This window comes from Anabas testudineus, chromosome 13 (genome assembly GCF_900324465.2).
Source record: "Anabas testudineus chromosome 13, fAnaTes1.2, whole genome shotgun sequence".
NCBI classification, from domain to species: domain Eukaryota; kingdom Metazoa; phylum Chordata; class Actinopteri; order Anabantiformes; family Anabantidae; genus Anabas; species Anabas testudineus.
In genome coordinates this window covers 9,221,655-9,477,375 of record NC_046622.1, presented here as the reverse complement: position 1 = coordinate 9,477,375, position 255,721 = coordinate 9,221,655, and the positions used below count along the sequence as shown (strand labels likewise).

Here is a 255,721-nt window from a genome sequence, read left to right as displayed (position 1 = left end):
GCAACTTCCTTCCACTTGAAGATGCATGTAGTGGGTCTGGCCTGCTCACCTTTGTCAGCTGGAGGATTGTCAGCTCCAGGCTATGATGTTGAGAAGAGGACTGAGGGGGAGTCTGTTTGAGAGAGAGAGTGATGCTGGCTGTGGAGATGCTGAAAGTGAAAATACTGCATCACACAGTTGCCTAGTCAGTCTAGAATGCATGCAACTGGCATGACAAGTGTGGTCTCTGAACCCCAGCATGCCTTGGCAGGACAGTCTGTGACCTGTGATGCTGGAGCTGTGGGTGGCTCAGCCCCTGATGAACCTCCTGATGTGGGGCGGTGTGACACAGACAACCGACAAACCACATGCTTTAAACTCTGTTGATCGGTTCTCTCTCACACACTGTGACCTTTCAGGTGCACAGACACAGGTAAGGACTAGATTTGGCAGACTTGTCTGGCCGGTTAATACACTGATTCAAAACTATGTCCAGGCAGGATGTTGTTCAGATTAAGCTTGATGTCAAGACAACTGACATCCAGGATGAAGGGATTTGAGGATAGACAGGCAGGATTTCTACTTTGCCATAATGTTGAGAGAAGTAAATCCCTGCCACACTAGACACTTTATTTCCTGGAAAACGAAGGATTATGTTCTCCTTTTGGTGACCTGCAGCTCAGTTCCATGCCTGACCTGCTATCAGCACTCCTCCTCCAGCTTTCAGAAATGCCACCAGATCTTTTGGGTCTTCACCAATGCTGTAGATATCTGTTACATACATGCCAATGCCCAGACTCTTACTAAAGGCCCCCAAACCCAAATGCTAAACCTGAGAATATAGCAGAACTGTAACTGTATGTGTGTTACAAGCCAGCTGAGTTTATCTCCTGTATGGTGCTGGGGTAGAAGCTATTTCTGAATCTGTTGGTTCGTGAGTTGATGGACCTGAAACATTTGCCGGAAGGAAGCTTTTTGAATAGGTGATATCCAGGATGAAAATGGTCTTTTAAAATGTTTGCTGCCCTTTTAAGGCAGCGTGCTGCATTAAGTTCTTGCAGTGAAGGTAGAGAGCAGCCAAAAATATTACCAGCCTTGTTGATTACCCACTGGAGGGCTTTCTTGTATGTTACTACACTGTCGATGGAACAGTGATAGAAGGACACTAGTAACAGCACTTGCAAGTGATTTTTCCTTAAAGTCCTTGAAAAAGTAGAGTCGCTGCTTTTTTGTGGCTGAGAATTTGGTGTTCCAGGAAAGGTCCTCAGTGACGATTGTGCCCAGGTGTCTGAAGGCTGGGACCCTTTCCACGCTGACTCCATTGATTTACAATGGTGTGTGTACTCTATCGTGCTTTCGGAAGTCAATAATGAGCTTGTTGGTTTTTGAGGCATTCAGGACCAGGTTGTTTGCCCCACACCATTCTGCCAGTCCCTAGAGCTCATTGTATGCTGTTTCATCACCTCCTGAGATGAGGCCAACAACAGTTATGTTGTCTGCAAATTTAATGATTGTGTTGATGGGATGGTTCGGGGTACAGTCGAAAGTGTACAGTGTGTAAAGGAATGGGCTCAGCACACAGCCTTGTGGTGCACCTATGTTGGGTGTTAAGGTGGAGGAAGTATACAGACCTAATCTAACTGTTTGGGGACGGTTGGTCAGAAAGTCCCTAATCCAGCTGCAGAAAGATGATGCCTAAATCTTCCAGTTTAGTTACCAGTCTGTCTGGGATGACTGTGTTGAACGCAGAGCTATAATCCACGAAGAGCATCCTGACATAGTTTCCTCTCTGTACTAGATGAGGTAGTGCGGTGAGTAGGGATGGAATGTTCTGTGGACCTATTGGCTCTGTATGCAAACTGATGTGAGAAAAGTGACTGGTAGATTGGTCTTGATGTATTCCTGAACCAACACTCCTAACTGGGGTGAGTCCAACCAGTTTGGTTGCCAGGTCTGCATGATTAAAATTAAAAAAATTAAAATTATGCAGCACCAGGGAATGTAGTCAGATATCAGTTGATAGCATGTAGCAGATGGCTCTGTGCTGTCTTAGCATCAGCATCTGGTGGGATGTAAACTGCTGTAATTTCCCGAGGTAGGTAGAAAAGCTTGCATTTGACAGTCAAAAACTCCAAATCAGGAGAGCAGCGCCTATCTACAATGTTTGCATTAGTGCACCAGTTGTCGTGTAAGTAGATGCAGAGCCCCTCGCCTTTGGTGCTAGACGTGGCATGGTTAGAAGGAAGGACGAGCTGGATGAGGAAAATGAAGGGTGAAAAAAATAAGTCAGTTAGGTTAGCAACTGGGGCAGCTGCTAACCTAACCGACTTATTTTTTTTGACTGTGATTGTTGGGGGCTCAATTCTGTTAAAATGTAGTGGGGGCTGGTGTAACAGAGTTAAAAAATGTAATCTGCTAGAAATAATCATTTCTAAATAATGTTCAATCTTAATTTCAAATGTTATTTGTTTCCATTTGAGATCTGTACTGTATTATGATGAAGACTATGCTGAAGATTAAACAATTCATTCCACATTTCTTTTGTTATATTTAATTTTCTTGTTTTCCCTCTTTAAGAGCTGCAAAACACAAGTCAAATTCATGTCAGTTCAGGGCAACCACAAAATCTTGTGATAAACAAAACTGAAACCAAAACCCGGACGTGCTCACTCACTGTTGAAGACTGCTGTTTCAATTCAATTCAATTCAATTCAATTTTTTATAGCGCCAGCAGAATAACCTATATCAGCATAACTAAGAGATGGTTCAGAGTCACCTGATCCATCTCTAACTATAAGCTTTATAAAAAAGGAAAGTTTTAAGTCTAGTCTTAAATGTAGAGACGGTGTCTGCCTCCCGAACCTGAACTGGGAGCTGGTTCCACAGGAGAGGGGCTTGGTAGCTAAAGGCTCTGCCTCCCATTCTACATTTGGAAACTCTAGGAACCACAAGTAAACCTGCAGTCTGAGAACGGAGAGTTCTGCTTGGAAGATAAGGAACTATGAGGTCTTTAAGATAAGATGGAGCCTGATTATTAAGGGATTTATAAGTTAGGAGAAGAATTTTAAATTCAATTCTGGATTTAACAGGGAGCCAATGGAGAGAAGCTAACGTTGCAGAAATATGATCTCTCTTGCTAATTCCAGTCAGAACTCTGGCTGCAGCATTTTGGATTAACTGGAGGCTCTTTAATGAGTTATTGGGACATCCCATTAATAAGGAATTACAATAGTCCAGTCTGGAAGTAACAAATGCATGGACTAGTTTTTCAGCATCACTTTGGGACAGGATGCTCCTAATTTTAGCAATGTTTCTTAGGTGAAAAAAGGCAGTTCTAGAGATTTCTTTGATGTATGAAGTGAAGGAGATATCCTGATCAAAGATAACTCCGAGGTTTCTTACAGTATTACTTGAGGCCAGAACTAAGTCATCAATGGTGAGAATGTGTTTAGACATAGTGTCTCTGAGATTTTTAGGCCCAAACAGTATAAGCTCTGTCTTGTCCGGATTTAGGAGAAGGAAATTGGAGGACATCCAGGTCTTTATGTCTTTTAAGCATTCCTGAAGTTTGACTAATTGATTAGTTTCTCCTGGTTTCATAGATAAATATAGCTGGGTATCATCTGCATAACAATGGAAATTTATAGAGTGTTTCCTAATAATATTGCCTAAAGGGGACATATACAAAGTGAAAAGAATCGGTCCAAGCACAGATCCCTGTGGAACTCCATAGCTGACTTTGCTGTGCATGGAAGACTCATCATTAACGTGTACAAACTGAAATCTATCCGATAGATACAATTTAAACCACTCTAGTGCTGTTCCTTTGATTCCAATGACATGTTCCAGTCTGTGTAATAAAATGTTGTGATCTATAGTGTCGAATGCAGCACTAAGATCTAACATGACGAGTATAGAGAGTAGACCACTGTCTGATGCTAGTAGAAGATCATTAGTGACCTTTACCAGTGCTGTTTCTGTACTATGATGTACTCTAAATCCTGACTGGAAATCTTCATACAAGTTATTGCTACGCAGGTGGTCGTACAATTGCTTAGAAACTATCTTTTCAAGGATTTTAGAGATAAAGGGCAGATTGGATATTGGTCTATAATTCGCTAAGACCCCTGAGTCCAGAGTAGGCTTTTTGAGTAGGGGCTTGACTACAGCAACCTTAAAAGCTTGTGGTACGTAGCCTATTTGTAAAGACAGATTGATCTGATCTAATATGGATGTGCTGATCAAAGGTAAGACATCCTTGAGGAGTCTAGTCGGGATGGGATCTAAGAGACATGTTGATGGTTTAGAGGAATTAATTACTGAAATTAATTCAGAATGATCTACAGGGAGGAAGCAGTCTAAGTACGAGCGTGGATCTAGAGTTGTTGTACAATCCATGCTATATGCAGGGATGATCTGATCAATTTTTTCTCTAATAGTTCTGATTTTATTTGTAAAGAAATTCATGAAGTCATTGCTGCTGAGAGTTGAGGGAATACTAGGGTCAACCGAGCTATGACTCTTTGTCAGCCTGGCTACAGTGCTGAAAAGAAACCTAGGGTTGTTCTTATTTGCCTCTATTAATGAGGAGTAATATGAAGTTCTAGCTTTACGCAGGGCTTTTTTATATATTATTAAACTATCTTTCCAGGCTAGGCAATATTCATCTAAATTGGTGGAACGCCACCGCCTTTCCAACTTACGTGATTTCTGCTTTAAGCTACGGATTTGTGAATTGTACCATGGAACTAACTTCCTTTGACTCACTAGTTTCTTTTTCAGAGGAGCAACAGTATCAAGTATTGTTCCAAGTGAAGCACTAGTACTATTAACAAGATAGTCCACTTGTGCTGGAGTAACATTGAAATAACTGCCTTCCTCTGTGTTGGTACATGGCTCTGAAATAAAAGATGGAATCAGTTCCTTAAATTTGTCAACAGCATTTTCACATAAACATCTGCTGAAGTGAATCTTATCTGTAGGTTTAGTAAAGTCTGGTACTGTAAATTCAAATGTGATTAAGAAATGGTCAGATAAAAGAGGGTTTTGGGGAAAAACTATTAACTGATCAACTTCCACACCGTATGTCAGAATAAGATCAAGGGTGTGATTAAAACAGTGAGTGGGTTTATTTGCATTTTGGGTAAAACCAATGGAGTCTAATAGTGAATTAAATGCAGTGTTGAGGCAGTTATCATCAACATCTACATGGATATTAAAGTCACCCACTATAATGACTTTATCTGCACTAAGAACTAAATCAGATAGAAACTCTGAGAATTCAGTTAAAAACTCAGAGTAAGGGACAGGAGGACGGTACACAATAACAAACAGGACTGGTTTTTGATTTTTCCAGTTAGGATCAGAGAGGCTAAGAGTGAGGCTCTGGAATGAATTAAAACTATGTTTAGGTGTGGGGTTGATTAACAAACTTGAGTGGAAGATTGCTGCTACTCCTCCACCCCGACCTGTGCTTCTAGGAACATGATAATTAACATGACTTGAGGGGGTCGACTCATTCAGAGAGACATATTCATCCTGCTGCAGCCAGGTTTCAGTAAGACAGAATAAGTCTATTTGATGGTCAATTATCAAATCATTTACTAACAGGGATTTAGACGAGAGAGATCTGATATTTAAAAGTCCACATTTGATTGTTTTCTTGTTATTTTGTTCTAAGAGAGGAGTCGTCTTTATTTTTATTAGGTTTTTATGAATAACTCCTCTTGTGTTAGTTTTAGATATAAATAGCCCACGTTGTTAGCGGGACACCACTTAGACAGCCAGCGGTTGAATGACGTCATGCGGGGAAACATGTCGTCACTGGTCAGATTGGGAAGGGGTCCAGAGAAAACTACGGAGTCCGACATCGTTTTGGCAAAGTTACACACCGATTCAACGTTAATTTTAATAATTCCTTAAGCAACACAGGTGCGTGTTATAACTCTTACGCCAGTAGTGCTTTTCGCAAACACTATAATTTAGCTTAAAGTTCGTTAAATTTAGCGAAACAAACGGAGCAACTGAAAAGCGAGTCAGCGTCGACAACAGGAAGAGATACGATCTGCCTACCGTAGGAGGAGCACCCCCTGTGTTTCCATAGTCCAAGTCCAAGTGCTGCTATGCATTGCTGAGGGTAAGTTGTATGGAGAAACGCTGCTGGTGCTATTTTATTATGTTACTTGTCCATTCTTGTGTTGTTTTGACTGCTAATGTAAGTTTTGTTTAAGTTCTATCCTTATTCTATTTGTGCTTATTCTGTTATCTTTATTCAAGTTAGCTTGTGACCTATGGTACTGCAGTAGCTGCCATGTGACTAACGTAGCTCTGCAGGGATAATAGCAGCTTAGATTTCATTTATCACCCTACCGCATGCACCTTTTTACTTTTACTTTTACTGTTCACGCTGATCAATAAGGAACTATGTTTCTTTCTGGTCACCCTTGTCATTGCCAGCTGTTTCCTGTACACAGTCCGTGGTGTTCTGCTCTCTAGCATTATATTTCCTTTCTTCTCTCTTAACAGGTAGAGTTATTGTTGGATTTGCTTATTAAAGAGCTGCTGGCTGACAATCCAAACGAACTTTTAGGTAAATGTTCATTTTTTAACAACTTTAATGTAATCAATGTAAAACACATTTGTTAACAGTCAATTTTTATTATTGTTGCTTAAAGCTGTGCATCTATTTCTAACCTAACTAACACAAGAAGCACACTCAGTGTTCCACTGTTAGTTGCAATTTATATCTCAGTACAACCATTTTTTTTCAGCCTCCACTTTCCTCATCCAACCTTCAGCTCATCCATCCTTTTAACCATGGCTCTCCAGCACATTGAACCCCATCATGAGGCCTACATGTTCCTAATGAAAGGCTTGAGAGAGTTGGACTTCCGTGGTAATGCTGTTCCCTGTGACCTGCTGCTGACTGGAGATAAAGCCTTTCCTTTATCAATGAACAGCCAAGGCCAGGTCCTGATGGCTGCCTCGCATTATGGCCGCGGAAGGATTGTGGTCCTGAGTCATGAGGCCTACCTGAACACCTTTCCTGCTCTGGTAGAGAACGCGCTGATGTGGCTCAGAGGAGATGGCTCTGACAACCTGTCTGTGGGGGTCCAGCAAAATGTCAAGGCAGTAGCTGATAATCTCAATAGATCCCAGTTCCAAGTAAAAGTTTTGGGGGGCTTTAGTAAGAATTTGGGGGTTGGCGTGTATGTGACAGATGCCTACAGTGTGGGTGAAGACCCAAAAGATCTGGTGGCATTTCTGAAATCAGGAGGAGGAGTGCTGATAGCAGGTCAGGCATGGCACTGGGCTGCAGTTCACCCAAAGGAGAACATAATCCTTCGTTTTCCAGGAAATAAAGTGTCTAGTGTGGCAGGGATTTACTTCTCTCACCATTATGGCAAAGTAGAAATCCTGCCTGTCTACCCTAGAATCCCATCATCCTGGATGGCTGTTAAGTAAGTATATGCCTTTGACCACATCTCAGTTTGTAAAATGAGAACATTTCTTTTCATTTGAAAACCTGCAATCTTATGTGAAACTTCACTTGTCACGAGTCTGAGCAAGGACTCCATTGCCAGAGATAAACAGAGACAGGAAAGAGTGCAAGGGAAAAAAAAAGACAATGAGTTCTGCAGGCACCAGTCAGGAGGAGACAGCGTAGGGTAAGTGTGGAGGTCTGGGTGTGAACCGGAAATGGTTGCTGACAGGAAGTGGTATGACATCATGGCCAAGTTGGCCGTCCAACAGAGACCACATGTAGCAGACAGAGGCAGATGGATGCAGTGAGTACCGGGAATGGAGAAGTCCAGGAAAGTAATTGCAGTTTACAGAAGCACAATGAGAGACAGTCCAAATCCAAATACAGATCCTGTTAATCTTGTAGTCCAAAATACAATAAACAGAGTGATAGTACAGTTAAGTATAATTCACTGAAGCAGTTCAAACAATTAATCCAATAGACTGATATCCAAAGTCGGGCAATCCATATACAGTGAAGACAGGTCTAAAGAGAAGTCCAGCAGGGTCCAGGGCAGGCAAAATCCATATAATCAGGTTGGCAGTTCGAAGTGAATCACTGGATAGTATTACTGAGGTTAAAGTCAGACTATCTGGCAGGGGAGGAAACAAACCTGCTCATATAGCCCAGGAATAGCACAGGTGCAGCCAATGAGTTAGCAAAGGTAATTAGGCCAGGAGGAGGAAACAGGAAGCTGACCAAGAAAGGGTCATGAGGGACAGACAGGCAGGAAGAGCTGCGACTATCGCGGGGTTTTCCTGCATTGATAAAACCAACTGAAAACACAGGGGTAGTTGGCGATCAGCTCACCTGTTCTAAATGTCCTTGGGCACTACAGAGTTCATTATTTCGTCGTTATTATAGAACTTATCTTTACCGGTACATTTAACATGATATGAATGTGGACAACAGTCATTTTTCCCCATCTCCAACCATTTCTTTATTGTTCTTTACACACAGAGTTGGTAAGAAATTTAAAGATGACTTGGAGTTCTTACTCCAGGGAATCTCAGAGTTTAAGCTCCCGAATGGGCCAGTGGCTTCTGAGGTTCTGGTCCATGGCCCTCTGTCCTTCCCTATTGGTACCACGGAGGACAGACGAGCATTTCTGGCAGGTGCCTACTATGGGAAGGGACGGGTGGTTGTGATAACACATGAAGCGTTTGTGATGCAAGAGGTGGGTTGTGAATGAGTGAATTTTTCACCAATCTGTAACATTTATAGGTTAATAAACTATATATGTAATAAATATTGAATAAATTAATTACTCCCTTACGTTTATACGAGCATATTATAATATATTGCTGATTGTTTTATGACCTTCAGTAGAGTGAAATTAGTATTATTATTTACCTGTTATAGAATCTCACTCCAGTTTGGAAAAATGTCATTCACTGGTTGAATGAAGACAAGAAAGGGGTCATTGGCGTTTCACCAGACCTTGATGAAGCCTTCAACAACTTCTGCAAAATGGGGTTCAATTGTGTGAAGACCAAATTCAGAAAAGATTTGAGTGTATATGTGTGTACAGCATACTCTGATGAAAATGAAGAAGAAATCCAAGACTTTGTAGCAGGGGGAGGAGGCCTGCTGATGGGTGGACATGCCTGGTGGTGGGCATACACACACCAAGGGCAAGACCCAATGACAGATTTCTCAGGTATGATTTCTTATTGTTCAGTTTCATCTCTTATAACTTAACAACAATGGATGATGCAAGCATTTAAGGTGCTATACTCTGTAAGGATATGTTGATAATGTATCATGCCATGCCAAACAACAAGTGGAAAACCAAACTGCTACTGGTGAGAAGCAAATTTTCTATCCCAGAAAAACAGCTCAGGGTCATGTGGAAAGCAGATGCATGGAATAATCAACTATAGAGGTCTTAGTTTAGCTGCAATGCAATGTCAAACCCTGATTTCCAGACTCCATTCTGAAAACTACTACTACTATCTTTACAGCTGCAGAGGCAGATAAAATAAAAAATAAGCACTGACATGAAGATCAGTTTAAACACATTTTGTCAGAGCAATTAATTAGTCTGAAAAACTTAAAACATTCACCTTCTAATTATAATAGTTAAAAATATTCAACAAACATTATACCATGTTTTCTATACTTTCAGCCAATAAAATCCTGAACAAAATGGGCCTAACCCTGCTGAAAGAGACAATCGACGAAGGTTCCTACAAGGTGCCTGTGCTCAGCCAGGACACCACAGACAACTCCCACTTCTGCCACCTTCTACGCCGTGTTGCTGGTCATGTGATCAAGGGGGAAAAACTGACAAAGTTTGAGGCGAAATCCTTGAAAAAACTGGGCTCAGACTGTGCCAGCTACTTGCACATGAAGGCCTATGACTGGTACTCCTATACACAGGTGCTGTCCAGTCTCACTGATATCTTGAAAAGAGCAGGCATGCCACAGGTGAGCAGTGAATAACCTAAACTGAACCAGGATTTAATAATTATTTTTGTAACTGTTCTTCACTTTTATTTAAGGTGAATGAGAAAAAACCTATAAAGAATCCCAAGGATCACCTACTTCTCAGTGTGGGGGCAGAGGTCTTCAATGTTTGCCCAGACCCTGATGCTCTCCTGCCCTATCTAATCAAAGAGAGCCCAGTGATGCCTGATGTATATAATCAAAGGATCAAGATTAATGTTAAAACAGCAGGTCAGATCGCAATGTTGTGGACAAATGCACAATGAAATTATAATAGTTTAATCTAAATATATACATCAGTAATGTCTGTATTGTGTCTTACTTTGTAATGATGCACATATTGTGTGTGTGTGTGTGTGTGTGTGTGTGTGTGTGTGTGTGTGTGTGTGTGTGTGTGTGTGTGTGAGTAGAAGAAGAGGAGTGGATCAGTACAGGACTTTACCTCCCTTCTGGTTTGAAGACATACATGATCATTCCAACAGAGATCATCAACAAAGGGTGGAGGGTAAAGACCACGACCTCTCATAAAAACATCAAAGTTATTGATGTCAAGTCACAAAGTGTTGATACGAGTATGGACTGTATTATGTCCTCCACAGATCCAGGTTGGCTGTCAAACTGACTATCTGAATGCTGAACAACTGAGCAGAGCACCGTGTGTTTATGAGCAATTTCCCATAAACACAGAGATGATGCAGGTGTGGAACCTTTTTGGGGGACTTCTCTACCTGGTAGCTCCACCTGATACACAAGTAGAGGGAGTGGAGGTCATTGTGCAGATGGCTGTATCTGCACCATATTATAAATGTGGTAAGTGGGGTGGGTGAGGTGGGGTTGGTGCAGTCGACGTACATGGCTGTCTAGACTCATCTATTTATTAGTATATGCTTTAGATCAAGTGGAAATTTGTCCACCCTTTGAACAAGTTTCATCAAGGTGGTCCTAAAATTTCACATTTACAAGAGTGAGATGGAGAGAGAATAGATTGGGGGATGAAGTACAGACAAAGAATATTTCCTCTGTGTTGAGACTGAGCAAAAAGAAATTGTTGGTGTTTCCACTCTGCAGAGTGTTTCCACTCTGCAAGACATTAACCATGTTTTATAAAAATACAATAAATGTTTGAGTTGTAATATTAAATAGAAATAACTAATGAAAAATGAAACCATGTTTTTTTCTAAATACCCATCATTTTGTTCTCTTGAGGTGAGACAACAGCAGCTGATTGGTCCTTGCTGCGCAAAGCTCCTTCACCCTGGGCAGAGTTGGAGTTTGAAAACGTCATCCTTACTGTACCATCTGATGTTGTTCGGAGTCTGAAGCACCCTCATAAGTTGGCAGCGCACTGGAATGCTATAATGAATGGCATTGCTGACCTGGCTGCCATACCACGTAAATTTCCTCGCAAAGAACGTTTTGTAACTGATGTGCAGATTTCTGAAGGTGAGTGTGTTTTACTATGGTAATGTACAGTGTGTGTTTACCTCAAATACCTATATTGGTCCAAATATTCAAAATTGTGCAAATCCTTTTGTGACATCACAGGCCGAAATGAGACATGTTATTTATTTTTTTTCCAATTGAAAAAACTAGGCATCATTTATGTACTTTATGTGGAGTCATTAAAATGATCCTTACATGTAAGCTTCTGTTACATTTCGTCTAGGTTGGCTGCATGCAGGTTATCCTGTCATGGCACACAAGCCCACAGCAGATGACCTGGTCAACATTGACAGTCCCAAGAACAGAGACCTGTGGGGCCCCATCCATGAACTAGGACACAACCAACAGAGAGACTGCTGGGAGTTCCCTCCACACACCACGGAGTGTACATGTAACCTGTGGTCGGTGTATGTTCATGAGGAAGTGCTGGGGATTAACAGGGCCCAGGTGGAGTAAATTAATTTTGTTTTTGACACCATTGGCTAGAAAAGCAGTCTGAGGGTCACTGTGATAAACAATATGTTATATATTAGTCGACACCAAGGAAAACTGTTCAGCTCAGTGATCCCACGCTGGTGGAATGAGCTGCCTCTATCTCTGCACGCTCAGCCACCTCACTTGCAATCTTTAAAAAACTGCTGGAAACAGAACTCTTACGCATCTTCCTTTGCACTTAAAAAAAAAACAAACAAAAAAAAAACAAACTTTTCTACCCTTTCGCTTTCACATCTCTTGAAACAGAAACACTTTTATGATAGCACTTTGCTTTGATGTTTATCTTCTGGACTTAGAGTTTTTTGCTTTCCTTGTTCCTCACTTGTAAGTCGCTTTGGATAAAAGCGTCTGCTAAATGACTAAATGTAAATGTAAATGTAAATATCAGACAACAAGAAACATCAAAAGAAAACAAATTTCACTGGGACCATACCGTCCCGCAATTATCCTATTTCATTGCAGGCTCACAGAGATATTAATTTATCAGTACGAAACAAACGAGCAAAACACTATGTTAAGGAAGGAAGGAATCTCGATAACTGGCACATGTGGGTGGCTCTGGAGACATACTTGCAGGTATGAGAGAATAACTCTGTGTTACACTAGATTCATACCACGCCTCAGTGAGACATTATTGCTGATTATTCACCTCCCTGTTTTTTCACACCTCCCTCTTTCTCCTTCCATGTAGCTCCAGGAAAAGTTTGGCTGGGATGCCTTTAAGAAGGTGTTTGCTGCCTACCATGGCATGACTAACGTCCCAAATAACAACAAAGGAAAGATGAACCTGTATGCCAAGACTTTCTCCCAGGCTGTGCAGATGAACCTGTGTGGATTCTTCAAGTCTTGGGGCTGGCCCATTGAAACATCCACTGAGAAGAAGCTCTCCAACCTGCCTCCCTGGACTGACCACCCCATGGTCCAGTATGGCTGAAGTTCAATCAGCTGATTGAAAGTACAAAAAGATTGGTTGAAAGGTTGAAGTTAAGGATGTAGTGGAAATCTCAAGTGACTTACTTTTATGTAGCTCACTTTGAAATGACCTAATGATTGTCTTATAAATAAATAGTAGGTGTAGGAAGTAGGAAATATAGTTGGGCAGGTTTTTAAATATTTAAGAAGTCTGTCATTAAACATAGTTTCTGTCATGTGAACTAGACTCATATTTTTAAAGATTAGTTAAATGACATTTATCATATATTTGTAATTAGAGGTTTTAGGCCTTCCTTTGTAAATGTTGAGTGGAGAGCAAAACCCTTACAACTGCATGTAATGACTGGGTCATTCTGACTTTCTGAATATTTTTCAGTGATTAGCTGATGAATGGTAACTATTAGCCAGCAGTGTCATAAATAGTGGTGCTAAATAATCCCAGTGCATTGAAGTTCACTTCTGTTAATCACAAAACTAGCACAAAACTAACACACAACACAAAAAGAGGGGTTGAGCTGTAACTGGTAGAATATGTGTTGATTGACACATATGTATACACTTTATAGTGAGATCTAAATATACACTATTCCTTAATAAATACCATAATTAAGGTTTGAGCAGAGATCACCACTGTCTGATTGGTTTAATATGATGTGTTCCCACGCAGCAAATCAAGCTTAGCCCAACTGCTTCATCACTAATTAAGTTTAACAAACGAGGCAGCGTACCTATGGGACATTTAGAGCAGAAGACAACATGCTGGTCTCAAAAACAGGATAAGCAGGATTATTTTATGTGTTTTCACAGAAATAGGAAAATGAGTGAAGGTGAGCAGGTCTGTGGGGAAGAATTAAGTGACTGTAAATGTAAAAAAGCATGAGGACATCTAGTGGCTGAAGTGAGAATGGCAGAACCAAAGAGGAACCAAGGCCAAAACATGAGACAGGAATGTTTCCCAATCTTGTTTTGTTATTTAGGCAAATCTCGTGGCCAGGGTCACATCTGGTGTAAAAACCTCTGCCAAATCTACTCTCTGAAGGTAATTTTGGTGAATTTACATGACTCTGTGGTGCATGTAGACACAAACCACATGCTTTCTGGTGTGGTCTATTCAAATTTTGTTCTTTTATTGTTGAGTCTTAGGGACCCTATGGCCTAGGCTGAACACTTGCAATCCAAAAACGTTTTTTCTGGCTGTGATATACTCTGAACAGCAAAACAGCAACAGCAGAATTCAAAGCCCTTTTGGAAAAACTCAGACGTCTCTCTAAAATTAAATTTTATTTGTATAGCACTTCACTACCATGAAGAGGCCAGGACCCTATTCATGGTAGAGTGGAACCAACCCCAGTCACTACACATATCCCATAGGGACCACACTGGGCATCCAAGCGACGAGATTTCCTACTAGAAGTGGGGCACCAGGACAAGTCAGACAGTTCCAGCGGGCAAAGGAAAAAGGAAGGAGAGCCAGAAGGAAACACAGACATAAGGGCTAGCATCTCATCTGGAATATGTGCATAAACACAGACATCTTCTGGTACTAGTGAGGACTCTCACTACTACATTCTAAACTAACTGAAGCACCTGGTTGGTGTATCGTCAGCATAACAATGAAAGCTAATACAATGCTTACGGATTGTGTTGCCCAGAGGAAGCATGTAAAAAAGTGAAAAAAGCAGTGGGCCTAAAACTGAAACATGTGGAACACCAAACTCCACCAGAGAGCATGTGGAGTAATCACAATTTAGATCTACATACTGATAACGATCAGTCAAATAGGATCTAAGCCAGGAGAGGACTGTTCCCTTAATTCCTACCGATGAATTTCAACTCTCCCCGTTCTTTTATTGTTACTTCATCAAACAGAACAACAACGATACAGCTGACACTGCCACTTAATGGTGAAATTACAGTATTTCAACACTCCCACTTGATTTGACAATATTTAGGACTTTACCTTCTCTTTTTCACAAGTTGGCTACATTCCTTTTAAAAGACGAAACAACTTAAATTTTAGATATGTGTCTTTAAACTTACTTATTTGTATTCAGTAACCTTGAGAAACGTAATTATTTCCTTTATTGTACATTTCTTATCTATATATTAATTTTACTGAATAAAATAAAACATCTTTATATGATCAGGTTGTATTCAGCATTCACCTGTCAAAGATATTCAACTAGTCTCACATGAAACAAAGTCCAGTCTCTTTCAAACCTCGGCTTGGTCAAAATATCTGCTCTCATATCTTTTGTTGGACAATACTGTAGTTTTATTTGTCCATTTTGCACATATTCACGGATGTAGTGATATCGAATGTCTATGTGTTTAGTCCTGGAGTGATCCACTGGATTATTTGCAATTGCAATGGCACTTTGGTTGTCTTCCACGATCACTGTGGGTGTATCCTCCATTCCAAGATCACACTCATTTTCCAGCAGCGACTCATATTCCAGATCAGCTGCATTCCTTTGCATTAGGACTCATCAGAGCGTCTTTCATTGTGAGTGGCTCTGTCACACAACACAGTTTGCCTTCCACACATCCCTCATAGAAAGAAACCTCTGTTGCTGTGGAGAAGTCCACTCCGTTCACCAGATCTTTCAGTTCTTTTAGCTTTGTAGTGTGACCCAGCCGCATTTTTCCACGTATGTAACAGTGAGACTTTCTGAACTTCACTGTGTTGCCTTTCTTGATAGCTGCTTCCCCAAAAAATAAATTCTCCCACAGCTTTGGAACATACAGCACATCATACATTGTGGCATTTTTGACATCACTTATTTTGAAAGTCATCTTTAAGTTGACATTTCCTATTCCTAGGGCATCAACCACCCTGCCGTCAACGAGCTTCACAGACTGTGCTTCCGTGAACTCTTGGTAATCTTGAAGAATGTTGTTATCACATGTCGTGCTTTGATACTCCTGAGTCTATTAAACATTTAAACTGTTGTGGTGTGTTGTGAGTTAGATTTGCCTCTTCTGTGACAAAGGCACTTTTACTTTCTGCATCATCACACATCATGCTTTAAGCCTTGTGAGTTTTATTTTTGGCTTTATACTTCAAACTTGGACAGTCACGTTTAATATGACCTTCTTTTCCACATTTATAACACCGCCACGTGGTTGGTCTAACTGCTCCTAATGTCCTGGAGTTGTCTGGTACGGTTCCCCAACACTGAGATGACATAGCTGACCACCTGAAGTACAGTATCACCCCTGTAACTTTCATTTGTATTTACCCGCTTTTGCTGTTCATTTAATAAAGCTCTAATGGGGTGACAATGGTAGGATAACTAGGTGGCAACTACCCAAAAGTGTTACGATTTGATCTTCTTTAATAACAGTTCCTATAACCGATAGCTGATCCGTCAGTTCCTTCATTTGCTTCAGATGCTCAGTTAATTGACATCCTTCCTTCCTTTCACATCGAAAATATTTTTTCTTAAGGAACAGATTTTTGCCAATGTATCTCTCTCAAAATGGCTTTTAAGCGTAGTCCACGCTTCTTTGGGAGTCTGGCAGCTTGTTACCAGGTACAGCTGGGATGGACTCACGTTCAGCACTAACATGAAGATGCTTTCTCTCTCCGTTTGGTAAACAAGCTTGTGCTTGTGCATTAGGGCCTCAGTCTCCGTTAGCATGCCCCACAGTCCTTTAGCCTTTAACAAGTGCCATCTGAAACTTCCATGTTGCCCAATTTTCCGGTCCGCTCAGCTTGTCTATAAACAGCTTATCATCCATTGTGAAGAAAAAACTCACAACACTGTTTAACCCACAAACTACAGTGAAAAAGACGGCCTTTTAGCGTTCTCTGTGCCCATAACCTGATGAATTTCAACACGAGTCTCCCCGTTCTTTTATTACTACTTTGTCAAACAGAACAACAATGTTACAGCTGACACTGTCACCTAATGGAGAAATTACAGTATTTCAACAACTGCAACATTTTCTAATCTGTGAAGTAGAAAACTATAATCAATTGTGTCAAAAGCTGCACTGAGGTTGGGTAACACAAGCATAGTGACAAAACCCTGATCAGAAGCCAATAGGAGGTCATTTACTCTCTCTAATCTGGCTCCCTTGACTAACCACCTCATGGTTGAGTCGATTAACATGGTGACATGATATTAAGCAACTTCTGCTATCTTAGTGTGGCCAAGAACATAATCCAATGCTCGCAATCATTCCCCAAAACGTTATTTATTATAAACCAGTTATTAAGTTGAGTATAAGCCAGTGAAACAAAAACAGCTTTAGCCTCAATATATGTTTTTAAAATTTAAAATTTGAATACTTAATCATATATAAAATTATGAAATGATCTACTACACAAATATTACGAATAAAGTTAAGATTGAAAGTAAAGTTCCGAACTACATTGACTGACAATTATGAAATTGTAAAATTTAATTTTGCAATGAAATAAGCACAAAGCTACAAAGAAAGCAATAAGGCATCTAAAGTATGTGAAGGTGCAAAATTTACATAACGTTTGAAGGTAATTTGTATAAAATTTAAGCGGGGGAGCAACATAGATTAAAAACCCAATGGTCAAAAATATTTGAAAGTGACAGAGAAGGGATTAAATGAGAAGAGTGTAACAAACAAGTATAGTAATTGTAGGAGTAGGGGTGAGCAGGAAGAGACTGGTTTGAGTTCAGCATAGCTCAGCTATTTAGCAGATTAGCTGGAAAAAAGCTGTTTCTGTGTGTGTGTGTGTGTGTGTGTGTGTGTGTAATTTTGTTTCCAAGCAATTTAATCATTTATGTTCTTTGCATTGCAAAACACTTCCCTGGTAGTTCTGTCTGTGGCATATAGTGACCTTGTCACCTTTCACGTCAGCACACACAGATCAGCAAACACACATAAACCTATTAGGTATCAAATAAAAATTATGGTTGTAGGCCCTGCGTGTTCCTGTTGATAGGATAACACTTTTATTTTTAAGGTTGTTACATTGCTCACATTTTCTTTTACTTCTGTGTACAATGACAATAAAGAAAACATCAGCACACAGAGTGCAGAAGGCACATTTTCTTGTTACCCCCAGGACACCATCATAACTTCTAGAACAAAGCAGGTCTTACATTTAAAAAAAAAATCGTAATTTTTGCACAAATCTTCCATCTTGACTACAGTCAAAACTAGCTCACTCACTTGGATGTGCGCAATGACAAACCAACAAGGTCTGTCATCTCTCTCGAGATGGATCACCGCCTCTGTGCTTAAGATTCTTCAGAGAAATAGTAACTCTAAAACTGGAAGAATACTTGACAGTACATTTTACCACATTACAACTGAACAGACCAGATGCCATTATTTAACCAACAGGGCTATAAAATAGAGGCTGTTAACAAGACAAGTGGATCCAGTCATACAGTCATGGTGCACCAAACAGTAGAGAGACACAGAAAACTAGCCTGTGAAAACATTTACGTACATTATATCACACAGACGTTGGTGTAAAAACAAGAAATGTCATCATTCATTAAAGTGAACGTTAGGTAATTTTCTTACTAAAGTTCTAAAGTTCATGAGCAATGATGTCAATGATGATCACACCCTGATTAACGTAATAACCACATTTGGTTACTGCAAAATCTTTAACCTTCAAAAAATGCAGTGTTCAGGCTAACCAATAAAAAGCTCTCTGTATCTTTCTCTGGTAAAACCCTCATCATTGATAACGGTTTCCTTTATATAGCCCTCCTGTTCTGTATTCTAGCATTATATTTTCTTTCTTCTCTCTAAACAGGTGAAGACCCTTGGTCATTTACATTTACATTTACACTTAGTCATTTAGCAGACGCTTTTATCCAAAGCGACTTACAGTGCAGGAACTGCATTTAGCTTTTTTAAATTAATTAACTTTCAGGTAAATGTTTATTTGTGTTTTATTTAAAAAAAAAAAAAGTGATAATTTTTTAAAAGCAGCAGATTGTAAACTGTTGATTTACTCTCATCTTTTAACAACTTTAATGTCATCAACAGTCAGTTTTTATTATTTTTACTAATTTTATTTTATTAAAGCTGTGCATCTATTTCTAATCTAACTGACACAAGAAGCCTCAGTCTGTGTTCCACTGTTAACTGCAATTTATATCTGATTCAGTACAATTTTTTTTTCAGTCTCTACTTCCGTCATACAACCTTCAGCTCCATCCTCCATCCTTCTAACCATGGCACTCCAGCACATTGAACCCCATCATGAGGCCTACATGTTCCTAATGAAAGGCTTGAGAGAGTTGGACTTCCGTGATAATGCTGTTCCCTGTGACCTGCTGCTGACTGGAGATAAAGCCTTTCCTTTAGCAATGAACAGCCAAGGCCAGGTCCTGATGGCTGCCTCGCAATATGGCCGCGGAAGGATTGTGGTTCTGAGTCATGAGGTCTACCTGACCACCTTCCCTGCTCTGGTAGAGAACGCTCTAATGTGGCTCAAAGGAGATGACTCTGACAACCTGTCTGTGGGGGTCCAGCAACATGTCGAGGCAGTAGCTGATAATCTCAATAATTTCCAGTTCCAAGTAAAAGTGGTGGAGGCCTCTAGTGAGAATCTGGGGGTTGGTGTGTATGTGACAGATGCCTACAGCGTGGGTGAAGATCCAACAGATCTGCTTTGCTGGCCCTGAGACAGCAAACCAACCCCAAGCCATGATGCTCCCTCTGCCATGTTTTACAGAGGAGATGAGGTTTGATATTGGTGTGCTGTGCCTTTTTTTCTCCACAGATAATCTTTTGTGTTGTTTCCAAACAACTAAATTTTGGTTTCATCTGTACACAGAATATTTTGCCAGTAGTGCTGTGGAACATCCAGGTGCTCTTTTGCAAAATTCAAAAGAGCATATGCTGCAATATTTATTTTGGACAGGAATGGCTTCCTCTGTGGTGTCCTTGCATGTACTCCATTCTTGTTTGATGTTTTCCTTATTGTAGATGTGTCAACAAAGATGTTAGCATGTGCCAGAGATTTCTGTAAGTCTTTAGCTGACACTCTAGGATGCTTCTTTACCTCATTCAGCATTCTGCGCTGTGCTCTTGCAGTCATCTTTACAGGATGACCGTGCCTAGGGAGAGTAGGAACGGTGCTGCAACAGTAAACCCAGATTTGTGTTTTTAAAGGGCAGGACAGCTCTCAGCAACACATCCAATATCACCACACTGATTGGACTCAAGGTCGGCTCACTCCTGGCTCCAATTAGCTCTCTCAATTAAGTCATTAGTCAATCAGTCATACTTTTCTACCCTGCACTGTGAATGTTTACTTTATGTTCAATAAAAAACACGAAAACGTTTTTGTACTATTATTTTCAGCAGACTGTGTTTTTTGTATTGCTGTGAGTTAGATGAAGATCAGAGCTCCTTTTATGACCAATTAATGCAAAACTCCACATAATCCCAAAGGGTTCACACACTTATTCTTGCCACTGTAGCAGAAAGAGGCAGATGGAGGCAGTGATAACCGGGAATGGAGGAGTCCAGGAAAGTAATTGCAGTTTACAGAAACACAATGAGAGACAGTCCAAATCCAAATACAGATCCTGATAATCTTGTAGTCCAAAAAAGAGCGATAGTACAGTTCAGGGTAATGCACTGAAGCAGTTTAAACTATTAATCCAATAGACGGATATCCGAAGTATATCAGTCTATTGGATTAATAGAAATTACTTTACTTTTACTTTACTGGTTAATTTATTGTGACATGAATGTGGACATCAGTCATTTTTCCCCCGCCTCCAACCATTTTAATATTGTTATTTACACTTAGAGTTGGTAAGAAATTTGAAGATGACTTGGAGTTCTTACTCAAGGGAATTTCAGAGTTTCAGCTCCAGAATGGGCCAATGGCTTCTGAGGTTCTGGTCCATGTTCCTCTGTCCTTCCCTATCGGTACAGGGGACGGACCAGCATTTCTGGCAGGAGCTTACTATGGGCAGGGATGGGTGGATGTGATAACAGAAGACATAATTCAGAAAAGATTTAAGTTATTTGTGTGTACAGCATACACTGATGAAAATGAGGAGGAAATCCAAGACTTTGTAGCAGGGGAGGCCACAAAGAATACCAAGGATCACCTACTTCTCCGTGTGGGGGCAGAGGTGTTTAATTTTTGCCCAGATCCTGATGCTCTCCTGCCCTGTCCAATAAAAGAGAATCCAATGATGCCAGATGAGGCAAAGCTCTCCAACCTGCCTCCCTGGACTGACCACCCCATGGTCCAGTGAAGTTGAACTTCAGTTTCTGATTGAAAGTACAGAAAGATTGGTTGAAAGGCTGACATTAAAGATGTAGTAGGAAATTCATGTAACTTACTTTTAAGTAGCTCAGTTTGAAATTACCTAATGATTATGATTGTCTTCGGGAAGTACAAGTGGGCAGTTGTTACATATTTGAGAAGTCTGATGTCAATAAACACTGTTTCTGTCATGTGAACTAGACTCATATTTTTAAAGATTAGTTAGAAAAACAATTGTACTTTTTTTTATGTTTTCCTATGATTAAACTTGCTTGACTTGACTGACTGACTTGAGTGGACATGGAGCCACTGATTGCACCTGTGTCGGTCCCCAATATTTAGCAGTGATTAAGTATTGGGGAAGTGAAAAAGTAATTTATTATAAGCCAGTTATTTAGTTAATTATAAGCCAGTGTGCTAAACACTTTTAGCCTCAATATATGTTTTTTTAATTTTACCTTTGAATAATTAATTATGTATATAAAATAATGAATTATCAACTAAACAAACATTAGGAATAAAGTTAAAATTGAAATTAAAGTTTCGAACTACGTACACTGAAAATAATGAAATTATATATACATTTCGCAATGAAATAAGCTCTAAGCTACAAAGAAAGCAGTGAGGCATACATATGAAGGTGCACAATTTACGCTTGAAGGTAGTTTGTATAAAATTATAGCTGGGAAGGAACGTAGAATGAAAACACAATGGTCTAAAAGATTTGAAAGTGACAGAGGGGATTAAATGAGGAGAGTGTAACAAACAAGTATAGTAATTGTAAGAGTAGGGGTGAAATGTGAACAAGAATAGACTGGTTTGAGTTCAGCAGTTATTTAGCAGGTTAGCTGGAAAGAAGATTACAGTGAGTTTAATCTTGTTTCCTCAGTAATTTAATAATTTATGTTTTTGTATTGCAAAACACTTCCCTGGTAGTTCTGACAGTTGAATATAGTGACCTTCTCACATTTCACATCAGATCGTCAAACACACATAACCCAAACTGATCTAGTCCTATTATGTATCAAATAAAAATGACAGATGTAGGCAGTAAAAAGTCACTGGTTCTTTTGTTTATTGTGTTTTTAGATTTGTTACATTGCTCCTTATCACCGAGTAGGATTACACCCATTTTATTGTACTTCTGTGTACATGACAATAAAGCCATTGGGGGCTATGGAGATGGATCATCCCCTCAGTGTTTAAGATTCTTCAGAGAATTAGTAACTTTAAAACTGGAAAAATACATGAGATTACATTTTACTAAAATACAAGTTTAACTGAACAGACCAAATGCCACTATTTAATCATCAGGGTTATAAAATAGAGGCTGTTAACAAGACAAGTGGATTCAGTCATACAGTCATGGTGCACCAGACAGTAGACAGACACGGATAACTAGCTAGTGAAAACATTTACATCCAGTATTTCACCCAGGCGTTGAACAAGAGATTTCATCATTCATTAAAGCAAACATTAGATCATTTCAAGTACTAAAGTTCATGAGCAATAATGTCAATGATGATATCACACCATGATTGATCTAATAACCACATTTGGTTCCTGAGAAATCCTTCAAAAAATACTTTTACTGTTCACACTAACCAATAAGGAAGTATCTGTATCTTTCTCTGGTAAAACCTTCGTCATTGACTGTTGACTGTTTCCTTTAAATAGTCCCTCCTGTGCCTTCCTGTCTTCAGTCTCAACAGGTAGAGTTCATGGTGGATTTGCTATTTAAAGAACTGCTGGCTGAGAATCTAAACTTTCAGGTAAATGTGTATTTGTGTTTTATTTGAAAAAATATATTAAATTTTTTGATAGCAACAGATGGTAAACTGTTGATTTACTTTCATCTTTTAACAACTTTAATTTCATCAGTGTAAAACACATTTGTCAACAGTGAGAATTTAATTTTTTATTATTATTACTACTCAAAGCTGTGCATCTATTTCTAACCTAACTGACACAAGACGCCTCAGTCTGTGTCTCACTGTTCACTGCAATTTATATCTGACTCAGTACAACTTTTTTTCAGCCTCCATTATTTTCATCCAACCTTCAGCTCGTCCATCCTTCTAACCATGGCACTTCACAACATTGAACCCCATCATGAGGCCTACATGTTCCTAATGAAAGGCTTGAGAGAGTTGGACTTCCGTGATAATGCTGTTCCCTGTGACCTGCTGCTGACTGGAGATAAAGCCTTTCCTTTAGCAATGAACAGCCAAGGCCAGGTCCTGATGGCTGCCTCGCAATATGGCTGCGGAAGGATTGTGGTCCTGAGTCATGAGGCCTACCTGACCACCTTCCCTGCTCTGGTAGAGAACGCTCTGATGTGGCTCAGAGGAGATGGCTCTGACAACCTGTCTGTGGGGGTCCAGAAACATGTCGAGGCAGTAGCTGATAATATCAATAAATCCCAGTTCCAAGTAAAAGTGGTGGAGGCCTTTAGTGAGAATCTGGGGGTTGGTGTGTATGTGACAGATGCCTACAGCGTGGGTGAAGACCCAAAAGATCTGGTGGCGTTTCTGAAAGCTGGAGGAGGAGTGCTGATAGCAGGTCAGGCATGGCACTGGGCTGCAGTTCACCCAAAGGAGAACATAATCCTTCGTTTTCCAGGAAATAAAGTGTCTAGTGTGGCAGGGATTTACTTCTCTTACTATTATGGCGCAGTAGAAATCCTGCCTGTCTACCCTCAAATCCCATCATCCTGGATGGCTCTTAAGTAAGTATATGCTTTGACCATGTCTCAGTTTGCAAAATGAGAACATTTCATTTCCTCTGAAAACCTGCAATCTTATATGCAGCATCACTATTGTGGGGTTTTCCTTCAATGATAAAACCAACTGAAACGTTGGGGTTCAGCTCCACTTGTTCCAAATGACCTTGGGCACAACAGATTCATTATTTCATAATTATTATAGAACTTAACTTTACTGGTACATTTAACATGAAATGAATGCGGACATCAGTCATTTTTCCCCATCTCCAAATATTTCCATATTGTTATTTACACTTAGAGTTGGTAAGAAATTTGAAGATGACTTGGAGTTCTTACTCAAGGGATTCTCAGAGTTTGAGCTCCAGAATGGGCTAGTGGCTTCTGATGTCCTGGTCCATGGCCCTCTGTCCTTCCCTATTGGTACCACAGAGGATGGACGAGCATTTCTGGCAGGTTCCTACTACGGGCAGGGACGGGTGGTTGTGATATCACATGAAGCGCTTCTGATGCAAGAGGTGGGTTGTGAATTTGTAACATTTATGGGTTAATGAACAAAGAAAAATGTAATAAATAATAATAATAATAAACAGCCATGTGCAAAATAAATAGTTGTACTTTTGGCACAAGTTATTTTAGAATATTAAAATATATAGCTGATTTATGATCTTCAGTAGAACTGAATTATTTTTACCTTTTGGATTATTTACCTGTTACAGAACTTCACTCCAGTTTGGAACAATGTCATTCACTGGTTGAATGAAGACCAGAAAGGGGTCATTGGCGTTTCACCAGATCTTGATGAAGCCTTCAACAACTTTTGCAAAATGGGATTCAATTGTGTGAAGACAAAATTCAGAAAAGATTTGAGTGTATTTGTGTGTACAGCATACACTGATGAAAATGAAGAGGACATCCAAGACTTTGTAGCAGGGGGAGGAGGCCTGCTGATGGGTGGACATGCCTGGTGGTGGGCATACACACACCAAGGGCAAGACCCAGTGACATATTTCTCAGGTATGATTTCTTATTGTTCAGTTCCAGAACAGTTCATTTAATATGCCATACTAAACATAATGAACCAGGCCAAGACAAACAAAAGATGAAAAAACCCAAGTGCTACTGGTGAGAAGCAAATTTCAAGAAAACCAGCTTGTCACTGAACAGATGTATGGGGAAATCAACTATAGAGGCCTTTGTTTAGTTGCTATCCAATGGAAAGTTCTGATTTCCATAAAGCATTCTAAGAAAACTACTATTTTTACTACTCATTATATCTTTACCACTGCACAGGCAGATAAAATAAAAAATAAGCACTCACATCAGGATCTCAGGAATAAAAATATTCAACAAACATTATACCATATTTTCTATACTTTCAGCTAATAAAATCCTGAACAAAATGGGCCTGAGCCTACTGAAAGAGACAATCGGTGAAGGTTCCTACAAGGCGCCTGTGCTCAGCCAGGACACCACAGACAACTCCCACTTCTGCCACCTTCTACGCCGTGTTGCTGGTCACGTAATCAAGAGGGAGGAACTGACAAAGTTTGAGGAGCAATGCCTGAAAAAACTGGGCTCAGACTGTGCCAGCTACTTACACATGAAGGCCTATGACTGGTACTCCTATGAACAGGTCGTGTCCACTCTGACTGACATCTTGAAGAGAGCAGGCATGCCACAGGTGAGCAGTGAATTACCTAAACTGAACCTAAGGATCAATGTTTAATAATTATTATATATATAATATATACTATTATTTTGCAACTGTTCGTCACTTTAATTCAAGGTGAATGAGAAAAACCCTGTAAAGAATCCCAAGGATCACCTACTTCTCAGTGTGGGGGCAGAGGTCTTCAATGTTTGCCAAGATCCTGATGCTCTCCTGCCCTATCTAATCAAAGAGAGCCCAGTGATGCCAGATGTATATAATGAACGGATCAAGATAAATGTTAAAACAGCAGGTAAGACCACAATGTTATAGACAAGTGCACAATGAAATTATAATTGTTTAATCAAAAATATATCCATCAGCATATCTTTATTGTGTCTTACTTTGTAATAATGTACATATTTTGTGTATGTGTGAGTAGAAAGAGAGGAGTGGATCAGTACAGGACTTTACCTCCCTTCTGGTTTGAAGACCTACATGATCATTCCAACAGAGATCATCAACAAAGGGTGGAGGGTAAAGACCACGACCTCTCATAAAAACATCAAAGTTATTGATCTCAAGTCACAAAGTGTTGATACGAGTGTGGACTGTATTTCATGTCCTCCACAGATCCAGGTTGGCTGTCAAACTGACTATCTGAATGCTGAAGAACTGAGCAGAGCACCATGTGTTTATGAGCAATTTCCCATAAACACAGAGATGATGCAGGTGTGGAACCTTTTTGGGGGACTTCTCTACCTGGTAGCTCCACCTGACACACAAGTAGAGGGAGTGGAGGTCATTGTGCAGATGGCTGTATCTGCACCATATTATAAATGTGGTAAGTGAGGTGGGTGCAGTCGACATACATGGCTGTCCAGACCTAACTATTTATTAGTATATCCTTTAGACCAAGTGGACATTTAGTCCACCATTTGAACAAATTTAATCATACATTCCTGAAATATCACATTCACAAGAGTGACTGTGGGATCAAGTACAGACAAAGAATATTTCCTCTGGCCACAGCTGTTGCCAGCACAAAGACACTGAGAAAAAAGAAATGTTGCTGTTTCCACTGTGCAAGACATTAACCACATTTTTCAAAATACAAGAAATATTTGAGTTATAGCATTAAATAGAAATAACTAATGAAAAATGAAACCATGTTTTTTTCTAAATACCCATCCTTTTGTTCTCTTGAGGTGAGACAACAGCAGCTGATTGGTCCTTGCTGCGCAAAGCTCCTTCACCCTGGGCGGAGTTGGAGTTTGAAAACGTCATCCTTACTGTACCATCGGATGTTGTTCGGGGTCTGGAGCACCCTGATAAGTTGGCAGCGCACTGGGATGCTATAATGAATGGAATTGCTGACCTGGCTGCCATACCGCGTAAATTTCCTCGCAAAGAACGTTTCGTAACTGATGTGCAGATTTCTGCTGGTAAGTGTGTTTTACTGTGGTTAAAATTTTAATGTGGACTCATTAAAATGATCCTGACATGTAAGCTCCTGTTACATTTCATCTAGGTTTGATGCATTCAGGTTACCCTGTCATGGGACACAAGCCCACAGCAGATGACCTGGTCAACATTGACAGTGCCAAGAGCGGGGGCATGTGGGGCCCCATCCATGAACTAGGACACAACCAACAGAGAGACTGCTGGGAGTTCCCTCCACACACCACGGAGTGTACATGTAACCTGTGGTCGGTGTATGTTCATGAGGAAGTGCTGGGGATTAACAGGGCCCAGGTGGAGTAAATCAGTTTTGTTTTTCACACCATTAGCTAGAAAAGCAGAGTTTGAAGGTCACTGTAATAAACAATATTTTATATCAAAGACAACAAGAAACATATTAAAAGAAAACACAACTGTCATTGACACCATGCCGTCACACAGTTATTCCATTTCATTTCAGGCTCACCCAGCTCTGAATTTATCAGAACGAAACAAACAAGTAGAAGATTATGTTAAGGGGGGAAGGAATCTCGATGACTGGAATGTGTGGGTGGCTCTGGAGACATACTTGCAGGTAAGAGAGAATAACTCAGTATCCAACTAGATTCATACCACGCCTCAGTGAGACATTATTGCTGATTACTCACCTTACTGTTTTTTCACACCTCCCTCTCTCTCCTTCTATGTAGCTCCAGGAAAAGTTTGGCTGGGATGCCTTTAAGAAGGTGTTTGCTGCCTACCATGACATGACCAACGTCCCAAATGACAACAAAGGAAAGATGAACCTGTATGCTGAGACTTTCTCCCAGACTGTGCAGATGAACCTGTGTGGATTCTTCAAGGCCTGGGGCTGGCCCATTGAAACATCCACTGAGGAGAAGCTCTCCAACCTGCCTCCCTGGACTGACCACCCCATGGTCCAGTATGACTGAACTTAGGTTTGCTGATTGAAAGTACAAAAATCAAACCACTGACATCAGCGATGTGGTGGGAAATTCAAGTAACTTACTTTTGAATAGTTCAGTTTGAAATGACCAATGATTATTTTGTCGTGGAGGGGAAATATAGTTGGACAGCTGAAAAATATGTCTGATGTTATTAAACACAGTTTCTGTCATGTGAACTAGACTCAAAAAAGATTGGAAGAAAATAAGATTAATTAGATAAATATTTAAACTGTATTTGTAATTAGGTATTACACATTGCTCTGTAAATGTTGATGTTATAAAAATAAACTGGTCGACTTGACTGATATGCACCTGTGTCAGTCCCTAAAACTTAGCAGTGGCACCAAAACCACTGCTGTGCAAGTTATGGAGTTAATTCTTTTACATTTACATACATCTCAACCGGTCGAGGCAGATGGCCACCCACTATGAACCTGGTTCTGCTGGAGTTTGTCCTCTCCACTGTTGCCTAAAGCCTGCTCAAATGGGATTGTTGGGTTTTTATTATTCTCTGTAACGTCTTAAACCTTGTTAAACCACTGTAAAGTGCCTTGAGATAACTTCTATTGTGAATTGGCGCTATACAAATAAAACTGAATTGAATTGAATTTAGCTGTTTGTTAAGTGAATTAGTACAGACTGAGAGATCTACCTCGAGGTCACTTAGTCTAACCAAAATGTGTTACTATCACATTTCTAATGCAAGGATTACATAATTCTTGTGTTTTTATAATTCACGGGAAGCAAACTCATTTTTAAAACAAACTGTATGTCACAAGTACAACATGACACAACAAATTCTAAATATGCCAAATCAGCAAATTTCTGTACAAGTTCCCACAAAAGTCAGTGTTGCTTCATTTTATGGGGAACTGGCAAAACATCTGGTAAAATAAATTGCTTGGTCAATTATTTCACCAGATCTTTCATTTGTCTGGAAGCTGTTCAAGAACAACAACTACAACAGCAACAGCAATTCTTCTTATTTCTTATTGTTTTCTCTGGAAGTTGCGTTTCAGATAAATTCACCTGGACTAATCTTTACAAGACAATTAACCTTACAACACACTGTGCCACTGTCGCTTACTGTAGATAGTTTAAAGCCACTTCTCATCAAAACTAGGCATGAAAAAATGTTGCAATGGGGTCCATTTCTCTTCTTGAGCAGTGAGTAGCTAAACTGAACAGCTTCCTTTCCTGTCACTCAGCAAAAAGCATGTTGACCCAGCTGTCACAAGCTAATGTTACATTCACTCTTTAAAATTATGATAAGACAAATTTAAAAAAATTGTGTGGGTGTGTGTTACCCTTGTATCTACACACGCCTCATTTTAGTTATCCATAGGATTTTATACCAGCTCCAGTTTTTCTTTCCCTTTTTTTTTTTGGTAAACTTAAAACTGACCTTACTTTTTATTTACGCTGTAGTAGTTTTTTTCTCATGTGTGGTTTGTTTTGTGTTCATTGAGGATGTGACAAGGAAATAATTTAATAAGGAACACAACATAGACACATTGGATAATATTTAAGATGGGCTATATCTGATGGATTGTTATTGGGACAGCTAAGATGAGTTAATAAATTAGAAAGATCTGTATTAAGTGCATCAAGTGTGTTAAGTGAACTTACTCAGCTTTCTTTGGAACACATTATGTATTACGACATTACAAGTGCTAAGGAGGAAGAAGAGAACCTTTAACCTACAAAAAAATGCTTGTACAGTTTATGCTGACTGAAATATCTGTATCTTTCTTTGGTAAAACCCTCGTCACTGCCAACTTTTTCCTTTAAATAGTCCCTCCTGTTCTGTACTCTAGCATTCTAGCATTCTTCCATCTTAACAGGTGAAGACCCTTGGTCATTTCGCTTTTTAAAGAGCTGCTGGCTGACAATCCAAATTAACTTTCAGGTAAATGTTTATTTGTGCTTTATTTGAAAAAAAAGTTTTACATAATTCTTTGATAGCAGCAGATGGTAAAATGTTGATTTACTGTCATCAACAGTCAATTTTTCTTAATATTGCTTAAAGCTGTACATCTATTGACTTTTTTTCAGCCTCCATTTTTTTCATTCATCCTTCAGCTCGTCCATCCTTCTAACCATGGCTCTCCAGCACATTCAACCCCATCATGAGGCCTACACATTCCTAATGAAAGGCTTGAGAGAGTTGGACTTTCGTGGTAATGCTGTTCCCTGTGACCTGCTGCTGACTGGAGATAAAGCCTTTCCTTTAGCAATGAACAGCCAAGGCCAGGTCCTGATGGCTGCCTCACAATATGGCCGCGGAAGGATTGTGGTTCTGAGTCATGAGGTCTACCTGACCACCTTTCCTGCTCTGGTAGAGAACGCTCTAATGTGGCTCAAAGGAGATGGCTCTGACAACCTGTCTGTGGGGGTCCAGAAACATGTCGAGGCAGTAGCTGATAATCTCAATAATTCCCAGTTCCAAGTAAAAGTGGTGGAGGCCTTTAGTGAGAATCTGGGGGTTGGTGTGTATGTGACAGATGCCTACAGTGTGGGTGACGACCCAAAAGATCTGGTGGCGTTTCTGAAATCAGGAGGAGGAGTGCTGATAGCAGGTCAGGCATGGAACTGGGCTGCAGGTCACCCAAAGGAGAACATAATCCTTCGTTTTCCAGGAAATAAAGTGTCTAGTGTGGCAGGGATTTACTTCTCTCAACATCATGGTGCACTAGAAATCCTGCCTGTCCACCCTCAAATCCCATCATCCTGGATGGCTGTTAAGTAAGTATATTCTTTGACCACGTTTTCCTTTCATCAATTTCCTTTCATCTGAAAACCTGCAATCTCATATGAAGCTTTACTATTGTGGGGTTTTCCTGCATTGATAAAGCTAACTAAAAACAAATTATTATACATGCACATTATTATAGAACTCATCTTTACTGGTACATTTATTATGACACAAATGTGGATGACACTACTTTTCTAATACAGAGTTGGTAAGAAATTTAAAGATGACTTGGAGTTCTTACTCAAGGGAATCTCAGAGTTTAAGCTCCAGAATGGGGTGGCAGCTTCTGAGGTTCTGGTCCATGGCCCTCTGTCCTTCCCTATTGGTACCACGGGGGACAAACGAGTATTTCTAGCAGGAGCCTACTACGGGCAGGGGCGGGTGATTGTGATATCACATGAAGCACTTCTGAAGCAAGAGGTGCGTTCGGATTTAGCAAATTTGTTATCCATTTGTGTTTTTTTCTAACAATGAAAAACATAAATGTATATAAAATGACTGTATATGAAGTGCTTTGCATGATATTTTCTTAATCAATTTCATATTGTTATCTTATATTCATTTAAATATTTCTATATGATTCATACTGTCTGTTATGGAAAATTTAACTTTGATTTCAGGCCTTGGCACCAGTTTGGAAAAATGCCATTGACTGGTTGCACAACGACCGGAAAGGGGTCATTGGTGTTTCGAAAGACCTCAACGCAGCCCTGACCCCACTTCAGCAAGTCAGGGATTGATTGTACAAAAACACAATTCAGGAAAGATTTGAGTGTATATGTGTGTACAGCATATACTGATGAAAATGTGGAGGAAATCCAAGACTTTGTGGCAGAGGGAGGAGGCCTGCTGATTGGTGGACATTCCTGGTGGTGGGCAAGAAACAACAGGGGAAAAAACGCATTGAAAGATTTCTCAGGTATGATCTTGTGTAAATTGACTAACTAATTGTTCAGTTCAATGCCACACAGCAGTTGGAAACACAAACTACTACTGATGAGAGACATATGTAAAATCACTGAGAAACACACTCCGACTTAGCTACGCTTTTAGAAAAAAACACAGGCCTACCATCCAAGTGAAGTATGTCCCAACCAAACATGTGTGAATTGGGTATGGTGAATCAGAGTTCTCAATACATTGTGGTGCAGTGTCATGACCTTATTATGACACAGGTTAGATGACCCATGTGAGTTTTTCTTAGCATGTAAGAGCAAATATTCAAAATTAAACAAAGAGAGACAGAGCCCATTCTGAAAATCTCTTTTTTACTACACCTTTACTTTTCTTTAAAAGATCTCAGAAACAGTAGCAGAGAAGAGACACTACCTTAGTGCAGCCTGGTGCATTTCACATTTCACTCAGCCCCCATTTATAACACTTACAATTATGCAACAAAGAGCTTGTAATATTTCTTGTACTTTCAGGTAATAAGATCCTGAACAAAATGGGGCTAAGCCTGCTGACAAGTACAATCAAACAAGGTTCCTACAAGGCGCCTGTGCTCAGCCAGGACACCACAGACAACTCCCACTTCTGCCACCTTCTACGCCGTGTTGCTGGTCATATAATCAAGGGGGAAAAACTGACAAAGTTTGAGGAGCAATGCCTGAAAAGACTGGGCTCAGACTGTGCCAGCTACTTACACATGAAGGCTTATGACTGGTACTCCTACACACAGGTGGTGTCCACTCTGACTGACATCTTGAAGAAGGCTGGCATGCCACAGGTGAGCAGTGAATTATATAATAGTAGCAATGTCCTTAACTGATTCAAAGCATCAGTATTGTTCTGTAGTTTAAAACTGTAGTTTTAAATTTTTAAGCTAATTCAACTTAAATGAATGCATTTCTTAAAGTTCACTCAACTTGATAAATTAAGTTGAGATATAATATTATGAATAATAATAATAATAAATCCAAAACATATTAGCATATGAACAGACTTAGTGTTGGTGATAAAAGTTGGTGTTGAATTCCGTCTCCACCTCAGTACACTTTAAAAAAAATCTAAAATACTTGCAGCTTAACATGATTGTTCATGTACTCATTTTAGTACATTTTTGCTTGAGCTGAAGCCACTACATCACATTAAAACCCATTACAGTACTTGTTTAACTCAATTTAAAGAGTTATTTCTACAAAGTAACTCCAAGGAAGTTAACAAGTAGTGTAAGTTAACAAAACCTGTTGTTGAGTGTTTAGATATCAAATCATGTAATCGTAATCTTTGTGCGACAGATTGTTCAAATCAAGCTAGATGTCCTGACAACTACCAAACTTGTTCAATGATCTAGAAAAATCTTAACAGACCAAACAACTGTTTAATTAGTAAAAATGTTAAGGCAGCCCCTTCGACTTGAGTTTTAAAGTTTAAAGATTAAGTTAAGATTAACAGTGCACAGTAGTCTTGGTTTCTGCAATTACCTGCCTTAAATTACATAAAATATCTACAGGCGGTTGAATGCTTTTGTAGCAACAGATATTTTGCACTTCTGCACACTGTGAACAACATTTTTCAATGCTTCAATGTTGTTTATTTTTGCTTTTAGCTACTAAATTGTTTTGTTCTGATTTTTTGTATTTATCCATCTGCACTTTGATTCAAGGTGAGTGAGAAAAAGCCTGTAAAGACTCCCAAAGATCACCTACTCCTCAAGATGGGAACAGAGTTATTTAAGGTGTGTAAGGATCCTGATGCTCTGCTGCCCTACCTCATCAAGGACACACCGCTGACGCCAGATGTGTCTAACCGAAGGATCAGGATTCATGTTAATGCATCAAGTAAGTCCACAATGTTGTGGGCAAAAGTATGATAAAATATACTTTATAATGTGAATATGATGGAATAATTACTTATATAGTATAAGTTACAGTTTTGCAACATGTGTGTGTTAATATATAGAAATGGATCAGTGGATCAGTTCAGGTCTCTACCTTTCTCCTGGTATGAAGACTGACATAACCGTACCAGCAGAGATTGTCAACAAAGGATGGAAGGTCAGTTCACAAGATGACATAAATACAGCTGGGGTGAATGGATGGTTGTCTTTTTTGTAAAAAGTAATCCTTATTTTAACTGAATTTGAACTTTGAACTAATCATCAATATTTTTTATGAAACACACTGTGTGTTAGTTATGTCTTTTTTTTTCTGCAGTGTATCACAGCTGCACTTCACCGTGACTGTTATTTATCCCTGTTATTTTCTCTGATGATCACATCTCTATCACAATCACCTTCCTACCTACTGTGTGTCATACTACACTGCACAAATGCCTTTTTTATCCATGTTTAAATTGTCTTTATTCTTACTGATGATTGTTGAAGACTTTTTTTTGTGTTTGCATTTGTGTTAACGTAAATTCTTTTTTGTCCAGTGTCTTATTATTGGGGGTCTTATATTTGCTGAGGAGCTGCTGAGAGCAGCTTTAACACAGCTTCTTTGAATCTTGAATACTCCATGTCTTCCTCAGATCCAGATTGGGTGTCAAACTGACTATCTGAAGGCTGACAATTTGAAAAGAGCACCATGTGTTCATAAGCAATTCCCTATAACATCAGAGATGATGAAGGTGTGGAACCTCTGGGGTGGACTTATCTACCTGATAGCTCCACCTACTAAACAAGTGGTGGAAATAGAGGTCACAGTGCAAATGGCAGTATCTGCTCCATATTATAAATCTGGTAAGTGTGTCACTCGCACATGTATCAGTATCTGTGTTCCCAAGGTGTTTGCTACATTAATGAGAAGTTTCTATTTATTGAACTCAATCACAGAAAAGACAGGAAAACATGTTATCTACTTTGCAAAACATGAACTATGTGTTTGACTGTGAATTTGAATTACAACAATAAATTTCAAAATTAATAAAATTTAATTATTTCCCAAAAGATTTGCAGTTTTTGCTAAACTGCTATAAAACCCTGTGATTTGTGACAGAGTTGCTTGAAACTTGAAATTTCTCTGACAAAAGTACAAAAAACAGATTTTATCAGGTTTTAATGAAACAGTTTAATGAACATGCTTTTGTGACTTATATACATATACATATAACATGCAACATGCAAAAATGATGTGACATAGACAAAAGTAACACCATAGTGGATGATTTCAAAGTTAACAGGTTAATCAGTATTATCAACCCAATGCTCAAGCTTTGTAAGTTACGATGGGTTGTAGATCAATACTTAGTGCCAAACTGGTAAAAACAAAAAGAAAGAAATTAGTCGATCAGCTCAAAAAGAATATTTCTTGCTGCAAGATTGCAAATAATTGAGTTCTTTCACCATCTTCTGTAGATAATGATGCAAAACGATTGTGTGACTTCTCAGGCCAATGAAAGAAATAACTTCATTACTTCAATTTGTTTCAAACCCCCAGTTAGCATTACTTGAGAAACCATCATGCTACCATGATGAATATATTGACAGGGGCTCAAAAGTACAATAGAAAATTACTCTAGCCCCAAATTCCTATCAGATGGACCCAAAGACACGGATCCATGTTACATCTTGTTTTGAGGAACATCAGATTGCCAGTGGCAAAGTTAAAAAGATCCACAGTGTTATTAGCAAAACGAGCAAAGGCTAGCATCTGTAATGATAAAGGCATGTACTTTGTATTTGGGATTTTAGAGAAACATAAGAAGTAATCAAGGCAACATCTTTTTTAAAGTTATATTTCAGCAGGACAATATCAGGCCACATACTACACATACTACAACAGTGGGGCTTCATAGACACACAGTGCATATGTTTGACTGGCCTGACTGCAGTCCAGATTGGTTTCATATTGAAAATGACATAGCACATAATGAGAAAGAGAATCAGTGACCACGACTATTGAGCAGGTGATATAACACAGAGGTAAACATGCCTCTGTCCCAACTTTTTTGAGTGTGTTGCAGGCATCAAACTCTAAATTTAAATACTGAAAGTGTTTTCCTTATACTTTAATCCAAAAAATAAAGGTTCAAGCTAATCAACAAATCACAGATTTAGGTTTATATTATATAACAGTAACAGGTCAAGATAAACAAAAAATGTTTTTGCGGGTTGCTCATTCTTTTGTTCTCTTCAGGTGAGACAACAGCAGCTGATTGGTCCCTGCTGCGTACAGCTCCCTCACCCTGGGCAGAGTTGGAGTTTGAAAACATCATCCTCACTCTACCGTCAGATGTTGTTCGGGGCCTGGAGCACCCTGAAAAGTTAGCAGCGCACTGGGATGCCATTATGAGGGGCATTGCTGACCTGGCTGCCATTCCACACACATTTCCTCGCAAAGAACGTCTTGTGACTGATGTGCAGATTTCCCATGGTGAGCGTGTTTTACTATGGTAATGTACATGTACATGTTTTTTTATTTTTTTATTTTGCTTTCAAATTAAAAGAACTAGAAATCATTTATGTGCTTTATGTGGACTCCAATACTGAAATAATCCTGTTACATTTTGTCTAGGTTGGATGCATTCAGGTTATCCTGTCATGACACAGAAGCCCATAGCAGCTGACCTGGTCAACATTGACAGTGCCAAGAGCGGGGGCCTGTGGGGCCCCATCCATGAACTAGGACACAACCAACAGAGAGGCTGCTGGGAGTTCCCTCCACACACCACTGAGTGTACATGTAACCTGTGGTCGGTGTATGTGCATGAGGAAGTGCTGGGGATTAACAGGGTCCAGGTGGAGTTTTTTAAGTATTTGCTCTTCAAAACCAGCTGCCCCCCAAAAGACCACACTACTATGTTAATGGATGGCTTGAAAGACAAAGCAAATGTTTTTTTTTTTATTCTTGTTTGCTTTTAACATTGACAATATTATTTCACAATCACCCCCTTTTGATCCTCTTCAATTCAGGCTCAGTCATATGTGAATCCAGTACAACAAAACAAACGCGTAGAGGAGTATGTTAAGGGGGGAAGAAATCTCAGCAGGTGGTACAAATGGGTGGCCCTGGAGACATACATGCAGGTAAGAGACAATCACTCTGGATTACACCCTGTGAAATTAGTATGTTTGAACTGCACTTACATAATGCAAATATGACAAAATTCAAATGGGGCTGGTCTTAAAGCTAGTGTCTGACTCTGCTGATTATACACCAAAGAACAAAAAATGGTGAGGCAGCTTTCCTCTACCTCTTTCTCCTTCCATGTAGCTCCAGAATAAGTTTGGCTGGGATGCCTTTAAGAAGGTGTTTGCTGCCTACCATGTCATGACCAACTTTCCCAAAGACAACAAAGGAAAGATGAACCTGTATGCTGAGACTTTCTCCCAGACTGTGCAGATGAACCTGAGCGGATTCTTCAAGGCCTGGGGCTGGCCCATTGAAACATCCACTGAGGAGAAGCTCTCCAACCTGCCTCCCTGGACTGACCACCCCATGGTCAAGTATGACTGAAGTTCAGTCTGCTGATTTAAAGTACAGAAAGATTGGTTGAAAGGCTGAAATTAAAGATGTAGTAGGAAATTCATGTAACTTACTTTTAAGTAGCTTAGTTTTAAATGATGCAATTATTATTATTGTCTTAGTGGGGAAAAATAGTTGCACAGTTGTTACACATTTGAGAAGTCTGATAGCATTAAACACGGTTTCTGTCTTGTGAACTAGACTCATATATTTAAAGATTAGGATAGAAAAAGGATAGAGGGCACTCCAATAACCCTTCAAGAACAATTATACTGTATTTGTAATTAGAGGTATTAAGCATTGCTCAGTAAATGTTGATGTTATAAGAATAAACTGGCTTGACTTGACTGACTGACTTGAGTGGACATGGAGCCACAGAGTACACCTGTGCCAGTCCCTAATAGTTAGTAGTGGCACCAAAACCACTGCTGTGAAAGTTACTGTATGGAGTCATTTTTATACAGTTATACTCTGTAAGGTCTTGAACTTTACACTGTAAAGTGCCTGGAAATGACTTCTGTTGTGATTTGGTGCCATGTAAATAAAATTGAATTGAATTGAATTTGATACAACTAGTTAAAGCAGCATATGAAAAACTGGCTTTCAGATCATATTAACACTGTTTGTTTCTTATGAATAAGTACACACGGAGAGCAATACCCTTGTGAACAGTAAGTCAGGCTTTAAAAACTGCATGTAATGACTGGGTCATTCTGACTTTTTGAAAGTGATCACTGATTAGCTCATGGGAGAATCAGCCTGCAGTGTCATAAATAGTGCTGCTAAATAATCTCAGTGATCACATCTGTTCATCACAAAACTAACACAAATAATACACAACAGGAGGTGTTGAGCACTGGTAGAATATGTGCTGATTAACACATATGTATACACTTTATAGTGAGATCTGAATACATTATTGTTTAATAAATAGCCTAATTAAAGTTTGAGCAGAGATCTCCACTGTCTGATTGGTTTCATATAATGTGTTCCCACGCAGCAAGTCAAGCTTGGTCCCAACTGCTTCATCACTAATTTAGTTAACAGTTGAGGCAGCGTACCTGTCAGAACATTTAGTGCAGAAGACAACATGGTGTTCTCAATAACAGGATGAGCAGGATTATCTTATGTGTATGTGAGAGAAATGGAGAAATGAGAATTAGTTGACTGTAAAAGTAAAAAAGTATTAGTTCATCTAGTGGCTGAAGTGAGAATAACAGGAAACACGAACAAAGGCCAAGGTTAGAATTGTGCCTATAATTTTTTTTTCTGTTTCTGGTTTTTGTAGGAACCGAGTAGGAACTGAGTGGTCTATGACACCACCTGGGTTGGGAAGGGTGGTGGCAAAAAGAGAATAAGATGTGCATTTTAAGGCTTGGAATCAGGCTATTAAAACATCCACTGAAGAAAAGCTCTCTAGCCAAGAACATAATCCAATACTCGCAATTGTTCCCCAAAAACTTATTTATTATAAGCTGTTATTTTGTTAATTATGAGCCAGTGTGTTTAAAAACAGTCATAGCCTCAAAAATGTTTGTTTTTTTATTTTACCTTTAAATAATTAATTATTTATATTATAATGAATTATAAACTACACAAACATTAAGAATAAAAATTAAGATTGAAATTAAAGTTCCGAACTACAGACACTGAAAATTCTGAAAATATATATACATTTTTGCAATGAAATAAGCGCCAATCTACAAAGAAAGCAGTGAGGCAGATATACAGTGGCAACTGTAGCTCTAGGAGAAATCATTGGGCTAGGGGTTCTTTTTTCCACCCTGCACTGTGAATGTTTACATGTTATAGTCAATAAGAAGAGGAAAACATATAATGTTTGTACTATTATTTTTAGCAGACTGTGTTTTTTTGTATTGTGAGTTAGATGAAGATCGAAGCACATTTCATGACAAATTAATGCAGAAAACCATTAAATTCCAAATTCCAATTCCAAACCAAAGTTTTTCTTACCACTGTATGGCATACATAAAGCAAGGACTCAGTGCAATAACCCCATGTGATATAGTGTGCTGTATATTATGTAAAGAATTGCAATTAAGTGTGTAAATAATTAATGTTTTAGGCCACCAGAGGGCACAAAAGATGGAGTAGGACAAGATCCAATTCCTGGTGGTCCTGTGCAAAACTGGCCAATAAAGCTAATTCTGATATGAAAGTGTACAATTTACATATAATGTTTTAAGGTAGTTTGTATAAAATTTAAGCTGGGAAGAAATGTAGAATGAAAACACAATGGTCTAAAAAATTTGAAAGTGACAGAGAAGGGATTAAATGAGAAGAATGTAACGAACAAGTATAGTAATTGTAAGAGTAGGGGTGAAATGTGAACAAGAATAGAATAGGTTTGAATTCAGTAGTTATTTAGCAGGTTAGCTGGAAAGAAGAAGACAACCTTGTTTTATCAGTAATTTAATAATTTATGTTTTTGTATTGCAAAACACTTCCTTGGTAGTTGTGACAGTTGCAAATAGTGACCTTCTCACATTTCACATCAGATTGTCAAACACACATTAACCAAACTGATCTAGTCCTATTATGTGTCAAGTAAAATGACAGATGTGGGCAGTAAAAAGTCATCATTTCAAGTAAGTTCACGAGCAATTATGTCAATGATAATGTCACACCATGATTGATCTAATAATCACATTTGGTTCCTGAGAAATCTTTAACCTACAAAGAATACTTTCACTGTTCACACAAATAAATAAGGAACTATCTGTATCGTTCTGTGGTAAAACCCTCTTCATTGACAACTGTTTCCTTTAAATAGCCCCTGTGGTTCTGTTCTTTAGCATTATATTTTCTTTCTTTACTCTTAACAGGTAGAGCTCTTGGGTTACCTCCAGTAGGGATCCTTAGGCAAGACCTCCTCACCTCAAAGGAAAGGTGTACAAGACAGTGGTGAGACCAGCTCTGCTCTATGGGTTAGAGACGGTAGCAGTGAGAAAGAGACAAGAGGCTGAGATGGAGGTAGCAGAGATGAAGATGTTGAGGTTCTCCTTAGGAGTGACCAGGTTAGACAGAATAAGGAACGAGTACATCAGAGGGACGGCTCACGTTGCCTGTGTTAGCGACAAAGTCAGAGAGGCCAGACTGAGATGGTTTGGACATGTTCAGAGGAGGGATAGTGAGTATATTGGTAGAAGGATGTTGGAGATGGAGCTGCCAGGCAGGAGGGCAAGAGGACGACCAAAGAGGAGATATGTGGATGTCTTAACAGAGGACATGAGGTTGGCTGGTGTTAGGGTAGAAGATGCCCATGATAGAGTTAGGTGGAGAAGGATGATTCGCTGTGGCGACCCCTGATGGGAAAAGCCGAAAGAGAAGAAGAAGGCAAGACCTCCTCACGCTGCCCTGCCTACCCTTGTAACTTGAACTGACTTGTAAGTCACTTTGGATAAAGGGTCTGCTAAATGACTGAATGTAAATGTAAAAGAGCTTCTGGCTGACAATCCAAATGAACTTTCAGGTAAATGTTTATTTGCATGTGTTTTAAAGCTGTGCATCTATTTCTAACCTAACTGACACAAGAAGCCTCAGTCTGTGTCCCACTGTTCACTCCAATTTATATCTGATTTAGTACAACTTATTTCAGCCTCCATTATTTGCATTCAACCTTAAGCTCATCCGTCCTTTTAACCATGTCACTCCAGCACATTGAACCCCATCATGAGGCCTACACGTTCCTAATGAAAAGCTTGAGAGAGTTGGACTTCCGTGGTACTGCTGTTCCCTGTGACCTGCTGCTGACTGGAGATAAAGCCTTTCCTTTAGCAATGAACAGTCAAGGCACCTGGCCTTGGCTTTTCATTGCTGAAAGCTGCCTTGCAATATGGCTGCGGAAGGATTGTGGTCCTGAGTCATGAGGCCTACCTGACCACCTTTCCTGCTCTGGTAGAAATCGCTCTGATGTGGCTCAGAGGAGATGGCTCTGACAACCTGTTGGTGGGGCTCCAGAAACATGTTGAGGCAGTAGCTGATAATGTCAATAAATACCAGTTCCAAGTAAAAGTGGTGGAGGCGTTTAGTGAGAATCTGGGGGATGGCGAGTATGTGACAGTTTCCTACAGTGTGGGGGAAGACCCAAAATATCTGGTGTCTGGAAGATCAGACCTGCACCACGATCTGTAATTTTGGACCACTCCTCTTCACAAAACGGTTTCAGTGTAGCAATATTTTTGGGATTTGTCTGATGTGAATCGCTCTCTTAAGGTCATGCCACAGCATTTCAATCAGGTTGAGGTCAGGACTCTGACTGGGCCACTCCAGAAGGCGTATTTTGTTCTGTTGAAGCCATTCTTTTGTTGACTTACTTGTATGCTTTGGATCATTCCTGTTGCATCACCCATCCTCTGCGGAGCTTCAGTTGGTAGACAGATGGTCTTTCGTTGTCCTGCAAAATGTCTTGATAAACTCTGGAATTCCTTTTTCCATCAATGACAACAATCCGTCCAGGCCCTGAGGCAGCAAAGCAGCCCCAAGCCATGATGCTCCCTCTGCCATGTTTTACAGAGGAGATAAGGTTTGGTGTTGGTGTGCTGTGCCTTTTTTTCTCCACACATGGTGTTGTGTGTTTTTTCCAAACAATTCAATTTTGTAATATTTTGCCAGTAGTGCTGTGGAACATCTGCTCTTTTGCAAACTTCAAAAGACAACAAAAACACAACAAATAATCCCAAGGATCACCTACTTCTCAGTTTGGGGGCAGAGGTCTTTCATGTTTGTCCAGATCCTGATGCTCTCCTGTCCTATCTAATCAAAGAGAGCCCAGTGATGCCAGATGTATACAATCAAAGGATCAAGATTAATGTTAAAACAGCAGGTCAGACCATAATGTTGTGGACAAATACACAACGAAATTATAATTGTTTAATCTAAACAGGACAGGACTTTACCTCCCTTCTGGTTTGAAGACATACGACCACGACCTCTCAGATACACATAAAAGTTATTGATCTCAAGTCACAACGTGTTGATACGAGTATGGACTGTATTTCATGTCCTCCACAGATCCAGGTTGGCTGTCAATCTATCTGAGTGCTTAAGAACTGAGCAGAGCACCATGTGTTTAAGAGCAATTTCCCATAAACACAGAGACGATGTAGGTGTGGAACCTGGAGGTCATTGTGCAGATGGCTGTATCTGCACCATATTATAAATGTGGTAAGTGGAGTGGGTAAGGTGGGGTGGGTGCAGTCGACATGAAGTACAGACAAAGAATAATACCTGTGTGCGGAGACAGTGAGCAATAATAAATGTTGGTGTTTCCACTGTGCAAGACATTAACCATGTTTTATAAAAATACAATAAATGTTAGAATAGAAATAACTAATGAGGAAAAAAACCTCAGTCTTGAATATACCCATCCTTTTGTTCTCTTCAGGTGAGACAACAACAGCTGATTGGTCCTTGCTGCACAAAGCTCCTTCACCCTGGGCAGAGTTGGAGTTTGAAAACGTCATCCTTACTGTACCATCAGATGTTGTTCGGAGTCTGGAGCACCCTGAAAAGTTGGCAGTGCACTGGGATGCTATAATGAATGGCATTACTGACCTGGCTGCCATACCACGTAAATTTCCTCGCAAAAATGTTTTGTAAATGATGTGCAGCTTTCTGCTAGTAAGTGTGTTTTACCTCAAATAACTATAGTGGCCCAAATGTATAAAATTGTACAAATCCTTTTGTCACAGCACAGGCCAAAATGAGACATGTTATTTATTTTGTTTTCAAATGAAAAAAAACTAGGAAACATTTATGTGCTTTATGTGGACGCACTGAAATAATCCTGTTACATTTCGTCTAGGTTGGATGCATTCAGGTTATCCTGTCATGGGACACAAGCCCACAGCAGATCAACAGTGACCGTGCCAAGAACGGAGACCTGTGGGGCCCCATCCATGAACTAGGACACAACCAACAGAGAGACTGCTGGGAGTTCCCTCCACACACCACGGAGTGTACATGTAACCTGTGGTTGGTGTTTGTGCATGAGGAGGTGCTGGGGATTAACAGGGACCAGGTGGAGTAAATTGATTTAAGTATGAGGGTGACTGTGATAAACAATACTTTATATCACAGACAACAAGAAACATATCAAAAGAAAACAGATTTGTCATTGGGACCATACCGTTCCACAATTATCCTATTTCATTGCAGGCTCGCTGGGAAATGAATTTATCAGAACGACACAAACAAGCAAAAGACTATGTTAAGGGGGGAAGGATCTCGATAACTGGAATGTGTGGGTGGCTCTGGAGACATACTTGCAGGTAAGAGAGAATAACTCAGTATCCAACTAGATTCATACCACGCCTCAGTGAGACATTATTGCTGATTATTCACCTCCCTGTTTTTTCACACCTCCCTCTTTCTCCTTCCATGTAGCTCCAGAATAAGTTTGGCTGGGATGCCTTTAAGAAGGTGTTTGCTGCCTACCATGTCATGACCAACATCCCAAAGACAACAAAAGAAAGATAAACCTGTATGCTGAGACTTTCTCCCAGACTGTGCAGATGAACCTGTGTGGATTCTTCAAGTCTTGGGGCTGGCCCATTGAAACATCCACTGAGGAGAAGCTCTCCAACCTGATTTCCTGGACTGACCACCCCATGGTCCAGTATGGCTGAAGTTCAATCAGCTGATTTAAAGTACAGAAAGATTGGTTGAAAGGCTGACATTAAAGATGTAGTAGGAAATTCATGTAACTTACTTTTAAGTAGCTCAGTTTAAAATTACAAAATGATTATTATTGTCTTAGAGGGGAATTATAGTTGGGCAGTTGTTACATATTTGAGAAGTCTGATGTCAATAAACACTGTTTCTGTCATGTGAACTAAACTCATCTTTTTAAAGATTATTTAGAAAAACATTGATTTCCTATGATTAAACTTGCTTGACTTGACTGACTGACTTGAGTGGACATGGAGCCACTTGCACCTGTGTCAGTCCCTAATATTTAGCAGTGATTAAGTATTGGGGAAGTGAAAAAGTTATTTACTATGAGCCAGTTATTTAGTTAATTATAAGCCAGTGTGTTTAAAAAACAGTTTTAGCCTCAATATGTGTTTTTTAAATTTTACTTTTTAATAATTAAATATATATAAATAATAATTAAATATCAACTACACAACTGTTAAGAATAAAGTTAAAATTGAAATTAAACTTTCAAACTACGTACACTGAAAATAATGAAATTACATATACATTTCGCAATTAAATAAGCTCTAAGCTACAAAGAAAGCAGTGAGGTAGATATATGAAGGTGCAATTTACATTTAACGTTTGAAGATAGTTTGTAGAAAATTTAAGCTGGGAAGCAACGTAGAATGAAAACACAATGGCCTAAAAGATTTGAAAGTGCCAGATGGGATTAAATGAGGAGAGTGTAACAAACAAGTAGAGTAATTGAAGAGACTGGTTTGAGTTCAGCAGTTATTTAGCAGGTTAGTCTTGTTTTATCAGTAATTTAATAATTTATGTTTTTGTATTGCAAAACACTTCCCTGGTAGTTCTGACAGTTGAATATAGTGACCTTCTCACATTTCACATCAGATCGTCAAACACACATAACCCAAACTGATCTAGTCCTATTATGTATCAAATAAAAATCATAGATGTTGGCAGTAAAAGGTCACTGTCTCTTTTGTTTATTGTATTTTTAAGTTTGTTACATTGCTCCCTATCACTGAGTAGGATTGAACAGATTTTATTGTACTTCTATGTATAATACACACACAATACAATAAAGCCATTGGGGGCTATGGAGATGGATCATCCCCTCAGTGTTTAAGATTCTTCAGAAGATTAGTAACTTTAAAACTGGAAAAATACATGAGATTGCATTTTACTAAATTACAAGTTTAACTGAACAGACCAAATGCCACTATTTAATCATCAGGGTTGTAAAATATAGGCTGTTAACAAGACAAGTGGATTCAGTCATACAGTCATGGTGCACCAGACAGTAGACAGACACGGATAACTAGCTAGTGAAAACATTTACATCCAGTATTTCACCCAGGTGTTGGTGGAAAGTAAAAAAAAAACACGAGATTTCATCATTCATCAAGTGAACATTAGATAATTTCAAGTCCTAATTTTCATGAGCAAAAATGTCAATGATAATGTCACTCCATGATTGATCTAATAACCACATTTGGTTCCTGAGAAATCCTTCAAATAATACTTTTACTGTTCACACTAACCAATAAGGAAGTATCTGTATCTTTCTCTGGTAAAACCTTCGTCAATGACTGTTGACTGTTTCCTTTAAATAGTCCCTCCTGTGCCTTCCTGTCTTCACTCTCAACAGGTAGAGTTCTTGGTGGATTTGCTATTTAAAGAACTGCTGGCTAAGAATCTAAACTTTCAGGTAAATGTGAATTACTTTGTTTTATTTGAAAAAATGCAAATATTAATTTTTTTGATAGCAACAGATGGTAAATTGTTGATTTACTTTCATCTTTTAACAACTTTAATTTCATCAGTGTAAAACACATTTGTTAACAGCGAGAATTTCTATTTGTATTATTATTGCTCAAAGCTGTGCATCTATTTCTAACCTAACTGACACAAGAAGCCTCAGTCTGTGTCCCACTGTTCACTGCAATTTATACCTGACTCAACTTTTTTCCAGCTTCCATTATTTTCATCCAACCTTCAGCTCGTCCATCCTTTTAACCATGTCACTCAGCCACATTCAACCCCATCATGAGGCCTACATGTTCCTAATGAAAGGCTTGAGAGAGTTGGACTTCAATGGTACTGCTGTTCCCTGTGACCTGCTGCTGACTGGAGATAAAGCCTTTCCTTTAGCAATGAACAGCCAAGGCCAGGTCCTGATGGCTGCCTCGCAATATGGCCGCGGAAGGATTGTGGTTCTGAGTCATGAGGTCTACCTGACCAGCTTTCCTGGTTTAGTTAAGAACGCTCTGATGTGGCTCAGAGGAGATGGCTCTGACAACCTGTCTGTGGGGGTCCAGAAACATGTCAAGGCAGTAGCTGATAATCTCAATAAATCCCAGTTCCAAGTAAAAGTGGTGGAGGCCTTTAGTGAGAATCTGGGGGTTGGTGTGTATGTGACAGATGCCTACAGCGTGGGTGAAGACCCAAAAGATCTGGTGGCGTTTCTGAAATCAGGAGGAGGAGTGCTGATAGCAGGTCAGGCATGGAACTGGGCTGCAGGTCACCCAAAGGAGAACATAATCCTTCGTTTTCCAGGAAATAAAGTGTCTAGTGTGGCAGGGATTTACTTCTCTTACTATTATGGCGCAGTAGAAATCCTGCCAGTCTACCCTCAAATCCCATCATCCTGGATGGCTCTTAAGTAAGTATATGCTTTGACCATGTCTCAGTTTGCAAAATGAGAACATTTCATTTCCTCTGAAAACCTGCAATCTTATATGCAGCATCACTATTGTGGGGTTTTCCTTCAATGATAAAACCAACTGAAAAGTTGGGGATCATCTCCACTTGTTCCAAATGTCCTTTGGCACAACAGATTCATTATTTCATCATTATTACAGAACTTATCTTTACTGGTACATTTAACATGGCATGAACGTGGACATCAATTATTTTTCCCCATCTCCAACCATTTCTATATTATTCTTTACACTTAGAGTTGGTAAGAAATTTGAAGATGACTTGGAGTTCTTACTCAAGGGAATCTCTGAGTTTAAGCTCCCGAATGGGCCAGTGGCTTCTGAGGTCCTGGTCCATGGCCCTCTGTCCTTCCCTATTGGTACCACGGAGGACAGACGAGCATTTCTGGCAGGTGCCTACTATGGGAAGGGACGGGTGGTTGTGATAACACATGAAGCACTTCTGATGCAAGAGGTGGGTTGTGAATTTGTAACATTTATGATTTATTGAACAAAGAAAAATGTAATAGATAAAGTAGCCATGTGCAAAATAAATAAATAAAGTGTTATTTTCAGTAGAGTAAAATGAGCTTAATTATTTTAATTTTTTTTTTTATTATTTACCTGTTGCAGAACCTCACTCCAGTTTGGAAAAATGTAATTCACTGGTTGAATGAAGACAAGAAAGGGGTCATTGGCGTTTCACCAGACCTTGTTGAAGCCTTCAACAACTTCTGCAAAATGGGGTTCAATTGTCTGAAGACAAAATTCAGAAAAGATTTGAGTGTATTTGTGTGTAAAGCATACACTGATGAAAATGAAGGGTGGACATGCCTGGTGGTGGGCACACACACACCAAGGGCAAGACCCAGTGACAGATTTCTCAGGTATGATTTCTGATTGTTTAGTTCTATCTCTTATAACTTAAAAACAACACATAATGCAAACATTTAAGGAAACCCGCTCAGGGTCATGTGGAAAAAGGCACAGGCCTACACCCATGTAAGTCAGGTTTTAGTCATAGAACAGACACATGGGGAAATCTACTACAGAGGTCTTAGTTTAGCTGCAATGCAATGTCAAACCCTGATTTCCAGACTCCATTCTGAAAACTACTACCACTATCTTTACAGCTGCACAGGCAGATAAAATAAAAGTAAGCACTGACATGAAGATCTCAGGAAAAGTTTAAAAAGATTTTTGTCAGAGCAAATAATTAGTCTTGAAAACCTGAAACATGAATCTTATATTCAAAAGAATTAAAAATATTCAACAAACATTATACCATGTTTTCTATACTTTCAGCCAATAAAATCCTGAACAAAATGGGCCTAACCCTGCTGAAAGAGACAATCGGTGAAGGTTCCTACAAGGTGCCTGTGCTCAGCCAGGACACCACAGACAACTCCCACTTCTGCCACCTTCTACGCCGTGTTGCTGGTCATGTGATCAAGGGGGAAAAACTGACAAAATTTGAGGAGCAATGCCTGAAAAAACTGGGCTCAGACTGTGCCAGCTACTTACACATGAAGGCTTTTGACTGGCACTCCTACACACAGGTGGTGTCTACTCTCACTGACATCTTGAAGAGAGTAGGCATGCCACAGGTGAGCAGTGAATTACATAAACTGTACCTAAGGATCAATGTTTAATAGTTATTTTTGTAACTGTTCTTCAATTTTATTTTAGGTGAATGAGAAAAACCCTGTAAAGAATCCCAAAGATCACCTACTTCTCAGTGTGGGGGCAGAGGTCTTCAATGTTTGCCCAGACCCTGATGCTCTCCTGCCCTATCTAATCAAAGAGAGCCCAGTGTTGCCAGATGTATACAATCAAAGGATCAAGATTAATGTTAAAACAGCAGGTCAGATCACAATGTTCTGGACAAATACACAAAAAATTATAATTGTTAAATTATATATATAATTATATATATAATTTAACAATAATTATATAATATTTGTAAATGTATACATCAGTAATGTCTGTAATGTTACTTTGTAATAATGTACATATTTGTGTGTGTATGTGTGAGTAGAAAGAGAGGAGTGGATCAGTACAGGACTTTACCTCCCTTCTGGTTTGAAGACCTACATGATCATTCCAACAAAGATCATCAACAAAGGGTGGAGGGTAAAGACCATGACCTCACATAAAAACATCAACGTTATTGATGTCAAGTCACAATGTGTTGATACGAGTATGGACTGTATTTCCTGTCCTCCACAGATCCAGGTTGGCTGTCAAACTGACTATCTGAATGCTGAAGAACTGAGCAGAGCACCATGTGTTTATGAGCAATTTCCCATAAACACAGAGACGATGCAGGTGTGGAACCTTTTTGGGGGACTTCTCTACCTGGTAGCTCCACCTGATACACGAGTAGAGGGAGTGGAGGTCATTGTGCAGATGGCTGTATCTGCACCATATTATAAATATGGTAAGTGGGGTGGTTAAAGTGAGGTGGGTGCAGTCGACATACATGGCTGTCCAGACCTAACTATTTATTAGTATATCCTTTAGACCAAGTGGACATTTAGTCCACCATTTGAATAAATTTAATCATACATTCCTGAAATATCACATTCACAAGAATAACTGTGGGATCAAGTACAGACAAAGAATATTTTCCTCTGTCCACAGCAGTTGCCAGCACAGAGACACTGAGAAAAGAGAAATGTTGCTGTTTCCACTGTGCAAGACATTAACCATGTTTTTCAAAATACAAGAAATATTTGAGTTATAGCATTAAATAGAAATAACTAATAAAAAAATGAAACCATGTTTTTTTTCTAAATACCCATCCTTTTGTTCTCTTGAGGTGAGACAACAGCAGCTGATTGGTCCTTGCTGCGTACAGCTCCTTCACCCTGGGCGGAGTTGGAGTTTGAAAACGTCATCCTTACTGTACCATCGGATGTTGTTCGGAGTCTGGAGCACCCTGAAAAGTTGGCAGTGCACTGGGATGCTATAATGAATGGCATTACTGACCTGGCTGCCATACCGCATAAATTTCCTCGCAAAGAACGTTTTGTAACTGATGTGCAGATTTCCCATGGTAAGTTTGTTTTAATGTGTTAAAATGAACTAGAAATCATTTATGGACTCATTAAAATGATCCTTACATGTAAGCTTCTCTTCTGTTATGTGTCATCAAGGTTGGGTGCATGCAGGTTACCCTGTCATGGCACACGAGCCCACCGCCGAGGATCTGGTCGACATTGACAGCGCCAAGAGAGCTAAATTTTGGGGCCTCATCCATGAACTAGGACACAACCAACAGAGAGGCTGCTGGGAGTTCCCTCCACACACCACGGAGTGTACATGTAAACTGTGGTCGGTGTATGTACATGAGAAGGTGCTGGGGATTAACAGGGCCCAGGTGGAGTAAATCAATTTTGTTTTTGTCACACCATTGGCTAGAAAAGCAGAGTTTGAAGGTCACTGTGATAAACAATATTTTATATCACAGACAACAAGAAACATGTCAAAAGAAAACACAATTGTCATTGGGACCATACAGTTTCTTATTTATCCTATTTCATTGCAGGCTCACCGGGAAATGAATTTATCAGAACGAAACAAACGAGCAAAAGACTATGTTAAGGGGGGAAGGAATCTCGATAACTGGAATGTGTGGGTGGCTCTGGAGACATACTTGCAGGTAAGAGAGAATAACTCAGTATCAAACTAGATTCATACCACGCCTCAGTGAGACATTATTGCTGATTATTCACCTCCCTGTTTTTTCACACCTCCCTCTTTCTCCTTCCATGTAGCTCCAGGAAAAGTTTGGCTGGGATGCCTTTAAGAAGGTGTTTGCTGCCTACCATGGCATGACCAATTTTCCAAATGACAACAAAGGAAAGATGAACCTGTATGCCAAGACTTTCTCCCAGACTGTGCAGATGAACCTGTGTGGATTCTTCAAGTCTTGGGGCTGGCCCATTGAAACATCCACTGAGGAGAAGCTCTCTAACCTGCCTCCCTGGACTGACCACCCTATGGTCCAATATGGCTGAACTTCAGTCAGCTGACTTAAAGTACAGAAAGATTGGTTGAAAGGCTGACATTAAAGATGTAGTGAAAAATTCAAGTAACTTACTTTTAAGCAGCTCAGTTTCAGATGTCCTAATGATTTTGATTGTCTTGGGGAAATATAGTTGGACAGGTTTTTACATATTTGAGAATTCTGATGTCATTAAACACAGTTTCTGTCATGTGAACTACACTCAGTTTCTACACATTTTTAAAGATTAGTTAGAAAAAATTCATACTGTATTTGTAATTAGATATATTAAGCATTGCTCTGTAAATGTTGATTTCCTATGATTAAATTGGCTTGACTTGACTGACTGACTTGATTGGGCATGGAGCCACTGATTGCACCTGCAGTGTCAGTCCCTAATACTTAGCAGTGGCACCATAACCACTGCTGTGCAAGTTATAGAGTCATTTTTATACAGTTATACTCTGTATGGTCTTAAACCTGACTTCTGTTGTGATTAGGTGCTATACAAATAAAACTGAATTGAATTGAATTGAATTGAATTGAATTGAATTGAATTGAATTGAATTGAATTGAATTGAATTGAATTGAATTGAATTGAATTGAATTTGACAGGACTAGTTAAAGCAGCATAGGAAAAACTAGCTATCAGGTCAAAATAACAGTATTCTTTTACATTTACATACATTAAACTGTTTGTTAAGTGAATTAGTACAGACTGAGAAATCTACCTTGAGGTTACTCAGTCAAACCAAAACATGTTACTAACACATGTCTGATGCAAGCATTACATAATTATTTGATGTATTTGTATAATTCACTGAAAACAAACAAATTTCTAAAACAAACTGTATGTCACAAGTACAATTTGTCAAATCAACTTCTAAATATGCCAAAGCAGCATATTTCTGTACAACTTCCCGTGAAAGTCAGTGTTGCTTAATTTTATGGGGAACTGGCAAAACATCTGGTAAAATAAATTGCTTGGTCATTTATTTCGCCAGACGTTATGTCAATTGTTTGGAAGCTGTTCAAGAACACCAACAACAACAATTCTTCTTCTTTCTTATTCTTATTCTTATTCTTATTCTTATTCTTATTCTTATTCTTATTCTTATTCTTATTCTTATTCTTATTCTTATTCTTATTCTATCATTTTCTCTAGAAGTAAAGTTTCAGATAACCTCACCTGGATGAATCTTCACAAGACAATTAACCTTACAACACACTACACCACAGTCGCTTACTGTAGATAGTTCAAAGCCACTTCTCATCAAAACTATAAATGATAAATTGTTGTAATGGGTGAATTTCTCTTCTTGTTAAATGATTTGCTAAACTGAACAGCTTCCTTTCCCTTCACTTATCACTCATAAGTGTCACACAACATGTCAGCTCAGCTGTCACAAGCTAATGTTATATCCACTCTTTAAATTTATGATGGGCCAAATAATTAAAAATGTTTAGGTTTTTTTTTTTTTTTTTTGTGTGTGTCTGTGTGTGTTATCCCTGTATTTACACAAACCTAATTTTAGCTGTCCATATTTATAATCTGACCTTACCTTTTAATTACTCTGTTGAAGTTTTTGTTCTCATTTGTGGTTTGTTTTTTTGTTTAATGGGTAAAACAATGTGACAAGGAAATAATGCAATAATGAAAACAGCATAGACATGTTGGATGATATTTAAGATGGGCTAGTTTTGATGTATTGTTATTGGGACATTTATGATGAATTAATAGATTTACTCAACTTTATGGAAGCTTTGCATTGAGTACAATTTGCTGTAATAATGTCATGTTACAAATACATAGCCAAGGGGAAAAAATCTTACACTTATTTAGCTTTCTTTAGAGACACATTATACACTGCTCAAAAAACATAAAGGGAACACTTAAACAACACAATGTAACTCCAAGTCAATCACACTTCTGAGTAATCAAACTGCCCACTTAGGAAGCCACACTGATTGACAATTTCACATGCTGTTGTGCAAATGAAAAAGACAACAGGTGGAAATTATAGGCAATTAGCAAGACACCCCTAATAAAGGAGTGATTCTGCAGGTAGTGACCACAGACCACTTCTCAGTTCCTATGCTTTCTGGCTGATGTTTTGGTCACTTCTGAATGCTTGTGGTGCTTTAACTCTAGTGACGGAGTCTACAACCCACACAAGTGGTTCAGGTAGTGCAGTTCATCCAGGATGGCACATCAATGCGAGCTGTGGTAAGAAGGTTTGCTGTGTCTATCAGCGTAGTGTCCAGAGCATGGAGGCGCTACCAGGAGACAGGCCTTCGTCTCCTCCACGTCTTCTGACGTGGAGGAGGCCGTAGGTGAGCAACCACCCATCAGCAGGACCGCTACCTCCACCTTTGTGCAAGGAGGAACAGGAGGAGCACTGCCAGAGCCCTGCAAAATGACCTCCAGCAGGCCACAAATGTGCATGTGTCTGCTCAAACGGTCAGAAACAGACTCCATGAGGGTGGTATGAGGGCCATACGTCCACAGGTGGGGGTTGTGCTTACAGCCCAACACCGTGCAGGATGTTTGGTATTTGCCAGAGAACTCGAAGATTGGCACATTCTCCACTGGCGCCCTGTGCTCTCCACAGATGAAAGCAGGTTCACACTGAGCACATGACAGATGTGACAGAGTCTGGAGACACCGTGGACAACGTTCTGCTGCCTGCAACATCCTCCAGCATGACCGGATTGGCAGAGGGTCAGTAATGGTGTGGGGTGGCATTTCTTTGGAGGGCCGCATCAGGAGCATGCCTAGGCGTTGTAGGGAGGTCATACAGGCACGTGGAGGCCACACACACTACTTAGCCTCATTTTGACTTGTTTTAAGGACATTACATCAAAGTTGGATCCACTTCAGTTTTGAGTGTGATTCCAAATCCAGACCTCCATGGGTTAATAAATTTAGTTTCCATTGATAATTTTTGTGTGATTTTGTTGTCAGTACATTCAACTATGAAAACAATAAAGTATTTAATAAGAATATTTAATTTCAGTCAGATCTAGGTTGTGTTATTTTAGTGTTCCCTTTATTTTTTTGAGCAGTGTATATTACTACATTACAAGTGGTAAGGAGGAGGAGAACCTTTAACCTACAAAAAATGCTTGTACAGTTCAATCTGACCAATGAGGAAATATCTGTATCTTTGGTAAAACCCTCGCCACTGCCAACTGTTTCCTTAAAATAGTCCCTCCTGTTCTGTTCTCTAGCATTATATTGTCTTTCTTCTCTATTAACAGATAAGAGTTCTTAGTGTATTTGCCTTTTAAATAGCTGCTGGCTGACAATCCAAATTAGCTTTCAGGTAAATGTTTATTTGTGCTTTATTTGAATTTTTTTTTTAAATAATTTTTTGATAGCAACAGATGGTAAACTGTTGATTTATTTTCATTTTTTAATAACTTTAATGTCATCAATGTAAAACACATTTGTTAACAGTGGGAATTTCAATTTTTGTTATTATTTCTTAAAGCTGTGCATCTATTTCTAACCTAACTGACACAAGACGCCTCAGTCTGGGTTCCACTGTTAGTTGCAATTTATATCTGACTCAGTACTAAACTTTTTTTTCAGCCTCCACTTTCCTCATCCAACCTTCAGCTCCTCCATCCTCCTTCTAACCATGGCACTCCAGCACATTGAACCCCATCATGAGGCCTACACGTTCCTAATGAAAGGCTTGAGAGAGTTGGACTTCCGTGGTAATGCTGTTCCCTGTGACCTGCTGCTGACTGGAGATAAAGCCTTTCCTTTAGCAATGAACAGCCAAGGCCAGGTCCTGATGGCTGCCTCGCTATATGGCCGCGGAAGGATTGTGGTCCTGAGTCATGAGGTCTACCTGACCACCTTTCCTGCTCTGGTAGAGAACGCTCTAATGTGGCTCAGAGGAGATGGCTCTGACAACCTGTCTGTGGGGGTCCAGAAACATGTCGAGGCAGTAGCTGATAATTTCAATAATTCGCAGTTCCAAGTAAAAGTGGTGGAGGCCTTTAGTGAGAATCTGGGGGTTGGTGTGTATGTGACAGATGCCTACAGCGTGGGTGACGACCCAAAAGATCTGCTGGCATTTGTGAAAGCTGGAGGAGGAGTGCTGATAGCAGGTCAGGCCTGGAACTGGGCTGCAGGTCACCCAAAGGAGAACATAATCCTTCATTTTCCAGGAAATAAAGTGTCTAGTGTGGCAGGGATTTACTTCTCTCAACATTATGGTGCAGTAGAAATCCTGTGTGTCCACCCTCAAATCCCATCATCCTGGATGGCTGTTAAGTAAGTATATTCTTTGACCATGTCTCAGTATGCATCTGAAAACCTGAAATCTTATATGCAGCTTCACTATTGTGTATTGATAAAACCAAATGAAAACAATTTATTATACACACACATTATTATAGAACTAATATTTACTGGTACAAATCAGTCCCATTTTCAACCATCTCTTTACTGTTCATGATACTACTTTTCTAATACAGAGTTGGTAAGAAATTTGAAGATGACTTGGAGATCTTACTCAAAGGAATCTCTGAGTTTAAGCTCCAGAATGGCCTAGTGGCTTCTGAGGTCCTGGTCCATGGCCCTCTGTCCTTCCCTATTGGTACCACGGAGGACGGACGAGTATTTCTGGCAGGAGCCTACTATGGGAAGGGACGGGTGGTTGTGATATCACATGAAGAGCTTCTGAAGCAAGAGGTGGGTTCTGGTTTCGTAAATTTGTTATTTATTTGTGGAAGTCTATCAAAGAAAAACATAGAAATGTAAATAAAATGACTGTATATGAAGTGCTGTGCATGTTATTTGCTCAGTCAACTTCATATTGTTATGTTATATTCATACAAATATTTCTATATGATTCATACTGTCTGTTATGAAAATTTAACTTTGATTTCAGGCCTTGGCACCAGTTTGGAAAAATGCCATTGACTGGTTGGATAATGATCGGAAAGGGGTCATTGGTGTTTCGAAAGACCTCAACGCAGCCCTCCCCCACTTCAGCAAGTCAGGGATTAATTGTACAAAAACACAATTCAGGAAAGATTTGAGTGTATATGTATGTACAGCATACACTGATGAAAATGTGGAGGAAATCCAAGACTTTGTGGCAGAGGGAGGAGGCCTACTGATTGGTGGACATTCTTGGTGGTGGACAAACAACAACAGTGGAAAAAACCCAATGAAAGATTTCTACGGTATGATTTTGTGTAAATTGAGTAACTAATTGTTCAGTTCAATGCCACAAAACACAGGCCTACATCCATGCAAAGTATGTCCCAACCAAATGTGTAAATCTCAGTAACAGTGGCAGAGAAGAGACACTACCTTAGTGAAGCCTGCTGCATTTCACATTTCACTCAGCTCCCATTCATAACACTTTAAATCATGTAACAAAGAGCTTGTAATATATTTCTTGTACTTTCAGGTAACAAAATCCTGAACAAAATGGGTCTAAGCCTTCTGAAACAGACGATCGACGAAGGTTCCTACAAGGCGCCTGTGCTCAGCCAGGACACCACAGACAACTCCCACTTCTGCCACCTTCTACGCCGTGTTGCTGGTCATGTAATCAAGGGGGAAGAACTGACAAAGTTTGAGGAGCAATGCCTGAAAAGACTGGGCTCAGACTGTGCCAGCTACTTGCACATGAAGGCTTATGACTGGTACTCCTATACACAGGTGGTGTCCACTCTCACTGGCATCTTGAAGAAGGCTGGCATGCCACAGGTGAGCAGTGAATTATATAATAGTAGAAACACTAGCACTACTTCTTTAAGTAGTACACTTCAAAAAAATCGAAACCACTAGGTGCAGCTTAACTTGATTGCTATGTACTCATTTTAGTACATTTTGGCTTGAGCTGAAGCCACTATATTAGGTTAAATGCAGTACTGTAGTTGTTTAACTCATTTTAAAGTTACTCCTACAACCTGTACTGTTTAAATATCACATCATATAGGTCTGTATAATGTTTGTACGACAGATTGTTCAAATCAAGCTAGATAGTCCTGACAACTACCAAACTTGTTCAATGATCTAGACAAATCTTAACTGATCAAACCAACTGTTTAGTTGGTTAAATGTTAAGACAGCCCCTTTGAATTGAGTTTTTAAGTTGAAAGATAAAGCTAAGTTTTACAGTGCACAGTAGTCTTGGTTTCTACAATTACCTGCCTTAAATTATATAAAATATCTACAGGAGGTCGAATTTTTTTGAAGCTACAGATATTTTGCACTTCTGCACACTGTGAACAACATTTTTTTTGTAATCTTCAAAGTGTTTTATTTTTGCTTTTAGCCACTAAATTATTTTGTTCAGATTTTATGTTTTTTTTTCATTTGCACTTTCATTCAAGGTGAATGAGAAAAACCCTGTAAAGACTCCCAAAGATCACCTACTCCTCAAGATGGGGACAGCGCTCTTTGAGGTGTGTCAGGATCCTGATGCTCTGCTTCCCTACCTCATCAAGGACACACCCCTGACGGCAGATGTGTATAACCGAAGGATCAGGATTCATGTTAATGCATCAAGTAAGTCCACAATGTTGTGGGCTAATGCATGATGAAATATACTTTATAATGTGAATAATTACTTATATAAGTTACAGTTTTGCAACATTTGTGTGTTTATATGTAGAAATGGATCAGTGGATCAGTTCAGGTCTCTACCTTTCTCCTGGTATGAAGACTGACATAACCGTACCAGCAGAGATTGTCAACAAAGGATGGAAGGTACAGTTGACAAGATGACATAAATACAGTTAGTGAGCTCACATAAAAGCATAAACACCTTAGACAATGAATGATTGTCTTTTAATGGTTCAAAATTAGTCCTCATTATAACTGCAATTAGACTATGAACTAAACAATCATCAATATCAGTGTGCAACACAATGTTATCAAATTAGTTGTCTTTTTTTTTTTTTTTTTTTTGGAGTGTATCATAACTGCACTTTACAGCGACTGTTATTTGCCCTGTTATTTTTTTCTCTGCATCGTTATCACCTTCCTACCTACTGTTTGTCAGTCTACACTGCATAATGTCTATTTTATCTTTATATTATCTTTATTTTTACTGATTAATGTTGACGATTGTGTGTGTGTATTTGTGTTGTTATTTTTTGGGGGTCTTATATTTGAGCTGAGAGCACCTTTAACACAGCTTCTTTGAATCTTGAATACTCCATGTCGTCTTCAGGTCCAGATTGGCTGTCAAACTGACTATCTGAAGGCTGACAATTTGAAAAGAGCACCACGTGTTCATAAGCAATTCCCTATAACATCAGAGATGATGAAGGTGTGGAACCTCTGGGGTGGACTTATCTACCTTATAGCTCCACCTACTAAACAAGTGGTGGAAATAGAGGTCACAGTGCAAATGGCTGTATCTGCTCCATATTATAAATCTGGTAAGTGTGTCACTCACAGATGTATCAGTATCTGTGTTCCCAAGGTGTTTGCTACATTAATGAGAAGTTTCTATTCATTGAACTCAATCACAGAAAAGACATGAAAACATGTTATCTTCTTTCTAAACCATGAACTATGTGTTTTTCAAATATAACAAACTTTTTTGAATTACGACAATAAATTTAAGAATTAAAACAAAGAATTTTTTTCCAAAAAAGTTTGCATTTTTTACTAAAACGGTATAAAAACCTGTGATTAGTGAGTTCGCTTGAAACTTTAATTTCTCTGACAAAAGTACAAAGCACATATTTTAACTGTTTTTAATGAAGAATATGCTTTTGTAAATATAAAGGCATTAAGAGTTTGATGCCTGCAATATTCAAAAAATGATATAGGTGTAAGTTAAGATGGATTGTAGCTCACTGCTTAGTGACAAACTAGAAAAAGAAAATAATAGTCAATCAGTTCAAAAAGAATATTTCTTGTTGCAAGATTGTAAATAATTGAGTTCTTTCACCATCTTCTGTAGATAATGTTACAAAAAGATTGTGTGATTCTCAGGCCAAGGACAGAAATTACTGATGAATTTGCTTCAAACCCTCAGACAGCATTACTTGAGAAACCATCATGCTGCCATGATGAATATATTGACAGGGGGTCAAAACTACAACAGAAAAATACTCTAGCCCCAGATTCCTATTAGATGGACCCAAAGATGTGATTCCATGTTACATCTTGTTTTGAGGAACATCAGGTTGCCAGTGGCAAAGTCAAAAAGACCACCCAGAGTGTTATTAGCAAAACGAGCAAAAGCTAGCATCTGTAATGATATATGGGGGTGCATTAGTGTCTGTGGCACTGATGACATGTATCGGTGTAAAGGGATGTACTTTGTATTTGGGATTTTAGAGAAACATAAGATGCGATCAAGGCAACATCTTTTTTAAAATTATATTTCAGCAGGACAATATCAGGCCACATACTGCACATACTACAACAGTGGGGCTTCATAGACACACAGTGCATATGTTTGACTGGCCTGACTGCAGTCCAGATTGGTTTCATATTGAAAATGACCAGCACATAATGAGAAAGAGAATCAGTGACCACGACTATTGAGCAGGTGATATAACACAGAGGTAAACATGCCTTTTCCCAACTGTGTGTGCAGTGTGCTGCAGGCATCAAACTCTAAATTTAAATACTGAAAGTGTTTTCCTTATACTTTAATCCAAAAAATAAAGGTTCAAGCTAATCAACAAATCACAGATTTAGGTTTATATTATATAACAGTAAAAATCCACTTCCAATTTGGAAGCAGAGGTTTCTAGACAAACAAAACAATGTTTTTGCGTGTTGCTCATTCTTTTGTTCTCTTCAGGTGAGACAACAGCAGCTGATTGGTCCCTGCTGCGTACAGCTCCCTCACCCTGGGCAGAGTTGGAGTTTGAAAACATCATCCTTACTGTACCATCAGATGTTGTTCGGGGCCTGGAGCACCCTGATAAGTTGGCAGCGTACTGGGATGCAATCATGAGGGGCATTGCTGACCTGGCTGCCATTCCACATACATTTCCTCGCAAAGAACGTCTTGTGACTGATGTGCAGATTTCCCATGGTGAGCGTGTTTTACTATGGTAATGTACAGCATGTTTGTTTATTTATTTTGTTTTCAATTTAAAAAACTAGCAATTATTTATGTACTTTCTGTGGACTCATTAAAATGATCCTTACATGTAAGTTCCTGTTATATTTCATCAAGGTTGGATGCATGCAGGTTACCCTGTAATGGCACACATGCCCACAGCAGATGACCTGGTCAACATTGACAGTGCCAAGAGCAAGGGCCTGTGGGGCCCCATCCATGAACTAGGACACAACCAACAGAGACGCTGCTGGGAGTTCCCTCCACACACCTCAGAGTGTACATGTAACCTGTGGTCGGTGTATGTGCATGAGGAGGTGCTGGGGATTAACAGGGTCCAGGTGGAGTAAATTTATTTTACACTTTTGTTTTTAACACGAGGCTCAAAGGTCATTGTGACATAATTGCAATGTCACAATAATTTATATTGAATTGAATTGAATTGAATTAGACACGATACTGACATGTCATCATGTGCGTTGATCTGGAAAACCTCTCAGTATTATTGATCCAGATGGAAATATTTGTTTCTTTAGTTGATAAATGCTTCACTTTGTCAGTTGCTAACTTTGTGTGATGTTTGGTGCTAAGTGATGTGTTTTTGTTCAAAACCTGCTGCCCCCCCAAAAAAAATAAAATGCACTATTATATCAATGGATGGTATGAAAGACAGCAACTCATTTTTTTTTTCTTTGTTTGTATTTCACATTGACAATATTATTGCACAATCATCTCATTTCATCCTCTATAATGCAGGCTCAGGTATATATGGATCCAGTACAACAAAACAAACGGGTAGAGGAGTATGTTAAGGGGGGAAGAAATCTCCACAACTGGAACAAATGGGTAGCCCTGGAGACATACATGCAGGTAAGAGACAATCACTCTGGATTACACCCTGTGAAATTAGTATGTTTGAACTGCACTTACATAATGCAGACAAGACAAAATCCAAATGGGGCTGGTCTTAAAGCTAGTGTCTGACTCTGCTGATTATACACTAGAGAACAAAAAATGGTGAGGCAGCTTTCCTCTACCTTTTTCTCCTTCCATGTAGCTCCAGAATAAGTTTGGCTGGGATGCCTTTAAGAAGGTGTTTGCTGCCTACCATGGCATGACCAACATCCCAAATGACAACAAAGGAAAGATGAACCTGTATGCTGAGACTTTCTCCCAGACTGTGCAGATGAACCTGTGTGGATTCTTCAAGTCTTGGGGCTGGCCCATTGAAACATCCACTGAGGACAAGCTCTCTAACCTGCCTCTGTGGACTGACCACCCCATGGTCCAGTATGATTGAACTTCAGTCTGCTGATTAAAAATGCTGAGAGATTGATGTTATTAGTTAACTAACCTTGAACATGTATGATCCTAATAACTTGGCTGCTTTTTATTATTGCTGTAGTGACTTTGCTAAAAAGAATATTGAGTTAATGGTCTAGAAAGACCTGGAGATTGTACAATAAAAATGACAATTGTTGGTACTCTTAACAGAATCCGCTCTCAACTTGAGTGACTCAGCTTCTGAGTCTAAAATAATTTGTGTTTGAATGCTAAAATTCACAGCTGCATGATTCAGCATGACTCTTGTGCCAGATGTTTGTACTTGTTTCGGCAAATGATGTGAAAATGTATAGATTTTTCTTCTGTAAAGAAAACGTGAAGAGAAACAGGACTGGGAAGGCAACAAATCACATTATCTCTGATTCATTACTTTGTCCTCTTCCATTTAATAATTAATAATTTCAGTGGTCATTCCTTTTCATTTCTGTTTTAGTTAAATAAAGTGGACATCTGCAGTAAAGATAAAAGCCTATCAGTATTCATTAAAATTTATCAAAAGGTTTCACAGCAAGTAAGTCCATTGATGAATGCTCGCTTGGGTGGTAAGAACTGAAAAATTAACATTTCTCCACAAATACACTGCTTTAATCCTTCTGCTGCTGTCAGCACTGGGTTTTCAGATTGCACAACTGATTACTAGCTGTTCAGTCACATGATTTTGAATTCAACTTCTCAGCTCATCATTTGCTGCTTCATTCACAACACTAGTAAGAAGCACAGTCCAGACGAAATTACAAATTTATTATTATGTGACTCAGTATAAATATCTTTCAGTAATCATTTGCACTCAATCTCTGTACGAAAAGCTGTACTATATACATTATTTCCTCTATTTGGAATGTCGATTTTATTTAATATTGTAACCCTGAATGAGATGGCTAATCCATTTAACAGGACAAATAAATTAATGAATTCGCACATTCTGTCTAAGTTAAACAGGAATTAATTATTTTTTTTCATGTTTTTTTTTTTTAAATCAAAAATAGCTCTTAATAGTTACACAAATCTAATGTTAAAATAAAGGACAATGGCACTTTCAATATGTTTTCATTGTCCACCTGCCAATATCTTATGCCCTGCAGTTGTTATAAAACAACTCCCCTACTGGTTGATTGGAGAACTGCTGCAGAAATTCCCCCAGCTGATTCAAGGTGAGCTTCTCCACCAAGTTGGCCTCTGTGTTCCTTGCTGTGGCAGCACCGCTCTGAACAGGCTGATCATTGTTGTCCACACAGCAGTAGGCATTCCACACGTAGTCAGGGATATTAACACGCTTCACATTGTTTTTAACAATCCAGTTGTCTGCAGAGGGAATGGCACCAACCAGCACGTAGGCCTTAGAGCACTTTTGCTTGAAAAGATCAGTGAGCTGCGATTCATGCTTGTTCCAGGCGTTCTGATTCAGCTTGGGGTTCTGAGGAACCACGTTGGTCAGGGTGAAAGTGGCATTGCGGCTTGGGACTGTAAAAGAGGGATGGAGAGTAACATTAAGTTATGCAAATGATAAGTACAAGGTTCCTAATAGATAAAGTTTGGGCTGCACGGTCTGGCAGAGAAGGCAGTGATAGATGTACTTATTAGTAGCTGTGTCAGTCTCATTCCATTAAATTTCTATTTCTAATTTTACTAAAGTTATTCTTAACAATTCTTCGGCAATTAGTTGGAGGTACAATTTCTGGAAAAAAATCAAAATCCAGTAACAAAGTAAAATAAAGAAAATCACTTGAGAGCCCTAGAAACATCTGAACACAAAACTAACACGTCATCATGTTTGTTGATAAGGCATACATGTGAGTTTTATTTGTTAACAGGTTGTGGAGTTACAGAGAAACATTTTCAATCATCTGGAGATCTGTCTTCAACATCTGTGTATTTTTGGTCCTTGTCAACTCTGGAGGGAGATAACAGTGTTGACATGTTCAGGCTGAGCAGTGTGTTTTTGGAGTGTTTGTTCTTCCAAACTTACCGTGGTTGCCGAAAGACTCAGGGCCCCCCTGACTGTTGGACTCATCTGACACCTTTAGCTGATGAATACTGCCATCTGCTGCCCATCCCTAACCACCCATAAAACCTTAATGCATCCTACCTGCATGGTGTCCGTTGGGGTTGAGATGACCACGGTCAAAGCCAGAGTTTGTGTAGTCCTCGTTCAGAGCCTGTCTCTCCCCTTGGTAGACCCCAGGGTGGTCCTTGTCCAGCCAGTAGCCATCCTTCATCTCTGCTTGCCAGGATATGTCTACAAGCTATGAGGCACATTAAATACTCAACTTTAAACAAGCTGACGGCATCAGTAGGTCAATTGCAAACACAGATCCTCCAAGAAAAAATTCCATCATATACAAGATTCCTACTACTCTATAGCTGCCAAAACAGAAAAGGTACAATTAATACATTGACAGTAAAGTTGCAGCACCAACCTGTGGCTCTACAAACCACCTTTTCTCCCTCCCTCCTCCATTGCTGGGCTGGAATTGATAGGCAGAGTAGACAGCGATGCGATGGCTCGTGTCATACAGTGTGGCAAAGTGGTACCTGATGAAATGTAATGAGAGATCAGAAGTGTTGCCATGGAAAGTAAAGGCCACAGAAACTCAAAACTTAGTGCTGAGAATAGTATGTGGAATAGAGAAGTAGTGCTACATACTGTAGTACTGAAACTAACACTAAATTAAAGCACTCTTAAACCTTTTAATGACCTGTTAACAAATCGCTGACAGAGACGGGCAGCACCCGGTGTAGAGGCTCCCCACTGGGGCACCTTCTCTTTATAGAAGTACTTCATGCAGTCTGGCTCATCCTGAGAAAGACAGCAGAACAGTCTTTACTAAGTGAATCAAAACACAAAAGAGTTATTGGTCATTAAAAAAGATTTTTTTAAAACAGAAACAAACCTCAAAGCGCTCCACAACATCTGCACAGGCAGAAAAGAGGAGCGAGAGAAGAGCGCACGAAGTTACCAGTGTTTGCATTCTGGACAAAACTCTTTGAAATACTTGGTTTTGACTTCCCTGTAGAGTGGCATGAAAAAAATAACAGAATATTTATATAAGTGAAAAGGCGTACTCAGCATATGTAGGTCTGATGTCAGAACCTACGCTGTCACACGTGAATGTTTAAATTTCCACTCACCTGCTGGTACACCCGCCTGAGCCACACTGAGCGAAGTGAATTCTTCTTGCCTTTCACCTTGTTTGTCGTCTCCTTTTATCTGAACTCCTGTTCACACGTGATGTTTGTATTGAGATGAACCAGAATTTGACTGTCACGTGAGGTGTGGATGTGGACAACCAAGACTGAGTGTTTAAAAAATGGGACAGTGATATAGATGTACGGAGGCGTGGGACTCAGTGGTATATGTGACGAATGAGAGACATCATATGAGTGAAGAGGATGTTGTTATTTGTCATCAAAATGACAGCATATCATTTTACACACTCTACTGTATTATTTGTACTTGATAAGGTCTTTTATCTTTCTATTCTTTCAGTCTTAAGTAAACTTTTGAATTGACTCTTATTTGTGTATTTCTGCACTGTTGTATTGCTACTAAAGCTAAATATCTTCCACCACCAGTTTTAACGCTTGCTGTGGTATCCATCTCTTGCCTAATGCTTTATGAAATCAACTTTTCTAATGTATAATGGTCTATTTTTAGCTGCCGTCTAATTCCTTGGAAACAAGATCATCATCACAGTCATTGTAAGTCATACAGTAACTGTAATAATGGTGAGATAAGACATTTAAGCTGAATATGTTTCAAAGCATTTCATTAGTCACTGTACTAACTCCATTAAGGGCCACTTTGATGTTCATTTGTGTTATCTGATATCGAGATCACTGCCAGGAAAATTTACGACATGTGCATCTGGCAGATTCACTCACAATTGCTTACAGCCAGCTTGTTACCCTCGGTTGGGTAACATGGAGATATCTGTTCATATGTTGTTTTTCCCATGATCAAAGCAAAAACTCACACTTTGACCCCTCCCAGTTCTCTGGCCTGTACACACAGCTACACTTCCTGAACTACACTGTATACTATACTCAAATCGTATCTAACCTAAACTAAATTTCCTGTTATTTGTCAGGGAGAATACCTACTACTACTACTACTACTACTACACACACACACACACACACAAAATAAAATTAATCAGATTTTTTAAAATTTTGTTATGCAAAATCTTTCTGGTTCCAAATTCTTAAATATGCAGATTTAATGCATATTCCTTTTCCACTTAAGCAATAATTTTGCATGTTTGGAAGGAGGCATGGTTAGCCTTATCACTTTGCATCTCAGCTATGGCTAAACATTTTTCACTATATTCTTTTTACAAAACAACTGATTAATTGAGTAGCTAATCAGCAATTAATCCATAATGGAAATAATCAGTAGTGGCAGCCCTTTTATCTAAAATGGTGGCAACACATTGTTTTCTGTATTATTATATGCAAGTGCCACATTTGTAATTATACTTTCCAAACCTGGAATTAGGATAATTATTGTTTGTGGAGATGTCTGTTAACGGGAAACATATTCAGAATATACTGCAGCAACTTGCCACTAAAAACTGAACCTCTAAATCTGATCTGAGGCAGAGTTATATGGTTTATCAGCAGTTTAGTAGTACAACAGTCTAAAATTCTCCATTCAAAGTAAAGTGCTGCATACAAACTAACAGTAAAAGTATAAAAGTATGAAGTATTATCAGCAATGTTGTTGAAATATGAAATGAAAACATGTTTTTTCTATTAAGAGTGCCCTGTGACTGATTATCATTGTTACTATTATTGGTGTTAGTAGTGGTATTAAGTTACTCCTGTAACTAGTCAAACTGAGCCTTAGGCTGCCAGTATCAGGTATCAACTATAGTGACAACTGTCAGATAAATGTAGGGGAGTGACAGGTATGGTATTTAATTCTAAACACATTGGGACAGTAACAGAAGTATAAAGTAGCATATAATGTAAATAACAGTAGTAGAAGTACTTTATAATTGTGCTTGGATACAGTACTGGGTAAAATGTACTTCATTACTTGCCACCACTGTTGACATAGCTGAGGTTGGTACACTTTCACACAAATATGTAGTGGAAATATAAACATGAAACAATAATAGCAGATGCAGCAAACAAACATCTGAAAAACAGATTTAGATGTGAATAAAGTGCTTTTGGAATATGTTCTCAATAACATGTGAGTGCTCGGACAGAAACAAAAACTAAAATGTGAAGTGATGACTGCAAAATGATCCAATTTAGAAGGCTATACTTGTCATGGAAAACTAGAACTATGGACTTCCTGGACCTCCTAAAAACTCCAAATTAAGCTTGATTATTTATAGTCATTTTCAGTGGTCCCTAAAGTGGTTTAAAAAAGTAACCAAAGACACTGAAGCTGGTGCATAACAGGGGAAAAAAACACAAACAACATCAGGGATAAGATAAAAAGACTGAGGCTTTATTTAATCAGCCTTGTATTTTCCCATTACTCTGCTGACATTCATTTTTTCACATTAACCAATGAGTGTAAATCTCACAGTACATGGCTGCAAGACACTGCACGACAGCACATGATGTTATAACTGTGTTTGCTCAGTGTAATTGCTTAATTATTAACAGAAATATATCAATGCAGTAATTAATGAGCTGTACTGTTTGGCTAATTTCAGATGTAAATAGTGTAAACATCCAGAGAAGGAGGAAAAACTAAGGACTCTGTTAATGGGACAGATGTGACAAACCTGCATGGGCTGATGTTGTATAGCAAAATAAAAAACCACATATGAAATTAAATTATTAATCTTTAATGCTTAGGCAGTGGATTTTTAGTTTGCATATTGAATTAATTGAAGGTGAATGTACACATCTGACAGTTTTTCATCAGTTTTCTATATTTGTGTGAAACAGAGCTGTTATTGCAGACATTGGCCTCTAGGTTGCAGTGTTTAATTATGATTTCAAGTTCAGCTGTAAAGTCTGTCTCTCTTCTGTCAGTGCTTTTTCTATTGCAGATTATTCAAGCGTTCATCCAAAAAGAAAATAATCATTCTGCTAACCGATGATCCAGTCACTGATAGGTGTTACCAACACTCTAAACAAGTAAATTACTGTTTTGTCTCAATAGACAGCTTCAAAGCCACAAAACACCTTCAAAGTGCAGATTGTGGCAGATAATCATTAAAGATGACACTCTGAATGACAAGAGAATGTATTGAGCTGCCACTATGATGAATTTTAGTAGCATCTTTTATGTTTTTGATTTAGCCCAGAAGTTAATTTGAGTGGACTGCATCTTTAATTGACTTGAATAGCACTTTGTCGCCCTGAAAAGATCACAGAGAGCTGGGATCCCCAGACACAGATTTAGCCTAATCCTTGCCTCAAAAGCATTCTTAGACGCTGTCTGTCAGTGAAAAGAAACTCAGTCTAAAACTTTATATGAGAGAAAACAGGAAACATCAATTTTCACATGTGAAATTTAGCTTGTGATCTATTTTCTGAATTATTAAGATTATTGTTTTGGTTTTTAGTGATTGTTTAAAGTGGTCCTCATTTAAATTTGCCTGAGAATTATAGAGCAAGGTTCTTTTGTTATATGCATTACTTCTAATGTTCATAAATCTGAAGGGTTCCTCATAAGGAAAATCATAAATGACATAGTTGGAAAAGATATGGTAATGGTTTCCTTCCAACTCAAAAGTTATAAGAGTCTGAATCTTAACCTGTAACACTTTTTGACAATTTGCTAAATGATCTCTGCTAATTTTTCTGTTACATCAAATACTACTTATTTCAGTGTTTTTAAATGTCTCACGCTTGAATTACTACAAAACGTAATAAACTAAATATTAAAATGAAACAAAATTACCCTTTGGTAGCATATCAACATGCATTGAGGGTTTTCAAAAAGACTGTATAATAAGTAATGTACATTTGTACAAAGAAATGTAGAGACGAGCTCATGTACATAAAATCCTGTATATTTTATATGTTCACTTTGGCACAAACAAGTGTACAAAATGTTCATGTGACAAAAAGTGCACATCATTTGTATATATTTGTGCACCTTCATCAACTGTTCAAGACCAAATTATTGCAAAGAGACGCTTTGCAAACGCAATACTGTTCTACATATTGGATTTTAATAAGATCAGATGAAAAAAGATTATTACAAAACATCTAAGCACCTATGGGGTCTATGGACACCCCAAACAATGCTGAGGCAAAGTGAGTATCACATATGAGTTAATGATCAATTTGGACAAGTCTAGTTTTTCTATGGACACATGTCAAAAATGAAAGAAAAGTAAAAAGCATGTAACTGTAATTTCTCACATCAAGATTTCCAAAAAATACACTATTTGGCAAAACAAGCACAGTTGTAAGACTCCATATGACTTATTGGAGAGTGTTGTCCTGGCATTTAAATGAAGTTTCAGGTGGAGCAGGTTGTAGCAACTGGGTGGAAACACTGAAGTATTTCTTGTACAGTCTGACTGCAGCGCTGCTGAGAAGGCAAAAAGGTGAGACTGCGTCTTTCCACACACTTACCTCTCTGTCTGCTCCAAGGACAGATGGCCAGACACACATCTCAGCCCAGAGAGAAGAAGGAAAGAGAGGGATTCAATCAGACACTATGGATGTCTCCTCCACTCCACCAACCCCGTTTGCTATTGTACCCCCTTCCTCCACTCTTCCCCCACTTTATCGTTTTCTTTCATTCTTTCATCTATTTAAGTCACTTCATTTCAGATGCATTCATACATTTCCAATATCTTTATGTATGAGTCTGTCTCCTTCCTCCTCACCTCCTCTTGTGCCTCCTTCCCTGCTCCCCCTACTTTCTTTCTCCCTCTGTCTTTCTCTTCCTCTCATCCTCATCTCTTCCAATACTTCCCTCCTTTCTTCCTTCCTCCTTCCTTATCTTCCTCCCTCCTTCCCTCCCTCCATCCCATTACTGTAATCCATCACTCTGCCATAAGCCACCATGCAAACAGGCCTCATGGTTACCATAGCAACCACCTCCGGCCCGGCAGTGCGCAGCCCCTTTCTGATTGGCTGGCAGGGCCTAGGCAGTCTCAGTCTGTCTGGGAGATGTGGTAATTGGCTGGGAAGCCGTACACACACATGCACACTTGTACACACAGAAACACACTCCACATACACACAGTACAGTATTCACACATTGAAATACAGTATGCACATTCTCACACATGCGCACAAATACACACACATATAAACACACTTGTGCTTACTCTGGGCCTAAATAAATATACATACACATATTGTATTGGATATTGAGTGGAAACACTCACACACACACACACACACACACACACACACACACACACACACACACACACACACACAGCATAAACATCCTCTGAGACATGAAAGGGAGACTGGGGTCAGAGTAATGAAGCTCATAAGAAGATGGGGGCTCTAGGCTGTGTATGTGTGAGAGGGTGCATGCAGCTTACAGTATGTGTGTAAAAGTGCATGTTTGTGTGCACGCATGTCTGAGTGTGTGTGTGTGTGTGTGTGGGTTTCTGTATGCACAGCATGGTGGGGGTTGGGGGTGGTGTTCAGGATTTTGGATAAGGTTGGAGCTCTGCCAAAGGATGGATGGAGGAATTGGTTTTTTCGGAGCATATTGTTAAAAATACCTATATTCCCCCAAGGAACCAAGTGTGTGTACTAGTTTTCGGTTTTCTGGCTTCTGGAAGGAAGCGAGGAAGGAAAAAATGGAATTGTTGATCAGCTTGACTTCACCCTGCTGCTGTTGCTCAGCCAGGTCTGGCCAACACAGCAGCTATGATGAATGTCTCATCTCCAGGAATACATCACAAATAGCAAAACTGTACCTGCCCTGAATAGCAAAGTGTATTCTGCAGTGTTGTTCAAAAACAATTGTGGACAATGGGACTGCTTTGTCCCCAATTCCCACTTTTTAAGTCTAGCTATACAAGAAAAACAATGCTGTCCCTTAATCTTTTGTCATTTCATAGCCAATTTGTTCTTTTTTCAAACACATAAAACAGCAAAAAATGAATATTTGTGTAGTGCCGTGCCAAAAAAAAAAAAAAAAGAATAAAAAAAACCTTCTGGAGAATTTGTTTAAGCTCTAAAGTGCATTTAAATTGGCAATGATAATTCTGTGTTTGAAAACTGACTTTGAACAGACTGCTTTGATAGATTGTTATCAGCACAGTGGAAAGAGGAGAAAGTGGTTGTTGGCCTCATCTCCCAGCCTGCAAATGTAACTGCTTGTGAGGGAAGAATCGTGTGGGCTAGAAAGTCCTCCCCACCTGAGAAAAAAAATGTTAAACTGATTGGAAAGCTGTCCTAGTTGGCAACAATTCAGACAAGCGGACAGGCAGACAGGCAGACTGACTGCCGTCCAAAAATGCACAAATATTTAGTGATTTATACTGCAGCAACTACAGCAAATAAATGCATGCACACAAACACATACACACAATGACAACTTAAAGGTAGAGGCCATTTTTCAATTTCATCTTTTTAATGGAAAAAATGAGTCAAGGGAAGAGAAAAAAAACTGGGTAAATTGAGAAAGCCTGATGAATTCACAGATAGTGACTGACAGCAGTGATGACAGCAATGCGGTCACAGTCCACATTTCAAAGCATTCCCAGGTAGAGGAGAAAGAGGGAGCGAGAGACAGAGAGAATAAGAAAAGGGGGAGGAAGCGGGGGTTAAAAAATGTCAAAGAAGATTTTGTCTCTTCCTCTCAAGGTAAAAAATACAAATGAAAAACTCATCTTTATCCAGTGTTGTTTACAATAGACAGTCACATTGAAAAAATGCTAAGATTAGAAACAAAAAAGTGCACCCGCACTCGCACACATACATACTTACAATTAGTTTCTTATTTTTGGGAAATGAAAAAACAAAACAAAAAAAAAAGTGCAAGCAAGATCACAGAACAACAATTTACAATAGAGGCCGAGAATGGCCTAAAGTCTCAACCCTCTGACTTGAGCCAGCCTACAATGGAGAGAGATGGGAGTAATGGCGTCAGCTTGAGGCTTGGAGGTTCCTGGTGAGGCTTTGTCGCCACCACCTTGGTTTTCCATTTGTACAAAGGGAAGGCTTGAGTTTAATTCAATAATCACATGGGCACCCATGCTTCCAACATGGCTTCCAAACCCTCCCCGAACAGTACAATCAAAATAGGTTTGACTCCACCATGCTCCTCCTACTAAGTGCCAGGAAAGCTCCCGATACAAAGGCTTTTCAGTCACCATCAACATCATCATTATGCTTCATTCACACAAACACGATCCATTATAGTCAATTCAACATTCACCATCCATTTCATCATCAAACATCTTTGACGCAAATGCATTTCAAACCTTGTTTTTAGCTCTGATTGGTTGATGGAAATAAACATTTCTGATTGAATACAACTCATTTTGTTAATGAATATGACACAAATTCAACACAGTGAAATAAGAAAACTTTGTAATGTAAGTGCCTTGTGTAAATGTGTGTACTGAAGTACACTTTTGTTGTAATCTGTACTCGATAATACAATCCTCTAGCAGTGCTGTGCCATGCATGTGGTTCCACTGAGAAGAAAATATCTGCAGAATAATAATAATTCACTATTTTGGTTCACTTTGCTTTTGTCTGACCTTCCAGTATTCATAAGTGGTTACACACACATACAGAATACAAACTCACGCACGCACACATACACACGCAGAGAGGCATGAACACACTTGGAGAGCAAATGCAGCCACGCTGTGCAAAATGTGAAGAAACACAGCTTACAAAAACCAAACAAGAAAACACACAGGAAATGAACAAATGTTAAATATTATTTCTCGCTGTTATTTAAAAAAAAATCAATACTGGCAGGAAATCAGAAACATTTCAGGTGTCATTCATGCATCAGTGGAGTTCCATTGAATTGAGGGTTAGCACAGTATTTGCACCTAATGTCTTTCTGTTTCTGGTACATTCTCACAATCCATCTGATCTTGTAAGTTTTCCTTCTAGAGACATAATGCAGCATTAAAAAGAGATGATTATTCAAACTTAAACCAACTAAATTAAAACTGAATCATACTTTGATCTCCCAGAAATATGAAATACGCAACAGTTTGAAATGGCATTTGTTTTGTCCTTTAACACTATATTTACAGCTACTGTCTCCAAGCTTAAAGCTCATAGATCATTGGATGGATGCTTTCTCTATACTAACATAAAACCTTAGAAACATTGTCCTAAATCAGCAGTTGCACATCCGCTAGCAGTCATTCAACTGTAATATACCATATCAAGTTGCCTTGAAAAGTGAAACTTTTCAGGATAAACTTAATGGGCCTTTGGGCAAAACTACATTATCCTCAGTGCAAGTTCACAGGAATACATGCTAGGTGGCTCGTAGGATTTCTTTATATCCTTAAAGAAAGACTCAGCCTCAACATTAGTGCTGATCTTTAATGACGGCTTTCAAAGATTCCTACCTATGTTACGCTCTCACAAAGCAGGTGGCCTCATATTCTGAACAACTAAACAATGATAAAACAATTTGTTTAATTTGGCAAGAAGCAGAGCTGGCAAGCTAATTCAACACACCCGTTTTTTCGACTATGGGAACTCACTGATTCATAACTGAACTTGTACTCACTGCCCTGTGTTTTGTTTACACTGTCCTCTGCCTGGTTTGCAGACAGATACATGCTGGCAGCCTTCAGTAGGTGGTTCTGTGTCAAGTTCCAGCTGATTGCAAGGCAAGGGGTTGGTGCTCACAGGGCTAACATCTGTGATTGATCAAACAAATTAATCGTAATATTTCAACTACAAGACACACAACAATTTGCAGTACTGTATATTGTTTTCTGTCCCACTGTTGCCTTTCCAATGACATAAGTTCACAGAAGATTTGGGTTCTGGGACGCCCCAGGTTCAAGTCCTTAAGTTCCCATATTTGATAATAAATTTTGACTTTAACTCTAGCAACTTGAGTTTTAATTGTTCAGTACTTTTGTGTTTTGGTACCAAAAGCCATCATTTATGTTAATAAAGCTAATGCAGCTGTATCTTGCTTGGGCATGTGTAGAAGCAGTGTATTTTGCTATATTTTTCATACTGTGACCATATTTCGACCAATCTAGATCCAATATAGATCAAATCACTTGTAAAAAATGAGGATAAAAGTGTAACTTGTTTTTATTACAATTATGCAACAAAGACAATTATGTATGTTTTTCCCAATCAGTTAAACTTTTCCTTCGTGTTCATGTAGAATTTCACAACCAAAGCTTGATTTTTTTTAAAGCAATGACTTTGTACAACCTCTGTCAAAATGCCCGAGGAAATGCTGACTTTCCTTACATTCACGTAACCTTCCTTTTACTGAACTACTCCCTGGCATGGAGCTGGCTACAGTTACCGTAGTGCTCAGATAAACTCACACAGACACACAGGCACACAGTTTAAAACACACCCAGTTTGGCCAAAATAGTTCATCACAAACACATTATTGCGAATTAAGTGTGCTTTTTTTTCAATTTCAATTAAAAGTCTTTAAAAACAACCAAAAAAACAACATGCAAATTATAATAAATAAAATAAAAAAAGGTAATCATAAAAAAGACATTTTCAGGCCTCGGCTTGGGCCACATAAAGATCTGCATTGTCCACACATTAATCCTACATTCTTAACACAAAGATCTTGCACACCAAGCACCAGTCTCGCATTGGCTTCACAGTCAGTGTTTCATAGATGAGCAAATAAAGGTCAGGTAAAGGAGTTGTGAGAGAGATGCTAAGCCTAAATTGTCTTTTTTTTAAATACATTGTCTTATCAGCGATAGCTGATTAGACAAAAATCCATCTCTCCTCTCATCTGAGGATGAAATTCAGTGTCAATCCCAAAATGCATCATTCATTTGTGGAACCCCATGCAAGGAGATACGACAGGATGAGGTCAAAGATGGTTTGAGGTCCTGACCAGATGCTCATTGTTTGCCAGTGAGTGAGGAGAATTTTGAAGTGTGTAGATAGAGAATCAGTCTGAATTCTGTACAATTCACTCGCCCCTTGAAACTGCACAGGATAGCGGGCCCTGCAGACAATAATGGAGCGTCTCAGTTCTCGACAGTAAAGGACATAGGGAGTAAATGAAATTTTGGTTTGGTGTATATTTCACAGTTGGCTAACACTGAAACATACTGCTCCATGGTTATCCAGGGTCTTCCAAGTCCTGTCCTCGGCCTAACACCTATCCATCTTATTAATTCTCACTCACTACTTGACTGAGTTGCAGCTGAAATCATTAGGACTCTTCCAAGGGCCCTTAAGAGGGTTCCTGTGGAGTAGTATGCCTCTGAAGTGCCCTTGGCAGGCTGGAGTGTGTGTCTCGCTAGCAAACTTATTGCCAGCTGATGGATTCCTCTGTTGAGACAGAGCAGGAAGAGGGGAGTTTAGGTCAAGCACAACAGGGAATATGTGTGACACAAAAGGACAGAGGTTGGCTCGCCGCTGTAGAGATGTTAAAGAATGGGTGCGGCGCTGTTAGGGGCTGTGTGCTCAGTCATGTCAAAGGTCACGGGGCCAGATTGTAGAGGATGTAGCAGAGAGTGGATCCGAGGAAGAGGAGAGGCAGCTGAGGCACAGAGAGGGGGGACAGAGAGGTGGTTGGGGAGAGGATGAAGGGCTGAGAGGATGAAGCGCAGCTACGCAGATTAAGTGAGGGTGATGTAGGCTGAGGCCTTTTCCTTCAGTTGTCTCAGACACAGATGACAGCTCCAGCTTCCTGCAAAATACACACACACACACACACACACACACACACACACACACACACACAGCACATCACAGATCAGAGGTTCAATCACCACTATTGTAAAGCCCTGTGGATTAATCCCTTATTTCAGACAGAGCGTTAAGTAACACTGTAAATTAAAGCTCCATGTTGAAACATCACATGCTGAGCCTGTGGTGTGTGGATGCAGGGGATTTCACAACTAGTTTGGTTTGGATTTTAACATGGGATTTGCGATAATCATTAAACATCTACTTGAAAGGGATGCTAAAATGCAACTTTCAACCTTTACACTTCAAAGACAATGTAAACCCTGCTGTATTGTGCCTAAAGGTGTTGTGTGAGCATTAACCAGAGCATAAAAATATAGGTTTTTCTCAGAGCAACCATGTGAGACCTGAAACTGGGCTCTTCTTGAGTGTAAACCTAAAATAGCTGACTACTGCTGAAAAATGTTTCTTCTAAATCAAAAGCATTGCGTGTGTGGGCAGAGCATGACACTGTTAGTGAGTGTTGAACACAAGTGGCACTGCAACTGTATTTTCAGCCAAATGACACTTTTGCCATGGAAACAGATTATCTTTTCTACTACTTATTTCCATGACAACACCATCAAACATCCCAAGGCAGCCATCTTACGTGTGGTAGGAAAATGACAGCTTGATTTAAATAGATGTACCTGCACCATTTCAGTGATTATAGACACAATATCAGGACTCTTGCAGCCCTGTAAATACAGATTAAAATGTCTCCTGAGGGTAACTCCATACATGACGGGTTGTATTGTAGTTATTTCTTTCACTTCTCAAAAGTCAGCACAAAAATAGTGTGACTGTTTTGACCTGGTGTTTCACTCTCCTCACTTTGTATTGTATCTCACCACCTACAGAATTTTTTTACTGAAAGCAAAATGAGGTTCCTTCAGTTGTTCAGTCTGACCCAAATCCTGCTTTGCAGCATCTACATTAGATTACAATGTTTGCGTTCTGTTTATTTGTATACATACCCTCAGGTGGTTCAGACATGGGAGGGCTCAGACAGTACATGTGGTAGCCTCTGTCACAATCATCACAGAACAACAGCTGGTCCTAGAATAGAAGAGAATACCCACATAAACAGATGTGATTATATGGAGATAGATTTATATTTATATAAATCAAGAAGTGTAGGTGTGATATGCTGCACTATGCCTACATGTTCTATTCTACACAGTTTACACAGTTTATACTCTCTTCTTGTGAGTTGATTATCTGCATTACCGTGTGTGTAAATACAAATACCTGCTTACTCCTGAGGAATTAAAAAAAAAGCTGCATTATTCCAGGTTGAAATCCATACATTCTCAGCTTTTAAATCTTTTACATCTCAGTGAAATTAATTCTGCAACACTATATCCCAGTGGTTAGAAATCATCCTTCAGCTAGAGGGATCAAACCTTAATGCACTCAAGCCTATGAGAAAACTACTGAATCTAAACTAGCTCCTGGATCACTGTTTGAAAAGTGGATTTTTCAAGGTTCAGTATTAATATGCTCTAAGCTTGCTCAGGAAGACTTTGAAATGTTAAGGGGTTAAGGTTTCCAGTGTAAACTGTAGTATGTACAGTACTCACAGTATCTATATACATTACATGTTTGTGTGTGTATGTGTGTGTGTGTGTGCAGCCACATGTGTGAACATGAGTCAACATGTAGTATGAAGTGAGATCCTACGTCGTTCTCAGAGGTGCCACACAGGCTGCAGGACTTGCACTCGATGCACTGCCAACGATAAGTCCTCACCGCAGCCGTCATGTTCACTGTGAACTGCAGACAGGATGGGTGGCCTGGGTGCGCACACACACACACACACATACACACACACACACACACACACACACACATGCACAGACAGACACATACACACCCACGCAACATTTTTCACCATAGCTTTCTGTATTTTGAGGATAATCATCTGTCATCCGCATCTTCTATTCATCCATCAGCTTGTTTGCTTCATACGTAGGTGATTTATTTATTCTAAAATAGGACTTCAACAGTATTGTTTTGCAGATGTGAACATTATATCACTTGAAATAGCCGATTTTTGCACAGCATCGTTCTTGTTATTACATGGAAAATGTAGAATGGCATTGTGGAAAAACAAATACTGTATATAATATAGCAAAGGTAAGGAAATATAATTTATTTGAGCCTGCTCAGGATATATTGATTTTGTTTTGAAAAATACAATAAAATGTTGGAATCTCAGTAAAAGGTAACAAATCTAAAACAATCATTTTGTAGGAAAATAATCTGTTTTTACCACTCTACTGCAGTCCACGTCCATGCCATTTACCAAAGAATCTCTCTTTTTACTCTATTATTTTCGGTTTTCCCTGAAACTGGTTGTTACATGATTATAGGAAAATAATGTCATCCTCATTTCCTGACCTTCATTTGTCTTGTATATGAGTGGTTATAAAGAAGAGGACCATACCAATGTACTGCATGCTTTAGCCCATTCACTACAAGTCACGTACATCATTTTAGTTCTCTTTTTTATTTTTCAGATGAAAAGAAACACGTTGGGGAAAATATATATATACAGTACATGCAATAAAGCAATAAGTACACAAAGTTTGTACCATATACACTGCAATCTCTGCATGTATACATATAACCATAATTTACAAAAAAGAAAACGAAAAAACACAACCACATAAAAAAAGATAATAATAATAATACTTTAACGCTAAACTCTATTCCAATAAATCAAAATACACACTAAGGAAGATCATTCTTTCACAAACTCATCTAAGTTACTTCTAACACATCGGGCATTCTCTCAAAAGAAATAAACAATGATTTAAAATATCACAATTATAAAGTGTTGTTTGATGTACAAAAAAAGCCAGAATTGAAAAGCGTGCAGCATACAAGATTCGAAACAAATTTGTTTTGTTTTTGCCAGACAAGGTCACACCAAGATTACAGCGGATTGAATCCATTAATATTTTAATGTCAAGAGATGTTTCTGTTGAACATGACCACACTAAGAGAAAATAAGCTCCAGAATGAGCAGGAGAGTTATTTCCTGACTTTGGAAACGCCTTGCACACTGCAGGTATTGTCAAATATTTATTGCATATAGTGGGAGCTATACATGCAGTTTGTTAAATATATTGAAATTGGATTTGATGTATTCGATACAGTATTTTTTGGTATTATACAAAAGCGTATAAAATCCAAAAGGCAGTTCCCACTATATTTAAAGTGTTATCATTCATAAGAAACTGATTATATTGTATACACAGTAGCACTTTTTTATTGGGTGTTGGTGCTTTCAATATAAGGTTTTAAAGTGATTTAAAGTGAATTTAAATTCTCACCACTTTCACACCTCTCAGCAAGTAATAGAAGTGTGCATGAGAAATGAAAGATTCTTCTTGCACGGAAGACTTAGTACATTTCCAAAGCATGTCATATTGTTTAAGAAGATTTAATGTTTGTTTCTACCTTTCAGGCAGTGGATGCTTTCTGTTCCATACACAAGGAAAATCAGCTTGCAGAGAACGAAAGGGCAATGCATCATATACTTATTCATTTTGTGAATGCAATGCTGTGTAATGTAATTGCTGAATAGTAATGCAGCAAAGACTTTTCCAATAACACTGCATTTATGTCTCCTTAAACTATTATTACTGCTAACATTTGCTAATAAAGGCTGGCATGAATGTCTTTTTATGATAAGTGACCTTTAGGAACAATAAGTTTTAAAACTTAAAAGTAAATTTAACATAGCTTAAAACACCTCTCAGGATAAAGGTAACTATCTATCACTGGCTTTTAGCATTTACTGTCAGTAAATGTTAGTCAACATAAGTTGGCATCACTTCTTATGTCATCTTTCAATTGCTTAACTACTTTATACATTCTGTATATGTTTGGGTATTTGCAATTTTATTTGGAGAACCTTCCATATATGTTTTTATTGCACATACAATATTTTATCCTTCAGTGACACCACAGTTTAGAAAAGTGCTACCGTATATCAGGTGAGTCTCTGCAATTTGGTTTTCAACTGTGTCAAATGGAAACCAATAACTACCTAGAAGGTCAAGAAAATACCTTAAAAAATATAAAACATTACAGAAAATTGGCATTAACACATTTACATATACTGTACATGATTTGTAGCAAATGGGCTAAAACAACAACAAAAACACTGGTATGGTCCATTCATTTTAAGTATTACAGTAAGCAAAACTTCAATGTATTTATGTAGTAAATCAGAAATCTAAAGAACTGAAACATTTCAAAATTGTGCATCAACAAAGGACCGCCTTCCTCCTGCCATTCATCCCCTTCAGCGGTGCCCTACCTGAGCGTCCACAATCCGCACAGGAGATAAGGTCTTCAGGACATCCAGTCTTCTTTGAGCCTCCAAGGCAGAAGTCGCAGTAGCCGTTGGCAATCACTGAACCGTCTGCTGCTTTCTTAGCTGGAAACAGAAAAAAAAAAAGAAGAGAAGCCGGTGATGAAAATAGGGATCCAGTGTGCGCTCACCTGTGCTCTTGGGGCAAGGTGGATGAAGAGTGTAAACTCATAAGTCAGTGTTATGAAATGTTGCCCTAGAGTGAAGCAGCTTTATCAATTTCTAAACAGCAAGACAGATTAGGGAGGGGAAGACCATAACAGTTCTAACATATGTCCATCACCAAGGTGTGCTGAGCAAGACGAAACTTTGTTGTATTGACAGAGAATGATTAGAGGTAAACTGTTAAGATGGGAGACAAAGACGAAGGACGGAGATGTTTAACTAAGTCCCTGTTGCCAGACTGCGCACCATCCCAGTTGGGCCACGCTCTGTCTATATCTCTCTCTTTTTCCATCTGTTTGCTTTGGTAACAACAAGCACCGGTGCAGGTCTGCACTTCAGACTGGGATTCACCAAACTGCACCTCACCCAGGAACGGGGGGGGGGGGGGGGGGGGGTGTCCACTGGGAGCCATTGTGGTCTGGTAAATATTGCTAGAGGTAGACAAGGAGGAAGAACAGGAGGAATTTAAGGAAGAAATGTGTGTGTGTGCATGTGTGTGTGAAGCTGCTGGGACAGACCTGCTGTCATGCTGAGTGCAGAGAGGCAAGTGCTCCACATGAAGCCGTTTCATAATAATTATTAACAAGAGAAAAATTCCCCCTGCCTGCCTGAGTGCTGTGTATATATGTGTGTGTGTGTGTGTGTTCCCCATCTACCCCTACAATCCCTCTGTCTGTCTGACTGTCTGCCTGTCTTACTGCTGTTGATTGCATAATCACTTTAATGGAAGCAATCACATAACCACTGCAGACTATTTTGTATGTGCACTTTCTTCCCCAAGATATAATGTACTGGAAGGATCCTTCGCAATGAGTCACCAGGCAGGACAGGGGCAATAGCAAATACAATAGAGTGCATTGCACAGGTACGCACATACACATAGTGTATTGGCACACACAGTAAGCTACTCATCCAGCAGAAAGAAAAAAGTTAAGAACAAACTAAGTCACACAGACAGTGCTGTAGGTGATACTGGCAGACACAGAGAGGTCATTAATCCGTCCATTTCAAGGTGGAGTCATGTTTGGCTGGGAGGGGGTATGGGGAGGGGTGAGGAGATGGTGAATTGAGAGAGAGAGAGAGAGAGAGAGAGATTGGGTTTCTACTCCACAGGGTCTGGCTTTAATCCTCTGAGAAATAAAATTGTGAAAAAAAAAAAAAAATCTCTGATCAGGATGAGAGACAGACCGACAGACAGAGAACAGAGGAGGGGAGGGACATGATGAGGTGTACCTGCTGCTGCAGAATTCAACAGGGTTACACCGAGAAAAAAAAAACCCCATAAGAAATACGGCGTCATTTAATCTGTTAGAATTGCATACGACTTTACTGCTGTGCCGTTCATACAGTAGTGCAGTTGAATAAAAAGGTGGACAGACCACTGTAGCTGGGGATCAACCATCAAGAAATAATAATCAGATGTTTTACATTCCTATTAGAGAAAATGTGCACAAAGAGTGCTAGATATTTACTGTACATTGGACTAAAAGATGGATTTTTACTGAGCATTGGCTGTTGTATATTGGTTGTTACTATACAAACGCTGTCTGCTATAATAATATAATAAGTCACATTAGATCATTCCTATGTGCCATCCCGTCTACAAGACGAACAATTTAGGCATGACAGCATATGATTGACTGAAGGAGAGGGGGCCTTCCTGAATATTATATGAAAATACTGTATTTATTCTCCAGACATGGAGGAGGCAGTCAGTGTGCTGACGATGTTAAGTCATCTAGGTTGTCGGTCCATCACCTCTAGCATAGGTGAAAATTTATTCTTTCAGACTTTCATGACTTATTCACTTTCCTTTTATTGCCTGCTCTCCAAAGCACAAACAATACAATTTGGTCCATGCTACTATAAGTCTTGTGTGTAAATATGTCACTAAATAAAAAAAGATACTGGGGTTTTTTTTTTCTCTCAAAGTGTAACTAAGGCTAGGCAGTAAACTAATTGCGGTCATGTTGATTTAAAATAAAAAACCTGCTGGCTACCTAACATCAGCAGTCTTTCCGCTGTGGAAAATGTCAACTTATGTTTGTTATGTTATACATCTTATCTAATTAGCGAGCTAACCCTGGCTCCTGTTAACTGTGGGCTATACACTGGGTTATGATTGTATATACATGTATAGAAGTAAACAAACATCTGTTGGTTTTGGTAAATATCAGTAAAGGTACAGTTGGAGTATTTAGTCACAGAGTATTGTCCAAAGTATTTAAAAAAAACAGACTTGATCATTTTGCTAGATGAAAAGATTTCACTGTAATTGTTCCATCCAATAATTTTGGAGACTAAGTCTAAGTTGGCCTGGCTAAAGAGTAGAACATTGAACCTTATAAAATTGTGTTTACACAAAATTCCCTGCTTCCTATAAACGGACAGACACTGGATGAGTACAGTAGCTACATAAGTGTATTTACGTTTTAAGAAACTAACATAGCCAGATGTTTACTAAGTCTAACAGAAGGACGTATAAAGCTGTAGAGACATATGTGGCGTTCAGGCCCTGGAGCCAATGCAAACACGTTTCTGTCTTCTTGGTCTGGTCAAACAAATTGCTTTTATCTTTGCTGCTTTTATTTGGTCTCACTGCTGCTGATTGGGCCTCACAATCCCTGGTGGGATAAACTAGACAGGCACACATGTGGATAGACACAAACACACACACACACACACACACACACAAGTGAAACACATTCAGACTGCATTTTATCTGTGTCTGCGTGCTACAGCGTGCGTGCTACAGCGTGCGTGCTACAGTGTGCGTGCACGTGCGCCTTTGCTTTTGTGTTCATGCTAGTTTACATGTCTGTGTGTATGTGCGTGCTGGGAGGCCCCAGAGAGTGAATCAGCAGGTCCTGACGCATGTGAGTGAGTCGAGGCTGCCTGCTGGCCTGCCTGCATGAAGGAAAAGAGAAAAAAAAAAAAACTCCATCAATGATTAAATGCCTGCGGCCATGTTTCAGAAGCCGCCTGCAACCACAGACACGCCATTGCTGGCAAAGGGAGGGAGGGAGGGAGCGATGAGGATGCTGATAAAGAGAGAATAAAGAGGAGTGAGCTAATGAGCAAAAATAAAAGAGATATATGCCACGATGAGGAAAGAATGAGACTGAAAGAAAGCTGGTGCACGTCAGCCAGTTCTTTTTGCTTTCCCTTGTTACCTTTCCGTCTCCTCTTGGTCCTGTCCGTCTCCAGATCTTTACCTGCTTCAGCCAATCTCCCCCTCTCCTTTATTTTTTTTACCTCCATCTCTCCCTCCTTTACCTGACCCTCTCCCTCCTTCCCTCCCTCCTCTCCTTTCCTCTCCTCTCCTCTTCCAATTACCAGGAGTATGAGCAGAACCGCACACTTCACAGCTTTCAAGTGCTGAAGAGAGATCCTCCTGGGAATTATCCAGCAAGAGATGAATCCTCAAATGCTCCTCACCCCACCTCCTCTACCCCCCACCACCTTCCCTTCCCCATCCTTCCTCCCTCTATGCTTATTACCCCCCCCCCCCCCCATGTCTCATTTTCTCTCCTTTCCTTCTCCATGCTGCTCCTTCATTACTTTGCGTTGTTATTTTGCTCTCTGAGCCTCCTCTTGCCCTGTTTCTTGTCCAGTCTTCTCCTATTTCACAAAATCAAAGTACATTATTTTAATTTCTTATGTTATTAATATATTAATGATGTTATTAATACTGAACTAGAACCTTCATAAAGATCCAAAATCTTTCTTTGTTTTTTTCAATCTTACCATGTTGTTCAAAACATTAACTTTCCATGAAAACAATCCTGTTTTCATTTTTGGGTGCTAATGGGTTTTTAATGGTTACTTTGAAAATGTAAAATGTCTTTATCTTAACAGATAAAGAGACTGATCTGATCCTGTCTGAAGTTGTAACATCATAAATAGTGGTGACATGTGGCTCACTTGGTAGAGCAGTAGACTAAAACTACTACTAAACATCTACTGCAGCTGTCCAAACAACAATTTCCCCAAGGGGATTGATAAAGTAAAGTCATTATTATTAAAATGTGGTCTCTCTATTTGCACTGTAAGAACATACCCATTTATATTAGATCCCAAGTTTGCCAGCATGGTTTTTAAAAGAGTAAAGTAATTTCAATGCTATAAGAATAATAATTTATAGAATATTTATATATATCATGTTACCAATGGTGACACATATGGAGGGATATTTCTTTCTATGTTTAGTCAAAATGAAGCAACAACTGATGGTGTGAGAAAGTACAGGACAAACATCTTCATACTTTTACCATCACGCAGTTATTTTCTCAAATTTTCTTCCTCTTGGATCACTTCCTTCTCTCTTCTTCCTCCCCCATTTTCCTCTCTCTCCTCTGTCACCCTCTCTTCCTCTGACCCGGCCATTACCACAGCTGGATCTCATTCTCTGGCCGACCAAAATGGAAGCCTCATCAATTTAGTCTTAGTGCTGCCTCCATAAACACACACACCTACCTGTTGACTTTTAACACTTTACATCTTCAAGCAACTTTTTAAATTCTTTCATCTTCTGTTTTTCTGCCTCCCTGCCTGCTCCTTGATTTGTTGCATATTAAAGCATATTTAACATTTGCATGACATTTACTTGAACTGATTGAAGTGATTTAATGTGCTTCCTTTAACTTCTATTATATTCTATTCTTGAGTGTAGGCACAGGTAAGGTAAGTCATTAACAGGTTGCTATGGTTACCATTACAAAAATACAAAACTTGGTTAGTCAAGGCTGAAGTTTAGATGGGAATTAACAAGTGATGGTTGAGTGTGAATGTTTTCACTTTCAGTGTGCCTGTTGTTCACAATTACTGAAAGCAGAAAACACCCCACTGCTGCAGATGTAGATATGAGGAAGAGGTGAGGATGAGGAGGTGTTGAGGTGGAGTAAAAGGAGAAAAAGGACAAGACGGGGAAGGATTTACACAGATGAGGTAAGAGAGAAGGAGAAAAAAGACAAAAGGAGAGAGAAGAAGATGAGGAGGAGGAAGATGAGGAGGCACAAACGGCAGAGAAAGAAGGGAGGCAAAAAAAAAAAAAAAGTGGCTCCCGTTGTATCGGAGCAGCGGTGTGTGAAAACACACACTCTGCACTCCTGTCGCCTCACTGCTTAATGAGGAGAGCCTCTCAGGAGTAGAACACACACAAGCACAATGAGACGCGCACACATACAACGCACCCACAACCACGCACATACAGTAGTGCCAACACACCGCGCGCGTGCACGCACACACACACACAAAGATTTACAACCAAGCCTTTGCATAATAACTTTTACCGTCCAGTTTCAGTCCCATCCCCCACTCATGCTCTTTAATGTGATAAATGAGAGTCCCTGTAACACTGGTCCAGCCACACACACACACACACACACACAATTGGAGTCACAAATGTTGCATATATTCAAACAACAAAGGGATAAACAAACGGACATATGAAAAGCACAGACACGTGGATCCACACAGACAGTGCCAACCACAAGTCTCAAATGTTCAAGGAGGTATCTTCAGGTTTTTTTTTTTTTATGCAGACAAGGAGGCAGAGATGCAGTCAAATGGAAACCGTCAGTCACAGATGAAAAGTCACCGCCTTCCTTTTTCTCTTTCTCCTTCCGTCTATATCTTCCTCATCTTGCTCTTTCCTCCATCCTCTTCCTCTTAGCACTTGGCACTCTCATTATTGCTGCTGCTCTATCTGCCTCTGATTCAATCTCTTCTCTGCGCTTCATTGTGCTTCATTTTTTTTCACTTCCTTTTCCTTATTTGGTCTCTCTGTTTTTTTGTTTTTTTTTTTTCATCTTCTCTGCTTTACTCTCAAAGAGGAAATTGGAACTCTTTCCTGCAATCCATCTGTTGTCACACTAATGCCTGCACCAATACCGTTCTCTGTTTCTCCTCTGTTTTCCCCAAATTTCAGCTCCTTTTCAATCCCTGCACCCACCAAACTTACAATACCCACCCCTCACCCTTATGTACTACACTCACACATGTCCAGTCAGCAGGTTGCGTAACTCCCAGTGCATTGTGGGTCTGAATGCATGCATTTGTGTGTATGTGTGTGTTTGTGCAACGTGAGCTTGTATGCAGAGATGACATTGCAAAGTAAAGAGGACAGAGGCAGTTTTGGTGCATAATAAAACTTGATCTATGGCTGCATTGTAATCACACTGACCTGCAGAAACAGACACACACACACACACACACACACACACACAATCCATCAGGCTCTGCAGTCTGCAAATTTGGCCAATAGACACATGCAAATAAATCACACATAGACACAAAGACATGCATAAACAGTGCCTGTGTGGGGATAGTTTGTACACATATACTCACACTTAAAAAGCGCCACTTAGCTAGGCTTGTGTCCCTGTCGATGAAGAGTTAAAATGCAAATTATTAATTGTATTTCGTTCCAGCGAGCGAGACGGCTGGGAATGTGATAGGGAAATCTTGTTTGAATTGTACCCAACCTGACATGGTCCACTATACTATGTGTCAGCCTTGCACTGTCATGTGGAAATACCAAATAGTCTGTTGAACTAAAACCAAAATATGATCATTTTACAAAAATAATGTTAAGTGGTTTTTGTACAATGAAATAGAGAGTGTACATTTATGTGGGTTGTGCTGTTTTCTTTGTTTCAGGCAGGTTTTGTGTTCAGGCATAGTGGCTATTGTTGCTAACTTCTAACTTCTAACGTCTGACGTCATGACTATGGCATTAGAGATTTTGATGAACATGATGTTGTTGTTGTTGTACTGTTGATTCTTACTTCTCCTTCTTGTCGCTGTGTTTTACTGTTACATTACTGTCACAGACAGAAAAACAGACAACAAGGGATGGAGAAAAGACTTGGTGTGGGGTGCAGCGTGGGGGTGTTGGGTAGCACTGGTGGTGTCGGGGAGGGTTGTGGTAGTGTGGGGGTTTTATCCTAACATGGCCGAGACAACTGAGGAACCACAAAACAACCAGCCAGCAAGCCACAGCACCACATCTTAAGACAGAATAGCAAATGAAGCAGACTCCAGTATTACCCTGCCTTCACCACTCCAACTGTCTGGGGGAATCTATATGATGAATCATGAAGAGATTTTTTTTTTTCGTTTTTTCTGTCTGTATAACTCTCTGCTTCTCGCTCTGCTTCTCTCTTTGTCTGTTTTCTCTCTCCCCTCCAATTCTTTATGTTATTTTTAATGAACTCCTCTGTGCTCCCTCCGCTCCTTCTCGCCACTCCGATACTTCAACTTCTTCCATTCTTCTTCGTCATCCTGTGCCTCTCCTCTCATCCTCCCTCCTTCCCGCCATCCCTTCTCCTTTTCCAATTCTCTTCATACCTCTCCACCATCCCTCTTTCCCTCCCTTAGCATCTCTCTATCTCTCTCTCTTTTCAATGTACATAACAGTGTACTCTTTAGGAGGGAGCCCTGGCGGTATCTATGGCAACCGAATTGCTAGGCAACAGCCGTTTCTCCCTTCCTTTCCCGTGCCGTGCAGCAGCGGCAACAATCAACCAATCAAAAGGTGAGGAGGAACGCCGGCAAAAGTTCAGAACACATCCAGAAAGAACTGCATGCTCTTTATTTCCACATGTGTTGTGCTAAATGGAAAATTTTTACTATATATTTATATATTGTACGTGTACAGTAATCAACCAGTTTTTGCACTAGAGAACAGGAAATTAAACCTGACAATATGCTATTATTTAGATTATGCTTGGCCTGAAAATACAATAAAGCATTTACAAGATTTGTGTGAATCACAAAGCCAGTTTTCTGGTCAATGCTGTTGATACAGAGGCAAACAAAAAATAATTGTTGGCACATGTACTGTATGCCACGTTCCATACAATTGCATCTATGCGAAAACAACACTGCAGCTAAATTGAAAGTAATAAAAGATGACTCATTGTACATTATATTACATGATATTACATAACATTATACATTTTGGTAAGATTTGTCTTTGTTCATACTTCAAATTTGATCTCAAATATTAAATTTGAAAGCGCTAAGCATGAAAAAAACCTGAAATTTGCTTTTGTTTTTCTTTTACTTTATTTTGAGAGATTATTTAGCAGGATGTCAGCAGTCAATGCTGCAGGTTTTCTTGAGAAATCACAGTCAGAATCAACATTCAATGCAAATACTTAACTACTTATAAGACTGCACTGACAATATAAGTGCCACAATACATCTGTACATCTGTGGGAGAGAGGAGGACAGGGAGGCCATTTTGAGATGCAAGGCAAAAAAAAAAAAAAAACAGAGATGGAAAAAAAAAAACACACAACAACAACCCACAATGGTGAATTGAACAGAGGGACACTGACCTTCAAAAGACTCAGTTACATGTCACACACACACACACACACACACACACACACACACACACACACACACACACACACACACACATGCACACTCAAAGTTGGGCATGATTGCCCATACAGCACATTCACACCACTCTGCACAGAAGCACAGACCGACACAAACACAAAAAGAAATGCACAAAAGTGTGTGTTGTGTGCATTTTTAAACACACACGTTCAGAGCGTCCCTGCTGCTCCACACCGTAGGACCGTCTGTCCATCCAGATAAAGTGGCCTCTGAATTTCTGTTCAGATTTGAGAGGGGGGGATTTAATGACAACTCCCCCTCCCCTTCTCTTTCTACCTCCGCCTTTGTCTCTCTCTCCCTGTCTGTCTGTCTGTCTGTCTGTCTCTCTTTTACTTCTCTCATTTATCCACAGTTGACATTTCTCTCAGTTTGTTTCCTTCTTGCAACCTATTTATCTATTTTGCACTCTTTCTAATCCACCTCCTCCTATCTCCTCCTCTTCTCATCTCTCTTTCTCTCTCTCTCTCTCTCTTTCCATACCCACAAAACCAATTTTCAGGTGGACACTGCAGGGCTGACCTCTAAAGTAAACATCCCCCTTATTCATCCACTTCTCCTCAGCCTCCTCCTCTTCTTCTTCCCCCATCCCTCCCGCCATCACATCAATGCCAAATGAGCCCTCTCCCTCCCTCCATCTACACCTCCAACCTGTTCTACTCCGATTTGGAGGAAAAGTTAGTAAATGAAGAGTTAAAAAATAGTATGTGGCACATTCATGAATTTTGATGCTGCTGCTTTATTTTGGGTAAACACAATATCAGCTAGCATTCTGATACAGTATATGGGAAGGTGTGATACCTGAGGTTGATTTTGGTGATGGTGATCTGGGCGAGTGACGCAAAACAAAGACATACATTTAAAGGAAGCTGGGTGATGGATGAAGCAAAATAAGACAGAAGAGAATAGAAAACTGGAGGAAGAGCAGAGAAGGGAGAAGAGGGTTAGCAAGGAAGCACAGCAACAGAAGAAGAGGAAAGACAGGGAAGGAAAATCTCATCTCCTGCTGGAATAATCTGTCATTTATCACGCTGATGGAAAAACAGGGAAAGCGAATGGGGCTGGATAAGGTTCAGAAAAGACAGACTTTTACAGTTTGTTTATTTTTTTGCTAAGTTTGTGTTGTGGATGCTGCATACATACTATAGTGTCTAGACAGCTTTTGGAGCAAGAATATATTATGAATTATGCATGCAGGGTTGCTCTCGTTCGGGGGAGCCATATTAATATTATTACATATGTGGAAATATACCGAAGGGTGCAGAGTGAAAGGTGGAGGGTGGTGGACTCTCCTCCATGATACTCAGCAGATTGGGGAAAGCTGTAATGGCACACACACACACACACACACACACACACATATGTACGGTGCAGACTCATTGAGCCTTGCAAATGCATGCGTACATGTGCATGTAGGCGCGCACACACACATACACACCAACGAAAAAACGCTAAGCTTCCTTTTTCATTTCAGCAGAGAAGATTGCATTTTCTGAGGGTGTGTGCATGTGTGTGTGTGTGTGTGTGTGTGTGTGTGTGTGTGTGTGTGTGTGTGTGTGTGTGTGATTACTGACTGTTTGGGAGGGAGTGATGGGGGATATTAAACGATTCAAATGCTGTCTCTCTTGCTCTCCTCCACTGGAGAGACCTAAGACTGCAGCATGGCCACACACACACACACACACACACACACACACACACACACACACACACACACACACACACAGACAGACATACTGGGCCAGTCTGTTCTGTCAGACAGGCCAATTTAAAAACACACACTGCCAATTAACTGAGAAGCAGCATAGTTTTAGTGTGGACATTGTTGTACTGCAGCATAGAGAGATAATGCGGATATGTGTGTTTTTGTGTATTTATCTGTGTTCTGTTCTCAGCAAATTGCTTGTTTTAAGACTGGGAGGAACAAAGAAAGTGGGTGAATTGTCTGCACTCCCTTTTCAAACGCTCACAGTTATTTCTCTTGGTTTTTATAAGTATGAACAACTGTAGTGATTTTACTGATGATTACTGACCCAAACACAGTCTACGGCAGGATAAATGCATACTATTGTCCTTTATTGAAGCGTTCAAAAACAAACAAAACACGCAGACACAAGACGACACCAAACAACAAAAACCACACGCTGATGGAAAACTGGCCTTGTTGGCGAAAATGAGTGAACACAAAGAAACAAAGGCGCCAAGCAATTTGGTTAGTGTGGATGCTTCAGCTGACAGTAGTGAACGTTTGAGGTCTGATTCACAGTTTGTTTGTGAAAAACGAAATATTCATCTTATTCTTATTCTTATTTTTCTGGTATTTATGACTTTCTTTTAGATGACTACATTTAGAATAACCTTTGCACACCTTTGCTAACTGCAGCTTTGGGATGCCCTAATTCATACTACTGTTATGTATGCTATTCAATGCTTTTTACTACAGAGGTGATCTTTGAATAATCTTTTTCCCCTGTTTAAATTTCTGTACAAACCAAAGTCCCTCCAGGTTTTACACTTGGCCCCTTTACAGCTTCCGGACGCCTGCCAATACTCTATATAACTCTCATACTTACTTCTCGCAGTTGATCTGATTAAATACAAGTCAAAGGCACCACAGGGAATGATGCGGCATGAGTTGAAATCCACACTGATATTTGATATAAAGAAAATGTAAATGCACATTGCTCATATGTATTAGAGACGAGGCATTTTCATGAAGGGAAAGGGATTTCATTGTACTGGTTATTGGAACACCTCAGTGGACTGAAGTCACCCAAAATGACTGATACAATGCAAAATAATTGCTTTCGAAAACAAGTAGGGAAAACTTTTCTTGTGTACTGTATACTGTAGCCCTAAAAATTTTGATTTAGTAACAAGACAAGAGGCTACAGCCATGACAGATGCACAGTGATGACACAATATGCTGCGAACATCCTGACAATGACAATGGCAATAGTATTTAAGTACTGTACAGCACTAATCGCAACTAAGGCTAATTTCAGTTATTACTGTATCTATAGTTGTTATTATATATATCAGCCCAGACTACAGAGGCAGTGCTATTTAAAATTTGTTTTTCGTTCTGATTAACACTGCTTCAGGACAAAACATCTGTTCCCCTGATTTTCTACGTCCACAGTGTGGACATAAGCCTGTAGTGTATGGCAAGAAATGCTGGAAGCAGTACTGTGACTCTTCATTATAAGTACCTCATGATAGTCTGGACCAGAGCATTAATGGATACTCATTAAGCAGTTCATAGCTGCAGCAATACCGTGTGCTGTTAATTGAATATGGCACACAGTAGATGTTAAAATATATTATAATGTGAGCTGAAAAATTCTAGTATATGGCATATGCCTCTTCACTGATAGTTATTTACAGCTGATGCGTGTTGATTGAATAGTTGTTCGTCCTCTCATTTAGCTGATTTATCTTTGCAGGAGCTGTTGAAACTGTCAAACGTTAACTCAGCTAGTTGATTACTGATACAAACACTGGAGCGGTGTTCACCTTTACATCTGAGATTAATGTTGATGATTTTGTGCCACTATAAGTCACTATTTTATTACACAGCATGCCTACCTACCACCATCACTTGTTATTTGACTGTTTGTAAATAGTCCTGTGCATTGTTATCAAGACAAATATCACTGTGCTTGTTTCCAGCTGATTCTGCATTCCAACTCAATTTCAGACCATCAATACAGCCCTGGGCTAAGGTAGCCCAGACAGTAAAAGGTTAAATGCTACAAGTACTACATTGTAAAAAAAAAAGTGAAATTACCCTTAGGCGTGTTAGCCTCAGGGTAACCATGCAAATACTGATGTGTCACATACAACTGTCAATAGACTTGGAGTCACATATTGGGGATATTTGCTCATTTTTTCCACCTTTGTAGTCATTTTGTGTCCATCGATGCTTCCATCCATCCAACCAGCTTAAAATCATTACATGAACTACAATATCCAGCTATAACTGAAATATCAGTTCACCAAAACTGGCTTTTGCTTGGCTCAGGTCAAGGGTTGGGTTGATAAGCAGGTCAGATGACTTGCAGTAACCAACTTCTATGTACCACAAACACAGTTCAAGCCCGCGTCACTGCATGAGTCTGAAAAAGTGAATCATGGTAGATGAAGAAATCAGCTAAACCCATTACTCCTTTGGGGAAAAACCTTATTTGTTATCTACACAAGTGCACAGTTTGGATTTGAGTCATTACTATAACATTCTTTAATACTGGAAGAGGAACTCTGGCAAAATCAATAGTTACTAATAATATGCTGATTATTCTGTTGAAACAACTCTAAAACTAAAACTAATGGACCTACTGTACAAGTTTCTCTATATCTGAGGAGCCACAATCAGCCAATGAACACAGTCCACATGAAGTAAATAATGGATGATGATGAAGACTACAAGAATACTCTAAGTAAGTTTAATATTCAGACAGCACACTCACGCTTGTGGTTGTTCTTGCGCTGGAAGGGTAGTGTGTGCCGTTCTGAGTCTTCTTCACCCTCCTCATCTGCCAGGTGTGTGTGAGTGTAATGGTAACTCAGCCCTGGGCGGTTCTTATAGCGCTTTCCACAGACTAGGACACAGATATGGAGAGCATGAATTCAATTTTTATCTGAAAGTTTAAAAAGAAATAACAAAAGAGTAGGAATAAAAAGTTGCTCACTGTCACAGACGTAAGGCTTGTCTCTGTCTTCAATAGCAGGAGGCTCTTGTCTCTTTCTCATGCCTCCAACACCATAAGCCTGCAGTGAACACACACATACATGCATGGAAGATGCACATGAAAAGTTTTAACTTCACACACACACACACACACACACACACACACACACACACACACACACACACACACACACTCACACACACAAACACATTCTAATCATCTGCTCTCAGTGTAAAGCCCCACTTCCAGCAGGAGGGGGCTGATGACACCTAGCAGGGGAGCAACAGCTCCAATTAGCAACCCTGGGGTCTGTGTGTGAGTGTGTGTTCATGTATGTGTGTGTGATGCTGTTCAGAATTCATTGTTAACACTTCATTATCTTCCCATAGGATGCCCAAAAAAAAGTGAGGGGAGGAAAACTCTCTGATCTAATCAAAGTTGTAAAAAAGGTCATCACAGCATGATTTCAATCTCTGGATCTGTTTGCATTTACTTGCAGCAATAACTGCTGGCTTGTCAGATGATGTGTCATTACAGACGGTGTCATTACAGACTCTGTTCTCTTTATATTCACTATGTAAAACATGATATGTGAAAACTAAAATCTCAGACACGGGATAACAAAAGGGTGTTATTTATGTAGATGCACTTACTGCGGTTTCACCAAGATAAATTGGGGACTCACATAACAAGTGAAAAACACATGTGTTTGCGGTGTTTGTGCATGTATAATTCATTTAGTTTTTTATCAGAATATATTATAGGCTGTCATCTAATACACCGCTGTTTTTGCATCTGATGGACAGGCCACTGAACCTTCACATCAGGCTCACCGCCAGTTTGACTCTGAGCTCGGTCTGGGTCAATTTTGCAGACTTTGGCTTCCCTGCCTTCCCACTGAGAGGCCAACTATTTATTTCCTGGCTCATTAATTAAATATAAAATCACCAGGGGAAAAAGAGAGATGAAACATCAGTGCTGTTTTACCCGTGCTTTGGTACGGTTCTTGCGCTTTGGGACATCTTCCTCCATCTCGTCCACCTCCAGTTCATGAGGAAAATCCCCAACAAGTAACTTCTGTGGGTGAAATATGGAAAGAGACAGGTCGACGTAGTGAATGAAAAGTATAGGAAAATAGCAACTCTATAAAAAAAATCTTAATGTGTTTGTTGTTAGATGATTTCTGACTAATCTGATCACTAATCTAATCTGAAAAAAGATACACCAAGGGCAGAGTGTTGATACCAAGCCTTCTTGTGAGGACTGACGTTAGAAGAAGCTCAAGATTACAGGCCCTAAATACTACTCTCGCTCTCAAGGGGCCACTGTGAGGGCCATTCACTCAACTACTGATTGATTAGCTGTCCATCTGAGTTCAAGAGCAACAAGCTCCAGCTGGTGAAATACTCCGGCCAGATGGGCATTACGTTTTTGCTCAGAAGCTACTGAGTGCAGCATGAGGAATGACAAGCAGGAATACTTGTAAAACACAAGACTGGCTACAGTGCAATCACACACAAGCCAACACACACACACACACACACACACACACACATACACAGTGCCAGAAGAGAGTTGTTATAGCCACAGGAGCCTATGTCACTACCAAAAAACAAACCCTCTGAGATAGACAAAGAAAAACACAGACAAAGAGTGTGTAGGATAATAGGGAGATAAAAATGATAGATGGGATATCATAAGGAAGAACAAAATGAAATGACAGGGAAGAAATAGAAATAAAGTCTCACCTGACACTCGCTCATTGGCTCTTCTTCCTTGGCTTCTACCTTCTTGTCCAGGGTTTCCCCAGCGAGCAGTGACTCCAGCACAGGACCATCTGGGATGCCTCCCTCTTTCTTTAGCGAAGCCTCGTAGTCTGAGGAATGAGACAATTACAGTCAGAAAACAGCAGAGATCTCACATTCATGCTGACATGCTCAGTTGCGCTGACAGTGCCCCGAGGAGACAAAATTTGGCTGGTTCATGAAAGCGCAAGGACTTCTGCAGTGTACAGAGCCTGTAGTGATCATCTGCAATTTGTGTGAAATATCACGAGTGACTGTATGGCTTGTGGGACGTGTCCACTCTTTTGTTGCATGTGTTTACTCTTCATGTGACCCACCTGCTACAGAATATAACTAAAAGGGAAAAATTCACAAATGATTGTGAGTTTTAGATAATACCATTAATAATGTTCAACTCCACTGAACTTATTTTGAATTCATTAAAGTTTTAAAAACACTAAATATAATAGATTCAGTGATAATGAATGTTTGTACAAAATAGTGATGGAAGGCTTGCTGAATAGATACTCAAGGGATCAGGGTTGGTGTGTCTGCAAGAGGACCCTTGTAGAGACAAAATAACTAAAAAGAGTGATATTTTTAATTTTTAATATAGAGTTTTGGGCTAAAAGGGATCTGAAAAAACAAATAAAGAAAAAATATGTAAAAATAACATTAATAATTCATCTAAAATTTACCAATATGGATCCCACAGATTGTTGTCAGTTCTTAAAATGCACCATCCCAATTCCCCCTTACCAATCTTGAACTCGATTGGTACAAGCCGCGGGTCCTCCAGGATGTTTAGCCGTCTCTTCTTGCGCCAGCAGCGAGCGGGATATGTGTACAACTGACCTGGAGCATGACCTGAGACCCAGATGAATACACACATAACATGATATAAGCTATATTACCATTATTTAGAACGTGTATGAACAAAGCTGGTGCACGCATGGATAATTACATACTGTAAATAAATAGGTCTCATATGGTGGAGCTGCAAAATATGTCTACGTTGTCTTTTTTCTATCAATAACGTCAGTGTTTAACTTTATCAGTGAGCTACACTGAGGTGTGGATCATGGTGTGTTATCATTTCACTGTGATATTCTAATATCATATGTAGGTGTTGCTATAGGAAAAGTAAGGATCAACCTCTAGGGACCATCAACATCTTTTGTATCTAAGTCCATCTAATGGTTGTTGAGATTTCACTCTGGACAAAGGCTGAAGGTAAAATGGTGGTGATGTAAAGGGTTGTTAGTTGTGGTACAACTACAACTACTTAAAAATATTCAAATCAATTCTCTGTTTAATTCAGTACAATTCTATGCAACTTAACAACAAACAAAAGACTTGTACTGGCAGACACCGGGCAAAGCCTACAAAGTGAAAATGTCTACACATTCTTGCGCACACACACACACACACATACACATACACACAAACACTGTACGTCTCTCTGGAATAGTTGGTGCCAGCGGCGTATCATTGCCTACAGGGGTGTCTGATTCACTGCCAAAACACACTGATGTTACAGAGAACGAGAAAGCAATGAGAAAACACCCTTTGGGGGAAAATTTAAAAAAAAAGTTGAGGTGTGAAACGTAGGAGTCCTGGAAAAGTGGAGGAGGAAATGAGGGAGGAAGGAAAGAGAGACAGAAACAAGCAGAGCAGAGGAAGGAAGGACGCCACAGGACAAATGACTGGAGAGAATAATTTGTGTAGCACAAGATCTGGCAAACATACACACCAACAAGGCGAGTGCTTTGGAGTGCCCCTTGAGCTTCAACCAGACACTTTATTCTGCTCAGATAACTAACACACACACAGACACACACCTGGTCCACGGTGGTTCTTCTCCATCCAGATGTAGCAGTTGCTCTGGGCCACGCCAGTCTGGGAGTCCAGGAAGGGGAGACGCATGGACCGCTCAGCACACAAACGGGCATTGTAGCTGCGACAGTGTTCAATGGCCTCCTTGTAGAATTCCTCACCAAGACTAGGTGAGGAGAAAAAGGGAGAGGGAGGGTGTGAGTCGAAGGTGAAGAAGGGGAGACGGTCTAACATCAGCAGGAAAACCAAACTCACAGCATGCTCGTGTGTGTGTTTATAAATGTGTGTGTGTTGGGGTCAAAAAAGGAAGGGCTTCAAGTGCACTCTCATGGACAGGTGTAGGGCAAGTTTACACTTTTTTAGTGCATGTGTGTAAGTCAAAAGAGGGCAGGAAGTGGACTGTGGAGTGTGTGTGCGCGTGTTCATGTCGGCGAGCCGTGGAGACGCACGCTCCTATTAACCTGGGTCACAGCAGATAAGCTGGCAACTACACACTGTGTGCAGTAACACTTTTTTTTTTTTACTGTGAGGACAATGTATGTGCTGTATTTTCTCACCTGTACAAGTGTAAGTTTGATTAACATTCAGTGTGATACCCCCCCCCCCCCCCATCCTCTCTCACATCTCTCATCTTCCCTCTTACCTGTTCTTGATGACTGCACCTCCAGATTGCCTGTAGGAAGAAAAAGAAGAAGAAGAAGAAGAACAATTCATGTGTGGTGAGTCACTCCTACACCCCGCCTACTGTTCATTTGGCTTCTCATTCTTTTACATCTTTCGTTCTCTTTCGTGCTCCTTCGCTTTTCTCTGAATTATGTCTTTTTTCCTTTTTTTGCATGTAACTTTCACACTCTGCCCATCTCTTGCTACACTTGTTTTTTTATTATTATTATTTTCATCTTTCTTCACACTTCTCTCTCTCTTCTCTTTGTCTCTCCTGTTAATCACTCCTCTCTAGGGTCCTCCTGCTGAGTGTAGACATCAAGGTCACTCTGCTACACAGACGGTAGATACAGGACACACAAAACTACAGTTGCACACACACATACAGCTACAGCATGGCGCCAACAAACCCCTTGCAAAAACAGTTCAATGCAACAACAGATACAGATTTGTTGGATTTGGTTTGTGCGTCCTCTAAAAGGCCCAACCGACTCATTTTGTAGGATATTTTGCATGCACTGGATTTTAAATTTGACTTTAATTGCACATAATTGCAACTGCATTTTTGCGTAATTTGGTATAATATACCTTGAACAGATTATTCCACCTTTTTAAATGAAAATTTTGAGATTCACAATTTTAATAAAGGCTTTGAACCTAAGCAGTACAAGTTGATTGTATTGTATTCCTCTTGTTTCCATCAGAGGATGGGCCTAAAGGAAGCTGAGAAGCCCACTTCTGTCTGTCTGCCTTTTTCTAGCTCCATATCTTCTGATATTTGTCATTTTAAAACTTGTAATCTTTAAAACCAAACAGTCCTCACTCAAGCAACAGTATTGAAGGGAGTCTGTCAATCTTAACTTTACCACTGTTTTTTTTTACTTGCAAAATCACTTTTGATTAAACTTAGTGAACAGAAAGAATATTGAGAAAACAAAAAATTTAAGGCAATTTATGGTAGTAAAACAAACCTTTTTGTTTATTTTGAAAATGCACGCACATCAAGGTGCAGACAGTGTGCTTTGCGAGAACTTTGAATTTCAGAATCATGGTGAGTGACTCATCTCAAGCCAAGGAATTCAAGACAAAAATAACTTGCCAAAAACATTATTTTAAAAAAGAAAAATTGATCACATAGTGATGCTTTATCACCAAAATCTAACCAGTTTCTTCTTGGCCCAAAGCCTAAGGTTTTTGCCAAATTTCACTCGAATTTGTTAAACACTTTTTGGGATATTTTCTAATTAAGATACAAAAAGCAAACCAAATTATTGGCAGAGGAAATTACTGAAGGCTTCCACAGCAACACACTATAACACATCTCTGAACAGAATAAATGGAAGATTGATCATTTGACAAGATACTCAAACAAGAAGATTACATTAAAGCAGGCTTTTCGCAATGTAAAGGTAAATGAAAAAAAAAATCAAGGAGGAAGATTCTATTGTGACTGTCCTGGTTAGAAATAAGGACATTCAAACATCTGACCCAGCAGATGTTAGGGAGGTCTGACAGCTTTTGCAAGGCATCTTCAAAAAGCTCCTAAACCAGTTCTGCAACCTTGTAATCCATTGTTGGACGCGTGACATTTAAAGGATGTGATCGGGGCGTCAATATGTGGGACATGCTACGCTCGGGTCCATTAATGTGACATTGGGCATGAGCTGTTCGCCTTCTGTTGAAGAGAATATGTTTCTTTACAGCTCAGCTCCTGCAGTTGGCAGCGCATATGACCATTAGCGTATTTTATGGCCGCGCTGGAAGTGCGTCACCAGAACTTTTCCTCACCTCGTTTCACTTTGCTTTAGTGCTGTGCCAGTGATCATCTTTGCAGTTTACAATAAGCGAATGAAGAATGGAGCAGGATAGAGGCCTCTCCAGAAAATGGCAGGTTGGATCCACACAGCCAGTGAGACACCATTTGCAGTGCGGACACCTAAATGCTTGAATTTTAAAATCAGTTTGTTCTAACAGAAGCCCGGCCAAAACAGAAAGGCAGCCATTTCCCCAGATACAATTATAACTACATTACTGTTTGCAAATAAATAGTCATGAGGAAGGAGAAAAAAAAAACATGGTGAGAGGTGCTCAGACAGTCACATACATTCGCAGACCCAGAAGGTCTTACTGGATGCTTTTTAAAATATTAAGAGGAACATGGGGAATAACTGTTTGGACTTCAAGGCTGCACAAGTGACCAAATGAAATACCGGAGAGAGAGACTGATAGAAAAAAGGAAAACATTCAAAATGCAAAACAGCTCACCCCTGAGCTTCCCATCCACCTTCTCCCTCAGCACCCCTCTCACTTCAAACCCTTCTCCATCCATCCCTCCATCACCTCCCTCCCACTCTCCTCTGCTTCCTTTAGAGGTACTGGAATAAGTCGGTCCCCCTTCGATAATAAGTTGACAGCTGTAGAAAATGGCTTCTTTCAATTTGGGTGCTCCCAATCTCATTATATTGTGATAGCAGAGCTGCATGACTGTTTGCCTGTTTGGAGGCTCGTGCTGGAGAAGAGCTGTGGCACCCGAAGTGGAGGCTAAGAAGGAGATACACAAAAGGGAAAGTAGGGAGAAGACACTTGAAGAAAGAAAGGGAGAGGGAATGTGACGGGCAGGGGAGAGAAAATGACACAGAAGAAAGTGACATCAACAGAGGAAGAGGCAAAAAATACAGGCAGAGATGGAGGGAAGGGGTGAGGGGAGGGTGGGACAGAAAATAAGACAGAGACAAGGGGATTGAGCTCTGCAGTAACAGAGTAAGATGACCTGTGAAAAGCTCATTTTGGACATAGAGCTCACAGAGAACATTTTTCATCTTTTAGCTCTCTGTCATTTAACAGACAGCTGCAGACTCATTTTTTCGGGGCCATGAAGCCCTTAATTCAGCTGCAAATAGCCACCAGAGAAAAACCCAGCTTTCATCATCGATTTGCAAAACAATAATCTTCTACTCTTAGATTTGATTCAATAATTTCATTGAGGGGGTCGCAACAGCGAAAAAGGTGATCAGCAAACATTCCTTTATATGCTGTCTCTGATCTTGTTTCCCATCTTGCTGAATAGAATAATAAACCTAATAGCAAAGAAATAAACCAATTCTTAATTTCGTATTCATTACTGAGGTGCTCCTAATGGACCTGCATCTGTAAAAGACAGGGTGTTTCGAAATCCATTCCACTCAAAATAAATAAGCATGTGTAGTGTCAAAAAGTAAAACTAATAAAGCTTTAGCTAAGTGATTGTATATTGTGCCTGCAAAGCTGCAACAAAAAGATTGATACACTTAGTTATAGCACTGTACCAGTGATCAGCCCTGCAGTTTGCCAGTGATCATCCTCTGGGAAATTGATTTATTAGCTTTGTTTCCAGAAGGTAGGTGAGAAAATTAATATTCTTGTGCATCTCAATATGACGCTAACTATAACGTAGATGTGAAATACGTCCAAATCCTGTCCAAATCTGCCCACAACACCTCTATGTGTCACAAATGTGGCACATTACTGTATATGTTGTTTGTTTACAGACTAGCTGTTACGTCATTTTAAGTGTGCTATGAGATAAACAGAGACACGAACTGTCTACTGGCCATGAAGACATAAGAGGGCTATTGTATTTTAATCTAAGCAAATAAGTGTATTGTCCAAAATATATTTCTTTAGCATACTGAAAGAAGAAAGGGTTGGTTATATGAATTTTCCTTCATATAGAGGGAAACTGTTCTATCTGCACCCCTTTGGCCTGTGGCCACTGTGGTCCTACCAGCCAAGCAGGCTGCTTAAAACACAGACCACAGAGTGAGGCATAGAGAAATCAAACTGCCCATCATCAAACCACACTGCTGACAAAGGAAAGCTGAGACCTGAATTGCACACACACACTCTCACACACACGAACTGTGGGTATATGCCTCATTGAGCATGAAAACTAATTTTACAGTTTTATATAATTTCATTTTTGCGATATTTCCGACATGTATTTCTATTTATATTTTATTCCAGCTATACTGTACACTAATGCATGCACACAGACTCACAAGCACAGAGAGAAATACTATCCGCTTTAGTAATTAACTGGAATACAGCCAATCCTCTGACAAACTGGAGCTGACTACCAAAAATGTGCAGGCAGACATGACGGAAATGACAATCACCCAGGCCTGCACTATGCAAGGGCACAAAAACAACACGGAGGGCACCTGTACATATGCACACACCAACAATGTATACTACCAAATACACATATACATAAAAAGAGTATCAATAATCATCCAGACCAATAATCATCAATATAACAAAGAATATAATAGATACAGACATATCTGGTATAGTATTATGGAACTGGTTTATTTAGGTGGTTAGCTAAGCCTTATTTAATCAGGAATTCTCATTGAAATTGAAATTTCTTTCACAAGAAATACCTGATAACAATTGTAAAATACAGTCTATCTATACAAATTAAGATCATAACAATATAAGTTATTCACAAACACCAATTTTCAATCAATCAATCAATCAAATGTTTTTGTATTATTCTATGTCTGGCAATGGTGTCATTTCCTCCCATGGCATTTTGCTTTGAGTATCTTCTCCCAAACTCAACTATTTACTTGCTTGACTTGTAAGTTACTTTGGATAAAAGCATCTGCCAGATGACTAAATGTAAATGTAAATCACAAATTTGCCTCAGTGGGCTTAACAATCTGTATAACACGGCACCCCTCACCACAGACACACACAATCACACCAAATCAAGATTAGATGAAGAAAGAGAAAGAGCGTGCCTGGAGCATGTATTGTGTGTGTTTGTGTGTGTATGAATCCTAAGCCCACACTGAGCTGTCTGCCTCAGCCTGTACTAAGCAAACAGCAGGGAGGGAGAGGCCTCCATGAGACTGCTGAAGAAACTGGTATCACTGGGAGCACACACACTTACACACACATACACACAAACAAACCCGTTTGTGCTGCTGACAGGCAGCAGACATACAGCCTTCCTAAAAAGCACGGCCACCCCACCAGGCCCACCGTGGGTAAGCTATTGTCTGAATCTCTGGGTGATCCCTCAAGTCCCATCCAACAGAAGCAGTCCACTTCAGCACATACCGAGTCTCAGTCCAGTGTGGCATCCACACTCTGCTAAAACACACAAACACACACTGCCGGTAGCAGTTTCTGGTTACGGTGCAATTAACCACACCAATTAGCTGCTTCCCAAAGCAATAGAGAAACAGAGGGCTCCCCCTAGAGGTGAAATCACAACATTGTAAATACCGTAGAGAAATATGGGGAAATCATAAAAATTAGTCAACAATTAGAAAAATGTCAACGCCAACAAAGGATTTCATTTCAATGGTGGTTTCCAACTGGGTGAAATGAGGTAATTAAACTGGAAGGAAATTAAGTAGTCCACATGAAAGTGGCTTTATGAGGGCTGAGGGCTGATTGTATGGGTAGATTTGTAGCAAATGCTGCTGAGACGATCTCTTGTAGCTCTCTGTGTATCTTTGTGTGTATATGTGTGTATGGGTTAGTTTTAAGCTTGTTAAAACACTTGTGCCCACATCCTCAAGTCTGTACACCTGGTCCACACACCTGTCTCATTCACCATTGTCCATCTGTGCAGTTACTCACACATTTGTGCTGTCTGGCCTGTGAGCTAAGTGTGTGTGTGTGTGCGTGTCTGTGTGTGTGTGTGCACGCTCACACAGTGGAGTACTAATATCAGGCAGCCTACTACTGTAATGTGCCTCCCCTCCCCCAGCCCAGCCCATCCATGGCTGAACTCAACAGATTAAACTATGCAATATCACCCTTACCAATTCACCTCTTTCCTCCTCCCCCCCCTCCTCTCTCCACCTTCCCCCATCCACATCATCCTCAATTCAATTTCTTCTTCACTCTGCTCCTCTCTCACACTCTCGGTGAAATTATTTGTCTTATTTCTCTGTGTTCCCAATCACAGTGTGTGTGCTCATGTGCACACACACACACACACACACACACACACACACATATATATGTATATCTATATCTATCTATATATATATATGTGTGTGTGTGTGTGTGTGTATATATATATATATATATATATATATAGTTCAATAAAAATAGGAAAACTTGGCACGTGCACTGGAGTACAGACTTGCTAATGCAGTAATGCACTATCTGACTTAATGAAAACAAGAACAGACGTACCTTTGTCTTAGCGTGTGAGTAGTGACAGAGTGTGTGACAGTCACAAACACAAAGAGGCCACACACTAAGTTTGACAGTGACAGACAGACAGATGGACAGACAGGAGTGTGTGCGAATGCGTGTGGCAGTATCTGTGCAGGAGCGGACGTCTGCCACACTACCAGCTGGAAAACGTCAGTTTCCTTGAATCGCTGTCACAGCACTGGATCTGTGCATGTGTGTGTATGTGTGTGTGTGTGTATGTGTGTGTCTGCAACTGACTGTTTGCATATTTGAACATCATGGGAGATCTGACAGAGAATGGCAGAGTGAGGGAGGTAGACAACAGAGACAGAGTCGTGCAACAGATCGTGTTATTCCTGCTAGCGTTTTGTGTTACCTGCTACGTGTGATTTTAATGAAGAGTTGCATGTCATTTCCTGTGTCTCTCTCCCTCATTGTCCACTGGGTGTGGTTATCTTGAAATCACTATAAAACTGTGACTCAAAGGCCTCTCTATGAATGTTTCCTGTTTGTGGATTTGTGTGTGTGCATGCATGCTTGCATTAGTGCATACCTACTTATGCATGCTGAATTTGTATTTGTGTGTGTGTGCATGCATTTCTGGTCTATATGTGTGGTTGTATATAGCTGGCTGCAGTGTGTATTGAGAGCAGTACATCAGGGTAAGGCAATCTGCCTCTGAACAGCTCCTTCAGGTGAGATTTATCACCACTGCACTTGCCTCTTATTATGGCGATGGATTCCCTACCTCTGTATCACAGTGTTCATGTGTGAGTGCACGTGTGTGTGTGTGTGTGTGTGTGTGTGTGTGTGCACCCTTATTAAAGTGTTGTAGAGGGAAGCAGTTATTTGTTTGTGTTGACTCCACCCTCACCAACTCCTGATAGGGATCCACTGGACATTCAGAGACACTGGGAATAACTTAAATGGAGAATGACAAGAGGGGAGAAATAATGCTGAGGAGAGGAGAGGAGAGGAGAGGAGAGGAGAGGAGAGGAGAGGAGAGGAGAGGAGAGGAGAGGTTTGGGTCCATTTATTCCACCACCACCACACCTTTTCCATTTGTACTACAATCTCACAGAACTACAAATTCCAAATGTCCTGCCTGGAAATCACGCAAGGTCCAAAAGCAGTGGAGCTGACTGACAGTTAGTTAGGTAGCACTGGAGAAATAGGTCATAGAGCTAAAAATACTTATCTATGTCTCTCTTCTCTCTCTCTCTCTCTCTCTCTCTCTCTCTCTCTCTCTCTCTCTCTTCTATCTACTTAAAAAAGACAAAGTAAAAGAGATATAGTCTAAATAAAGGGATGATGAAAGGAATAACTCCAAAAAAGAAATACCCTTAAAAACACCAGACCTCAGGCTTACTCCCATATGAGTAAAGAAAGAACTGAGAGCAAGAAAGGGAATGAGTGTGTTTCCCATTGTGTGTTTACTAGTGTGTGTGATAGTGTGTGTCTGCATCCATACGGGTGATACCACACAAATGAGCAAGTGAGGGAATGAAAGGGAGAGACTGAAAAGGAAAGATCTAGAAATGTATGCTCAGGCTGTGGTTTCAGCCATCAAGCAGGTCTGTTTGCACACAGTTGGTTATTACATGGAACTCATTTAGCTCGGCTCAGTCAGGCAGGGCAGAAATTATATTATATAGGCCCTGCCACAACCACTGCCAATGCCACAGCACACGATTATCTAAATATCTCCCTCTAAACACCACAAAGAAGTAATAACACTGAAAAAATATTCCATGTTAGTTGCCATTTTGACAGATTTTGCCACCTGTGCTTTCAACATGATTGTCAAGTCAAATTCCAAATGTAAATTTAATTTTATTGCACTTTCTTCCTAAAATATTTTAATTTTCAAGGATTTTGTCATCACATTTTATTAGCTGGAGACATCAGGAATACAGTATATGTAACCCTTTAGACGTAGGATGTTGTATGATTTGGTGTGAACAAACATTATATCAGCATATAATTCAAATCTACACTAAATATAAGAATGAGAATATCTTTTGCTAAATATTAAAGTAGTGACACGCCTTGATTCACTGTGTAAAGAAGTGTGGTAGGTGGGAGGTTGAGGGTAAGTGACTTGGAGGGCTCAGATGGTCTGAGGCCGAAAAGATGGAAAATGGGAAAAGAGAGAGCGAGACAGAGAGGAAATGGCTGAACAAAAGAGAGATGGTGAAAGGAGTGATGGATGGAGAAAGTGATGGAGAAAGAGGGAGGGAACATGGATGATGGGGCAGCAGAGGTGATGGGAGGACAGAGAGGAAATAAGAGGCAGAGATATGTAGATGGAAACAGAGGAGAAGGAGAGAAAGAGAGATTAAATGAGTCTCTAATCCAGCAGAGACACAGACAGAGAGAGGGCTGGTGGGGAAATGCCCAGTAGGTCTGAGCTAGCTGCTCGCTCCACCACTGATTTGCCACTGCACACAAATGAACCCTCCACTGTACAGCACTTCCACACACATGCACCTCCACTGGCTATCACACTGCAAGTCCCACTCTCACTTGGCTGGGCGCTCAGCAACAATTGTAAATGCTTCCCACAGAATTTACATCCACTGAATTAATTATAATGTATTGCTGAGATTCAACAAGACTTAAGGACATTTAGTAAAACAACAGGGATTGTCTCCAGCGCGCAGTCAGCCACGCTATTAGGACTGACAAAGAACCAAATTTTGCTAGTTGTTTGGCCCATTTTACTGGATTGGCCTCTAATTTGTAAGCCTCTAATAGCAAGTTTGTTTGTAGACATGCTAATTACCAGAGCTTGTTTAAAAGCTGATCGCAGTGTGGTAACTGGAACATAGTTAAACCCATACTGCGTAACGACGGTATTTATGCAGTTGGTGAGATGTTAAAAGCTGCGCTGATTGCTGTGGCCTTGTATAATAAATGCATTCAGCTTTTTTTTCTGCCCATAAAGTCAGATGCTGTAGTAAAACAATGCGCTGGCATCCCTGAAGGATTAACTCTGGCTGAAAACTTGGCTGCCTTCTTATATGTCTTCTTTTTTCTCCTTTGTCCAACTTTGGAAGCACTTAAAAATCAATGTAAGGCGACAACTGAAAATTGGGCACTAGTTCATTAGTCACTGGCCCTGAGCCTCTTTTCAACCATTTACTTTCTACACCATTTACACTTTCACCATTGTAGTTTCTCTCTGCCACTACAACCTCTTTCCCTCTCTGCTCTGATATATATCCCATGCAAATCAGTCAATTTAATCCCCTGACATGCTGTCACTGAGGGCCTCTGGGAGCAATCTAGTAACACTTTGGCTCTGCTTGGTTGAGTATCCCAGAGACAAGAGGAGAGGAGGAGTGACGAAAGGAGAGGTCCCACATCACAGCCTCCATCCAGCCCACCTGTCTACTCCTGTCCCGTCACCACATACACTAACACTACTACATAACAGCTCATTAAAGCACAGTCCTAATTAAAACTTACAATTATTAATCGTATGTTTTGTTAATGGGGGGGGTGGTGTTATGGGCAAAACCCCATTTAAATGCCACCACAGCCAGCGAAGGCAGGACACAGTTGCCCAATCAGTAAGCTACCATTGTAATCCTCTCTCCTGTGAAGTGCTCTTCAAAGCAGGCACGTACAGGGCAGTCGTTCATGGAATTGCACGAAATGTCGCCTGTGTCTGCATCTCAGAGATGATGACAGACAGACAGACAGGCAGACAGGCAGACAGGCATGCAGGCAGTCTATATCCCATATCCCTGCTCAGGTAAAACCTGTGCAGCATCCTCTGCTTTGCACACAGGTCTTGTGACTTTTCTTTGTTTCAAACTGCCTGACCTGGATCTTTTGTGCACTCAAACACTCCCAGGTTATATGTTTATATTGGAGCTATTGTGATTTTTTTTTGGGGGGGGGGGGTAGATTTGTGTAACTACCCGCTGACAGACGCACATCAGCCACCTTTTTGGCTGGGAGCCCAGGCGGGCAGCAGGCGTCTACATTCCGCTGAAACCAGTCTCAGAAAAACAAAAAAAATAAAAAATAAAAAGAATCTGCACAAAGGGAATCATCACAAGAGAAACTTCACGGGAAATAAAGCCGTAAAAAAAGAGACCCCTTTGAGGTAATAAATGTCCGCTAAGATGTGCGTTCACTGTAAAACGCTGGATTGCAATTTCGGTTTTTATTATAGGGGCAGAAGATGAAAGCAAGTCTCGGAGTTGAAGCCGAACACCAGCGTCTTTACCTCAGCCTACATCTTTCCGAGAGGTCCGACAGTAAAGGTAACGCTGCAGACCAAAACCCAAGCAGTGAGCTTAATTCTGCCTACCTGTTTACCCCCTCTCTGTCCAAAAATGTGCACAGAGGTACTGTAAAGCCATCTAAGCTCCCCTGCCTCCCGGCGAGTCTGCCACTCCAGTCCGGCTTTGACCGTGATCTTGGCTGACTACACTGGCAAGGGACATACCGGGTCACCGAAATCTACCTCCAGCATTCCTCCATATCCCTGCACACGCGCTGCTGTTGGCTCAGGGAAAACGATGATTTGAATTGCAGCGGAGCGCACAATAATAATTAAAAAAAACAAAAAAAAAAACAGAAAGCCCCGTCAGCTTTAAATATAACTTTTCCTCAGAGCTGATTCACGTTCCCTGACATGATCTCAATCTCTGCTGTATACATTGCACGTATAGATGTGTTGGTAATCATGCTGAGAAAAATATCAGGGAATTCAAGGATCTTCAATTGCCACTGACAGCATGCACAAATACAAAAACGCGCAAACGCTCAGGAAATGTGTTGTACTTACGATTTGAGGGGGTTCTGTACCGCTGTGGCCATTTTGATATAGTATGATAGAATGCAACACTGCAGAGCCCGGTATTGTACATGTAATGTAGCAGCTATTTCAATTTCATTCATTCTCTGGGGCTGCGGCTGGAGAGAGCAGCCAATGGGATGCGGGAGCGCTCTGTGACAGCTTTGGGGAAGTGTAGTTTTTTACGCATGTCAACATGAAACATGCCGAGGACGACAGCACTACAAGTACCAGCGAGGTTAGCGGTTTAAGTGGACCACAGTCCCGCCTCGGACTTGTAAGGGCAAAGCCATTCCCCCAGATCCCAAATTATTGTAAAAAAAAAAAAAAAAAAATGACTACAGTTATGTCAAGGTTGGGTTGCAGGAGTGCCTGTCAGTGTGAGGATGCCAGTTTGTTTAGTGTATTGTTGCTATGTGTGGATTGCGATGGGCATGGTTTCGAAGTGAACTGCCCCACATCAGAGAAGTTGATGGACACATTGGCTGCTAATGAGTTAACTGCATAGACTACATCATATTTTTAAATGTTTTTTGTGTGTTTGATTGTTTTTTTGTTTTGCACACACATGCACATCAGTAAAAAAAAAAAAAAAAAAAAACATTTGGTTTAGGAAAGTGCAGGCCAAACATCATCCCAACCTCTGTGCTCATACTACAGACCAATAATAAGGACAGAAATAAGTATATTTTCAGAAAAGCTGAACCTCTGCAATCAACATATTATGGCCGTCGCTTCTTTTCTGCCCATTGAAATGTTGGAAATACTATACAATATGAAATCATTCAGTCAGTCTATTTCCCATCATTTATTTTAGCGCAGTTTAAGAGATGCTGTGCCTACATAACCTTACATTAGTGGTGGCATGTTGATAGACCCATGGTTAATCTTATATTATCTATGCTAGATAGCTCTGCACTGAGCAGCTTTAATTATTCATTAATCAGGGGCTATGGGTTGGGAGTAGGCCTATAATTGATTCTTTCAGACATTTGTCTCTCATGGTTGAGCCCAGAGAAAGGCTGGGACCCTTTCCAAACCTTTTACTCCTCCACCCTTGATTCATTCCTTCCTTAATTCCTTCCCATCTGCTATCTTTCTCTGCTTGCTCTCTTGCTTTCCTGTATCTATTAATGAATCCACCTCGGATGGCCTATTATTTTACATCCAGATGAATGTGTTACCATATACAAAGGCTTGTCTTAACTATTGGTGTTTCTTTGAACTGTCCCCAAAATTAATTTAATCCCTTATCCATGTGGTGTGGGAGGAAGGAAGGACTGACGGGAGGAAGATCGGACAGAGCCAGGACTCTTGGACACCAATGCTGGAATTTCTTTCTCCATGTCATGTTAGCAGCAGTGGCGCCGCTCTGAAGCCATTCAGTGACATGTGATATTTATAGATCTGTGCTAACAAATATTTAATGAACATTAGCAAGCTGCTCTAACGTGGCAGCACTGCTCCAATAAAACACTCTCTGCCACTTAAAATCAAATTTTGATTCTGTGTGTATTGCTCTCATCGTGGCTTTGCAGCAGTTTTAAAAGTCTGTGCATGCATTTGAGCTTTGTGCGGTGAAACAAATATATGCACGTGAATTTTGTTGAGTTCATGAATTTAAACTTTAAAAATCTACTGCAGACCACTCTGAGAAGTTTGAAACATAGATATCTCATCTAACGTTGTGCTTGTTTGTTCTCTCATCTCAGAAGTTTGTTGAATGGCATGTGGCGTGCAATACTGCAATCGACCACACGATGGTGCTGATGTATCAGCAGCGACGTCGACCAAGCGCACGCACGGCGCGTCTTACGTCACTGCCTACGTGCTCCGTGGCCCCTCCTTCCTGCAGCGTTAGCAGCACACGCGCTGTTGTTGTTATGATTGACAGACGGACAGGAGTCATGCTGAACTTTCGTTTTTTGTTTTCGTCGTCACAAAACATGTTTTAGTTAATTCAACAACGATGTCCGAAATATTGATGAAGGAAATGGAGAGCTTATCGATCGGTTCAGCGAAGCCACAGCAGAGTCCAGAGGGTGTCCGGAGCTTCCTGCTGGTGGATGAACAAGAAAACCTGCAGGTAAAGTTAACGCTAGCTAACGTGAGCTAACGCTAATTGCTAGCAAATAGATGCTAGGCTAAGACGGGGAAGACAACAAAGATTATAATTAGGCCTTTAAAGTATATGTTGTCGCTGATCCTATTGCTAACAGTGCTTGTACACAAACCAAACTCTCATACACAAAACTCAGCTGAAAGTCTGGTTATTGTTTAATCTAGCAAAGTGGGCTTACGACAGATTTATGCTGCGTCTGCTGTTTGCTAATGTAACATTACAACTGGTAACGTTACGTCTTTAATGCTTAGTCTAAGATTGTGGTTTCGCTATCAAGGCCCCGTGGTTTCTAAAAGAAATGAAAGGTAGAAACTACACCTGAACGAAGCAGAGCAGAAAATTGGTTTCTCATAGGGAAAGTCCCTGGTGAGTCATACAGCCCAGCTGATCTACAGGGAGGAACTCGAGTTGTTGCTACAAATGTACAAAGTGCAGTCGATAAAGATGTTTTCATACTTATCCAGGCAACCTGGGACATGTACACATCCACTTTAGTCGTTAGTGTTTGTGGCAGGATAGACTTTCTTAATGAATAGAGTTTGATTAGTTATATATAACGTGAGGTGGTTTCTATTGTGTTGTGTATGTCGTCCCTATTGCTTACACCCTGTTGAGTGTTGTTATTGTTTTGTTTTTATTTGTTTAATGGCTTTTTCAGTGGATCGCAGGAAAACAAGCCTCCACTTAATGGTAGCTAGTGGTGATGGTGATTTTCTAGAGTGAATGTAAATACTATCGTGGTGTAATAGTGTCATTTTGCTCACACAAATTTGGTTTTCCCTTGATTCAAAAAAGGAGGTAGAGGAGCCAATGATGTCATGTTAAGATAGCAATTGATCTTTTATACTTAGATGGCTCTGAGCTTTGTGTTGTCCTTACTTTCCCTTCAGGTCCGTGATGAGTCTGAGTTTATGGACAGACTTGGCTGCGGGGACGTGGCAGGTGTCAAGGTTCTCTCCATCTTTGGCAACACTGGCGATGGCAAGTCTCACACCCTCAACCACATCCTATTCAATGGCGAGAGTGTGTTCTACACCTCCAAGTCCCCTAGCTCTTGTACTGTGGGAGTGTGGGCCGCCTACGACCCCAACCTCAGTCTGGTTGCTCTGGATACCGAGGGCCTGTTGGGAGCTGCAGCCAATCAGAACCAGAGAATGCGACTGCTGCTGAAGGTAATTTTAGTGGCCACTGGTTGATTTTATTGGAAGTAAAAGATGGTCCTACACAAGGCAGTCTACACATCTTACAGTATATAGTTACAGTGGCAAGATAAATTATTTGAACCCTTTTGAATTATGTGGGTGTCTCTATTAATTGGTCATAAAATGTGTGCTCTGAGGCAACAAAGCAGCCCTAAAACACAATGTTACAGTGTCAGTGTACTCTTTGCCAAACTGCAAATATGCTACGGTGTTTTCCTGAGCAGCACTGCTCATGGTTTAAAAAAGGAAACGCATGCTAGGATGAAAACATTATGTTTATTAAACACATTGTGTTTGTCTTCACCTCGTCACTGTGTTTAATTAGGGTGAGAAAATGGGTGCTGATAGATTTTAGCTGTGTATTTTTACTCAGATACATTGATGTGTAGCAGACTTTTACGTGACCTGTAAATTTCTTAATATATCTCAAATTGGGTTACAGTGTCTTGTGAGCCACAGTTTTCTATCAGTGTTGCTTCAGGCCCATGTGGTGCTGGCAGTATCCGCACACAGGTTAAATCTATGCTATGTTTTGAGGATTTTTATCAGCTACTGTGAATTGTTCTCTTGTTGTCCTCATATAATTAACAATTACTGTACATGTATGTATATATCTGAAAAATTCTTACCAAAAATGAAACCAGGATAATAAGCTAAACTGTTGACAAGGATGGATTCAGGTGATTAAAAAATAATCACAGATACTGCTGTGAAAGAAATATTTCAATATTTGGCTGTCATTTAGCTATATAGTTATTTTAGTGTTGTATTTCTTAATTTTGAGACTTGTTATTTCTGATCATTGATTCTGTTGCTCACCCTTAAAGACTGTATTCTGATGTGACTTGTGGCTTAAAAATATTATTGAAGTGTACAATTGCTGTACACCTATCATTATCTCAAAAAAATGTGAAATGTCATGATACAGTTTTAAGTCTCTTATGCCCTGTCTTTGGAATTTGTCTAAACACCTGCTCACCTCTCTTCCAGGTATTAGCAGTGTCTGACATAGTAGTTTATCGCACACGAGCCGAACGCCTCCACAACGACATGTTCCACTTCCTGAGTAATGCCTCTGGGGCTTACTTAAAGCATTTCACCCCTGAGCTCAGGGCCCTGTCCAGTCGCTGTGGTCTGGACGTACCCCTCTCTTCTCTTGGGCCTGCTGTCATTGTTTTCCAGGAGACAACACACACTCAGTTGCTGGGTCACGGTAGGGGAGAGTACTATATTAAATGGCATGCTGCATGTGATCACAAAACCACACCTCAGATTTATAAGCGTATTTTTTTTTTTCTCACAAAAGGATTTTGTGGTTTTTAATGACTCCCTGATGTCCAACAAAAAAACATTCTTTCTTCTGTAGACTCAAAGGTGGCTGGTCATGCTGACACACTGCTCCAGAAGCGTTTTCACGACCTGGCTCTGGGGACAGAGGCCTTTAGCTCAGTGCAGTATGTAGGCACCCAGACCATCACACCTCCCACCGACTACAGCAGTCTCCTCGAGGCCGTCAAGCAGCAAGTGAAGAACACTCACACACGTTCCCCCCGCCAGCCTGGGATTGTGTTTCGCGCTCTTCAAGTACGTAGTGGTCTGTTAGTGTTAAATACACAAAGCAGAGAAATTTAAGATAGAGAGTTTCCTCTACTTTCTCTCATCTTTCATTTTATTTTTCTCGATCTTCCCAGGCCTTGAGTGAGCGATTCTGTGGAGAACTGTCAGATGATAAAATGACCCTGTACTCGTTTTTTCCTGATGAGTACTTCACCTGCTCTTCCGTCTGCCTCAGCTGCAAGTAAGTCATTACAAACAGTTTTGGGCAGGTACTTTTCTAGAGAATGACTTGGTGCTTACACCTGGAAAGATTGCGACTGAAATCCTTGTCAGATAAATACTTCTTCTTTAATCATTTCCTTTTCTACTTTCTAAAATTCAAAAACCTTTCATCTATAAATCATAAATCTTACAGTTCTTCAATCCTTGATGTTTAGGATTAATCTTGCTCTCCACCAAACATCACTTTATTGTCCATTACTTGTTTTAGAGTGTCTGTGTAAAGACGGGTCACACTGCTATTTGGACTAACAGCAGTAATTCTTCATCCTTTTGTCAGAGTCACCTAACTTTGCACCCTCTCTATTATTGATGAAGTCTTATATTATTCAAAGGAGTGTAACTACTTTGTCTTAAAACCTGCCTTTTACAGACATTTAGCAAAATGTACAAAAAACAAAATTTTGGAGCTAGGGAACATCCCAGATCTTCTGAGTTCATGTCTTAAACCTTAAACAATATTAAGTGCATTGAGATGACATCTGTTTTGATTTGGCGCTATACAAATAAAATTGAATTGATATTGAATTGAATTTTTCTACAGCTCTTCAAGCAAGCCCTTTTCTTCCAGATGGAAAAATAAAAAAGACTTTTAGTCGTTGGCTAAATCAGATTAGAAATGTATTTTTTAAGGCAGAAATCTGTTGTTGCTCTTATGGATATTAACTATCTTCCCAGTGGGACAAATAAAATTTGATGTCTTTTCCACATGGAAAGATGAAATGTTCTCCATTATTTGTATTTCTCCTTTCTGGAAAGTTTAGAAGGGAGAGGGGAGGAATTCATCTCAGTGGTTCTGAAAGGATTTAGTCCTGGATTAATGTACTATACACGCAGTTCCAACTTCCACAAAACCTGTCTTCACTGACTGACGTCTGTTCTATTGCCTGTTCCATGGTTCTCTGTCTCACCTCCAGCATTCGCTGTAAAAATGGAATGAACCACTTGAGAGATAGGGTCCCTCACATGGCAGATGGACTGTGCCAGTATGCACACCAGTACAACAACAAGGTCCTCATCTGTAAGGTAAAACTGACTTGTGACCAGTTTTATCAGCCAGTGACACAGTTGTTAAAAGTGATGTTGTGGTTTCAGCTGTTATTGGACTACTTTATTGTACTTTGTTATTTACATTTTATCTATCCAGCACCATAGACTAACACATTATTTATGTTTATATACTGCACGTCCAGAGTTACATTCATTTCTCTTCTTGATCTTGTATTGATGATGGGATAGTTGGACCGCTGCACAAGTTAGATAACTTCTTACCAGCTAAAAAATAATCATCCATGCAGTAATTATCCAATGGGATAACCATTACCTGTCTGCTTAGTTAAATCTAGGTGGTGACTTTTTTTTTGGACGTGCAGTGTATATTTTCTGTATTGTTGACTGTGTTGTGCCTCCAGAGATGCTATGAAGGAGGCAGAGAGGTGATTGTTGTGCCCAAGACATCAGCTTCCTCTGACAACCCATGGTTTGGACTGGCCAAGTATGCCTGGTCAGGGTAGGTAAATACAAATACGCACATACACCTTCCATTGACTTTTAGCCATCACTTTGACTGACGCTTTCTCTGTGTGTCTCTTCTTCCCTGCCCTCCTCAGTTATGTGTTGGAGTGTAGTAGCTGCGGTGTAATCTATCGCAGTAGACAGTACTGGATGGGAAACCAAGACCCTGAAAGCAGTGTGGTGCGATCTGAGGTGAAGCACGTCTGGGAAGGGGTGAGTGTTCTAATCTGCCTTCAAGTTTTTTATACACATTTAGACTGTTTAAAATTGTATACTTTGAATGATTTTACAAATCATTCAAACAATTTAGCAGAAAGAAATAAGCTCTCATTATATTAGATATTATTCAGAATCAACTGTCAAAACTATTCTTCGATTTCAGGTCAGAGATAATCCATTGTAGTGGAGGTGTACGTGTTTTCACAGTTGCCCTGTTATCTTTTGTTATCTTCCGCATAAAGAAAACATAGAAGTATACTAGTGACTAACATTTTCTGGATTGTGCTTGGTGGATCATACATCAACTTTTAGTCACAGATTCTTCTTTTTTTTTTTTACCTCATCTTACAGCTTTTCCCCTTTTTGCCTCACTTAACTTGTTGACTAGAAAACTTTATACATCTGCTCTTCAGTTTTCTGGATTGTTTCTCCCCTCTTCTTTCAGTCGGACACATTCTCTACCACCCACCAGAATGCCGCCCAGAGGGTCCTCGACGGGATGAATTTTGTGATCCAGTCAGTGTCGGAGTACAGCACCGGTCCCACCAAAGCCGTCACTGCCTGGCTCACTGACCAGGTGGCACCACCGTACTGGAGACCCAACACAGAGATCATTGTGAGTGGAGAGAACTGAAGCTGAGACACACAGCAAAAGCAGCAGAAGCAGCAAACGTGAAGATGCTTTATTATTCAATCAATCCTTGCAATAATTACATTTTAATGGATGTCCTGTTTTTCGTTGTCTCCTCCTACTCCGCTCCTTTATTCTCTTCAGACCTGTCATGGCTGTCAGAAGGTGTTTGAAGAGGCAGAAAGAAAGCATCATTGTCGATCTTGTGGTGAGGGTTTCTGTCATCCCTGCTCCAGCCATAGGATGCCAGTACCAGAGAGGGGCTGGGGCAGTGGTCCTGTGAGGGTGTGTAAGGCCTGTTACCGACAGGGAGGGCCAGCCGACACCAACAGCCAAGGTAACACACGTGCAGACATGCTGATTGAATCTGTGATAGCTTGATATATACAGTATAACTATTGTTAATCCTGCACATTTTCCACCCATCAATTTTCTGCAGTGTGTAAGGTGGAGCCTCGCGGTCTCATAGCTCGCAGGGTGACAGAGGTGGCTCAGTCTACTCTGGACATGGTCACCACAGCAGTGGACTACCCTATCTGTGAGTGCAGCTTCATTTCAACATCACACATTCTGCCAGTACTGTGCAGCTGGGTGCACATGTACTGAACTCTTGGGCGAGGTTAATCCGATGTCTTTTGAGCCTGAATGTAATTATTAATTTTAAAAACAAAACTAATTGGACCTGTTGTATCAGCAATTATTTTCACCAACTACAGTAATCTCTTTGAATTGATGGTTCATCTCCAAGGAATATATGGCTTAACTAAAGCTGTTAATTCTGTTTGTAAATCTTACATATTTATTTACTCCATAAACATTAATGTAGCTAAGGATACTGTAAAGGGACTAACATCATTGACAGTCTATATGATATGAAGCAGCCCCTGGAGGTGGTTTGTTTACGATATGCTGATTTATGTTCCAATAGAAAGAAATAGCATTATTTTATTTTTCATTTTTTCATTATTTACTCTGTCTGTTCCCCCAGGTTTTATGAAGGATGTGGCTCGACCAGACTACTGGGTGCCAGACCATAGCATCACCCAGTGTCACGTGTGCTCCAAAACTTTCACTCCAGCCATGTCCAAGCACCACTGCAGGGCCTGTGGACAGGGTGTGTGTGGTCCCTGTTCCACACACATCAAGCCTGTGCCCTCTCGAGGCTGGGACCACCCGGTCAGAGTGTGTGACCACTGCCACGCCCAAAATGATAGTCTGTGACTTTTCCAATTAGGAGAACTACTCAAAAAGTGCACTCAGTTTTTCTCAGATGATCTTCAGAAACACTGTGAATCCTGGAATGGCTGCTCCAATCAAACATCGGGGACTCACGTAACAGGACTAAATAGCAGAATTGGAATCACCTTTGTTTTTGTGTGAAAAGACGAGTTGCTTAGATGCTTGAAATGTTCATCATCTAGTCTCCAGACATGGTTTAGCGCTGACCTAGGATCTGCATTCCGCCTTTATGTGTGCTTTAAACAAACCAACCACAAATCTTACACTATCTTCACTACAGCCTCATTGGTCGGCGAAACTGCTTTAAACAACTGGACGAGGCTGGGCACGTTTTTAACTGAATGGTGGTTGTTTTAAACTGCACTGAATTGTAGTCTTCCTTGTTCGTTCATTTCTGTATTCACACCCCTGCAGCAGGCTGCCTTTTCTTAGCTTAAACAGGTGAAACAGAGAGGAAAACGAGGGAGATGCTATGGGAGTAGTGGGTGAATCTTAAAGTCTGAAGGGTTTTTAAACTATTGGACTCTTTTGCAAAGTTCCCAGAAAACTGGAGACGTGGTTTTATCCTCTTCACTTTGTTCCACTGAAACAGGAGGAGGAGTATGAAATTATAGATGGTAAAACCCAGTCAGAGCAGTTTAGATCTATGGGGGAAAAAAATAACCTTGTGTGCGCCTTCGTTACTCAGGGCAGAGTGTAAAACACAAGCTACAGCAGAGTGTGCCTTCATGGGAATGTTGATTCCTGTTTCTGCAGCCCCTGAGGTCTGTTTTTAGGGGGATTCATCCACATGGGCAAGGACTAATGAGCTTATTTGTGCCTAGTTACAGAGAAATGTTATTTACTGGTAGGCTATTGCATTACAGACATTCCAGTGTATGGAAATACCTGTGTACTGATGTATACCTTTCCTTTAAGAGGTTAATCATAGAAAATGGGTACTATCTTTATATAATAAATCAACCTGCACTAGACTGGACAGTTAAGATGTTCTGATATTATGAAAGTGCTCATATTAAATCATGTGCATTGTAAAATACAACTTATACACACACTGGTGGATAATTACATTGTTTTAGTGGGAGTTTCTCTGTGTAAGATTATGGATGCTAATGTCCGATCTAGAAATAACTAATTCAATTTAAAGTTGTTTTTCATTTAAATATAGCAATTGGGTTTTCTTAATAAATCATCTAAATAAAGAAAACTGAGCAACTAATTATACATGTATTTAGTCACTGCTTTTCATTCTCACTGAAATCAGTTTTGTATCCTTGGATTAAACTTTGCTGCAAAACTAACAGTGACACAGCATAAAGACACCGGCTGAATCTGAAATCATTCTCTGCTCATTCACAGCTTAATAAACAATAGTCTATAGTAATAGTGCAGTAGATGTTAGAGATCATCATTTTCTGTCATACATATTTTATCAGTTTTCTATATTTCTATCCTGCAGAGGTGCATTTAACAGCTCCATGATATTATAGTAGTCTATGTTGGGAAATATAATGCTCTCTTAAAGCTACAGTTTGCAGCTAACTAACTGCAGCATGAGGCTTCACTATTCATGCTCCACCACACACTGCCCAGCCTCGCAGGTATTAGTTCTTATGAAGTCACAGTGTATAAGGATGCTACACAATTTACTCAAGCAGATATAATAGATGTTCTGTGACTATGCCCTATTAACCACAGATGTTCTGTGGCTGGCAGCGTTGATCAATGTGTCTGTGTTACGGCTGGAGTTAGTAGTCTTACTGTAAACTGGTTGCTTTTTCAGAGGGACTTTTTATTTAATAGGTCAGATTAGCTTTTTAAACACAATTAACATGCTATAGAATCATCAAAAGTCTTACCTTGGTGGGTGACAGGTGCATGCAGTGTTTCTATATTTCTTTCTCTTCTTTCAAACTCCACTTCAAGGTTATCTGAAGGTTATGGTCCCTGATGCTCGGTGCACTAATGCATCATTGACTAATATCCATGAAGAAGTGCTCATTTCCTTCACAAACCAATTATACAAGCTTAAATTGATTTCAGCCTCACAGTCACAGACTCTAATATGATGACAACAGGCCACGACTGCTTTTTAACCTACACTAATACATGATGACCCTTAAGCTACAAATGATAAAATAGTAATATTCTGAAAATAAAAATAGTTTTTGTGGTGATCATCAGCTATAGATCATAGTCTCCATAGTCTCATAGTGCTCAGTGCTCACCTTTCCACTGCAAAAAACCTGTTACTTTCAAGTTTAAAGCTTGTCAAACTGATTTAGTGTGAAAGTTGTAGGAGGAGAATTGACATATTGAAGCTTAGTAGTTTTTCAGGTGTTTTTCTTTGCCGCTAACTGAAATAGATGGAAACTTGCCCCTGTTATTCTTATGTGATGTTAGTGTAATTTTATGGTCAAGCTATTTTAATGTTTACAATTTAACATCATGAACATAAGAAGATTAGTAGATCATATCAGTCTTTAATGAAAACTGTTAATAACTGTTTCTATATGCAGGTCCTAGATGATGTAACACTAGTGCATAGATAACGTACAGTGCATCCAGGAAGTATTCACAGCGCTTAACTTTCTGGATGCACTGTATTGTGATAACAATCCAGTTTTTATAACATTGATCCTTGTGGACTTACATTACTGTTTAGATGTAGTGTTTTTAGCTTCGGTGTCCTTAATGACTTAATCTATGTGAAAGTGAAATGCCAAGCAATGTTATCCCTTGTGTCACTCAGCACTAGAGCATATTTAAAGGTTATTGGTAGCCTACCTACTACTCCGAGCCCTGACACATGTGCAGTTTAATCTTAAATGAACCTTAGAGCTGAGCAAGTATAGTGTGATCTACTGAATTTAAGTAGCATAACATGGGTTGTTTGGTTCATGCTGTGATGCCCTGATTCTACACAAGGAGGCGCTAGATGAACAGAAATACTAAAGCTGCACCATTGTAAATTTTACATGAGACCACCTACTGGTAAATGTCCTGGGTGAGTACCAGCAGGGGATTCTACTATAAAGCTGTCCTATTTCGAAGTCAGAAATTTGCATTCTCTCTTCCAGTAAGTTTTTCATGTCTTCGGAGTTTCAAACCACTCTACACAACCAGAGCTGATATTACAAAACCCCTGCTCACAAAATATCACTATGTGAGTGACATCTAAAGTCAGCAGAGATGATTTGACCTCTATACTTATACTGTTATAATGTTGTTGTACTTATAATGCATCATCAACATAGCATCATTATTACAGCGTATTGAGAGCCCTACAACCTATAGCGTCATAAAAAACAACATTATTTAAAAGGAAAACATAACCACACAATGCAAAACAGTGAGTGCACAAGTGATTGAGCTTGTGACTAGGCACTCCAATGAAAGGATTAACTTCATTTTCAAGCCTTGTCATCTTTGTCTCCTTTTGGTTGATTAGATATAACACAGCATAGAGAAAAGCCCCCTCAGGTTCAGTGGCATGGTAAATAGATTATTTACATCGCTGCCTGCTTGATTTGAGGCGCGCAAACAATGGGTGAGTGAGGGCAGTTTGGCTCTAGTCTTCTCTGGCACCCAGCACTGATGAGTGACAGCTGCTGGCAGGGGGTGGTAGGAGCTGACACTGCGTGTGTTGTTGCGTGTCTGAGTGTGTATCAATGAGGATCTGGGCAAAGATAGAAATCTAGACATTTTCCTTGACCACAAATTACTATCTGCAAGCTATAAACTATAACTATCTGTAAGCTTAACTAAATACAAAAGATACAATCTTTACATCTCCACATATAAACATCTCAGGTGTGCCTGACCTGATGTGCGGGGGCCCAGCATGTTTTAGATGATGGGATTCATAATTGTGCAATAGGTCTACAATGACATAAGGGACAATAATGGTGCCAAATCTTTGCCTTCCAGAAATGCCAGGAGCAGGCACAGTTAAAAATCTCTGTGTGTGCAGATGGAGAACCAACTGTGTGTTAGTGTGTGTTACTTTGTGTGTGTGTGTGTGTGTGTGTGTGTGTGTGTGTGTGTTTCCACCCTTTTCTTGGCATTTGAGGTTGCTTCACACCCTGAGGACCAAAGTCAATGGAACTTGAAGTGCGCACATACACACATGCATACAGTGCATGAAACCACCATGTGGAAGCCTGTCATGGCCTGTTTGCTCAGTAGACACACATTAATATGGATCACTCTCTCAATTCTTTTCAGCATAATCCTTAACATTTATATTGCTGCCATGTTGTTGGACCCAGCTGTGTACTAAACAATAGGCACGCTGCTGCACTAATCGATAGCAAACACATGCAATTAATCAATGTAATTACTTCCTCTTAGCTTCAAGAACTGCAAGGTCACAATGCCAACACTATATCCATTGCAATTAGCAGACCACTGTCTGTATATATAATATATGTGTGTGTGTTTGAGTGCAGAGAAAGAGAGAGAGAGAAATAGTGCTACAGTATATTATAAGAAGTTATGAAAGGATTTATGATATGTCACTTAAAAGGCATATAATGCACCATGTGTGTGTGTGTGTGTATGTTTGTGTGATGAAGTAGCGATAAGGATAGATGTGTGTCTCTATGTGTGTGTGTGTGTGTGTGTGTATTGCATGAATGCATTATCCACTGCTGACAACAATCTAAGCACGGCCCATTACACAAACACCATTACTTCGTCTGCCCTTAAACTGCTATCAGACGCTGCCATCACACAGACAGATGCATACACACCCTCGCCTGGACACAGCCAGATCTTGCCTTCCCATCTCTACTTAATTACATACATGTAAATATAGTGATGCAGCAAACTTCATTTTGCAGACATGCACTAACAGCGGCAGCGAGTGAGCGAGAGGGCACTAACTGGAAGTGAAACAACGTAGCCCAGAGTAATGTTTTCCATCCACACACTCGAAAACCTACGCCTGTCTTTTAGTGTTAGTTACTCTGAGTCACGCTGCACAAAATCATACACACCCTCTTGTGTAATTACCTTGAAATAATGAAATAATATGTGAGTGATCATAACAGATGCACACTTCATATTCAATCCCGTGTTATGATAAGATCTGATAAAAATAAGCAGTTGAAATACAAATAAGGAGCAGGTGATGCGCTCACACCAGCGTTGAGAATCCATTAGGATGAGATTGTCACTTCTTTGCCACTGTGATTTATACATAGGCCTATATGAAGCAGTTTTTTGGCACTTTTCAGATGTTATAAATTAGCCCTTGACTGTGTAGCTATGGCAACCAGGCATCTCAATCTCCTATGTTGTAACCAACTTCACTATAGACTATAATGCACAACGCAGAGGTAGTGGATTGAGTTGAACAGCAGCGTGTAATTTATGTATAACATTAATATTCATTAACTTATAACTTAAATTATACCAGAGTTAATTATGCTTAGGTTGCATATTATCATCCAAAACTTGAATTATTAACCACCACATTTACAACCCACAATAATCTGTGGATCATCTGAAGATAAACAAAAAGGATTCATTTTTTAACTTTTATGAAAAGAAAAAAAAAAAAAACATTCTCCAATTGCTTTCTGCAAATCTCAAAACAGGAACAGTAGTCATCTCATCGTCTGCATAAAGCTGTCACTCACTTAAATCCTTGTGAAAAGTGAATAAAAACATGTTCCTTTGTCAACGCTTAAGTGAAGTAAGTCTAACAGAAACTGTGTCAGTGTGTCAGGAGACCAAAAATGTGTTTTATGAATAGCTTTATGTCATTTTTTACTCAGAGTTACATAGTAAAATAATAAAATTAAATATGTTCCACAGTCAACTGAATAAACTCCCTTCGTATACCAATTTACATAAATATTATGTTGTTTCCTGTGTGGAAGGTTGCAACTGTTTTTACTATTGCTGAACATGAATCACAGAAGATAAATCAAAACAATCACTGGTCCATCTGAACATATTTGTACTACATATATACTACATATATTTGAATTCTGTGTGTAGGAAGTATGAAGTGCATATACTATTTCAACAAAAGGTTTGAAAACTACACACAGTGGTTCTGAAAGCTCACTCTTCTTGTGCCTGCATCCAGCAATAGTAAAAAATATCTGTCCTTACACTGGAGTTCTAAAGCACTTCCAGAGCTCTGCTTTTCTCTTTGACTTCTCAGAAATGCACTGTCCTCAGAGCAGACAAGACAATGGCTGGGTGAGAGTTGCTGCTATCACAGATCAAGAGTTCAGTATGTGAGTGTGTGTGTGTTCATTTGCTCGTTTCTCACGGCCCGTAAGAAGAAAAGAGGCCTTGTCTCGTTCCATTAGTGACCTGAGCTGCAGCAGCAGCATCGCTCAGCCTGGCTGACTGAAGAGCAGCACTGGTTAGACAGCAGTACATCAAGGGGTAGGGATGGGGGAGATCACTCTGAGACGAGAGCGACAAGGCACAACCTAAAAGGAGAGGAGGAAGGTGACAAGGTGCCATATGAAGAGGTGGTGAGTTGTAAAATGTGTCTCAGACCCCACAGCTAGTTATTTGTTTTTGTCTTTGACTGCACTGAAAAGCTCACCTGAGTTGTTTTTTAACCTCTACTTCACTAAATGCATGTTCAAAACATAAAAATTCCAACATACTGCTTTAGATAAACTTGTTGACCATGACACAGTTGGTAGGGCAGATGTCTATATCATCTACCAACTCCAACACTACAAAGGTTGGTGGTTTGACCCCTGGTTCCCCCAATTCCTCGCTGTCTTGTCCAGAGTCCTGAACCCTAAAATGCAGCTACCTGTCCTTAAGAATTTCCCCAAGGGGGTTAATAAAGTATTAATTATTATTTTAAATAGAAGATTGTTCACTTTAAATAGCATGTGCTCATAATTGTAGTGATTCAGTAGACATACATGTTTTTCTAAATATTGCAAAAACGAATTGTATCAACTTAATATTTATTCTGCCAATAATTAAATATGTTGTAAATGAAAATGCATTTATGTCTAGTAGAAAAGCCATTTCCCCATATGCAGTGTAGTATGTTGGTTCAACTTCATTTCACCAAATCTAAAAAAAAACAGAAACTAAAAAGAAAATTAAACTATGAACTAAATAATAGGTTCGATTTTTTCTTATAATAACATGAGAAAGGACAGCAGAAATGAAAATAAAAACAAAATGACATATATTGATAACATCTGTACATACATCAGCTATTTCTACGCAGCCAAAAAGTCAACACCTACAAAACATGGGCATGTGTAATATTATATTACTTTATTTATCTTTTGTACAGTGTAATTACAATACAAATATGTAGGTTTAAATACAAAAATTTCTGTAAATAAAGATTAAAAATAAACTCCACTGGTTTGCTTTGTTATCATCACTAAACTATGGTTTTACAATCAAGTTGATGAGGTCATTTAGTTTGCTTCAACGCGGAAACATAATTAACCTACATTTATAAGTTGGAGGCCGTGCAAACAAGAGTTGAGGGGCTAAAATATATTTCCAATGAAATAAAAGCATCAATTTTATGTGATTCAATCTTCTCTTGTAGAAGGAGCATTTTGCAATTGTTTGATGGGGAACAAACACTGATTTGTCCAGAAACAAAGGACAAAACCCCGGGTGGAACTAAGATGGTATAAATTAGACCAGCGGCACATAAATTTAGGTTCTCAGAGAAGGCAACCTATCAGAGAGAATCACTGCCACAGGAAGAGACCCAATAAGCTAATTAAACTGTGGAGAGTTAATGAGCAGGAAACTTAATCTGTGGCTTCCACATCCATACAATTCAATTCCCAAGGAGCATAACAGGAACGTCTCTGGTCATATAAATTCTATGTATCATACAGAAACAACCTTTGGAAAAGCTTTTCTATAAAGAACCTTTCTACTTATATAATGTTGCATCAAAACTTTTATGACTTGTGCCAATAACTGCAAGTTAAAACATTATTTCACTATATAGGGAGTAGAACACAAGTCACAAAAAATCTTGTTTATGAGACTGTAATTACATAATAAGTAATTAAAAAAATATGATCAGAAACGCTGTTTGTGAGGTCTTAAGAGTTGAGAGGAACAGTGTTCTGTTTGTGGACTGTTTGATGAATGTGTCTGTTCTTAGTATTTTCATGCAATCAGTTTTTTTTAACCACATCCATCTAATTTTCCTTCCATCAGACTTCCTACATTTCATTTTTAAAGGTATAACTCCCTTCTCTCCTTCAGTCTCTCACATACAGGTTATCTTTCCCTCTTTCCTCCATCAGTCTTTTCTCCCGCTGCTATATTTTGTTTTTGTGTTGCTTTATCAATCAAATGTCCTCAATATATACCTTTTTTTCCATGTCATTTTAATTTTCCATGTCTCAGTATACCTCTGCTCATCCCTTTTGACCCCAAATCATTGATTCAAACATCTGTAATGAGTGCAGCACTACTGCAACAGATTCAGTAGTAGAGTAGAGGTGAATACACAATCATATTGAATGTAACGAGACTATACCCTGTGTTTGAGCACATTAAAGGATTTCTGAAGGTTGGAATGTAGTGCATTATTTTTTTTTTTTTCAACCAGTTGCACAGTGTTGTAGAGCGTTTTTTTTTCCACTGAGTTGTTAAAGTTCCTTGGGTTTGTCTAGAGAAGATGAAGACCAAGACTTTTGTGCTGTTCTGTCCAGAGTGTCTGTGTGCTGGAAATCCTGAAGTCATTTTTCATGCCCCAGTGCCCTTGAAGGTAGGCTTTAGCAACAGAAATGGGCTACAGGGCCAAAGTGAAGCCAAACTGACTCAACTGGCCTCAGCAGCAGTGGAGCGTATATATGTGAGGGCCAAAGAAAGAAACATGCCGCTATATACAGTACACTTACTGTTTCACATGTTGCATTGCACACTGCTGTACTATCATCAGCCCTGGTTATTTGGTTCTTTGTTACATGACAATGCTTTATGCTTTGACTTCTGCTGCTAAATCACGTTACCTATCTGTTACCTGTTGTTTGCCTCCTCCTCCTAATGATTCAACAAAAATAAATACAGGGGTCAAAAACAACACGCTCCTGAAATACTGCTTTAAAATTCAGATTTTTAAGTATATATAACTTGTTAAAATAAAAAATAAAATACAATAAATAAAATCATTTTGGCCATAAATCTCTTCTATTGGTCAGTAAGTCCTTTTGGGTTGGTAAGGTTGGATCTTACATCAGTGACTAGTCCTTTCAGGTAGTCAAACTAATGCTGTGCTTGGCTAAAGACAGCAGCATCAGCATCAGTCTGTTCATGTGTCTAAACTGGATTCTCTGTTTCTTTGCACAACTTATGATGTAGCCATAGCTGCTAAATCCTCCTAGAAAAGCTCCACCAAATAAAAGAAAACTACCTAAAACATTTCATGGGATTGGAATGCTTCTGAGTGGTGTCCCCTGTGAAAGAAAGAAACCACTGAATTGTGTCCCCCCACAATGTTCTCAAAGGGGCACATACAGTACATCCAGGGACTTGCAGCAGGTAAAATAAAGCCAGAGTAGAGAAGTGAAAGCAGGGAAGAGAGGTGGTAGTGGGTGGAGTGCAACGATTCAGTCCATCAAGTCTAGTGAGCTCGAGACCTCATCCTTTTGGTGGCGGTCCAGCAATCTGACAACTTTCTCCCAAGCTCTCATTGGAGTGTAACGAAAGCAATTAAGATCATTATAGTTTTGACTCCTATAAGAGCTTTTAAAAAGTTGCTGGGCTGCCACGGATCAGATGATAGATGGATAACTTTATGGACCTGGATCCCTTTCTAAGCAGATAATTAGTTGCTTCCTCAGGCTTAACCTCAGGGTTAGCGCTACAACTTTAGGACAATGAGTCTGGCTTAGAGATCAATCTCAAAAGTCTTTTGCAGATTGTTGGAAAATGGGTTAGCTCCTGCAGCTGGCACCTTATTCCCAGGCTGCTGAGGTGCTGGTTTGGACTCTAGTGCTGCCCACTTGGCCTCAAAACGATCATCATCTTGAGAATTACTGCTCATTGGAGCTGTAAGTTGGCTGCCCTCTGGTGGCCAGCAGCTGCTGCTGCAACCATTACCGCCAATGCTGGAGGTCCCGTTCTGGAGAGCTAACGTGGCGCTGCTGTGTGGTGGGAGGCCATTAATGGATGTTGATAATGGAGGGGTGGATGAGAATGGTGGTGTAGAAAATCCTCCAGTGTGCCCGACTGCACCAGGTGCTCCTTGATAGGTATTATGTGGCCCAACTGCTCCGAGTGCTCCTACTTTGTGTCCTCCTGTAGCCGAACCCATAGCACTGCCCGAGCCTGATGAGCCTGTGGCAGTGCAGAAGACATTGGCCACCATTTGTGATGGTGTGATGCCCACCACAGGCACACTGGCATTGGGATAGGTCATACTGCTGGCTAGACCTGGCATGTACGTCTGCATGGCCATAAAAGCAGGTTGGACAGGCTGGCTGGCAAACATTCCCACAGGGGCTGGAGTGGTATCAAAAGCCAAGGGGAAGGGCTGCATGGAGCTTGGAAGGGACCCTGGGGGCCCAGGAAGAGAGGGCTGGATCATGGATGCACCAGACATGCTTGGACCAGACATTGTAGGGATAGACATCGAGGGTAGAGACATGGGAGGGCCTGACACTGGAGGGCCTGGTATTAAAGGAACTGATGTCATTGGCATGGGTGCAAGGGGCATTGGGGCCTGACCTGAGAGAATAGAGGGGCCAGAGATTAGAGGTTTGGACATGGTCCCAAGGGACATGGAGATGGTAGACACTTGGGCAGCGGATATGGCTGCCTGACTGGGCATTTGATGACTTGACATAGACGGTGGTCCAGGGATGGTGGGGATAGCGGGGCCTGGGGGAGGGGTCTGTTGAGCCTTGACAACTTTGGAGACTTCCTCCAGCCATCTCTCAGCCTCAGAGGGTGTGCGCTTGTGCCCGCTCTGCATCTGCATCTGCATCGCTACGGAAATTCCAGGAGGAGAACTGAGTGGAGGCTCTGGCTGCACCCAGGTAGAAGTGGCTAGAGAGATAAAGTAACATTTTGAGAAAGTGTAATAATACCCACTGGTGGTATTTCACAGGTTTAAAAAAAATCAATACTACTATCAATCTGATGCAGTCTTTCTTACCCTGCATTGGTGCAGGTGGTGGAGGAAGGACAGGCGGCACAGTGCAGGTTGGAGGGCCATTTGTAGCCATGCAGGGGTTGGAGAAGAGCTCATCTGGTGGCTTGCTGAAGGAGCTGTTGATTTGGCTACACAGGGCATTTATACTACTGTCTGCCTCATCTGGCAACCCCATATCCATCTCTGGTACTAGCAAAAAAGGAAAGCACAGAGGGAGGGAAAGAAGAAGAGAAAACAACATGATAGGGAAAAACAAAGAGAAAATAGATTGAATTAGAGAGGAGGAGGATTGAGAAGAAGGATAAACAAACAGAGAGAGGGAGAAAAAAAACTTTTTTATTTGTTTAACAGATCCAGTTAGCATCAAAAGCACAGAGATTAAAGAGAGGACTGGCCACTAATGACCAAAAAAAGCCTTAAACACAAGATTATAGACAAATATGGCATTGTGCTAATCAGAAGCATCAATAAAATAAATATAAATAAAAAAGGTTCATATTTAATCACATGCGTGTTTGCAGGCCAACCACAACTATGTTAAAGTTGATGCTCTACCCAACCCTGTATAGTACTATACTCTATGTACATATCAGCCGGTTATGTCATTGTTGTGTTTGTTTTGTGCATTGGAATGACTTAGACAGAGTTTATCCATGTTAAAAACATCTAGCAAAGAACACTATAACTGGTCAAACCAAGAGATTAGGCTTTGTAATGTTCCTGTCTGACTTTAAAGCTCCTGTACTGATGACAGATATAAATAGATACAGCATAATATCTAATTCCATGACTCTTTTCCCCTGCTCCCTCACTTCACAACCAATGCCTTGGAGACTTTTTCCTTCTTTCTTTTACATACACAATTTCCCAAAAGTGTTGACTAAGAAGAGTTTGGTGACTTCTTTGACACTGGAGAACAATTTTATAACATGCACATGTGTATAGGTTAGGATTAAAGTGAAGTAAATGAATAGATGTTTACCACAGATGGGCCCATTGTGGGTCAAACTCCAAACCCTACTGCTGTGCCATTCAAGCCCAGTCTTATAATATATGTGTGTCTCTCTCTCATCCGGGTGCATTGTGTAGCTACAGGCTTTGAATTATATTGTAGGGTGGAGAGGGCGCTGCAGGCATGTGTAAGGTCTCCCATTAAAGATTACTCTGTGCTTTGTTCTGCAAAGACCAGCCTTGTGATCTGTCTCTTCTCCTATACTTGTCGATATCCCACAGATTTAAGAATCCGCATGTGTCTATATTTTTGTCTGGGTGTGTGTATTTCTTTCTAGTTTAAGGGCTGGTGGAAGGCTTGTTGAAGGCTAACCAGGACAGCTGATTGACCACACAGTTCAATACACACATTGTTCAGAGAGTCACAAGGGAGCAGGGAGAATTGGCTGTTACTACTTTCTGTGTGTATCTGTGTGTTTGTGCGTGAAAGAGGGAGAGAGAGTGCTGTGGGTATAGGATTTAAATCCACCACCACTAGATGTATGTACTAATCATCATGGGAGAATAAGAGAGGGAAATGAAATGAGAGAAAATGAGAAACGGATTGAGGGTGGGAGCTGAGTGTTGTTCTTTAGTATTCCAGGCAGAGGAGTCCCCCAGTCAACTCTCTCATCACTCCTAATGACTATAATCAGCCTAGCTACTGAGCGCTCTGGTCCTGTGGCCCCCACACTGAGTGGGTGCATCTATGTGTGTGTTCCTGTGTGTATATACATCAACCATCATCAATGATGGATACAAAAAAGTTATTATCAATCGTCCTCAGTAAAAAGCCAAGAGCGCTCAGCCAGCCATCAGTGCTGTTGCAATAATGTATAGCAGTAGCAATGATAACAGCACTTTAAGATAAGATGCACTTTATCTTGGTTCACATTCACTGGCAGACAAGTGTCACGATTAAACTGAAGTAAATACAAATGAGTTTAAACATGCAGATGGTTTATTGTGTAATGTGATTGCTCAGATCCCTTCAGACAGGGGTCAGTGATACCAGAGTGAAGCCAGACAGAAAATGAACTAATGTTGTTATCTACAAACAACCGACAAATGTAAAATCCCCATGAATGTTTCTGTTTGCATGTATAAATTATATTTGACTATATATTTTAATGAAACTGTGCAAATTAATATCACCTACCTCTAATATGACAGATACTGTAGTCTTTTTGATCTCGTAAACACTTATTTTGTAACAGATGTCTGACTGGTTAAATAATTCTAGTTTTAAGTGGGAGGATTTCATTCACCAAAAAAGTCCTTTTATCAAGTCCCGCCAAAGACTGCAGAAGTGCTGTTTCTATTCTATTATTTCTTATTTGTTTATCACTAAATCACTAATCTTACAACTGCTGAAATAAATTGGAAAGAGAGTGAGAAAGTGGATTAAGAAAAACTCTCCTAAAATCTAAAAAGTATCAGTATAGACAAGAAGTACGTAACACAATTCTGACCCTATTAACCAGATGAGTTTCCCTTTAAAGCAGCAAACCCTCTGATCCTATTAAACTAAATTTGCTGGGTTCAGAAGGTCTCTTTATCAGCGTCTTTAAGTCTAAGTCCTCATCTTCTCAACTCACCAGGGTTCTTGGCCTCGAAGTCAGTCTTGCGTTGTAGTGTGGATGGCAGGTCATTGAGGCGGAGCGACAGCTGCCTCTTGAAGGGAGAGTTCTTCTGGCTGAGGGCTGGGAATCCTCGAAACGAGCCTTGACGCACCAACTGCTCAATAGGTGCATGACGACGAGGGATGGCGTGAGGCCCGCCTGGTTCTGGACGCTCCATGGGAGATGCTGCACCCTCAGGTGGGGAGGCTGTGCCAGGTGGGAGGGCTGGGATGGCAGAAGGTTGGTCTAGAGTAGGAAGTGGGGATCAATGGTCAGTGCTGTGCAGGATATAGATTTTACAGTGTATAATCTATATATATTATATACTGCAAGTGCCTTCAAGCCAACATGTTCGTCATGTTTAACAATTCTAGGATCAAGTCACCGACTTTATGAGCAGAACCTCGTGCAGACAGTTAATTATTCGTACATATGAAATGTCCTACCTTTCTTCTTGTCCTGCAGCTTGTCATCCCGCTCGCTGCTGCTGCCCTGCTGGCTGCAGGAAGAGTTTGCACGGAAGGAACCTTCGCGAACGAACGAGGTGCGACTAGCATCAAAGGACGCCGTCACACCACACTCCTTCTCCCTGCGTTGCTTCCTCTCCAGACAGGCAGCAAAGGCACAGCCAACTGCATGGCTCAGTCTCTCTCCCTGGGGAAGAGAAAGGCAATTAAAACACTTCACAGTTAAAGTCAAATATACACTTAACGTTGTCAGACCATCTGAAAAAAGAATGAGGTTGGCACACATGCCTCTTGGCTCCGAGCGTTCATACATTCTCCAATAAATTCTTACTTTTCTTCGACCTCCCGACCATGCTTCCTGTCTGTCTTAACTAACAAAGAGAACCATGACAGCCAGAGGAGAGACAAGTCAGTTTAAGATGAGCACATTGAGATGTGTAGAGTATGTTACGGAAATAGAGACAGACAGAGATGGACAGATAACTCCACAGGGCTCTGTCTAATCCCCTTTCCTAATCCCACAGGTCTGTGCTGTTCTCCCTTCCATCCATATTACTAATCTAACTCAAAGTCTAAGCTGATGAAACCACAGTTGAAGACACAATACACCATGACAGCACTGGTTGATGACTTTCTGTCTTGCTTACAAGGAAATATAAGAGGTTAAACATAAGTGCAACAGTTATAAAAAAAAAAAAAAAATATATATATATATATATATATATATATATATATATATATATATATATATATATATATATATATATATATATATATATAATTTTAAGCCCCTAGATTCTCTACTTATAAAAAAGCTTCAGACTTTAGCTGATTGTATGTTTGTTGATTGCAAAATAATGAATATGTTTTTTATTCAATTGAAGTCATGATTTCAGGTTGTATTACTGCGCGCTGTGGTGGGTACTAAACTGCAATATGAACAGTAAATCTTGGAAGTATTTTATTTTTTCAGAAAAGACATGTCAGCTAAGAGATTTACTGGAGTTTCAGAAGCTAGTGTAACAAAGGCCAGCCCAGACGTCTGACTTCGACTTTCTATAAAGAGAAAATCCCTGAACAGTAGCTGGAAGGTTAATTGTCTCCTCACCGAGTCCTTGAGAGCCATGAAGCAGTGGCACATCCACCGCCTGGTGGTCCCATCTCGACAGATGTAGGAGAAGGCCTTGTCATAGTTACGATCGGGAGCGCAGAATGAAACCTTCTCTATGGTCTGGTCCACAATGAGGTCCTGAGAGAGACGCAGATGGAAACAGACAGAGAGGTCAGAGAGAATCAGGTTTAACCGCTCACACAGTAGCAAAGCAGGTTTCGTAGACAGCAGCAAATCACATTCGGCATGGTTTTGTCTCTGTAACAGCAGCTCTAACCAATGACAGACAGGAAATATAACTTCAATACTGGGCACAGCAGTTTGGAGACAGATCCAATACTTGACACGTCGCTTTCAATTTCAGTTAACCCAGTGAAACCTGTCTCATTGTGACCCATTTAAACGTCCCCAAATGACAGAAAAAAGTCACTACTGCCTAATGACACCGAATCTTCTTTTAATCTCTTGGATGTTTCCCCTACTTGCCCTTCCTTCTACAAAGGGGTTATTCAGCCTGTCTCACTGTCTATAGTCACTATAGAGGAAACTAAGAGGGGCCCTTCTCTTTCTGTGTGTATGTTAAGGGGCCCATGGCTCACCTCTTTGACTCACAAAAGACACAAAGAGATGGAAAACAAGTGGCAAGAGGGAGAAGAAAGGGAGGAAAGAGGGTTCACACACTCTTCCATGCACTTCCTTCATCTCCACCAGTGTCGGAGAAAACAAAGCGGGGGAGGATTAGAAGCGAGAGAGAGGGAGCACGAAGACAGGAAAGGAGGAGAAAGGAAGGAGGGATGTGAGGAGAAAGAGGTGGAAGAACAGTCCATTCATTGAGGGCCAATTAGTGAATGAAGGCGGATGCTGGTACTGAGGTGAAAGGCTGAGCAGAGAGCAGTGTGTGTATGTATGTATGTACTTCTTCATCACTGCTACAGTAAGTTTCTATGGTTTACTAGAATATTATATACACATAATACTATACGCAGTACGTATAGGTGTTTTTGTTTTTGGAGATTTATATTTTAAGGTAACATCATTTTTGATTAAGTCTGCAAAAAGAGTGTGTGTACATGTGTGTAACGGTGACTCAGATCACGTCTCAACGTCACTGAAAGAAAGAGAAGAGAACAGCAACTTGTGACTCAGGGTGTCTCATCGATGCAGGAAAGCCTTGAGCACAAAAAAAACAGCTGAATATAAAAAAACATTACTGTTTCTTTCTACTGATACACCATTAAGGTCATGCAGAGCCGTGTCTCTAATGCAGGCACACACATTAACCCACATATACAGTATATTCACAGACTGTGGGAAAGAGCTTGAATATTGGCTGTGTGGGTGTTATTGAGGGCGTGCTTGCTGATTCATAGATGGAGGCTGGAGGCTTATGGCATTAGCAACTTTGGATTCAGTGGTGTTTTCTGCTGCCTGACATACACAAATCCGATATTGACTCTTTATTTATGTTTTGTGCAAATACACTAAAACTTTCTTGCTTCTTGCCTTTTACAAATATTGGTGATTTATGCCTAAAAGAATCCAACAAAACCAACAATGCATTTGTCTGAATACTGTTTCTCTCAGATTCTCCTATTCCTTTATAAACAAGGTTCAAACATGTAGTTTGTAGTTTCTAAATAAGCTGCATTAGGACTATTTTCAGCTATTATTGCCATTATCACTATTGAGGTTATTATGTGGGGAAGGAGTCATACTGGAGGACCTTCTAATGTTTTTGGTATGTTGTTTTTAATGTTTTCTGTAAATATGAAAAATATTCTTCCATATCTTCCAATATGTTGATTTGAGATACATCACTGAGGAGGAAAAATAGAGAGGAGAGGAGTAGTGGGAATGAGGGACTGGGAGAGGCGAGGTCCTGTGTGCAGCCTCTCAACATAGAAAGTACAAGCAAGTGGCTGATCCTTTGGGATTGCTCCCTTTCATTGCTTCTCTGCTGCTCTTTATTCTTCCCTGTGTTCAATAGGGCCACAGCTAGCTGTACACTCTGTAGGAGGCCCCCCCTTAGCTGCCAGACAAAACTCCTCAAGTGCATATGTGTGTGTGTCTGTGTTTACTTGATCTTCCCTCCCCCACTAAGCACCTTCAGCAAGTAACCGTGAGTCACATGTGTCAGCTCTGAAACTGCACACATACTCAGGCCCAAACTAGCCTGAGAGCATGAAGACAGTGGATGTAAGGTTAGTTCTGCAGATGGAGAGAGTGGCAGAGACATTTTTATGTGTCTTAACTGGAGTATAAATGACTGAACATGCTGCAAAGATGGATGTGTGTTAGAGAAGACAGAGCAAGGGCATCTCAGAGCTTGAGGAGACATTTTTGCTTTTCTTTGCCCAACAAACTCATTGCTTTTGTCTTAAGAGGCTGAAGACACAGATAAAATACCTGTGTGCTGGGTGTACAGAACTTACTGAGGTACATACTCGTCCTCACTGTCCTTGTTGTGAGTGAGTGATGGGGTAGTTAGAGAGGTAAGACAAAGAGGATGCTCAAACAAGGAGACAGAGGTGACACATACATGTTTCTTACCTTAGTTTTGTCATCCACCACCCTGAGTCCATCGGCTGAAACCCACAACACTGCTTTTACTGTCTTTTTTCCACTCTGTAAAGACAACAAATTCACAACAAATGAGGTAGTGCATGGTGGCAATGGAGAGGCGGGCAGCGGTAAAAACTGTGCCAGCTGGCACCAAGAATAATTTCTGCAGAGGAGGGCACCAGGCAGAGCTAATAACACACTCAGCATGGGCAAGGCTAAAAATACGCAAGCTAAAAAAGCAACATCTCCATGCGAGTGTGGAAATGCGTGTGTTCATGTGCATGTCTGCGAGTGAGTGAGTAAGGGAAACAGAAAGCTGGAGCACTGCAGGAAATGGCTTTGAAACCTGCAGCAAAGCCATGAGGAGCCTCAATTTTTGCATAATCCCATTGACAAGAAGAGTGAGGAAGTGGAAACAGAGGTTAAGACCTTGAGAATGACAGAGGGAAAAGGGTAGATTATGAGAAAGCTAAATAAAAGGGGTGGATGAGAATCAAATAACTTTGGAAGAAAGGCTTTGGCGCGAGCAACTGCAGAAAGAGCGGGATGTTGCTGAAGAAGAATGCTGATAAAGATTTTGAGAAATACTGTAAAGGTGATCGAGCAGGGAGAATGCAAATAAAACTAAATGGTGAAAAGATTTATCCTGTTGTTTCTCCCAAAGTGTGATCCAGTTTTAACAGCTTTTGTCCCGAGGAGTTGCATTCCTACGGGGATATCACTGAATACAGGGAGTTTATTGAATACAGAAAATGTTTTATTGTATTCTTAGAATTATAGTTTGATCTCAGTTTATACATCAAGAAAAGCTGAGATGCTGTTGTAGCACCACAGATGTGATGAGAGTGACACAGACCGCTGGTTTCTTCACTTCAGAGTGTGTGTGTGTGGCCGTCTGACACTGGCCACTCTGTTCACATGCTCTGTGTACAAATCCAGCTTCCCAGAGGAGCAAACTATGTGTGTGTCAGTGTGTTTATTTGCGTGTTAGCCCAGATCTCACTTTCTGCTCACATGGGTGTAGTACAATCATAACAATAGAAAAAAGATTGATGAGGCGGGCAGATAGATATGGAATAAAGCCCAGCAGGGATGTCAATGTGAGGGGGGTGGGGGGTTAAAGTGGGGAAGGAGAGAAAATAACAACAACGGAGAGGTAACTTCAAAGAGTATTGAGTGTGTGTGTGTGTGTATGTGTGTGTGTGTGTGTGTGTGTGTGTGTGGTCAATAGTTTGGTGCATGAGCTGTGTGCAGCTGGGTCTATAATGAGCTACAGCAAAGTTTCTTGGGGTGAGTAACAGCCTTTACACAACAAACTGTATTTCCAGTAGTGTGTGTGTGTGTGTGTGTGTGTGTGTGTGTGTGTGTGTGTGTGAGAGAGAGAGAGAGAGAGAGAGACACTTACAACTTTTAGCTTCTTCACTGCCTCCTCACATACATGCATCCCCCTCGACTCCTCCACCTCTACCAATCCCAGGTACTGCAGAGACAGGAGCGCAGAAATAGCGATGTTGTTGTCAGGTTTTTTTTTTAGACCTCACCATTTTTCTTTTTCAGTGGTATTTTTCATTTAACCTTTATGCCAATAAAACATGCTCAGTTGAAATGAAATCTAAATAAGCGACAAAGTGACACAAAGCAATCAATGCCTCATTAGTTCTTACCGGTATTACTACTAAGTACTTTGAAATTTACAGGCAAGTAGCGAACAAGCAGCCATCCTGGATTTACAGCTGCATGTTGCCGCTGATAACAAGAACAGGAGAGAGAAAGGAGGGAATACTGGAGTAATTTATAGCCTCACATCCTCTTTTGTTGTCTCTCCAGTGTTCTGCTCTGTGGTGTATGGCAAGTCCACAGGGACTCAATTAAAGCTCCCGTAGCTCTGCGGCAGTCAGAAGCCAAGTGACGAGGAAAGAGGGAGATGATTTTCAAGGTTTAAAAACATGCCGCAATTTATTTGGGGAAATGATAGCCTTGTTTTAAAAATAATAACTAGTTTTAGTGTTTTTGAATGTAGTTACACACTGAACAAATCAACCAAATAATGACTGGTAGAAAATTTGCCAAGAAGGAAACATCTTCAGCTTTTCAATCATGTGCTCTCGCCAGATTACTACATTTAATATGGTGTTGAGTGGATTTGTGCATAAACTGGTGTCCAGTAAGACAGCTCACACTATTCCTGTTTGTGACTGTTTATTGAATATTTCAAATGTCAGGATCTGCAGTGCATATTTAGTTTGAAGTGAGCAATATGGTGACAGCTGATAGATGAGAGTGGCACATTATTACATGTTTTATATAGTATAGCTGTGAGAAGACTTAGAGGTGAGAGTACGAAAAGAATAAATCAACCAACTAATATCCTACTGTACAGCGGACACATACTGTATATACTGTACGTTTTATATCTGTCTGCTGTCTACTCTTCTAAAAGTCAACTTCTCTTTAAGTAATGAGCTCACTAGTTTCTTTTCTTCTTGAACAGTTCAGTACTTCTGGAAGAGGCAATAAAGTGCATGACTGTGAACATGTCTGGAGTAAAAATGTAGAGAAAGCAGTGAAGTGAAAAAGAAAAGATGAAGGATGAAACAAATAGTTTCTTTTTTTTTTCTATTTCACCATATTTTGCTGCAAAGCTCTGTCCTACACTTCAGTGCCCATCTCATTGCTTACTCTTTGGAGAATCACTATCAGAAACATTTTCCATTATAATGTTTTAGAAACTTGTACACGCACATCTTCCTTTGTTCTCTTTCCCTTACTGTGCTATGTTTTCTCCTAGTTTCTCCTTTCATTCTGCAGCCGTTTTTTTCTCTTCACCTCTTAAATCCACTTTATATCTGACTGGCTTTCTCATTTCATATCTCACGATGTCCCTCTGCGTGCTCTCATCCCTCACCTTGCCATTGCCTGTGGTCTCCGTAATCTATAACGCCAGCTTGTTGTCATCCCTCCCTCTTCCCCCCGTCCCTCGTCTCTTGCTGTCTTTCCACCTCTTTACTTCAGCTCTAAGCCATAGACATATAGTACATGCATTCACTAAATGCATGTGAAGGTATATTATTCCAGAGCTCTATTATGATCTTATGATGAATGTACAGTGGTCAGGGTCTTAATAGAAACTTTTAGATTAAACGTGATGTTTTTTTTTTGTTTGTTTTTTTTTTTAATTATGCCAGCCTTAGATTAGAGGAATGATAAACAATATGTTGTGGAAACTTACTCGAACAGGGAAGTTACATTTGCCCTTGCGTACAGCCTCCTCGTCAGCCTGCCACTGGTGCGGTCTGCTGGCCTCTGGCACATAAGTGGGCTTCTTCCTCCTCAGGCTCTGACGAAGCTTGTTCATCTCCGGGGTCACGTGCTCCCTATTACTGCAGACACACAAAAATGAAGTTGCTGTAGTTGTGCATCACAGCCCTGGAGGCCACAGGTTAGCTCTGCAATTTGCCTAAAGAGATAAAAACTAGAGTGCCATCAAAAACCAATTGACCCACTTTAACACGTAGAAAAAAATAAACAATAAAAATGAGATTAATTTACTCTCAGATTAACAATAAGGCCCATTAAAATCTAATTAAATGCCACAGAGCCACATTATAATTTAAAGAAATGCTCTTGAGAGCTTTGTACAGACGCTGCAGTTGTGTTTCATATAGGATTATGAATGAAGTGGGATGGATTTAATTGATTAGCTCGAGCTCATTATGCTATAATCATCCCTAATAAGGCAGTCTGTACATTATCGTCATAAACACTTCCCACTATGGTGCTCCATTGATTCTTCATTCAGACAGGTTGTACAAATCACACAGGTAGAACGTTAACACTAATGAACACAAAGCATCTCTCCAAGAAACATCAAGAACGCTGAGTGAATACTGATTCCCACACACACACAGTTATTGCAGTCAGTGTGAGGACACTCATTAACATAATACACTCCCTATGCCCCTACTGTCCCGTAAGCCAATGCTAATCTACTTTCAATTTTTTATTTATCAACATGTACTAAGCCTAAAACTTAGTCTTAAAACTGAAATTACTCTTGCAACACACTTCGTATTGTGAGGACCGGCTAAAATGTCCTCACTTTGTAAAAGTGTCCTCAATCCAATCGTTACAAATTCATGCTGGTCCTCACAATGACAGCCATACAAAAACACACACGTGCACACACTGAAATTCATCTACGAACACATACAATCCTCTCTCTGCAGCTTAATTAGACCATTCAGCTCGCTGGCCTGTTTAGCGATGCTAATTTCCCAGCATAATGAAACATGACGCCATCAAAACATGACCTGCTTAAAAATGATAATTACTGTTTTCATTCCTCCACAGTCACATCCCCCCCTGAGCAGATCTGGGGTACAATAAAAACATTTCTCCTCGTGTGTGTCCTCGGTATTTATAAGATTTATTAAATTAACTGCACCATCAGCATTCCCAGTCGTCTGCATAAAATTGACTTCTCTATCCATCTTTCTCTTGTTCGCATCTGTCCTAAAACTCCTTACACACAAGTTGATTTTCTCTATATGTTATTAACATTCAAGGCATTTTCATTGCCCTCTGATCTGATGTAAGAAGCAACCTTGAAATCCTAAATCCACAATATTAAATCCAACAAGTAAGCACAACAAGGACCTCAAAGCCAGTTCAAAATCCTTCTAAATACAGCAAACTCAAGTGTAAACTGGGAAATAAAATGTGTGACGAGATAAAAATATTTATCTTTGTCCCTCACAGTATTTCTTCTTCTCTAGGGTTAATATGATTAAAGAGTATATTTGTATTTTCTTACCATGTAGTTGCCCCATAAATTGACTTCCTTGCTTTTACAGGGTATGAAAGAGCACACACATTACATGGAAAACAGCTTGTGTCCATTTGTAAAGCAGCAATCTGTATCCTGACAAGAACAATTCTTCTATCTGCTCCACTGCACTCAGATTGAGGTTTACTTACATATATATATACACACACACACACACACATATAAATATATATATACACAAACACCTGCTCATCATTTCCCATAATCATTGCTATGCTATTGGTAATGGGGGACAAAGGCTGACTAGTCAGCAGCATGTGCAATTGGACGTTCTTGTGCTTCCTGCACACATACTCAGATATGTGTGTGTAATCCAGAGTATTCAAATGCAACAGCTCAAGGGCTTTACTAATTTCTGGCATGTGAGGTATGTATCCTCTGCCAAGAGCAAGCATATACACACAGAGACACATGCACACACACACACACACACCCCAACAGGCCCCTCTGCAGTTAGATTTGCACACATGTCAAGGCTTGTGCCAGTCATTTCTGGGCAAAGTGAACAAATGACTGGTACATGGCTGGCACCAGCACTGCTGCAGCTGGTGTGAATGTGTGTGTATGAAGCGGTGAAAACGAGCTGGTACGTAATGCCTCATAAGGGAGAAAAGGGGGGGTTACTGGGGCAGAGTGGGGGAATGGATGTGCTATTTACGGTATACAGGAAGTCCTGTGACTGCCCTCTTATGGTTTTTTGACAGCGGGAGGGAGTAGCAGGAGTAAGCAGGCAGCTGATGTCAGGCAGCACAGGAAAAACCCAGAAATTAAATTATGTGAACTGGTGCTGGGACAAGTGAAGCATCAGTAGAAGAAGTGAAGGAGTGAAGAATTTAGGTGAGAAAATGAGTGTTGTAACAGTGCAAATGATCCTGTTCACCATCCATCAGTCATCTAGTTCTAATATAATAGAAATGTGTGAGGAGATCAAACAAAGAGAGAGAGAGTGAGAAAGAGATCAACAAACCCAGTAATAACACCAAAGCAGAAAGATCCAACAGTAAGGAAACAGCAGAAACACAGAACACAAAACTCCTTTTATTACACAGAAACTATCCAACTTTAATATAGTGGGCTGACACTGAGACCCTACAATTCATAATCCCCACAGTGGACAGTTTCCTTAAATTATTATATAAAAACACACAATACAGTTATTATTTTAAAGCTATTAGTGCACAGGACAGCAAAAAAACTACTCAGGCCCCTTTGAGTTTTGCTTGTTTGATTGTATAATTTACAGTCCGCATTCTGACTCATTTAAACTTTGGAATAAATGATAAAATGCTTAAAAAGAACTAAAAAAAATCTTCTTACATTTGTGTTAAGTTCTTCACCTCTATGCACAGATTCACAGACAGCATATAAATCCCTGTGACCCATGAGAACAAAAGTAAAAAAAACTTGATAGTCCCTCTTTTACTGAGCAGCACAGCATGAAATGAAGACACATCTAGTAGTAAAAGCTCATTGATGGAGTCTGTAGGGACACATTAGGGTGGAGACATTACCCAGCATGCAATATGCAAGGGCTTCACATAGCTGTGACCTCATAGCCGTTCTGTACAACAAGAACCATCTGCATGAGTACAAAAAAATAAAAAGAGATAATAAAAAAAAAAGAGAGAGACAGAGGGGGTGTGCTGGTTGGCTGGCAAGGATAAAAAACATCAAAATAAATCTATAAATCAATGATGAAAATTAAATCCCACTATCGTCATAAACCAACACAAAACTCATAAGCACTTCAGCATAGACTACACAAACACGAGGGCCGCTGCCAGAAAACACATAGTTGTTCCCCGTCCAGCGTTTCAGTTTGAAGCCATCTGGAACGTATTGTTGCAGAGGACATGGCAAGAAAGACGGTGATGCTCATGGTAATATGTCGTCGATATTCCCGATTGTTCACCTAAGTTAACCTCCCTTCATGTCAGTTTCCCGCCCCAGTCCTCCATATTCTTCCTCTCCACATCTCTTCTCAATTCTGTTCATGTCCTAAAGAAGCCACGGCAGATGCAAAAATCGGCCTGAAGCTAAACGTCTGCAGCTCTGTTGATGGGAATGCAAGGAAATGGGATTCACAGGGATGAATATGAATTTAGCAAAAGTTCACCTACGTGTGCAGACTAATAAAACGGGGGGAGGAATATGTGACCATTTGCTCCAGCTGGTTAAGTTGGTATTTTAACTGTTGGAATGTTAAAGACAATTGTCAGCAACACGTGGGTGTGTCTGCTTTTTTAAATCTAACTCAAATTAGTTTATTAGCTTGTCTTCAAAGTTAAAATGTCAAACGTGTATTCAGTACGTGTCACCCCTATATTCACTCCATATAATCTGTGTTAAGACTGCATGAACTCATGTGTGTCCAGCTGTGTTTTGTGCTCGCCAAATGTGAGTCTGATTGATATGTTTGGCACACTCCCTCTCTTTCACACACACACACACACACACACACACTCAGACACACACAGTGTTCCTCCCTGATCCAGATGTTCTGTGTTCAACAGCGGCTCTGAGATTTTGGCAAAACGGGACACGCTCTTTCCTCACAAGTCTTCTCGTCCAGATGCTCGCAAAACACACCTCGTATAAGGAAGGAGACGCAGGCAGAGGAGAACGGGGTGAGAGGGGTTGATGTTGACCAAAACACACACACACACGAGCAATGAGTCATTGCCACCTTGCATTACTGTAAGCCACATGTATGTGAATGCCCGGAGAGACGAGGAGGGGACAGCGAGAAAGGTGGAGCAAGTGTCTGGATGTGAGCAGTGTTGGCTTAGTCACCGCTGAGCTGACCACTTTATATGGACATAGAGCCCTCTGTGAATTCAAGTTGTGTCTTACTGGCTGAACAACTGAGAGCTGGTTTGTTCTGCCAAAACTTTCAGTGTGACTCAGAGTAAAATTTAAGCAATGGTGGAAGGAAAAAAGTTCCAAAGAACCATATTACTTCAGTTCCACATAATAATACAAAATATTTCCCGACATAGAGAATATCCCTAAACAAGCAGTGCGAATAGTATAAGTATTCATGTTGATGTTAGCCAAGTCAAATCATTTCCAGCAATAATCTGACAAGCGTAAACAAATGCAGCAGCAAACACGACTGGATTTCTGATCCACTTAGAGAGTTTTGTTCCACACAGCAGCTACAGAAATATACTGACATTATCCAAACATATTTCAGGCTTTTTGTTGTCGTTTCTTAGTTGGTTAACGTACACAGCTGCCACGTCACTAAATGAATAGATTAGTGATGCCTTCTTTTTTCAGAGAATTATCACCTGGTTCTGTAATTACCCTCCACTCTATGGAGCATTTTAACATCTTTTATCTTGCTGTTATGGATCGCCTGCTTGCAACTTTATTGTCTTTGCTCATTCTCATTAGTGTCATTTCGAGTCACCGTGGACATCTGTCTGCAGCAAACACGGTCTAATAAAACGGTTGCATTTTGGCGTTCTGACATAAAGAACCAGCTATTTAACTCTGAAATTGGTAGAGACACAGACTCAGGCTCAGAGATAAATAAGAGTGAATATCCCGCATAAATATAGGAGGTGCCCAGAAGCATCACTCCAAATTAATGCTGATGTTAGTCTGTATCTGCTCAGTGTTTAAATAAGAAACTGTTTGCTAACAGGTTTTGCACAGAGTGAACTTTTATTTCACATTTTCAGCGCCATTATTTCTGTGATAGATTACTCCACACACAAAAAGCATGTACACAAACACACACATATACACACTCAAAAAAAGGTTCTCCTCAATTAATTTTACAACCAGCATTAAATATCTCTTTAATGGTGAGTCATCTCTGGGTTAAGATGATAAATAGACATTTAGTTAACAGAATTAAATCAGAAACACATTAGACACAGGCACATTATGCTGACACACACACACACATGCGCACACAGAAATCTGACCCAGTTTCTGGGCCCTGCAGACTTCAGCTGACACAGAGTGACCCGGATAGGGACACCGACACTTACTACTATCCAGAACTCTCTGTCTCACTCTTCCTCCCTCTCACACCCACAGAAAGTGACAGGTGGAGTGTGTGTGTGTGTGTGTGTGTGTGTGTGTGTGTGTGTGTGTGTGTGTGTGATTAAAAAATAAAAGACTGTGACGTAGCAGCAACAAACCAGGGCACTTGTGTTTAGACTGAAGCCTGACCTAGGACAGGATGGCCTTATTCATTGCAGTGGTTTATGAGACTGTGTCAGAGTGTGTATGAAAGAGCGACAGAGACACACAGCAAAAGAAACAGACAAAGACAGAGAGCAGGCTACATTCTTTTGTAAGGTCAGCATTTCTTCTCGGAAATGAAAGTGTATACACTGCATTGGACAGACAGAGTGAACCGTACTGGACACACACAGCTACCATACATAGATTTTCATATAGAATACATAATTACTCAGTTGTACATTTCAAGTTGAATTTTGTACATTCAACAGAAGTAATGTTCAGAAGTTCATTAAAGCCTTAAGAAGTGAAGAGAGTCGGGTCCTAATACCCAACTAACAGACAGTCGTGTCACATTGGTTACAGAACCGAGCAGAGCTGAAATCTTTCACATCAGTAAACCATAAAGAGATAAAGTAAAGGTCCGTGTCAAGCATAGATGCTCAGCTGCAGCAGCTACCATGAGCAAATATACAGAAATATACCATCTAGCAACAGCACAGATCAGTTGAGAGCTGTTACTGTATACAGTACAATGTGTAGGTGGCATTTGAAGCATACCTTTATGTAAGTGAGAAGGCAAACGTGGCCATACTGCATCAGTAGCGGCCCTTTCTGCCGAGATCAGGAGTGTGTGAGTGTGTAAAGATTGATGTGCACAGACAGCTGAAGGAGAGCTATGCATGTTAACAGCCTGGTACCCGCTGTGACTATTGTACGTGTCTCACTCCATCTTTCCTTCACACAGACATTTCAAGCATGCTACAAAACCAGATCCATTCCATAAAAAGTGGTCGATAAGTTCATATATTTCCCTGGTCATTGAAATTCGGGACCAATCCACAATCCATCATAGTTTTTTCTATTTCTTTCTGTGCTATTGACATAGTACTGTTCAACACCGCTTATATAAATTATAGAACGGTGGTATGTTCATGAAGGATTTTCTATGCTGTAAAATACATTATTTGTGAAGTCAATTTGGTCTGCTAAGAATTGTAACTTAACTTAAATGGATTAACTCAAGATTATGCAGTACCAAAGTACAAAAAAAGAACAAAAAAAAGTTTATTTTAATTTAATCTGAGGAAATAACACTGTATATAACTGATTAAGATGTGTTCAAACACTACAGAAATGTATCCTAACCAAGGCATGGACACTAAAAAAGCTTTATGGAACCAAGCAAACTATTATAAACATGATAATCTATTTATTTTTTGTAATCTGTCCTATTCTTCTTCATCAAAAAACAAACGATGTGGAATATTTTACTTAAATAAATCTATTTCAACTGTGCTGAACTAATTTCTGTAACAGATTGGTAGTATTTGCAGGTGGCAGCTAACACTTGTGATTAATAGTTTCTTTTAATGGCATTTTCCCGGTCCCACCCACCACGTTGCTCATATTGATTATGTTGTAGTTGACACACGCACACACACACACACACCATTAGCTTTGGTTTCTCAACAGCGTCTGCAGAAAATAATTTAGATGAATTAGATAGAGGACGAATGTGTGTGTCACAGTGTCAACACAGTTGACAAACACCAATTAGCTTGACGTGGACACACACATAAACGCATAGCCTGTCCTTCCTGTGACCCTCTAATGCAATATGATCTGTCAGGGGAGGTTCTGGGCAGGGTGAAGCAGCACAGAAAGCTGTCCTAATACAATTATAGTCAGTGTTTGTGTGTGTGTCAGCATTTGGGCTGGTGGTGGTCATCCTGCATAATAAGATTAAATGACCCTCTGTGACTGTGCAATGTAGCATGGGAATTTAGTGCATTATCATGGTAACAGGTGAAGGGAGTGTGAGACAGATGTTGTCACCATGATGATGACTGATAACTAGATGAAGAGGTGACTCTGGGTCAGCTCTGTCACTGACACTTTGAACTAGCCACTATATAAAGGCAGAGATGGAGGTGGATCGACCTTAATGTAATCTTAGTGATATAGAAAAGCTGCAGAATATAAATACAAATACAATCTTTTTGTGTCCTCTGCAACCACTGGTGCTCTTTATGTTTTATAATCTGAATCTACAAAAACTATTATACATGATGTGTAATTGTATGAATTGAACTGAAGAATAAATATGTTATAATAGAAATAAATGTCTGTCTGTCTGTTACAGACGGTTAAACTGTCAGAGCAGGGCTCTCTACTGCCAGAGTAGAGTCATTGTACAGGGTGATACCTGTTGACAGGAATTACTTCTTGTACCTTTACTTGTCACAGCAGAGCTGGAGAAGTCTATGACTAAAGCTGCTCTGCTATTTGATCAGCAGGTTGTAGAGAGGATGTGAGCTGTTCTTCATGATGTTCATCAGTTTTTCTTTATATCTGTGCATTACAAAGTTACAAAGAGATGTGGCGGCGAGATATATAGACTTCATAGTTGTGCTGTTGCTGATTTGCTTAAAAGAATAACATGTCAGCTTTTGCTGCCTCTCACACTGAATGAGATATCATGCATATCACAGAATGAAACAATGAAAACGTAGTGTGAGGACACATAGGAAGGATTAAGTTTGTGTGAAACCAGAATTGTCTCCTGTGAACACTGTTGCTTTTATTTTGTTCTGACACTAATATCTATTCTGAAGAAAGCCAATGTATGATAAAAGTTGACACTGTAATCAAACAGTGAAGCTTAAGACAAGATAACTTGGATAAGTTTAAAATCTAAAGACGGTATTGGGAATTAAATTCAACACTATGAAGATGGATAGATCCTGGAAGCAGCAACAGTTTCCACAGTCCATTTAGTCACAGTTTGACTGCAGAGGCACTCACACGAGCACACACATACACACCCACAGACGTTATTGTGCTCTGCAGATATACTGTAAGCTCATGTTTGTTTCCACACATACAGCACATACAATTCTTACCACACAGCTAAACTGAAAAAGACAAAGCTGATTCAAAGCTGCTATATGCAGTGGAATAACAAAACTAGTATATGGCTTGTTGGCTGACTGAGGAGGTCAGACTGGAGTCTAAGAAAACATCATGCAATTACAATTATCTGCTTCCCGGTTTCTTTTCTGCAAATATTATTTAGCTGTGAAACATCACATTACATCTTGTTAGTTTAGCAGATACTGAGAGTGCCGCATGTGTTCTGCTATGCTCGCACTCACACATTTATACACACATGCACTGTCACCTCAACACCGGGAGACACACACATTCACACACAGCTCCCACACCTATTATCTTCTTCCTCCCGGCTTATCACAGTGCTGTGTCACTGCCCCTCCTGCTACTGTTTCAGTTCCCACCCACTCAAGTTAAGCCTGGAGAAGATTGTCTGTATGGGTATGGGTATGTGCATGTGTGTAAGAGAGAGAGAGAGAGAGCTGCGGCAGTGTGACTTTCTTCCTCTCTATTTATGTAAGCAAAGGTGTTCTGCAGTGTATATATCAAGATCCATGCATGCATTTGTGTGCAAAAATCTGTGCATGCTCGAATGCGTTCTTACCAGTGTGCACTTGCTTGTGAGTGTACGTGTGTCTGAATGGCTTCCAAGATACAAAAGAGAGGCAGATTAACATAACAATATCCAAATCCCCCTCTGCCCTTGGAACAGCAGGCAAAGAGGGTACAGAGCATGCTGGCGTTACGCGAATTTGTGATTGTGTGTGCCTCTGTGTATTCATATCTGCATGGTATGGTTCTATGTCAAAGCATGTCCATCTCTGCATGCCAGCATGTTTCTGTAACTGCGACAGGAGAAATGTGTGTGAAGTGTGTGTGCACGAGCGAGCTAATCTAAACACAGTGCAGCCAGGCATGAAGTGGAGCAGTCTAGTCGATATGATCCAGTATTATATTGTTGTGTTGTGTTCCTACTTTGTATTTCCTGATAATCAGTCTAGACCAGAGCTATAGGCCATCTTATCTGTGCTTTTACATTTCTGATATGGCAGCAAAGTGTGCGGTGAACTTTCATCTTTAGGGCCAGAGATAAAACTCACAAACCAGGGAAATTACAGAATAACCTTGGTGTAATCAATCTAGATTACACCAATGCTCTTTACTATTAATGGTCACTTCTTTATAAATAGACTCTAATATGATCTTCATCTAAGTCATTAGAGTATGAACAAATATACAGTGCTTAAAAACGAAATCTGATATTTCACGTCCATAAAACCATTAAACATAAAAACATCATAGAGCTAGTGAAAAAAGTATGTGAACCCTTTGAATGAATAACTAGTTAGTTTCATCAGTCCACAAAAACATTCACCCAATACTGCTGTGCAGTGTCATTGTGCTCTTTGGCAAACTTCAGGTGTGCAGCAATGCTCTTTTTTAATAAGCAGCAGCTTCCTTCTTGGTCTCCTGTCATAGACACCCTGCTTGTTCAATGTCGTTCTAACAAAAAGGTCCAGTTGCCATGACTCAAATCTCTCTGTTTTCCTACCTATTTTTTAAAAATACTGATCTCTAATGTGAGAATAAATGTAAAATTGTTTTGCTAATGTTAAAGCCCATGTGATGATAGAAACCAACTAATGCCATGTATTGAATCTATTTTTATCTCCTACTTCCTCTGCTTAAAAAGGGAGGAAATTCAAATGTTCTCCACAATAAATCCACTTCACCTTGACTTCTACTCACACAAACTCTCTTCGCCCTCGTCTTTCCACAATTTCGCTTCGTCTCTCTCTTTTCTTCTCAAACTTTCACACCCTTCCTCTCATCTTCTCTCCTGTTGAGTGTCCATCTTGCTGTCCTCATTTAACTCATTACATAGTTGTCGTCCACGCTATTCCCTACTCTTTGCCTTGTTCTCTTTTGTTTTTGCAATGCATTTGAGAGCTGTACATTTTGACTACCTAACCACAGAGAGAGGACAGGGGAAGAAAGAGTGTAAGAAAAAGAAAAGAAGTGTTGAATTCGAGAGGGAACTTAAGCAAACCAGTCCCTCCCTTCAGCTTAGAAACACTTATTTTCTGCTATGTAAAAAGGGTGTATGCCACACACACACACTAACACACACACAAATACTCATATCAATACATGCACACAAAAACATGTGCAGGCACAAATACTATGCACGAAAAACGTTGGGTGTTTGCATCAATTTAGCACGTTTAATCTCTTCCATATGGGCATGCAGGCTAATGCATCTGCTAAGGCTATTAGCTGCTATGAGCCCTGTGGATACAGGCTAGACTAGACCTATTATCAGTTTGGCAGTGACAGAGAGTTCCACCGTAGCCAGTAACCTAACAACAACAACAATAACAACAACAACAAACCTTAAGACCTCGAAAACAAGTGGTCTTCTCTTTACCTCGATAGAGCTCAGGGATTTTTAGATTGTTAAAACAGGTCAAGAGCCCAAGGTGCTGTGTAACAGTCGACCCACTTTAAAACCAAAATACATCCATGTATATATTCACACAGAGAAATGTTAAACATATGCATAGATGCAAATAAAATTTATATTTGTCAGTGTATCGATGTCATCTGTCATAAACATATTTCCAAACTTCACATCCTTTATTCTCTATTTGACTCACCTGAGTTCGATGGCTTCCCCCATCTCACCAAAAGAGCTCATCTCACACAGCAACAACCACAGATGAGAGAAGATGCAGAGATGACAGGCTGAGAGAAAGAACTCCCTCAAACTAGTGGCCACAGCAATAACAACAGCATGAGAAAAAGATGAGAGGAGGAGAGAAGCGAGAGACCATGTGATGATATTGCGCTCACAGTGAGGGACAGCGAGGAGAGGGAGCACAGTGCGCGCAAGATAGAACCACACCTCTTCTTAAGGGATTAACTTGGAAAAAGGAGCCCTGACACAAATACGTGCACAGAGATGCACCCAAACATAAACATAATCATACTGCCCACGACCCAGTATGGATGAGCATCTGGTATGCAGACACATACACACACACACACACACAAACAAATACTGTACACGCACACGTGTATGCTTACAGCTGCTCTAAAAATAAAAGCAAATCAATGTTTGATGCTCCAAATTCTGCAAGTGAGGAAAGAAAGGAGTGGGAGGATAGAAAGAGAGCAAGAGTAACAGACAGGAAGAGAAAAGGGGAGGGGTGATTAAGCGAGTCATGGTGGGTGGTGACACAGTTTTCTCTACTCTCCATCTGCTGTGGGTGCACTGGTCAAGAGTGCACTGGGGGAGAGGGCGAGAACTGGGGCTGGAGTCTGGGGAAAGGCACTGAGGCTGGAACTGGGGAATAGGGCCAAAGCTGGAAGATGTGTCTAACGTGATGACTGGAAGTCAGCCAGATAGTCTGTTTCCACAGGGGCGTTACTGGACATGAGACGGATTGTTGTTTCCTGGCACTGGATGCTGAAGGGCAGGCTCTGATCCCAACAGATGATTAAACTCCATTTTCTAAACTGATGAAACTTGCAGAACACACCCGCACAAGCACCTGGTTGTATGAGTTTTACATGTTTTGGGTATGCATTGATTTCTCTTCAAGACTTTCTGGCTGGAAAAAAAAAAAAAAACTTAGATCACATTTGAGACCCATCATATTTTTAAATTAAAGCTATAGTTATACTAAATCTGGTTTAAACATTGGTTTACAAGGGTAAGGAGTTTTGGTAAAGGCATCTACTGAAACACCAGTAGCTGCCAGGGTGAGCTAGTCTGGCATAAAAAGTTGACCATGGATTTAATTGGCCAGTGAAATTACTTTTTAGCATTAGTATCTAGTATATGCTACATATGCAATAGGTTAGGACAGTCTCCTTCTTCAGTAGATAAACCATCACCTCCACCAAACACAGGGCTATTTTCAGTTTTCAAATGTCTGGTATGGAAAGGTGCAAAGAAGATCAGGGGCTAGAAGACTTTGGAAATCAAAGTATGGTTATGTTTACATACCTGTGGATTGAACTAGTGAGTGGAGCTATAGGAAAGGGATGGGAAACTAAGAAGAAGAGAGAGCTGCTTCTAAAGGTGAGCAGTTTGGAGATTAAGTACTAACACAGCTGCAGACATGAAACAGGGAGGCTGAGCTCGAAGACATGGTCAACAGGGAGGTGATAAAAGGGACTTTGCAGTTGGGGATTGGGCTGGGCTTGTGATCTTAGGAATAATCAAAGCAGGTTAAAATTACACCTTGTTCACATCATGCACTGAAATATGTAGCTCAGAAGTATGCGGTAAAAGGGTACAATGGTGTCAAGTGAATGCAAGTGCTTCCTAAACTGCACAGACACGAAATCATGCTCATAGAGCTATGAGTTAATAACCACTATCTTCTATCAAATGTGAAGTGGTCACTAAAGATTCATTTGAGACACTTTCATCAGTCTGTGATTCAGACAGAGAAGGTTTGTTGCCAGGTTGCTGAACTGATGCAGAACCTTCACAGAGCATGTGTTAATATTACAGCTCTGTTCTCGCACATTTTTAAACGTACACAATGCCGGTTCATCCCTTAAGCTGTTTACCCTCCAACACAGGGAGCCACAGTTCAACAATGGATGAGATTGAGAGGGATCAAAACGTCCTTGTTGTTCTCTGGCTTTGTTCGTGTGTCTGTTACCGACACAGCACCCTGGCTATTTACAGCTTACTGGCAACATTCACACCACCTCCTTTTATGCTCATTGCCACTTCTCTGTTCACAGAGGTGACATTAAATGCTGACAAATCTAATGTCACTGTGATCCTGGACTGCTTAAATGTCCCCATGGGAAAACATGACTTAGTGATCATTGTTTTAGATGTGTCCTAATTACAAAAAGGCGTATGCAGCCCCATGAAGCTACACAAAGATTTAAACAGTCTGAACTGATCCCGACACATGTACATTGAATACATTTTGCACACCTGCTACAGCCTTACCAACAACACCTTATGGTGTTAAGTAACACAACATGCCAACAAACACAGCATCGCACAGTTTAGATGGGAACATTTGGGAAGGAAGAAAGAAATGTTGAATAGTAGAGGCTATAAGGAGATTCAAAAACATGGCTGTGTGTCACGATGCTGTCACACATTGACTACATTATGTAGTTTTTATTTTGTTAAACGGAGCACAGCAACAACTATGACATCAACAAAAACAGATGAAGCGCTGCACAAATGTCATAGTGGCATTAATGTTGCTACTCTACTATTGGCTGTAAACTGGTGTCTGAACTGTAGGTTGTTTTTTTTTTTGTGAATCTTAATCAAATCTACTTCTGTGCATTATCAGTTCATATGGTAAGATTAATAACTGATAAAGCAAAAGATGCTCCAAAGTTGATTTTCGCACTTTTTCACTTTTTCACTTCATTCCCATCGATTCTCCTTCGTTTTATAGACATTCCATCTTGGTCATCATTAACTTGTCCTCATCCTCATTCCTTTTGCACTCCCTGGGAGATACACAGACAAAAAGAAGAGGAGGTTGAGAAATAAAGCAATCTAAAAATAAGCCGTGAGAGAGGAAGACAAAGCCTTGGAGGAAGACAAAAGGGCCAGAGTTTTGAAATAGCTGAATGTGCATTAGATGTTATCTCTGCAGTGCTGTACTGTAAAATAGATGTTATGTAGCTCTCTCTATGTGTATGTACAGGTATTTACTTGTGAATGCATATTCGTTTGTGTGTGTGTGTGTGTGTGTAGTTGAGTGTGTATATCTCTCTACTGGCCAGACACTAACATAAGCCTATTAAACTGCTGTGTTAGTTATGAAACACGATGATCACACCAGCCAGGTGGTAGCAGACACACTTTCTGCTAACAATGAACTAGCCCTGAGGCACAGGTTTCAAGTGAGCCACCAGTTAGAGCAGAATCAGGCTGTCTGTGTGCGCGGTGGTGTGCATAATATGTTTGTGTCTGTGAACATGGTAAATGTGAGACTTTGTGGTTTTACAACCCCTGTGCCTCAGTGGCTCTGTAACAGCCTGTTATTTTAACCAACGCTGTCTGAATGTAAATTAGGCTCCTTCTAACATACACGCATGTAGAAACACATGCATATAACCACAATTAGTGGGGGATGTTACAAATGCTCCGTGATTTAAATCTGCGTACAAATAAGAATTTTCCAGTGCGCCAGGGGCCACAAGATCTTCAAGCACAGACGTGTATACAGTAACAAAACCTGCACACACAAAACTGTATTGCCAAATAACATAAATGTTTTGCATACTATTCACTTCAGTTAACGGGAAAGCATGAATAGAATAGGTGAAAAGACGACAAAATCAGGCTCACGCTCCTTACAGATGACAAAGCCAAGTGAAGGAAATTAAAAACCTACTCTCGATGACATAATTTCCTTTAACATACAACAGGCTTCAGGCATGCTTCCAGTCACCTCAAAAGCAAGTGTGTGAGTGGTGTGTGTGTGTGTGTGTGTGTGTGTCCACAAAACATGTAATAACTGGTCTGTGATTCAGTTTTATTAAACAGAAATGAGGATGTGAGCATGCCATGGGTATATCTCTTCTGCTCTATTAAAGGTAGTTATTAAAGCGATGTTATTATAAAAATACTGAAGAGTGCATCTTTAAAGAGACTTATTAGAAAAGAAAAGTAAGTCATCTTTCAGTGGCTTTGTTTTCTTGATTAATTACTCTACTTTACAGAAGAAAGCTCAACCATGCCAGCTCATCATCATGTCATAAACTTTCCAATAATCTGTTGATAAGAACCCCAGAAACACTTCCAAATATACTACCAAAATACTCTTTTTTCATCAAGTCACACTCTGTAAAACTGCACTCAGAAGAACAGGCTGTCTAAAAGTGAGGCATGACAGCCAAATCCACTGACAAGCTGCTCATCGATCTCTGCCTCTGGTCAATACCACTCTCTTCTTCTTCTTTCTCTCCCTTCCCTCATCTGTCTCTCCTCTCCTCAGCGACTCTCCATCATCATATGTCTCCATCCCCGACTTACTGTCTTTCTCTACAGACCAGCACAAAGCCTGCAGTTACAGACAAAGCCTCAGTGTAGGAGTGTGGGAGTGAGCTTTTTCATCCTCTAGGGTGTGTGTATACGTATAAGTGTGTGCACATTTGTGTATGGGTCAGGTGTTGGGGCCAACTAGATTTCTACTGCAACACCTCTCTCGTCCTTCCCAATCAACATGGCATCCAAACTCCGTCACGCTACAGTAGACATGCATACACGCCAGAACCATGTGAAAATCTTGGCGCTGCATGGCAACCAGATCCCATAGCAACCAGTAGTATGGGTTTTTTGTGGGCTGGTGGAGAGAAAGAGACAGAGAGAGAGAGGGGGAGAGAGAAAGAAGAGGAAGGGGAGGAACAGGAGGTGACAGATATTTGGGAGAAAAACAGCAACTCTGGAGAAGAACGAAAATAGAAAGAGAGAGGAAGGCAGAGGAAGTAGCGGAGCAGCATGAATACACAAATACACACACACATTTCTTTCACTGTGCTGAGATCAGATGAGGGTGAGTAGAGAGAGTAGAGAGAGACAGACAGTGACAACATTGTGGGTGAAAGGAGACCTCCCTCTGCACTGATCACAAGGAGGTCTTCCTGTTGAGGGGCAGGCTAACAATGGATGGAGGAAAAGTGGATCATCCTAACAGTCATTTCTGGTGATGCTTGAGATAACAGCATTTAAATAACAATGCTAATATTCTGGAAACTGTATACTGTATGTATATATTTTTTTCTATTATATATTGTACAGTACATTCTTCCTCTAGGACAGGTTTAGTCATAATGTTTTGTTCATGCATGCACATGAAAACCTTTTCCTTTTTCTAACAACATTAGGCAACTCATTGTAACCAAACACACAAGAGTAGGTAGAGTATTAGTAGATTAATAAATACATGGATGTGTACAGCTACATGATAGTGTATTTTTATCAATAAATGGTTCTAAATTGTTTACATGTGCATGCTAAAAATAAAGTGGTATAGTAGTATTTTATTTTATGATTACAAATTTGATTATTTAATTTAATTCTCTCTTCCTGCATTGTACCTATATTTGCCAGCACAGGAGAGGAGAGGAGAGGAGAGGAGGGAGCACAAATCTTTGTTGCCTGTATAGCAGCGCCCCTGCTGGCTGACAGTAGTATTACACACTGTCATGGTAACAGACCAGCTGCCTGTGTGTGCCATTATCCAGGTCACTTTCTCTAACCTCTCATCTTTGACCTCCTGTCAGATCTGTGCAGACAGGAAAAGTCTTTTTTTTTTTTTAAATCCACTTTGCTGACACATGCATGAATGCGTGCACTGAATGCAAACGTCTTAATGTGGGCCCCATGTAAAATCACATTTTTTCAGACTTCAAATGTTGATTGTTAATATAAAGCGTGCATGCATAATGCATGTTTATGCATGTAAAGCAACTAGCTACAAGGCCAGAACTCTAAAATCAATAAGGCTTTTAAAGCTTTTAACATCTGCCCTATCACTCCTTGCCTGTCTACGTCTGTCAGACAGACGCTTCTCTCCATCTGTTTTTGATCTGTGCATTCCTCAACAGGAAACATTTGGAAGATGACCTAATGTAAAATAATGACCTGTCTTGAAATTAAATCTGCAATTACTGTACATATATGACCTTTTGTCCATAATATTACTACTACTGCTCATTGGTGGTCAAATGCTCAGTGGGTGTATGCATATGTATCTGTTCGTTTATCCATCTGTGTGTCAATCAATCTATTTGCCTGTGTGACAACAACCATCTGCCTCTGTTCCCCTTAAATCTGTCTTCAGAGAACAACAGCCCTCCTTACAGTATTGTCTGGTAAGAAAGAAGCTTACTGAATGAAAGAAAATACCTCTAAAGCCCAATTGTCTTCATTTACAGTACATCAGAGACACTAGAAAAGAAATTACAGTTTAGTTTGTGTGATCATTCTGGTAATGAACAATCCCAGGAGCTGGCTTTGCAGTGGTTAGGGAGTTTTGATGTGGAGAGCTGAGACTGAATGACCTTCATAGGGTGGTCGTGTCTTATCGACCAACACTAAAAGCCCAAGTTGGTCAGGCAGATACACAGGCAGAGAATTGGCTCTGAAATACAGGCAGACAGACACTGTGGCGATGCTGCAACATGCTGCATATATATGACATTTTGAGGAAATATGAATAATTTGTTTATGGGTTTTTAATAACCTTTTAGATCAATATAGGATTTTTATTAGTTTATTATTAAGACCGTATGTCACAGATGAAAGCTCAGAGTGTGAATCGAAGCTTGAGGTGAGTCTATTCCTCAAATAAGTGTTTTTGATATCAATTCCTGGCATCTGCAGCAGTGGTTTGATGCTTGTTTCTGTTTGGCTTCTAATTACTGTTTAGGAAAATTGCAAAAGGTGGCTATTGTCTCAATATTATGGTAACACATGCGCCTTTGTGGTATTCTCACAAACGCACTTCTTTTACTAAAAGAGAGGAAAGAACGAAGAAGCAAAGAAAAGACAGGATGAGGGAGTAAAAGAAAGGACCAGGGAAGTTATAGGAACAAATATGGAGAAAAGGACGAACAAACTACTAGAACATACAGTGGAAAATGGAGGAAGTGGAAAGGGTGAAAAGGATTGAATGAATGAAAGCAGGAATTCCACAAAGGAAAGAAAGAAGGGAGAAGGGCCATAGGTCAACAAGTTGGGACAGTTATCTCACATTTCAGCTCCTACAGTGACTTCCCAAAACCTGCCCATGTTAAAGCTCAGTTCTGAGAAGATTAGTGTGCCCCCAGAAAAAAAGGAAGTTGAGGGGGATTGTGAAGAAGCAAAGTAAATACTGAGGAGGTGAAGACCCTCAAGCACACCACGTCATCCAGGGCCAAGCAGAGAAAACAGAGTAGAAAGGCAAATGGGCTGGGGCTTAGGCCTGTTGCTAGAAAGCAGCCAGTCAACAATAGTCACTTTGACATGAGGAAAGACCCTGAGAAAGTAAAGTAACTTCCATCATATTGGCCTCTCTGACACACACTCTTCCCTGTGTTTAACCCCATCCCGCTTAAAAGCAAAACAAAACTCAATCAAAAGTAAAGAGGAGCCACCTCAATAGGCATCATGCCTCTGGAAAAGCGTGGCGAGACAAAAGAGAGGAATTCTTTTAGAAACAGAGAAGTGTGTGTGTGTGTGCGATGCTCCCCCTCCTAGTCACTACAGATTACAAACACGCACCACAGATGGCCAGCGCGTCTCGTCTTTTCACCGCCGCCATCAGCCAGAATAATGGCCAGTGGTGGCCCCTCCTCCTCCTTCTCCGCTCCCTCTCTCTTTTGTCAGCACGTGTGTCTGTCAAATGGAAGAGTGTGTCTGCGACAATGGCAGAAAGACAAAGAGTCCGCCTACCCCCCACTAGGACACTGAATAGGGGGGCACGTGGGCCTTGTCATCGAGGGAACAATAGCACTGGAGGAGAGGGAAGGAGAGGGTGTGGCACCCCAGCACCCACTGCAACTGGGGATGGTGATGTGCAGCCTGGGTGGCCCCGAGTACAGATTTGAACTTGTATGGATGAATTATTTTAACGGAGGCTAAGTAACAAACAAAATAGACAGAAATCACTAATAGGATCACCACAAAATTAGTCGTTCACTAACTTTTTCTCTAGTTTGAAAGATAATAGCAGCAGTTTCATGTTTCCACATATTAATTAAATTATATACATGTTACATTAATACATCCTGTTCATCCAAGCAATCCATATGTTTTCAGACCGACTTCCAACTCCACCCAGGCAACCATTTAATTCTATTCACTTTGGAGCAGCATGATAATCAATTTACAGTGACAGAAAACATGCATGACATCAGTAATCCATCACAATTAAGACCATTTTGGTTAATGTTTGTGGTCCAGTTGGAGCAAGAATTTGAAACTACTTGTTGGCAGACTCTCTTGCTCTAGCAGAGGTAGCAAACTCTTTAACCACACTAGTAACTTAACAGCTATTGGATGTATTCCAATTGTAATAACTTAGGGTAACTTTCCATCTAGCACTATTTTATGACCAAGATGCAAAGCTACTTGTGCTGACACCTAATTACAAAACTAATTACACTGCCATCAAAAGCTGTACTCTGTGCTGTTTGCAAATTTGCAAATGTTAATATGGTGACATGCTTATCTAAGATGACAAACGTGGTGAGCATGTTAACATGAATAATTATCCAATGCAAGTTTATTTTCTTATCAAAACAGTTGATTAAATTAAAACTCACAAAGCTCAAAGCCACTGGCAGAGCTGTTTAAGTGGCATTTCTTGTCATACATAAGAACTAAAGCCTACAACCAAACAATAAATAGAAACTAAGACCCAGAGCACCGACCCAGCTGGAGTATTTAGTCCAGCCTGAGGCCTCAATTTGGTTCAACAGAGGCCTTATATATACACCACCACTGCTGAGACATCTTTGATGTGACATGCTGGATTACTGTGCGCACAAGATGAAGTTTATATGTTTATACGTCTGTGCATGTGCACTCAAAAGCATGTATGCAATTTTTTCAAATGCAGTAAAGGTTCTTTTTGTGGGGGTCAAGGTGCATAGTGGCATGGGAGAAGACTGGAAAGCTTGGAACAGCTGGGCTGAGTCTGCAGGGGGACACAACAGAGTGTGAGCTGGAGAGGGGGGTTGATAGGACAGAAAGAGTAGGAGAGAGGCAGGAACACGCAGGCAGGCAGGCCGGCTGCTGACGGTCTCTTTTGAGGCAGCAGCTGGTTAAAGTGGGGGTCTCACCAGCTGTGCCTCTGCTGACCTCTCCCCACTCTTTTCCACCTCCTCTTCCTCCCCAAACTCCACTTCCCATCCCCCCACAAGCCAGAAACCTCACCCAAGTGTAGGCACAAATACACACAAACACACACACACACACCACACACGACCATCTGTCAGTAGGAGGAGAGTTGTCTCTCTGATTGCTCCATAATGGTGTTGAGACAGTCTTGGTAAAACACAGCACCACACCCCAAACAAAAGCCCCAGAGATATGAAAGTATTCTTAACCAGACGATTTCCAACACGCCTCCTCTGACGTCTCAAACCCAGACACAGGTTCCTTGGATCACTTCAGTGAAGGCTGTGACTCACACACAGTTGTAAAGCAATGCAGAGAAGCAAAAGTATCTCCAGCAATGTAGTTTTCTATGTGTATAAGTCAGTATCTAATTACAAGAGATTTAATAGTTAGGAATCAATGAATGTAATCAATGTTTTCATTATGTTGTCATATGATGATAACTTAATGTGGGTCAGGTTTCAGCCGATTAAGGTCAATGTCTTTCATTAACTTAAAAGATAAAATAACAACTAATGCCAAATGATAAGTCATAATTATGACAATTTAGTGGAATAATCATAATTCATTATATTTTCTAATAACAAGATGCTGTTATTCCGATAATGCATTTCTTAAATCAAGCCTCTTGGAAGTGAGAGGTTGACTGATAGATCTCACCACCCCCATTTGCTGCCTCCTTCATTGTGATCTGCATCCACGTTGACAGCGGATCACCACTGATCATCTCTGATTTGTAAAAAAAAAAAAAAAGAAAAATGTGTGCTCGCCTGACGCAGCCAACATCACTTCAGAAGTGCTTATTCAGAGCACCACTAAATCAAGTACATCCACAGAGTAATTGATTCAAGCTCTGTTCTTGTTTTGCGCTTCTTCATGTGTAGCTGGTGGGGGGAATCAACTGCGCTAGTGGAAAACAGCACAAAATAAAAGAAAGTAGAGAGAAGAGAGAGAGAAATCCAAGGCCAAACACTGATTGCTTTAGATTAAAAGACAAATGAATATTAGGCCCAGGTTCAGGCAGTGGAAGAGTTGTGCAACACATCTGCAAAGTCAGAAAAGTCACTTCAATGAATTAGTTTTATTTTGTTATTTGCTAATACAGATTCCCATTTCTATTTGTTTTACGTGCCTCACCATAACTGGCTTGGAATTAGTTTAGAGGAGAACTGCATTAAACAACACAGTATACCTTGGTACAAATGAAAGACAATTGGCCCAACTTATAGTGCAGTGCAGGACCGACGGAGTCTCTTAAAGGAAAGAAGTGGTGTTCGGCTCTTAAGTTGTTGATGTACAAGCTTCCTTTGTCCTTTGATCTATCCTGCTTTTCTAATTTTATATTCTTAAAGCCCACCAAAATGGCTCCCAATCTTACGTATTTCTCTATAATGTTAAATGTTCACAGATGACACAGGTTAACATTTAGGAAGTCTCCTATCATACAACCACAGTCAATAAGATGCAAAGCTACACAGTAGCATTGCATATTAATGTAGAATACATTTAATTATGATAAAAGAATGAAAAAGAAAATTGTTTTTCAAAGCCTTTTGAGTTCATAGTAAATGTCCTGCTGCTAAAGTACTGGATGTGTGTGTGTCAATCTGTGTGACATCCTCTCCTCTCCTCTCCTCTCCTCTCCTCTCCTCTCCTCTCCTCTCCTCTCCTCTCCTCTCCTCTCCTCTCCTCTCCTCTCCTCTCCTCTCCTCTCCTCTCCTCCTTTACCCTCAAGGGTTAGTAATGTGAATATTAGATGGGGACAGATTGTATTAGATAACACAGACCTACATAGAGCCATACACAGATTCACTCATGGGGAACCTTAAGACTTACACAGATTGTCTAAAGTGTATATTTGAAAAACACTTTATATCACCTATGACAATCCATTTAAATCAGAAATATTTAATTTCTTAATGCGGTCATGTTTTAGTCTGTAAGATTTTAAAGCTGAATATGGGACTAAATTGCTTCAACATATTTCAGTGAAACACTAATTGGACATTGTGTAGCTTCTCATAATTCCTTTCATAACAATGCATATTTGTGTTTAATATTTTGTAATACAATTGCAGACTGTAATATTCAGATACACATGGGAGGGAGGGACTGGGGCAGCCTAACCAAATCTTTCCAACTTTACTTTGTAAAGTTGGAGCCTCAGGCAATCACTTAGATTAGAAGAGTTTTTCTGCATATTAGGCAAGGTTTAAAGATTGCTGATATACACTATGAACTTTATGAATAAAGCTGAGGATGACGGAAAAGAGGATAGGGTGGTGCATAATGCGCGTATATAATGTATCCATAGGATGGTTTCTGTCAGGTGTCTCATCAGGCTGCTGAATACCTTGTCAGTCACTAAAGACGGAAGCAAATAACCTCACATATAGTATAAAACAAACTGGTAGAGTGTTGACTAGAAAACCTCCTTTAAGTCTGTGGAAACAATATGCAAGAGCTGTTGTGGCACAGCATGTACTACGCAATTATAGGTATTTAGCACCTATGACAAAATGCATCAACAGCCCTACACTTAAACAGCGGGTACAAATGGTCTGTAAGCAGGGCATCTGCACATCAAAACAGGTGTCCAGAGAAAAGACAAGGAGAGATTCATTGAAAATCAGCATGTAAGGATGTTTTCTTTTCCAATATTAAGTCAGTGTCAGAAATTTTTCAAAATGCATTTGTGTCTAAATGGGGTCTGCACTTTGTAGCCAAAACACAACTTCATGCAAATACAGCTTGACTGTACAACACCTAAGCAAGAGAAAATAGACAGGTAAATGCCTAATATTGTGTGGGTCCACCTTGTTCTACCAAAACAGCTCCGAGCTGTCGGGGCATGGACTTCAAAATATCGGCAGCATATGCTTTCAGTCCTGTGGTACAGACCCATACAAAACATGTAATGCATCGTGTGTTTAGACAGCTGTTGATCATAGTATTAAATTAGCATTAAACATAATCAGAGACACTGTGGTACAGTAGATCTTTTGTGGGATTAGACCAGACCAGGCTATTCCGCACACATCAATGAGCAACTTCCATAACTCTGTTGCCAGTTCACCAGCTGTAGCTGTAGCTACTGACCACTGCATAACAGGGGTAACCAAAAAGACCAGTCTTTACTCTGACCCAGTCAATTTAGCACTTGTCAAAGTCACTCAGCTACTCACACTTGCCCATTTTCTTTCCTGAAGATCATGCATTTAACACATTAACTTCAAGAACTGACTGTTCTGTGGCATTATAGTGAGATAATATTATGTAGTGAGATCAATATTATTCACTTCATCTGTCATTGGTATTATTGTTGTGGTAAATTGGGTGTTCACCGCTGCACGGAGTGAGTAAGGGTGTGCGCACTTGTGTTTGTGAAAGTGTGCATAAGTGAGAGGGAGAGACAAGAAAAAAAACGCTTCAAAGCTGGTCTGCAGCTGAGAGGGGAGGGTTAAAAGGGATTGTGATCTTCCTCCAGCTCTCAGGAATGAGGAGCAAGAGCAATAACACATTCCCTATTTGGAGCATGGTGAGCAACATACAGCAGGATGGATAACATGTAAACACACACTCTGGAACAGAGAGTCTGCTGTGTCTTGGTCTGTTCTCTCTGCACATATCAAGCAGCCATCTGGTGAACTTGACAATCCAATCCGTGACCGAGTCAGACTGTTGACCAGCTCTGCAGCCATATATTTTTGTTCTCCTCACAACCACTTAGCATCGCTCCCCTCCTTCTCTTCTTTCCATTTCCTTGTTACCAAAACCACTCTACTTTACCGTTACCCCTGTACTATCTTTTTAAAAGAGGATGACAAGGGGTGATGTCAAGGGAGGAAGGGAGGCTTAAAGAGAATGGCAAATGCACGCTCACCTCCCCTGGCATATTGACTTCACAGAGGCTGAAGCGATGCTACAGGGTGAGGGATGAAGGGAGAAAGGCTCTACTAATCACAACATAGTGTTCCTATTACATCAAATAATTTCCGTGCTAGATGGGTGTCGCCTTGGCATCTCACAATATTCCTCTGTGATCTGAGGCGAGAGGAGTCAGCCTGTGGAAAGACAGTCTATATACTTTCTATTGATCTCCTTGATAAGGCTTGTTGAGACCTGAGGTGCCTGGAGCCTCATCCATTAAAACATAACTAAAGAAAAAAAGAAAGCACTCTGGCTTTATCCTCAATTGCACTATGCTTGTAGAGCGTAATCAAAGCTGTGAAAATGATATAAAAAAAAATAGTGTGTTGTGAGTAATGGTGTAAAGTAGTTTCAGTTTTGAAATGTAATAGAAAATCAATGTTACTGGATGTTTTTGGTTTCCTATCCCAAAGGGGATTGGATGTGGTTGGGAGAAGAACATGTGCAGACACAGGAACCTTTTAGAAAGAAGTGTGATCATATGAGCTTGTACAGACACAGCCGCCCAGAAGCCAGTGTGGTAGTTTTATTGCCTCTCTACGCCTCCTTAAGTGTCTCTGCTCTCTCTCGCTTGCTTTCATTAAGTTTATTTATCTAGTTAATGTGGAATGTCACTGAGAAAGTTCACAGCGTCGAACAAGAAGCAGACTACTGAATTATATTTTCTGTAACACTAAGTACAGTACATGATATGAACATCATATAATAACTTTAATCCAAAGGCAACAATGTAAAAATGTATTCACAATTCTGTAACTTTTATAGTTTGACATTCAAGGGAAAAAGTTACTAAAGGAATCATTCACTGTTCAGACAGAACAGGCTTGATGTCTCCAGCTGATCGGCTGCAGACTGTAGCTTCATCTGAGATAAATAAACATATATTTATACTTTGATGTCTTTCCATAAAACAAAAATGTTCCTAGTGGGCAATCAATGGGTTATTTTGGGGAAGTCAACAGTCAAAAAAATATATAAAGTAAATGCAAAACAAGTAGTGTTAGAGTAACATTACTTCATGTAGCATTGTAAAACATCGGACAGTTGCCATTGGTAGTTCACGCTTCATTGCACGCTACTTTAAATTATGCAGCAATAATGTCACATTTTGGAATTTGCGTTTTTGGAGGAGTTTTAGAATGGCACTTTCTCAGTTCATGTTTCAAAGTCTGAAAACAAAGTTACATTTGTCTGCAGTCTCTGTGCCTGGACTGTAGCATGTTTTCACATCCAGTCTTCCTAATAGTGCCTCACATAGTACCTGACAACTGGCTGGCTGGCTGTAGGAAGGCCATGGATTGAGTAGCTGGCTCATATACAGACTTTCTGGGTGGTTGGCTCACCAGAGACAAACCGTGAATTCCTACTGGGCTTACTGGGTGCACTGGCTACTCATCTTTCTACAGTGCAGACAGACAATGGCAGGTCTGTTCCTCTGGGAGCCTGCAAGCAATAAGAGCCACTTCCCCTGACCGAGAGAGAAGGGGGGAACGTGAGATAGATGGAGAAACTGATGTTTTCGGAGGACTGAGAAAGATAAAGAGCCGAAAGAAAAAGACAGGCAGCTTTTTAGACAGGAGGAACGAAAAAGTGTAGAGAAAATATTTGACTATTAAATATATATGGTTCAGTATAGCTCCTGTGTAATGACCTACAATCGACAAATATTTTACTTCCAATTGGCATTTACCTCGCAGGCCCTAAACAGTCATGACCAGTCCACTTTAAATGCCAACGCTATCAACAATGTCCATCTCATATGCTTGTTTTCTACGTTCACAGTGGAGGTGGCATTTTAGCACAGCTTGTCTGCGAAACAAGACACCTCTCTCCCCCTGCTCTGTCCATCTCTCCAGCACCCACAATGGCTCAACGCCTCTTTTCTCTTGGCCTTCAGTCTCACCCACCTGGCTCAGCAACCCGTGTTTCTGATGTCATGCATTTTTGTAATTCTTTTGAAAGCAACTTTGCAGACACAATACATCCTAACTGTTCTACATAATTTTGAGTAAGTAAATACTAGGTTTGTGAGGGGAAAACAGTAAGTTTAGAAAATGTAACAGTTAAGTTAGCAGTTACACAGGTAGAAACTTCAGACAAGAGAGAGAAAAGAAATGTTCCAAGAAGTGAAAAGGTTTTCCAAGTATTGATCTCATTTTAAGTTCCTGACAGGCAACATGTCTTCACACGGTAGGGGCACTCCTCTTCTCCTTGTTCTGTCTTCCCCTGAATTTTCATCTACTGATCACGATTCAGCACATAGTTGCCCAGGGCTGCTTTCTTGTAGTCTTCCTGCAGTCCACCCCAAATACCAAAAATCTACCAGATGACACACACACTAACTACTAAAATGTTTAGAGACACATGAAAATGACAAACCATCAAATAGACCAGAAATACAGAGACATTGTGTAAACATATATTTTGTTTTTTAAAGGTATATTTACATAAATGTAAATATAATGTGCCTATAATGACCTACCTTATTGATCCCTCTAGGGAAACTGTTTTTAGACAGCTGCAGCAGATAACAGCACTGCTACAGGGTTTCGGGCTTGTCTAGAGACATCTGGGTATGTGGCCAGGAGTAAGTTGAACCACTAACCCAGGGTTCATAATCAATCAATCAACTGAGCTACATTCCAATCCCATAATCAGCAAACATCAGTGCTGTCTTCCAAGTGCACGTTGTGTTTGCTAATGCAAGTTTATTCATATAAAAAGGATAACTGATCATAAAAAACTGTTTGCAACGATGGGAACACAGCTGAAGACATGTATCTTTCCATAAAAAAACATGGTAATTCCTAAATGTGTCCGAACGTTTCCTTTGCATGACTGTGATGTGACATTTCTAATGAATGCAAACCTCTAATGTCATAATACAGGCTTATAGTAAAGTGTGGTCCTCACAGCGACCTTACTCTACTTAATAGCATTTTTATCTTCTGTGGCATCACTATAATGTCCTATGGATTTGCAGCGTGCCTGTGGTAATGTGGCACTGCAGGATTTAACTCTCATAAGGCTAATCAGTTATTTTCCTTTGACATTCCTTTACTAGGCTGTTCTTCCTTCTTTCTGACATTTGTATTATATTTATCCTTTGTCACATCTATTTAGAGGATTATTACGCACTATTTTTCAAGATAGATCATTTCCATCTCATTCCTTTCTTCTTCATGATGCCAACAGCTGGGAGAATGGGCCACATCTGGTGCACAGCTGGCCACTATAGAAAGATATGCAGATGGGAGGGACTGAGAGGACAGAAGGAGAAAAGAGTATAACAAAGGCGGATGTTGTCATGAGAAAGTCAAAGAGGTATGTCAAAGAAAAGCTCAAGGAAAATGGAGGAGTGAGCAAGAAAAACGTACAATTCTGACAAAGAAGTTGAATAAACAGAAAAGAGTGAGAAAAAAAACAGCAACTAGTCAAATAATCAAGAGCGATAAACTGATGGAGGCGGCGGGAGGATGAAGGGAGTACAGTCATGGGGAGTCAAATGCTCCTAATCAGCTGTGTTGCTGTCAGAGCTCCTCGCTATAGCAACCATGAGTCATGGCACTGGTAACTAGAGAGAACCGAATGCCTCACTTACACATTCGCCGTGGAATCACTCCACGTCTTACAAGCATACTGTAGCAGGAGGTGAGCCACAATCTGGCCCACAAAAAATAACATGATGCTTACAAAGAGTACTATTTCCTTCAGTCATTAATTATTATTATTATTAATATTACTGAGGTTGCACAAATCTTCACGAGGAATTTGTAAAACAAAAAAAAAATGTTTTTCAGTGATGAAATTACCAAGGGAGTCCATTCACTAACAGACCTACTAGTACGCCACCTAAAGCTATATATCTGTATCTGTTTTGTGTTGGCAATTAACGCTGCAGTCTGATTGATGGTCATGGACTTGAGTCAAAAAGATATAAAAGACTATGAGTTGCTGACAAGAGTGCTGGAAAGCGGCTTTCAGTGATCTAAAAATAACTACAATATTACTGTATTTCTAAAATAGTCACACACTGGTGCAAGCAAGAGCACTAAAGATCTTTTTAAGGACTTATTTATACACTTATTTACTACATTTAGTTCTTGAACAAAAGCAACAGTCAGTCCTACATCTCTGTGGAGGGTTTTCCAACAGTCTAGTCCTACAGTCATGTACTTGACCTTTATTTTTCTTTGGCCTTGTCATGGATTGTCACATGCACATCACTGAGTAAGCAGTCACTCATTCACTTGAACAGCACATGCACACAGAGAAACCACAACAAAAGTGCAGGCATGTACCCATTTTCTCCAGTGAGTCATTCTTGTTTCAGCCTGAAGTAACTTAAGCTGCTTTCCAGCATAAACTGAAATGGGTCCCCTTTCTCCCTCTTTGTCATTAACACAATCAAATGTACAGAGCTTCATTCCTATACATCGTTGTCTTCTATCAGCAGGAGACTGATATCATATGTCCATCCATATCTCACTATGTCTTTGTGAAATAGGGTGTCTATGTAATACACATACGCACACCATCAACCTTTAAAAATGCCACCTCATTCCTATATCTAACCCTTACCTCGCTCACTCTCTCCACTCTTCACACAGAACAGAGAATAGGCCCCTCTGAACCTTGGGTTCTCACTAACAATCTCTCTTCCTCAGTGTCAGTCTGACACAGTGCAGCGGAGAAGTCAACGTCATATTAAATGGTGTTTTTTCCACGCTGTGAAACCAAAGCTCACATTGTAGAGGCTTTGAACTGAAACAGAACAGTGTAAGGAGAAAGTCATTGTACGTGGGCTGTAGGCCCAGTAAATAATACAAGATTAGACTAAAAATGCCAACGTTCCTCTGATGCATTACCGTGCAGACCAGACATCTGGGCCCATTTACATCCTCATATAGATTAAATGGAGAGTCCTGATTTTCCAGTCCTGAGTGTTTTAATCCAGGGAATGTGGAAAGCATCTATATGCCTTACTTTCACACAACTAAATGTCATCCAATGGCCACGAGATGACTAGACTAGCCATAATAAGTCAAACTCACCATATGCTCCTTAAAGATGTTGAATAAAATGAAGGAAGTTGCAGGTTTTTCTATATTGTTTTTTATGTCCTTATACAATATAAGCTGTATAGGACACTTAACAGGAGAAAGAGAGGGAGGTATGTGACATGCAGCAAAGGTCCCAAGCGGGACTCAAACCCAGGACGCTGTTGTTAATGTGACATCCACTTTAGCCATTGATCTACCAGGGCGGACCTGTTCTATATTGTTTTAAGTAACTATTTCTAGCCCAAAACTCCGCGAAGCACAGACTTTCCAATAATCTCACATTGATAACAAGAGCATTTCCCAAAGTGTCAAATAGCTCTCTTAAGTCTGACATAGTCTTCATTTTCCTTTTTAAATTTTACCAATGAAGTAATGCAGGGACTGGTGATGAATTGGGCTATTTAGAAATTCTGTCATTCAGAATCTCACGCTGGGACTGTGTTACGCCTCTGCTTTAAGTACGCTATAGAAGGAGAAAGAGGTTAAAAGCATTCTGTATTGGACTTTCACAGTGGGGGCTGAATGCAATTTGGGACAAACGATGTGAAAACAATTGACAACAGAATGCAAATCAGTTTCTAAAAGCTTGGAAAAGGATATAGATCAAATCAGACCCTGAGGGGTAGCTGTGGTGTTTCAGTAGCTTGTTTTTTTTTTTTACATTTTGGGTTTTTTTCAGATGCACATACTTCATCAAACTGTTGCATCAAAGCTTCAGATCTGAATAGGCTGAAATAGGTCATCACAAAAAAATAAGTCAAGAATCCAATGAGACAAATAAAAAATGCAACCCTTGCAACTCAAAGTGACAGTTATTAGTTGTGCTGAGTGCTCCACTTGGAGTTGTGGCTCCTGAAAAAAGACCCATTTCTACTTTCCTAGTTATCTGCAGTGAAAAATGCCACTGAAGCAAAGAAATAAACTGCTGATCGCCTGGGAAACAGGCATATACACACACAAGCACACACGCACAAGCCAGCAAACATCACTCCACACACAGCATGGTCAAACACAGAGAAAAACACACATCACTGACTTCACCGATGAAACTAACTGTCCACCAACATTCGAATCCAGTGCTCCAATCATTTATCAATTTACATAACCATTGGGGGGCAGTGGGAGTGCACCGAGTGCAAAGAGACACATACACAAAACAGCAGGCATGCCATTAGTGTGTGTAGTAATGGAACTGCATGGAGGAAAGAAGAGGTTGCATTTAACTAGCCTACAGAAATCAGATAAGTCCACTCAGCATATACTGAATGCTCTTAAGCATCAGACAGCAGAGACGTGTGAAAAGAGAAAGTGAGAGGGGGTGTGACATGGACATAAATGTCGGAAGACAAGTACATCTTCTGTGTCTGTGCAGACTGACATAATCACACCCAACGAGGAGAGCTTCTGCCACACATTAGAGACAGAAGGGAACAAATGGTTTTCAGAGCCCCTCTTAGCTAATTGCCACTTTTTGTTTTCCCATTGTGTTCGATCCATCTTTCTTTCTCGTTCTTTTAAACTGCCACTGCATCTTTCTCTCTGTCCTACTGCAACATCCGTCTTTCTCTGTGCCTCTCCTGATACGTGTTATATGGTGTCAATGACTCAACAGCATAACCTCTTTCTTCCACTTATCTCTTTGCATCCTTCCTCAGTGCTCCATTTTTCTAGCACCTCTAATTTCATTATCCTATTCTTTTCCTTTAATTAATCCCACCGACAGAAATATAATTCTGTAATCAATTTACGGGTTTAGTTGTAGTGTACGGTTTCATTCATTAACACCCATACACATACAGCATATTATAATTGCACTGTACAGACAAGCACAGTACTAATTATCAGCCACTATGAGATATTCCAGACAACAAAAACATACTTGAGAACAGTTGTAAACTTATTTTATGGTTTCATTCTAAAGTTTGTATGCTTGTAATGTTTCTTCATAAAGGCTCAAGAATTTAGCTTGTCAAGGACCAACTGTTTATAAACCAGAAATTCAGTAACCTTAAACTATTAAGGAAAATTCTTTAAAGTGGACAAGGCCATGACCTTCAATCTAATAAAGAGTTCAGAGACTTATGTGCCTGGCTTTTAGGAAGCACAATGTAGCTACCGGTAGTAGCGAGGCCGGGGCTGGAAGTGGAGCCGCCTGTTTAGCAGACTCACCCTGACCAGCACAAAGGGGGACAACGCCCTCCTCCGTCACCGACTAACCCAGACAGCACCCTGATTGGCCAGCAGGATGACCTTTGATCCCCGTTGTATTGTGGTCTCAGCTGAGGCAGCCCTTCCCCCTGAGTGTGTGTGTGTGTGTGTGTGTGGACAACAAAAGACAACAAAGTCCTAATGCAGCAATGCAGCAATCACAATATTGGAAGAAGGGAAATGGTCTAAGGGAAAATAGAGAGTGTGCGTGCCTGCGGATGCATTGGATGCATTTCCATGTGTGTGTTGCTCTGTGGATTTGGCTGGTGTAATTATGTTCTAGCTGTGATGACTGAGTTACAGCAGTGATTAACTACTTCAGAACAAATTTATATCCAGCAGCTCATTGGTTTAGTTTTCAATTTCTAATTATGCCTCTTTATTGCTAACTCCAGAACAGATCCATCCTCATCTAGGCCCACTTCTGCACCCAATCTTGCCTTTTCTAGCCCCAGTTCTGGGGGGGGGGGGGTCTTTTGAGATGCAAGCAACTCTAGACTAAACTTGGGCTTCTTTTGCCCCAGACTCCATGTGAAATCTAGCACTCCTCTAGTCCTAGCTTTACACTTAAACTGGTCTTTCTTTAGTCCCAACCCTAGGTCTAGCATACCTAATGTACATCATAATCAAGATTAAAGATAAAACCGTCCTCCATAATCTTCATCCAGCCTAAAGCTAAACTACCTCTAGTTTCACACCATAATCATAATTGGAATCAGATTTATTGGCCAAGTATGTCTTGCACATACAAAAAAAATGTACTTAAACACAGTAACAATAACAATCAAATCCAATCTTAATGTATGTTATTATTCAAACCTCTCAGCCCAAATCCACAAGTCCCAACCCCAAGACTAGCCCCCCACAGTGACCCAGGAGTTTTCCACACAGGTGGTCTAGCAGGCTGAGACCCTCTGCACCTTCACTCTTAAGGCACCCCATGTGATTGCGCCTCTTTCTCTCTCTCTCTCTAAGACAGTGGGTCAGGGTAGACCACCCCCTAACAGCATGACCGGCTGTCTGAGGAATGCCATGTCATGCAACAGATGGAGCTGCACAGACAATAGAGCCGCATGCGTTTACTAGGCCTAGCCTATATATGAAGGCATGTGCCAAGTGTCTAAGTATGTGTGTGTAAGAGAGAGAGCATAAGGTCTCCTGACCCTCAGTCATTTCAGAGCCACATTTGGGCACATGTGTTTGTCCTATGACTTGCATTTATATCAGAACAAGGGGATCCCACTGAGCTGCAGCACTTTTTTTTTTTTCTAATAAGCCTTGAAGATCACTGAAAATGATGCAAACATACCCAGAAGACACAGCTCATCACACAGCATGATGCCATGGAGACAGGATGGATTAGGATAGATTCATGGTCACACATATTCAAACGCAAGGCGCGTGTTTCAGTGACCATGCTGTCCTGGAGAAAATACCTAGAAAGACCGCATCTAAAGCAAACCTGTGAACTGTGGACCCTGTGGTCAATGCGACTCTTTATGGCTCAATCGAGATCAGATCATTCCCAAGTCAATAAGGACGCAATTAACTTCAATTCATGATCACAGTCGGTGCAAGATATTAAGCATATGTCAATAGAAGGTTTATAAAGTTCAACCTATTAAATATGGCACAATTAAACATGGACAGTGTCCATACTGAGGGAATCGGTGTACCGGTAGTTTGTGTAAGAGTGGATCAGAGAGCTATAACAGTTTCTTTCGTTGTGGTCTGGATGTCCTGAACCGTTTTCTCAAAGGCTCTCGCCACATTTCATTCATTTCACACGTACGGGCCCACTGACGATTCAAGAGCGTTGCAGGTGTATCCAAACAATGTGAGGTTCAATTACCCCCCCCAAAAAAAACTCACCAAGAATCTGCTGTGATCATGAGTGTGATCGTGCACTTCTTCATAACGGATTCAACAATTGTAAAGACATCAGAGGTTTTCCAAATAACCCACCAAGTGTCAGTAAATAGGGATGCCAGATTGGACGGAAATCCAGGGGAACTCACCCAAGAGAACGACGGATGATCGGCTCTACGCGCCTCCTCTGCGTAAATCCAGGACCCCGGACGGAAATATGTTATTCAGAAGAAGAAATATGTGAAGCCTAAGAAGTAATTTCACAAAATCGTCTTCATCCGCACTGTGAAAGCGATGTGTGGAGGCGATGTGGAGCAGCAAATCAGCCCGGTCGGTGCGCACACACACACACACACACACACACACACAAATAAAGGTAAAACAGCGATCCAACCTCACTCTTGCAAACAAAAAAGAAAAAAAAAGGACCGACACGGCGTTTTAAGGGAGATTTCCGTCAAACTGGTGTCTCTGTAGTATTCTCGGATGCTTTAGTTGTTGACTGTGCACTTACTGGGCTTCTACCCCCGACTCCACCCGCTAACCCAGCCTTCCCAGTGCGCCCATTGGCACACACGGCCGGACATGCAAATTCACTCTTCCCATTGATGTTTTTCCAGAAAAGAAAAAGAGCGCAGCGCTCCGTGTCAGGCGCTCCACTGCGCCACCGCGCGGTGCTCTGCTGTGACGACGTGTTGTGCCAAATATCCCCAGAACAGGACCTTAAAATGAAGATTGATAGAAACACGTCTTCAGGATTAGACAGGATAACATCCATGCCCACCTACAGTATTTCCAAGTGTTTGGTTTTCTACTTTGGCCAAAATGAAGGAGCAAATAGAAAGTCAGCATTGTTTTATCTGAATATTTTATAGTTTATGTTTCTATCACTACTACACTTACTTACTCACTTTCTTGAACATTTAAAGATTTATTATTAAAGCCCTACACACACTGTCACCGTCACTTAAGTAAAAGCTGCAAACTTGCTACGAATAAAACAGGCACTGAAAAGACGTATTAAGTATTAACAAACAGTTGCGGTTATTTATCTGACCATATACTGAAGTAGAGTCATTGCATTTTTTCCTCTTACCTGTAATTAAAGAATTATAAAGTGAGTATCTCCATTGTATCCTAAAGTAAGTTAAATACCATGAATTGATATCTACAGTAAGTACGATATTGAGTTCATGAATTTGGTTAGAGTCCATTGCTTTTGTCAAGAACACAGTCCTGGTGTTCCCACACTCGATGGGAGTTTCTTTATGTTGGCCTGAGACCACTATGTATAATAATGAAATATCCAGAAAATGGTTATTCTACATTGTACAGTATAAACTCCCATGTTACCGTAAACCCTAATTCCAAGAAACACTAAAGTGGCGGTGGCCTAGCCAGCTAGAACACAAAGGCTAAAAAAATATATAAAATAAAAATTATAAATATAATCAAACACATCATTATAACCAGTAAACATTCCCAGTCAATCCTGGAGGTCATGAAACATAAAACAGACACAGGGCCGTCAGGTTGCCAGTTGTCGCTTAAAGTTCACCCTCTGGTCCCAAATAGACTTTACTTAAAAAAATTACACATTATTTGTCATTGTACATTATAACACATACCGTAAGAATTCCTACTGGATATCATATGCTGAATATCCTGTTTTCTTTGCACATGCAAAGGTAAACACTGAAACAAGCAAACTTTGTAATAATTGCCTAATATGCCACATGTTGGAAACTTCTCAAATGAACAGCTCCACACCAGACCAGTGCGAGGGCCAAAAGTCTGAGACTAGGTCCACAAAGAGCCAGTTCTCCTCCGGTAAACCGAAGCCAGCTGCTTTTTACATGCAGACAAATGCTCCAACTTTCCATTGGTGAAACTGCAAGAAAACAATGTGCTTCTTCTTTCCTGTACATGCTGCCGTCATTACCGGTGAATGAACTCAAAAAAGACAACACTGTAATTTTTATGTAGTGCATCAGAGCAAACCTGACTGTAGGAACAGCCCAGGAGCTGTACGGTGTGAAACTTAACAGTGCTCAATGGAGGGAGTCTAACAGCAAGTACTAATGGAGATACAGTAAAAGGCTGCATCCTTCTCCATCAGGTTTTATGTCACTGAAAGCCTTGCATCTCAGCTCCTGTGCTGTAAACAACAGTTTGTGAGCATCCTGTAGCAGACAGTACTGTAACGCTTTAATGGTTTGACTGCAGACAAAATAAGGCAGCACTGCTTTGAAATAAAAATAGATCCTGGAAAAATAGACCCATCAATTCCATCATCAGCTAAAGTCTTAATATTATTTGAGTCAAAACTATTGTGATGCTCAAAAAGCTAAACACAAGAATAGTGTAGGAGGGGAATGAGGTCAAACATGGCCTCAAGTCAATGCCATTTCCCAAAGAGGTCTAAAACTGAAATGGAAAGATCGATACAGAATGGAGGAAATCCTTGGCTTCTAGCCTCTTCTCGACACCTGCCAGTAAAGCTAAACGTGATGCTTTTAAACCTTTTTTTTTTTTAAATTTCATTAAAAACAACAACACCACAAAGCACACTGTCTTACAGAAGTGTTAAAGCATAAAAAGAACCGACAGTATTTTACATGAAGTAGTTCTGAATTAAATATACTGTACAATGCAAGGGCATTACTCTAGCGGGGCTCCATTAGACTGTCTCCTTTAATTCTTCTCATAATCTGCTCATCTAGTCTGCCAGTCATCACATTTAGGAGAAAGCTTTGTTCGCCAACTCATCAGGCTGCACACAAAGACCTTCCAAAAAAAAAAAAAAAAAACGAGAGAGCACTTGGCAGCTTCAGCTTGGCAACACAGAGTCCATTATCTATCCTTAAGACAGGAGACAGTCGTTCTGTTATAAATATGGTGAACATTGATGCCAAAATGAGAAGGAGTCAGAATTAATTCATTTTCGCTCGTATGCCATCTACTGAGAAAGTGCAGCCTTGAACATTAGCTGTGACAGAGGGTTGTAACCATTGTGTCCAAATAATCGCACACACCAACAATCAAAACGAATTAAACCAGCTTCTCATCAATTAACCCACATATGTAATCAAAAATGAAGCCATTTAGGCTTTAGTGTATATCTGTTATGACAGAATGATCATATCATTTTCAAAGTAATTTAATTCCATGTCATTAAAATGATTTATTTTTATACGTGAGAGCTTCGTTGAGCCAAAACAAGTCAACCATACCCTTAAAAATGATGTAACTGGAGTCAAGACAACTTATGATGCTTGTTAGAGTCAGGTGCATGTTCACATGTTCACACGCAAGTCTGATCTAGTGATTCCCCTGTGCATTCAGACACTGTCTTCTCTGTCCCTTTACTTTGGTGCCCACTCTGAAAAAGTCCAAGGCACATTTGCGCAGCAACGTTGCCCCTGGGCATCTAAGCACTGGTCTGTGCCGCCTGCTCGGCCTGCTCAGCCTGCCTCCTCTGATTGTAGGCATTGTACACATCCATGAACATGTCCCTGCAGGATATGCATGCCTTCAGTTTGGAGCAGATGAGGAAGGAGCCGGCCATTTTGCGGTGGAGGGAGTATGTCTCCTCAGGTGGAGGGGTGAGCCGGTGGCGCAGCATGACAGGAATGAGGCTCTGGATGCGCTGGGTGGTGCTTTGGGTGCCAAAATCAAACGGCTCAGTGGACGCAAATGCTTCTCCAAGGATCATTATTGCCTCCACATGGGCATCCTCAAAGGCCTGGTGGGGAGCAGGAAGAGATTTTAAATGGCTGTGCTTAAGAGTCTCTGTGTGCATAATAATCAGCTGGGTTAAAGAATTCAACACTAACAACAAGGATAAACACTCTCACACTCTGAAATGTTTACATTCATTAAGATTTTGTCTCTTTTTTTTGGTGTATGACAAAAATTAAAATGTGATTATTTCAGCAGAGACACAAATATGAGCAGAGAAAGAGAAGGATTATGGACTATAACTGCAAGAAAGCAGCTTTCAAGCACAAGCAGTGATATATAGTGAGAGACACAACTAAATCAAAACATGAGAGTCATGGGAGGATAAACCAGATCAAAAATAGATGAGTGCAGGAGCACAGACTAAAAACATTACCTTGGCCTCAAAGCCAGTCAGGAACTTCAGGTCCTTTGATTTGGAAAGAACAGTGGTTCGATCACCCACAGAAGCTGCATGCACCACCTAAGCACAAAGCACAAATAAAATCATGACATGGTTGTGGTAATTATGTTTATTTTACACTTGGCACGAATACGATTAGAGTAGTTATAGTAATGTAACTAAAGTGTTGAGTATAATTTTTGTTTTTCCAAGGCTGCTGAAAAATTTACAGTTACACTTAATTATTCAGAGAAATGTTGAATACATCATGTTGTAATGTTCACTAGGATCCTTCTAATTTTTGGTTCATCATACCTGTATATAGTCATCTGTAAATGACTCTGGGTAGCTTCTGCACGCCCCAAAGTCCAACAGAATAACCTGAAGAAGGGAATGTTATGCAAATTAATCATTTGGCAAATCAGTTTTTTTTCCCCTTTGTTTTTGACAACTAATTTAAAACATCTAGACTCTTTCTATCTTTGCTCACCTTGTTTGTGTCTGAATTGTAGAAGAAGTTTGCCCAGTTTGGGTCTGTCTGCATGAACCTGAACTCGAACAGCTCCCTGAGACACAGCTGGAGGATGTTAAAACAAATCTGGAAAGGGTAAGAAAGGTTTGTGTTTACTTCCATGTTATTATTATTAATGTGATATTTTTATGCTGTAGGTCTTTATCGGGTGTAATGTCCCATTTCATACAAGCTATTCTTATCTGATGGTACTCTGGTACTGTGCACTGCTGCATCCTCACCAAATCTAAAGATGTCATCTTACTATATGTCATACAACTACATAAATCTCAACTGTAAAACACATATTTTCACTCTGGCAGTAATTTTCACTGTCCTTTACACACTGTGTTTAGGAGAGTGCTGTATAATTTTCCAACACATAACTTGTCTCCTCAGTGCTGCATGTGTCATTTTATGGCATACATCAATCTACAAGAAAAGTGATTTAAATTACACTTCTGATTACCACCAAGGAGCAAGTATGACACAAAACCTCCACACTTTCTTTTCTTTATAAAATGTTGACAGAAAAAAAAATAGTTTTTTGAACAAAACCAGGGCTACTGTAGCAAGTGTGCGCTGTACTTCATCAGCTTTATCAGCTAGACTAGTAATCAGCAAATTTTTGAGCTAGAAAGTATCTTGGGGCGTGATTCTTGTAATGGCATTTATGTAAAATTTAACAAGCTTTTAAAATGACAGAAGCCCTTTAATGACCTAAAAGTAGTTATTCCTCACTGGGCTTCTGATGTTATCTGTAGCTTTAGTGAAGAGAAAACACAGCTGGGATTCCATCTCTACCCAATTCTATAATATTTGATAATGTCACCAGTGCAAGAGAGCTGTGCTATAATACAGCAGCACCATTTGTAAAATCCTCTGTTATACTTCAAAAGGCCAGAAAACCCACTGAGTTCCCAGAGTCTTTTCATTTACCATGTCCTACTGACATGTCAGTGACATTGAGAAAATTAGATTGTCTGTTGAACCCATACCTGGTTTCTGGTCTCCTGGGGCAGGTCTACACAACGGTCCAGTGGGACACCATGTACCAGCTCCATAGCTAGCACCCTCTTTCCTGACAGCTCCTCAATCACCTCAGGGACCTGGAAAAACTCATCTAACTCCAGCAGGGACCTGGAGGCCAGGTGCAAAAAACAGGCACCCCATTTACAATAAAATATTGCAGAATATATCTCAATTCAGAAAATGTGCACATGGACGAGACATCTAACAGTGACTTAAAATGAATAAATATTGTATATTACAATATACTACCAAAGAACACTTAACACTATTATGGAGAAATAAATTAAGTTAACAATACACATGCATAGCAAGCCCCAAATTTTGTTATTGTGGCATCAGCAATAATAACATATAGTTAGTAGTAGTGTAGTAGTGGTAGTAGTGGTAGTAGTAGAGTATAGCAGGAGGAGGGGAAGTGGTGTAATTCTTTAAACTATAAAACCAGGAGCCAATGTAAATGTTTAATATCCATGAAAGTAGGAGAAAGACATCTTACTAGCTAAAAAGTACCAGGCCTAATAAAAAAAGGAATGCTACAGTTGTAATGTTCTATATATGCACATATACAGTATATGCAGTGTGTGGAAGTACCAGCCATTTAGGGAAACCTCTCCCTAACTACAGTAGCAGTACTGTAGTTAGGGAGAGGTTTCCCTAAATGGAAATAAATTTGAAATGTACAAATTAACCTGGAATAGTTTCTACTCTGAAGTTAATGGGCTTCAGTGGGGCGTGCTTTATGGTTTAATACACTAACATACCTGAACTTTTTAGCACACTCTGCTTCCCTCTTATAGTCACACTCCCATGCCAACTCCCTCTGAAGAACCTCTAAACTGCTGTCTGCAAACAAACCTGTGGAAAAAAATAGTGCAAATCTCAGTAGGGAAAACCAAAGAAACAAAGAAACACAGAAACAAACATGTTTTGTACAAATTACCTTGCTTAACCATACCTACAATATACCAGTTAAGTCATAGGGGCACGGCTTTAAACACTCAGTGTATGGATAATAATTGATTACCAAACACAGCTTTACTTTTATTAATTACAATATAAAGTCTATTCATGATGCTTTGATTTGGAACTATAGCACCACCACATGGTCTAAACTAAACACTGAAAATGTTGGAATAAAGGAGTGTTCAGTGCAGGGTACAACAAAGACTTCATATGTTTAGCTGTTTCAACATAAAATTGGTACCGTCTTATATTCAATATGGTGATATTGCCAAACCATAAATCATATAGTTACAAAATCCCAATTATTTTCAGTTTTAATTTTGCTGATAAATTGAAATATAACTTGGGACAATGTGTAGCATGAAGTAATGACTGACCTCTTTAACCTGCAGCCATAATATGATATCTGCCAGAGGCTTTCATGTGTAAATAGATGGCTGTGACTTCAAAATTATAATTTCAATAATAACTACATACATCACCAGTTCTTACCTTCTGGCAGAACCACACTCATTTTCAGCACAGACATCAGGTTGTTTATGTCACTGCGGATGCTCTCTGCCACTCCAGGATACTGGCAAGAAATGTAGGAAAAACAGTAACATAAATGCACAAATTGAAAACAGAGGATGTTAAAGGGACAGAAATGGCACATGTATGAATAACTACCTACCTGGATCTTCATGGCTATTTCTCTACCGTCTTTTAAAACCCCATGATGCACCTGGCCGATGGAAGCTGCGGCAAACGGTTTGTCTTCAAAGGATAATAGCTTCTCTTGCCAGTCTGGGCCCAGTTCCTCCTCTAGAACTTTCTATACAATCAGATCCACATAAAATGTCTTGCCATTATAACTTGTAAAAACTCAAGACACCAAGTTAACCATGATTTGTGCCATGTCATCTTGTACGAAAGACACCATGACACTACTTACTTTCATTTGCCATGTAGGCATGAAGTCTGCGCTCTGTCGGACCCGCTCAAAGATCTTCTGCAGCTGGGGGTTGATGAAGGAGTTGTCTGAAGATTGAGAAGACATCAGAAAACAATACTGCCGAGACATACTGTGACTGAGAAACATTTTTCAGTGTAGCTACACTGTACCTTGAATGCTGAGCATCTGTCCTATCTTGAGCGCAGCCCCACGGACCTTACACAGTGTGTCGACAATTCTCTCAGCATTGGCCTCTGACAGAAAAGGAGTGTCTAGCAAGGCACTCATTTCTACAGAAAAAGACAGCATGCACACAGAATATGATTAGCAGAGGCATTCTGATGCATCTAAATATATCTTGTGTAAAGCTGCTTTGTGACAATGTCAATTGTAAAAAGCGCTCTACAAATAAAATTGAATTGAATTGAATTGAAATAAATAAGCTCTGACCCTAGACTTGGATAATTGTAGATTGAGAGTAAAACAAATGCAATTGTAGATCATTAAGCACTGTTTATTAACACATTCTAAAGCCTATATTTGAATTGTTGTAAGAAGTCGGTATAAAGCCTGTCCAGTGGCTGGCAGGTGCTAATGCATTAGTAATGTCTCAAGGGCTGACCACTTTTGCCAGTTCAGTCCATCTGTCTGCTATTTCAGCAAAGCATACTCTAGACCAAAAGTAAAATATCACAGGATGGGAATAAAACAGCACAGAAAAGGTGAGAGACAACCAAATTCTTGTACCTCCTTTTTGTTTGCCTCCTATTGACTGTTTTGCCACCTCTGCTATTGCTCCAATTCCAAGTCCTACCGCCAGTCCTGCAGCAGAAAAACAAAAGTGATTGTATGTATGGCCACTTCACAGATGCTTGACGGGAGATTATTAGGGACATTATAATGTCTATTAGGTAGGATTTATTGCTGGATTGCTGTATTAGACTGCATTAGCATGAGCTCAGTGAACCTGATAGACGGGAAGTACGATATTACGTCATTCATACATAATTAAATATAAAGCACTTAAACATCCTAAACCCAATTAATTATAATATGTACAAAGCATAATTGAAACACACTGGCAGTCCAACTTATTATAGAAAATAAAAATATGGGGTTCAATTTTACTTATTCTTACTTCACCATATAATGATTGCAGAACTTTTTAAAGTGTAATGTAATGCACAGTAACCATTGTATAGTCTTATAGGTTTGTCCTGAGAAAATCAGTACTACAACTACTCTATTTGTATGTAAATGAACTATGTAATTAATGTCCAAAGTGTTATTTATCCTTGTGTTCAGAGCCCTGTGGGAACCTGCAGTAAGAATGAATTAATTCTCTTTTAGACTGCAGTGGATGAACAATATGTCTTGTTAAATACGGAAAGCACAAAATAGAAAAACTATTAAAAACATATATTGCTCTTACCCCCAAAATTTACCAGTCTGCTGATTCTTGAAGCAGGCACCTTCCTTTCTCTGGCACGGTCACTAAGCTGAAGGAAGACATACCAGGTAATAAACAAAACTTTTTATCAGTAAATTAATCCTATCTGGCATAAAGCGAACCCATCTGGGCACTGCACAATACACGAGTATGACTGGGGGACAACTAATCAAACTTTGCCCAATAACAGATTCGTTAACAATAAAAAATAAAAATAGCCTTGTTAGCCGTGTTCTTCAGCAGTGTAACAGTGTTATAAATACATTACTAACCGCCTGAAATTAACAAATGGATAAAAGCCTCCCTTTGGATAATAACTGCATGGATGATTATTTTTCAGCTGGCAACAAGTTATTTAACCCTAACTGATGCAGTGAGTAGCTTCTCATTTCTTAAACAACCATGTCAGAAGACACATCCTGTGGTCATGGAAAAGATGTTATTCTGTTTCAGAAGGGTCAAATTATTGGCATGAATCAAGCAAAGAAAACAACCAAGGAGATTGATGAAACTACTAAAACTGGAAGAAGGTCATGTGGTCTGATGAGTCCAGATTTACCCTGTTCCAGAGTGATGGGTGCATCAGAGTAATAAAAGAAGCGGGTGAAGTGATGCACCCTACATTCCAAGTGCCTACCGTACAAGCCTGTGGGGGCAGACCAGACCTTCATCCCATTGAAAATATTTGGGATGTGCTAGAGAAGACTTTATGGAGCAGTCTGACCCTCCCATCATCAATACAAGATTTGGGCAAAAAAAAAAATGTAACTCTGCATGGGAATAAATGTTGTGACATTGCAGAAGCTTATCCAAACGATGGCACAGTGAAAGCATTTCGTAATGAAAGCTTAATGCAGTCCAACTAAATATTATGTGTGTATTGTGAGTGTGTGACTTTTTTTGGACGGGCAGTGTATATACTGAATCTAAAATGTTTGTCCAACACGTATAATGACTCATTTAACCAACCTTCTGTCTGACAGGCTTGACTAGGCCCTGTTTTGCCTCCCTGGCCTTCTTGATGTCTTCAGGTGAGAGTCTGGCCACCACAGTTCCATGGACAGACCTGGTTTGGTAGTAGCACCGATGGAGGCCACCTGTAGTGTGGAGGAAGCGAGTGGTCTGCCCTGGCCAGCCTGTCCCTCCTGGCACTGACCCTGTCGGAGCATGTACTCCTACGACAGAGAGGGTGAAGGATCACTTATGTGACTTGAATATGTGGAAACTATAATGTGAAGTTTAATTATATGTGTGACAGATCAGTTGTTGTTGAGGTAAATTCTAACAAGCTGAACTACAGAATACCTGTTGGCGTCTCTGCAGCAGTTTCAGCTTCTCTCTGACTTTGATCCACCGTATGAGGGGGAAAGTCGGACCCCATTGACCATTTGGCTACTTCATCAGGGTCCATATTCTCCCAACCCTCAGCATCCGGAAACACATCCTCCTTTACTGACTGTTGCTAGAGACACAAGAGAGTTGGACAAGTAACTTAACCATTGCTATATAACCTACGCTGCATTTAACTATTATTATTGTTAATATCAATTAATAAGTGATCCTCACCTCATTGCTGCTGCCCATAAAGGTACCAACCAGTCCTTCTACCACATCTTGAGCAACTTTAACTCCTGGACCTAAGGATGAGTTGCAGGCCAATAATTTGAGTTGTTCTCCCTGGGTGGTGATCAGAGCAGATCCCACTTTACTGGCCCCACGAAGCACCTGCAGGACTTCCGACAGCATCACTTCATACAGAGAAATGGAAAAAGAGGTCTGAGTCAAGTTACATGATGTAATATTGCCTGAATGAAAATAAAAGAAAACGCCAGTAGTGCAACACAACACATATCAGACACAACTACTTAACTCTTTAACCCAAAGAAACAAATGTTTGCAAGATAACATATAAAAGCATATGTCATGCGACATATGGGACAAAAATGTATTATGTTCTAGATAATTTAACCTTGAAAGAGAGAGGCTGTCCATGTTTCTATACAGGCTAGCGTGTCATGAACGTGATGTCAAAAGTAACGGCACAAAGGTGACTTATAATAACAAGAAAAACTCATTTAGAAGATGTGTAAAGAATTGAAGAAAGACAATCAACGCTATATAGCTCATCTCTTATCTTTCCCATTAGCCAAGTTAACGTTAGCTCCTGTTGACTGAATCTTGAAATTACAAACAGCTCCATTACCCTCTGGGTAATTGTTGGCATATAAAATTACGTTACTAAATGTCACTCCCTGCTATTGACAAATTACACGACTTACTTTTCTCAAGGCTGTGTGATTCAGGTTTTTCTCGACATGTGTCCTCTTCCACCACTCTCCGGTTGAATGGTCTGTTTTGCAACGACTCGACACCCGGAAGTTCAAATGTGATTGGCTTGACTTGAATCCAATCACAGTATGAGAAATAAAAAAATGAGGCGGTACACAAAGGTCAAAGGAGGAGGAGTCTCTTCCATTAACCAATAGCAATCCTGAACAACAGATGAATGACAGGACAATATCCAATTAGAGTGACGACGAGGCGGGCTTAAGCAATACACCATCTAATCAAGAAGGTGATGACGTTCAGGAGGAAGTACAACAGCAGTGAGGCTTTTTGTTAAGAAATTGGACAAGTGCAGCGTTGTAATAGCCAAATACACATTTTTGCTACTATTCAGACATGATGTTGAAAATATTTTTTATATTGTCTATATGTTTATTATCTGCTGTAATGTGTCACATCAGCATCACTTGAGTATAAAAGAAAATGCAATGAATGCAAATACAATATATAGGGAAACATGTTTCACCAGTATACAATTTAACAGTGTTAGGGAAATTAGTTTGAAAGCATGCCTTTACCAATTTCTTCACACTAGAAAAAGTGTACTGCAAAGCTATCCTAGGGAGAAATCTAGTTTGGTAAAAGTAGTTCAATCTACTTTGTTTCTACATGTGCAACAAAATTATGACAAAAGCATCAGTCCATTATCCTAACCATTTTTACTCTTAAGGGTTGTGTGGATGCTGAAGCCTATCCCAGCTGACGATGCACAAAAGGCACAGTACACCCTGGACAGGTCATGAGTCTAGCACAGGACTGACAGACGGTCATTCACATTCACAAATCTGGGCAATTTAAAGTCACCAGTTAACTTAACCCTAACCTAACCTGACTACATGTCTTGTCCTGGGAGGAAGCCAATGTATCCAGAGAAAAATCCCATAGACAAAGGGAGAACATGCAACTTTAACATAGAAAGAGAGTATAATGCAATGTACTATAGATTGAATACATACTATCATGGAAAATAGTACACAATGATGGTGATTTCCTTAGTGAATGTTGCTAATGTCAGTGCACAACAGACTAAGGTTTTGACGGATTGACACACGGACAGACAGTGCAGTGATACCTGGCCCTCTGCTGGACTGAGAAGGTGCTGCTCTAAGCTTTTGCTCTCTAGTGTATCTAAAATGCAATTGTGTGATAAACATTTGCATGTATTTCTTCATTACAGCCTATCTCAAAATATAATTGAACGTGTACTATGTGCAGTGTAACGATACTACTGATGAACAGCCAAGGTTAAAACATATTTATTTTATTTCTAACATATATGCACCTAGAGGTATTTGAGGATAAGATGAAACTTTTATGATCCCCTGTTCTAACTAATCATCATTGCAACAAATAGAAAATGCATGTTGAAAAATTATGTAAACATTGAAATGAAACAAAAAAGGAGGGGAAAAAATAACACAAGTTGACCGCTTGCAAGAATAAGAGATGTTTAAATTGTGAAAAATAACATGACGGACAGTTATCGTCCCAGAAATATACAGAACGGATTTTGCACAATATTGTTGCTGGGGAAAAAATAAGAGTTGTTATGCAGTACTGTTAATATGTGGTGCTATAAATTATAATACGCACTGAGCAAAAAAATTTACCTATATGAGTGCATGAGTGTAAATATGCATTAGGTGTGTATTTGGACCTCCCCACCTGTCTTTGGCACAGTGACCTTTAATGTTGCGACTGTTCAGTGTGGTCCAGTGTAGTGTAATGAAGTGTGTGTGTGTGTGTGTGTGTGTGTGTGTGTGTGTGTGTGTGTTTGGGAGGGGGGCGGCAGTAGAGGGAGGGAGCTGTGCAGGCGCCATATATGGGCACACCACCGACTCTGCATCGCTATTGGCTGTGGGCCTTATGCAGCTGCTTGTCAACAAGATGGCCTTCCTCCTCCTGTCGTTTTGACACTGATTATTTTGGTATCCCCGAGAACATACCGTAAAAGCTTGTGTCACTTCTAAATAGATAGTGGGACAGCGACTGTTGAGTGTCCTAACAAGGCCTATAGTCAGCTGGACTGGAGTCAGACAACTGACAGGCACACAAGCCTTGGCAGTAGCCACTATTAGAAAAGGTTGATAATGCAAAGTAGCGCTAGCTGCTGGCTAATGTCGACGCTAGCTTAGCTACGTGGACACGGATAGTTAACAAACTGGTTAGGTCAGAGCGAAATACATCGAGCAAACGATTGTCATCTACAGTTTACACGTCACCAAGGCTGTCTCTTGAGATTAACACTGTTAAGGTAAGTTGGGTGCTAAAATATAACGTTGGGCTTTTTTTTCATCGAGTTAGCTTGCTAGCAAGCGCTGTAATGTTATTATGCAGGTAGGTTAAGTTGTGCTATTCAGTTAGCAAGCACGTCAGCTAATGACGGGTCTATGTAATCTGTGTAACTACTCATTAATTAAGTGGATAAAGTATTCTTAGAAGCATAGGAGTGTGGCTAGTTTGGACGTGGTTAATTACTATAGTAATCATTAATGGATGGAGCAGCATATTGCCTACATGGCCAGAGAAGTGCTAAACATTTCAGTACGACGGTATGTAAGCTAGCTGTTTGCTAGTTGAGGTAACCAGCTAGAGGATGATCAAAGAACCTTGAACCAGACGTTCAAAGGTGATTGATGCAATTAAAATAAACACTTAGATGAATATTGATGCTATTATTTACGGTGTTCTTGTGACACCTCGCTTATTGGCTTAGCATTTGGAATAATTTTAGCAGTTTTATTTCAAAGAGAACCAGGAAAACTAATGGTGAATTTACAGGCGTTTGCTTTCAACTGAGCAATTTGAATAGCAAGTTTTCAGATTTCCACTGAGGCTTACCATAATGTCTGTATTTTAATGCTGTATATGCTAATAACTGAGAAGCATAACAGGTGGATTGTACACACAGCTCTGTTACTATAAGAAGAATAGTACAATCAAGGTGAGCTACTTAAAATAATAAAAATTAATCCGTTTTTGGGTCAATAACATTCAGAATTTCAGCATCAAATGCTCTTACATGAGCACTATCTGGTGTTATATTGTTGCATTGTTTTGCTTCCCCCTTTTAGATTTTCAAGTATCAAAGCACTGTGATGACACAGTGTACTTTGGGGTACTAGTATCAAAGTTTAACTTGTTATGATATTATAACACAAATGTGAAGATGCCCACACAAACATGTAGATGGCCCTGCATATCAGTCAGCCAGTCTTTCTAGGTGTCCTCACAGAAAGGCTGCTCTTGATATAATCTTCATGATCAAACTGTTGAAGTGATACACTCAGCTCTATTGTTCTGTTGACAGTTTGCAGCGAAGCTGGCCTGCTGGTCATACTTCTGTTGTATTGTCTTCAGGCATACATGCAGAGAGTGAGATTGAGCTAAGACTTTTTGGCATGATTTGGTGTTATCATTTATCAGCATTTGGTTGTCTGTATCAAATGCTTTGAAAAAAAGAGTGTGGTAGATACTGTGAGGGGACTGAGTTGGATGGATACTGTTCTGTGTTAATCAGGCTGACCTTTTTGCAAGAGTAGTTTTAAGACCAATGAGTTTATATGTTTAGGAAAAAACAATACAAAAATGTAAATAACAAAGTTTTGATGCGGGTCACCATTTGCTAAATTAGCATTTAATGGAGATGCGGTACACCATGTTTTACGTACTGCATACCCCTATGATATAAAAACCATTAACCTCGTGAGAGTCGATGCCAAACTGCTCTTGATTTGTATAGGTAAATTACCTAGTTTACCAGAAATTCACTTACAATGTAGTGGGACAAAGCTGTCTATCTCTCAGCAGCATAGCACAAGGGTAGTAATTTGTAAATACTTTTTTTGATTTCTACATTTTGCCTGCTTAAGTTATAATAAGGCACTCGACTGACTGAACAGTGAACCATACATGTGAGAGACTTGTTTCACAATGTTAGAAAAACTCATCAGAATCTTCTTGACAGATGAGGAATGATGCATTTTGTGTTATTGACAAAAGTATGCATTTATAGGTTATATAACACCAGTTATATGTGGTTAGACCTACATCTCATTTTAGACAGATAAGGTTATGTCATTTGACCTGTTCAATAAAAAACCCTTCAGCAAAACCAGATGTGCATGCTGTGAAAAAGGAGCAAGTATCAGTTTCACATAACCTGACTGATTTGTAATAGTTGAGTATTAAGTAAGTAATCTTTAAAGAAATGTATTTTTCAGACAGCTTGAGTATCTAATGATGCGGTGTCTTCAGCACTGTAGCCTTGCTCTAGTGTCCATGGTTGCAACTGTGCTTGGACAGGATTTGAAGGATTAGTTTGATGGAGAAAGCTTAAAACCAAACCTAAGCATTAATTTGCAGGAACTGTTTAAAATGAAGAGAGGCTCAGTACTGACTTTATGGAATAACATAGATTACCGAAAGCTGAATGAATGCTAACTCTTTCAACAGACTCTGGAAGTGAGATACTGGATAAAACAGTTGTTAGACATATGTTAGACATATTTTGAAAGGCTCTGTTTCCTTTCTCATCCAAAAGTCTAGATCAGAAAATACAGGTTTGTTATTGTAGGAAAAATATCTTTCAAACAATACAGCTTGGCGTGCTATGTAGTATTCATTTAATACACCAACATCTTGTTATCATCAAATTTACAAATGCTAATTTTGAGGCAACGCAATAGAAATATTGTCATTTATTTTTTGCAAATGTTTATGTTTGAAATAGTAATTTGAAAGGTTCAATGAAGCAGGCCAGAAATTACTGTTCACTTTAGGTAACTAATGGCATGTATGTATAACTAAGTACTTGATCCAATCATGTGATAACAAAGACAAAGTATGCAAATTGTCTATGTGTGAATTAATCTACATTGAAGAACCGGAGATGACAGAATAGAGTTACCTGTAACCTGCTGAAAACAACAGGAGTAACCCAGTGCTTGCCAGATATTGGCTGTACTGCACAATTGTGGTGCAACTGACTTTATGTATAAATGGAGAACAGTCCAGAATTTCAGGGGGTTTGTCTCTGTTTTCCTAACAACATGAATAAGGCTAGTTCAGTAGTTTATTAAGGTATCTGAAGCTCAATTTGGTGTGTGTGTGTGTGTGTGTGTGTGTGTGAGAGAGAGAGTTCTGCAGTGGGCAGACTCGCTTTTTCTGACCCTTCTTATTAAGCCATCCAATCTGTTGTGAGTGATGGATTGCATGATGCAGTGGCAAGGGGTAAAGAGGAGTTGGTTGAGAATAAACATGCTTAAAGAGATAGAGATTCATAAGGGATCATGGAGAGAAAAGGCAATAAAAAGGTTCACTAGCTTTTCTCCCCACAGCAGTATAATCTGCCTGCTCTTAGCTGAGTTGTTACTGTGTGATTACAGAGGAAGCATTTGAATTGGTTCACCACACTGTGTGGGCGTTGTTTGCTTTTTGCACCTCTCAGAGCCATTCCATTAGTCCAAATGTACAATGCACCACCCATTCAGCATGTCATAGAAACAGAACAATGACCAGCTTTAAAGCCTGTGGATTAAAGAAGTTCAGTGACTAAAATAGAAAGCAGGCTATTGTGTCATCAAAAAATGAAAAAAAAGTCACAATTAACTATTTGAGCAGCTACAACATTAACCAGTATATGTGAACCTAAACTGACCAGCCACTGTATTAGGTACACCTTGCTGGTACCAGGTTAGACACCATTTAGAACTGCCTTAATTCTTTGTGACAGAAATTAAACAAGTTGTTGTAAACATTCCCTAGGTTTTTGGTCTGCATTGACATGATGGCATCATGCATATGCAGATTTGTAGGCTGCATGTCCATGATGCAAATCTCCAGTTCCACCACATCACGGGTACTGTCGAAGTCATTTGGGCACAGTGTGCCAAGGGAATATCCTCGACATCATTACACCAACACCAATCTCAACTATTGATACAAGACAGTATGGATCCATGCTTTCATGTTGTTTAGGCCAAATTTGGACCCTAACAATAAATGTTGCAGCAGAAATCGAGACTGATCTGACCAGACAATGTTTTTCAAATTTTGGTCTATTTTGGTGAGGCCATGTAAATTGTATCCTCAGTGTCCTGTTGTTAGCTGACTGTAGTATCGCCTGATATGGTCTTTTGCTGCTGTAGCCCATCTGCTTTACTGTTCAACGTGTTATGCATTCAGAGATGCTCTTCTGCATAATTTGGTTGTAACCAGTGGCTATTTGAGTTACTGTTGCCTTTCAACTCAAGCCAATTTTGCCATTTTCCTTTGACTTATGGCATCAACAAGGCATTATTGTTCAGAGTACTGCCACCCACTGGATATTTTGTCTTTTTCAGACTACTCTCTAAATCCTGTAAGAAGTGGTTGTGTGTGAAAATCCCAGTGGATCAGCAGCTTCTGAAATACTAAGACCAGTGCATCTGGCACCAACAGCTGGCCATGTTCAAAGTCACTTAATTTACCTCCCCCCCCCATTCTGATGCTAATTTTGAACTTTCACAAATCATCTTGACCATGTCTACATATCTAAATGCACTGAGTTGAGTTACCATGTGACTGGCTTAAATTTCTGGTAAAAACTGTTTAACATGTGGTAAGTGTATATTAGTTAAAATAGCTCTCACCCTTGGCATTTTTCCATTGCACTTAATTATGTAAAAAGCATAATGGAGGCTAAAGTGGATGGTCAGTGCTGGTGTATGCATCTATGTGGTCATACTTGGCATGATCAGAATTGTCTTGGCTAATTGCTTAAGTAGGAAATTTCACTGTTTCACTCACTAGTTCGTAAAAAAAGAAAAGTCTTGTCTAGTTGAATCTTATAATACAGTTTTAATTTGTCATGTATAAAGAGTAATGTTAAAAGGAGCAGCTCAGGATTGGCAGATGAAGTTTAACTGCGTGTTTAAGATCAGCAGTCAGCCCAACGTGTTGCTTCATTGCCACTTGTTCCTCTCCTTAAGCATGCTGGCACGTTCCTGGCAGCCTCTACAGCTGGCATAGCTGCAGAAGCAAAGCACACTGGGTGTATTAAAGACTCCCCCTCCTAGCCTGTAGCATAGGCTCTTTGGCAGGGAGAAAGGGGTGAGGACAACAGCTATAGCAGTTTCACGACTACCCCACCCCCTCCTTTTCTTTGCTAAAAATAGGTCCAGCATATGCCTGCATGCTCCTCCCCGTGTTGCCTCCTATTAGGCAAGTCCTCTTTGAAGCACTGAGATGCAGTAGAGGAGCAAAGCAGGGTCCATTTGGTGCTTTTGTGTTCCATCTTTCGTTCCTTTCATCTACTGGCCACAGACACCAAACCTGAAATGGAATCCCTTTACTGTGATTTAGAGGCTCTGAGGTGGAGGAGATGACCTTAGTACACTGTAGAAAATGTAATTGCTAATTGAGTTTGGCCAAAGTACGAGGCAGGCTAGTAGTGATAAGTTCAGATAGTAGTATCATGATACTTCTGTTCTCTCCAGTGTAACGGCTGGGCTGCTGGTGTGCAATGCTAATACCCTGCCTGAATTCTACCTTAAGGCAATTGTTCAATACAGCCTAGGTTGTTCATTGATTATCTGAATTGATCCTGGCACTGACCAGCATTGTTACTCTAGTGATACTGTATGAACAGTGTTTTTCAGTGACTGAACTGTTTTTCTCTTTCCTGTCTCCCTCCCCACCTGTACTCCGGCCTTTCCTCTTATCTATTTTCTTTCCTGTTGTTGTAGGTTGTATGCCCTGGGTTGCTGGTGAGCTTGGTGGCAGACAGTGCCCATCAGGTTGGCACTGGCAGAGAGAGCCCACAATGAGAACTCTGGCTCTTGGTGTTTGCCGGCCAGTATAGATGCAAAAATGCCCCGCTGGTCCGCATCCTGATGGACCGAGACACCTTCTCCCACATCCGTCTGTGGTGCCCTCGCCCTTTTGGCACATACTCCCAAAACAAAGCTAGGAGCCCAGGCTCAGGGGGCAGCAGTGGAGGTGGTGTCGGGGCAGGTTCCCCCTCCCTCTGCAAAGCTGAGCCTTCTTCAGGTGCCAGAAGGACAGTGGATGGAAGTGAAGATGGAGGGATGATAGTGGGGGTACAAGAACAAAATGGAGAAAAAGATGTGGGCTCAGAGAACACTCCACCTGACCCAGAGCTTGAGTCCAGCTCCATGACACAGAGCCAGACCCCTCAACCGTCTTCGGCCCCTCCCTCACCACCCTCTTCTGGGCCCCAGATGGAAGATGGCCGCGTGCTGTTAGACACCTGGTATGTCATTAAACCAGGTAACACCAAGGAGAAGATTGCCTTCTTTGTTGCACACCAGTTCAGTGGAGCGGGCCAGCCTAGGCCCAGCGCAATGAAGGTAAGTGAGAAGTCCAGTGAATTGCTTCTAGAATGAGATTTTAGTTAAGTTTTGTTATTTTTTTTAATTGACTATAAATGATTTTCCTTGTCTACAGGTTAAAGGTAACTGGGCAACCGACTGCAGTAAAGCCAAAAGACGAAGACGATGCTCCTCCTATGATCCTCCAACTCGCTCCCAGGTGTCACAGCCACACCTGAGCCACGACTCCTCCCCTGCACCTCCTAGCCCTGATGAGCCACGACTAGGAGGGGTGAATGAAACAGACCTCCTGTCTGTGGCAGAGATGGTTGCCTTGGTTGAGCAGCGGACCGCCATGGCCCTCCAGGGGATCGTGGCTGTTCATGGAAACCAACACCACCACCAGCCCTCTACAACCACTCACAGTCAGATCCTTGCCCCCCACCAGCACACTCTACTGCGGGGCGCAGTGTCAGACCCTGCACGTATGGTGTTTGTATCAGACAGTTCAAATGGCCAGCCCTCTAAAGAGGACCAGGAAACATCATCTCCCATCCAGACAGATCAGGAGCTGGAGGAGCAGCAGGAGTCATGCAGGGTAGCACAGGCCATTGCACACTTTGAGTCCCAAAACCTGGAGAATCGCCTCCATCTTGGTTCGAAGATAGATTCCTCTAGTCGAGATCGAGAAAAGGAGTGTAGAAGAGGAGGAGAGTCTGGCATTGTTACCCCTCCTCCACCCCCCACTCACAGTCACGGTGAGGTTAGAATAGCTTTCAGAGTGTCAAATCTGGATCCACGGTCTCAGCTGGAGCCAGCTGGTAGGTCCCGCTGTATGTTTATGAGCTGTGGTGGTGGGGGTAATCAGGCAGCAGCAAGGGCCAAAGAGAAGATCACCTGTGACCTTTACCAGCTCGTCAGTCCCTCATCAAGAGACCCTAGTAGTCTGCTGCTTGCTGCCACAACTGCTGCCCCCAAACCAGATGGAGACCACCATCACCCAGACAGGCCAGCCTGTGGTAGCCCAGACCCAACCCAAGAGCTTTCCTCAGGAGAGAAGAAGTCTGTGGGTGTGGGGAGAGAACGAGTGACTGGATTCCATGTGGAAGTTGTGGTGACAGGTGCTGTGGATCAGTGTGTGTTTTATGGTAAAGACAGTACAGAGAATGTACAGGAGGAGACGGTGTGTTTTGCTATGCCCAGTGGGGGCGGGAGTGGCGGAGGTGTAGGCAGCTCCACTGACCCTTCTTCTGATGATCCCCCTCCTGGACAGCTCTTCTTTCTTCAGCCCCCTCGGGGCCCAGAGGAAGATGTAAAAACAACAGGCCCTGGCAGTGGATCAGGAGTGTGCTCTTTGGACTGTGCCAACAACAACGGCCCTGGGCCGGGGCTGGCAGTGGGCTCAGGGGAGCGACCAGACTCTCCTAGTGTTGGGGAGGACTGTTCAGACCCTTCGCTGTGTCGCCTCTACCGTCATGTGTCCCATGACTTCCTGGAGATCCGCTTTCAGATTCAGCGCCTCCTTGAACCCCGCCAGTACATGCTGCTGCTGCCAGACCACATCATGGTTAACATCTTCAGCTATCTGCCGACACGGTCACTGGCGGCTCTTAAATGCACCTGCCATTATTTTAAGGTGTTGATAGAGACATATGGGGTGCGGGCAGTGGATTCACGCTGGAATCAAGATCCTCTCTACAGGGATGACCCCTGCAAGCAGTGTAAGCGGCAATATGAGCGCGGAGACGTTTCCTTGTGCCGTTGGCACCCTAAACCTTACCACCATGACCTGCCTTATGGACGTTCCTATTGGATGTGCTGCCGGCGTACAGACAAGGACACACCAGGCTGCCGTGTTGGGCTCCATGACAACAACTGGGTGCAGCAGCCTGCTGATGGCTCTCAGCCCATCCGCACCAGGAGGGAGGACAGAAGGGAGGAGGCCAGGTAGAGAGGAAAGACTACACCTCACACATACCAACGCATGTCCTCCTGTGTATCTCCTTCTCTCTCCCTCTGAAAAGTGGAGAACAAGGAGAAATCGGCACTCCAGGACTGTTTTTTTTTTTTTCTTTCCTCCAGCACTCCTTTTTCATACTTGCCCTCAGTGGAGGGAGGTTGAGAGGTAAAGAAGGAAGAGAGGTGTGTCACTCTCCTTGCCTTTTTATCAAACCCTCTATAATCCCTCTCTCCCTGCACTGTGCTCCAAAGTGGCACCTTTGAAAAGTTTGCATAACCAGGGTTGGGGTCCCCTCCTACTGCTGTCAGCCCTCTTTCTGCCTCTTAATCATTTGAGTTTGTGTCTAACTCCATACATGGTTGTAAGGTAAAATTTTGCAGTGTATTTGATTGAGATTAGCATTCATAAAGTGACGCATAGAAATGTAATACCCTAGCGCCTGCTTACTGTTCCCGGTATTTGTTCTGTGTTCTGTGTCGTATGACAAATTTCCAGTTAAGCTGTACAATGGTGCTTTAAGGAATGAGCTGTACAGAGTCCAACAGATGTAAAACTTTTTAGTGGAGGAATGTTCAGCATTGCTTTAGAAATGTGATTGTATAAAGCAAACTTGATTTTTTTCCCTTGTACAAGATTGCCATTTGTACCTGTCCTGCACCATGGTTTCTATTTCTCTGAATGTGCTGTAACGTTGTACTATATTCATCAGTCCCCTGATAATGCTGCTGAAATCATTGCCTGTGTCACTGTTGTTAATTCTGAAATAGCCATGCCATTGGTAAATGACAGGCCAGTCTCTCTGTATTAGCCAGTCCAACTGGCCACTGAGACATGTTCTTGTCATTGTTTCAGAGTGGACCCTAACCTTGCTGACCAGCCATAAAGAGGAAGCCACTGAGTATTTTCTGGTTTACAGAAAATTTTGGGAGATGGACCTTATAAGAGCAGTGAGATTTAATGGGATTAAAAGAGAAACTTGATGTCACTTTGGAAAGGCCTGATGTCACTTTGTATGGTTTGATTGACTTGCTTGTTTGCCATTTTGTTTTTTTGTTATTTTGTTATTTTTTTTTTTTTGTTTGGCTGATTTTATTGGGGTGTGTGTTAGAGAATGTTTGCTGTTGTATTTGCTTTTATTCTTGAGGACTGTGTTCTCCTATCAGTCTGTCATCCTACTCAACCTGCGAAGATGTATTTTTTAAATACTCCATCTTTGTTTTAACCCCTAGCTCTCTTCCTTTCCTCCTTCCCCATCCCTCCATCCTCCAATTTGGCAGAGGGCAGTGTTTGCCAAAGCTGTCATTCATGCTTCAAAGCGGGTGAAACCACCTACCACAGACCGCAGAAACTCTCTACACCAGCTTCCAGCCTTAAAAGCCCCCTACCTCTTACCCATCCTGCAGGAAGACTGAGGCACCAGATACCTCTAAGAGTGTTGGGAGTTGCACATGACCCTGTAAGTGGTTAGGTTTAAGATGCTTGATAGACTCCGTCCAGCTCTTTTGGATCCAACCATAACTCTTTGTGTGGGAGTGCCTGCTGACGGCTCTGACATTTTGGAAAAGAAAAAACCCTTTCTTCTTCCCCCCTCTACCTTGCCTTTACAGTCCCCCACTCCTGTAAGCTGACAGACTGGACATTGAAGAACTGATGTAATGAATGATGCTGAAACTCTGCATGGAGGTGGAATGGTTGGGTCTTGAGAGGACTCTGTAGGTTCCAGACATGTACAATGCTAATGGGAAATATCTGCTTAAATAAAAACAGAAGTGATGATTTAAACTGGAAACCCCTACCTGGTTTGTGTGGTGTGTGTGTGCTGAGTAAATACCAGGCTTCAAATCTGCTCATCTACAGTGATTTCATTTGACTTAAACAGTAACATTAGCAGTGCTTATCAGAGCTGCATTCAGTCTGACAAACAACCAAAAACAGCTGTCAAGAGTATGATAAGGGATAGAAAAGCTGGCATGCCTGTACTGTTTTTCTGTGTACTAATCAAATATTTGTATTTCACTAATGACAATATTATGATCAAACTTATGCTCGAATGATAAAATACCTGTAGGAGAACTAAAATGGGCTTAGCACCGCAGCATAAATGAAACTAGTGTTTTTATATACAGCACTTCCTCTTATATACAGTCATGATAAACTGTGTGTACCTAGGTGTGGTTTCCATTTATTCCTTGAGTTAAACTTTGATACACATCTTATAGCTTCTTGAGACTTTATTAAGTTTAGTTTTTACCTGTCTTTCAAATTTATAATTTTATTTTCTCTCACCTTTTATTTCACTGATGGAAGCAAAGATTGAGTTATGATTGAATCAACATGTAACCGTATACAGTAATGGTTGGTATAACCTTATAAACCATTTTACACTCTGCACAACAGACATACCCTTTTAAAAGTGAAGTAATGCAGCGATGGATCACAGCCTCTTGTACTCTTTAAATGACAACGATGGCAGTAGATTTGCATGACTAATATTTTGAAAGTGAAAACTTGCACTGTAGTGCTAAGTTATCACCAATAGATGGCAACACTATATTATTGTTATATTGAGTTGTTTGAAGTCTGACTTAAAAGTACTGTATCATCCCAACAAAAAGAGGTACATCAAGATACTAATTGACATTGGAATCCATCTTCAGAACAAGAACACTCTCTTATGCAAAGTATCCCCACATAAAAACTGCTACAGACATCATGATAAGAGCATTAACATCCACAGCATACTTCCACACTGGGTCCTCACTGATGTCTGGCATCTGCTCTGTTGCCTCAGGCGGCTCTTCCTCAAGGTCCTGGGAGCTACTGCCTCCTCCACAGAATTTTTCAATCAGGTGACAGATAGCAGATTTTCCTTCCTCTTCAGCCACTAAAGAGTAAAAGAGTTAGCACTTTGCATGAGTGTTTGTTTGTTCCATTTTTGACCGCTTTCCTTGCTTACCTGCATCATTATTCTGCCTCATTCTCTCTTTAGCCTCCCTCTTGGCTCTTCTCCCTTTCTCTTCTTCCTCCCAGTCTAAATCCTTCCTCTCCTCTTTGGAATGACGCAGGGTGAAAACCAGTCGATGGAGCTGAAGGAAAAATGAGAGCCCGGTGTGTGGTCATTCTTACGTTATAAGATTTATATGATAAAACTTTAGTAAACCAGTTCTGCTTTGCTGATTATTTGCTTTTAAAATATGTATTTGTTAGATATACATATTGGATCTTAGGTCTTAGTGAATCAGTGCACTGCTGTGTGCAGTAATGAAGAAGTCACTTACATGCTGATCATCAATGGGCTCGGTGCAGTAGCTGACCAACAGCACCAACACTGCCGTACAGAAGAACAGTATGATGGCAAAGTGGAGGTAATGAATCCCACACACCAAGAAGGGGCAGCTAGAGGGGAAAATACAGCTGCCGGTGCCAAACCAGAACTCAGGCAACATTCGAGAGAGACCCATCACCAGACCACCTATCAGGCCCCAAAAAGCACCCTGTGGGCAAAGAAAAAACGATGCTCTATGGACAGTGTTTCATATATGAGATAATATAACCGTGTACCGTGTATGCCATCTCACCTTTTCATTGACCCTCTTTACAAACACAGCCAGCAGGAAGACAGCTGCGATAGGTGGAGCCAGGTAGGAAGAGACTGACTGTATGTAATCGAAGAGTTGACCACTCTGAGCTGCCTGGACAATTGGGATCCAACAGATACTGATGGCTACAATGCACAGCACCCAGACTCTGAAGAGAAGTGCAAACATAAGATGATGAAAGTTAAGTGAATGGCTATTCGATATTTACCATATACAGTTGTTTTCAAAATGATTTAACACCCACTACAAATTACAGGTGTATCGGCAAAATGTACAAACCTTCAGCTGTTTGCAATGAACAAATCAAAAAATTTGAAGTGTTTCCCCCAAATTCAAAAGTGTTTCACATATTTTCTTTAGGATATTGGGACATTAGAGTAGAGAGTAGTAAGAAGCCATCACTTCTAACTTTGATCCTGCTGGTTAAGCATGCCTTCACACTGATGTTTCTCTACAACAGCATCCACTTACCTGCCTACAACAATGAGTTCTCGCTCTGTGGCCTGTGGCCTGATGCGTGTCCAGATGTCCATGGTGAAGAGAGTGCTGCTGCTGTTAAAAATGGAGGCCAAAGAAGACATGAGAGCAGCTAACATCACAGCCAACATGAGACCCCGCAAACCTGCCGAGAGACACAGCGGGAGGAGGGAAAATGGAGGGAAGAAGAAGAGATGGAGAGAAGAGCAGAATGCAAGACATGAAGGAGTGGTGAGAAATGTTGCATAGAATTTCCCCTTCCTCCTCTTTTTGAAAAGGTAGCCACTGTTATCAGTCCTTACCATTCGGCATGACTGACACCACCAGTTTAGGATAAGCAATGTTGGAGCAGCCCACCTCAGTCCCACAGACTTGCTTACACACCTCAGGGACCACGCAGCCAACCTCTTCTGCAGGTGGATAGAAACCAACAAACTCACTGTAGATCCAGACAACCCTATCAAGATTGATCGATTATATTGTATGTTTCTTTTGCTTTTCAACCCTCTTTAAATGGGATTTGAACGGTAATGTGTATGCTGCAGACCTGGGTAGAGGACCCTGCTGATCATGCCGGGGAACACCATGAGGAACATTGGCAGCAGTTTGAGATAGCCACACATGATGCAGCCAGCCTTTACATGGGTGAGACTGCGAGCTGCAAGGCACCGCTGGACTATCACCTAGGCGAACACACAGGCAGGATAGGGGGGAATCTAATTATTTTATGCACAAAGATTCTAGCACCACTATGATTTCAATAATTTACTAAGTGTGTAGTTAACATATTTGTCTATTTGGGGCAGCGTGGCCTGATCTCATAGGCCTGTGTTACCTAGGCTTTACTTTTCAAGTAAGGTGAAGAACCTAAACCAAAGCGTTTCACCTGGTCTGTGCACCAGTACCAGCCTCCCACTATAGCAATCCCAAACAACACCCCAGGCCAAGGCAGGTCCCCTGTAGTTGGGTCCCTCAGCAAGCTGAAGGCATCAGGTCTGGGAGTGTAACACTGCTGTGAGATATTGTAGCGCTGGGGGTCCAAGGAGGAGAAATTTTGTGGTATAGCAGATCCATATTTAGTCAGTAGAGAGTTGTAGCCTCCTACTTCAGCAAACGCTAGAGGTGAAGAGGAAAAAGAATGAGAACTATGCAGTCCAGGCAAATTACAGAATTACAGGAATATTTTCTAATGGTCTACTAGTGGCCTCCACCCAAGAATAGTTTACCCTAGTACTAGTAGTTTGTGTAGCATAGTAGCCCATATTTGTTCTTTCCTTTTCAGTTCAATAGTTCAGTGCTCTCTTGCTGTCCTGACTGAAGATATGAGTCAGCTGCTGAGTTGGCACTGTTAATCGGATCACTAATTCACAATAGGACACAAATGTTCTTCCTCTTTTCTGGTTAAGTTCCTACTTTTATCTTGTCTGCTTCCTTCTTTGACGTCTTTGACCTGGATGAAACTCTGATATAGGCTACATTGACTTTCTATAAAACAAAATCAATAACGTTGCAGGGAGCAGTTGTTGTTTTGTTGACAAGAGGCGGGTCCGCGGAGTCTACATGGTGGACACCACTGCAGTGAAATTAATGATTAGTAACTCTGGTTAATCTCTTTCCTGTTGTGAAATTGCTAGGTAGCGAGATAGAAATGTACCCTACAGTGCTAACATAAGCCAAAAATGTGTCCCGTGTTAAAAGGTTGAAAATGTCTATTGGCAGATTAAATATGATGCTGTAAAATTTGTACTTACAGTAACCGGTGAGTACAAAGGCCCCAGCAATGATGACAAATGTCTGAAAAGTGTCAGTGTACATCAGAGCAGCCAGGCCACCTGGTAACACACACATACACATACATAGACCAACAGATCTCATTTTGATGTTTAAAGGGGCACTACATTGACTGAGTACTGCATTTTCAGAGTTATATGATTTACAAGATGCAGAATTTTAAAACAAATGACTAAAAGCTGAGTTATCCTAGTACATTTCCACCTCCAAAGTCCCTTACCTACATTTCTCATACAATCAAAAGCATATTTTCATTAAATCCTCCCTGCTTAGTAAAGCTTTCCAGATTAACAGACCCTGTTTCCTTATGAGAAATAGTACACTGTCAATGAGTAAACTGATCCACATATGTAAAATTGGTGGAGTGCATCTTTAAAAAAATATCTTCACAGACCAAAATCAGCACCTAGACAAAAACACATACCTGTGACAGTATACAAGGCCGTAATTAACAAAAGGGCGATGACAGCAACATAGATGTTCCACCCTAAAGCCTGCTGGATAAACACAGCTCCTGAAAACATATCCACCTGGGGAGAAAGAAGGGGGGAATAAGGAAAGAAATGTATACATGTATTTATGTGCTTATCTTATATGTTCTTATAACTGTGCACACATGCTGACTCACTGAGATTTTGGTGAAAATGTAGAGAAATAGAGAGATAACAGAGAGGTAGAGACTGATCCTAGTCCCTCCAAATCTCTTCTTCAGGTACTGGGGCATTGTGACCACCTAACATGGCAAATTACATACAGTGTGCATCAGTAGTAAAAAATCACATCAGTGAAAGATAAACTTCTTGATGCTTACAATGGACAATTATCATACAAACAGATATACTCACCCCAGCTGTGAGATACACAGGTACAAAAAGCCACCCCAGCAGCAGCACAATAAACAGAGCCTGACACATAATTAGATAAACAACTAATTAACAAATAACATATGACATGTTGGACAATGGCTTTTCACAGTCCACTGTGAATGAGCATCAACACGTAGCAGTAAACAAGATCCAGATAGTTTTTTTGTTTTGTACTGTATAAGCCAATTCACTATTCATGCTGGTGGTTAATCATTACAGCTGCAGCGTAAAATGAGGTGTTAATATGCAGCGTGGCTTACGTTCCACTCAAACCCCCCCACAGCAATGCCGCTAGCCGCTCCAGTGCCTGCCAAGCCCACAAAGTGGCCACTACCAATGTTGCTTGCAAATAGAGATGCACCAACCTGTGGAAAAGAACACCCAAATACTTTGATGAGTTATTCAATTCTTCCAGGTGCCAGTATGAACATTAAATAAGGTTTGCTTGTGTAATCATTAAGATAAAGTGGAGGGACAAATTCTTCCTAAGTCTCACTTTGTGCAAAAATTCAAAGGGTAATCTGAAATGAATATGAATCTTCAGATTATTCATGTAAAAGCACATTTTTGTTGGACAGCTGCAAATATATGATGATGGCCACCAATCCTGTCCTGAGTGGGACATTTTAGTGTTGAGAAATAAACCTATTGCCCCCCTCTAGTGGACAAACTATGAAAAAAGTGGCACTGTTTCTTAATTAAATCAAAATTGTCAATCCATTACCATGGGTTATTATTATTAGTGGGCAACACATATGCAGACAATAAAAAGCTACACTCACCGGCCACCAGGTCATTGTCCTCCCTGCCAGGAAATACCCTCCAACCGTCCCACGGTTGATCCGAAACATTGACTAGAACACAGACAGGACAAATTTTATAGTGTCACCTGTTCCTACTTATACATACTTATACCTACTTATGGCATACATATAAGTCATGCACACAGACCAATTCACATATACTTACCCAAATGCCAACACCGATGACCATCATGAAATATCCAACAATAATGATGATGTCTGCTAGGTTGTTGATGGTCACTTTTCCTGAAGGATTCTCCATTGCACAAATTGTACCTGTTCCTAATAAAATTTTGTGCCTATAACAATCACCCTCATATGCAAAAACACTGAAACTAAGATACCAGTGAGGCTAAATACACTCATGAAAAGAATTTGTGTATCTCTATGTCTCGATGCATGGGCATGAAGACTGGGGTGGTCAGTTCAGGAGAACTTTGGTCAGAAGTGACATGGGCAGATTCAGCATTTTATTAATTGCAGTAATTATTAACACCAAACCGTGAAAAACAGGAGTTGAGTCATGTACTCTTTTATGCTCATGCAGCTATCTGTGCCAACAGAGAAGAACATGTTAACCAGTAATGCTGAAAAAAACAAACAAAAAAAACAAACAGTTATGATTAAAAAAAATATTTTGATGGTGAGAATATTCCTGAGTTACTTAAAATATGAAATGTGTCTTGTCACATATACATGTCTGCGTCTCAATTGGGTGAGCAAGTGTGTGTCCAGTTGCAATAATGCCACCAGTAAAAACTTGTAAGCAAATAGTCCTTTAATCATTTGATAGCACTGCTTTCATCAAAACATCCGTTTGCCTTTCAGTTCACAAACTTCATTAGATTGTACAAATGAGGGCAGCTTTTCTTCTCTCAACAAACACACAGTTTGTGGGTGTGGATGTGTGCAAAGAGCTTGTGTTGCACAGATTTACAACTCAGCATAGAAAACATGCATGCGCACACAATCACTTTTCACATCATACAAGCTGTAAGCACACGGAGAAAAAAGAAATTGAATCGATTCGACATTTCTGGATGAATATTCAGAGCAAGGTATTAAGGGGAAAAAAAAAAAAACGGTGTTGCATGATTTTTTTTATTTTTATAAACACACAGGGAAGCTTACAACTGAATGCCAAAAAAATCTTCCTTGTATGGTAGTGAAAAACATGATTGAATGAGTATTTCTGCAACTTATCACACTATGTTTCCCCAGGTATGAATTCTTACAAAATCTAATGTTACAAACCCAAACATCCTGCCTGGATACAGCACTACCATGAGATTTCCACAGCTGAATTTTGTGTTGTTTTAAAATTACTGTTCTGCAACATGATATTTTACTCGCCAAAAAAGAAGAAAACTTTGTCTCAATCTAACCCTGCAAGAGATCCTACAATGTTGTTTAGCTTTATGCATTAATAACATATCAAGGGATGAATTAACGTATGTAATTTATTGTGTACTGTGCATTAAAAAAAGACTTCACTCTTAATGAAGAGAAAACAGTTATTATAAAGTGATACGGTAACTGTGTCACTGGAGCATTTTTAGCCTCACTAGAAATAACTTATTGGGGTGTTAAACATCTGTTACTGGCTGGAAAAATAGGGAAATTCCATCGTTCCATTCTCAAGGCAGAATCACTAACATTTTGTAAAGTGGGAGGACGATATGACTGGAAATTGTGAAATAGTTCAGTTGGGTGGTGGGCTGATTCTGGATAACCTAGTAAAAAGAAGTGAGAGTTATGAGATCAATCTGACCAGCCTTTTTTAATTTGTGTGTACTTCATAGTTATGTTAAAAAAAAAAAAAAAAAAGAAAGAAAAAGGTAAAAGAAGCCTCTTTTCCCTTAAGTTTTAAGGCCTAAACTTTGCAGGTCTAAAATCCTGTACATACTCATGTCTTATTTTATCTCAGGAGTTAATGTTGAGGAAAAAGGTGACAACATGACAATATCCAGAGGGTTTTAACTTACATACTTCTAAAATGTATGTCTGAAAATTAAAATCTGGTGTACAGCAATTAAAACCCTCTGGGAGAAATAATAACAAATAATTCTCTGCTGTATTTTAAAATTTGGAACCCACTCATTTTAATTTCATGGACATTATTTTCTGATTTCAGCTGTCACTGTTTTCCATATGCACATATCTACTTCAAAGGTATCTGAACAATCTGAATAAATTAGAGAGAAAAGAGTTAAAAAAAAGCATAGCGGTGTACAACTACACAATGTGCTTATAGGAGACATTTACGTGCCAACCTTTCACAAAATAATCTTTTCAGAACTGAGATTTAACCCCCCCGGTCACATATGCTCCTGTTTCACATGTCTATATTATAATGCCTTCCTACACGACATTTGAGCTTCCTACACTTCAGTCAGAGCAAATATTTCAAAACAACAAAAACTTTTAAAATACATTTCAATAAATAATATGCACTGCTGATGTGTTCAGATCCATAACCTCCATGACAAGCACATTCAAAGTCCAATGGCTGGAGCAACTTGGAAACAAACAAACAAACAAAAAAAGTAAATAAAAAAGTAATTTTTTCATGCCTACTGAATCAAAGTAAAGACAACTGTTCACCTGGCATGTAAGTACAAAAGGTGCTGAAGGTCCAGACACAAAAATAAGTTATCAGGACATAGTGGCTGCAAGCCACCCTTTCATATTCACCAGCTACTGTCTCTCTGTAATTATACAATGGGGTCTAACAGACACTGAATAAAAGATATTGTTGTCAGAACTAACAATATGAAGAAATTGCGTGTCAATTTTTCCACAGAATGCCTTCTCTGACATCGATTTTCCTTTGATGAGACATTGGGCCATATTTTGACACTGGATGAAGGTATTGTGGCTGATGTTTGACATCAGTCCTTCCTTCCTTCCCCAATGCTATGTTCCACTTCTTTTTTCATAAGAACACTCGAATCATGAACAGATTCAGATTGAGTTTCTATTAAGAAAAACATATTCTTAGACCTGTGCTTAACAAGTGGGCTGCCATACTATAGACTGGGGTTTGAAAAAGCCAATGAGATTTCAGTCTGAAACACTCACTCTAAGACGATAGGAAGCCCAGCTCTTTAATGGTTTATGAATTTAAAAATGCCCATTTGTAATTTTTTGAATTTATGGTTGCTGAAATTATTGTAATTCAACACATCACACAGCTCATTAAAAGAGAACACTGAAAACAGCCAGCACCCCAGCAGTTTATGAAAGTTTCCTCTTAGTTCAGATGTAGCTGTACAGCATAGCCCCTAATTGCACCAGCAGATTTAGGGAGTTTTACAGGCCCGAATTAGACAAGAAACAAAGACAACGGATGGCAAAACTGTGGAGGAAAGTTTGGGAAAAAATACAAAAGGGGGCCTAACTAACAAGTGACAAGACCAGCAAAGCAATGTTTATAGGCAACTTAGTAAGTAGTAAGTAAAAAGGGAAGATAACGGCATCAAACAGTTTGTGTTCTGTTAGTGTACCGAAAACCTGTTTTCTAAGAATTACTAAGACACAGAATTTAGATCATTTACAGAAGCAGCTAGTAATAGCTTTGAAGGGTACTCCAAGTAGCAACCAAGTGAAACAGGAAAACAGAAGAAGACTGGAAACTATGCCATACTGCAAATATCTTCGATTCACCCTTTGATAGAGGGTTGTTTAGCTTCAGGTTTACGCAAATCAGTGGAACATAGCCTTGTCAAAAATATGGACAAAAAAAATGGACTATCCTTGTGTCTAACCTAGAGCAGAGAAAAAAGCTGATACAAACTTGACAGCATTTAAATACTTCCCAAAACAACCTTAAACATATTTTACCAGCCAAAAGCTGGCAGCTAGTGATTTAGGTTACATTCAGGTGCAAGTTGCCTTTTTTTTTAATCCAGTTTCTAGCTTCACTTGTTCTCTGCCTTCACATGTGACAATCTCTAATAGATCTGTCTGCATCCACCTCTGTTATCGTTCTGCTCTGTGGCTGCACCCAAATAGTATAAAATGCTCTCCTCTTTTTAGCTTGATCTGAACACCACAATTTCATGAGATCAACGAGGAGTTAATTCAAACTCAGCCTGAAGCTCATCTCTGTGTCACATGAACGGCTGCCTCGGCTTCCGTCATAATGGTCCCTGTCAAACTAGTCAGTGGCCTACTTGCAGTTTTCTTTGGCTAGTCTGAGTCTGGACAGGATGTGTTTTTTAGGGAATTTTAGAGTGGTACACCCAAATTGGCTCACCCCTCCAGTATCCCCAGGGAGTTTTTCACGTCTCTGGACCCAGCTTCGCCAGCCAGGCTTCCAGCAGTAAACGCTGTCATAGAACCGAGAGCCGTTTTCCCCACCCAACACATAAATCCTCCTTTTCCACCTGGCCACACCCCCAGCTGCAATCCGTCGCGGTAGCCCAGGAAAAACAACAGGGCTTGGGGCTCGGTCACTTCCACCACCTGCACCGCCCCGCTGCTCTGCAGTGACCATCACCCCTCCCCCGGTCACCTCCTTTTCTAACCCAGACCCCCTGCCCTCTCGGAAAAACAGCACACGTCCAGTGGCATCCAAAGTCTCCAGATTGGTATAGTTTCCATCCAGGAACTTGGTGGTATCCCTCATGTATCCCCCAATTGCACAGACTCCTCCTCGCACCGCTACCCCCCCAGCAAGGCAAGTAGCGCCAGAGTCCAGTGCCACACGTGTCCAGCAGTCTGTCAGGGTGTGATAAATAAGCACGCCCGAGTGGACCACAGCTCGGTTCTGTTCAAGTGTTGTTCCACCTAGAAGGTAAAGTCGTCCACGTAGTGCTGCGCAGGCAAAGGCACGCAGAGGGAGCGGTAGTCGAGGTCCTGGAGTCCACTGTAGTGTAGTGAGCTCCAAGGTCTCGCTAGAGTCCAAGAGGGCTGAGCGGTTACAGCCACCTAAGGCATACAGTGACTCTCCACAGCCCAGCAGACCTAGCATAGCCCTGGGCTGAACCATCGAAGGCCGCTCTATCCAGCGGTCCAACACTGCGTCATACTCATGCACAGTTGCAGACACAGACCCTGTCCGCAGGATCCCTCCAGCTACGAACAGCCTGTCACCCACAGCTGTACAGCCAGGACTGACAAGAGAACCGAGTGCCGCTAACTTCTTCCACTTCCCCGTCTGAGGATCAAAGCAGTCCACTGTGTTGTCTCTTGCAGCTAAATTCTCATCTTCCCGAGGTGTCAGGTCCACACAGACAATCTTTTTCTCAAACATGCCCTCCCGTGGTCTAAGAGGCCCTCCAAGGCCTTCACCAGCTGCAGCCGGACCCAGTTCCTGGCTCAGTCTTCGGCTCTCTTCTTGGGACAGCAACCCTGGCCGCAGATGGTGAAGTAGTGCAGGCATGTGAACATAGCGATCCAGGGGTTGGTGTTCTGCCCAGCGACGAGCTGCGTCATAGACCTCCGCCTCTGAGTCCACGCCTAGGCGGTCGGAGCTCAGGAGGCTGCCTAGGGTACCGTGGTCAAGAAGAAGAAAGTCTTTCTGTCGGGCCACCCGGGGGAAGTGCTGGGCTACCAGTCGCAGGGAGGCCCGCAGCAACAGCTGGTCATGGTGAGAGCGAGCCAGAGAGTACATGCCCAGGCAGTTATCCACTGAAAGGTGCTCAAAGAGAAACCTGGAGAGTTAAGAGGCAAGGGTTAGCCATTGGGTGATAAAGGCAAAATAATTATGAATTACAGAATGCCAAAATAAAAATATAACAGACTAAATGTAAAGTCTAATATAAACCTTATGTCATACAAAAGATTTACCTGGAACACAGGTCTTGAAGGGGCATGACCTGAAGCCGGTTGGCAGCCACAAACAGATCCTCAGCTGTGTCCAGAGAGAGCCCTGCCTCACCGGTGTATACAAACTGGATGACGGTCTCCATGACTGACGGAGTCACCTCCTCCAGACGGATCTCAGTGAGGCGAGACTCCACCAGAGGGCTGGTGAACATGGCCCGGAAATAAGGGCTCACGGCTGCTAGGAGGACTCTGAGGGGAGACGAGGTCTTTTTGAATTTGCATGCATTTCAAGTTGAGTAAATTACTGGATATTTGCTTGAAAGACCACATTATGTCAGGCATACAGTACCTGTGACACATGAACTTCTTTCCCTCAACAAGCAGAGTGACATCACACAGCTGTTGAGCATCCAGGAGCTGCTTTAGTCCTACAATTACAGCAGAAATAGAAACAAGGGTGAGAGCAGAAGGACGGATGAGCAAAAGGCAGAAGGAATACGGAGAGAAAAGCTGGGACACAAAAAGCGAAAGGAAAGGAAAATTAACTGAGCTAGTCTGTGCTACAAATGCTACAGCCTCTCTACCTTTTACATTTTTTTTTTCCTGTCTCACCATGTGTGATGTAGTCCCCCAGTGGGGTGGTGCTGTCATCAGGGAAGTCCTCCTCCTCGGAGTCGCTGTCGGACAGAGGGTCCCCTCCTCCTCCGTCCCCGTCCTGCCACGGCTGGGGACGCCAGGTGACTGTGCCCCCACGCACAGCATTCATCTGGGGTACAATATATATACACACACTCACAGCTTTTCAAGTGAGGAACACATTTGATTTAACTTTAAAGATGCAAGGCCTATTGTCAGCAAACTAATATATATATATATATATAAATATACTGTATATATACATACATATACATATGTAATATATATATATATATATGTGTGTGTGTGTGTGTGTTTGTGTGTGTGTGTTATGGGTGGAGGGCTACAACACATTTGACCGAGATAACACATTTCTCTTATAATAATAATAATAATAATAATAATGTTGCTTTTCTGAACAAAGCTCATCACTCAGTTTTATTTTATTTTATTTATTTAATTATCCCACCCCCCTGGCAGTAGAATAACCCTTCACATAAGACTGGCTATTATAACAATTGTTGTAGCATCACTTTTTTTTTTTTTTTAGCTTACATTACCTTTGCTCTTCTTCTCGTTTCCACCGTGAAAGCTGTTTTGGGCTCACTTTTAGCAGGAATTAGCGAGGCAGTTTGCAGCCGGCTAACTGTTTCCAAGGACCCGGTTATTCCCAGTAGCTTCCAGGGGCTGTTCTGGCTTCCATGGGGTTGTCCTGGACCTCTGGGGCTCTGCTGAAAGCCTCGTCCCGGCCTGCGGTGAAGACGCGTCAGGCTACTCGCTGCTCATCCAGCCCCTTGCACAACATCACCACTCATTGGCGAATCAAAACTAGCTTACAAAGGAGCAATTCTCCCCCTGTGCAAAAGCCTTTTGTCGTATCACACAGCAGCCCACCATGGCATTAAACACCCAGGTCCGGCTCGGTGGTGATTTAGTGCAGAATGTGGTTTGTGGAGCCTAAGGAGCAGAAATGTAGGACTGAGTTCAGGTTCAGTCGGCCGCACTTGTCATGTCTGAACCGGATTACCGCAACGTTAAACTTCCGCCCATCTGATTGGATGACCTTTGCCTAGTGACGATTCCTGCTATTGTTTTTTAATAAATTAAATTATTTTCCGCTCATTCCTACGCACGTTTTAACACCGATTGTGTGGGATATCTGCTGCATATAAAAAAAAAAGAAATATTTGAAAAGACAATTGGCAATGTTTTATTTTCACTACAATTTCATTTCCGCATTCGTGTTGCATTCAAAGTAGGTCCGGACAGTGCTCACTGGTTTCTTCGGTAGCTAAAAAAAAAGGATAAACAAAGGTGGCAGAAGTACACAGTACTCAGAATTCAAGTTAAAGTGCAACTACCTTCCTATAAAAGTACTCCACTGTGGTTAGAAGTACCACTTAAGTACTAATTACTCAGAGCTTGGACATCACTTTAGGTTCCTTATTAATTTTATTAAATAAAAATTTAATATTTTTTGAACGCCACTGAATTTGATGCTGTTATGCTGCTAACAACACAAATATCCAGTTCACATTTAATAAATTTAAAACAATATTCCTTCATTTCTAAATAAAATAAAGCTTTCTATCCCACTGGTTTCATGAGTGTGTGAAAAAGAAAATAATAAGGCAAAAATAATAAAACGATTTTAAAAAAAGGACTGGAACATAAATACATGGCTATTTAATAAGAAATAATAAAGTCTGACACAGTGCAAATTGAAATATGTTTTTGGGTCTAGTTGTTCCCCTACTAAGACTGGGGAGACTCTGGTAGTGGTTTTGACTTGGTTCCAAAATAAAAAAGAGGAAAAACACATTAAATGAAGAAAGGTGTCCACTTCCTTCACAGTAATTTGACATTAAACTTGTGTTTTATAACACCTGCTTATTATTTTATAGTGTGTACATTTGCATGCTGCATGCCAAACAGAGCACTTGGCACCGGCCACCATGTTTTCCCTGTCTCTTTCAGAAATACGTTTTTGGTGTTGGGCTGATCATGTCTTTTCACATTTTAAAATCTTATATCATGCTTTCATATAAATGATAACAGACAAACATGAATTCTTCTGAACCAGAAGCCTACACGACACCACAAAGCCGATTACTCCTGTACTCCTTGAATGCATCAGCGACCAATGGACCAACATGGCGACCTCTGTCAGCATGGTTGTTAGAGTCAGAGGCGCATTGCTGACAGCGTTGAAGCCGGCGGCTGGACAGTGTTTAAGACAGAGAACCGGTGTGTTCGTCCCGAACCGTTTCTGTCACGGAGTCCGGAGCAGCTTGTACGAGCATGTTCGTGCAGGATACAGTGACAAGCCCGAGCTGGATATGAGAGCAGTGTGTGAGGAGACCGACAAAGTCATAGCTAATGTGGAGAGCAGGAAGGGCGAGCTGCAAGGAGAGGATGTCAGGAAAATAGTAAGTGCATGTTAATCAGAGGCAACAAGACCACACTGCCGGTCAGAGTGTTGTCTTTGTGAAGTGAAGGTCCATCATTTGTTCAGTGTATGAAATGCAATACATCATAAATATTCTATTAATGGACTTCTGGTTTTAGGAAACTCTGAAACATTTATGTTGGTGCAGATATATCTGCAACAGTGCAACATAAATATATGGTATAAATAAGTAGTTTCACTTTTACTTATTATTCTTAGTCATGTATGTACACTATGAATGTGTTCTCTATTGCTGACTAATATAATAAATAACATGATAAAATACAGGAAGCAGAGGTGAAATGTGCAAATATTTATTTACTTATCCTATTGAAATTTATATTACATTAACACATAGAAATAATTTCACTCAGAGTGTGTTATATGTTATTGAGCTCTTGATTCTGCTGTATGATCATGTAGTTAGAATTTCTGCTGAATTGTATTAATTGGTAACTGAAGTGAATTCGTTTAATTTTGTAGTATTTGATGATCATGGCTTATTGTTTGTTTGTTTTTTAAGTTTTATACCCTGTTCTACTGGCTTTTTGGTTGATCTCGCTGACTTGTGTGTTGTAGGTGTGTTTGTGGAAGGAGCTCCAGGCAGTGACAGCAGAAATCTCTGAGCTGGAGAAGGAGAAGAGACGCATCAGTGAAACGGTCAAAGCACTAGTGGTCTGTACCCGTTCTAAACACAATTCTCACCAGGTTTTATTGGTTGTTTTGAAGGTACAGAACTTACAGTTGCAATTAAGACACTTAATTTTCTCTAACTGTCCTCACAGATCAAGCATGGCAAGGAAGCTCTGGCCAATGTAAGTTCAATTTCACTACTTTGTTATTGTTATTGTTTTTTTTTATTCAAGTCCAATATATATCATAACACTGCACTGAACAGGTGAGCGAAAGTGTTTGTGTCAAGTAAGTGTTTATGTCTTGGGAGAATAAGGGAGAGTAGAAATATATACATGTTGGTGCTGGAGTGTGGGAGAAGCCTTTCTTTGTTTCAGATGCTACACCCACGAGCCCATGTTTCCCTGTAATGATCTGTAATGATGAACATGCTTTGCTATAGCAGCTTAACCAACTAAAACATGTGCTTTTAGTGAACAAACGGAAACATCCCATACTTCTAGAGAGTAATATAAGAAACATCACTGAGGCTTTGTAGAGTAATTCAGACCATTTGCATGTCAGATTAGTATTCTCTGTTAATTCTTGTATCTAACTCCCAGGAATATATGTGTGGAGTTTTGGTGAAAATGTCAGAAACTCCACAACACAGTCACATTTGGGTCAACTTCAAAGTCTATGTTGTTTATCATGCAGCTTCCAGAGTATAGTCAAGGTCTGAAGAGAGGGCGAGAGGTCCGCAACAGATTGAATCAGCTGTGCCCCAAAGAGACTGAGCTGGATCAGGAATTCTATGAGCAAGCACTCAGACTGCCCAATACCACACACCCGGATGTGGTGAGAACACACATAAACGCACACGCACACACTTTGTCCAGAGAGATTTGGAAGTGAATTCAAGTTTGTCTTTTGCTTTTCAGCCAATTGGGGATGAGAGCCAAGCGAGGGTGGTGGAGTTAGTTGGAGATAAACCAGGTGATTTTAGTAGTGGGCTGTGCCGCCATTAACTCAATATTTCACAAACCCTGGTTAAAAAAAATAAAAAACTCATTATCTGCCGTCTCTTTGCTGTAGCGTTTGACTTCAAGCCCAGAGGCCATGTAGAGCTAGGGGAGGATTTGGGTCTCATCAGACAGAGGTGAGGATGACTGTTGTTTCAGTATGATATTCCACTTGCTGTACTTTTTGTGAATTGTAGCTTTGAACCATTTCTCCAGCTTTCCATTATACAGTATGCTGTGTAACAGAAATTCCATTCTTGTTTAGTCATATCTGAGATATTCACACACACGGGAAGCAGTACACGTCAACATACAGGTGGAGACCAACGAGAGAAATGTTGGAAAACAATATGCCTTCTTACTATGGATGGATATTATAATATCATAGTCATATCAAGTCATATGTTGGCTAACATTTAGTCCGTCCTCATTGATATGAATGGGCATTCCTTTATTTTGTTCTCCTACAGGCATCTATCTCACATCTCAGGCCACAGGTCTTACTATCTGCGGGGAGCAGGGGCCAGACTTCAGACTGCACTCCAAAACTTTGCCCTTGACACACTGCAGCGACGGGTATGCATGTGAAAATTTATGTATGTTTATATGTATATGTATATGTATATGTATATGTATATGTATATGTATATGTATATGTATGGAAGAGGTAAACTGGTTTGTATTGTTTGTTTTGAATCCTGCAGGGCTTTATTCCCATGGTTGTGCCTGACATGCTGAAGGGTGCAGTGTTTGTAAGTAGCAGTAGCGCTTATTCCTTTTTTTTTTTTTGTTTTTTTGCTAATTTTGAAGCATGTCCCTCCTTCTCTCAATTACTAACTTTCATCACTCTGTTTCATACTCCAGGAGGGTTGTGGGATGCAACCCAATGCCCATCGCTCTCAGGTCTACTCTTTGGACGCGGCCCGTTTCCCAGACCTGAACCTGGCTGGGACTGGAGAGGTCGGCATTGCAGGTGAAATGAATTTCTTCGCTAATATTACTGAATATAAACATGAATTTGCCTGAACAGGTGAAAATACCTGTGTGTGAGTGTGTGCACACAGAGGTGTTACAGCAGAACGTGTGTTATTGGGGGTTCACAGTGCATCCTGAAAAATACACATGGACATACACAGTTTTGCTCTTTTCGTTTGTGAAACAGCATGGTATTTTATATGGCTGTTTTATGTGGTGAGGCTGAAGGTGTTATTAGTGGTATTCCCTCCAATTGTGTTCTTATAAAGATCCAAACAACATGTGCTCATCTAGTTGTGGTTATGTCCCATTCTTTAATTGAGGGAAGAGGTTGTAAAGAATTAACTCATAGTTTATCAAAGTTTTGAATGCTTTTGTAAGCCCATAGCTGAAAATGGTTTATGTTTCAGGCTATTTCATGGATCATGCAGTAAACTGGAAGGACCTGCCTGTCAGGTCAGGATCACCCTCAGTCCTATTGATCTACAGGTAGAGTTTGTTAGATTGAATTAATTGAAGTAACTGTCTGTCATCTTTCACTGCAGGACGGTGTGCAGCAGCACCTGCTACAGAGCAGAGACAGACACAGGCAGAGAAACATGGGGCCTTTACAGAGTTCATCACTTCAACAAGGTCAAAAGGACAATGAAAGATATATGAAAGATAATAAAATAGAAAGAAAACGCAAGTGTATTTTAGCTATAAATAATGTGCAGGGCATTATTAAGTCCTCACATGTGTGTGTTTGTTCAGGTAGAGATGTTTGGAGTGACAGCTGATGAAACTGGAGAAGAAAGTGCTCAGCTCCTGCAGGAGTTTGTCTCTTTGCAGAAAGAAATGTTCTCTGCACTGGAACTACACTACAGGTGAGTACACACAATCCTACTTTTAAACACTACTGTGCAAAACCTTTTCAACACTTAAGGTGATCTCCAATGCCTTCAAGGAGGGATCTAATTAGTCCTAAGCTCATTCTGCAGCATGGCAAATAGTCCAAACATACAGCTACTGTCATAGGGGGTGTCTTCAGTAACAACATGGAGTCCCGCAACAGATGTTATAGCCTGGTTAGACAGCATCAGTTTTACATAAGCAAAAGTTACGGCTTGATTTTGAACTTTGATCTATTTATTTTCTTCAGAGTGTTGGATATGCCAACTCAGGAACTGGGCCCTCCCGCTTACAGGAAGTACGACATTGAAGCCTGGATGCCTGGGAGGAACAGCTATGGGGAGGTCAGACCAACCATGTCACTGTTATCTACTCATGTACTTGCTTAAGCCAGATTTGAAGGAAGTTACTGGGTGTCCGATGTGATTCTGACTTATTTGAAGTTATTGTATGGTAATGTATGTCATTCATACAGCACATTCACTGTGACTTTAATATTTTTTTATATATTGAATTTATAATTCAATATTTTGTACATTATTAATTGCAAACCGACAGTTTATTACTATAAGCATGCATGACTAATGAGTAAACTCAAGCAGCAACGAGGTTAATGTTGAACATTTGAACTTGTGTTGTTTCTCTACAAACACTGGCAGTTTTTCTCTCTACGTATTAGATTTCCAGTGGGTCCAACTGCACAGACTACCAGAGCAGACGCCTTAATATTCTGTATGAGCGAGAGGACGGCAGCCTGCAGTATGCCCACACAGTAAGACTGCAGATGAGGGAGCACTGCTGAGTATTCATGTTGGATAGGCTTAGGAAACTACACCACCTCCATAACGTGTGTGCTTGTTTCCTTTTCCCTAGGTGAACGCTACAGCTTGTGCCATACCCCGAACCATCATTGCTATCTTGGAGACTCACCAGACCAAAGTAAGATATTAACACAGGGGCACATTTCACATATATTGAAAGAGTCCCAAAAATCTAGAAAACCGAGTAGTCCTTCATACCTTATCTTGCTTTTTATTTATTAATTATCATACATAGGGAAGCATGCTGGAAACACTTAAATATTAATCCACATGGCCTTCAGCAAAATGTTAATGTGAAAAGAAAAAAACATTAGTTTCATAGATGTTACCCTGGACTTCCTTAAAAGGTTTGAATCTGGGGTTCTCCCACTATTATACACCTATTTTACACCTTGCTGGTAATGCTGGTGGCCTCCCCCTTGGTGGCGCCATTGGTAGAGACCTTTCAAAAGGATTCCAAGCACCATTGTTTTGTGGTAGACGAGCTCCCTCTAGTGAGTGTTGTCAGGTTACTGACATTCAGAAATCTTTTTTTGATTAGAGTGAGACCACAGCAATAATTATAGTATTACACTTTATCAGATGTTTGTTTGAAATATTGTGTTTATCATATGACAAATGACAACATCAAATTCTCACAGTTGAGAATAAGAATTATTTGGCATTTTATGTTTGTGTTGTTTCTTCTGTGTCTATTTCCCCCTCCGTTGCTTCTCTTCAGGAGGGAACAGTCCGTGTCCCCAGAGCTCTGCAGCCTTATTTGGGTTTAGAAGTGATTGAGAAACCAAACTACACTCCAGTGAAATACATCGGACCAAACCAGCACAGTCGGCCACCCAGGCCTGGTCCTAAGACAAGATGACAGTGAAACAAGTGTATGCCGTCGTCTAGACACCTGAGGTGTGAATCCGTTTTTAGTTACCACAAACCAGCCAGACAGGAAGTAGATATTCAATAAATACCTGAAAGCACATTGTTACAAGTTACACGTGATGATGTACATTTGCAACATGTTACTGATCTATTCTGTTCACATTAAATCAAATGCAGTCGGACATTTTAAGTTTTGCATCAGTGTTTTGAAGCGATGGATCAGACCTCAACAAGACGTTTACTGTCCCTGGAAAGACACTCACTGCTGGCTGTCTACAGTCTGATGCAGTTCAGTACAGCAGCTCTGCCATGAATTGGACTTTGTTGTAACTGTTAGAAAGATGGTAATTCTACCATTTGTTTCTTCATTGTAGGTGGTGGAGTCCTATTGGAGTGCATTAAAAGGTGTTTCTAATGTTTTGGCCTCCTGGTTTACATACATGTTTATTTGTAAATGTAACACTGATTATGTTTTGTCTGATAATTTGACCTGTAGAACATTATCATATGGAATAAACAATGTAATTTTTGTCATGTGTTGCTTTTTGTCTCTTGACATTTGTCAGTGCTGGAAGTCCACACACATGCACATAAACATACAACAACCCACTGAATGACACGGTGACCTTGAGGTACGTGGATGATATCTAATGGCTCCTAGAGACTCTATGAAGTACACAGTGGACCTGCTAATGTGTGTTTCAGCACCAGATCTTAGAAAGTATCAGTAATTGATGCGTAAAATGAATGAGCCGCCAGCTACAGCGAGCCGTGGTGTTTACACGGGCCTCGAAAATAGAGTAGATGTTGTAATAAGTCTCCCTGAGCACATTTAGTCGGATTTTAATTGAGGTGAACTGTAGAGAAGTTTTTTTTATGTTTAATTTTCATTTTTAGAGCTAGTTTTGCGCCACATGGGCCCTGGATTACCTTGTTCAGCACAGACCATCATTGTGCAGAGGATTAAACGCAGGGGACGCTCAAAGATTTGGTTAACGTACCAGCTGATTCTGGCACCTCACCAGGGTCTGGGCTTTGATCCGGTCTCGGTCACCTGACACACACACACACACACACACGGTTGTGCTCCACGGCTCAGCTCCACCTCGCTCGGCGGGTGAGTGAAGAAGCTCCAGTCCGTTATTTCAAGGTTATCTCTGCAGGAGCCTCACTTTTCGGAGCCTATGGGATTTCTGATAACCGCAGTTTTTCTTTGGGCTGCAGTCGGAGGTGAGTATTCATCGCATTTATTGAACAGCTGCTGTATTGTGTGTGTATTTTGGGCGCTTGGTGCGAATTGACGGTACAAAATGCGAGTAGAGCTCCCAGCAGGCTGCGGCGGAGACGAGGCTCATCTTTCACACACTGCTGCTCAGCTGTCCATTATTTTTACCGGTATGAAACGAGCCTTATAGTAAAACAGACGAAGCACAATGCATTACAGTGACACTTTATGGAGCAGACCGAAGGTGCATACTAACCCAGCGGAGAAAGCCTCAGAGGTTTAGACTAATAGGCTAAACAAAAGCGTTGTTACATAATTTCTAATTCGCCCACCTTTCTGCTTGTGTGTTGGACTAACTGCTGTTACCGGGTAGGATGTAAAAAATTCATAAACATTTGCATATTTGATATTCCGCCTCAATACGACCCCCTTGAACAGCGTGTAATGCAGATTAAAGCTGCGCACAGGTGAGTGGAGCAGCGCACATGTGCCTTGCTGCGTAGTAACATGCGCCAGCTGCTGCGAAAATCATCATTAGTAAAAATAAATAAATAAATAAAAGGTGGGAGACTGGCTATAGGACATGAGAAGAGGGAAGTCCAGCGCCCACACAGACGTGCTGTTGGAAATAGACTTAATATAAGGTTGCAGTGCGGTTACGCGCAGTGTTACAGTGCGGTAACACAGGCGGTAACCTACATGGAGCAGAATAAACTGTTTAAGTTCGATATAGCTGCAGTGCGTGAAGTTAATAATAGACAAACCCCACCCTAACATAGTTTAACTAAAGCTGTAAGTACAGTATGCTGCATTTCCAAACGAGACATAACATAATAATATTATTGTGCAGCTTAATGTCACTGCAGCTCGACGTCTAAACAGAGAGAATAACAGCACTGTAAAGCAACTTGTTCTCATCTTTGGGACATTATAAGGTACTTTCCTGATGGTGTTGCAGGTTTTATTACATGCTATCATATTGGAGCCTATAACAAACTGCAGCCTCTTTGTGGGTAATGTACGCTTTTGACTTTTTGAGTTCTAACATGGAGTTTGATGGACCACGGACAGCAGGACAAGCCAATAAAGCCAGATCCAGATTACAGCCTTAATTATGAGGCTGGGGTGTCCCAGCTTAGAGAGAGCGTGGCTCACACACACTCACTCTTCATCACATGGACCTGACAGAGTATTACAGGGCCAAACTGTGGGCAGCTCACGTGTTTTAGGGGTTCATCACTGGCTAAAGGTATCAGTCCTGTCGATCCTGATCCTGAACAGAGCTTAGAATAAACTTACAGCTTCTAAATGTGTCATGTCAGGGAAATAAATTAATGAAAATGAATTAAAAGTGTTGTGTTTGAGAATCTCCAGCATGTATTATGGAGACGAGAACAGAAGTGTCTAGTAAGGAAACAAAATTCAATTAATGGCTTCAATGGAATATTTTATGGATTTAGAAATACTGTACAGTTAAAGTCTTTAAAAAACTTTATTCATTGCAGTTTAACAGGTTTTTGATGAAATAGTCTGACATTTAGATTCATAGCAGAATGAAGGTTTGGTAATTGAACAGTGGCATATTTTGTGCTTCAGGCACTTGTTGGATCCAGTGCATAACAATATAGGAAAAGGTCGCAGGCTGCAGACTGATCATGGACTGTGATCTATACTGACATTTAGATCCTTGTCAGATTGTATCTCTGTGAGAAAAGGCATTGATAGAACTGCTTAGTGTGCCTTTAATGATCTAGTGGCAGGCAGGGATTGGAGACTGATTTAGCCCTGGCGGGAAACTACCCATGAGCTAAAGCCTTTGGGAATATCTGCATCCTGTAGAGAGAGGGGAGGGGGGAGCAGGTTAAGCTTCTTTGCTGTGTCATTTTACCAAGGTAATTGTGCTTACCTTAATGTGGGAACAGCCCCACCCATGCCCAAACAGAGCAAACCATTTCTAAGTAAACAAATTAGTTCATGGTGGTGTTCTGTGAGGTCGTTTGGTTCAGGTTTTGCTGCTGCAGAAATGCTAAATATATTGATTTTTATTTCTGTTCTCACCCTGCTCTCTCTCTCTCTCACCTTCTTGTTTGTGCCTCAGTGGGAAGCCGGCCAGTAACCTCACCCCTTAATGATGCAAAGGTCAGAAACAAGTCCTGTTTATTTTTTCTTTCATTCTGCATTTGTTCTGCATTCTGCAAGTTTTTTTTTAAATTGTCTCACTAACTGAGTGTGTTTTGCACTAGGTCGAATGTATTATTCAGGAGACATTAAACGAACAGGGGTCACAACATGAGTGTGACCCACAACTAGCAGGTGAACTGAATTCAATAATATTGCATATTATGTTATGGTTGGTTGCTTAGCTGGTCAACAATAAATAAATAGCAGGAATGCTAACAATGTGCAAAATAGTCACATAACAATTTACTGTTTTATAATCTATATTTTGAAATAGTCTTGCACAGTTGGGTGGACAAAACAAGAAGTTTGAAGATGTCAATAAGGGATGCGGGAAGTAGTGGAAAATATTTTCAGTACAATCAATTAATTAGTTTAGCAGCATATAAACTACTGCAATTCAAATTTGATGATGGGTGTTTTGGACTTGTTTCCTTTTTGTGTTACATCTTTGTATTATCTGCTTTTAGTGTGTTGTTTATCTTTACTGTCATTGTTTGCAGAGGAACTTGATGAAGTTCAAAGACATCATGGTCTTCTCAGGGAGCTGCAGAAGTTGGCTGATGATGGTAAAAATAAATTCACGTTGACAAAAATACGCATTTCCCTGTTCCCCATGTTTTTGTGGGAGAAGTGATGTCTTTACCCCTAATTGCCCACATGCATTTACCACCACAATATGTCAGGCACTGATTATTGTAATCTGACTTGCAGAGAGAGAAAGAGAGCATGAGCATGAGGATGAGAAGGAGAAGGAGCATTATGAATACAACTTGGCTAATGACGAGAGTGACTTTGAGCAGAGGGATGAAGAGGAGAAGCAGGAGAGAGATGTCAGCAGTCTTATGAAAAAGACAGAGGAAAAGAAAGAAGACAAAACAGAGGGAGATGACACCAAGGAGAGGATAATGGAGGAGCCTCGAATTGAAGATAGAGAGGCGGATGATGAAGAGGAGCGAGCCAAGGAGCTAGAAGAGCTACTGGCAGAAGAGATCACCAACAAAGGAAAAGAGGAGAAGAATGATGAAGAGCTCAAGGAACTCCTGAAAGAGTTGAAAAAGAAGAGATATGAGGCAGTGAAGGAGAGGGATTTTCAAAGAAACTCGGGAGTGGAACAGAGGGAGAAGGTCGAGGATAAGGAGGAAAAGGAGGTCAAAGAGAGTGAGAAAGAAACAGCAGAGGACATAGAGAAGCAGAGGATCGAGGAGAGGAGCAAGAAAGAGTTAGAGTTGATGTTGGAGAAGGAGAAGGTGGAGAAGGAGCTGAACGAGCTGCTGAAGGAGCAAGACAGCAAGAGCAAACCAGAGCAGGAGAGGGAGAGGAAGGAGAAACAGGAGGAGCTGGAAGAACTTGTGAGGAAGATGAAGCGGGTGCAAGAAGAGGAGCAGGAGGCACAAGATGAAAAGACAACAGAGGGAAACAGTGAGACAAAGGAGGGCAAAGGAGAAGAGGAGCCTGATGAGCAAGCAGGGAATGAAGCCAAGAAGAAGGAGGAGGGAGCAGAAGTGAAGGAGCCGCAGCAGAAGAGAGTGATGGAGAAAGCCAGTGACGAGGCCACACATCAGTTTGAGAGGGAGAGGTACAAGGATGAGGAAGAGGAAGACGAGGAAGATGAGGATGAATATGTCAGAGAGGATGGGGAGGGGCAGGAGGAGGAAGAAGAGGAGGAGGGGGAAGATGAAGAAGATGAAGGGGAGGTAGGTTGGTCCAAAAACATGTGTGACTGAACTACAGTGCAATTATGTATTAAAATACAGTATAAAGTATAGAGTATGTAGGACAAATGAAATATTTCTGTCTCTGTGTGGCAGGACAAAAATATAACTCCCTGGAACTCCTCATTCCTTCTTCACTTTGATTACAGTGTAGTTTTTATGTAGTCGTTTTTTTTATCTGAGACTTGAATATGCCTGGAATAACATATTATAACAATATCTAATAATCTCTAATAATATCTGGACAGCATGAGTGGATATTGTGTGTGTGTGTGTGTGTGTGTGTGTATATTGATATATATATATATATATATTGTGTGTGTGTGTGTGTGTGTGTGTGTGTGTGTGTGTATTGAGATATATATTGTGTGTGTGTGTATTCTACACTAAATTCTAGTCACCATCTTGATAATAATGATGCAACACTGGGCTTTAGGCCATTTATTGTGATCATTACTGATGTACTCTTTCTCCCCTTTCATATACTGTTTATGGAAATATATATCTTTCTTTTTTTACTTATTAAGTCTTTAAAAGGATGGGTTATACATTCATGTATATATTGATATGCTATATATACAAAACACCTTCACTCTAATTGGTGTGCTATTATCTAAAGCATGACCATGTGCTCTATATGTGTCTACAGGAACTGCTAGAGATTGAAGCAGAGTTGCGCAAAGTCGCTGCGGAGCTGAGGGAACTTCGCAGAGGATAAGACAGACACAAACACACACAAACATTCGCAGGACTGTCAAACCCCTTTGTTGCATTCACAATCACACATTCAGATCACACATTTTCCACTTAACAGCCTTCAAATCCCCACAGCACTCAGAGAAATGTCATCAGATGTGAATCTGTAAATGAATAGTAGTAGAAGCTGTACATACTGTTGTTTCATTTCAGCTTTTAGATCGCCTGGAAAAGGCTCTCACAAGTTCCCTGATGCTCATTTAAATGGAAATATTAAGGAAAAAGAGATGCAGTTTTTTAGAGAATCTGAAAGCTTGTTGTGTTCATCACTGGCGTCCCTGTGTCTGTGCTTGTAAAAGCTGTAAGACAGGTGATTCACTTCAATTGTAAATCACCATGGATGCGACCCATTCATCATGTTGATTCAAATGTTAATTTTGACTGCAGATTGCCAACCACACAAACGCTATCATCTTTGAAATGTAAGTCATGAATGCTGGCAATCAGTGCTTCTTTCTCTGAAGGTATCCTCCTTGATTGTGCGTTCTTTATGGGGAAACCAGATTCCCTACTATAATGTAATATGTGTATTTTAGTATATATTTTGTGCAATATTTGATAACTTAGGTGTACGCTGTTCTGACTGTTAATGATATTACTGATATTTCTACACAGGACTAAGTCATTAATTCCTATTCATTTCTTTGATGATAAAGTAAAAACAAGGATTGTGTTTCATTTGGCTCATGCACTGTTAAACCAGACTGTTTGTGACGAACTGGGGTGACACAAACAAAACACAATAGTTTCCTGTGATTCTGCACACTGTCACGCATGTCAGATGTCAAGTCTGTATTAAGTGTGGTTAGTGAGCGGCCACAGGACATGGTGTTCTTAGAGCTTACAAGGTCTAAAAGTGTCACTTCAGGTTCTCAGCCAGCTTTGCACTCTTATCTTAACAAGCCAAGGATGAGTCGTAGGGAGAGGAAGACACTAAAGCCATTCTGTTGTCTTTTGGTAACAGCAACACTAAGGAACTAATTGATTATTAATGAGTTACATCACAGTTTTCATGGCTGTCATGTCATTTCTGTAAATATCGGATATCATGGTCTGTAAGCCAAGGTCATAAAAATATACAGACATATGAAACAACGACGCCCCCAAAAGGACTTTGGGTAGAAATGCACATGGTGCAGAATTAACAGGGTTACCTGGAGGCCCAATTACTGCAATAACACAGTATAGACTACAGCACATGTGGATGCAATAATTACCCAAATAATGGATAATTTAATGTATTTTAATATGTAATCAAAGTGTGTCATATATTATTCATATAGCAAATATAATCTCTCCTTTTTCTACACAGCTAGTTATACATTTGTGTATTTGAACACTGGCAAAGTAGCTGGTCAACACAGAGTAATAACACAAATCAATCAGTCAACACTGATGAGCTCATTACTGTCTATCCCAAAGAGATGATGTTTGTTCACTTAAATGAAAAATGAATTTACTGTAGTTTTCTTTTTCTATAGATGTGCAAAATATTTCCACAGAATCTATCTAACAAAACCAGCAAGAAAGATGTAAGGGAAGGGGAGACATATTAGGCATAGAGGACATTTCAAACAACAGTAAAACAACAACACCATTTGTAATATTACTGGCCAATCAGAGTGCTGTCGTTTGTGCCTGCTGTATTTTCTTCTATGCTACCTGTCAATCAATAAACGGAAAGTGTATTGAACCATTATGTGTCTTCAGTTTGGTTTGTCAACTTGTAAACAGAGCAGAATTACTTTAAACACAATCATTAGTGTGATTTACAGCATAGCAGATACATTTAAGATTAACTCATGTTACAAATTACAAATAAATAACTTGTTCCTTCTTTAGCTCTCAGAAACAGCTGGGTCTGGTCCCAACAAAACACTTGAAAATGACTTTTGTTTGTGCTGCTAAGCAGATGAAACACTGCACAATCCACAATCTTTCCCCGAGGCAATTTAAAGGCCAGTGGTAGCAGCAGATGGACCACCTGTAGTCTGTGTGGACTCAGGAGAGCCAGTAGCCTGGAGGCAAGCAGAGGTCTGTTTGTCCAAGACTGACTCAATGTGGCTGAGCAGAGAGGAGAAAAACTGGGGCACTCCTTCGTAACCTGGTGGAGGAAAGAGTGTATGAGAATATCACTTGGTATAACTGTGTGTATACTGGTCACTATGGTTGCATTACCTGGGAAGATATTGATGTCAATTATTGTAAGAGTGTGTGTGTGTAGGTTGATAATGATGTCCACGCCAAACAGGGCCATGCCAAGCTGAACTCGGAGCTCTTTGACAAGGGCGGCAATGGCCTCGGAGCTGGGTGGAGGCAGGCATGGCATCTGCTCATCCAGCTTAGATAATAAGAGGAGAAAAAGCATTTTAGTTGAACTAATTAGCTCTTTTTACTTCATATAAATTCTGATTTAGGTAAATGTTTTCCCACACTAAATAATATTAATGTACATTTTGAGCACATGATCTATACAATAATAATGTGGTGTGGTTTTAATGCTATTTCCAGTACTCACAGCTGTTAGATCAGAGCTTGACTCTGGTTTGGACACCTGATGACTGTTGAAGAAGATTGTCTTCCTGTCTGGAAGAAGAGGAAAAAACACAACTACAATGTATACAAGGAGCAAAACCTTGTTACTACGATTAGCACAGAGGCATGACATAGATAGGAGGATAGAGCAAGACAAAGGACAAGAAAGTAAAAGAAAAGATGTGAAAAGGGAAAAATAGCACGAGGAAAGGTCGAAGGTCAAGGTAGACAAACAAAGAAAAAGGAAGGTATGAAATGGAAATATTTTTTTGCTGTAGACTGAAAACTTAAGGTTTAGAATCAAATGACATAATAGTTCTTATCTTATATTTATCTTTTGACCTTAAATCCAAAAGCTTCAGTTTAAATGAGTCTTTCCCTTGCAATACTTTTTGACAAGATAGTTAAGGTAGGTAGGTGAAGACTGACCACAAGGACCAGAGGGGAAGTTCTTGAGCGAGGGCCTCTCCACACAGAAGTGCCTGTCTCCTACCACAAACACCTTATGCAGAACAGCTCCGTGGTTGACGAAGCTCTGAAGCACACAGGGAGGGCGAATATCAGCCAGACTGTCTTCACTAAAGATTAGACACATCTGCAGAACAAAGAGATTAAGAGAGTAGAGAGCTAATAAACTACTCTGAATGAGAAAAGTAAATGTACAAGTGTAATTATCATAGTTAGAAAAAGAGACAAGGACAAACCAGACCACTTACCTCATGAGAAAGTGAGCCATGCGCCACTCTGGTTTTACAAACTGGGGTCAATGGGGAGAAAGAGGAAATATTTGTGGTTCTGTCATTCATTGCGAGAACATAAAAGCAGACCACAATGAACTTAGACACAGCTAGAAGATTAACACACCATATCTGCATAAGACCATGTTCACAGTTTTTAAATGCAGCACATAAGCATTCACACACAAACAGCTTATATACGAAAAAAACATGCACGTGCAACATAAAGTATGAGGAAAACCTCTGAAGAACAACAAAAGTACAAGAGTGGAAGGCTAGAGACGGACAGAGAGGGAACTGACTGAGAGGGAAGCTCAGGCCCTGCTCCATCACTGCCTTTTGAATGGATGACATGTCACTGGGTGTTTGGACTTCTAGGTAGGGAGGGCTGCAGATACGCCAGTCTGTTGAGATATTTAAACACAGGAGACAGGTATTAAAATCTATACTCAAGAAGTAAACTTCAGTATTTAGATTACAAAACTACATTTCACCTCGCAGTGAATTGTGCAGCTTGCTCATTATGCGATAGGAGGCAAAGCGGTCTAGTAGCTGAATCATGGCAGGAAGTGGGTCCAGGAGAACTGTACCTGGGTGAGCTGACACATAGTTCTATAGAGCAACAGACAAAGGGAGACTTTTACTTTCCAACCATACAAAAAATAAGAACAGAAACCGTCCACTCAGTGATCTAGTGTTAACTCTTCCTCAGTCCTCACATGCACTTGTTTTTTTAAAGCAGCGTTACCTGGAAGTTGGCAAGAAACTGCTGTGATTGGCTGTCATGCTCAGCATCCACGATGACATCAGACAGCTTGTGAACAATGACATTGAACGGTCCCTGTCGATCCAGCGGCTGAGTGAGATCAATCTGACAGAAGAAGAAGAACACTTCCTTTTGTGTAGTGGATATTTCACAATATAAGTTTCAACACTTTTCAATTTGGTTATCTTTGATTTATGTTGCAGTAGACATACAAGACACGGTTAATGCACTCTTTTCAGACGTTAATACTTTTAAAGTTAACATCTATAGTGTTTATATTTATGCAAAAATCTGAATTCTGTTTTGTCACACAATATTAAATACACAATGGAGGCTGCTTATTTTCTTTGCAGTGGTGAAATCTGGTGGTATAAAAGTCTCTCACATTATTCTGTACAGATATCCAGTGACACATCTTACAAGTTACTATCAGGCAGCCATTGTTTGGGCTGCAGGTGGCTGTGACATGGATTACTAAAGTTGTGGACATGTGTACATGACACATGCCTGTGCGTGTGCAATGATCCAAACTACATGATATACTTTAGCAACCGAGTGAAAGGAGATCCTGCTGTTTGTGTGGGCGTTAAGACATGCATGAAAGCAGACATTCAGTCACAGTCTCGCAAACATCTCGGAAACAGGACACAGGCACACCGAGACACTGAGCTGCATTGATTTCGAGTGTATGCGAGGAGAAACACCTACCTCCACCACTTCCACTCCATGGCCCCTGTAGGAAAAATACTGAAATCTTTACTTTAAAGTGATCACGCTGCTGTCATCTGATGTGAAACAATGAACAAGGCTTCCCATCTAACACTAAATCCTTATTGCCACTGATAAAGTATTGCACAACTGTGTACACTATAACTTGGAACTGGGAGGGTGCACCTGTTTATACGATTATGTCATTCTCACAAGTTATTATATCAGAATTCTGCTGAAATAACTTTAAATCAAAATATTATTCATAGCCTCCCTTTTAAATATATATTAAACTACCCTACTATAAGAACCCAAATGGGCCCCTTCACTTTTAAATAACACAACACTATAATACTTATTTAAATGTATTAAATCTGCGTCCACTTACGCACAGAACTCCGCAAACGCGTCCAGGTTCATCCTCCTGCGTTTTTTATGGCTGAGACAGAAGCCAACCCTGCGGCCAGACATTTGATGATTGTGTCTGTGGGGCCACCAGCAGCCAAATGACAGCAAACACCGACACGACAGAGAGGGAGGGGTGATCCAGCAGCGCCTCTTCTATCCATTCAACCCTCCCCGGAACACTGATGCAAGAAACTGTCTTTTGGGAAATCCACTGTCTTTTGGGCAAGTGCTCCTCCAGCGTCCAGAGTCATAATACTGGTCGTCCTCAGGTGAGAAAGCGAGTCACTGGCAAAGTCGCTTGACTTCCTTATTGCTGCCATCCAATAACACAGCGTGAGGCAGGCAGGTCACGGAGCTGCAGCGCAACTGAAAGAGAAAGTAAAGATCTGTCAGGGAAGTGACTGCGCTCGCCTGCTTTTTGTTCAGTAGCAGCACAGACATGCTGGTTTCCCATTAACTGACTCCAAAAGAAAGCAACCATCGGTTATTTTCATTAGTATAAAGACAGAGTAAGTTTTGTGAAGTTCATCTGAGGACACAAGGAGAGAAAAGGAAAATGTCCCGCGGTTCAAACGCTGGTTTCGACCGACACATCACCATATTCTCACCCGAGGGCCGCCTCTACCAAGTCGGTAAGAAAGAGAGCTTTTCCATCTGGAACAAGCTCACAACCCAGCAGAAAACCCAGTAACATTACCTGATTTACGCAGTGTGCGTAAAAACAGTGCCACCAAACAAACACGACCACAGTGCTAAAATGCGTTTTCTTGTCTGGCTAAAGTTCGGTGCGCATCCAAATCATGTTGCGCTGTCTTTTTATTTTTTTAAGCCTGGAGTTCAGTTTTAACCCTAACCTAACTTTGTGCTGTGTCTCCACTGGTTTTCCAGGTGTTACAGTGGTTGGCAGGCTGTATTGTAGCTGTAGCTTCTTTTAGGCCATGTAGCCCTGCAGCAATAGTTCCTCAAAGTTGGAGCATTTGGTAATGTCACATGGTTTGTGTTTGGATGCCTTTTCTTGCAGAGTATGCCTTCAAAGCTATCTCCCAGAGTGGGCTGACAACTGTGGGGGTCCGTGGGGCCGACAGCGTTGTGGTGGTCACACAGAAGAAAGTACCTGTAAGACATTACACACCCATGCAGGAGGATGATGGGTTCTTAAATAACCCTGAAGCCTCACAGGAGTCCTGACTCCAGCTTTTTGCTGATCTGCCTAATACACGAACATGATACAGAGGTGATATTGCCCAAACATGTATTACCAAGCCACGTTTGGGAAGCTTTTTTGGTCACAGAGGTGGAGGATAACATAAACTTTTCATCCCATGTAGGGCTGGGCCATATCATATTGCCTTTGATACATCATGATCATTCCTCCCCATATAACAGTTCTGATATTGTAATACTGAGGATGTAAAGGCAGGATGATGATCTTGCCTGTGAGCTGTAACTTTTCTAAACCAACAGATTTGATCTCTAACATTTTATCATTACAGTAAACACCACAAAAAGAGGCTTTGTGCATCAACATCAAAGACATGATTCTTTTTATCTAAGTCAAAGCGTCCCATGTCAGCACAGAGGCAACAATCCCCAGATGTTTGAGCTATGCCGTCATCAGCGTGCGATATTCATCGCAGTGAATAACAAGGATGTTTTTGCATATACATCTATATTGGTTGTATCTATGACATAACTCCCTCGTGAGCGTATGGATGACTCTGATTATAATGTTGTTTTTTAAGGTGCAATGAAATTAAAGTGCTTGTTATCACAACATAATTTAGCAACATGAATGTCCCTCTGTGACCTTTTTGAACTGCAGGACAAGCTGCTGGACTCTTCCACCGTTACCAATATGTTTAAACTGACCCCTCGTATCGGCTGTGCGATGACTGGACACAATGGTATGTACACATCCATATCACATGACTTTTAACTAAAATGTCATATAATAAAATGTCCATGTAATGAATGTGTTTATCTCCCAACAGACAGCCTGACGTTTTCTTTTTCACTGTTTAATAATCATCATTTATTTCTGCAAGACATTCCCGATTAAATGCTCTTAAAAAGTTGCACGTCTTGTGTTTCACTGTCCACTTTTCTGTGCTGTGCAGCCGACAGTCGTTCCCAGGTTCACCGGGCAAGAGTGGAAGCTGGTGAATGGAAATATAAGTTTGGTTATGACATCACGGCAGACGTACTGTGTCGCAGGTTGGCCGACATCTCCCAGGTCTACACTCAGAACGCTGAAATGAGACCTTTAGGCTGCTGTGAGTGGGATTCCTGATTTCTGACTGTGCTTTTTTTATCATGCTAATCCTTTTAAATATATTTACTGGTACAAGTTTTCTACTTCACACACTCCCATATAAATGGTAATACACCTTCCTCTTCTGTTCTACTCCCAGGTATGATCATGCTGGCTATTGACCCACAACAGGGTCCTGTCCTATATAAATGTGACCCAGCAGGCTACTACTGTGGCTTCAGAGCCACAGCCGTCGGGGCCAAGCAGACGGAGGCTAACAGCTACTTGGAGAAGAAACTGAAGAAAAAGCCTGAACTGACCCATGACAGGACAGTACAGGTAAATTGAGCTACAGTATGTACAATATTATTAGGAATAATAGAGTAACTTCTGAGCCATAAAGAGTAGTTCCTAATGAAGTGTCTTGGGAACATCTCCATTTATTTGCAAAATAGTTTGATAAACACATTGCATTTATCTCTATGTCTGATTAGACTCAGGTCACTTTTTCTGACCAGTTTAAAACTGTTCATTCCAAACAATTCACACACTTTCTAGTTCTGAATGTGCTTGTTTGTGTCCATCTGGCCTTGGTGTGTTGAGACACCTTTGTAAAGACTTCAAACACACTCCAGCTGTGGGTAATTGCAATGTTGGCCTCTGATGCATTTGTCTATTTGTATTTATGAGAGTATAAGTGTCTCAGCAGATGTTCGTGAACTTTCTGCAGGTTGTTATTCAACTCTGACCTCTAATAGTCATGGTCAGGATGAGCTCTTTCATTTAGCACCTGAGGTTGACATGTAGCTGGTTTATTTAATCTGCTAGTGTTGTGCTCACGCTCTTGTAATCATGCACCAAATATAGCCTAATTATTGAACGCTGTTCGAATATCTTCACTCAGTTATCAATGGGGTGATTCTGACACAGCAACACCTAGATCTGACCTCAACGGCTTCATGTGAATCAATAGTGTGAATCACTCATATAATGTCAGGGGAATTCATCACCCTTGAGCAAAATGTTGTTATCGGAAAGACATAATTGGTGTGATGTACAAAGTGTGCCTTTACTAAAAATCATATTTAATGATCTGACATTGTTAATTACATGTGTATTTAACTGTATTTCCAGTTGGCTATATCCTGTCTGTCCTCGGTTCTGTCTCTGGACTTCAAGTCCAGTGAGCTGGAGATCGGCGTGGTCACAAAAGACAAACCTAAGTTCAGGTGACTTGACTCACACTCTTACTGTGTCAAAACGTTAGAGAGATTTAAAAGATGATCATGACTCATTTTATGACCACGAGCTACCTCTGCTCTGGATTATTGTCTGTAGCGTGTCACAGTTTGAATTTTCACTGTCCAGTATTTTGTTTAGTTTCGATTTTGCTTTATTCTCCTAAACGTAACTTTGAGCTCAATCCAACATTTTGCATTTCTATTGTTAAATGATCTAAAACCCAATAGAAGTAATATTTGTGAATGGAGCAGAAAGTTAAAATCATTGACGTATGTAAGTTTTATTTTAAAAGTTGCATGGGCTTCTATCTATCTTCTAACAGTCACTTCTTTTTTCTTCTGAATATTATTCACATTTCCCCTTTTCTTCCTCCTTTCCTTCTTACTATCTTCCGTCTAGGACTTTGTCTGAAGCAGAGATAGAAGTCCACCTAGTTGCCATTGCTGAACGGGAGTAGAGCTGCCTTCACAAACATCAGACCATGATTCTTTGTGGTGTTTTATTTCCATTATGTTAGAACCAGTCTAAACACTTTTCACCTGTGTCCACAGAGCTTAACCCTTCATGCAGACAAAAGAAGAAAATATTAATACATAGATTCAAATTGATTTACCAGGCACCACACTTTACAGTGGGAATGTGTAAATTCAGATTGGGCACATTTAACCATATTTAGTCCACAGCACAGGCCACACATACGAACTACAAAGTCCCATTTCCTCTGATATGACACAGTTTTTGTTAGGATGTGTACAGAATAATCGTCATACAGCTTATTTATACTGTATGTTTATAACAGCATCATTTGTTGTCATCTCTACATGTGCAAACTGCAATAAAATTCTGCCTCACTGTCAACTCCTTTAAAACTACTGTCATAATAAAAGAGAAAACTCGAAACACTGCTCTGCTTTATGTTGTTGTTTACTATATGTTCTTAACAAATGTCCCCTCATTGGTCAGCAGATGGCATCAGTGAGGGCAGCTTTCCTTCTTTTGCCTAATTCACAGTTTTCTGATCTGTAGAGCAGGACTCAGTGATTGTAAAAACCTTTTTCACTAATTCACCTTATTTTAGATGTATTCACTTGTCCCAGTACTCATGATTCTTAGTGTGAATCCTACACTAACTAATTCTTAATGTATTATTCACACTAAGAATAATAAGTATCACTCATGTTAAGGTGTCTAGTTAGTTTGGAAGCAGTGATAGTCGTATTATTAAGAGTTTTATTTTTAAAAAAGCCATTTGTCACTCTGATTCTTAATGAAATGCGTGTGGAGTGTGTCATTCATTCTGTTCACTCTCTGTATCAATGTTCTGAGATATTTCATGGACCACTAGGTGGCGATGTTGTATGTGATTCTGCTTTCCTCTGAGTATTTCATAACAGAACTCAGTGTTTCTGTTGTGTACTTTTCTATTTAGGGAAACCTATTTTGATTCTTGTAAACACGTACACTTCTGTGTCTGACAACCAGTCCTGGCATGACATCCTATTATGTATGTGCATGTGTGTGAGTGTGTCCGTCAATTTCCGTCAGCATCACCCCAACCTGAGCACGCAAATCACTGTTGTTGTGTCCAGTTACTGAGAGTCACCTGGCAGTCTGACTATATAAGCATTTCTTGATAACCAAACATACGTGCACAGTTGCTTCAGAAAGTATTCAGACACACTAACACACAGTTTTTTCTTGTAAGTTTAATTGTAAATAAATGAAAAGCATGATAATAGACATTTTTGCAAATTCATTAAAAAGCAAAAATTGATGCAGGTTTCTTCCTTAACGTCTCACTTTACACCCTTCCCTCCCACGCCATGAGTATGCTTTGCATCAGACCACAAAGCTGTACATTAAGCTCCTAACAAATTTAAAGTTCAGTTTAAATTTAAATTTTTATTTAAATTTAGAGTTCAAAAACAATGAAATTGGAAAAAAATTAAAATTTAAAATTATGCTTTTAAAATTCAGTCTACAAGAAATTAAAGTTTGCAAAAAGTTTTGAATGTTTTCTGGAGCCCTTATAAATATGTATAAGTATGTTATGTTGTAGGTAAGTATGTTAATATGTACACATTCATAACTGAACAGAACAGCACTGTGGGTTTGATTTTACTTTATTCAAAATATAAGGAAACGCATCCCAAACACTATAACCTTCCACAATCTGATTACTTTTACAAGATTGACACCACATGAAACACCTTACATTACATACATTCTCTACAGTACAAATACACAGAATATACATTAAGACAATATTACAAAAAGGTGGTTTTAGATCAACATCTGTTCATTTGTACTTACCTGTAAGGAAAACAACATTGAGTGAGACATTATGTAGATTATTCAGCTTTTTATCTATCATTTGTGAAAATGTGAAGAGTTATCCAGATTCCAGTTTACTTTCTTACTTTGCTTATATATAAATATAGAGGTTAAAACAGGAATTCTAAAGGTAAAAATAATATTATATGATCATATTGTTTTCAGACCATCAGGATTTATGTTAAGATGCTTGTATCAGTGACTCTAACTCAGCAGCAGTCTGATAGTTTCCTTAAAGCAACTAGTGCAAAGCAGCTCTAAGTGACACTGATATTCCTCTTAACTTAATTTTTTCTCCGTGTCCACTTTATGGTGCAGATAAGAGCTGTTCATGACTTCTTGATTTAAACAAAGGTGCTGATGAATAAAGAGCTACACTGCAGCTTAGAAGGTATAATAGATGCATTACAATGAATAAAATGCATCATTGCATTGGAACATATTATGTTTGGTTATAGGTTTATTCACAGACTGGTTCCATGCTGGTGTCTTCATCTCTGTGTCTGGCTCTGAATGCAACCTGGAAAAACACAGAACAAAAAGGAGAAAACCTCGGTTTAAACCAACAGCCGCCCCATTTCTCATCAAAACCCTAACCTTCCACTACCTCATTCTTCTGCATATGTGCTCTCATTTCACCTCAACAACTACCTTCACCTCCTCGTCCAAACCTCTCATACAACTCCAACAAACCATGTTCTCCTCCCTCTTCCCCATCACCCCCTGCCTTTCCTCCCCACCCCGATATGAAATGTTGACCCTGTGGCTGGTGTCTCCTGGTACAGGGACTGCCTGCCAAGCTGAATGGGTGCAGAGAATTGGGTAGGGAGACTGTGTGTGTGTGTGTGTGTGTGTGTGTGTGTGTGTGTGTGTGTGTGTGTGTGTGTGTTGGGTCACGGCGTGGGGATTAGGTGTGTGTGAGTGATTGAGGGTGACAGCGGCCCTAGCATTAGGGGCCCTGTGGCAGATTTCCTAGGCCTGTTTTAGACACACTAAGCTGGATTTACCAGCAGCAGTGTGTCAGCAGTGATGTAGCCTGCCTAGACCTCCTACAGAATAGACACACACACACACACACACACACACACACATAGACCCCTGTTACTTGTGACCCTACCCATTTATCTGCAACCACTCTGACTGTACCATCATCCCACAAACCTCTATCCATCCCTTAGTGGTTAGAGTTAAAATTATTTTAATTTTAATTTCTTTTTGTTTTAATCTTTTCACTTTAATATAAATGTTCTAATGCGCAATGAACTCCATCATGCATGCAGACCATTGTAGCTTACAGTAGGCATCACCCCACATGTGACCCCAAAACAAACACTAAGGCTCAGTCACACCAGCAATCACAACAAAACTTTGCACAAAATCCTGTTCATTTAAATTTAATCACCACAATCAGTGGATTCCCAGCAACAGCAGCAAAGTAAATCTATGTTTGGTGCATTTGAATTTTCATTGTTCAACATATGTATTATCATTGCATGCCTATGTAAAGCTAGTATCGTTCAATTAAATCCTTTTATTCCAAAGTATGGTGCAAAAGCATAGATGATGTATCTGCGTGTTCCTAAGCGGGCTTTGCATTTAGTATGCAGTAATTTTGTCTGCCTCTCTCTGGTATAACTTTATGCCCCATGAAGGAGTGACTGGAAACACTCAGCCGAGATAGTAATAGTCACAACACATGCAGCAAAAATATCATAGATTTTCAAAATCTGAAGTCTTTAAGAGCACATCAAGTGTTCAGTTTTGCATCTGACTATTGTCTACACCTGTGGTTTCTAGTGCAGAGTTGCATGCTGGGTGTATTGCTGAATATGTGTGGTCACTGTGTGTGTTAACCTAACAAAGGGGGAATGTGAGGTCAGCGCAGCCCCACGTGTCCACACACATGTATTGATCCTCAATTATGCGTTTCTTTATGTGACTTGTACACTGCAAATGTTTATGTGCACACCTTTGGCCATGTGTGAGTGTGTGCTAGTGTGTGATCTCTGTTACAGCCTGTCCATTGTGAAGGAGAGTGTTAAGCAAGATCCTGACCCACCGGCGGGTACTAATCAGACGCATTCCTTGGGATTAAACGGCCAATTAACAATAAGAGAACCATTGTAACCCTGTCTCCTTGTGCGTCACAGTTTAAGGGTTTTGTGTGTGTGTGTACGTGTCACAGTGAGTGAGTGTGTGACTCTATTTGTGTGTGAGAATGTGTGCAAGGTGCTTTTGTGGCTCCGAAAGAGCCCTCCACTCTCTGATTTGTTACCAACTCCTTTATTGCACTGCTAAGGTTTAATTGAACATGCTATGTCTTCATACATATTGCATTTATACTGTGTGCAATCTAAGAAGTGAGAGATAGGACTTTGTGGGTCCTGCGTGTCCTGTAGTGTCTGTTTGTGTTTGACATAGTCTTGTTAATGATGCATGTTAATCCTGGGTTTGTTCAGGCTCCAGTTCTGATTTAGTTTTTTTTATACATTTACTTAGTAATGTAAGCAATGTAGTAAAAATTCTACTGTATTGTATCTATTGATATAATCTATCTGTGTGCATGTGTACTGTGCCTGTGGGGTATGTGTGTGTGCATAAATGTCTAAAATATACATACATATATATAAAGGTTGTCTTCAACAGCCGTGTGTGTGTGTGTGTGTGTGTGTTGGGAGGGTATATGCATCAGTGTGGCACGTGTCGGAGTGTGGCTGAGGATTAGTGAGGCTCAGGGCCTGTTGCTCCACTTCCATGATTACTACGGCTGTCTACTGCCATATGGGGTGGTGGGGGTGCGGGTGGGGGCTGGTGGTGGTGGGTGGGATGTACAAGCTCCTGTCCCACTCTACACATGCACTCACAATCATTCCACCCATCTCCACCCGCACCAGTAACAACGCTAGCTCATACATGCTGCCAGAACACATGTCCAGAGGGGGTTTACACACAAATGTCCGTCTCTAAATGTTTGTGAGGACACTCATTGAGATAATGTGTTCTGTAGCCCCTTACCCTGACCTTAGCCATCACAACTAAATGCATAACCCCAACCCTTGCCCTAATCTTAACCTAATAGTAACCGTAATCCCAAAACCAAGTCTTAACCCTCAAACAGCTCTTGGAAGTTTAGAGGACCAGCAAAAAAATCTTCCACACAAAAACTAAAATTCACTCACAATATATATATATATAAATATAAATACTATATAAATATAATAATATAAATATAAATACTATATAAATACAACCTAATTTGATTTCATTTGTAAAATATATTTTCCTGTGACTTGCTGACGATCTGAATGTGCAAATTTAACTGAAAGTGCTTGTTTTATCTTATTATAAGTGTATGAGTATGAGCATGAGCGCATGAACAGGTGTTAACTTGCTAAAGCTCCAGACAGTGGTCAAGGAGGGGGCTAAATGATGATAGTTAACACATACAGTAGGTACAGACCCCACCTGCTGCTGTCTGCAGTGGATTAGAGATCTGTCTACCCACAGAAGACAGCAGGACACACACATGCTCGCAGCAGGAGGTCTGCAGTCTGTGAAATTGATCGAGATGCTGGCCAGACATTATTTACAGATGAATTCATTGTCACACTGATGCACGCTCTTCTGTCCCGTAAGGACTTTTCAGAGGCTGCCCAGGGTCTCATGTAGAATGAAGATGTGCACAATGCAGTTATGTTAGATTTGTTTTTTAAAAATGCTATGATGCCCATGTATTTTTATTTTTCAGTTTTCACAATAAAACAATTAGAAACACAAAAAGTGGTTTCTTGTCGTTACACAAAGACAGTTACTGATCAAGCTTCTGCAGACTATGGAAGAATCAACACGACATTCAGTTGAATCTGCTAGATGCTGAACAAGGTCCTTGCTGGACTTCATATTGTCACTCAAATAAGAAACTCTTAGAAACTTCTCATGAGATTTTGACAAAGGTTTCAGGCCTATTGTTGTCTTTGACCTCTCCATATTCCTTCACAGAGGTCACACTGAATGTTTATCACTTTAACCTACAGAAACTGTTTTTTCTCTAATATTTTTGTGTTTTTAATACTGTGTACAAGCTTCTTATATTTTCTAGGCATATTCAAATAAAGTGACTAAGAAAAAAACATGGCTGTGTAGTGACAGCATTGCCAAAACAGCAAATCTAATGGTGGCCCAAGACTTGTGCATAGTACTGTCCGTCTAATGCAAACAATCTCAAGTTGCTGCTAACAGAACACATTATCTAAGTACATATTAGATAACTGATTGACCAACATATTATTGTTCCGTACACTGTAACTACTACAGACTAAAATAGTTCAGCATTATATAACCCTGTGTTTATCTTTAGCCTATGTCCATGACAGACTGCTGGCAACCCAAATGAACACAAACACACATTATCCTGCACATATAGCCCACACATAAATACCCTAATGGCAATCAGGCAGCAGGACCATTTAATGTAACCTGCCACCGAATACAATCTGCACGGATCCATCGTTTCACACAGCCTATTGTGTTAATGTCAGTGTTGAAGGAGCGCTGTGCAGAGAGACACATGGCCTGGCTCAGACTCATGCAGCGTAATCCTCACATCACTTTAATGAAGAATTAACACACACTGACCTCGATATCCACACACACACACACACACACACACACACACACACACACACACACACACACACACACAAACCAGCATTTGAGCTGTATATCAATTTAGTCATAAGCAATGATATTATACATGCTGAATAATATAATATATATATAACCATAACTGCAAATGGCAAGTTAAACCTGAAACAAGAAAAGCAACACATCAACACCGAGACCCCTGAACAGCTCAGACTATCCCAATGCCCCTCCCACACTCCCCTTCCCATCTGCCGCTCTGTCTCTCTTCTTCTTCTTCATTTATTTCAGAATGACGCTCCTCCACTCGTCTTTCCTTCTACCCCACCCCATCTGTAACTTTACGCCCAGTTTCCTCCAGTTTCCAGTAACAACTTCAACCTGCACCAGTCCCCTCAGTGTGGGCACTGCATACCTTCTTCCACATTTGTATGTCTCACAGCATTCCTGTCACACACACACACACACACACACACACACACACACACACACACACACACACACATACACTGCTGTGGCCCTTTCTTTGAGCACAGCTCCTTCCTGCCTCATAATGCCCCATTACCTTATCAATAATGATCGATCCAGTCACAGAACTGAAGGTCCTGCTCTCTGTCCCTGTGCAGCGAGTGCTCGGTTCTCTCCATCCATTCCTCTGTCAATCTGGCCACAAACCCCTCTTTCCTCCCTTTATCCCGAGGTAAGATACTTACTTTTCAGATAAAGCATATTATGATAAATCGGCTGAACTCTGTGCGTGTGAGTGTGTAACTGTCACACACACACACACACACACACACACACACATAGATTATAAGCACACAGTGTACACACACAGACATACAAAAATACACTGTGCCTATCGAACAACATGATGTCAGAGGTGCCTAACAGTTGGAAAAAGCATGTGGGAGTTTATGTGAGTTTATTATTATTATGTGGTATCAGTTTGGGTTATTTGATGACATAAATCAGTCATAAATGATTAGTAGTTGTTGAAAACACACTCAGAGGGCTGGAGATAAATGCACAAAACTACGGTTGGTTTGTTACTGGGATTTTTCTGCAACAAAAAATAGAAAGCAAAAGCCAACAATAGGTCTGCAAAATAAAAAAGGGCCAAAGATCCTCAATCAGAATGATGATTAGACTAAAGCTATGTCTGAATCAAACTTCATTTAAATTTCAATATAAAAGCCTTTTTTCACTTTTAATCTGTTGGAGTCATTGTGTTCTGACCAAACAGAAGATGCCTTGAAGTCACTTTAATTATCTGACCGTAGCTGTTTGCAATGAATCCCTTTGCAATTAGGACACAGATAGATACATGTTTTCTAATAAAATGGGATGAGAGAAACAGCGGAGCATATGGGCAAATGTTCTCCAACAAAGTGGAATGGAAGTTAAGGTCACAAGGGGGAATAAAAGAGTTTGGAGAAAATGAAAACTAAATGAAAATACAATGGGTGTGTTTGCCTGTGGGACGTGTATGCGTGCTTGTTTCAAAATGGGATGTTTATGAAATGCTGTGTGTGTTTGCGAGTGTGTATGTGTGTGTGTGTACTAGTAGTAGCATAGATTAGATGTACTAAGCCTCTTATGTGCTGGCTGTCCTTAATTTGCTTCTGCTCTGGGTCCTAGTGCATCCAAACTACCGGCAGTCCCTCATCACGGAGCAATTTCTACACAAACAACCCAGAAAACATCACATGCCATGCAACAATAAAACAACTGCTGTGATCTAAAAATGCACTAATATGCAGTACTTACTGTAGGTCATGTCTATTTAAGTATGTATACCCCCTAAATTAAAGCACAGGATTAAACCTTTCAAACTAAATCACTTGGAACTGCAATCAATACAGTGTTTACAAATATCATTACTCCATTGTACTAACTGTATTTCTGTGCCATAGGTGCTTATTATTGCTTGACTACACTATTACAATTATATTATCAGTCTGTGTAGAGACAACATTTTCACAGTATCTGTATTTCACAAAATCTGCTACTAAATGTACCTCAAATTACCCCTAAGCACAATTTCTATGCAGTTTACCCCATTTTTTTAAAAGGTGCATTATTTTTACAGAAAACTAAAAGGCCAGAAGATTCACTTCTACACACACAAAGTCGACGGTAACAGATCTTTTATATTAATGCGAACATAATGAAGTATAATTTTCGTTCTATCTTATTCAGATGAATTTGGATTAGTGGGCTGCTTGATTAATAACAACATGTCAGTCTTATATTTACACCATAATTGAACGCGTTTTGTGTTGCTCTCGTTTTTTTTTACATAAAGAATAAATGAAATATTTGAAAAAACAGGTGTTTGACCTTTTTCCATGTTGCCTTCTTATGACACAGGGAATGAAACATTTTTGAAGGACTACCTAAAATACAACAGAAGAAAAGGGGAGCGGGTGCGTGAGTTGTGCGCGTGCATAACTAGGTAGCGCGCCCGCGCGCCATGAGGCACATCCGAGGTCTCCGGCTATGGAGACGTCGTTGGCCGCGCGCTGTTTGCTCCACTGTGCGTCCTGCTAGAGTTTAGCATTTAGTTTAGTGGGAGCTGCTACTGTAAAACAACAAACAAACAAACAAACAAACAAACAAACAAACAAATAAACAAATAAACAAATAAAGCGTACCTGTGCGTAAACAGGTGAGGCGTCCACTGGACACTGGAGGTATCCAAACGTCAGCACTCACACACACACACACACACACACAGACAGAGGCCTGAAACGGCGAAAGCGCACCACACACACACACACACACACACACACACACACACTCACCTGGGCAGGTGAAGACTTTTTTATATTGGAGGTTTCGAAACGTTCAAACACACCGCTAAAGTCTCTCTGTGGCTCTGTGTGTGTCTTTATATCTCCGCTTTGGCTTTACAGAGCTAGATAAACCCCTTATACAGTTTGGGCTGTAGCTACATGGTGTGTGTTAGTGCGTGTGTGTGTGTGTGTGTGTGTGTGCGTGTTGTGTGGATTTTAAACTATAAGAAATCCGATTCAATTAACAAGCGCAGAGAATCGGCTTTGGACACTGTGAAATTGTCTCGCTGCGGACGATGGCACAGGACAAACTAACCCAGAGTGAAGACACACAAGTCAGTGTCTGGACAAACGCGTGGGGTTTGACAAAACGTCGAGGCCTCTGCTGGAATAACGAGTAGGAAAGAAACAACCTTTAATTGTGATCGCATCGTTACTGTGGCTTTTTTCTCATTCCTATATATGAATACAGACCAACAGACCAAATTAGCTTTACAGTCTGTAAAACCTACTATAACATAATAACAAAATCGTACATCAGGTTACTCAGCCTCAAAATATTTCAATACAATGGTTCAATTTACTCATTAGTCAATTTTAATTACATTTCTTTTAGGGGCACATACCTATTTTATTTTAATTATATTTTTAGTACAGGTTTACTATTATACAGTACATTTATATTTTCCCATATAGAAATGTAATTATCACCTCAATATTATTATTATTATTATTGTTATTATTATTATTTTTTTTATTATTGGATGCAGTGAAAGAATGGATAAATGGGCCGAAGGGAGCATGTTGGGGATCAGAAGGGGATTTAATACCAGAACAACGCGGTCTTTGTGTAGCTTTTAATCCGGCCTGTACCCCCTTCTCCGCCATTCAGTTGCTCTACCTCTGCCTCCACTCAGGAAGAACTGTCCGATTGTTTGATGAGGCCAATTTATAAAATAATTCATAACATCAAAGCGGCTACTAGTAAAGACTTTGGAAAATAAAATGGATTCAGTTCCAGTTCCAAGTTCCAGGAGACTGTTCTTACAATTCAAATTCACATTTATATTCATTCACTTCATATCATTCAGCATAACTGCATGAGGTAAACTTACCAAGTATAAGCCCGAGCAAATGTTATTTCTGTTTTCATGTCTTCATTTTCATTACTGCTTTTTCAACACTAATCTTGACTTGTTAGATGGCACCAATCATGTCAACAACATATCAACAAGTGTCTGCTCCTGCAGGAGTTACCAAAGGTTGCATGGAAAAGCAAAACAACATTCAAACTAATCATAGCCTTCGATCAAATGACCAAACACATAACTTTTATAGACCCAACATGAACGAATAATGACAGCATGTTTGTGCGCGTGAGCTTGCGTGTGCGTGCCCGAAAGAGAGACAGAGAGAGGGAGAGAAAAGAGAGAGAGGGAGAGAGAGAGAGAGAGAGAGGGAGAGGGAGGGCTCTAGGTGTCTACTTGAGTAAGAAGTTACTTCTAATTAGCCAGCCTCTTCTTGCTCGCCTCATTTGTCTACCCTGCAGATCCACATCCTCTCCTCAGGGACCAGGGGCCTACACTTTTCAGCACCCATCAGACCTCAGACGCCCGAACCTCTGCGCTTGGCATTTTTTAACCTGGCGACGCCGGTGCGCACAGCAATTACGCACGACCTGAACGGAGACGACATCAAACGCGGGTCTTGTACAGTTACTTTATTCTATTGATTGGTGTCTTCATTTATAGTCCTGGGTTTAGTTGAGTTGCGATCTTTATTATAGCGTAAAATAAATAAATCAGTGGACAGGTGTAAAGGAGTACCGCGGCTACTTCTAGTTAGAAACAGGTGCCTGGGACTGAGGCATTAAGTCAGAGTAGCCAGCAAAAGTTAAAAAGTTGAATGACAGCGACAAAAATAAAAAACAACAGCTAAGTGACAAACAACCCAGGGTAAAAGAACAACAGAGCCGGAGGGAGTGACAGATAAAACGAGAGACAGAGAGAGAGAGAGAGAGAGAGAGAGAGAGAGAGAGAGAGAGACACCCCCTGGAGACTAGCTAGGAGACCCGGCCCCCGGTCTGAGAGAAGGAGAGAGAGTGAGGGAGTGAGGGAGTGTTTTAAAGCCGGCAAGAGGCATGATGTCCTACATTAAGCAACCACATTACGCCGTGAACGGGTTAACGTTGTCCGGCCCGGGCATGGATCTGCTCCACACAGCCGCCGTTGGATACCCGAGTAAGTAAAATCCTGCAACATTTTACTATGTCTATAAAATCAATTTACATCCGTGGTTCCAAAATGTCTATTTCGAATTTCTAAAATTGAAAGAGAGTTCACAAAATGTCGTCATGTGTTGTGCGTAAAACGTCCGTAAAAACGACCAATTAACTGATATGTTTTATGTTTTATTTAGATAAAGATATTATGCTCTGCGGGAATGAATAGGACTCTTTGATTCTTCACCCATCACAACATGTGTTTAGTTGACCTATAAGTTCAGGGGATTACAGAGTCAAAAAAACAAAACAAAACAATAAAAACGTGTGTGAATAGAGACGCAGCTTGTTCTCACACAGACTTAACATCAATACAGAGTCCAATCTGTTGCCTTTATCTTGTAACCTATTTACAAAATGATGCTCTTTGTATTTATCAAGTGCCATAATGTTCTTTCACGAATGAACATTTCTGGTTGGTTATATTGTTTGGATGACCTAATCAGCATCTGTTGTATATGACAAGGGAGTTCAAATGAAATGAAGCCGATTTTTGGAAATGATGAAGGCATGATGAACAGTTTGGCCTTCTCGACATAGACTATGGTTTACACACACACAAAAAAAGTTTTACTACAAATGATAATAATAATAAACTCTTAATACATGATATGACGTTATTTTCGTTTCTCTCCTTTAAATATTTCGATTCAGATTCACTCAAAAGAAAAATTTACAGGACCTATAAAATGATTTTACTCGTTCAAATAAAAATCAACAGTCGCCAGTCAGACATTTACATATTCTCCACAATTTCTTGTAGCAAATGACATGAGACACCGACATGGTCTGATTAAATTTGTCCACTAAAATCAGTTAAATTCGTAATATTATATGATATATATGTATAATTGCAAGACGTGATCGGTAAAATAAAATCTATGAAAAACATTCGATGTTCTGGGACAATCATAAAATCAAAGACGGCGTGTTTGGTATTAATTATTACAAATGACCTGATCACAAGCAAATACTGAAATTTTATTATTCAGTTGGTTTTTATAAAACACCTTATGGGTATTTAATGGTATTATATGTGCTACACTCTATCGGCCTCTTAAAACTGCCTGTTAATAATGAATGAAAACCATGAATGACCTATAATTATAATAACAACAATAATTATTATTATTTTTCCTGTAGGCACCCCGCGCAAACAGCGTCGGGAGCGCACCACCTTCACACGCGCGCAGTTGGACATCCTGGAGGCTCTGTTTGCCAAAACTCGCTACCCAGATATCTTCATGAGGGAGGAGGTGGCCCTCAAGATCAACCTGCCCGAGTCCAGAGTCCAGGTAACGCGTTATTTACTGTTTATTTTATGCAGGTGGTATGCGGTGGACTTTTGAGATTAGGGTGGGGTGTATGTGGGAAATTAACAGTTTACATAGCTCCTTACCAAACTGAGTATTTACCCCCCTATCTTTCTTGCTCCCCCACCAATCTTCAGGTCTGGTTCAAGAACCGTCGTGCCAAATGCCGCCAGCAGCAGCAGCAGAGCACAGGCCAGTCCAAGCCCCGGCCCCCTAAAAAGAAGGCATCTCCTGCTCGTGAAGCCAACACTGAGGCCAGTGCCAACCCCACCAATGGACCCTACAGCCCTCCACCCCCTCCTCCGGGCACCGCGATCACCCCCAGCTCCAGCTCAGCTAGCGCCACAGTGTCCATCTGGAGCCCAGCCTCCATCTCTCCGCTGCCAGACCCTCTGTCTGCCTCCACCACCCCCTGCATGCAGCGCACCACCACCTACCCAATGACCTACACTCAGGCCCCAGCCTACAGTCAGAGCTACGCAAGCTCCTCCTCCTACTTCACTGGCCTGGACTGTAGCTCCTACCTGTCCCCCATGCACCCGCAGCTGTCAGGTACTGGAGGAGCCCTGAGCCCCATCACAGCCTCCTCCATGGGGGGGCCCCTTAGCCAGTCCCCTGCCTCACTCTCCTCACAGGGCTACACAGCTGCATCGCTGGGCTTTGGAGCTGTCGACTGTCTAGATTACAAGGACCAATCTGCCTGGAAGCTCAATTTCAATGCCACTGACTGTCTGGACTACAAAGACCAGAACTCCTGGAAGTTCCAGGTTTTGTAAATAACAGGAAGTGAGCGGTGGGGAGGGAAGGGGAAGAAGTGAGAAATCAAACAAAATCCAGATTACGTTTTGGTGTTTTAGAAGAAGGAACACTTGGGACACAGCTATCAATTAATCATATCATTCGAAGAACTAATCAGCTGAAATTATATCATTGTTTTAGCTGTTTTAGAAATAAATTTGTGGACATGAACTCATCTGTTGATGCTTGGTGTAATGAAGAGGTGAAAGTTGCTAAGTTAGGCAACAGAGAACTCATCCCTAAAATTAAGGAATGGCTGCTTGACAGACATAGTTGCAGTATCTGTACAATAAAATCAAATTAGGAAGAGCTTGGCGTAGACAATAAACTTAAATACAGTAAAACTATTATTGATGACAAAAGAATTTGAAGTAAATATAAACTAAAGATGCCACTTTTTACATGCCAAATGCATGTTTTTGACTGATGTGTGGTTTATAGCTGTTTTTCTATTTGGTTTGACTGCTATAGCTGCATTTAGGAACTTTTTGACTGGACTTTACTTGGACAAAATTGTATTTTTTTACACACGACATTCTCATTGTCATGTTTACTGCATAGACAGCCTTTGAAAGTTACGCGTCAAAGCACAAGAACGATGAGATCCCGAGTGTGTCTTGTATTTTTGTGTGATATATATTTCTTTCTCTGAAGCTGCTTTTCATCAGTGAGCTGACATTAAACGCTTTGAGCCAAACAACCAAACAAACCCAAACAGGCATCTAAAAGAGGTGTCGTTTCAGGGTGGCCACTAATTCAGTACAGCAGACAGAAGCTGATGATTCCCAGTAGCCTTGTATGATACTGACCCTCACGCAGAGGGAGTAGAGTTGGTCACTGAAGTGACTGCAGTACAAACCCGTTGCCTTTGAGCATGGTTGTAATCATTAGCAGAATGGCTCATACATTGTTAGTTTAATAGGATCACTTCCACACAGTTTCGGTAACAATGGCCACATTGTGGCTATTGGCAGCTGAGTACCCACCTTCACTCCATCTCACAGTGTTTGCATGTGGTTAGCAGATTGTTGAAGCAGTTCTTGAATCTACAAATGACTTTATCGTACATTTTGTTTGCTGAGAAACTGCTCCAGTGAGGCATTGGATGGGAGAGAAGACTGCACCAGAGAAAGGGAAGGGACCGGGCCGTCATGCAGCTCTCCCTTTGCACAGAGAGTTTGGTGCCTCTCTCGACTTCAACCTGTAAAGATGCGATGGGTACCACTTTGTGTTTGATGTATTGTTTGAATTTTTTTTTTTTTGTATTAGACTTAAAAATATAATGTTTCTTTAAAATTGTGAATTTGTTACAGTAAAAATTGTGGTAATTTGTTTTGAAGTTAATATTATTATCATCAGTATTATTACTATCATCATTAATATTATGTTTTCAGCTGTCGTGGACATTGCTAATACACTTTTTTGTTGTTCTTCTTTTGTAAATATTAAAACTTGAAAATGCAATCACGTCCGGTAACAGCAATGTCCACCCAACAGAATCTCTCTCTTTCTTAATTTCTAGAAAACTGCCAACTTTTTATTTTTTCTGTTGATATTTTTCTGGTTTCTGCTTCTTCTTTTTTTTTTCCAAACTCAGGGGTTTATCCAATAAAAGTAGCAGTAATAGAATACAATGCTGTTTATGCTTCTTAATCATTTACTGTACTTTTATCTTTTGCATTACTATTAATCTTCTCTGCTTAATTTTTCTGACATGAATTATTTTGTATATTTCATTTGTCTCTTGTGTTCGACCAGTCTCACCTCTTTCATGGTAGATAGCTACAATGTTTCTGAGACATTAAACAATTTCATTAAAACTCTGGAGTCATCGTTTTCTGTATGTTATTGAGTTTGAGTGATTAATCACTCAACCGTTGCTGTCTGTATATATATATATATATTAGGAATCAGTTTCTGGGAGTGTTCCACTAATCCATACACGAGGTTGAGTGGGTATAAGGCAGAGATGAGAGGGAGCAGGGCAGAGAGGACAGAAAACAGATTAGAACGAACCATAATACTGACTCCCACCGCTACACCAAGACCCAAACAGAAGTTCGAGAGATGGGAAGATTATTTTGGATTGCTGAATGTTTCTGTGCGTTCTTTCCACCGATAGGCCACGGGGTCAGCTCCACGCGGGCTGTGAGAAGTTTCAAAGGATGAAAGGTTTTAGGCATGCTATTAGCTAATGGTACGTCCAGATGCTTGTAAATTTACAACAAAGTTGTAGATCTTGAATTACAATGAAGCAATCTGCAAATGAAAAGAAAACGTCTACTGGTAACTAGAGTGGTTTTGTAAGTAAAGACGAACTAACGTGTTCTTTAGGCTGCTTCTTGTTGGAAAAAAGTAGTAGTTTGAATACAAACTGAACTGGCATGAATGTAATTCATTTGAAGGAAGTTTACTCAAATTGGACTGGCAAAAAGACCAACTGAGGACTTTATATATTGGCTATAGTGCATATAAAAAATTCCCCATGCCATCTTTTTTCCTTCAAGCTTGGGAGCCTGGGAGCTTGCACATGCAGTATCTTAGCTATTCTCAGGACTTTGCTCCTCCGGACAGAGATCTTGGTCATTGTTCCTTTTTCTAGCTCTTGTTTTGGCCCTTCCAGCCCTTCTTCTTCCTCTTTTTGTCCACCACTACTACTGTATGTCTGACTCCTTAGCCATTATCAGTTTGTCAGTCTTCTCTGAAAGTCCCACAGGATTGTAGCTTTGTTATTATCAACCACCTTTGGAGATGTATTGCACTTTGCCCTTGGGACTTCAAGACCATACTCAGCCGTATGTTTCTAAACACTATATCAGCCACTCGGTCATGGTGTTATATGTACGTCCTGTCTGCCAGCATTTTACACCCTGCTGTTATGTGCTTGATAGTCTCAGGGGCATTTTTGCACCTGCACCAGGATCTATTGATCTTGCAGTTAGAACTTGTTTCTGTGCTACTTTTATTAGTGCCTCTTTTTGGTAAATGCTGCACTTCATGGTGACTTGTGCAACTGACTTGAAGTTGGCCTCTATGCCATTTGTTTAGATTTGTTTAGCACTTGTCTTGAATTAAATATCAGCAATCAGATTGATTTTCATTTATGAAAGTGGGTAAAATGTTCCCCACATAATTGGTGATGCTGTAAGGCTGTGCTTTGTGTTTAATGCTAATTAGTAAACCTGCGGTTATTTCTCTTGTTCACATCCTTCACACTGCACAAACAGTGAAATGCTTAATAGTGGGACTGATTTATATGCAGTACTGATCAATGTTACACTATGCTATAACCATGTTACACTGCCTGCTCATTGCATTGTTCTCCTCGGGCTGCCCAGTAACAGTGAGACCCTGTCTTCTGTGTGGATTAACACAGCACTGGGTTCAGTCTCATTGTGACACAGCACAATGCTGGTCCAACCTAAAAGCTCATTAACAAAGTGCAGACGACTACAGTATACTATAACAGGCTGTAATAGGTGTTTACCCAGTTAACTGTACATTGTCATGCTCAGTTTAATTTCAGTGTTTCCAGATAGATAGATAGACAGATAGATAGATAGATAGATAGCCTCCTGTGCTCTCTGCAGGTGGTGTGCTCCTTTAATCCCCCAGCAGCAGCATATGGACCGTGAAGCACAGAGACACAGACACAGATACACTCAGGACTTAGAAATATGATTCATTTCTTTCCTCTCTCTAATCCCCTACAAACAAGCTGGTGGCCGACCTGCTCGGGAGGCACACTGTAATCATGCCACAGGCTTCTGCTGCCAGATTCGACCAGCTTCCCCATCACCCCTCCACCCCCTCCGACCGCCTGCAGTCCAATTTCCTCTTAATCGATTCCTAATCCCAATGCCGCCAAGCCTACACGCGCCAAGCACACGCCAGAACCCACACATGTGTACAGGCACAAACATGAACACATGCACAATCATCAAACATATATTTATGAATACAGGCGTGTGCATACACATGTAAACAGAAAGTCCCAGCTATAGACAAAAGACAAACATGTGCAAACTAACAAACACATTGTTTGCTGGAGTTAAAATGAAATGAAATGAAAACAAAATCCTTGATGAGACAAGAGTTTCAGAGAGGAACAGAGAGGAGTGAGGAATATGTTGTGCTGTGTGGGAATGAGACAGAGTCACTGAAAATACAGTACAAGCCTGTTTTAATTTATATTAGATCACACCACATTCATCCCAATTACAGCTTCTCACCAATGATGCACCCAAAACAGTATTTTATGTTTTTACAATCTTGACTTATATAACACACACACACACACACACACACATATATATATATATATATATATATATATATATATATATATATATATATATATATATATATATATATATATATATATATATATATATATATATGCATCACAAGCAAAAATAAATGCATGCAAAGTCACACTTACAGTCTCTTCCAAGTAATGTCTTATAGGCTAAAATTATTTATGGTTAAGGCCAGAAGGAATCACATGGCACCATGTTGTGCGACTTTTCTGGGACATTATTTGCTTGTTTTTTCTTAAAACAAGCAGAACGAGCAAAGGACAGATACCATTTTGTATGTACTAAATGTAGATTTACAAGACATGGACTTGGAAAAAAAAAAGTCCAGTAAGGTCCTGGTCCAGCATCTGGCAGCATCACCTAGAATCTAAACTGATCTTTCTTGATCGGGAATGGTTTTCATGGAAGCATAGCAACAAATAAATCGCTTTTTGTGTTTCTAGTTGTTTTTAGTTCTTTTCAGTAAATAGCCATTATAGCATTGCTGAAAAACAAATCTAACATTGACCTAAGGCTTTTGCACAGTATTTTACAGTATGCATTATAAGTGAAGCTTATATTGTTGGTAAAAAAGGCAATGGAACAATGTTGAAGGATGTTGTTTTTTTTTCAATGAAATAAAAGATATTCTGAGACCAAAACTAAATATACATAGGATAGTTAGTAGTTTGACTATAATGACAAAGTCATTCTACAATTGTTCATTCCACACTTGTTACTTTCATACATAATTGACGAAGAATTTTTAATTTAAAAATATAGTTAATAATGAGAACCACAATAATAATAATACTTTAAGTACTGTCTTTTAATGCAGTAAAATGTATTAAATTAACATCCTCATACAACGCTGTTTTGAATCCGGCTAACTTACATTTACCATAGAATAGTCAAATTGATTGTTCATAAGAGAAACGTAGACATTAGCATAGATCATTAAATAAGATTTGTAACTGATCTATAATGCTGCTAAATCACACAGTGGTGAAGTGTAAGTAGGTGTGAGTGATCTGGCTAGCAGTGGTAACAGGATCAGTATTACAGTATGAATGGATCAACCAGCCACTGTCAACCTCAGCATACACTTCTGCTCAGGGCTTTACTGCAGATTACAACTTAACACCTAGTTAATATCACTAATAGTAAAAGTCAGAGTTTAGAGCAACAGATTAATCATATGTTGGTCAGAAACAGTCACTGGGATTATGTGAGCTCTTGATGTTCAGCGCTGGTGTATCCAACACAAATGTGATGAATATGATTGAGACACTAGGTGAATTTCTGCTAGCAACAGGTGGCAGTTCTTTAGTCAGTGTTTTTTTATAAAAACATTTTCTCTGCACCTTTTGATTCGATAAATTTTCCATGCTTTCCCTAACAAACATCGTCATCTTTACGTTTATTACTCTTCGGGGTGAGGTTTCTTATCTCCTGTCTCTGCCGTTCCCACCTTCTTCTCTCATGTTCCTCTATTCCCCTCCTTCATGCCATCTTCCCTCATCTGCTCCTTTTCTCAGTGTGCCCCCTTGTTCCCTCCACTCTGCCTCTCCTTGCAGTTTGTTATTCTTGCTGATCTAATTTAGAGAATGTTCCAAATCCTCTTAGTGTCCTGCTCCCCTCAGTGAACACTAAGTGAATTAGACAGGATTACCGTCTCCCTCTTCTTCCTTCTCATCCTCCTCTACCTCCTCCTCCACTTCTTCTTCTTCTTCTACATGCTGTCACTCTCTGCTCATCATCTCTCCACTTGTATGTCCATCTTTCTCTGGACATTTCTCTCTTCATTGCTAGGATTAAAGCCTTCTCCCTCTCCAGATGACAAATTGGGTTCAATGTTCCCACCTAGTGACAGATGCTCTTGCAGGCCCAGTGCACCATGGGACACAGAGTATCGTTAATTAAACTTTGACCTCTTCCAAATAAATATAGAACAATAAAACTCTGACATAACACAGATGAAGTGCACCAAACATCAGCATGTTTGTACGGAGAGATGAAAAAGTTTTAACGGAGAACGGTGTAATAATGTAATTAATGATTCTGCTTCAAGGACGAAAGGATGAAAGCTGTCACATGAAATTGTTGCTCCCCACTTTTGACTAAAAAAAACATTGTTGAACTAAAGTTAGCCCGACTATCCCTACATGGCCTTGTTTGAATAAGAGATTGGAGAAACCCCAGGACCAGTCAGACTGTCCAGTTCCAGTTACATGGCAGTGTGATGTAGTCTAATCTGTATTCTGGCGCTCACAAGTTGTACTGCTGTGCCAGTACAGGGTCAGTTTAGGATCCCAAGTGTTTATCGGGAGAAAAGAAAGACGTGATGTAATGTAATGGCGTCACATTCATTTGGCATTTCACAGATTCTGGATTCACAGACAATGCTGCTTGTCACTAAACATGAATTGTTTATTGATGTTGTAACTGATGCCGCCTCAAACCCTGCTGCCTTCTCTACACTGTACTTACCCTTGTGTTCCCATGAGCTACTTCACCTGACTTTTCTGCCAACCTGCTACTCACTGCTTCGATTACACATTGTCTGTAACAGTATTCACCACACTGGAAGTTTACAACTTTCCTTTTTTTTACAGCATTGAATCCTAGTTGATTTAGGTTGGCTTTTCTACACTGATTTACAGAAATCAACTCTTTTATGCCCTGACTCTCTGTTTTGGGGTCATTGTCCTTGACCTGGACAACAACCCTCTGTGAAGTTGAACCTCCATTGCAAACTGTGTCAGGTTTGTCTTCCAGGATTTCTCCATTTAGCTGCATTAATTTTACCTTCACCAACCTACTCTCACGACACCTTCCAGGGCTGCAGCAGTAACATGTCCCAACAATCATGGCATCTAGTCTGACGGTCAAAAAACACGAAGAAGCCATGGTTTCATCAGGCTATATAAATGTTGCATGTACAGTCTCTTCCATCTCAGTGTGTAACTCCTTCAGGGGATTCACTGGAGTCTTGGTGACCTCCATGGATCCCCACTTCTTGAAATGTTCTTGCATCCATTCCCTGATTTGTCCTTTTTAATAAGTTTTTTGAGGAGTTGTTTATGGTGTTGTAGTTTTGCTGTACAGCCATGTGCCTACGTTTTGAGAATAACACATTATACATTCATTTTCACAAAGTCTGCTGCCTCAATCTTGTCAATAAAAGCCTCTGATTAACACTGAACACTAATGAAATGTGTCTGTGTTGAGACAAAAAGATCTCAACACAGAGGCAGCAAACAAACATAAAATTAAAATGAATATAGTGTCATTCTTAAAACATTTGGCCCTGACTGTAGTTTTTTGGTGAAGATACTGATTCAACAGTAAGTCAAAAGTCTATATACAGGTGTATTTATATTGCAATCACACATTCACTGCACTTGTGATCTCCATTTAACTAATTATGTTAAACTAGCTGACTGACCTGGTGATAAAAAGCAAAATTAAATTGGCCTTTAGTGAGGTGAATAGTATTTATAGTAAATGTAAGTAAGACTTAGTCTGTCAAAATCTGCCATATGTGTTCCTAAGGTCACAAATGAATCTCTTCGATCGTGCATGGAAGTAAATTGACTGCAATGTTAATTTGATCTGATAGCATTAAAGCAACTAACACATTCAAACAAGACACTGTGCTCAAAAATATGTCACTCCTAAATTCAATGAGCTCTTTTATTTGACTTGATGAGAACCTGGAGCTTTACAAAACCTTTTCTTTGTAGTCTAGATCCCTGCATATCTCCACTCCCCTGCCTCAAAGTGCTCTTTCTGTGTCTCAATCTCTCACTATCTCACTTTTCTCTTTCTCTTCATCTACGGTACATCTGAACACTCTACCACCATCAAGCACACAAACACACAAACACACGCACACACACAAACCCACTTCTCTTCCATTACTTTTAGTAATTCCAGCATTGCCTCTCTCTCTCTCCCACTCACGTAGCTCGCCCTAATCCAACTCTGACCTCAATCCCGTGATGTAACAGATCATGTGATGTGTGGAGAAAGAGAGAGAGAAAAGAGAAGAGAGAGGCAGGGGGACGTAAAGTGGAGAAACATGGTCTAATCCCTGATGCTGATGCCACAGACCAATCACAAACTGATGGGGTGGGGGGTCAAGGGGTGCCTCCATTAAGTTACAAAATATTAGTCAGACACACAGTGATGCACTCACATGCACAAATCCATACACACACTGTATGAGCACACACACAGATGAACAGAGTTCCCCTGGAAACAACAAGTCAACATGTTTGTTTCATCTTTGTGACTCAGTGGTTATTTACATGCTTGGTCTGCATTCTGCCAACAACAAATGCATCCATTAGTCTGTTTGTGGCTGTAGGAAGCCTTAAACGCACACAAATATTTACTGTGTGTCATCAAATAGTAGTTATCATGTTATAAATTGAAGCATCCTACAAACTGTAAATTAAGATAATAAGAAGACAATAATAAAGAATTTATTATGGATTTTTTATTTTAAGATATCTGAATTCCCATATGTTTCTAGTTTGGCTCATGTAGCACTAAACATCTTCCTCCTTTTAAAGTATACACATATCTTCACTGGGCAGAGTGATGAATGTAAATAGAAATAATACTATATAGTACTAATAGAAATTAATATTTTTTGCATTATCGTTAAATGTAATTTTATTAAACTTTATATTTTAGAAGAAATAGTAAAACGGGCCAAAGAACAAAAATGAGCAAATTGGGTCCATATTGAAATAGTAAAATTCAGATATATGTTGTTGCACTGTGAGATAACACACACATTAGGGATAATGATAAATTGTATGTTTCTGTGGAGAGAGAGAGTGTGTGTGTGTGTGTGTGTGTGTGTGTGTGTACAGAGCCTTGTGTATGTTCTCCTCTCCCTCCCTCCCTCCCTGTTTCTGGTGGCAGTGTGACTAGATGAGCACATGGCCTATGAGACACAGGCCAGCCTGCCCCCCCCCCCACACACACACACACACACACACACACACACACACACACACACACACCCACACTGGGACACTCACTTTTACAGTACAACACAACATGCACTGATGACTGACAAGAAAGGCTGATGTTTGGAGTGAACGGGAATGAACTGAGTCCTATCAATGATGCTAGATATTAGATCACATGAGACATATTATAATTTTAGCAGATACGAGCATTGATTGCCAACAACAGTATTTCATTTCATGATAGTTTATTTCAGCTTTGGGCATGTTGCTCATGGGTCTTACATACATACACTTGCATTAAGACTAAAATTACAGTTTAACATAATAAATCACAAAGGCTCACTCGTGCTTATCATACACATACTGTAGCTCTGAGCATTTAGCCGTGTTTCACTTGTTTTATTTTTCAGACAGAACAAAACTGGAGCTCTCATCGTGAGTCTGTAAAACATAAACGCTTAAAGTATGTTGTATCCAACAGTATGTGTTGTTGCTGTGAACCCTGCTGAGGTGATCGCTGACTACCAGGCTGTGCTAATAGCTGAACACAATTAATCCCTGGGAGCAATTCTCGACTCCCTTTACACCCCCCACTGCATTAATCACAATGGTTGCTTCATCTAGTCTGGACCTACTCTCCCACCTGTGGTCCAGCCACCACCTGCCCAGAACAGCCCAGTCTTTCCCATCCTTCTCCAGCCATCTCACCTGGACTTTGTCTCTTTATTGTGGGAAACCCCATCTTAATCTCTTATGATCTTACTACCCAATATGTACAGTATGTATAGAATATAGTAATAGCATTCTGTATATTTCTTGCTGCTCTTCCAGGTTTTATCTTCTGTTATCAGGGCTCATTGCATCCATTTGCACATATCCAGTCTATAAATCTATGAATGCAGACTGTAGTTTCAAATCTCCTAAAAAATATAGTTCAGTCATTCTTTGCTCTCATAAAAAATATTATATAAAGCTAATTTAACCTTTACCTAAAAATGTCAGAAAACAGCACATGGTGGTCAAAAAGTTTGATTAACTCACTGATTAATCAAAATCACCACGACCAAAGAAGTCAGTCACTGTTAGGATGATACTCTCTGTGAGTGTCACAAAGCACTGTGCTGTGTTTTAGCATCATAATACGCTTTTGAACACACAGATCCATTCCTCCAGCTTTACGTCTACTACTACTGCAGATTATTGTCTGACCGGTATAAGAAACATTCTTTGATGTTTATGCGATGCCAGTTATTTTTTAAGCCAGTTTAAAGTTCAGATGCAAACAGTTTTGCCTTGACATGATCCAAATGAGCTTGTTTGTTTAAAGCATACCCCCATTTCTTTCAATTTTAAATTGTTTTTTTTGTTTTTTGTAAATAATAAAATGTCATAATTCATCTTCTAACCACTTCTCCATGCGGCTCACAATGCCTTTAATAATAGAGATACAGTGATTATATACTTGAACACACATCGACATCTGTAGTTGGTCTGAATCATCAAGGCCATTATGATGCAGCTGTCTGTTATGTTATGAAGGCCTACAGTTTATTAATCAGATATATTAATATATATTATTCTCTCCAGATCATATCCAGAAACACTTTCAGGTTCAAAATTGTATACGTGTTCACAGTATTTCTAATTGCACTGATAAATTTATGTCTTGTGCTAAATACGACCCCCATTCATACACCCACCATATACTGTATACATCTGTCCCTCGTCCTTCTGTCCCTTCTGTCTACAAGCCCCCTCCCTTTATAAAGACACAAACACACACCACACAGACACTCTACCCTTTGTATATTAAACTGGGGCCGATCTCTCAACCTGGTCCCTGCTCACCCTCCCACACACACACACACACACACACACACACATACATTAACGCTTCTCTTCCTCTCTATCTTTCTTCCTCAACATCATCCACCTCTTTCTTCTGCCGCACCCCATATTTTCCCCCCTCCTCCACCACCCCGACTCTACCAATCCCAGCACTGTGTTAATCTGGTGCTGGTCTGACGGTCAGCACTTTGAGCAGCAGACAGACAGATTGACTGTAATCCCCTGAGTGCCACAGATGGAGTGCCACTATGTAGACCTTGGGGAAGGTGAATGCACAGTTGTGTACACACATACATACACATAGGCACTCTAATACGTGTGAACAAAGACACGCAAATAGGAAAGAAATAACTATGCACGCACTTATTTATATACATGGACATATACAATCCATGATAGGGTGAATTGTATATATGGTGCAGGGCACAGTATTCCTTTGTGAGTCTCACATGATGTCTCACGTCACAGTGTCACATGGTGTTCCCTCACTTTAAACCACACTGTGCTCCATGTTTCTGATAAAGTGTATGAACAACCATATTTGGCGCAATGCCAAAGAATTTAATTCACATTCAGTTTAGTCAAACTATGCAAAATAATCCAATCTTCATTCTTCATAATTACTTAGTCTTATTTAGAACAATAAAAAGCCTGGCTCTCCTCATCCCACATGCAATTATAAATCCTAAAAGAAAAGGTTCTTTTGATTTACTGCCACATAATCCTGCCGTTAGATTAGCTAGAAGTTAACTTTCAATCCGAAGAATTAAATTATTTCATATGTAATTATTTGGTTAGTTGTGGAAACTCAGATATCACTGTAATCTGGGAAAATGTGCAACATTTAGGGACAGGACTGGGGGTGTAGCCCAATACTGGACCTGATACAAATACTAATTCATTTCAATAATAATAATATGTTTTTGTATTTAAAGAAAGGGGGGCAGGATAGTTTACAGTACACATTTTACAGCAAAAAAATAAATGTGTTCCTATATTTAACATTACATATCTGCATTATATTATCATCCGCTACACTGATGGATTGAGTGACTATGGGCTCCTGGGCATAGACAGGTACAAGGTCCCACACCTTTAAAAGAGAAACCTCATTTTGTGTCTGTTTTTGGTCATTTTTTGTCTGTTTCTGGTAACTGTCTGAGATTGTCTCAGTCTTTTGTGTCTTTGTAAAGTGAACTAAACTCTGTGACTTCAAACAGAAACATCAACACTCAGGGCCTCAGGCCTGGAGACTTGTTTGTTATACCTGTTCAATAATCAGCTGTTATATTGTCATCAATTGCATGTTTGTCTATGATTGTTGAATTGATTTGAAGGACTAAATTTATAGATCATTTTAAAAAATCATTATTGTGTTAAACAGAAGTGACACTCGTCTGAATTATAATCTCCAGTTCAGACTGGTGTGTCCGGCCTTCACTGTGGCAAAGTGACTGTGTGTTTGTGTGTGGTTCATTCAAAACAACAGGATTAAAGGCTGGTGTTTGATTAGATATTTGTTTGTCTGTGTGCGCTTCATTGTA

The 255,721-nt window shown here is 40.3% G+C and overlaps 19 protein-coding genes and 1 pseudogene across 26 annotated transcripts; 13 read left to right on the top strand and 7 right to left on the bottom strand.

Annotated features, from left to right (window-relative positions):
* Positions 1 to 5,881: 5,881 nt before the first annotated feature.
* On the top strand, positions 5,882 to 14,540 carry LOC113168053 (TRPM8 channel-associated factor homolog). Its single transcript, XM_026369096.2, has 13 exons — positions 5,882 to 6,115; positions 6,505 to 6,568; positions 6,750 to 7,439; positions 8,462 to 8,678; positions 8,864 to 9,161; positions 9,630 to 9,931; positions 10,006 to 10,180; positions 10,360 to 10,454; positions 10,549 to 10,759; positions 11,156 to 11,392; positions 11,616 to 11,839; positions 12,350 to 12,463; positions 12,579 to 14,540. Exons 3-13 carry the CDS (start codon positions 6,796 to 6,798, stop codon positions 12,819 to 12,821), a joined length of 2,760 nt encoding a protein of 919 aa, XP_026224881.1. The 5' UTR covers positions 5,882 to 6,115; positions 6,505 to 6,568; positions 6,750 to 6,795; the 3' UTR covers positions 12,822 to 14,540.
* A 4,144-nt stretch (positions 14,541 to 18,684) lies between these two features.
* LOC113171395 (TRPM8 channel-associated factor homolog) lies at positions 18,685 to 19,455 on the top strand. Its single transcript, XM_026373727.1, has 2 exons — positions 18,685 to 18,698; positions 18,953 to 19,455. Exon 2 carries the CDS (start codon positions 19,003 to 19,005, stop codon positions 19,453 to 19,455), a length of 453 nt encoding a protein of 150 aa, XP_026229512.1. The 5' UTR covers positions 18,685 to 18,698; positions 18,953 to 19,002.
* Positions 19,456 to 23,115: 3,660 nt separating this feature from the next.
* On the top strand, positions 23,116 to 28,164 carry LOC113168140 (TRPM8 channel-associated factor homolog). Its single transcript, XM_026369148.2, has 11 exons — positions 23,116 to 23,787; positions 24,083 to 24,299; positions 24,501 to 24,798; positions 25,164 to 25,465; positions 25,571 to 25,745; positions 25,875 to 25,969; positions 26,066 to 26,276; positions 26,641 to 26,877; positions 26,964 to 27,187; positions 27,354 to 27,467; positions 27,583 to 28,164. Exons 1-11 carry the CDS (start codon positions 23,144 to 23,146, stop codon positions 27,823 to 27,825), a joined length of 2,760 nt encoding a protein of 919 aa, XP_026224933.1. The 5' UTR covers positions 23,116 to 23,143; the 3' UTR covers positions 27,826 to 28,164.
* Positions 28,165 to 29,684: 1,520 nt separating this feature from the next.
* Positions 29,685 to 36,996, top strand: LOC113168129 (TRPM8 channel-associated factor homolog). The gene is given in 13 exon segments (XM_026369138.1): positions 29,685 to 29,749; positions 29,923 to 30,585; positions 30,799 to 31,015; positions 31,216 to 31,317; positions 31,319 to 31,514; positions 32,023 to 32,324; positions 33,204 to 33,378; positions 33,500 to 33,594; positions 34,070 to 34,280; positions 35,677 to 35,913; positions 36,055 to 36,278; positions 36,453 to 36,566; positions 36,754 to 36,996. Coding segments are annotated over 12 exon segments (2,760 nt in total). The 5' UTR covers positions 29,685 to 29,749; positions 29,923 to 29,941.
* Positions 36,997 to 40,670: 3,674 nt separating this feature from the next.
* LOC113171363 lies at positions 40,671 to 43,658 on the top strand (annotated as a pseudogene).
* A 291-nt stretch (positions 43,659 to 43,949) lies between these two features.
* LOC113171354 (TRPM8 channel-associated factor homolog) lies at positions 43,950 to 50,413 on the top strand. Its single transcript, XM_026373657.2, is given in 13 exon segments — positions 43,950 to 43,969; positions 45,692 to 46,354; positions 46,650 to 46,866; positions 47,025 to 47,206; positions 47,208 to 47,278; positions 47,697 to 47,998; positions 48,081 to 48,255; positions 48,430 to 48,524; positions 48,621 to 48,831; positions 49,213 to 49,449; positions 49,550 to 49,773; positions 49,942 to 50,055; positions 50,171 to 50,413. Coding segments are annotated over 13 exon segments (2,754 nt in total).
* Positions 50,414 to 53,618: 3,205 nt separating this feature from the next.
* LOC113168040 (TRPM8 channel-associated factor homolog) lies at positions 53,619 to 61,277 on the top strand. Its single transcript, XM_026369093.1, has 12 exons — positions 53,619 to 53,726; positions 53,996 to 54,688; positions 54,892 to 55,108; positions 55,308 to 55,605; positions 55,836 to 56,137; positions 56,767 to 56,941; positions 57,048 to 57,142; positions 57,609 to 57,819; positions 59,202 to 59,438; positions 59,583 to 59,806; positions 60,222 to 60,335; positions 60,523 to 61,277. Exons 2-12 carry the CDS (start codon positions 54,045 to 54,047, stop codon positions 60,763 to 60,765), a joined length of 2,760 nt encoding a protein of 919 aa, XP_026224878.1. The 5' UTR covers positions 53,619 to 53,726; positions 53,996 to 54,044; the 3' UTR covers positions 60,766 to 61,277.
* A 50-nt stretch (positions 61,278 to 61,327) lies between these two features.
* On the bottom strand, positions 61,328 to 63,948 carry si:dkey-243k1.3 (endonuclease domain-containing 1 protein). Its single transcript, XM_026369128.1, has 6 exons — positions 63,939 to 63,948; positions 63,701 to 63,817; positions 63,506 to 63,606; positions 63,227 to 63,341; positions 62,896 to 63,052; positions 61,328 to 62,270 (listed from the first exon to the last, which is right to left on the bottom strand). Exons 2-6 carry the CDS (start codon positions 63,776 to 63,778, stop codon positions 61,879 to 61,881), a joined length of 843 nt encoding a protein of 280 aa, XP_026224913.1. The 5' UTR covers positions 63,779 to 63,817; positions 63,939 to 63,948; the 3' UTR covers positions 61,328 to 61,878.
* A 10,582-nt stretch (positions 63,949 to 74,530) lies between these two features.
* On the bottom strand, positions 74,531 to 107,786 carry dpf1 (D4, zinc and double PHD fingers family 1). The gene is given in 13 exon segments (XM_026376758.1): positions 74,531 to 74,601; positions 75,617 to 75,698; positions 76,323 to 76,435; positions 78,973 to 79,092; positions 92,070 to 92,201; positions 92,292 to 92,370; positions 93,279 to 93,368; positions 94,040 to 94,167; positions 94,835 to 94,942; positions 95,917 to 96,077; positions 96,555 to 96,584; positions 107,580 to 107,770; positions 107,772 to 107,786. Coding segments are annotated over 13 exon segments (1,320 nt in total).
* A 1,663-nt stretch (positions 107,787 to 109,449) lies between these two features.
* Positions 109,450 to 117,571, top strand: si:ch211-11n16.2 (zinc finger FYVE domain-containing protein 1). The gene is made up of 12 exons (XM_026377258.1): positions 109,450 to 109,674; positions 110,601 to 110,882; positions 111,903 to 112,125; positions 112,279 to 112,496; positions 112,604 to 112,710; positions 113,666 to 113,774; positions 114,161 to 114,258; positions 114,359 to 114,476; positions 114,928 to 115,098; positions 115,258 to 115,450; positions 115,553 to 115,651; positions 116,102 to 117,571. Exons 1-12 carry the CDS (start codon positions 109,558 to 109,560, stop codon positions 116,332 to 116,334), a joined length of 1,968 nt encoding a protein of 655 aa, XP_026233043.1. The 5' UTR covers positions 109,450 to 109,557; the 3' UTR covers positions 116,335 to 117,571.
* Positions 117,572 to 123,615: 6,044 nt separating this feature from the next.
* numbl (NUMB like endocytic adaptor protein) lies at positions 123,616 to 171,665 on the bottom strand. 3 transcript variants are annotated; one of them, XM_026341561.1, is made up of 9 exons: positions 171,289 to 171,665; positions 137,471 to 137,621; positions 135,647 to 135,721; positions 134,230 to 134,304; positions 131,677 to 131,817; positions 130,548 to 130,755; positions 130,078 to 130,347; positions 127,493 to 127,678; positions 123,616 to 127,383 (listed from the first exon to the last, which is right to left on the bottom strand). In XM_026341561.1, exons 2-9 carry the CDS (start codon positions 137,594 to 137,596, stop codon positions 126,224 to 126,226), a joined length of 2,241 nt encoding a protein of 746 aa, XP_026197346.1. In that variant the 5' UTR covers positions 137,597 to 137,621; positions 171,289 to 171,665; the 3' UTR covers positions 123,616 to 126,223. The 3 variants fall into 3 exon arrangements, with proteins under 3 accessions (XP_026197346.1, XP_026197328.1, XP_026197336.1); XM_026341543.1 differs by lacking the exon at positions 171,289 to 171,665 and adding an exon at positions 148,840 to 148,916; XM_026341551.1 differs by lacking the exon at positions 171,289 to 171,665 and adding an exon at positions 148,840 to 148,916 and having other exon boundaries at positions 127,493 to 127,672.
* A 2,638-nt stretch (positions 171,666 to 174,303) lies between these two features.
* Positions 174,304 to 182,532, bottom strand: coq8b (coenzyme Q8B). Its single transcript, XM_026339916.1, has 16 exons — positions 182,432 to 182,532; positions 181,719 to 181,900; positions 181,458 to 181,614; positions 181,122 to 181,327; positions 180,135 to 180,201; positions 179,450 to 179,524; positions 178,873 to 178,992; positions 178,703 to 178,788; positions 178,442 to 178,582; positions 178,261 to 178,342; positions 177,567 to 177,660; positions 176,772 to 176,913; positions 175,753 to 175,860; positions 175,578 to 175,643; positions 175,257 to 175,343; positions 174,304 to 174,884 (listed from the first exon to the last, which is right to left on the bottom strand). Coding segments are annotated over exons 1-16 (1,929 nt in total). The 5' UTR covers positions 182,433 to 182,532; the 3' UTR covers positions 174,304 to 174,569.
* A 1,840-nt stretch (positions 182,533 to 184,372) lies between these two features.
* On the top strand, positions 184,373 to 194,565 carry fbxo46 (F-box protein 46). The gene is made up of 3 exons (XM_026367656.1): positions 184,373 to 184,752; positions 190,226 to 190,849; positions 190,947 to 194,565. The coding sequence occupies exons 2-3, from the start codon at positions 190,373 to 190,375 to the stop codon at positions 192,759 to 192,761; spliced, it is 2,292 nt and encodes a 763-aa protein (XP_026223441.1). The 5' UTR covers positions 184,373 to 184,752; positions 190,226 to 190,372; the 3' UTR covers positions 192,762 to 194,565.
* Positions 194,566 to 194,986: 421 nt separating this feature from the next.
* Positions 194,987 to 200,736, bottom strand: slc5a2 (solute carrier family 5 member 2). The gene is made up of 15 exons (XM_026367669.1): positions 200,473 to 200,736; positions 200,286 to 200,357; positions 199,764 to 199,868; positions 199,483 to 199,542; positions 199,266 to 199,370; positions 199,062 to 199,167; positions 198,598 to 198,678; positions 197,733 to 197,962; positions 197,394 to 197,529; positions 197,149 to 197,256; positions 196,841 to 196,991; positions 196,349 to 196,517; positions 196,049 to 196,264; positions 195,727 to 195,856; positions 194,987 to 195,654 (listed from the first exon to the last, which is right to left on the bottom strand). The coding sequence occupies exons 1-15, from the start codon at positions 200,566 to 200,568 to the stop codon at positions 195,443 to 195,445; spliced, it is 1,977 nt and encodes a 658-aa protein (XP_026223454.1). The 5' UTR covers positions 200,569 to 200,736; the 3' UTR covers positions 194,987 to 195,442.
* Positions 200,737 to 201,066: 330 nt separating this feature from the next.
* si:dkey-260j18.2 (uncharacterized protein LOC325231 homolog) lies at positions 201,067 to 207,724 on the bottom strand. Its single transcript, XM_026378866.2, has 5 exons — positions 207,275 to 207,724; positions 206,691 to 206,844; positions 206,428 to 206,506; positions 206,100 to 206,327; positions 201,067 to 205,963 (listed from the first exon to the last, which is right to left on the bottom strand). The coding sequence occupies exons 2-5, from the start codon at positions 206,842 to 206,844 to the stop codon at positions 204,478 to 204,480; spliced, it is 1,947 nt and encodes a 648-aa protein (XP_026234651.1). The 5' UTR covers positions 207,275 to 207,724; the 3' UTR covers positions 201,067 to 204,477.
* A 1,133-nt stretch (positions 207,725 to 208,857) lies between these two features.
* Positions 208,858 to 214,891, top strand: sars2 (seryl-tRNA synthetase 2, mitochondrial). Of its 2 annotated transcripts, XM_026363791.1 has the most exons (17): positions 208,858 to 209,143; positions 209,743 to 209,838; positions 209,949 to 209,978; positions 210,493 to 210,633; positions 210,717 to 210,771; positions 210,871 to 210,934; positions 211,268 to 211,373; positions 211,502 to 211,549; positions 211,662 to 211,770; positions 212,183 to 212,228; positions 212,318 to 212,405; positions 212,526 to 212,638; positions 212,914 to 213,007; positions 213,343 to 213,435; positions 213,537 to 213,602; positions 214,206 to 214,384; positions 214,732 to 214,891. In XM_026363791.1, the coding sequence occupies exons 1-16, from the start codon at positions 208,868 to 208,870 to the stop codon at positions 214,344 to 214,346; spliced, it is 1,566 nt and encodes a 521-aa protein (XP_026219576.1). In that variant the 5' UTR covers positions 208,858 to 208,867; the 3' UTR covers positions 214,347 to 214,384; positions 214,732 to 214,891. The 2 variants fall into 2 exon arrangements, with proteins under 2 accessions (XP_026219576.1, XP_026219568.1); XM_026363783.1 differs by having other exon boundaries at positions 214,206 to 214,891.
* Positions 214,892 to 215,459: 568 nt separating this feature from the next.
* On the top strand, positions 215,460 to 220,193 carry LOC113171345 (cilia- and flagella-associated protein 251). Its single transcript, XM_026373646.1, has 6 exons — positions 215,460 to 215,587; positions 217,681 to 217,721; positions 217,826 to 217,895; positions 218,264 to 218,329; positions 218,475 to 219,427; positions 220,125 to 220,193. Exons 1-6 carry the CDS (start codon positions 215,542 to 215,544, stop codon positions 220,191 to 220,193), a joined length of 1,245 nt encoding a protein of 414 aa, XP_026229431.1. The 5' UTR covers positions 215,460 to 215,541.
* Positions 220,194 to 221,463: 1,270 nt separating this feature from the next.
* On the bottom strand, positions 221,464 to 225,612 carry LOC113170426 (inositol-tetrakisphosphate 1-kinase-like). 4 transcript variants are annotated; one of them, XM_026372536.1, is made up of 10 exons: positions 225,366 to 225,612; positions 224,978 to 225,002; positions 224,252 to 224,374; positions 223,998 to 224,115; positions 223,806 to 223,907; positions 223,483 to 223,523; positions 223,196 to 223,361; positions 222,750 to 222,817; positions 222,410 to 222,572; positions 222,068 to 222,335 (listed from the first exon to the last, which is right to left on the bottom strand). In XM_026372536.1, exons 1-10 carry the CDS (start codon positions 225,446 to 225,448, stop codon positions 222,184 to 222,186), a joined length of 1,041 nt encoding a protein of 346 aa, XP_026228321.1. In that variant the 5' UTR covers positions 225,449 to 225,612; the 3' UTR covers positions 222,068 to 222,183. The 4 variants fall into 4 exon arrangements, with proteins under 4 accessions (XP_026228302.1, XP_026228312.1, XP_026228330.1 ...); XM_026372517.1 differs by having other exon boundaries at positions 221,464 to 222,572; XM_026372527.1 differs by having other exon boundaries at positions 221,464 to 222,572; positions 223,196 to 223,301.
* Positions 225,613 to 225,772: 160 nt separating this feature from the next.
* On the top strand, positions 225,773 to 229,783 carry psma6l (proteasome 20S subunit alpha 6, like). The gene is made up of 7 exons (XM_026372555.1): positions 225,773 to 226,017; positions 226,407 to 226,501; positions 227,208 to 227,289; positions 227,503 to 227,658; positions 227,797 to 227,975; positions 228,771 to 228,865; positions 229,278 to 229,783. Exons 1-7 carry the CDS (start codon positions 225,942 to 225,944, stop codon positions 229,333 to 229,335), a joined length of 741 nt encoding a protein of 246 aa, XP_026228340.1. The 5' UTR covers positions 225,773 to 225,941; the 3' UTR covers positions 229,336 to 229,783.
* An 11,008-nt stretch (positions 229,784 to 240,791) lies between these two features.
* Positions 240,792 to 243,021, top strand: LOC113173685 (homeobox protein otx5-like). 2 transcript variants are annotated; one of them, XM_026377203.1, is made up of 3 exons: positions 240,792 to 240,891; positions 242,076 to 242,227; positions 242,383 to 243,021. In XM_026377203.1, the coding sequence occupies exons 1-3, from the start codon at positions 240,792 to 240,794 to the stop codon at positions 243,019 to 243,021; spliced, it is 891 nt and encodes a 296-aa protein (XP_026232988.1). The 2 variants fall into 2 exon arrangements, with proteins under 2 accessions (XP_026232988.1, XP_026232980.1); XM_026377195.1 differs by having other exon boundaries at positions 240,792 to 240,898; positions 242,059 to 242,227.
* The last annotated feature ends 12,700 nt before the right edge of the window (positions 243,022 to 255,721 follow it).

Bases quoted from the DNA above. Each gene is read 5' to 3' on its own strand.
- LOC113168053 (XM_026369096.2), top strand. From the start codon at position 6,796: ATGGCTCTCCAGCACATTGAACCCCATCATGAGGCCTACATGTTCCTA. The intron at 10,181-10,359 runs GTCAGATCGCAA...GTGTGTGAGTAG, and splicing joins GATTAATGTTAAAACAGCAG to AAGAAGAGGAGTGGATCAGT. The intron at 11,393-11,615 runs GTGAGTGTGTTT...CATTTCGTCTAG, and splicing joins TGATGTGCAGATTTCTGAAG to GTTGGCTGCATGCAGGTTAT.
- LOC113171345 (XM_026373646.1), top strand. From the start codon at position 215,542: ATGGGATTTCTGATAACCGCAGTTTTTCTTTGGGCTGCAGTCGGAG. The intron at 217,722-217,825 runs GTCAGAAACAAG...GTTTTGCACTAG, and splicing joins CACCCCTTAATGATGCAAAG to GTCGAATGTATTATTCAGGA. The intron at 218,330-218,474 runs GTAAAAATAAAT...TCTGACTTGCAG, and splicing joins GCAGAAGTTGGCTGATGATG to AGAGAGAAAGAGAGCATGAG.
- psma6l (XM_026372555.1), top strand. From the start codon at position 225,942: ATGTCCCGCGGTTCAAACGCTGGTTTCGACCGACACATCACCATATTC. The intron at 226,018-226,406 runs GTAAGAAAGAGA...CTTTTCTTGCAG, and splicing joins GGGCCGCCTCTACCAAGTCG to AGTATGCCTTCAAAGCTATC. The intron at 227,290-227,502 runs GTATGTACACAT...TGTGCTGTGCAG, and splicing joins TGCGATGACTGGACACAATG to CCGACAGTCGTTCCCAGGTT.
- fbxo46 (XM_026367656.1), top strand. From the start codon at position 190,373: ATGGACCGAGACACCTTCTCCCACATCCGTCTGTGGTGCCCTCGCCCT. The intron at 190,850-190,946 runs GTAAGTGAGAAG...CCTTGTCTACAG, and splicing joins CTAGGCCCAGCGCAATGAAG to GTTAAAGGTAACTGGGCAAC.
- si:dkey-243k1.3 (XM_026369128.1), bottom strand. From the start codon at position 63,778: ATGCAAACACTGGTAACTTCGTGCGCTCTTCTCTCGCTCCTCTTTTCT. The intron at 63,053-63,226 runs GTTGGTGCTGCA...TGTGCCTCATAG, and splicing joins GGTGGTTTGTAGAGCCACAG to CTTGTAGACATATCCTGGCA. The intron at 62,271-62,895 runs GTAGGATGCATT...CCTCTTTTACAG, and splicing joins CCCCAACGGACACCATGCAG to TCCCAAGCCGCAATGCCACT.
- sars2 (XM_026363791.1), top strand. From the start codon at position 208,868: ATGGCGACCTCTGTCAGCATGGTTGTTAGAGTCAGAGGCGCATTGCTG. The intron at 210,772-210,870 runs GTGATTTTAGTA...TCTTTGCTGTAG, and splicing joins GTTAGTTGGAGATAAACCAG to CGTTTGACTTCAAGCCCAGA. The intron at 210,935-211,267 runs GTGAGGATGACT...GTTCTCCTACAG, and splicing joins TTGGGTCTCATCAGACAGAG to GCATCTATCTCACATCTCAG.
- LOC113168040 (XM_026369093.1), top strand. From the start codon at position 54,045: ATGGCACTCCAGCACATTGAACCCCATCATGAGGCCTACACGTTCCTA. The intron at 56,942-57,047 runs GTAAGTCCACAA...GTTTATATGTAG, and splicing joins GATTCATGTTAATGCATCAA to AAATGGATCAGTGGATCAGT. The intron at 57,143-57,608 runs GTACAGTTGACA...TGTCGTCTTCAG, and splicing joins TTGTCAACAAAGGATGGAAG to GTCCAGATTGGCTGTCAAAC.
- si:ch211-11n16.2 (XM_026377258.1), top strand. From the start codon at position 109,558: ATGTCCGAAATATTGATGAAGGAAATGGAGAGCTTATCGATCGGTTCA. The intron at 109,675-110,600 runs GTAAAGTTAACG...CTTTCCCTTCAG, and splicing joins ATGAACAAGAAAACCTGCAG to GTCCGTGATGAGTCTGAGTT. The intron at 115,451-115,552 runs GTAACACACGTG...AATTTTCTGCAG, and splicing joins AGCCGACACCAACAGCCAAG to TGTGTAAGGTGGAGCCTCGC.
- LOC113170426 (XM_026372517.1), bottom strand. From the start codon at position 225,448: ATGTCTGGCCGCAGGGTTGGCTTCTGTCTCAGCCATAAAAAACGCAGG. The intron at 224,116-224,251 runs GTAACGCTGCTT...GTTGCTCTATAG, and splicing joins AGTTTCTTGCCAACTTCCAG to AACTATGTGTCAGCTCACCC. The intron at 222,573-222,749 runs GTGAGTACTGGA...TTATTATCTAAG, and splicing joins CAAGCTCTGATCTAACAGCT to CTGGATGAGCAGATGCCATG.
- LOC113168140 (XM_026369148.2), top strand. From the start codon at position 23,144: ATGGCACTTCACAACATTGAACCCCATCATGAGGCCTACATGTTCCTA. The intron at 23,788-24,082 runs GTAAGTATATGC...ATTTACACTTAG, and splicing joins TCATCCTGGATGGCTCTTAA to AGTTGGTAAGAAATTTGAAG. The intron at 24,799-25,163 runs GTATGATTTCTT...CTATACTTTCAG, and splicing joins CCCAGTGACATATTTCTCAG to CTAATAAAATCCTGAACAAA.
- coq8b (XM_026339916.1), bottom strand. The intron at 178,789-178,872 runs GTACAGTGTAGC...CTCAATCTTCAG, and splicing joins ACAGATGCTCAGCATTCAAG to ACAACTCCTTCATCAACCCC. The intron at 175,344-175,577 runs GTATGATGAACC...CTTTGTGCTTAG, and splicing joins TTACAGATGACTATATACAG to GTGGTGCATGCAGCTTCTGT.
- numbl (XM_026341543.1), bottom strand. From the start codon at position 148,880: ATGAGCTCTTTTGGTGAGATGGGGGAAGCCATCGAACTCAG. The intron at 130,756-131,676 runs GTGAGGAGACAA...TCTCTTCCCCAG, and splicing joins TCATGGCTCTCAAGGACTCG to GGAGAGAGACTGAGCCATGC. The intron at 127,679-130,077 runs GTGAGTTGAGAA...CTTTTTTGCTAG, and splicing joins CTTCGAGGCCAAGAACCCTG to TACCAGAGATGGATATGGGG.
- si:dkey-260j18.2 (XM_026378866.2), bottom strand. From the start codon at position 206,844: ATGAATGCTGTGCGTGGGGGCACAGTCACCTGGCGTCCCCAGCCGTGG. The intron at 206,328-206,427 runs GTACTGTATGCC...GTCTCCCCTCAG, and splicing joins AAGAAGTTCATGTGTCACAG to AGTCCTCCTAGCAGCCGTGA. The intron at 205,964-206,099 runs GTAAATCTTTTG...TTAACTCTCCAG, and splicing joins CTTCAAGACCTGTGTTCCAG to GTTTCTCTTTGAGCACCTTT.
- slc5a2 (XM_026367669.1), bottom strand. From the start codon at position 200,568: ATGGAGAATCCTTCAGGAAAAGTGACCATCAACAACCTAGCAGACATC. The intron at 199,168-199,265 runs GTGAGTCAGCAT...CTTTCTCCCCAG, and splicing joins ACATTTTCACCAAAATCTCA to GTGGATATGTTTTCAGGAGC. The intron at 195,857-196,048 runs GTAAGTGACTTC...TTTTTCCTTCAG, and splicing joins AGCCCATTGATGATCAGCAT to CTCCATCGACTGGTTTTCAC.
- LOC113171395 (XM_026373727.1), top strand. From the start codon at position 19,003: ATGGCACTCCAGCACATTGAACCCCATCATGAGGCCTACATGTTCCTA.
- LOC113173685 (XM_026377195.1), top strand. From the start codon at position 240,792: ATGATGTCCTACATTAAGCAACCACATTACGCCGTGAACGGGTTAACG. The intron at 240,899-242,058 runs AAATCCTGCAAC...AACAATAATTAT, and splicing joins GTTGGATACCCGAGTAAGTA to TATTATTTTTCCTGTAGGCA. The intron at 242,228-242,382 runs GTAACGCGTTAT...ACCAATCTTCAG, and splicing joins TGCCCGAGTCCAGAGTCCAG to GTCTGGTTCAAGAACCGTCG.